At 38.3% G+C, this 223,262-nt stretch overlaps 1 protein-coding gene across 1 annotated transcript; it reads left to right on the top strand.

Annotated features, from left to right (window-relative positions):
• Nucleotides 1-40,198: 40,198 nt before the first annotated feature.
• Nucleotides 40,199-160,596, top strand: LOC120225087 (threonine aspartase 1-like; the record flags this gene model as incomplete). The annotated part of the gene is made up of 4 exons (XM_039223311.1): nt 40,199-40,309; nt 97,063-97,173; nt 117,721-117,794; nt 159,666-160,596. Coding segments are annotated over 4 exons (389 nt in total), but the record flags the coding sequence as incomplete, so codon positions are not given.
• Nucleotides 160,597-223,262: the final 62,666 nt, after the last annotated feature.

Below are 223,262 nucleotides of genomic sequence, written 5' to 3'. Positions count from 1 at the left end.
GGAGCAGGGAGGGCGAATAATATGGAGTATAAAGTACATAAAAGGGTCAATATAGGGGGAAAAGAAAAGGAAAAAAGAAGATAACCGATGGACAAAGAACGGTTTAAAGCATATACCTGGATTTCCCAGCTACAGTTAAATAGCCGTGTGTATGCAATGCTGGTTGAAGAGCATAGAGAAAGAGAGAGAAGGCAGGGCGGGATGAGGCACAATTGGAAATAGAATGAACAGGCAGAAGGGATAAGAAGCTTTTTTCAAAGAGGTAAAGGGTAGAATATGGTTGGATAGGTGAGAGAAGGATGCTGGAATTATCCCGAGAAACTATATAGTCTAATTATTCCTGAGAGAAAGAGCTGAAAATGTCGGTAGGTGTAGAATTTACATTTACAGAATGGACTCATTGTGATTGTTTAAGCAAGCTGACGACCAGAGTTAGTCAGGTCAGTGTTCTGGGGAAAAAAGAGAGAAAAGAGAAAGAAGAAGAAAATAAGAAAGAGAAAAAAAAAAGGGAAAAAAAAAGAAAGAAAAAGGAAAAAAAAAAGGGAGGAGGGCACCTCTCAGGCAGGGATGGGCGTGTTGTGATCCAATGCCTCAGGCTTGAGCTCTGCCTTGGTGGTTGTGGGGAGGAGAGTGGCGGTGCTCCAGTCCCTTCTTGAACCAAGCGCTGCACCTCGCTCTTTTGGGCATGTAAACTCCCCGTACCGGGGGCGGACCCGAAGTTGGTTGCACTCTTCAACCCAGGCCAGTTCCAATCTCCAAATCCCAGTCCACGTGCCCCGCTGAAGTTGTCTTAGACACAGCTTCCCAGGCAACCCCCTCGGGCAATTCCAGGCTCCCTGCCGAGCTCTGGGGGCGGAGTCAGAATCGCTGCTTCCTTCTCTGGGTCAGGCTGGCGCGCATGGGCGGGGGCTTGCCTGCCGGGTGCTCTGAGCCCGAGTCCGGTTAGAAGGATCTTTCAGTGGATTCTGCGTCCTTTTTCTCCCAATCTTTTAGGTTTTGTAAGGTTTCCAATGGCTTCAGATCTTTCCTGTGTGATGTACGGGCGCGAGTGCAAGTACGGAGCTCCTTACTTCTCCGCCATCTTGCCCCCTCCCTGGTGACCTGGTGTTTTTTGTGCTGCTGACCTATCAGGTGAAGTCCAAACATGAACAAATGTTGAATCTTAATCATACTAATATAATTGACAAAATATTGGTCTTCATGCTTTGATTTTTGAACAGATGAGTATAATATAATAGGAGTTAATTTTTAATTTAATTTTGGTGGCACACGAAAATCTCTATGCATGATATTTAGGAATTAGCTTGTGTATATAATTAAGTATGGCCCTATGTTGATAGAAAATTATAGTATTTGAACAAACTGAAGTCCAAAATAGATAATTCATTGTTTCATTTTAATTTTCCCAAAGAAGTATTAGTCAGTATCATATGCTGTATGGACTTTATTTTTGGTCATTATGTTATTCAGTGAGTTGGTTTGTCATTGATTAAATGTTACTCTCATGTCAAGATGTTAGGAGACCTGGATTCTACTCTAAGCTGAAATCCTGAAAGCCTGCTTCTGTCATTTTGGAAAAGAAATTCAATGTCTTTGGGATTATTCTCCTCTCTCCTTTTAATTGGTGATGTGGAAGTTGGAATAGAAACACATTTCATTGATTTGATTATATTAAGTATAGTGCTGTGGGTGGGTAAAGCTAAAATTGTAAAATTAAGGTCTTTTCCCCTTCTCCTTGGATATTTCTTCCTTTGCTCATCTTGCATCCATTGAAGATAGTTTGATATGACTAAAGATAACTTTTGGTTTTCTAGTTCATTACATCGAGTGCAGCTTTTAAACTTGGATGCCCAATTTGTCATTTTATATTGTTCTGAAGTTGAAGGACTAACCATCATCAGCCCTCAGAGCCTGAGGATAACAGAGCAAGTCTCCAGTTCTTTTTTGTGATTGCTTCACCTTTGTTTCTTCTGGGTTGTTGTTATGAGGTTGACAATGGAAACACATGGCAGAGTTGAGTGTCGTGCACAGAATTCTAGAGTTGTTTGGCCAAAATAAAAAAAGACTGGTGTCTTAGGCTGTTGCAGAAAATTTAGAGACCTGGCCTACATTTTAGGTTTATAGTTCTTGGAAGGTAATAATTGAAAGGCAGAGGGAAGACAGTTATAGTCAGGGTAGGGCTCTTCCAAGGCCAGACAGGAGATTTGATCATTAGCCTTAGGGATAGTGATGCATCATCTTGTTCTCATCACGGGGTGGGGAGGAGTGAGTGGGGAGTGGGGAAGAGAGAGTAGTGTGGCAGGAGCTGACTGTGTAAACTCTGACTAAGCTTTTGGTATCATGGAAATTTGTCTAGCTAGGAAGGGAGCAAAGTAGATACCTGTGTTCTTGTTCAGTCCCTTTCACTAACTGCCTGTGACCCTGGCATGAGGTTATTTGTAAGGTAAGAATATCTACCTTAATATCTGTGAGTATCGAATAAGGAGACGTATGGAAGGCACATAACATACTTCTTCAGTCAGAGAAGTGGCTCAGTATTTAACTGTTTCATTGAATTGACGTCACACCTTTTGTAAGATACACCATTATTTAAAAAAAATATTGGTTGGTTCATATTTTTTTTATTGTGGTAAGAACACTTAACATGAAATGTATTTTCTTAACATTTTTAAGGTATAATACGCTATTTTTTTGTAACTTTAGGCACAATATTGTACATCAGATCTCTTAAACTTATCATCTTGCCTTTATGAATTTTGAATATCAACTCCCCATTTTCCCCTTCCACCAGCCCCTGGCAATCACCATTCTATTCTCTACTTCTATGAGTTTGACTATTTTAGGTTCCTCATATAAGTAGAATCATGTGGTATCTGTCCTTCTATGACTGGCTTATTTCACTTTGCATAATGTCTTCAAGGATTATCCATGTTGTATATGGCAAGATTTCCTTCCTTTTTTAAGGCTGAATAATATTCCGTTTTATGTATATGTCACATTTTCTTTATCCATTTATCTGTTGATAGACATTTAGGTTGTATCCACATCTCAGCTATTCTGAATAATGATGCAGTGAACATAGAGGTGCTGAAATCTCTTGAAGATCCTAATTTCGGTTCTTTTGGATAAATACCCATAAGTGGAACTGTTGGATCATATAATACTCCTATTTTAAATTTTTTGAAGAACCTTCATTCTGTTTTCCATAGCAGCTGCACCATTTTACATTCCCACCTACAGTGTACAATGGATTGAATATCTCTACATCCTCACCAACCTTTATGTCTTGTCCTTTTCATGCTAGCCATTCTAACGGGTATGAGGTGATGTCTCATTATGATTTTGATTTGCATTTCCTTGATGATAAGTGAGGTTGAACTAATCTTTTTTGTGTACCTGTTGGCCATTTTATATACCTGTTGGCCAATTGTATGTCTTTGGAGAAATGTCTTTTGCTGATGTATTAATCTTGCTATTTGTGTTTTGCTGTTGAATTGTAGGAGTTTTTCATGTCTTTTGGATATTAACCCCATATCATTTTATGTGTGTATGTATGTATGTATTTATAAATATAATTTATTGTCAAGTTAGCAAACATACAGTGTATACAGTGTGCTCTTGGTTCTGGGAGTAGATTCCCATGGTCATCCCAACAAGTGCCCCTCCTCAATCCCCATCACCAATTTTCCCCTCTCATTCACCTCCCTCCATCAACCCTCAGTTTGTTCTTTGTATTTAAGAGTCTCTAATGGTTTGCCTCCCTCTCTGTTTAAAACTTTTTCCCCCTTCCCTTCCCCAGTGGTCTTCTATTAAGTTTCTCAAGTTCCACATATGAGTGAAAACATATAATCTGTCTTTCTCTGACTGACTTCTTTCACTTAGCATAATACCCTCCAGTTCCATCCAGTTGCTGAAAATGGCAGGATTTCATTCTTTTCTCATTGCCAAGTAGTATTCCATTGTATATATAAACCGCTCTTTATCCATTCATCAGCTGACAGACATTTAGACTCTTTCCATAATCTTATTAACCCCTCCTTATCAGATATATGGTTTGTCAGTATTTTCTCCCATTCCATAGGTTGCTTTTTCATTTTGTTGATTATTTCTTTTCTTGTACAGAAGTTTTTTAGTTTGATGTAGTCCCACTTACCGATTTTTGCTTTTGTTGCTTATATGTTTAGTGTCATATTCAAGAGTAATATACATCAATATAAGATACATATATTAAGCAGGGCAAGGGGCTGACTGCCAATGGCACACTTCTTTCTCATCACTTAACACATGATTGTTGCTTTACAAGAAAATATAGAATTTGGGGGTATTCTTCCAACAAGAAATATTTGTTGCACGGATAACAATGTCATGTGCCACTGCTGTTTCCATGCCTTCCTATGTTTATAATTACCTTTTGTTTCAATTCTTTATCATACTGTACTCCTTTTGAACCCATGGTAGATGAAGTAAACTCAAAACATGTAGTTCCAACATGGTACATAACTCAATTGAAGGGTCAACAGTGGAAATAGCTTACTTATTGGGGCGCCTGGGTGGCTTAGTCGGTTAAGCGTCCAACTTTCGCTTAGGTCATGATCTCGCGGTTCGTGGGTTCGAGCCCCACGTCAGGCTCTGTGCTGGCTGCCAGCTCAGAGCCTGGAGCCTGTTTCAGAGTCTGTGTCTCCCTCTCTCTGACCCTCCTCTGCTCACGCTGTCTCTCTCTCTCTCCTAGAAATAAATAAAAATATTAAAAAAAAGAAAAAAGAAAAAAAAAAGAAATAGTTTACTTATCCCTAGAGGCAGTGGTAGCTATGTCACAGGTGCAGCCTGGAGAGAAGCCACAGGAGGATGCCATCAATTAAAACACACCTCCTGATTTCAGAACATTTTAAATGTGGAAAAACAATATTTTAGAATTAATAAACTACAATAAAATCTTTTTTTATCCTCAGCTTTCTTTTTTTGGTAAAAATAACAATTTATTTTAGTCTTTCTTAAGCAGTGACGTAAGCTCTTGAGAAAATGAGGGACCTGTGGGTATATTTGTTTTTCCTGAGTGCCTGGCATAGGGCCTTGCACTTGGTAAGTATTTACTAGACAAATTAAAATTAAAGCAGATGATGATTATTATAATTATCAAAGGTGCTGAGAGACTGGAACTTAATTATTTCAATTACTACAATGAAATGATAATTATGTAATGTGATAGAGGTGCTAATTATCGCTATAGTGGCAGTCATATTACAATATATAAATGTATCATTAACATGTTGTACACCTTAAATTTACAGTGTCCTATGTCAAATATATTTCATTAAATGAAAGAAATTTATAATTGATTCCTCACTCTTCTAGAAGGATGCTTGTCATTTGAAAAAGATTAGTCGCCATGAATTTCTTTAAGTTGCACATTAAATTTTTATTTAATTTGCCAAAGTCAGAATCACACATAGTTTTTCAGTAGCACATTAGTTGCATGATGTAAGATATATCTATGGTCTTTCTCTGGTTATGGAAAGGAACAGCAGATTGAGGATCAGAAGGAGGAAAAAAAAAAGGAGATTAAGTTTATACTCTGATTGACCTTAACGTTAGTGTACTGTTACTTGTCTGTGTAGTATGTTTTTTTTTTTTTCTTAAAGAGAAACAGTTAGTCCAGTGGTTATATGGCAGCTGACTGGAGTTCAGGAGACACAAGCTTCAATCTCTCTTTCTTAAAATGTTTTGGCATGAAGAAATATCTGCTACTTGGTTTCTGGTATGTGGCCCAGTGATTTCTGATTTTGTAGATTCTTTGGTTTTCTAGGTTTTGGCTCTGGGTAGTTCTAGACCCCTGAGGGTGGTGAGGATGTGGCCATTGCTTGCCAGGAGTAGGTTCAAAGGTTGGTGTGATAAAAAATGCAAAAAATGAGACCAGGCTTTTGCTTTAGTATTTCTGACGCCATGATTTTTTTTTTTAAGTTTATATATTTATTCTGAGAGAGAGAAAGCTTGAGTAGAGGAGTGGTAGAGAGAGAGAAAGAATGCCAAGCAGGCTCTGTGCTTGTGGGCCTTGACAGATGGGGCTTAAACTCACAAACTGTGAGATCATGACCAAGCCAAAAGGGAAAGAAGGGGTGGGAGCAGAGATAGAAGAATGAGAATCCTAAGCAGGCTCTGCACTATCTGTTCAGAGCCCAATGCTGGGCTCAACATGGTGCTCAAACTTAACAAATTGGTGAGACCATAGCCTGAGCTGAATCCAGAGTTCAATGCTTAACGGACAGGGCCACCTGGGCGCCCTTATGAGTGATTGATTCTGAGCCAGCCCTCTTCCTCAAGGCTGGGAATTATGTTACCGCTTCTTGGTTCTCCTTCCCAGTCTCCTTTTTAATGTTTCTCATCTCCCTGGCTTCTCAGTTTTGGAGTACCCTGAGACCTAGTCCTTGAACTTCTCTCTTTGTATACACACTCCCTTGGTGTTCTTATCTAGTCTAATGGCTAAGTACCATCCATATATATGCTGATGACTCCCCCATTCTTATCTCCATCCTGGGCCTCTCCCCAGACACTGTTATATATTCAACTGCTTGTTCAGTTTCTATCATATATCCAATAGGCATTTCAAATTTAGCGTGTCCAAATATGAGCTCTTGATATTGCATCCCCTTCTCTGCCTGCCACCTGCTTCTCTAGAAGTCTTCCCACACAATAAATGGCAACTCCAGCCTCCTAGAGTGGCTGAGGTCAAAATCTTGATCCCTTTTGTTGTATTTCTCTTTTCTTTTCTTTTCACTTTGTTTTTTCCCTTTTCTTTTTTCTTTTATTTTTCCTCTCCTATCCTCACCCCTCCCCTCCCCACTCCTTTCCTCTCGCACATCCAACCCAGCAACAAACTCTGACTCTTCTAAGTATATTTATAGTCTGACACTTGTTAGCACTTTGACTGCTACCAATAGATTCAGTGTGCTATCACATCTAATCTGGATTCTTTCAGTAGCCCCCTAGCTGGTACCTTGTTTTTTGCTCTTTTGCCCCTTTATTCAGTTCTCAGCACAAAAGTTGGTGTTCTAACCTGTCAAATCATGTCATACCTCTGTTTGGAACTGGCCAGTTGCTTTCCATCTAACTCAGAGGAAAAGCTGAAGTCTTTATGGAGGGCCTCTGAAGCCATATATAGGGTGTTTCCCTCTTTCTTCTCAGACTTCAACTCTGGCTTTTCTTCCCTTGCTTATTCAGTTCCTGCTACATTGGCTGCTTACGGTATTTTAAACATGCCAGGCACACTTCTATCTTCAGAACTTTGCCTCCTTTCTTGTTAGCTCTTTACCTTCAGTAGCTTAAGCTTCTGCCTCCTACTTCATCACCTCTTTATTCAGATGGTTCACCTTCTTACTGAGCTCTCTGACCACCCTATTTAAACATGAAAATCTTCTCAGGCAACATTCCCTATTCTCCTCCCACATTTTTTTTTCTCATAGTATATATTATTATCTAATTTTATATCTTTCATCTATTTATTTTATCTTTATTTTCCACCCTGCTTTACTATGTAAATCCATGAAGTTTTAGGATATTCATCTATTTTCTTCACTGATGTGTGAACGGTGCTTATCAGATAGAGCCTCTTAGGATGTTTGTTGAATGAATTTATGTGAATGAATATGAACAAATAAATACATGGGGGTGGTGTCTTAGCCTGGGATACTGTAACAAAATACCATAGACTATGTGGTTTAAACCACAGACATTTATTTCTCATAGTTCTAGAGGCTGGGAAGTCCAAGATCATGGTACCAGTTGATTGGTTTCCTGGTGGGGGCACTCTTTCTAGCTTGTAGATAGCTGACTTTTTTGCTGTGCCTTCCTATGGCAGATGGAGGCAGGGAGGGAGGGAGTGAGAGAGGGAGAGAAAGAGATTAAGTGCTCCTGAGCAAGAGCTTGCAAGCTAGCTCTGGTTTCTCTTCCCCTTTTTATAAGGACACTATTCCTGTCATGAGTTGTCCCATTCTCATGACTTCATCTAATCTTAATTACCTCTCCCCAAATACCATCACATAGGAGATAAGGGCTTTAACATATGAGTTTGTGGGGGGACACAAAAATTCAATCCATAACAGATGAAATGAGCTAGGTCAAAAGCCCAGATGATTCAGGGCTGAGAGGTAGGTAACGGGTGTATTGGGTAGTTATTTTGGTGACGATGGAGGCTGCCTAAATACAGGGGTGAGTGCAGGGTGTGTAGAGCATAATTTGGGGTCTCTAGATGGCCTCGACATAGTATTTACATTTTTTAAAAAATGTTTTATTTATTTTTGAGAGAGAGAGAGAGAGACAGTGTGAGCAGGGGAGGGTCAGAGAGAGAGGGAGACACACAATCTGAAACAGGCTCCAGGTTCTGAGCGTCAGCACAGAGCCCGACGTGGGGCTTGGACCCACGAACCGTGAGATCATGACCTGAGCCAAAGTCGGCGCTTAACCGACTGAGCCACCCAGGTGCCCCTACATTTTCTTTTGTATGAAGTGGGGATCTTTTTGAGAAGGGAGTTGCTCATACCTTTGAATGATAGATAAAGATAGATCTTTTATCTCTAAGATTGTTCTGGAATGATTGGCAGTGACTCAGACAATGAGAGGCATAACTGGTCAGCAAGTTAAATACATTGCTGTTAGTTCTACTACTGAGTTGGATTCCAGACTCTGTGGCCTACTCTGGTTCGTTTATCTACCTTATTAGGAAGTGCTGTTCCTGTTGCATAATCTTGTTATACTCAACAAAATTCTTAGGGGGCTCAGGGTAATGAGCAGCTACTTAAGCTGAAATAATTTGGTATATAATATGTAGGGTTGGGTTGGGAATCATGCCATGAGAAATCTTTTTGTGAATTTGACTTCTAGATGTGAGCCTAGATAAAACCCTAACATTTGTAAACATCATCTTAAAAGCACTTGACTCTTTGGACTGTTTAGTTAGTGGGGGTGGGGAAGAAATATTGTTCATTTATAGATAACAGAGTATTTAAACTACCAGTACATTTCTAAGAAATAAGGTAATTATTTAGGATGGGAATTCTATTCTGAGACTGCTGCTTATTTTAATTATGTCACTTCATATCTGATGAACTATTAATATGTTATTTCCTACTTTTTACATGAGTAAAGTCACTGATGTTTCAAAATTAAGTACAATTCTGATTTATGCTAGGTCATTTTCTAGGAAACCAGTTCACTGTGATAGCTTTGGTTATCATGTATCTTAGAGGTTTTAAATGAATGGATTTTTTTCCTAATTGTAAAATAACACATGCTTATTGAAAAGAGCTTGGAAAATGAAACTGATAATTTTGCCATCCTGTGGTAGTCAATATTCATATTTTGGGGAGATTTTCGGTAGATAAAACAAAAACGGCAATACTGTTCAGTTTGTGTTATGCTTTGTTTGTTTTATATTGTATAATGAACAATGTGTCATTTAACATTCTTCAAAACATAATTTTAAGGGATATGAAGGATGTCTTTTCATGCATATATGAGTTCAGGTATTTTACTGTTATATGACTTGTAATTGCTCTTATGCTATAAAACAATACCTATTTTAGAGGCTTTTATTCTGTGCTTAAGTCTGGATATGGTAAAAGAGAAGTAAAGACATTTTCTGTCCTAAAAGGGCATGAAATCTCTGGCCTTACTTCATCATATAGGGAAGATTCCTATTGCCAGTATAGAAATATGTTGAGGGGCTCCTGGGTGGCTCAGTCAGTTAAGTGTCTGACTTTGGCTCTGGTCATGATCTCGCAGTTCAGGAGTTCAACCTCTGTGTTGGGCTCTGTGCTGACAGCTTAGAGCCTGGAGCCTGCTTCTGAGTTTCCCTCTCTCTCTGCCCCTCCCCCCCCTTGCACTCTGTCTGTCTCTCTGTCTCTCTCCCAAAAATAAAATAGACATAAAGAAAAAAAAAAAGAAATATGTTGAAATATAGGCTATACTAAAGGCTTGTTAGCCCTGGCTCTGGTTCTGCTGCATCCATTCACCTAAGGAATGTGCTCTCACTAAGTGCCTCCCAGAGGTCACTTGCAGGCCCGCAGGGCACCTGATGAGTTGGCCCTTGCTGCTGCCCTTAGTACATCTTTCTTCCTGCCATGCCCTCTACCTCTCATTTTTTACCCAAAACAGTTGACTTTAAGGTTAGCACTACCTCATAAACTCACTAAAATGTCTCTAGGACCCTAGAAGAGCTCAGGACATGGCGAAGAATAGTAGAGTTTTCTTTGGAAGAGATTATAGAGTTGGGTTATATTGGATCAAGTGGGCCCTAAGATGTTCTTTTTGATGTTTGTACTTTCTCATATTTCGTTTTTTGCCAGATTCTTATTTTGCATTGCTTTGTTGTTGTTTTTGAAAGAACAGACTTCTAATTTTAAAACAGAAGGTGAAGAAATGGTAGAAACAGAAGCATAAGATCAAGTGATGGGTTAAAATGCCAGTGCTGTGATCCTTAATGTAATTCTCCCTTTGATTGTTCTCACTTGAAAGAATGCCTTTTCCTTCCTATTGTCGACTACTACCTGCTGTCAGTTGGAGAGGGAGTAAGTCGAGCAACTTGTCAAAGACTTTCTAAGCTCCCTTCATATGGTTCGCAGAAACAGAGCTGGATTTTCATTTCTTCTTTCATTCAACAGGAGTCCCTTTCATGTTTGAAAATTGAAAACGCGTGTTTTTCAGTGTGGAGCGAGGATGTGTGTGCCCTCTGGCACACCTGTTTCTAATTTCCTGACTTGAAAGCATAACCCATCAAAAGGAGCAGAAAAACAATTTCTTTCTGACACGCTGCTTCATGCTCCTTACTGGACTGAAGGCCTTCGTGGCTTTGCCATCTTAGCTCCCTCTGTAGAAGGTTCTTGTTAGAGGCAGTGTTCACTCGATACAAGCAGTGCCTTTTATAGCACAGAGCCATTTTTGGTATTATTTTGTTGTGGTGGTGGTGGTTCTTTTTAGCTTAGGAAATTTACTTGAAATAAGATTTATTTAAAAAACACACAAAAAGGTCTTTAAAATTTTTAAATATTAAATGTAGCTGGGCAGTATATGTTGGAACGATATATGTAAGCTGATCAGTGAACCGATTGGGCAGGAATAGCGTTTGGTTGAGCATATGAATGTTTAAATTCCAGAGCGCTGTTTAACATAAATCAAATATTTCCAACGCATTACTTCAGATTTGTGTGTACTTTAAAGTCTTGCCAGCTTAAACGACTATGAGGCACAATATGTTGACTTTGAGTTTTGTAAATTGATAATTTGTTGCTATGAAAGTTGTACATGGTATAACTCATCACTTTCTGAAGGTACATAGTATGTCTGATGTTGGCAAGTTGTTAGGAAAAAAACGATGCCCAGGGAATTCGGGCTTTGGCTCTCAGATGCTTGAAATATGGGTCTTTGGTTCCTCTTAAGGTTTCCCTGGACATTTTCAGCATAAGGGATGTGGTTCTATAGACACAAACCTTGGTTTAGACTTCCTATTTCTGAGAATTGTTTAGGATAATAATCTTGATGATATATTTTCAGAAACAGTTTCTCAAGCTATTTTTAAAAAACACCTACTTTTTTCACACTTTAGCATGTCTGAGCCACCTGTTAAAATGCATAAAATCCAGTGGGCCTGGGATTCTGCTTTTTTCACAAGATGCCAGGGCTGCTAGTCCATAGATATACTTTAAGTGGTAAGACAACATTTCAGTAGGCAGTATAGTAGTGCTGTCCCCTAACTGGGCCTTGCCTCTAGCACTTATCCCATACAATTTCCCAATCTCTTCCCACAATGTGTTTTGGTATTTCAAAGGCTAAAGAGATCTAGTATATATCCTGGACCCTAGGTATCCCTGAGAGCATTAACAGTGAAACAAGTTAACTTATGGGCCAGCATTGATAAGGGACTACTGAGACAGGATTATTGTGCTGGCAGAAATGATGTTTATGTTTTCAGACTCTTCTAGGATGCGCCTTGCCCTAGCTGAGGTCCTTGTTGCAAACAGAAGTGGAGAAAACAACTACTGACTCTAAAAGGTGCTGATAGAAGGGTCAGAAAGACACAATATTTGTGTGTTGTATTTGTCCTTTGGCTAGTAGAAAAGATGGATAGACATTTTTAAAAATCTGAGTTAGATATTGAAGAATTAGAGACTTTATTAAATTTCTACAGTGGTATTATAGGTCTACATGTGTCCACATTGAATGTAAGATTAGGTGCATGCTGGAGGCAATTGGAGTACAGGGTAGCATGGGTTTGGGAATCAGACTTGGGTTTGAATTGTAATGGAGAGAGCATGTTGGAAGAGTATGTCCACCTGTGCCAGGATGAGTACGTCTTTCTTTATGGAGGAGAGACATACAGATATGTTAATTATCATTGAGATTATTACTTTGTACCATTGTATCTCCTGTTGGTTGGAACTCAGTGTTGTGAGGGTGTTTTGGAATGCTGAGGAGTTCTGTTTCTTCCTTCTCTTTCTCTCTATTCTAGCCCTGCAAGAGAATATTATCCTGGTTCTTTATAATAACCTGGCAAATTATGTGTTGTAATCTGTCATATTAGTCGTTATTTGCTAATGTTGGTGATGGAATAATAATCTTCAGCTTGGATTCTGCTATGATGATGTGGTGGTGTGTTCTCAGAAATATGAATATTTGCCCTATGTAGCTAAGATAGGTAGTAAAATTCATGTCAGAGGACAATACAGATGGAAGATTTACTAACATTTGTTTCATCTCAGTTCTTCCTTATCCTTAAAAGTTTAGATTTAAAAAAAAAAAAAGAAAAGAAAAGAAAAAGGGTGCCTGGCTCAGTTAGTTAAGCATCTGACTTCAGCTCAAGTCATAATCTCACAGTTTGTGGGTTTGAGCCCTGTGTCGGGTTCTGTGCTGACAGCTCAGAGCCTGGAGCCTGCTTCGGGATCTGTGTCTCCCGTCTCTGTCCCTTCCCCACTCACGTTCTGTCTCTCAAAAATAAACATTAAAAAAAAGTTTTGATTTGCTTCTGCTTTACTTGTTAAACTTTCATATTTATGCCAAAGTAAATTTAGTGGAATAGAGAAATATAATATTTTTAACTGAAATATTTTTCATACTTTGTTGTATATAGATCTTTATTTGTCTGATTTGTCTTACCTGCTTTGACTTTCCTTCACATCTCAGCAACAATTCTTTCTTTGTAGCTTTTCGCATCAGAATTATTTGTATCTGAGTACAGACTTGGGTTTGTGTACAGCTCTGGGCTTTCCTCAGAACAACTTTTGCATAAGCCCTGCCCATGTCTTCAAGTTCATGGGTAGTTCTTAGCAGCTCACCATGTGAATTGTACAAGTAAGTTTTTATGATGATCTACACAATAAACTCTTACTGTGAAGTCCTAGCTGTCGTCATTTACTTCATTTCTTTATTGTTATCATTGCAACATAAACAGCTGAGCACACAGTTGCTTGAGGAAGGAGTGTGTGTTTCTCTTTTGGCTCCTGTTTAGAATCCCTTCCCTCTTTATCCATATGGTGAAGTCCATATGGTTCATCTTTCAGGTTTGAGCTCCAATGTCTTTCTTCTCTTTTCTTCAGCTTCCCTTCTTCCCTCTCCCCCACCCCCTTCTCTCATTCAGTCCTACAGATTTACTCCCTCCATGGTCAGAGGGGCCAGGAGGTAGCATTTCTGTGACTTGTATGATTGTTCCCCATTACACAGCCTAGGAGCTCCTTGTAGAAGAAGCTGGTGGCTCAAAGATACAGTTAAAAAAAAAAAAAATCTTTCTTGAACTGAATTCAGTGACCCTTTGCCTGTGCTGAAGCACTGTCATACAGTCTGATTGGCACAATGACTGACTTTTTGTCACATAGGTAAACCACAGCTAGTGCTCCTGCTTACTGAAGAGCTTTTTACACATTCATGATAGAGGCTCTGTTCTTTTGAAGAGAAGTGTTATTTAGTTTAGTTGTGATAAAATCTATTACACTTTTTAATATCTTTCCATTACTGTAGTAATTAGAATGCTTTGGGCTGCAGGTTACAAAACTCACAACCTGAACAGGTTTCAACAATAAGGAATGGTATGATGTTGCATAGGAGGAAGTTCAGACATAGGTGGACCCCAGGGTTAGTTGCTTCAGGAACTCTACTGATGATATCAATGACCTAGTTTTCTTCTGTCATCATCATTGTGGCCTCTTCCCAAGGCTGATGGCAGAAAGTGTACTGCATTGCCAGAAAAACTCATCACACAAAAATCTCTAGAGAAAAAAAAAACCATTATTTTTTGGGAGGTAACTCTTTTCTAGGATTGAGAAACATTTTCCTCAGAAACTTCCCAGTAGACTTCTCCTTACATTTTGGTGATTGGCTAATCTTGGGTCACATGTCCATTCCCGAGCTAATCATTGATGAAAGGGAATTACCCATAAGCCTATCATGGGCTGGTATGCCTGTGAATCACATATGTGACTGTGGGTTGGGGGGAGTAGAAAGCAGAACAAAATTAGGATTCTGTTAGGAAAGGAGAAAGAAATAAGTGTGCAGATAACCACAAGTATCCTATTAAACTTGGCACTTGCCATCATTTTGTGATCAGTAATAAGGATGATAACTACAACTATCATTTGTTGAGCATTTGCTGTGGGCAGGAACTATGCTAAGTACTTTTTACATAACGATTCTCATTTTCAAATGAGAAATCTGAGGTTCAGCAAGGTCAAATAGTGCCTGAGTGCCTAAAGAATCTAAAGAATCTTGACTCAATGACAGTAGAGAAATATGAAAAAGAAGAGGAATTAAATTGAAATTTAATCAGCTATTCTACTTAAAATGTTATAGGTCACGTATATAAAGAGTTAAAAATATATAGGTCCCATTTAAGTCTGTCCTTACCAAAGCCATTCCTTTTGCCGTTATTTTTGGCTAACACAGAGTTGGCTGTGGAAAATGGATGTTTTTGTTTTGAAAAATCAAATGCAGTAGATTAAAAAAAACACACCACCACAAAGTTTGTTTATATCTTCATTTCACTCAAATTGAATAGATGAAATGGGATCTGGCCTTTTTCATATTGTTTATGTTCTGCTTTGCTTCTTGGTTCTGGGGCAGAATTCCTGGTTCTGTTTGAATTTGTTTTCCTCTCAAGTATCATTCACAGGATTATTGTGTAAATTAATAAAGAGAAAGTATTTCTAGTCAGTAAGCATAGTAATTGTCCTAATATGACATAATACAATACTATTTTATTAGCATTATAAAATACCTTTTAAACACGTGTTCCCTTAACCACATTCTACTTTTTTTTTAAGTCTAGAGGGTGATTTACATAAGTAACCACTGTAATATTTAAAATGAAAGTGATTTACATAAGTAACCACTGTAATATTTAAAATGAAGGGTCATTTGAGGGTCTTACTCCTTTTCATCTCTTAATATAAGGGTGAAGTTAGATGCTTGATCTGTATTTCATTTATGTGTAATAAAAGGACCTATGCAAATAAAGTACATGAAATCGAAGTGAATAAAGTTGTTTTTGCTTAATGAAACTGTTATATATATGGCATTGTTGTGTGTGTGCATGTGTGTGTGCGCGCATGCGCACACACAGGGATTACGTGGAGACTGAGGAATGATGTTATATCCTCTGATGAAAGCTTCTGATTTTTGTTTTAGCCAATATAATGTAACACGTTAGGTGCTTAATTAAGTGAAGTTACTCAGTCTAAAGGAGCCATCTGTAACTATTTGGTTATCTATTGCTGTTTAACAAGCCACCCCCAATCTTTGTGGTTTAGAAGAACAACCCTTTTCTTATTTCTTACGATTATGTGTGTTGGGTGGATCTCAAATGGACAGTTCTTTTGCCAGTTATGCTTGGGCATTCTCATGTGTTTGCATTCAGATGGTGGCTTAACTAAATATCCATGATAGTTTTATCACATGACTGGTGCCTTGTGGGTACAACCAGAAGGCTATGCTCAACTGGTATGCTGGGAGGCTTTGGACTTGCTTTTTCTTCCCATATAGTATCAGAGCTTGTTCCTCTTTAATGTGGCTTCTCCAGCAAGGTAGCTGGACTTCTTACACGGTAGCTCAGGACCCTCAAAGTGCAAAAGTAAAAGCTGTCAAGCCTCCTCAGGGCTTAGGTCTAGGACTAGCATTCTGCTTATTAAAGGGCTAATCCACATTCAGTGTAGGAGGGAATGAATTCTGGACAGCTTTATTCATTGGGGGCCATCTTTGGAGATTAGCTACCATAGTAACTATATTTTTTTGGAGTAACCATTCTCCCTTTGAGAATCTAAAAACTATGGATTCTGTCCCTGGAAACAAGCACATGAACACTGTTTCCTGCAAAAATGTACACACAATTCGAGTAGAGTTTTATGGTATTCTTAGTTTTGGATTGCTCAGCTTAAGTATCCCTGGTCTAACTCATAAAGTTTAGGAATTTACTAACCCCTAAGTTAATGATTTAAATAGTAATTCTATTATTTTAAAATAGCTGCATAAAATTTTATTCTGTGGTTGTTTCAGTTTTTTTAGAATGACCATTGAATTGTTTCCTGGTGTTTTGTTTTTTGTTTTGTTTTGTTTTGTTTTGCTTTTTGCTGTTCAAATAGCAGTGATTTTCTTGTACATAGCATTTGTATACTTGTCTATTTCCTTATCACAAGTATTTGAAAATATACTTTATGACTTAAAAGGAATGGACATTTTTAAGGATTTTGGTAGATATTGATTTATTATATCTTTTTTTTTTTATTAAGAGCTGAGTATTTTTATTTATTTATTTATTTATTTATTTATTTACAAATAGTTTATTGTCAAGTTGGTTTCCATATAACACCCAGTGCTCATCCCCAGAAGTGCCCTCCTCCATGCCCATCTCCCCCATCTTCCCCACATCCATCAGTCCTCAGAACTGAGTATTTTTAAATTGTGTCATTATATATATGTATAAGAATGTATCATAGATGTAAGTTATGAAACCTAAAAATAAAAGAAAATCCCTTGCACTTTTATCATTAACTTATCATGAATATTAGTAATAGTAATAACTATTTCTATCCTTTCCCAAATCCCTGCCTCCCCTCCAGAGAGAATCACTATCCTGAATTTTGTGTATCATTCTCTTGCCTTGAAAAAAAAGTTTAATATGTATACATCCTAGACAACATATTACTTAGTTTTATGGTTTTATTGAGCTATAGAAGCATGCTTTCATATGATACACAGTTCTCTGTAACTTGCTTCTTTCACCAAATATTATGTTTCAAACTTTGCTCTATAACTCTACTACATTTAACTTAACATTTGTAGAATACTCCATTGTGTGACTGTATCTCAGAATTCTATGATTTCTCCTGCATTTACTTGGCTCTAATTATTTTTGAAAGAGAACCTTTTCCTCATCATCTGTTTGGCTACCCACAGATATAGTTTATACAGGAAAGGCAGAAAAGATGCTCAGGTCTTTTTATTTATACATCAGTTTTCAAAGTAATGACATGATGCTCAGGTAATTTCATAAGATGCTCAATGAGGTTTTATTGTATTGAGTTTATTTTTTAAATCTACATTTACTTATTTGGTCATATGTGAAATTGTCAGTTTATAGATTTTTATATATTTAATGTATTCAGTCCATTGCATTCATTATTATTTTCCCTCTTGTAATTTAGGAATTCTGACATTTGAAAGAATTCTAAATACACCTTTGTATTTAGAAGTTATTAGGTACATACACGTTTAGTATCATTGTGTCTTCTTGATAAATTAACCCTTTTACCATTGTAAAATATCCTTTTTTATCTCTAGATAATCCTCTGTTTTGATAATTTTGTTTAACATTGAGATAGTCACACCAGCTTTCTTATGCTTAGTGGCTGTCTGAGATATCATTTCCCACCATTTTACTTTTAGCCTATCTTGCTTTTTATATGAAATTATGTTTCTTCTAAACAAAGTGGGCCCCTTCCCTTTTAAAATTAATCCAGATTGATAACCTGAGGCTTTTACATGTAGCGTTTAGTCCGTTTACAATTAATGTAATTATTGATATGATCAGACAAAATCTGACCATCTTGCTTTTTCTTTTGTATTCTTCTTTGTTCTTCTCTTTTCCTGTTTTCCTCTGGATTGAGTATTTTTTGGTACTTCATTGTTTTCTCCTCTATTAATATTTTGTTCTTCATCAGTATATTATTTTTTGTGTGTTTGCTGTAGAGATTACAATATGTATCATCAAGTTACCATAGTCTACTTTATAGTAGTAATAATATTTTATTTCATAAACAATGTAAGATCCTTTTACTAGGATAAATTCGTTATTTCTTTTCTACCCTTTGAGTTCTTGTCATATATTTTAATTTTCATATTATGTTATAAACCCCACAATGTATCATCTTCATTGTTATTTTTACTTTAAATGGTCTGTTATCTTTTAAAGAAATTTGCACACAAATAAACACATGCACACATACTTAATAGCTTTTTAAAATTAAATTGTTTTTATCCAACTAGCTCCTCTTTTTGATTCATTTTATTTGTAATACCAACCCTAAAGAATGCTTTTTAGTATTTTTATAGTTCAGCTTTGCTGGTGATGAATCTGTCGTCTTTGTCTGAAATATTTTATTTCCTCTTTATTTTTGAAGGATATTTTCTCTGCACAGAGAGTTCTATGTTGACTGTATTTTTTCTTCAGTTGCTTCTGATGAGAAGTTTTATAGTTGTCCTCTTGTGTGCAATATGTATTTTTTAATCTGTTTTTAATATTTTGTCTTTGGTTTTCAGCAGTTTGACTATGATATCCGTAAGTGTGATATTCTTTGTATTTATCTTTCTTAGGCCTTGCTGAGTGTCCCAGGTTATTCAGTCCCAGGTTTCACTTGTCAAGTTTGGAAATTTCTCAGCCATTATATACTCAGACATTTCTTCCACCCTGTCCTTTCTTCTACTTCTGAGTCTGCTATTATATGCATTTGGTAGTCTACAGATCTATGGTGCCTTGTTCCATTTTTAGTCTTTGTGTTTCAATTTGGGTAGCTTCTCATGACTATTATTAAATTCACTGATACTTTTCTTTTGCTCTCTCTTATTTGCTCCTAAGCCTGTTGAATGCATTTTTATTTTTGATACCTATTTTATTTGGTTCATATTTGAAGATGTTTTCTGTTGAGACTTCCCTCCTTTCCACTAGTTACATAACATAATTATTCTAGTTATTTTAAGGTTCTCATGATAATTCCAACATTGGAGCCATTAGTAGCCTATTCTTTTGACTATTTTTTTCTTTGTTTATAGGGCATGTTTCTTGCTTTTTCATATGTTTATAATCGTTGATTATATGATAAACATTATGGTTGGAACACAGGCAATATTGAAATAGATAATCTACTAAAAAGGAGCACATTGAATACATCTAGGAGAGAATTGAGTCAGTCTCATTTGTAATTGACATATTCAAGAGTTTAGAAACATTATTCTTTTTGGTGGAAAATTGTTCCATATTTTGTCAATAGAAGCCCCTTTAAGTTGGATTCAGTTCTCTTTAATAACTCTTTTTGATAATTTCCTTGCTTTTAGGTAGAACAAGATACCTCAGACTCCTTTTGGACACTGCCTTAGCTGGGCCCAGAACCAGTCATTTTTCCAAAGATCCTTATTTCTTTTTTAATAGGAAATAGTATGATTCTAACATGATGATCTAATATTTTCACCACAATTTCCATGTTAGTGTCATTGTTGCCTTTGTCACATAGAATTCATGGTTCCAGCAGAAGGTATTTGTATTAGAAATCAAAATGAAAGTTTAACTTCCTGGTTTATAATCATATGCTTGTAGATTTTAAAGTTAATTCAGAGCCATGTGGGTTCTTAATTTGTGGTTTGTGGATCCTACGGAATCTATACATGGGGTTTCATGGAAAATACCCTGAATTTCCTGAGACTGTTTAATTTTAGGCAAAGATACATCTTTTCTTTCATGCCCTGGGAAGCAGAGTCTTAGGCAACTTTTGAATAAAATTGCAAATAAATTTCTTGGCTAAATTAAATGTTTAAGTGTAATACAGATGGATATATTTTCTTCTTTAGCATTATTTCTTAATGATATCAAATGAAAATCTTGACAGGTGCTAAATTTTATATTCTCTATTTGCTTTTACTACATGTTTTACTTGAGGTGTCCTACCTGTTTTGCATTTTCCTTCTTCTATCTGCTTCTGTGATTTTTGTTAGTGGGTGATAAGATAGCTTTAGGACCATTTTTTTACTGTTATTCCTTAAATTCTACTCTGATCTAGACAAATGAATAGGAGTACCATTTTCCCTTTTCACCTTCAGACCTTTTGTGTCTTTCTCCAATCTCAGAACCACCATTGACACTGTGTTGACTAGAGAAAGGGATAAGCAGTGACTGGTGAGCAGATTTAAAACTTTTTCCCCATTGTACTTCATGAGGGCTCTAAATACTGAACATTGGTTTTAAACCCTGAATAGCAGCTTTAAAACTGATTAAATGATTTATATTGCCTCTCTTTTGTACAGAGGAATTTATTGAGAAATAACATCAACTCAGGCTTCCTTTTTCGGTTTTTAAAGAGGCTGTGGCCATTCAAATCACCCCCATAAGTCACTTCTAAATTTTGTCATTAAGAAAATTATTAATTAAATGTTTAACATATATGGCTGGCTTGGTAGTTATAGGTTAAATTTATGATATAGTATAACTGTCTTGGTTATGTTCTTTCTGTTTGTGGGGTTCATAAATATATATAATCAATATGTATATTGAAATATTTATTTTACATTGCATCTACATTATTATACATATTTATAACTGTGTTTTGGCTTCTTTGCCTCATAAAATGCACACTGTGGCCTTGATACAAAATGAAATTTCCATCTTTCATATTATTTCTTTGGGGCTTACTTACTGATTGTTTCTAGGATGTTGTGGTTTAAATTGGGAGTTTCCTACAGTCCTAAATGTTGGTATCAAAATTTGCTGTGCTGTTTATCTGCAAATAATTATTACTTTGATCTTGACCATGGACTTAGATTTCTGAGGGTTTTGAATTTTCTTCGTATCTCCTTTTTCGTATGACATGATTTCTACAGTGGTGAGAGAAAGGGAGAGAGAATCTTAAGTAGGCTCCACAATGGCCCTCCAATGCAGGGCTCAGTCTCATGACCAGAACCAAAATCAAGAGTCAGATGCTTCCAATTGAGCCAGCCAGGTACCCTAGAGTATTGTAATTTAGATAACTAAATCTAGAATAGTTAGATCAGAAAGCAAGGTACTATTTTATTATTTTTATTTACATTCAGAATGGATATGTAGTACAGTCCCCACTTTGAGATGTGACTTTGACAAAGAGAGGCCAACGGAAAGAAGGAGTGGCTCAAGCTTAGGCGATGGGTGCTTCTGTGTTGTTAACCACAGACTCTTTCTGACATGGCAGATTGGATAATGGCTGTTCACTACTAATTTTTGTTGGATCTTTTTTATTTGTTTTTTAGTTTCTGAAAGTATTTATATTCACAAAACTGGAACTCTTCATTTATGTAGCTACCTCTTCAGACATTTGAATCTTTTGTGGTTTGGTTATATCTTCTCAATAAAATTGATAATAGTGGGAATAACTAGTAATTATCAAGCATTTAGTATATATAGCATTTGCCTAACACTGTGTAGTAGATGAGATATTTTCCCATGTTTAGTTGTAACTGTTGTAATATATTTTTCTATACTTTAAATAATTATGAAGTGCTAAAGCACATATTAATCACATCCTACTTTGTAAGAGATGAGATCTTTAGGAGCTATTATAAAATTGGTTTCTTTTCTTTATTTATTATTCATCAAAAAAATCAAGAAATCCTGAGTTGTTTTTGATAGATTACTATAAATATCTAAAGTGTGGTGGTGGATTATGGATTAGAGAGAGCTAAATATTGAGGAAACAGTAAGCGTGTGTTGGTGAATATAACCTTTAGACTTGACTGGATTAGACATCTTCACTACTTATTCCATCTCTTTATAAAGCTCTTTATGTTTTCTTCTTGTATGTAATAGGTTCCAGGTTTGATAACCATAGGGACACTGTGAAGACTGAAATCATGTGTGTTCTATCACTTTTAAGGCAGTTCTCTCTTTAATTTCACAAGACAGGCTTGCAAACCAGAAGTAACCCAACTCCAAAATTGGCAGTAAATCGTCTGAAAGGGAAAAGGTGACGTACTGTGTAATAAATTCCTTTGTTGAAAAAGAGATGTTGCAATACTGGAAACTGAAGTACCAAATGTTTCCTTTTAAATTTGGAAAGGCCTTTCCTCATTACTTATCTGTCCCTGTGGACTTCTAACAGGGGATGTGTTGAAAGATTTTTCAGATGCCCACTAGCCCCAGTGAGAGTGAATGGCAGCATTTATAAGATGACATAAATACTTCACAATCATCAGTAATCCTTGGAGATGTGTGGTGTGCCAGTGGTACTTGAATGTGAGCTTTTGTTGCTGCTGATCCCGTTCTCGTGTACGCAGGCTGCCTGGGAATGTGGGTTATGTCTCTCCTGTGAATGCAACTTCACTTTCTCCCTCTGGGGGCTCTTTGTATTAGAACTGAGGCTAGAGTGGTTTAGAAGAAATTAAGTTTCCCAAAGAGGAGAAAGATCTATGACATTAGGAGTTACACTTTAAAATCCTAATCTCTTCCTGTGGAAGAATTATCATAATCTTCTACATTTAAACGTTACATTAAAACCCTACATTTGAAAACCAAATCAAAAGTTTGACACATAAGGTCCTTTTAATTTTCATTTTGTAATAATTTGGCTCACTGCTGCCACCATTAATTTGAGACAAAGATAAAAAAGATGAAAAATCGTCTTGAAATGTTAAAGATATATCTTAAGTGTTACCCAAGAGTCGGTAAATTTTTGTTTCTCTATACTTAGCACAAACACTTTTCAGTTTGTTATTTAACCTTTTAGGACTAAAACATGATTTGACAGTATGATTTGGGGGGGCTATTATGTTTGCATATTTTAAATTATCTTAGTTTAAGATAGAAGGCTGCATCTATCACTAGAGCCGAGGTGAAAATACTAAATGTGTGATGAAGTTAAAATGAATAAAACACCTGTAGCATTAGTTCATGGTCTTCCTTACCAACTCATGAACTCAGGTATCGGGAAGTAAAGTGCATGGGACCAAATCCCATTATGGGAGTCTCTGCCTTGGTCTTTACTCTCTTGCCTTAAGAGAACGTATTGTGAATGCAGGAGTGTAATACTGAAGTCAGGCAATAAAACCCGTTGAAAAAAAATGGGTATTTATTATAGGAATTAGGGAAAATAGAGTAAATAATGAACAAAAATCATGCATAACCCATGATTCCTGGATAACCAGTTAAAATGTTTTCAGCCAGACTGAGATTTTTTTCCGTATTATTTGTTTTGTTTTGATAATGAAATGTTTACTCAGGTGATCATTTGGACTCTATGTGAAGGCCCAGCTTGCTTTGAAGCAGTAGCCTTTAGAATTGCAAATCAAAGGCTAAACTCCTTTTCAACTGTATTCTAGGCCCTCAGTGATGATTGTCAGACCAGCTGAGAATCACTTTGTCATAATAGAAGGGAAATACAGGGACTAGGTTGAGGAAAGACAGTGACAGAAAATGGTTTTCCTTACAATTATTACCTCTATTGTAGTAGGTATTAAGTGCTTACTAAGGGCCCAACCCCATGCTAAATGTTTTATGTGCATTATTTCATTTTGTCCTCACAAGAGCTCCAAGAAGTAGTTGCTGCTCACATTTTTCATTTTACAGCTGAAGAAACTGAGGCTTAAATAAGGAGTTCAAAGTTACTCGGCTGGATTTAAACATGAGTCTGACTATAGAATAGAAAATACTAATTCCTACTGTACAGGACCTTAGGCCTTAAGTAGGTGTGTGTGTGTGTGTGTGTGTGTGTGAGAGAGAGAGAGAGAGAGAGACAGAGACAGAGACAGAGACAGAGAGGATGAATAAATAGAATGCACAAGGTGCTCTCTAATAAACAAGACTCTGCTGCCTGACTGAGAACTTTCCGGTTCCTGCTTTAGTAAAGATACAGAAACTCTTTTGTAATGTATGGTCAATGTGTTTACTAGAAAAATGATGGCATTATTGGGCACTTGTAGATGAGGGAAAAATAAAGATGCTCTATTTACTCTTCTAGTTTCCTCAGAGTTTTGATAACTTTTTCTAGATTCTAAACAAACCCACAAACAGGCATTCTAAAGATCGCCTCCCTAAAGTGGTCTTATGACTTAGGGAAGTGGTCACTTTTTACATGGATAAAAAGTGCTGTTAAATATCTAAGACTCCATTTTTCAGGCATTATAAAGGATTTATTTTAATTAAAATGACTCATTCAAATAAATTTGGTTTTTGGTAGCAATTAAATATATCATGGCTTTTCCAGAATAACTCAGTGAAAATAAGTGTGCTCAGACCAAATGATATTTTTCAAGTATGGCTGCAAATGATACCTGATAGATAAACCTACATGAACTTACCAGAAATTATATTTGACTCAATGCAGTTTTATGTTTGAGTTGAAGGAAGTAAGTAGAAGTTATCTTCTTTCAGTGTAGAGTTTTCAGACCCTTTTTCTTCCTCAGCAAATAGCTCTCTATATAGATTAAGAACACATTTGGCCCAAACATCCACTGACAGATGAATGGGTAAACAAAATGTGTATATATTACATACAACAGAATATTATTTAACCTTAAAAAGGAAGGACATTTTGTTAAGTGAAATAAGTCAGTCACAAAAGGACAAAAATATATGCTTTTACTTATATGAGGTGCCTAGAGTAGTCCAATTTGTAGAGATGGAAGGTAGAATGGTAGTTGCCAGGGTTGGGAAGAGAGAAGAAATGTGGAGCTGCTGTTGGATGGGTGCAGTTTCCATTTGAGAAGATGAAAAAGTTCTGGAGGTAGATGGTGGTGATGGTTGTACACACCACAAATGCCACTGAATTGTGTGCTTAAAAAATAATCAAATGGTAAATTTTATGTTATATATGTATGAAAGGAAGAAAAATGAAAAAAAAAAAACCATGCATTTGAGCTTAAAAAAGAAAATTCAGTTATATTGGCTTAAACAGATAGTTTGTTTTGTTTTATTTTAGATGTAACAAGAAGCCTGGACGGAGACTGGGGTCAGTACCTCGTCTGTCCTTTCTCTCCTATATTCCTCATGGTATGCCTTCCTGCTTCTATATGTCACCCCGTGGTTACAGGATGGCTGCTGTACCTCATTTAGCTGTACAGGTGCAGGCATGGAAAATTAGATTTAGTCAGATACAGTGGAGACATTTAATGTAGAGCTCCCTGACTATTTCTGTACTCCGTATTTCATAGCCCCATGGTGGTTGCCTGAACTGTGTGACTATTTCTGGGCAATGGACTGGAGTGGAAATTGTATGTGTGACTTCAGACCCCAGATGCTCTCTTGCTATGGAGTGGGCTTGATCCAGGAGGGGCAGTTATAGATGATGGAGCCTCTATTAGCCTAGGCTTGTTTCTTTCTTTTTTTTTTTTTTAATTTTATGTGAACTTTTTATTGAGCAAAATGAGTAGTAAAAGTAAACATTTGTTCAGTCCCCAGAGTTACAGGTTGAGGTGACATGAAAGAGGTATCTTCCAGAGGGCCTGGATAACAGTGGACGGCTCCAAAAAAGGCTATCAAGGCTGTGCAAACTGAATCCTTGCTATCCACCTAAGGCCATGTTGTTTTGTCCTCAGATACTCCATCAGATACTTTCTTTTTTCCTTCCTTAAATAGTTTATTGTCAAGTTGGTTTCCATATAACACCCAGTGCTCATCCCAACAAGTGCCCTCCTCAATGCCCGTCACCCCCCATTTCCTCTCCCCCACCCCCTCAGCCCTCAGTTTGTTCTCAGCATTCAAGAGTCTCTCATAGTTTGCCACCCTCCCTCTCCCCAACTATTTTTCCCCTTCTTCTCCTACATCGTCCTCCATTAACTTCCTCCTAATCCAGCAATATGTGCAAACATATGGTATTTGTTCTTCTCTGCCTGACTTATTTCGCTCAGCATAACACCCTCAAGGTCCATCCATGTTGCTACACATGGCCAGATTTCATTCTTTCTCATTGCCATGTAGTATTCCATCGTATAGATAAACCACATCTTCTTGATCCATTCGTCTGTTGATAGACACTTAGGCTCTTTCCATGTTTTGGTTATTGTTGAGAGTGCTGCTGTGAACATGGGGGTCCATGTGCCCCCATGCATCAGCACCCCTGTATCCCTTGGGTAAATTCCTAGCAGTGCTGTTGCTGGGTCATAGGGGAGTTCTATTGTTAATTTTTTAAAGTACCTCCATACTGTTTTCCAGAGGGGTTGCACCAGCTTACATTCCCACCAACAGTGTAGGAGGGTGCCCGTTTCTCCACATCTTCTTCAGCATCTAGAGTCTCCTGATTTGTTCATTTTAGCCACTCTGACTGGCGTGAGGTGGTATCTCAGTGTGGTTTTGATTTGTATTTCCCTGATGCGGAGGGACGTTGAGCATCGTTTCATGTGTCTGTTGGCCATCTGAATGTCCTCTTTGGAGAAGTGTCTGTTTATGTCTTCTGCCCATTTCTTCACTGAATTATTTGTTTTTTGGGTGTGGAGTTTGGTGAGTTCCTTATAGATTTTGGATACTAGCCCTTTATCTGATATGTCATTTGCAACTATCTTTAGCCATTCTGTCGGTTGCCTATTAGTTTTATGGATTGTTTCCTTTGCCATGCAGAAGCTTTTAATCTTAATGAGGTCCCAATAGTTCATTTTTGCTCTTGATTCCCTTGCCTTTGGGGATGTGTCAAGTAAGAAATTGCTGCGGCTGAGGTCAAGGAGGTTGTTTCCTGCTTTCTCCTCTAGTGTTTTGATGGTTTCCTGTCTCACATTCAGGTTGTTTATCCATTTTGAGTTTATTTTTGTGTACAGTGTGAGAAATGATCTAGTTTCATTCTTCTGCATATTGCTGTCCAGTTCTCCCAGCACCATCTGTTAAAGAAGCTGTCTTTTTTCCATTGGATGCTCTTCCCCACGTTGTCAAAGATTAGTTGGCCTTACATTTGTGGGTCCAATTCTGAGTTCTCTAGTCTATTCCATTGGTCTGTGAGTCTGTTTTTGTGGCAATACCATACTGTCTTGATGATGACAGCTTTGTAGTAGAGGTTAAAGTCCAGGATGGCGATGCCTCCCATTTGGTTTTCCTCTTCAATATTACTTTGGCTATTCGGGGTCTTTTGTGGTTCCATACAAATTTTAGGATAGTTCTAGTTTTGAGAAGTATGCTGGTGCAGTTTTGATTGGGATTGCATTGAATGTGTAGATTGCTTTGGGTAGTAATAACATTTTAACAATATTTATTCTTCTGATGCATAAGCATGGAATGGTTTTCCATTTCTTTGTGTCTTCTTCAATTTCCTTCATGAGTTTTCTATAGTTTTCATCACTCAGGTCTATATCTTTTGTTAGGTTTATTCCTAGGTATTTTACGTGTTTTGTTTTTTTTGTGTGTGCAATTGTGAATGACATCAGTTTTTTGATTTCTCTTTCTGTTGCTTCATTATTGGTGTATAAGAATGTAACTGATTTCTGTACGTTGATTTTGTACCCTGAAACATTGCTGAATTCATGGATCAGTTCTAGTAGGCTTCTGGTGGAGTCTGTCAGGTTTTCTTTGTAGAGTATCATGTCGTTTGTGAAAAGTGAAAGTGTGACTTCTTCTTTGCCAATTCTGATGCCTTTTATTTCCTTTTGTTGTCTGATGGCTGATTCTGGGTCTTCCAGCACTATGTTAAACAACAGTGGTGAGAGTGGACATCCCTGTCGTGTTCCTGATCTCAGGGGAAAAGCTCTGTTTTTCCACTATGATATGTCATGCAGAAGATCGATTCACGTTACGTCTGAGGGGATTTCTCTGTGCCTCTTGAATTTCAGCCTCTACTTCCCTCCCCAGCTTGGGGAAGTTCTGTGCTATAATTTGTTCAAGGACTCCTTCAGCACCTTTCCCTCTCTCTTCCTCTTCTGGAATTTCTGTGATACGGATATTGTTCTGTTTGATTGTATTGCTGAGCTCTCGAACTCTCCTTTCATGTTACTGGATCAGTTTATCTCTCATTTTCTCAGCTTCCTCTTTTTTTATTATTGTGTCTCCTAAATTACTTATTCTCCTTTCTGCCTCTTCAATCCATGCATTGGACACTTCCATCTTACTATGCATCTCATTTTTAGCATTTTTTAATTCATTGCAACTATTTTTTTTTCTTACAAATAGCTTATATTCAAGTTGGTTTCCATATAACACCCAGTGCTCATCCCCACAAGTGCCGTCCTCCATGCCTCATCGCAACTATTTTTAAGTTCAGTAGTGTTTGTAGCAATAGTTTCTCTGATGTCTTCCATGCTTTTTTCAAATGCAACGATTAATTTTATGACTGTTGTTCTGAATTCTTGTTCAGTTTTGTTGCTTATATCTGTGTTTGAACAGTTCTTTAATTGTCATTTCTTCCTGGAATTTCTTTGGAGGAGAGTTTTTCTATTTCATCATTTTGGTTAGCTTTCTCTCTCTTGTTAATTTTACAAGCTTGTTATGCACTCTGCCCCTGTGTGTGCTGCTTTATTAAAGAGGGCTCTTTGACTGTCCATTCAGGAAGTGTTCTTTGAATGGTGTCTCTTGGCCTCCCTTGTTGAGACTTTGGTTATTTTATTTCCCTACTCGTAGTGGTATTTGGGACTCTCCACCATGTGTACTTTGGCTTGTTTCTTCAGGTAGCCCTGGAAAAGAAAACAGACAACCACAGAAGGAACAAAGGTACACAAATGCACAGACAAATCCAATAAACATGCAAACTGAAAGGGAAAAAGAAAAAGAAAAAGGAAGGGACAAAAAAACAAAACAAAACAAAAAGAAAATAAAACGAAGGAGAGAAGACAAATAATCAAAATAAAAATTAATAATGAATTGAAAAAAGAAAAGAAAAGAAAAAACCGCAAAGACACAGGACAGTCTAAAGGCAAAAAACCAGAATTCTCAGCTACAAATAAAGAGCCAGGTGTATGCAGTGCTGATGGAAGAGCATAAACAAAGAGAGAAATGACAGGGTGGAGGAAGCGAAACTGGAAATGAAATGACCAGGCAGGGAGACTAAGAGGCTTGATTCAGAGGGAGAAATCATAGAATATGTTTAGACGCCATGAGAAAGGAACGAAGATGTTACTCTGAGAAACTACATAGTCTGATTACTCCAAAGAGAGAGAAGAAGGTAGTGGTGGAAGTATAGAGTGTACATCTAGAGATGGATTAAATGTGACTGTTTAAGCAAACTAGTGACCAGAGTGCCCCAACTAGCAGAGTGGAGGGTTACGAATGAGAAAAGGGAGATTATATCCGAATAGAAAGTATTATATAGGGTTAATCATGGCAGTACATCCATGTTGGTCTTGCCCCAAGCTCAGGTTAAAAAAAAAAAAAAAAAAAAAAAGCTCTCTGGCAGGGGTTGGTCATGGCTTGGTGTAGGCAGGTCTTGCCTCCACTGTGTCCTGCTGGCTGCTCCCTGAGGCCCCACCTTGGTGGTTGTGGGGAGAAAAACAGCATCCACCAGTTCCTTCTCAACCAAGCATTGCAAATCACTCCTTTGGGTCCAATCTCCCTGTGCTGCAGAAGTAGCCAAGGTGGGCTGAGTTCTATGCCCCATTCCCCACCTCGTTTCCAGGTTCCAGTCCACAGAAACACAGTCCCGCAGGTCGCTGTCTCCCTGCTGCTGGGGGTCGATTTGGGGGGAGGGTGAGTAACCCTCTCTTTCCAAGCCGAGGTTTTTCTCTTCTCCAGGGATGGTTCCATGAGCAGTCTCAGCTCCTCTTTCCTTTCCCCTCACTCACCTCAGCTCACCATGACTCAACGCAGCTGCCCTCAAGCCTTATTCCTTCCCCTCCCTCCGTATCTCCGAGTCTTGTCCCGCCTTTATCTTCCCCAGTTTGCACTCACGCACTTATGAGATTTCCTTCCCAGTGTATTCTCTCTCTTTCTCTTCCCAAACTCCTGTGGCTCAGTGTCCTATGACTTCAGGCCTTCTCTGTTTGAGAGATGGGTGCAAGCGAAATCCACAGAGCTCTCTACTTCTCCGCCATCTTGCCCCTTCCTCCCGCCTAGGTTGGTTTCTGAGTGACTGTTGGAGTACATTTTCTGGTGACCCAGGTACAACCTATAACATTAATGAGAATTATATTTTTGTTATTTTAAACCACTAGAGCTTTTAGGTTATTTGCTTTTGCAGATTTGTGTAGTACTTTGACTTTTAATCCAGAGTGGGCTTCTGACAGACAAGTTCGATGACGTGAGGGAGGCATGGAAGCTTTCAGAAGTAAGAGAATGGATATAAGCTGATGAAGGGTTGGAGTTTTATCTGGATAAGGAAGGAAGGAAGGCCCCAAGAGGAGTGCAGGATAGTTCAAAAGCAACAGAATTAATGGATGGCAGATTTTAGTGAGGTGAAGGGAATCGAAGTGCTTTAGAAGTGAGCTGGAAAGATAGGAGGGGTGGGATGATTGCAGTTGAGACTATGGAGGTTAATGTTACTGATAATGACATAGTCATGGGAGGGATTATATGAGGTAGTGTGGATAACTTGAAGAAACGATATCAGAGAATCTGGATGCCAAGGTGTTGGGAGGATCATCTAGGTAAATTTAAAATCAGCAGGAATTATGACAAGGAGTAGTGTTGGGAAGCATAGAAATAACCTGGGAACTAAAGTCTCAAAGAATTTATCTTTATATGTCTGAACTGTTTGTATTCACCCTCACTCTCAAATGGTAGTTTAACTGTTTCTAGGTTGACAAGTTATTTTGTTTATTGCCTTAGCAATAAAGATATTCATCTTCTGGCCTCTTGTTGGTTGGGGACATATCAGTTAAAATTTTAAATTTCTTTGTAGGTGATCCTCCTTTTCTTTATGGTTAATTTTTAAGTGTCTTTGGTCCAGAGCTTCACTGTGGTATCCCTAAGTATGGGTTTGTGTTTATTCATTTTCTTTGGAACCTGTATGCATCTTCAGTTTAAGAATTTCCTTGTAACTTAAGTTCTGAAAACTCTTTTTAAAAAAATGTTTTTTTTTAATGTTTTATTTATTTTTGAGAGAGAGAGAGAGAGAGAAAAAAAAAAAAAAAGACAGCATGGGCAGGGGAGGGTCAGAGAGAGAGGGAGGCACAGTATCTGAAACAGGCTCCAGACTCTGAACTGGCTGTTAGCACAGAGCCTGATGCAGGGCTTGACCCCACGAAATGTGAGATCATGACCTGAGCCGAAGTCGGATGCTCAACCCACTGAGCCACCTAGGCGCCCCTAGTTCTGAAAACTCTTATTCATGATCTCTTCAAATATAAGTACTCCCTCACCCCATTCTTTCCTTCCTGTATTTCAAAATGCCTATTAGTATGTTGGATATTCTCATTTTATACTCTAGGCTTCTTAATTCCTCATTTTACTTCTCTTTATGATTCCATGATACCTTTTAGATTTTTTTTCCATAGGTATACCTCATATTTCTTTCTCTTGTATTGTGTTTTAAACAATTTTCTTTTAATTTGAAAAGTTTTATTTGGTTCCTTGAATAATCTGCACACCTCCCCATGCTCCCAGTTTGTCCTGTTTTTAAAAATTATGATTTCCCTTCCTTTTAATCTTTGTACTACAAATTGTTCTAGTATAGGGATAGTCAAACTAGGATTTGTGGGCCAGATCTGGCCTGTGGCCTAAATTTGTACAGCCTGTGAGCTAAGGATGATTTTTAAACTTTTAAAGGGTTGTTATAAAAATAAAAGAAGAATATTTGACAGAGATCGTATATAGACTACAAAACCTAAAACATTTACTTTATCTATTTTAACAGAAAATTACTATCAGCCTCTGTTCTATTATCACTTCTTGGTTTGATAAACTTTTACATTTTTATTATTTATTTTTACATATGCTTATTCTCGTGTGTGTGTGTGTGTGTGTGATTTGTATTTTTTTTTTATTGTGAATTCATCTTAAGTGTGGGTTTTAAAAAGTTAAGGATCCCCACAAGAGAGGAAATATATTCTAATTCTTACAAGAGAGGATATGTATTATAATACTGAAGGCTTTGAGTATGGGGTGTATTGGAATTTCAGCAATAGGAAGCACACTGGGAATGAGTTAGCTGAGACAGGGCTCAGGGTTGGGATTAGTGGGAGATGACTTGGCCATGGAGAGTCATTCATAGTGGGCTGTGGGAATGTCCAGGGTTCCTGCTGAATCTAGGGTTCTCATCTGTATCCCCAAGGTTGATCTATGAAAAACACAATGAGGGCATGGCATCTGGACTGGCCTGAATGGCAATTGACTGAATACTCAGTAGTCAGGTAGTGGTCCAGCACCACTGGGGAGATCTGGCATTATGCAGCAATACCCCTACCATCTGCTGTGCATTCTGGGCCTAGCACCAAGTGGGTGCTCAGTAACAATCTGGTGAGTGATTAGATGGGGGAATAAATGAAAATCAAGTCCACGTTTTGAACACTGTTAAGTACCAGGCAAGTATCTGTTGCCAACCTTTGCCCTAGACTACTAACAAGATAGGAATAACCTGGAGAGATACCTCTAGTAGTTGTTTTATAGCCTCCCTTGGATTTTCTACAACAATTATGTCATCTGCAAAGCAGTTTTGCTTCATTCTTTCTGATCTTCTTGCCTTTTATTTCTGTTTCTTTCCTTATTGCAATGGCTTGAACTTCCAGAATATTGTTGAATAGAAGTGATAAAAGCAGACCTCATTACCTTGTTTCTGATCTTAGGGAGAAACAATTCAGTTTTTCTCCATTAAGTATGATGTTAACTGTATAGGTTTTTTTGCAAATGCTCTTTATTTATGGAAATCAATAATTGAATTTACAGGCTTGTTCAGATTCATGTGTAAATATTTTGATGTGGGGCAAGACTACAAAAATTTAATTTTATCCTGGGGCATTTAATGCATGGTTGTACCTTTTTGTGCTATTAGCAGCTATTGATGATTGTTGACTATATTATTTTTTATATTATGGGTTCAAGTGATCATATTCTAATTCTGTGTAATTCTTATTCATTTATTAGTTGGGGATATTTCTATAGAGAAAATTTTCCTTCATAAACTATTTGGTTACCCTGCTTTACAGTTCCTATAGGAAGGACAGAGAAATGTTAGATTGTTTGCTTTCATTTATCAATTTTCAGAATAGTGAATTGGTTCCATAGCATCTTTCAAACGTAACAAATGCTTTTTAGAACATAAGATATGAATTCACTATGTATTTTGATCCATGCAGTTTTCATTTTTACTGATACTAAAATAAGTAAGTTCTTATAGAAAATTGATATTTACAGACATATCTCATTTTATTGTGCTTCACTTTATTGCGGTTCAGAAATTTTTTTTTTAAAAACAAATTGTGTATTTGTAGCAACTCTGTTTTGAGTAAATCTATTGGCAGCATTTTTTTTTCCAACAGCATTTGCTCACTTTGTGTCTCTGTGTCACATGTTGGTAATTCTCAAAATATTTCAAACTTTTTCATTATTATTATATTTGTTATGGTGCTCTCTGGTCAGTTATTATGACTTGCTGAAAGCTCAGATGATGGTTAGCATTTTTTAGCAATAAAGTATTTTTAATTAAAATATGTACATTGTTTTATTAGGCATGATACTATCGTACACTTAATAAACTATAGTACAGTGTAAATATAACTTTTATATGCATTGGGAAACCAAAACATTTATTTGACTCACTTTATTGCACTAGTCTGGAACTGAACCTGCAATATCTCTGAGGTATGCTTGTATCACTTTTCTTCTAGGTTTGCTGTTAGGTCTTCATTCTATGTATAATTCATGTTTTCTGCTAAGATCTGAGAATATAAATACATACTTGCATGAATAAGGACAAAAGGATGTAATGAAAGGCTTATTTCTTTATATCGTGTATAAAGAATAGAGCTGTTTGCTTTTGAATCACACTTCAGCTATCTGGCAGCATATTCCAAGAAACCTTGGAATTTTGTGGGTAAAACCACATAAGTCAAACTTTTCTTTGATTGGAACCTGTAGGAGAACAAGCTTTTGATGTCAACGCACTTATGTTAGAGGTGATATATGTCCGAATACTGGTCATTATTTTAAAAGTTTCTTGCTGAAAAATCAATCATTGGAGAACCCTGTATATTCTGGTATAACAACGGACGAAAAGTCTCTCTGACACATACTGTGTATTTTTGATGTAATGTTAACTTCATGCGGTTTAGCTCTTTGACTTGAGGCATGTGTACATAACCTTCTGAACACTCATTTAGCTTATAATATGCCAATTTCCTAACAATTATTATTGTTCTAAAGTATAACATTTCACTCTTCAACATCAAATGTGTACACAAAGGGAATTAAAATTTATGGGGTTTCATGAGCTTAGCACAGTGTCTTTACATAGTAAGTGTCAAAAATAGTTTCTTTTCTATTAGCTTTATTGTTGTTTTTTACCCAATTAAAAAAATAATATTACCAAAATTTAACAACATAGAGAGCACCAACAGTCTTGCCCACAGAGTTATATATTAAATTGCATGTCTAGATCTTCCTCTAAGTGTAGATACTTACAAAATTATATTTAGATCTCGAAGGATATTTACATTTACACTTTACAAAAAAAATAGGGAAGTTGCTTCTGGAAAAATATCAAGTGATTTTTTCTTGTTTATTTATTTATTCTGAGAAAGGAAGAAGGCATGAGTGGGATAGGGACAGAGAGAGAAAGAGAGAGAGAGAATCCCAAGCAGACTCTACACTGTCAGTACAGGGCTTGAACTCACGAACTGTGAGATCATGACCTGAGCCGAAGAAGTCAGATGCTTAACCAACTGAGCCACTTAGGCACCCAGTATCAAGTGATTAAAGAAAAAAAAAAACCCTTTGACATTCTTTGAATGCTTTGTATTTGAGTACATATTGTATGTGTATTCATAATATACACATGTGTGTATGGATCTGTGCATGTATATATTTTGAGGGGGTGCAGAGGAAAGGAGGGAAATAGTGGGAAAGAGAGATATATATCTGAAGAGAAAATTATTGATATGAAAGACTTAACAGTGGTTAACAATGGTTTAACAATTACTGATAATATTTTTAGGGCAATTTGTTGTTAGTGTCTAATGTCAGTTACAATACATGCCAGCTAAACAGAGACTGTGTATTATATCAGTTTGCATTGCTTTGTTTCATTAATTTAAGAATTTGTAGACAGTATTCAAAAGAGGTTCTTCCATTTGGTAATCTTAGCTCACATTTCTTTTTGATTGCTAAGAACCTTCCCTCTCCATTTACCAGTGTAGTGTGTGTGTGTGCGTGCGCACAAATTAATAGCATGAGAAAATGTTACTTTGTCCCTGAGTGAATTGTTCCTTCTTTTGGTGTGAGTTTTTTGACTATAGAGCTGAGTCATACTTCTTTAGTCTCAGTAGATGCTGAGATCATTTGATACCCTTTACCTGTTTACCTGTGTATGAATTAACGAAGGACTTGATTTTCTAAAAAAAAAAAAAAAATCTATTGGAATACCTTTGGCAGGTTCTTTTTTTAAGGTGAGCTTTTTATTTATTTTTTTCTCCACAAGACATTTTTTTACTTGACGTATACTTTAGAATACATTGTTCCAAAGGATGTATATAAAACATTCCATTCAAGAAAAATAGAATACACATTTTCCTCAGGTATACACAGAAGAATCCCCTGGTTAAATCACATAATAGACATACAGTAAAAATTTAAGAATACTGAAATCATACCAACTATATTTTCCAACCATAATGGTACAACTAAAGATCAATAATAAAACAAAGCTGAAAAATCTACAATGTAAATATTAAATATTTAACATGTAATTATTAAACAACACAGTATTATGCAAGCAGTGGGCCAAATAGAAAATCAAATGGCAAATCAAAATTGTCTCAAAACAAAAGAAAATGGATAAGTACTATTCCAAAACCTATGGGTTGCAGCAAAAGCAGATGTTAGAGTGGAATTTATGCTATAAATGCTTGTATTAGGAAAAAAAAAAGTTCAAAAAGCAACATTATACCAAATGGAACTAGAAAAAGACGAAACTTAGCTGAAATTTAGTAGAGGAGGAAATAACAAAGAAAAATCAGAAATTTTAAATAAAATAGAGACCAAAATAACATAATGTTGAAAGTTATGACCAGTTTAAAACACACACACACACACACACACACACACACACACACACAGTTGGCAATGCTTTAACTACATTAAGGAAAAAATAAGACTCAAAAATCAACGTGAGCAATGGAAGAGAAAACAGTACACAGATAACCACAGAAATGCATAGTGTGATAACAAATTATCACAAATAATCATATACTAACATGAGATATTTTAGGAAAAAACCTAGATAATTCCTAAAAATGCACAAGTTACCAAGATTCAGTCATGAATCTAAAAACCAAGAAGTAGGAAATCTTCTTATACCAATAACAAGAATGAAAGCTGAATTAGGAATTAAAAAATCTCCCAACACAGACAAGCCCAAAACCACATAGTTATTGGTGAATTCTACCAAACATTAAAAAAATAGGGTCGCCTGGCTCAGTCGATTAAGTGTCCAACTTCGGCTTAGGTCATGATCTCACGGTTAGTGAGTTTGAGCCTCACATCAGGCTCTGTGCTGACAGCTCTATGTCTCCCTCTCTCTCTGCCCCTCCCCCACTCACACTCTTTCTCTCTCTCAAAAATAAATAAACATTAAAAAAATTTTTAATTAAAAAAATTTAAAAGCTAATAATAATCTTTATCAAAATCTTATAAATAATAGAGGGAACACATTCAGAATCATTCCACAAGGCCACTGCTACTCTGATACCAAAGCAGGATAAAAGCAATACAAGAATGAAAAACATCTAATTTTCCAATATAAGTATTACTACCCTGCCTTTCTTTTAATGTCCATTTGTGTGATAAATGTTTCTTCACCCCATCACTTTCAATCTGAAGATGTTTTGGTCTAAAATGAGTCTCTTGTAGGCAGCATACAGATGGGTCTTGTTTTTTTGTTTTTTTAAAATCTATTCTGAAACTCTGTTCCTTTACATTTAGTCCATTTATATTCAAAGTAATTATTTTTTTTTTAATATTTATTTTTGAGAGAGAGGGTGAGAGTGAGGTAGGGGCAGAGAGAAAGGTTGACAGAGGATCCAAAGCAGGCTCTACATTGATAGCAGAAAGCATGATGTGAGGCTCGAACTCATTAACTATAAGATCATGACCTGAGGGGAAGTCAGATGCCCAACTGACTGAGCCACACAGAAACCCCATTCAAAGTAATTATTGATAAATATGTATTGATTGCCAATTTATTACTTGTTTTGTTATTGTTTCTGGAGATTTTCTCTGATCCTTTCTTGTCTATATCACTTTTGGTCTCTTCTTTGCACTCAAAAAGTCTCTTTTAATATTTCTTGCAGGTCTGGTTTAGGTCATGAACTCCCTTAGCTTTTGTTTGTCCGGGAAACTCTCTCTCCCATTCTGAATGATAGCCTTGCTGGATAGAGTATTCTTGTCTGCAGATTTTTCCTATTTGGCCCTTTAAATATATCAGGCCACCCCCTTCCAGTTTGCCATGTTTCTGTTAGAAATCTGTAAATTAATCTGTAACTTCCCTTGTAAGTTAAGGACTTCTTTTATCTTGTTGCTTTCAAGATTTTTCCTTTAACACAATATTTTGGAAATTTAATTATAATATGTCTTGTTGGTATGCTTTTGTTGATTTTGATGGGATTCTCTGTGCCTTCTGATCTGCATGTTTGTTTCCTTCCCCCAAATTAGGGTAGTTTTCTGCTGTTATTTCTTGAAATAAATTTTCTGTCCCCTTTTTTCTCTCCTTCTTCTGGGATTCTTATAATACTAATGTTATTAATTTTGATGAAGTCACTGAATTCCCCTAAGCCTGTTCTCATGTTGCATAATTCTTCATCTCTTTTATTCAGTTTCCTTATTTTCCATTATTTTGTCTAATATATCTCTTATTCATTCCACTGCTTCTTTCATCCTGTTGTTCATTGCATCTAGCCTGTTTTCCAATCTTGTTTATTGCATTCTTCATTTCTGATTGGTTCTTTAACTTTTTTATCTCTGTGGTAAGGGTCTTACTGCTGCCTTCTTTTCTTTTTTTTTTTCTTTTTTTTTATTTATTTCTAGGAGAGAGAGAGAGACAGCGTGAGCAGAGGAGGGTCAGAGAGAGAGGGAGTCACAGACTCTGAAACAGGCTCCAGGCTCTGAGCTGGCAGTCAGCACAGAGCCTGATGCGGGGCTCGAACCCACGAACCGTGAGATCATGACCTAAGCGAAAGTCGGATGCTTAACCGACTAAGCCACCCAGGCGCCCCTGCTGCCTTCTTTTCTTAAGCCCAGCGAGTATCCTTATGATTTTTGCTTTAAATTCTCCATCAGGCATGTTACTTATATCTGTTTTGCTTAGATCTCTGGCCGTGGTCTTATCATGTTCTTTCATTTGGGATAAATTCCTCCATCTTGGCATTTTGTCTAAGTCTCTGCCTTTTGTATGTCAGAAAAGCCAGTTATGTCTCCTACTCCTGAAAGTAATGCCTTATGAAGTCATGTAGTGCCCAGGGCCTGGCGCTTTAAGGAGTGTCTCCAGTGTGTGCTGTGTGCACTGTACTCTTGTGGTTTGGCTGCTCTGTCCTTTGGGCCAGTCATTTGCACAGGCTCTCCTTGCTTGCTATGGTCAGTGTTTGGTCCCTGGCCTGAATGTGGCAAGTTTTAACCGGATGTGCTCTGATCTGCTTGTGAAATCAGACCTGACACCAACTCCACCAGAACTGAGGCCCTGCAGAACTCACATTAGGAGATGTGGTGTGGGCAGGAGTTTCTGCTGGTCTTCTGAGTAGGGGTGGGGGGCGGCTGTCACACTGGGGTTTAGGCACACTTGACTGAAAAGGGCAGTACTGCCAGAGCATAGGTGTGTAGGACTTGGTATAAGCAAGTTAGGCAGCCAGTATCCATGCTGGTCTGCTTTCCTTAGGATTTTATTTTAGTTTTTTAGAGATGGGAAGCAGAGGTCTTACGTATCTATTGTTTTCATTTGGGTAAGAGGACGTTTACATTTTAATTAATACTACTGATTTTATATAGAAAGCGCATTTCAAAGGGCACTGAGTATTTTTTTTCAAGAGGCTTATCCCTCTAATGTTTATAAAAGTAGCTTTTTAATATTTTGTATATATAAGAAAAAAATCAGCCTCTTCAGAAATCTTTTATTTGAACTCATCAACCTATAAATTAAATTTCCTTTGTTTTTACTTTGGCCAACAGTTCTACTGTTAACAGGTAGAAAATTGAAATAGAATTCTAGGCAGTGCTTCCTATCCATGTCTACCCTTTTTTAGTGTGTCTGAATGGTCCAGGTTCACTCCAAGGGATTTAAAATGTTTTTTTTTTTTTTTTTTTACAATTATAGAGATTATTCACCCCTGAAGGCTATGTAAGTTACTATTATAAGGTGAGAAAGGTGCTATTTTGTTAAATCCACATTACAGCTGTTAATGTGACATTTTTTTCAAAAGTAGGTAGAGGGAGATCCAGATTCACCCTGGCTGTTTAGATTTCTCCCATGCTCCCAGGTATGTGGGGTACCAGAGGCAAAATGGGAGACTCAGGCCAATTGTATATAAACAAATAAAAATATTTAAAACAGAATTTTTTGTAGTTATTCAATAATGGAAATAAGACAGAACTCTAGGAGATTCCTAGGCAGAGAATCTGAATTCCCATATTATGTAAATCATTCCAATGAAAAAGGGTTTTTCTTTTATTTTTCTGTTTCCTTTTGATATTAGCCAGTTATTTGTTTCTTTAGTTTTTGCTGAATCTTATTACCAAAATTCTAGATTATTCATAGAAGCCATTTCATCCATCACTGAATTATTCTTCAACAGAACTACTTACGTAGTACATAAGAGTATTTTAGTGCTAGGAAGACAAGAAAGATGTTTATAGTACTGCTTTCTTCAACTATTCTTGGTTTCCTTGGATTTCTAGGATGTGGGGAGCATCTTGTGCGCACCATACTGGCTAGAGAATGTTCACATGCTTTACAAGCTGAAGATGCTCACCAAGCACTGTTGGAGACTATGCAAAACAAGTTTATCAGTAAGTATAGCATTAAAAAATTATGTTCTTCTAAATATAGATTGATTTACTTAGCTGTAAACTAGTTGGATACCTCATTTGTACCATGATTTCTAGCCAATGCCTAGGATAGACTTAGACCTTCTATTAATGCTGGTCATGAAAAGGGGTTATACCAGATACCTACTAATGCATGAAATTTGCCATATAACTAATCTAGTGCCCAAGCTATGAGACAGTATCTAAGATTAGAGTGATCTATCAGCATAAAATCCTACTACCACAAAATTCAAGGGAAAACATCCTTGAAAGTTTTATAATACACTTTGGCTTTTTTTTTAGTTAGTGTTACATTAATGAATCTGGTGCTGCCATGTACAGTTTGTATAGGGTTGAGTTGAAATCCTGCCTGGGCTCCATTTGCCAAGCTGTGTAACCAAATGTGAAGCTCCATCAGTTTGGAGGAAGAGGTGCCTTTTTCTAATCCATAGAAAGATTTTGTATAGCCTAGCAGTGGCTCTATCTATAACTGTTGCTTTGGGTTAAAACTATTTGATTTAGTCCGGTTTTCCCATCATGTAACATTGAGCTTACCACTATGGAAAGACTAATGAAGTTGTGTAAGATGCATAAAGTATAGTTAAAAATAAGTTAGAGAAAGCGTATTACATGGTTAGTCTGGGAGGTTGTATTTTTACTTGGGGAATTAAGACAGGGTATAATGAGGTGCTAATTATGTGATGAGGACAACACAGACAAAAGTCACGGAAGGTCTTAAAAATCTAGCATAGAAGTTTACATTTGATCTAATAGAAAGGAGAGAATCCTTATGTGTTTCTAAGTTGACAAATAAAATAGTATCTTGGAGGAGGGTTTATAAAGTACATCTAAGGTTGTCCAAGACCATCTCTATAGGAAGGAGACATTAGGGACTGGGAATGGTCCAAGGGATGGAGAGGATGGAGGAAAGGGAGAAAGTGGAAATATTGGTAGACTCAGATTTTGAGACTAGGTGGATGTAGCCCTCTGGGTCAAATCAGGACATAGAAACATTAACATTAGGTTAACCAGGGGAAGTTTAATATAAAGATTTGCTAACTCTGTTGAAGGAGTAAGTATAAGATATAAAGAAACTCTGTGTGCTACTCTAGAGTGGAGAGGCCATACTGTAAAGAGTATAGATCTTGATGAAGGTATGGTTTGGCCACTGAGTAGCAGGGAAGGTCACTGGTTTGACCAGGCTGGGACTAGTCTGGAGTTGCTGAGCAAACAATAGGCCACTTTCTAGGGTGCAGAGAGCAGATGATCAGTATTTAGTGGCTGGGTATGTAGTGGGAGCCTGGTACCAGTTGGGGACAGAGAACACAGAGGACTTCAGAGCCCACAGGCCACAGACGGATTACAGAGGCGCTGACTACTTGGTATTTGACCCTTTGGGACACAGGGGCTACATGCAGACTATGCAGGGCCTTGCCATTGGAGTCTAGTGCAACTGCAGGGGGCCTATTGCCAAGCCCAGGCTTAGATATCAAAGTCACAAAGGCGCTGTCTTCACACCCACACTGTCTCTCCTCCCCAGTCCATGCTGGATATTGCAGGAAGGGTGTCTATTGTAACTGTCTATCTTCTCTTAACTCAGCTGAATGTCTGACTCCTTGCCTTCATTCTGCTAGTTCCTTCCATATAAGCCTAATCTCTTTATACATGTCATTTTATATTTGTTTGCCACTCTTCCCTCTCTACTGGATAGAACCAGGATTCAGTGGAGCTTCTTGGTCATTGTGGGAGGGACCATCTGGTTCATGGTCACTCTCTTCCCACTGTTGGCTTCTACTGAGATAGGACTTGCCCTCCACGTCCTTATGGGTTCCTGGCTTCGGTTGTTCCTAAATCCACTATGATGTCTTTGGTCTTTTTGTAGTCTTTGACTTCTTCAGTACACACAGTATCCACTTATAGTAGATGCTAGTGGTAGTAGAATCAGATGGTCTGAAACTTCTGGAATAGTCCGTGAGAATGTCAAGTCCTAATGGCCCAAGTATATGAGGCTAGATTTTTTTACTTTACTCTTAAAGGATCTGACTGGCCTGAGGGAATGGGGAACTTTTCTACCTGGCTTTCTGTGTCTTGAGGCCCCCTCTATTCTTGGATCCTTCAGATCTAGCAAGGGCTTTTTTTATTTGTCCCCTCTTTTTCCTCCACCCTTACCAGCTTGGAAAGAGGGACAGAAACCTATACAGTGATCAAGTCTTTTCTTCTCGTTTTCCCACAAATGTCCAGTGTGTCCAGTCATATCCCAACTCCAGTCCTATCTTTAGGGTTCTTGTGGGGAGCTCCAAACTATTTATTTTGCCAAATTTTAGGCTTTACCTGTTCAAATCATATTTCATTCTAGAGCTGTCTATACTTAGAATTTATGAAAGTCCACTTAGAAGCACAAAGGATAAAACTTGTATCAGCTAGATAAATACACAACTGATGGGATCAATGGAAGGTTCTGGGGATGGAGATAAAACAATATTTCATTATTATACAGGCCTTTAGTAAGTATTGTGCTTTATTAGGAAAGATTTTTAGGGAAGAGAGAGAATGAAAAACAGATTATGGGCAGGAAAGAATTGGATGTATCTGAAGCAGGAACAGAGTGAATAACTATAGGAAAAGAATTCACTATGAAGAGGTTTTGTACAGGTGGTTTCTTGGCAGTTATTTGAACTGAGGTTATAAAGACATAAGTAATTGTATTAATTGTATGCATGTGAGCAAGAATTGCCTGAGAGCAAAATGTGTGGTGAGGAATGAGTTAGGGGCAGGCCTTTCAGGTTTTTCAGAAAAAAGTTGATTACATTTGTGTCACTATATTGTTATATATATCAGAATCCGACTTAAGTATTGTTGGTCTTTTGTTTTAGTAATTACCAACTGTTGATTGCTGTTTTTAAAGGAAAGCAAATTTTTGGCCTTAATAACACATATAATTTATATAATCTGGTATTGGTTATCCAGCTATATTAGAAGCATTCTTAGAATATTAGTGAGAAGGATAGTAAGAGGTGAAAACTGGATGCTGAGGAGAAATTAACTTCCTGGAAATAAATGGTGGGTGTGGAACTATGTCATGTAGCAATTTTCTGAAGCATTTTACTGAGTCCAAAGCCATAGATTTACCAGCTAGTTGTACCTTTCCAGATTTAGGTCAATGCTAAGTAGTTCCTGAACTCCACACTGTTGTCTTCTGTTGCCTGTCCTCTCCTTTTCTCTAGCTCTTTGAAGCAACTCAGAGAGTTGGACTGCAGTATTTCATGCTGCCACTGGATCCCATCACCTAATGCATATTGAACCCCATCTTAAAAATTCCAGAATCGTGGAAAGGAATAAGAAACTCACCTGATTGACCCTGTTTATTTAATAGTTGACAAAACTTAAGTTTCCAAGTTTAATGACTTGTCCATGTCAGTTAGTTAGTCAGTGTGTATTCTTTCTGTAAGATCACACTGCTTTTTTTTTTTTTTTTTTTTTTTTTTTTAAAGTAAAATGAATGGAAAATATAGGAGGAGACTTCTGGTGGTTAGCAGAGTTGGGTTCTATTCTCAAATCTGTGTCTGATTCACTGGATGTAACAATTTACTTAAGCTGTTTGTTTTCTTAAAGAAAAAAAAAAAAGAATGTTAGGCAAGAGACCATTTCTAAATTCCTTTACCATGCTAAGTTCTATGAATTCTCTACTGCATTTAACTTGAAAATGTGAAATTCTTTTTAATCACGTGAATTGGAAATGGGATTGGAAAATGAAAAATTTCCAGAACCACTTGGGAATTTTCAGGAACCACAGATGATATTTATAAAGTAGGTAGAATGACATAAACAGAATTTACCAGAGGCCTGGACAAGGAGCAAGGAGGTTGGGTTCTTTCCTCTTTTAATAGTGATGACTTTAGTTGTTTATTGTAGGACAAGTCTCTTTGTTCTCACTTTCCTCATGTGTAAAATGAGAGGACAGAAAGTCCTTTCCAGCTCCAAAATTCTGTTTGATCCCAGGTTTGTTCACAGGCCAATCTAAACTATTTGTGTGACTGTACAATTGTAAATCAAGTTGCTCCTTAATTGAAGCTATGAATTAAAATTGTTAATGGTGTATTTTGAGTTCCTATTTGAAGTAATTTGGTTGAAATCCTCTGACAATGACTGAGACAAGCTAGCAACCACTTTCTTGGTTTTATGGAAAGACACCATTATATTCCTCCTTTCTTGCTTCCTTTGCTTTTTTGAAAATGCATTTGCATAGATAATATATCTAGAGATTCTCATTGGATACATAGAAAAATTTTATATAATTACCATGACAGATATTCCTTTTCCATTAACTCTTAAGTCCCATTGCTTTTGCCAGAAAGAAACACTACTGACAATTTGGTATGTGTTTTTATAGTATATTCTTTTTGTCCATGTACACACTTCTCTCTCTCTCATCATTTATAACAATTATAGAGGAGATTTCTAATATATTGTTTTGCAAAATACTTTTCACTTAACATATTTTGATGCTTTTAAGGTGTCAGTGTGTATAGGTTTATAGCTGCATATTCTGTGGTTCCATAATTTATCTGTTTCCCTACAGATAAATTCTGTAGGGAGATTCATGTTGTCTGTAATTTAAAAAAAAGTTTTAATGTTTATTTTTTGAGAGACAGAGAAATAGCATGAATGGGGGAAGGGCAGAGAGAGAGACACACACACAGAATCCAAAGCAGGCTCCAGGCTCTGAGATGTCAGCAACAGAACTCAACATGGGGCTCGAACTCACGAACTGTGAGATCGTGACCTGAGCTAAAGTCTGACACTTAACCGACTGAGCCACTCAGGTGCTCCTCTGTAACTTTTGTCTGTATCATTTTCCTGTGTGTGAATTCATTTTTCTCTGACTCTGGGCATTTTATACAATCCCATTTTCACTCTTTTTGTAGCATATTGATTTTATTTATTGGTTTTTTTTTTTACTTTTTTTCAGCAGTTGCCCTAGAGTTTGCAATATACTTTTATAACTAGGTCTATGTTCAAATAATCTTATGCCACTTCATGGGTAGTGCAGGTACCATAAATAACAAAAAATGCCCAATTCTTCTCTCTCATCCCTCTGTCATTCCCGTCGTACATTTCAGGCATACGTAATCACATATAAGTACACCCTCCCACACACACAAGTGGAAATGTTGTTGCTATTATTATTTTTAACAAATTATTATCTGTTAGATCACTTAAGAATATGAAAAGTAAAAGTTTATTTGCCTTCTCTTATTACTTCTTTAATATTCTTCCTTTCTTTATGTAGAGTGAAGTTTCTGCCTTATCAATTTCCTGCTTTCTGAAGTATTTCTTTATTTCTTATAAGACATGTCTACTGGCAACAAATTCCTTAAAGTTTGTTTGCCTGAGAAAGTCTTCATTCCTCTTTTTGAAAGATAGTTTTGCAGTCTACACAGTCAAGTTTGGTGTGTGTGTGTGTGTGTGTGTGTGTTTCTTGTTTTTCTTCTGACTCTTGAAATATTTTACTTCACTCTCTTCTGGGTTCCATGATTTCTGAGAAGTCAGACATAATTCTTATGTTTGTTCTTCTCTGGGTAAGGTGTTTTTTTCCTCTTGATTTGTTCAAGAATTTTTTTCTTTACCTTTGATTTTGTGTACTTTGAATATAATTTGCCTGGATATAGTTTTTTGGGGGCCTTTATCTTGCCTATTGTTCCTCGAGCTTCCTGGATCTGTGATTTGGTGTTTGACATTAATTTGGAGAAAGTCTCAGTCATTGTTGTTTCAAATATTTCTTCTGTTCCTTTCTCTCTTCTCCTTTTGGTATTCCTATTTTGTTTAGGTTACATCTTTCATAGTAGTTCCACAGTTTTTTAATATTCTGTTCTGCTTTTGTGAGTTTTTTACTCTTTGCTTTTTCAGCTATTGATGTTTCTCTTTGCATTTCCTAAGTGTTTTTCATCTCTAGCATCTGTTGTATTCTTTCTTAGAATAGCCATCTCTGCTTTCATCATCCATTGTTCTTGATCTTGTCTACTTTTTCATTAGAGCCCTTAGTGTATTAATCATAGTTCTTTTTTTTTTTTTTTAATATTTTTATTATTTCTAGGAGAGAGAGAGAGACAGCGTGAGCAGGGGAGGGTCAGAGAGAGAGGGAGACACAGACTCTGAAATAGGCTCCAGGCTCTGAGCTGGCAGTCAGCACAGAGCCCGACGCGGGGCCCGAACCCAGGAACCATGAGATCATGACCTAAGCGAAAGTCGGACGCTTGACCGACTAAGCCACCCAGGCACCCCTAATCATAGTTCTTTTAAATTCCTCGTCTGATAATTCCAGAATTCTTGTCATAGGTGAATCTAGTTTGATGCTTGTTCTGTCTCTTTAAACAGTGTTTTGTGTTTTTTAGTATGCTTTGTAATTTTTTCTTGATAACTAGACATGATGTATTGGGTAAAGAGAACTGTGGGAAATAGGCCTTTAGGAATATGGTGATGAGGTGTGGGTGAGAAGTATTCTGTAGTCCTATAATTCTGTCCCAGTATTCTAGTGAGCCTGTGCCTCTGTTCTGTGAACTTTGCAAGTGCTTCTTAGTTTTTACCCCTACCCTTTTCTCCCATGTAGGTTAGAGCTGGCTGGAGTTGAATATTTTACATTGAGTTTAGACTCTGACAAAGCCCCAACAGATTAGGCTCTGATAGCATAGTTTCTTTTGAGGGCAAGCCTTGTTAATAAGAACAGAAAGTTCTCTTGTATTTATTTATTAAAAAAAAATTTTTTTAATGGTTATTTATTTTTGAGAGAGACAGAGTGTGAGCAGGGGAGGGGCAGAGAGAGAGGGAGACACAGAATCTGAAGCTGACAGCTCAGAGCCCAATGCAGGGCTTGAACCCATGAACTGTGAAATCATGATCTGAGCCAGTGTCAAGTGCTTAACTGACTGGGCCACTCAGGTGCCCCATTTTGTATTTATAAATGTTTTCTTTTCTCCTGCTTCTGCTGGAAACAATAGAGGATTTTTTAAGGTCTTCACTAGTGTGAAAACCTGGTAGAGCTCCAGGAGTTAAAACTCACAAAAATGTCATCCCAGTCCCTTTCCCTCAGGTTTTTTAGCTCACCCATTTGTCCATACTGAGACTCTAGCAGTTCTTCAGAAACAGTTCTGGTTTTCCACTGGTTATGTGGAGGTTTCTTCTCATGACTTTGCCTTCTGATAAGTTAAGATTCTCTGTATCTCACTGTCTGTCTCTATTTTGTGGGGGCAGTAGTTAACCTTGTGACCTCACTTCTCTGATGGATCTAAGAAGAGTTGTTGATTTTTCATTTGTTGTTAAGATGCAGTAGCAACTTCCAAATTCTTTACACACTGGACCAGAAATTGGAAGTTTCCTTCACACTCTTTCCAAATGCTTATTATCAGTTTTAAGAAAGTATACAAGGAGCTCCTGGGTGACTCAGTTGGTTGAGGATTTGATTCTTGATTTTGGCTCAGGTCATGACCCCAGGGTTGTGGAATTGAGCTTCATACTCAGTAAGGAGCCTGCTTAAGATTCTGTCTCTTCCCTTCTGCCCATCTCCCCCACTCACATGTTCTCTTTCTCTCTTAAATAAAATAAATAAATAAATAAATCCAAAATCATTACAAAGATTAAAAAGATGGGTTAAAAATTTTTAAAAAGATGGATTAAAATCATGGTTTTCAGTTCTGAGTCATCTTCTTGATGAGTATGGTTGACCAACTTTTCACACATATTTGGCCTTTTATATTAATATATTATTATCTTTTCATAGCTCTTGACCATTTTTATGTTGTACTATTTGGGTGATTTTCTTTTAATTGATATTTAACTTTTGTTAATATTAAAATTACCTAAAATGAAAGAATTAAAAATGGCATGGCACTAACCATCTCTACAGAATTTTAAAATAACCTTGTCTTTTTTGAGTGGTGATATATTTGATATGTGACCTTCTGTAACAATAAGGTATTTTTTAAAGTAATTTTATACTTAATGATTAAGTAATTTGTTTTTATGTAGTTTTTCTAGGCAGTGACTTATTTCCTATTTTTTTTATAATTTGAGACAAACTCTGAATTCACTTAAATGTAGGGCTCTTTAAAAATCTACTTTTGATAAATGAGACCTTAATGTGGTAGAATGAATGGAGTAAAATTGAAAGACATTTTGAAGATTGAACTGTTTTTGTTTCTACTTTCATTACCATTATGCCAAGATCCAGAGCTTTGGTTTGACTTAATATAGGAAGCATGAAAGAGAATAATCAATTCATGCATTTTTTTTAAAAAAAACCCACTGTTTGTGTAACATAAAAAACCCATAAAAATGAGTATTGTAAAAATAGTGCTTTAATAATACTTCATGCTAACCAGCTGATTATAGACTGAATGCTTAGTTAAGTAGAGAAAAGAAATAAATAGACTTCCTTTTTGTGCTTTTTAAGTGATTACACACACACACTTAAAAGCTCTTACACTGATTCAGATGTGACTTTTCCTATTCATGGTTATTTTTGAATGAACTTGGTTTCATGAATTACTCTTTTTTTCCATGCAAACTGTGGCTGTACATGTGGTATGTGAACTTCAGGGTGGCATTATAGCCTCTTACCCAGTTCCCAACAAGTAATGTCACAGCACATTTTTTAGTTAGTTCTGCTCACTACCAAATATAGTAGTCAATCAAATATTATCTATAAAAATCAAATTTCTTTTTCCTTCTCTTTGGCTTTCTAAGCGAAGTTATTAGTACTGTCAACCTACAGTCTATGTGACCATTGTTGAAAAATACATTGTAGTATACAGTATTGTGATTTAAAAAGTAGTTTTCACTGTATGTTATTTTATACCTTTGGAGAATATTTTAATTCTTTTTAAAAAATTTTTTAACATTTATTCATTTTTAAGAGTGAGAGAGCATGAGTGGGGGAGGGGCAGAGAAAGAAGGAGACAGAATCAGAAGCAGGCTCTAGGCTCTGAGTTGTCAGCACAGAATCTGATGTGGGGCCTTAACTCACAGACTGTGAGATCATGACCTGAGCTGAAGTTGGACAGTTAACCCACTGAGCCACCTAGGCGCCCTGCTTTGGGGAATATTCTTACACTGTTATTGACATAGGTTTATTGTCAAATGCAGAATGCCATGTACAATTGAGGTTGAAGGGAGTCCCCTCTTGTGACTTTTCGCCAAAAAATCACAAGAGGTTGTATTTGATAAATATTTTCTTGTAATGACCAAATTTTTAACTAAAACCCTGATAATTCATGAGCTTACATAGGAAGAACAAAAGTACATTGTCATTACATATTTTAACCTGTTTCTAAGATCAACTATGTTTCATGAATTTCTTTATAATTTAAAAAACTTTAAAAACATGCTGTTCTCTTTTTGAAACACTAAAATCTTTTTCCTTTGTAGCTATCTGGAGCTTAGTCTTTTTATCTATTAAATCAAACATGTTTTTCCTTCATTATCATAAATGATATGATACTTAGTATGCTGTACTCACATGTCCAAATTCAAAACAAGGAAAGTAATAAATTAGGCAACTTCCAAAGCATGATTCATCACTTATTTTTGGGTCCTATGCATTTATACTTTCAGAATTTTTAACATCTTTGTATTTAACAAATATTCATTGAAATCCATTTAATGTACTTTGTTGGCTAGTGTGAGAGATTTAGAGACAAATATAAAAGATTTGCGGGTGCCTGAGTGGCCCAGTTGGTTAAGCATCCGACATTGGCTCAGGTCATGATTTCACAGTTTGTGGGTTCAAGCCCCGCATCGGGCTCCGTGCTGAGAGCTCAGAGCCTGAAGCCTACTTCGGATTCTGTGTCTCCCTGTCTCTCTGCCCCTCCCCCACACTCCACTCATGCACACTCTCTCTCTGTCTCTCTCTCTCTCTCTCAAAAATAAACATTTAAAAAATATAAAAAAAGATTTGCTATCAAGGAGCTTGCATTGTAGGTGAAGGAGAAAGGCAAATCCATAATAATAAAATGTAAGATGCAAGAAGTGCCACACTCAGAAAATATAGGCACTCCTGTTCCTGGCAATTTCATGAAGTAGAAATTCTAGAACCTTTTGATTACAAATAATCCAACAATGCTGAGCAAAATACTAACTGAAAAAAATCACACTTTCAAGTGAGTAGAACAGAATTTTCATTTAAGGTGGTCCTGGATACATGAAGCTCTCAGGGCTTAATGAAAGAAAATTCAAATCTTTCATGAAAGAATGTTCTTTCAAGTCAAATCTCAAAATACTCCTCAAATATGAATCCAAAGTATAATCTTAAATTGAAATAAAACACTTTACATAAAGAGACTTTTCATGAGAGAGAGTATGTATGTCAATACAAACTTCAAACAGATTACCAAAGATGTTACATATTAGAATTGCTAGATAGAAAATATGAAATAAGTATGTTGTAGACATTAATTTACTTAAAGCTCTTATTTTAATTCCTGTTAGTAAACATACATTGTTATATTAGTTTCAGGTGTACAATATAGCGATTCAGCACTTCCATACAATACACAGTGGTCATCACAAATGCACCCCTCAATCCCCCCAACCCTCTCCCCTCTGGTAACCATCAGTTTGTTCTCTATAATTAAGAATCTGTTTCTTGATTTCTCTCTCTCCCTTTCCTTCCCCTTTTTGCTGTTTGCTTTGGTCTTTAAATTCCACATATGACAGAAATCATATGGTGTTTGTCTTTCTCTGGCTTATTTATTTTCCTTAAAGTTATACTTTCTAATTCATGTCATTGCAAATGGAATGATATAACTTTTTTATGGCTGAATAATATTCCATGGTATATATGTACCACATCTTTATCCATTCATCCAGGTATGGATACTTGGGCTGTTTCTGTAATTTGCTATTGTAAGTAATGCTGCAATAAACACAGGGGTGATGTATCCCTTTGAATTCATGTTTTTGTTTTCTTTGGGAAAATACCCAGTACTGTGATTGCTGGATTGTAGGATAGTTCTATTTTTAACTTTGTAAAGAGACTTCATACTGTTTTTCACAGATAGCTGTACCAGTTGCCATTCCCATCAACAGTGCACAAGTGCTCCTTTTTCTCCACATCCTTGCCTGGGTGAGCATGTGGGTGGCTCAGTTGGTTAAGCTTCAGGTCATGATCCCATGGTTTGTGAGTTTGAGCCCCATGTCGGGCTCTGCATTGATGGCTCAGAGTTTGCCTGGGGTTCTCCCTCTCTCTCTCTCTCTCTGCCTCTTCCCCACTTGCTCTCTCTCACTCTCAAAATAAATAAATAAACTTTAAAAACAAAGCAGAACAAAAAGTCTCTTGTGGTTTGTTTTCCCTCTCTTCCTCTTCCCCCTTACCATAAGTTCATCTGTTTTATTTCTTAAATTCCACATATGAGTGAAATCAAATATTTATCTTTCTCTGACTGACTTATTTCACTTAGCATAATATATTCTAGTTGCATCCACATTGTTGCAAATAGCAAGATTTCATTCTTTTTGATGGCTGTGTAGTATTACATAGTTATATATATATATATTTATATACACATACACACATGCACTTACACCCCACATCTTCTTTCTTCATTCATCAGTCGATGGACATTTGTGCTCTTTCCATACTTTGTCTATTGTCAGTAGCACTGCTATAAACATTGGGGTGCATGTGTCCCTTTGAAACAGCACACCTGTATCCTTTGAATAAATACCTAGTAGTGCAATTGTTGGGTTGTAGGGCACCTCTATTTTTAATTTTTTGAGGAAACTCATGCTGTTTTCCAGAGTGACTGTGCCGGTTTTAATTCCCAAAAACAGTGCAGAAGTGTTCCCATTTCTTCATATCCTTCCCACCATCTGTCGCTTACTGAGTTGTTAATTTTAGCCATTCTGACAGGTGTGAGGTCATATCTTATTGTGGTTTTGATTTGTATTTCCCTGATGATGAGTGATGTTGAGAATCTTTTCATGTGTCTGTTAGTCATTTGGATGTCTTCTTTGGAAAATTGTCTGTTCATGTCTTCTGCTAATTTCTTCACTGGATTATTTGTTTATTGGGTGTTGAGTTTGATAAGTTCTTTATAGGTTTTGGATACTAATCCATTAGCATTTGCAACTATCTTCTCTCATTCCAAGGGTTGCCTTTTAGTTTTGTTTGATTGTTTCCTTCGCTATGCAGAACGTTTTATCTTGATGGAGTCCCAGTAGTTCATTTTGCTTTGTTTCCCTTGCCTCTGGTGATGTTTTTAGTAAATGCCCCAGCCAAGGTCAAAGAGGTTACTGCCTGTTTTCTCCTTTAGGATTTTGGTGGTTTCCTGTCTCACATTTAGGTCTTTCATCCATTTTTAATTTATTTTTGTGTATGGTGTAAGAAAGTGGCTCAGTTTCATTCTTTTATGTGTTGCTGTTCACTTTTCCCAAACCTTTTGTTGAAGAGACTGTCTTTATTCCATTGGATATTCTTTCCTGCTTTGTTGAAAATTAGTTGACCATATAGTTGTAGGTCCATTTTTGGGTTTCCTAGTCTGTTCCATTGATATAAGTGTCTGTTTTTGTGCCAGAGCCATATTGTTTTGATCAACATAGCTTGTAATATGGCTTGAAATCTGGAATTGTGATATCTCCAGTTTTCTTTTTGTTTTTCGTTTTCAGAGTTGCTTTGGCTATTTGGGGTCTTTTGTTATTCCATTCACATTTTAGGATTGTTTGTTCCAGCTGTGAAAAAAATGCTAGTGATATTTTGATAGGGATTGTGTTAAATGTGCAGATTGCTTTGGGTAGTATAGACATTTTAACAATGTTTGTTCTTCCAATTCATGAGCATGTGGAATGCTTTTCTATTTCTTTGAGTCCTCTTCAGTTTCTTTTATAAGTGTTCTATAGTTTTCAGGGGTTAGATTTATTCCAAGGTATCTTATGGGTTTTGGTGCAATTGCAAATGGGATTGGTTCCTTGATATATTTTTCTACTGCTTCGTTATTGGTGTATATAAATGCAGCAGATTTCTGCACACTGATTTTATGCCCTGTACTTTGCTAAATTCATATATTAGTTCTAGAAATTTTTTGGCAGATCTTTCGGGTTTTCTACATATATTGTCATGTCGTCTGTAAGTAGTGAAAGTTTGACTTCTTCCTTGCTGATTTGGATGTCCTTTATTTTGTTTTGTTGTCTGATTGCTGAGGCTAAGACTTCCAGTACTATGTTAAATAATAGTGGTGAGAGTGAACATCCCTGTCTTGTTACTGACTGTAGTGTCATCCCCATTGAGGATGATATTAGCTGTGGGTTTTTTGTATATAGCCTTTATGATGTTGAGGTATGTTTCATCCAGCCCTACTTTATTGAGGTTTTTTTTTTTTTTTTTTTTTAAGAATGGATGCTGTGTTTTGTCAAACACTTTTTCTGTGTCTATTTTGTATATAGCCTTTATGATGTTGAGGTATGTTTCATCCAGCCCTACTTTATTGAGGTTTTTTTTTTTTTTTTTTGTCAAGAATGGATGCTGTGTTTTGTCAAACACTTTTTCTGTGTCTATTGACAGGATTTTATGACTCTTATCCTTTCTTTTAAATAATGTGGTGTATTGTGTTGATTCATTTGCAAATATAGAACTAACCCTGTAGCCTATGATCCTACTTGATCATGGTGAATAATTCTTTTAAGGTTGAATTCCATTTGCTAGTATTTTGTTGATAACTTTTGTATCCATGTTCATCAGGGATATTGGCCTGTAATTCTTCTTTTTAGTGGGGTCTTTGGTTTTAGAATCAAGGTAATTCTGGTTTCGTAGAATGAGTTTGGAAGTATCCTTTCTATTTCTATTTTTTGAAACAATTTGAGAACAAAAGGTATTAACTCTTCTTTAAGTATCTGGTAGAATTCCCCTGGGATGCCATCAGGCCCAGGACTCTTGTTTGTTGGGAAATTATTGATTACTCATTCACTTTTTTTGCTGGTTATGGAAATGTCCAGATTTTCTATTTTTTCTGTTTCAGTTTCGATAGTTTGTAATTTTGTAGAAATGTGTCCATTTCTTCCAAATTGTTCAGTTTGTTGGCATATAATTTTTCATAGTATTCTCTTATAATGGTTTGTATTTCTGTGGTGTTTGTTGTGATCTCTCCTCTTTCATTTATGATTTTATCTATTTGTGTCCTTTTTATTTCCTTTTTGTTAAGTCTGGCTAGGGGTTTATCAATTGTATTAATACTTTCAGAGATTCAGATTTTGTTGTTCTGTTCTACTGTTTGTTTGTTTGTTTATATATTTATTTCTGCTCTAATTTTCATTATTTCCCTTCTTTTGCTGGCTTTAGGCTTTATTGACTTTTCCTTTTCCAGCTCCTTTAGGTACCTTCCATGTATTTGAGGTCTTTACAAATTTTTTCTGTGGCTTACTTTAAGTTTCATGCCCTTGTGGTCTGAAAATATACATGGTATGATCTCAATCTTTTTCTACTTGATGAGGGTTGATTTGTGATCCGGTGTATGATCTATTCTGGAGAATGTCCCATGTACGCTCGAGAAGAATGTATTTTCTGCTGCTTTAGGATGAAATGTTGTGAATATATCTATTAGGTACATCTGGTCCAGTGTGTCATTCAGAGCCGTTGTTTCCTTGATGACTTTTTGCTTAGATGATCTGTCCATTGCTGCAATTTGAGTGGTAAAGCCCCCTATTATTATTGTATTATTATCAATGAGTTTCTTTATGTTTGTGATTATTTGATTTAAATATTTAGGTGTCTCCACATTGGAGGCATAAATATCTATAATTGTAGATCTTGATGGATAGATCCCTTAATTATGATATAATGCCCTTCTTCATCTCCTGTTAAAGATTTTGATTTAAAAGCTCATTTGTCTGATATAAGTATGGTTACTCCAGCTTTCTTTTAACTTCCATTAGCATGAGAGATGGTTCTCTATCCCCTCACTTTGAATCTGCAGGTGTCTTTAGTTCCAAAATGAGTCTCTTTTAGGCAGCATATAGATGGGTCTTGCTTTTTTTAAATCTATTCTGATACCCTGTGTCTTTTTATTAGAGCATTTAGTCCGTTTATATTCAGTGCTTATTGAGATATATAAATTTAGTGCCATTATGTTACCTGTAGAGTTGGTGTTTCTGGTGATGTTCTCTGGTCCTTTCTAGCCTTAGTTGCTTTTGGTCTTTTTTCTCCCCTGAAAGATTCCCCCTTAAAATTTCTTGCAGGGCTGGAATGGTGGTCATGAGCTCCTTTAGTTTTTGTTTGTCTAGGAAACTCTTTATCTTTCCTATTCTGAATGACAGCTTTGCTGGGTAAGGAATCCTTGGATGCATCTTTTTCTCATTCATCATGTTGAATATATCCTGCCACTCCCTTCTATTCTGCCAAGTTTCTGTGTACAGATCTGCTGTTATTCTTATTGGTCTTTCCTTGTAGGTTAAGAACTTTTTTTCATGATTCATTCCTTGTCTGTGTATTTTGTGAATTTGACTATGATATACCTTGACAATATATAACTTTTGTTGAATTTAATTGGAGTTCTCTGTGCTCTTGGATTTTAATGTCTGTGTCTTTCCCCATATTAGGGAAATTTCAGCTATAATTTGTTCAGATAAACCTTCTGGCTTCTTTTCTTTCTCTTTTTTCCTCTGGGATGTCTATGATATGAATGTTATTCCATTTTAGTAAGTTGTTGAGTGCCCTAGGTCTACCTTTGTGATCCATTACCTTTCTTTCCCTCTTCTTTTCACCTTCATTATTTTCCATAATGTTATCTTTTATGTCACTGACTCACACCCTGTTTTGTCCACCCTGCTTTGTCCATCCTGATTCACACCCTCCTTTGTCCATTTGGGTTTGCATCTTGGTTATAGCATTTTAATTTTGGCCTGATTTGATTTTAGTTCTTTTATCTCCACAGAAGGCGATTATTTCATGCCTTCTGTTTCTTACAAGTCCAGCTAGTATCCTTATAAAGGTTGTTTTAAATTCTAGTTCAGATATCTTATGAAAATAAACAAAAAATTAAAAATATATAATTTGTAAACATAAAATTTAAAAAGTTAAAAAAAGAATTGATAAAAGAAGAAAATATATGAAAATATAATGATAAAAAAGTGAAGAATAAAAGTAAAAGGGAAGCTAGATTCTATTTCCCTCGAGTGAAGCTTTGTAGCACTCTGTGGTCAGTAGACTTAGTGTGAGTGAGTAGCTTCTGCTGGTCTTCTGGGGGAGAGGCCTATTTCATGTTTCTTAGGTGAATTTGCCCTCGTGAGATGTACTTGTAGGGTAAAGGGAAGTGGGTCTTGGTATAAGTGGCACCAGCCTCCAGAAGATATTCTTTGCTCCCTGAAGGCTTTCAGTGCTAAAAAGGATGAATATGGCGGCACCCCACTTTCTAGCCCCAGAAGTGAAATTTCATGCCCCGCACTCTTTATGACACCCTCACAGAAGGGCAGTCACCCCTCTTTTGTCCCCAGTTTTGGTCAGATTACTGCATTCACCCTGCCTTTGTCCAAGCTTTTTTTTTTTTTTTTTTAAATCTCAGGTGCAGGACTGAGTTTCAAAACTCAAAATTTTAGGGACTAACACTGGGCAGACCCTCACTGTTCCTCTGGGACAGGGTCTCCTAGAACTTTTGCAGCTTGCCACCCATGCAAGGAATGATGTGGCATAATCATGCAGTGGTTCAGAGTTTATGGCAAAACAGAACAGAAAGCCAGCACCCCAGCTCGCTGCACCCAGCTGAGTCCTACTCCTGTGTTTGGGAACAGAGCAGCACATTGGCACCACCCATTCTTCTTGTGTCCCAGGGAATTCTCCGTCCTCGCTGTGACTCCTAGGACTCCACCCTGCTTTGCCACCTGAGCATCTTTAAGCCAGTTTAAACATCTAAAAAGTTTAAATTTTGTGCTCCACTGCACATATTACTTGTGCTTGCCTTTTTAAGCAGTCTCCCTCTCCACTGCCGTATCCACAGTTGAATCTCCCCCAAGTCAACTCTTTGCACCTCCTACCTTCCAAAACATGATTTCTTTTCTACGTATAGACCTGCAGTTTTTGTTCTCTCAGACCTCTGATTTCTTGGATGTTCAGAATGATTTGATAATTATCTGGCTGTGTTTGAGGAAGGAGACAAGCTTAAGGTCCTCCTGTCCCCTGGCATCTTAACTCCTCCTCTTATACATTCTTTATACATTTTGGGTACTAACCCTTTATTGGATATGTCATCTGGAAATACCTTCTCTATTCTGTAGGTTGTCTTTAAGTTTTGCTGATTGTTTCCTTTGTGATGTAGAAACTTTTTATTCTGATGTAGTCCCAATAGTTTATTTTTGCTTTTGTTTCCCTTGCCTAAGGACACATATCTAGAGAAAAGTTGTTACAGCTGATGTCAAAGAGGATGTTACTGGTGTTATCCTCTAGGACTTGGATGGTTTCAGGACTCACACTTAGGTCTTTAGTCCATTTTTAGTTTATTTTTGTGTGGTGTAAGAAAGTGGTCCCATTTCTTTCTCTTCAGTGTTGCTGTCCAGTTTTTCCAGTACCATTTGTTGAAGAGAATGTCTTTTTCACATTGGATACAGTTTCTTGCTTTGTCAAAGATTAATTGACCATATAGTTTTGGTTCCATTCCTATTCTGTTCCATTGATCTAAGTGTCTGTTTTTGTGCCAGTCCTGTACTGTTTTGATTGCTACATTGTTGTAATATAACTTTATGTCCAGAAATGAGATGCCTTTTCCTTGTCAAGATTGTGTTTGGCTATTCAGGGTCTTTTGTAGCTCCATACAAATTTTTGAATGGTTTGTTCTAGTTCTGTGAAACATGCTGTTGGTATTTGATAGGGATTGCGTTAAATCTGTAGATTGCTTTGGGTAGTATAGACATTTTAATGATATTTATTCTTTCAGCCTATGACCATAGAATGTCTTTTCATTCCTTTGTGTCATTTTTAATTTCTTTCATCAGTGTTTTGTAGTTTTTAGAGCACAGGTCTTTCACCTCCTTGGTTAGGTTAATTCCTGGGTATCTTATTATTTTTGATGCAGTTGTAAATGGAATTTTTTCTTAATTTCTTTCTGTTGCTTCATTATTGGTGCGTAGAAATGCAACAGATATCTGCACATTGATTTTTATATCCTGCAACTTTAGTGAATTCTTTTATTAGTTCTAGCAGTTCTTTGGTGGAGTCTTTGGGTTTTCTATATATAGTATCATGCCCTCTGCACATAGTGAAAGTTTTACTTCTTCCTTACCAATTTGAACACCTTTTATTCTTTTCTCTTGTCTGATTGCTGTGGTTAGGAGTTCCAGCATGATGTTGAATAAAAGTGGTGAAAATGGCCATTTTTGTCTTGTTCCTTATCTTACAGGGAAAACTTTCAGTTTTTCACCATTGACTAAGATGTTAGCTGTGGGTTTCTCATATATGATTTTATAATGTTGAGGTATGTTTGCTCAAATCCTACTTTGTTGAGGGTTTTAATTTTTTTTTAATCATGAATGGATGTCGTACTTTGTCAAACACTTTTTCTGAGTCTATTGAAATGATCATATGGTTCTTATCCTTTTTCTTATTGATGTAATGTGTCATATTGATTGATTTGCAACTATTGAACCACCTTTGCATCCCAGCAATAAATGCCACTTGATTGTGGTGAAGGATGCTTTTGATGCATTGTTGGATTTGGCTGGTATTTTGTTGAGGACTTTTGTATCTATGTTTATCGGCAATATTGACCTGCAGTTGTATTTTTTAGCGGTGTCTTGATCTGGTTTTGTTATCAGGGTAATACTGGCCTCATGGAATGAATGTGGAAATTTTCCTTCCTTTTCTATTTCTTAGAATGTTTTGAGAATGGTATTAACTCTTCTTTCAGTGTTTGGTGGAGTTCACCTGTGAAGCCATTTTGTCCTGGACTTATAGTTTTGGGTTTTTTTTTTTTTTTTTGATTACTGATTCAATTTCTTTGATAATTATTGATCTGTTCAAATTTTCTATTTCTTCCTCATTCAGTTTTGGTAGTTTATATGTTCCTAAGAATTTGTTGATTTCTTTTACATTGTCCAATTTGTTGGTATATAGTTTTTCTAATATTCTCTTACAACTGTTTTTATTTATGTAGTATTGGTTGTTATTTCTCCTCTCTCATTTGTGATTTTATTTATTTGGGCCATTTTGCTTTTTCTCCTGGTAAATATGGCTAGAGGTTTGTTAGTTTTATTCATTTTATCAAAGAACCAGCTCTTTTTTAAAAAAAAATTGTGAAGTTAGCTAACGTAGTGTGTACAGTGTAGTCTTGGCTTCAGGAGTAGATTCCCATGATTCATCACTTACATACAACACCCAGTGCTCATCCCAACAAGTGCCCTCCTCAATGCCCATCTCCCATTTTCCATTTTCCCTTCCTCTCAATCCCTCACACCCATCAACCCTTGTCTCTTATAGTTAGCCTCTCTTTGTTTGTAACTTATTTTTCCTTCCCTTCCCCTATGGCCTTCTGTTAAATTTCTCAAATTCTGCATATGAGTGGAAACATGACATCTGTCTTTTTCTGACTGATATGTTTACTTAGCATAATACACTTCATTGACTTGTTCTATTGTTATTTTAGTACTATATAATTTATTTCTGCTCTAATCTTTATTATTTCCTTCCTTCTGCTCGTTTTAGGTTTTGTTTGTTCTTGTTTTTCTAGCTCCTTTACTTGTAAGGTTAGGCTGTTAATCAGATTTTTCTTGCATTTTGAGGTGGTCCTGAATTACTATAAACTTACCTGTTAGAACTGCCTTTGTTGCATACAAAGGTTTTGGAGTGCCGTGTTTTCATTTTCATTTTTTTCCATATACTTACTAAATTTCCCATTTGACCCATTCATTATTAAGTAGCATGTTATTTAACCTCTAACATACCTGTGGTCTTTCCAGAATTTTTTCTTATAGTTGACCTAGTTTCATAATGTTGTGGTCAGAAAAGATGCATGATATGATTTCAGTCTTAAATTTGTTGAGGATTGTTTTGTGTACTATTATCTGATCTGTTCTGGAGAATGTTCCATATAAACTGAAGATAATGTGTATTCTGCTATATTAGGATGGAATATTCTGAATATATCTGTTAAATCCATCTGATCTTGTGTGTCATTCAAAGCCATTGTTAGATGATTTGTCCATTGATATAAGTGGGGTGTGAAAGTCCCCTACTATTATTGTATTGTTATCAGTTAGTTCTTTTATACTTGTTCCTGTGTAATGTATTTGGGTGCATAAATATTTACAATTGTCATATCTTCTTGTTGGATTGCCCCATTTATTATTATATAGTGTCCTTCTTTGTCTCTTGTTATAGTCTTTGTTTGAAAGTCTATTTTGTCCCTTATAAAGAGCAATATAAATATATTGCTACTCCAGCTTTCTTTTCACATTCATTTTCATAATTGATGTTTCTCCATCACCTCACTTTCTTTTTTTTATTATTTATTTTTAATTTTTAAATATAATTTATTGTCAAATTGGCTTACATCCAAGACCTAGTGCTCCTCACTTTCAATCTGCAGGTGTCTTTAGGTTAAAAAGGGGTCTCTTGTAGGCAGCATATAGATGGGTCTTGTTTTTATCCATTCTGTCATGCTATGTCTTTTAATTGGGGTGTTTAGCCTGTTTACATCAAAAGTAATTATTGATAGATATGTATTTATTATCATTTTATTATTTGTTTTGTGGTTTCTGAAGATTTTCTCTGATCCTTTCTTGTCTTTCTCTTTCATGACTTGCCAGTTTCCTTTAGTGATATCTTTGGATTTATTTCTTTTTATTCTTGCATATTTATTAGTGGTTTTTGATATATGGTTACCATTAGGTTTGTATATATCTTCTGCATATAATAGTCTGTGTTAAGTTGTTGTATTTTTTTTTTTAATTTTAATGTTTTATTTATTTCTGAGAAAGAGAGCGCGTGCGTGAGCAGGGCAGGGTCAGAGAGAGAGGGAGACACAGAATCTGAAACAAGCTCCAGGCTCTGAACTAGCTGTCAGCACAGACCCCGATGCAGGACTCGAACCCACGAACTGTGAAATCATGACCTGAGCCAAAGCCAGACGCCTAAATGACTGAGCCACTGAGATGTCCCAAGTTGCTGTTTTTTAAGTTTGAACCCATTTTTTACTTCTTTTCTTGTTTTTGTTATGTTTTATATTTTTGACTGATTTTTTACAGAAATATTCATTTTTACTGCTTTGTGTTTCCTACTTATATACACAAGTATACAAGTATCCCCTTTAATATTGCTTTCAGGGTTGTGTTAGTGGTTGAACTCCTTTAGTTTTGTTTGTCTGGGAAACTCTGTCTCTCCTTTTATTCTGAATGATAGCATTGATTGAGTATTGCTGGCTGTGGATTTTCACGTTCAGCACTTTGAATATGTCATACCACTCCCTTCTGGCTTGGAAAGTTTCTGCTGAAAAATATCCTGCTACCCTTATGGGTTTTCCCTTGTAAGTTACTGTTTTCTTTCTTCTTTTCTTTTTGAAATTTTTAATTTTTTTAATTTTTCCAAATTTTTATTTAAATTACAGCTAGCTAACATACAGTGTAATAATAGTTTCAGGTAAAGAATTTAGTGTTTCATCACTTACACATAGCATACAATGCTCATTAGAACAAGTTCCCTCCTTGATACCTATTACCTCTTTAATCAATCCCATCAGACTACTTCACTTCCAGAAACCATTAGTTTGTTCTCTATAGGTAAGAGTCAGTTTCTTGGTTTCCCTCTCTCTTTTTTATTCCTCCATGTTAATTTGTTTTGTTTCTTAAATTCCACATTTGTGTTTCATATGGTATTTGCCTTTCTCTGAATTATTTCTCTCAGGATAATAGTCTAGCTCCATCCACATCATTGCAAATGGCAAGAATACATTCTTTTTTTTTTTATTATGGGTGAGTTATATTCCATTGTATGTATTTATATATAGCACACCTTGCTTGATCCATTCATTAGTTGATGGACATTTAGACTGTTTCCATAATTTGGCTATTGTTGATTATTCTGCTATTGTTGATTATTCTGCTATAAACATTGTGCGCATGTATCCCTTTGTATCAGTATTTTTGGGTCGTTTGGGTAAATATCTAGTAGTGAGGTTGCTGGGTCATAGGGTAGTTTTATTTTTAACTTTCTGAGGAACCTCCATACTGTTCTGCAGAGTGACTATACCAGTTTGTATTTCTACCAACAGTGTAAGAGGGTTCCCCCTTCTCTACATCCTCACTGGCACCTGTTATTTCTTGTGTTGTTAATTTTAGCCTTTCTGACTGCTGTGAGGTAATATCTCATTGTAGTTTTGATTTACTTTTCTCTGATGATGAGTGATGTTGAGCATCTTTTCCTGTCTGATGCACGTTTGGATGGCTTCTTTGGAAAAATGTCTATTCATGTATTCCGCTTATTTTTAAACTGGATTATTTGTGTTTTCGGTTTTATAAGTTATTTCTATATTTTGAATAGTAACCCTTTACCCATTAATTCATTTACAGATATCTCCTCCGATTTCATAGGTTTTCTTTCAGTTGTGAATATTTTCTTCACTGTGCAGAAGCTTTTTATTTTGATGTAGTCCCAATAGAATTTCCCTAGCTTCAGGAGATGTATCAAGTAAGAAACTGCTACAGCTGATATCAAGGAGGTTACTGCCTGTGTTCTCCTCTAGGATTTTTATGATTTCAGACCTCACATTTATGTGTTTAATCCATTTTGAATTTATTTTCATGTGTGGTGTAAGAACATGGTCCAGTTTAATTCTTTAATGTGTTGCTGTCCAGTTTTCCGTACATTATTTGTTGAAGAGACTTTTTTTCATTGGATATTCTTTCCTGCTTTGTTAAAGATTAATTGGCCATATAGTTGTGTTCCATGTCTCGGTTTTCTATTGTACAGATATTATTTGTTGTTACAATACAGGAGCATGGATTATTTTTCTATTTCTTTGTGTCATCTTCAGTTTCCTTCATCAGTGTTTTATAGTTTTCAGAGTACAGAATTTTTACTTCTTTGGTTAGGTTCATTCCTAGATATCTTATGAGCTGGGTGCATTTGTAAATGGGATTGATTCCTTGATTTCTATTTTTGTAGTTTCATTATTAGTGTGTAGAAATGCACCAGAGTTCTGTACATTGATTTGGTGTCCTGAGACTTGACTGAATTCATGGATCTGTTCTAGCAATTTTTTTGGTGGGATCTTTTGGGATATATATATATATATATATATATATATATATCCATCATGTCATCTGCAATTTAAGGTACTATCTTCTTTTCTCTTAGTGATTGAAAAAATTTTTCTTTGTCACTATATTTTGCCTTTAATTACAATATTTTTTGGTCTGAATCGGCTTTTGTTGATTTTGGTGGGCGTTCTCTATGCTTCTTGCATCTGAATATCTGTTTATTTCCGCAGATTAGGAAAGTTTTCTGCTATCATTTCTTCAAATAAATTTCCCCCTTTCTCTTCTTCTGGCACTCCTATAATATGAATGCTATTAATGTTTGATGGAGTCACTGAGATCCTTAAGTCTATTCTGATTTTGCATAATTCTTCTTTCTTTCTTTCTTTTTTTTAGCCTGAATACTTTCCATTACTCTGTCTTCTAGGTCACTAATTCATTACCCTGCTTCTTCCATCCTGTTACTCATTCCATCAAGTGTATTTCTTTCTTTCTTTTTTAAAAAATTTTTAAATGTTTTATTTATTTTGAGAGAGAGACAGAGAGACAGAGACAAGAGAATGAGCGGGGAAGGGGCAGAGAGAGAGGGAGACACAGAATCCAAAGCAGGCTCCAGGCTCTGAGCTGTCAGCAGAGAGCCTGATGTGAGGCTCAAATTCACAAGGTGCGAGATCATGACCTGAGCGGAAATTGGATGTGGATGCTGAACCAACTGAGCCACCCAGGATCCCCCATCAGGTGTACTTCTCATTTCATTTACTATACCCTTTTTCTTTACTATGTTATTCCTTCTGCCTGTGTTAAGAGTCTCGTTCATGTCTTCCACTCTTTTATCAAGTCCAGTGAGTATTCTTATGATTATTACTTTAAATTTTCTATCAGGCATATTATTTGTATCTGTTTTGCTTAGATCTCTGGCTGTGGACTTGTTCTGTTCTTTTATTTGTCTTCTCATTTTGTCTAAGTCTCTGCTTTGTTTCTCTGTATTGGGAAAGTTAGGTATGTCAGCTATTCTTAAGGTTAATGACTTTATGAAGAAGAGGTCCTGGAGTGCCCTGCCATGTGGTGTCTCCTGTTCCCCAGGCCCTGGTGCTTTCAGGACTGTCTCCAGTGTGTGCTCTCTTGTTTTGTCTTGGTCACTTTATCCTTCAGGCCAATTGTCTCTAGAGACTCTCTTTGCCTGTTGTTGGGTAGTGTTTCATCCCTGAGCTGAACGTGGCATGTTTTCACTAGGTGTGTTCTGGTTTGCTTGTGAAATGAGACCTGTCACCACTGTCACCAGAATGAAGGACCTGCAAAACTCCGTGTTGGGAAATTTGGTGTTGGCTGGGGTTTGGGCTAGTTTTCTGGAGTAGGGAGTCTGCTCTGCTAGGACTGAGGGAAGCATGACTAAGTGGGGTGGTTCCACTGGTGCCTGGGTGTGTGGGGCTTGGTGTAAGCAAGTTAGGTAGCAAGTGTTTGTGCTGCATTGCTTCCCACAGGTTGCCCTGTAGTTCTGCCAAAGGACACAGGAGGGAAATGGCACCTGCCAGTTCCTTTGTTTCTGGAGGGGTCTGTCTGAATGCTGTGTCTCTTAGACACTCTCTGAGATGAGCAAATAGCCTCCCCACTGTATGCCTCTGGTGCTCCTCTATCACTGTTTTCACACTGTGCCTCTCATGTTATATGCCTACCTTCTCTCAAAGTCTATTCCAGATAAGCCTGCTGACCTTTAAAATTGGCTTTTAGCCCTGCTGGTTGCCAGATGTTACAAAATTCATTCCCTGTTGCTTTCCAAGGCAATTACTGTGGGACTTTTTTTCCCCATTGTGCTCTCCTGTGTTTTAGTCTGTCTCTTACCATCGTCCATAACTGTGGCTCCCGATCAACTGCTGCGGCCATGCTCCCTTTCTCTCTAAAACCACCTTTCTTCACTTCCTATCTTCTTTGATGTGTTCTCTTCTTTGCCTTTAGTTGTGGAACTTATTCTGCCAATCTTCAGGTTAGTTTCTGGTGTATTTATGATGATTTGATAGTTATCTAGTTCATTTGCAGGGCAAGAAAACGCTAGGGTTCTCCTAATCTGCACATTCCTAGACATTGAGTTTTAAAAATCATTAATTAATCATTTTGGAAAAATATTTATTATCGTGTAAAATGGAACGTATACAGCTCCACAATCCAGGAATCTAGTACCAGATTTGTACATATATACTAGATGGCATGTGCAAGAACATTTACAGCATTGTTTTTCTTAAGAGCAAAAACATGGAAACTTTAGTACCCATCAGCAGGAGATTACTGCATGACAGTGAAAATGAGTGCATTACAGCTACACACTGAAGTATGGATGAACCTTAATATAATACTAAGTTAGAAAATGCAGTTTGCAGATGAGTGCAGTGCATATGCCACCATTAATAGGACTTTGCAAAATCAAACACTATTTAATTATAAATGCACATACAATAAAACTATACAGGAGAAAGTTATTGACAAGTATTTCAGGGTAGTAATTTCCCTTGGGAGGGAGGACCTGGGAAGTCTCACTAGTATTAAGAGTGTAAGATTTTTCTAGTTGCTGAGTGGGTTAAAGGATATTATTCTTTTAATATGCCTTATAAATTATGTTATATTGTTCCTTTTATAATTAAAGCCTTAAATATGACAAAGTAGGAGAGATAAAGAAGTTCAAAAGAAGCAGATGAAGAGATGTCATATCTGATAGACTGAGGAAAGTGCCATGAATGAGTCATTTGTAGGAGGGAAATTCTTGGACTTGTTTAGTGAATAGCAAGTAGTCTGATTTAAAAGTGTACAGAATATACTAAAGAAAGGGTTGTAATTACAAGTGAAAAGCAAAACAAAGCAAAACTTGAACTTAATGTGGTAGAGACTACATAAGGCTTTTGTAATGAAGTGGTATATGAGCATGTTGGATAGATTGGAGGAATGAAGCCCTGGAAGTGAAGGCCATTGCAATTACAGAAGCAGAATTTGATTGGATAGAGAGGAGAGTCAGGTATCAGAGATTCTCAGAGAATCTCTGGGGCTTAATATCTGGTTGACTATGATAGTTGTAGTAAAAGAGGAATCATAACTAGAGTGACTTGAAATTACATGCCTGTAAGAGATTATGAGAATATCATCTATGGATCATTGGACATGTGGATAAAATGGGGTTGAGTTTGACCATGTTGGCAGAGAGGTGTTTAGAAGCAAGATGGTCAGCTGGATATATGGGCCTCAGGTTGTAAGGGAAATTGAGACTTTAGAGTTGAGTGGAAAGTTGAGACTTTATGGTGTCTTCCATGGAATGTATGATTCAGCTGAGGAGGCCAGATCCACTTGCATGTCATCTCAGAGAGGTCTTTCCTAACCACTCTACATAAAATTCTTATTCCTCTTCTTGCCCTCCTACTTAGGTTTATGTTTGTTCTTAGCACTTCTTGATTCTATACACTTTTGTTTTTTATTGTATCTTCCTTTAGGAAGAATTAACTCTGTGAAGGCAGTGATTTTGACTTATTTTCCTCTCATTGTTCTATCCCTTCTTTTTTTCTTAAATTTTTAATGCTTATTTATTTTTGACAGAGAGTGAGGGGCAGGATGGGCAGAGAGAGAGGGAGACACAGAATCTGAAGCAGGCCCCAGGCTCTGAGATGTCAGCAGAGAGCCTGACACAGGGCTTGAACTCATGCACCGTGAGATCATGACCTGAGCTGAAGTTGTACCCTTAACCAACTGAGCCACCCAGGTGCCCCTGTTCTATCCCCAGCTTTTAGTAGAATATTTGTGGAATGAATGAATGAAAGAGCAAATGAATGAATGTAGAGCCAAAGGTAAAAACCTTAGTAGATGTCTGCCTTTGCAGTGGGTGGGAGAGAATCTTGTGAAGGAGATAGGAAAGAGAGGGAGAATAGATGTAGCTGAAGAGGATACTGATCTGGAAGACAGAGGCAGAAGACAATTTCTTGACATAACCAAGGGATATCTATATGTTTAGAGATGTAAATGAATATCAAGAAAAAGCTTTTGGGTTTAGGCATTAGGGGGATATAAGTCATCTTCTCAGCTTGTATCAGGCTAAGAAAAGGAGAACTTCACTGAGCAGCTGGGAAGGAAAGAGTCCTAGAAATGGTGAAGAAGGTCTCGAGCCAAGTTCCTTGGTGACATGCTAGGTGGTTTAGAGTTTAATAGATGACTGGCATCCACAGCTTTGCATAGGACATAAAGTTTTTGAAGATTAATACTTTGCTTTTCATATTTTTCTTCCTTAACTGGAATGTATCTCAGAGAATCTCACAAAGTTGCAAAATAAATTATATTTTTCTTCCTGTGTAACAAAAGATACATATATAGAATCCCAGAGCATTCTTAAATGTGTAGAAGTTTTATAAATCAGAATAAATTTAAATGAGAAGATGGAATGGAGATAAAAGGGGAAAAGAATAAAAGCAATTAACTATAAAGATGACAATTTCATTTATTTATTTATTATGTTTTTAGACAGTCATTTTAGAAATTTATGTGGGTTTCTAAGGGTCTTCAGCAATGTTCTTTAGGAAGCTAATGGCAAAATTGAGCTTTTTCCTTGTCTTTTTCTGAGGAGTTGCTGTGGTGAGCTCTGAAATACTCAGAGTACTCTGCTTTTTTCGATTGTTTTTAACATACATTTAAAAAATAGTTATATATCTTATTTAAAACAAGATGCAGAAACATTTTGCAGGAAGGCTAGGATGTCCCATAATAGGAAGAGTGATTAGATAATATTTAGTACAATTGTGAAAGTAGTAAACATTTGAGGCATTATTTTTTTACTTTGTCTAGAAAGGATGACCGAAAATCACATTTATTGACCTGGATAATCATTTTGAAAATAGTTTATTTTCTTATTAAATTGAGTAGTACCCAAGTTTTTTTTTTTTATTATTTTGTTTTTATTTTTTTAGTGCATGTTGAATGTAAGACACAGAAGCATCCCAATTTCAAAGAAACCCAGAAGTTCCCTTCTGTGGCATGGCTGATGCATTATTCTTAAAGGAGAATCTTGAGATAAAACTAGGCAACCTCAATCAGTTTTCTCTTCCTTTCCTTTTACAAATAAGAAAAAAAAAAGCAAAAAACAAAAACAAAATCAAAGCCTTGTTACTGTATTAAATTACTAACAGAATTGATCAGCAGCAGACTAACAAGATAGACTTATCAGAATAAGTGGAAATGGGTAGCCAGCAGCAGAAGTCTAATGTTGCAGGGCTTAGGACATTCCTAGCTAGTGTTGGTTTTCTCCCTGTGGCCTAGGTTCCTGTTTATACAAGAGCTCTAGCCTCCTCCTTCAGCCTGGAAATCCCAAATATTTTGGATACTTGAAGCTTTTAAAATAGCAGAGGATGATTTGTCCAGAGCAGATGTGTTCTTACTCACACAGACCTTTGGGAAAACAAAGACCATTTAAATTAGCTACAGAGAAAGGGGCGCCTGGGTGGCTTAGTCGGTTAAGCCTCTGACTTTCGCTTGGGTCATGATCTCGCGGTTCGTGGGTTCGAGCCCCGCGTCGGGCTCTGTGCTGACTGCCAGCTCAGAGCCTGGAGCCTGTTTCAGTCTGTGACTCCCTCTCTCTCTGACCCTCCCCTGCTCATGCTGTCTCTCTCCTAGAAATAAAATAAATAAATAAATAAATTAGCTACAGAGTTTTGGTACCTGGAAATAATTTCTATCCAAATATTATTTGGATAGAAAGCAAATAATAAGCACAGTACTAAAAAAGAAAAACAGCAATAACAACACCTCTATAAACATGTTACATTTAAAAGAACTATAATTTTATTGCTGGTCTATTTGATTTCAAAGGTGGCCAGGTATAGGGACTGACGGTGGACTTGATTTTAGAAGTTGGTGCCATCACATATTTGGGACCTGTGGAGCTCTTCATAGTAGGGACTTTATTTTGAATTTTATGCTAAAAGATGTTTATGAAATATTAGGATGTAATTAAAACCACACAAGAAATTTGTTTCATCCCATGCAGAAAAGAAATAAAGATCTTTGTTTCCATATTAGCAATTTTTCTTCCTGCGGATACTGATTAGGTGATCAAAAAACTTTTTTGTCTTTTCCTTTAGTTTTTGAGCATGTGGACAAAACCACTAATATTAGTTATAGTAAACTCCAAGTGCATAATTATAATGTTGCAAGAAGGAAAGGAAAATTAAATCATATGAACCTGAAGGCTGAGTTGTACAATATATTGACTGGTTAGTTTGAACAGACCTGATATTACACTTGATAGATATGGGTAAATAAATAAATCTGTATATTGTAATGCTCATAATAAATTTTATAATTGTTTTTGTGGTTGTAAAGTTGCTTCCCCACATTGTAACCTAATGTTCTTTGTCATCAGATATTTGAGCCTAACTATGATTTTCGAATTTGTGAAAACCACATATTCATAAGGAAAGAATAGAGTGTATGTAAACCACTTTATTCTGAACCTTTTATGAATGTGGTAGAAGCCAGTTCATTCATTAGTATTAATCGTGGGAAGCTTATTTTGAGTTCTTCTCACATAGTCCATCTGAGGCTCAAGGACCCTGATGATTCTCTGCTATGTTACCATGCTTCTGGCTTGATTTTCAGTTTCAAATTGGGTAAACTCAGAGTATTTTCCTTATTTGATTTAAGTAGCAGATTTATATTCATTTTAAACACTTAAATAAAATAATCTCTTATTTGAATTTGTGACTTGGAATTCTGTAATTGTATTTTTGGGGTAAACTTTGAGTGTGTTTGCTATAAGTGTGTGTGTGTGTGTGTGTGTGTGTGTGTGTGTGTGTGTGTGTTTGCATTTCCATTTTTTTAGGTCAAAAATAATCCTGCATGTCTTCCTTCCCTACTTTCCTTTTCTTCCTGTAAAATATGCTGGTCTCAAGAGCTTCTCACTGTATTCTGTAATTATTTAGATACAAAAATGCAAAACAAGTGACTGTTTTATAAATATAGCAGCCTATATTTAAAGAATCCAATCCAAACACCATTGACTGAGAGCCAATAAAAATGATATAGGTAAAAATGAACTCCCTTTGGATGAATAATTTTGAAAATACAGCACTTTAAACAAAAACATTTGGGAATGATTAACCTTTGATATACTTTTAGAGACAATTAGAGAAATTTTAGCAGATTAAATAATAATACTTATTCATAAAAATTGCTAAGTAGTAGTATTAGAATTATAAATATCTTAGACATGAAAATAGTCTGATTAGGTAAGAAAGTGTCTTTTTTTTTAAGGAGTCTCTTCCACAGTATTTAGGATAAACGCTTGTAATGTTTGCAACTTACATGCAAATGGCTCAGGAAAAAAACATTTTTTGTGTGTATTGCTTTTGCATTGTAATAGAGGGTAATTGACTTTCTTTGTAGAAAAGCTTATGATGAAAGTAACAACTCTTTGGGACTTAAGTTATAACAAAACTTTACCATTTAACAAAGTGAAGGGAACAGAACTGCTTTATAGATCCTGAGAAATTAATTACAATTATAACATAGTTCATTAAACAAATGAAAACATATATTTAAGGAAAAATACACAGAAAATAAATGTGTGTAACTTTTTTTTTTTTACAAATAGTTTATTGTCAAATTAGTTTCCACATAACACTCAGTGCTCATCCCCACAAGTGTCCTCCTCCATGCCCATCCCTCCCCTCCCCCCCACATCCATCAGTCCTCAGTTTTTGTCAGCATTCAAGAGTCTCTCATGGTTTGCCTCTCTCCCTTTCCCCCACCATTTCCCCCCTTCTTCTCCCCCTTGTTCCTCTGTCAAGTTCCTCCTAATCCTCCTATACGTGCAAACATATGATATTTGTCCTTCTCTGCCTGATTTATTTCGCTCAGCATAACCCCCTCAAGGTCCATCCATGTTGCTACACATGGCCAGATTTCATTGTTTCTCATTGCCATGTAGTATTCCATGGTATAGATAAACCACATCTTCTTGATCCATTCATCTGTTGATGGACACTTAGGCTCTTTCCATGTTTTAGCTATTGTGGAGAGTGCTGCTATGAACATTGGGGTACATGTGCTCCTATGCCTCAGCATTTCTGTATCCCTTGGGTAAATTCCTAGCAGTGCTATTGCTGGGTCATAGGGGAGTTCTATTGTTAGTTTCCTGAGGAACCTCCACACTGTTTTCCAGAGGGGCTGTACCAGTTTACATTCCCACCAACAGTGTAGGAGGGTGCCCGTTTCTCCACATCCTCGCCAGCATCTAGAGTTCTCTGATTTGCTCATTTTAGCCACTCTGACTGGCGTGAGGTGGTATCTCAGTGTGGTTTTGATTTGTATTTCCCTGATGAGGAGGGTTGCTGAGCATCATTTCAGGTGTCTGTTGGCCATCTGGATGTCCTCTTTGGAGAAGTGTCTGTTCATATCTTCTGCCCATTTCTTCACTGGGTTGTTTGTTTTTTGGGCGTGGAGTTTGGTGAGTTCCTTATAGATTTTGAATACTAGCCCTTTATCTGATATGTCATTGGCAACTATCTTTTCCCATTCCGTTGGTTGCCTATTAATTTTCTGGGTTGTTTCCTTGGCTGTGCAGAAGCTTGTGTGTAACTTTTGGATGTGCATTTATTTGGCAAGACAATTACATTTAGTAAGAAGGCACATAAATATAAATATATGACTTATACGTTAATTTTTTATTTCTTGATTTATGAAAAGCTCTCAATATTGTCACATTTGAAAATCTTCTGAAAGTGGGCAATAAAGAACATAACTGTCAGGGGTCACACTTCATCACCTCTACATGCCAACTTTTGTAGTACTTGTGGCATACATTGTGTACTGGTTTATCTAGTAGTTGTTCTAGCTTATTTCACTCTTGAGTGCCTCTATTACATAGAATAAAAATTAAATATTAATGTTTTAAGACTTCTTTTGAGAAATAGCCATACATTAAGTATGGATCAGGCTAATGAGATACAAGTGAGAGTCCATTTGAAGTTTTCTGGGACAGTCTTTTGTTTTCTTGATAAAAAGGGCTGACATTACCTCTTTTACCTTCTTCGTGTCCTGAACATGGATGTGATGTCTGGAATAAGAGCAACCATTTTGTTTCCATTAGGAAATGGGCAAGAGACTCACAGAAATCATGGCCTTGACACTGTACACATGTCAAGATGCCACAAATGCAAAAGCCACTTTCCTCCAGTCAATGTGTTAGGTGGGAAAAGTAAACTCCAATTTGTTTAAGTCACAGTTGGCCTGGGTTTTTCTTAGTTGTTGCTGAAAACACTAAAAAATTGTTCCTTGTGTATCTTCAGTATATTAAAGATTTGGCTACTCATTTATTTTCAAATTTTATTGTGTTTGTGCGTTTATGGATGTGTTTGTGTGCATACACCATCATACATACGCACACACTTGCATACATAAATGGGGGGATGCTCTTGTTTGAATCCCTAATTGGTCACTCCATATCCTGTTTTTGCTAATAGAAACATGCATTTGCCCAAATATTGGGTGACCATGTGCTTAGGGTCCCCACCATAAAGTTGATAGGAGAGGGCAGGATTATTGTCCTATGTCAACACTGTTGTGTTAAACTATTAAGCCTGTTGTTGATTATTCTGGCAGCCAAATGTATCAACCTCTGTGCTTGGTTATTAGAGATCCTTATGACCTGGTAGTGTCTTTGTCCTTCTATAAGGTTTATGCTATACTAAGCTATCAGTCTATTACTTATTTGGTACAAAGTTAATATAGTCACATGGTGCAAGATATAAGAGACACAAAAGAATAAACCAAGAGAAGTCTCTCTCAAACTTTATTCTTCAGCTAACCCAGTTCTTCTTTGTGGAGAAAACCAAGGTAATTTGTTTCTTTGTATTTATTCGGAGAGATCCTATGCCTTAATGTGCAGCAGCATGATGTGTCTGTTCTTTTCTCACCTTTTACACAAACCGTGGCAATATAGCTATATAACAATCTTTCATTTAGCTTTTTTCACTGAATTTTTCTTGGCAGTCCTATCTGAGTTAGTGCATAGACAGTTTCTTTATTCTTCACCACTACATAGTATTCCATTTTATGGATATGGCATAATTTTACTGTATATACCCTTTTTAGTGGATGTTTAGACTGTTTCAGTCTTTTGCTATTGCAAACATGCCATAGCAAATGACCATATATATGCCAATTCATCCAAGCCATTTAAGGATTGAAACAATATGTATATGGCTACTTTAAAGTTTTTAAATTTGCTTCTTAAAGATCAACAGAGTAGGAGGTTATGACTAAAACAGGGATGAAAACAGAATGAGGCAAGTCAGTTTTTGAGGGGAACATTATGGTTCTGTTAGTAAACTCAGGAAGGTGATACCCAGAATTTCCTGTCTCTGTTGTCTAGACCAATTGTGTTCTGACGCCTTTTATGGTGCTCATTATTGCAAAGGATGTTTTAAAGATTTTTATAGGTTTGGATGAGATAAGAGTTTCTTTCCTATTTTCTATCAGTTGTATTTATTCACTTAATATAATAATCTACATAATTATATAGTATTTCATATTTTTCCAAGATTTTTTCAAATACTGTCTCAGTCCTTCTTTTAATACTTCAGGCTAATGTTGGATGAGTCATCTCCAGAACCAAAGATCAAGTATCAACCTTGTGACTTGCATCTAGGTAGTCAAAGTTAAGCGTACAACACAGATTTCTTAATTACCTGGGATAGTTTAAAAAAAAAAAAAAAAGATTTGTGTGTGTGTATGTTTGGGCACACATTTCAGCACTCCTCCCCGGATACAAGAGCCCATTCTTTACTGGGAGGAACCATTCATACCCCATTTGAGTGGGGCTGACCCACCTCCCATGCCACAGGGGTGGGCATGTTACCTAGTATAAGCCAATCAAAATAGTCATCTATCCAGTCAGGCAGATTGAAACACTCCCTTGGTCTTTTCTGTCAAAGCTATGCAGAGGAGCCATTTTTTTCTTTAGTTTGTGAGTGATAGGGGCTATCAGTGGTATGGATCTGATGTCTGAAGCTAGATAAAAACCCCAGAATTCCTAGTTATCTGAGCCTGGGAAATGATCATGTTTGGAGAGGAACAAAACTTGCTAATTCACATACTGTCTTCCTTGCATGGAATAGCATGTTGTACCTTTTATTCTGTCTTTGAGTAAAGAGCAGCATGAGAGAAAAGCTATTGAAGTGGAAGTCATAGGATCAGTTCAGGTCTCTATTATGACACTTGCTGGCTTTTAGGGTCTTGGAGGACTCATTTTCTCTTTTTAAAAGCTACTTATAGCTTAAGCTTATTAAGCTTAACTAAATATTTATTTTCTATTTTTAAAAGCCATGTATCATATCTTAACCAGACACTAGTTTTTCCTTTTATAGTACGACAACTGGAGGATCTGTGCATGAGTTCCAGCGTCTTCAGTGTACCTGCCTCGTCCCCTCCCACTGTGCTGACCTTAGGGTGTGGCTCTAACCACTCCCTGGGCATCACATTTGCATTTAAAACAGGAAAAACGGCAAGGGTAATGAACAAAAAAAGTGTGCCACCTGTCAATCCTCTTTCAAGGACTTTTCCTAAAATGCCATACCATGACTTCCCTGTGTGTCTTACTGGCCAGAACTGTGGCCCGTGGTCACCTCTAGCTACAGAGAGGCTAAGAAAGTAGTTTCTTAGCTGGACAGATTGCTATCCCCTCAACAAAATGGGTTTCTTTTAGTTAGAAAGAAGGAGAGAATGGATCTAGGTAAACGTCTATTGTCTGCCATAGGGGTTAGATTGGATGATTGGTCTGTATGGCCCTACTTTTAGAATTTATGAACTCTGTTTAATAAATTTGAGGAGAACTGCTGATTAAGGCTTTAACGCTCAGTGCAGCAGAATAACCTAGATCAGGGTTTGGCAAACCATGGTTCATTAGTCAAATCCCGCTAGCCACCTGATTTTGTAAATAAAATGTTATTAATACTTTTTTACACATTTTGACTGCTTTTACATTACAATGGCAGAGTTGAGCAGTTGTGACTTAAACCAGAAGAAGGCCTGCAAAGTTAAAAATGTTTACTGTCTGGCCCTCTATAGAAAAAATTTGAAAATCTCTGGCCCAGATGATTCAGAAAAGCCCTTCCATCTTGATGCTTCTAGAAACATGCATTATTCATTTATTCAATAAGTATTTGAACATACACCACATTTCAGGCAATAGATAAGGCACAGGAGTTATAGTCTTGAATAAAACAAAGTCCATGTCCTCAAGGAGCTTCTATTTTATCAAGTCAGGCAGACAGTGAATAAATAGGTAAAGCTCATTTGTCATATAGTTATAAGAGCTACAGAGAAAAATGAAGTAGAAGAGGTGGGTAGTAACTATAGGACAGCTTCCAGTTTTTGAGCATGGTCAGGGAAGATCTCCCTTAGGAGGTTACATTAAACAAAAATCCAGAGATGAGAGATGGAGCCATGTGGCCCATGAAAGGAAGAATATGCCAGAACAACATGTGCTAAAGAGGTAGCAATGTGTCTGCAGGGACTGAGGATTAGGAGGAAGGCCAGTGTGGCTGGAGCAGAGAGAACAAGGGGAAGATGGTTGGAGATGAGCTCAAAGGGGTAGGTAGGACCTTTATGTAGAAACTTGCTCATGGCGATTTATGAGAAGAGAAATAACATGGCCTGACTTGCATTTCAACATAGTCATTCTGGCTTCAGTGCCAATAGTAGACATGGAGGGCAAGAATGGAACCTGGGAGACCTGTCAGATGTTCTCAGGCTATAGCAGGCAAGAGAGAGTAGTGGCTTGGATGAGGGTGATGATGGTGGAAGGGAAAGAAGTGGTTGTATCCTGGCTAGTTTTTGAGTGTAGAACTAAGCATGAGTTGCTAATAAATTGATATAGAGTAAGAGATAAAGAGAGTCCAAGATGATTTGGCTTTTGGCCTGGACAACTGAAAGAATGAAGTTTCTGTTTATTGATGTGGGGAAGCTTCCAGGAAGAGTAAGTATTGGGCACAAGTTCAGGAGTTCCAGGGAGTTCTAATCAAATATGCAAGTGGAAATGTTCGTTGGGCAAGTGTATATTCAAGTCTCTAGTTCAAGGATAAGGCCTGGGCTAAAACTTATTTGAGAATCAAGAGTGTGCAGATATTTTAAGGTGATGGACTATGTGAGATTCTCAGAGGAATGAATCTTGATAAAGAAGGTGGTGAAGGACCCTGGAATCACTGTCATGAGTTCCTTGAGTGAGTGAGAAGGGATGGACCTACTGAGCAGGCAGGAACATAAGCAGTTCATCTGTGGTAATACACAAATCAAGAAGATATGGTGGGGATGTATGAAGGTTCTCTTTCCTTGTTTCTGGGGTTTTTTTGTTTGTTTTTTTTCAGGGAATTGGGAAGCTAAGTCAGCTACAGAGTTAAAATGGAAGAGATACTAGAAATTTGAGGGGAAGTGAGAAAGCATAGGTCAATTCTTGGGAAATGTAGGATTCCTGAGCAGCATTAAGGACCCAAATTGAGGTTAGTGATGAGGAGTGGTTAGCATGGTAATGTTGTTCTCTGGCCAAATTCAGCTTATGGGTGTGGGAGTGGAGTAGGATTTAATGATGGTTAGAATTTTGCCAGGTGAGTATGATGGTCAAGAGCAGGGCAAAAGAGTTGACAGTTTCCATAGGAAATTAATTATAATGATGGAACATAGAATTAACCCACTTAAGGACCAAAGTGAGGATATGAAGCAGGTGAGGGACAGGTTTGATGGGTTGTTGGAGTCTGGACACTAGAGGGTGTGCACTGGAAAGTTAGGGGTAGTGGGTAGTGAGATGCTTGCAAGTGAGGTCTATGAAAGAGATGGAAGTTGTTGGTAGTCACACTAGGGTACATAATAAGGTGAATGAGAGGCTGACAGAATAAAGGATAAGATTCTTGGGAGAAGAGAGGTCAAGGTATTGAAAGGTCAGGGAGTTGGAAGCATAATCTCCATACCTTGAAATCACTAGCACGTATAGCAGGATGGATGTCAGAGAAATAATGATCTAGGAATGTAAGTCTTTGAGGGGTGATGGGGAGTGACCTCTGGGGGCTGGTGGATGAACTGCCACATGGACAAGTCTGATGATAGGAAACTCAAATCTTAATATTGACTGTGGGCAGCCCTGAGGAGGAGGAAAGACACTACCCTACTCCAGGCATGACATGAATATTTTATTATTTCCATGAAACTCTTTATATTAGTATAAATTTCAAACCTTATATACTGCTAATAAGTGTAGCAATGCCAGCCATGTGTCACAATTAAAATGAAAAAGAAAAATGTACAGTTTTCTGAATCCTCAAGTACTGACATTGTATGTTGGCCAAGTATACCTGAATGTTTTGAAATCTGCTGGTTTTTTGCTGAACTGGGCCATTAATGGACATGAACATTAAAAACAGCCACAGGGCTCAGGAGTCCTGAGATGGAGTCCAGCCAGATGGGTATGGGAAGTGAGTGATTGTTCTTTTCTTTAGCCCAAAACTTAATGCATAACCTTAAGTATGAAAATGAAAAATTTGAATTGCTGGCACTACCCTCTTTCCTTCAGGGTGTTCTCCATCGAAACATTGTTCATTCAACTGTCTGCATAGATCTTGCTCTTGTTAAAAGTGGTCCTAAAATGTATTGTTTTGAAACCTTTTGGATTCACCTTGGTTTCTAACATTATAACCTTTTGGTTGCACACTAGATTAAGGTTTTGTGCTCCACAACTGACCAGACTATATTTAGTTGTTTGTCTTGGTGGGAATACATAATTGAAAATGCACAAGTGAAAACATCTCTCTTCCCTCTCTTCATATTTAGAATTTTTTATGAGTCTCACAGTGGTGCTTCACTTGATTTGTGTGTTGTTGGACAGTTTTGTGGGTGAAGGATCTTTTTGTTCTTTAGTTAATTATCCCCTTCTGGGAGACAGATCCAAAATAACCTTGCTTATATGGAATTCCCCAAATTCTTAGGGTAACATTTCAATGTTCATTTCAACTTATAACAACTCTTTTTATGAAATTGTGAGTGTGCATATATCTGTGTGTCTGGATTAACTTGCTCATCTCTATGTAGATGGTTCTTAGTTCCTAAGATTCTTGAAAGTGACATTTCATCTTTATTTCAAATTAATTGCTATTTATGAAGTTGTGATAGTTTTATATATTGATTTATATTATAGGTAATATATGTAAAATTTTTTTAATTTAATTTTAGATTAATTTAAATCCTTCAAGTGGATGGTTTTGTGTTTCTAATATTTTTTTCTTCCGAAAGTTCTATAAAAGTTGTGAAGCGTAGCATTATTTATTGATTGATAATTTCCGAAAACCACTTTATTATGTATGTATATATACATATATATGTGTGTATATATATATATATCATACTGTTATATGATATATACATGTATCATACTGTTTTCCAATTTTATATACCTGAATGATCAGGTTTTTCATAATGCATAGAACTCACAGAACCCCATTTTCATTTTTTATCCTTCTCAATATGTTATGGACAAAAGAAAATCAATGGGTTATATTGCCTGTTTTTCCCTAAGTGCCTACTTTTATTTTTGGCCCTTTTCTCATTATAAGCTTTTAAATTTAACTTTATATTATTTTATTATTTTATTTTTCCCTGGAGTTTCTTGAGTTTGGCAGCCTACTACCCATTCTTCTAGAAGTTAAAGATGACTGATAAATCAGTTTGGCCTTTCAGTGCCATTGATAACAAATGACTTCTAGTAAAGATGCTTCTACAAAAATACAAATGAAGGACAGGAGTTAAAACTTTTTGGTTACTTTTGCTTTCTTTCTATCTGTTCTGTAACGGTAAGATCTAACTCTCTAAAATGTTTTTAAAAATTTAAAAATTCATGGCTCTCACTTTTGCCTATTGGCCAGTCTTTAAGACATTTATGGTTTACTTCTGCAGTTTCTTTTTTCATTTTATTTATTAGACATAGTGAAAGGTTATCCACAGCCCAAGGCTTCTAGGCATGTGTAGACTGTAAAAATCCACAAATAATAGGGCAGCCGAAATTCCACAACAAAGATGAAAACAAAAAAAAGTTTAGGGCTTTATTTAGTAAAGAATGACAAGCTAAAAAATAGATCTGGCTCAGCACCCTACGGTTAGCAAATTAGAGCTCTGCTGAATTAGGACAGGAAGGGAATTCCAGAGATGAACAAGGCCAATGATGGACCCACAAAGGGAAGGAAGTTGGAGTAGTAGACTAGGGAAAGACTTTCACAGGAAATGGTAGAGATCACCGTGCCTGGGATTCTCTGACAGCTGTCCTCAGGGCACTGCAGTCCATCTTATATAATGATTAGGGGACGTGTAATTTACCTGATGGAAATGACAGGTCTAGGTGCGTGACTGCTTCCACACACACATGTGTGGCACATGGGCTTCCTGATGGAGAGCAGTGACCCAAATGCTGTCCTTGGCAGAACACCAGCCATCATTCCCCAGTGCAGTTTCTCCTTGTCCCACTTCTACTCTCAGCAGCATCTGCTGTGGCATGGTGGCCAGAGGTATGGTCCTTTTGCCACCTCACTGGGCCTGGGCAAGGGAAGCTATCCAGGGGACATGGGGACATCCCTGCACACTCACTAAGGAACTCTCATACCATAGAAGTATCCTCAGCAGTCTTCCTGCCTCTCCCCGTGACAATTACCCTCAACCTAGTCTGTTCTCCACATAGAAGCCAGTTCCAGTTCCTTGTCTATTGTCTTGATGGTCCTCCATTATAATGAGGTCCTCCATTGTAATGCAAATGTTACCTCATGGCTTCTCTGATGCCATTCCTGCCTTTTCCTTCAGTCTCATCCCTGGTCACTCTCCTCCCTTACTCATTATGCTGGCCTCCCTAGTTGGCTTTTTGTTTTTACAAATTCCTAGATTCTTTCACACCTCGGGACCTTGGCATGTGCCATTTCCCGTCAGGAATGTCCACCTTTCCAGTCTTCATCTGGTTCCTTTCTCCTCATCTTTTAGTCAGAATTAAAATGCCTACTCAGAGAGGCCTGTCTGCCACCATTAGTCTCCTTCTTAGCCCCTCTGTTTCTTCCCTCTGTGGAACTGTCACAATTGTAAATAATGTATGTAGGTATTTGCTTGTTTGGTCATCTCTCCCATAAGAATGTAACCTTCCTGTGAGCTAGGACCAAGTGTGCTTTGTTTACCAGTGTAATCCAGCACTAAGAATTGGGTTGAATATATAATTAATAGGTACTCAGTAAATATTCATAGAATAAATGAAGAAAAGTAACAATAATATTCACACAATCTTCCAGTTATGGGTCACCTTTTTGTTGTCCCCTTCCCTTTTAAGTGTAGCTTTTGTATTTTCCCTAACCCACTTTATGTGTATGACAGTTCCAGGAATAGAATGGCTCTCAATGCTTACTGTGGGAGTTCTGGGATCTAGCAGTTCTGGCTTGACTTTGTTAAACGACTAAAAATATTTTTGGAGCTTTGTTAGAAAATTAAGTCCTTGGTTAATGTGACCACTGCCATCACCTTGCTAAGCAGAAGATCTTGGAGGTGGTACTATCTTCCTGACTTTCTTGATCACTGATTCCTATGTCTCATAGTTTAATCTCATTCTTCTCTTTTGCCACAAGATTCCATGGGTCAGTTTCTTCCTTTGCTGTTCCGTTTTCATGAGTTGATCAGTTCTAGACCTCTGGTTCCTTGCCATTCCCCTCTCATCCTTTCAGTTTAGTTTGTTTGGTTTGTTTGTTCTCATGCTGTTTCTCTGACTGTGCAATCCTAGACATTCACTACAATGTTGGCCCTTGGATCTCCAGACTCTGCTCCTGTCCTTTCTCTTCTAGACTCCTCTCATTAATCCTAAAATTGCCCTGTGTCCAGACCCAATTTTCTCTTTTCCTAGTGCTGCCTGTGCCTAGGACAGCATCCCTCCATATGTCTACAGCCGAGTAGTCTTTTAACCTTTCTCTAAGACTAGATCATCTAGTAGATATGAAGTACTCACCATATTCCAAGCACTCTTCCTCTTCTTTATGACATTTCTCAAGGTTCACTTTGTGTGAACAGTCAAGAGTTGTGCCTGCTCACTCTAGAGCTCGCTAGAGTAAGTATGCCCTTCTTGAGTTCTAAAACACTTAACACAAGGCCTACTAATGGACTAACCATTCATTCATCTAACAGATATTTATTGATCATATATTATGTGTCAGACACTATTTGAGGTGGTGCCTGGTAAACAAGAGTCTCTGTATGTGTTCTATGTCATGTAGCTCTCATGTTCTAAGTGAGAAACATGTACATATTTATAGTATGTGTATAAGTATTTGCATATATGAGTTTTTATGTGTAAAAATTTAATATGTATTATATGCTGTTCTCTAGCCTTTAGCTAACTGAATTGAGTCTCACAAACAAGGTTATAAGTTTTCCAGAAACAGTTGTTTTTATTGTTTACCACAGTGCTTGGGAGAATGCTGAGCACAGAACATGTATTTAATAAGCTCAATGACTTCACTAAATATAGAATACATAGAGAATTACATTTAAGTGAGATACAAAATCCCACATATTATTGTATCGATACATTGTCTAATTACAGTCTAGCCCTCTGTGTAAATGTCTTCCTGTATTAATGGGTGTCTTATTGTTATGGGTTCAGTAAGACCCATAACTCACTGTACATGGATACAGGACACATTCACTTAAAGTTCACAGTGTAGAAAGTATACTTTTGGGTCCAGTTCTGAGTTCACTTCTATTCCATTGTTCTATGTGTCTGTTTTTGTGTCAAAACTATACTGTCTTGATGATGACAGCTTTGTAGTAGAGGCTAAAGTCTGGGATGGTGATGCCTCCCATTTTGGTTTTCTTCTTCCATATTCCTTTTGCTATTCTTCTGTGGTTCCATACAAATTTGAGGATAGTTTGTTCTAGTTTTGAGAAGAATGCTGGTGCAATTTTGATTGGAATTGCATTGAATGTGTAAATTGCTTTGGGTAGTATTGACATTTTAACTATATTTATTCTTCCAACCCATGAGCATGGAATGTTTTTCCATTTCTTTGTGTCTTCTTCAATTTTCTTCATGAGTTTTCTATAGTTTTCATCATACAGATCTCTTGTATCCTTGGTTAGGCTTATTCCTAGGTACTTTATGGTTTTTTGTGCATTTGTGAATGGCATCAGTTTCTTGATTTCTCTTTCTTTTGCTTCATTGTTGGTGTATAAAAATGCAACCGATTTCTGTACGTTGATTTTATAACCTGCAACTTTGCTGAATTCTTGGATCAGTTCTAGTAGGCTTCTGGTGGAGTCTGTCGGGTTTTCTATGTAGAGTATCATGTCATCTGTGAAAAGTGAAAGTTTGACTTCTTCTTTGCCAATTCTGATGCCTTTGATTTCCCTTTGTTGTCTGATGGCTGATGCTACGACTTCCAGCACTATGTTAAACAATAGTGGTGACAGTGGACATTCCTTTCGTGTTCCTGATCTCAGGGGGAAAGCTTTCAGTTTTTCCCCATTGAGGATGATGTTAGCTGAGGGCTTCTCATAGATGGCTTTTATGATGTTTAAGTAAGTTCCTTCTATCCCTTCTCGAGGGTCTTTATTAAGAAGAGATGCTGTATTTTTGTCAAATGCTTTTTCTGCATCTATTGACAGGATCATATGGTTTTTTTTTTTTTTTTGATGTGATGTATCACATTGATTGATTTGCGAATATTGAACCAGCTCTGTAACCCAGGAAAGAATCCCACTTGATCTTGGTGGATGATTCTTTTTATTGCTGTTGAATTCGATTTGCAAGTATCTTGTTGAGGATTTTTGCATCTGTATTCATCAAGGATATTGGCCTGTAGGTCTCTTTCTTTGCTGGGTCTCTGTCTGGCTTGGGATTCAAAGTGATGCCGGCTTCATAAAATGCGTCTGGAAGTTTTCCTTCGATTTGTATTTTTTGGAATAGTTTGAGAAGAATTGGTATTCTGTTTTAAATGTCTGGTAGAATTCCCCAGAGAAGCTCTGGCCCAAGGCTCTTATTTGTTGGGATATTTTTGATAACTGATTGGATTTCCTCACTTGTTATGGGTCTGTTCAGGTTTTCTATCTCTTCCCATGTGAATTTTGATAGTGAGTGTGTGTTTAGGAATTTGTCCATTTCTTCTAAGTTGTCCAATTTGTTGGCATTAGTTTTTCATAGTATTCCCTGATAATTGCTTGTATTTCTGAGGGATTGGTTGTAATAAGTCCATTTTTATTCATGATTCTGTCTGAGTGATCTCTCTCTTGTTTTTGAGAAGCCTGGCTAGAGGTTTGTCAATTCTGTTTATTTTTTCCAAAAACCCACTCTTGGTTTCATTGATCTGTTCAACTGTTTCTTTGGTTTCTATATTGTTTATTTCTGCCCTGATTTTTATTATTTCTCCTATCCTACTGGGTTTGGGGTGCTCTTGTTGCTCTCCCTCTAGTTGCTTTAGGTAAGCTGTTAGATTTTGCACTCGTGCTTTTTCTAATTTCTTGAAATAGGCCTGGAGTGCAATGCACTTTCCTCTTAGGACTGCTTTCTCCGCATCCCATAGAGTTTGGATTGTTGTATTCTCATTCTCATTTGTTTCCATATATTTTTAAATTTCTTCTCTAATTGCCTGATTGGCCCATTCTTTCTTTAGTAGGGTGTTCTTTAACCTCCATGTTTTTGGGGGTTTTCCAGACTTCTTCCTGTGATTGATTTCGAGTTTCATAGCATTGTGATCTGAAAGTATGCATGGTATGATCTTTTATATTTATTGAGGGCTGCTTTATGTCCCAGTATGTGATCTATCTTGGAGAATGTGCCATCCACACTTGAGAAGAAAATGAATTCCATAGCCTCAGGATGTAGAGTTCTAAATATATCTGTCAAATCCATCTGGTCCAATGTGTCATTCAAGTCCATTGTGTCTTTAGTGATTTTCTATCTAGTTGATCTGTCCATTGCTGTAAGTGGAGTATTAAAGTCCCTTAAGCAAGCTTAGTCTTAAGATGATGTGGAGAAATCACATGAAAGTAACAAAGAATATTGTGAAAACAATGACTAATGAGAGGAAACTGGCCCAGTCAGGTAGAATACACTATAAAGCTATAATAATTAAAGCCATTTAGTATCTGTGTAGGAATAGTTTCATCAATGGAACAGGATAATCTAGGAATGGATGCAAGTACATATGGGAATGTAATGTGTATTAAAAATACATTTCATATCATTGGGTAAGAGATGAATTTTCCATCAAATCTATTTTGGGCAATTTACTGACGGTTTAGGGAAAAAAAATAATAAAGCAAGATCTCCACTGTAGTCCTTATAACAAAATTAATTCCAGATGGACTGAAATTTTATTTTATTTATTTATTTTTTAAATGTTTATTCATTTTTTTTATGTTTTATTTATTTCTAGGAGAGAGAGAGACAGCACGAGCAGGGGAGGGTCAGAGAGAGAGGGAGACACAGACTCTGAAACAGGCTCCAGGCTCTGAGCTGGCAGTCAGCACAGAGCCCGACGCGGGGCTCGAACCCACGAACCGCGAGATCATGACCTGAGCGAAAGTCGGACGCTTAACCGACTAAGCCACCCAGGCGCCCCCCAGATGGGCTGAAATTTTAAATGTAAAAACTGAATTATAAGAGTACTAATAGAAAACATGGACTGCTTATTTTCATAATTCTGGATTACAGAAAAACTCCCAGCACTGAAGTTGTAAAAGAAAATGGTTGATAAATTTGACCACATAAGTATTAAAAACTTTTCTATTACAAAAAAAGTTATAGACAAAATCAAAAGATATGTGAGAAACCAAGGGAAAATATTTACAGTACACATGACCAAGTACTTATTGCCTTAACATGCAAAGAGTTTAGCAAATTAATTAAGGGGAAAAAAACCCAACATACTAGAGAAATGGATAAAGGAAATTTTTGGTTTGGAATTATGTTTGACATGATAGAAAGCCAACTGCAGAGGCTCAAGAAAACGAGGGCTGACATAAGAAGTCTCAAAGCAGTCCAAAGCTGGCACCGTGACTTCACAGTGCATCAGAGGCCTAGACTCTCTGTTTGGTAATCTCTAATTGGGTGGCCCTATTCTTCGTGGCCAAAAGATACCTGTTCCACCTCCAGGCACTACATCGGAGGCAAACGGCAGCAGCTAATAGGATGCATCTGCTGGAAACGCTGCCATTTCACCTGCCAACTGCAAAGGATTTTGGGCACATTTGTGGCACATTTCCTTCCAGAAAGGAAGCTGGGCATATTTGTGCCCCAAACAAAACTAGAGGTTTGTCTGTAAGGAAGGAAGGGAGAATGGATAATGGGTAGGAAACAGTTGTGTAGAACAGAAATATGAAGGCACAGATAAATACAAATGGCTTGTAAATATTTAACTTTACAAGTTAACTTTATTCATAATTAAATAAATATAAATCAAGACACCAATGGGATACCCTTTTCCATGTATCAGATTAATAATAATGAGTCTGGCAATACCCAGTTTTGGTAAGTTTATGGGGAAAATGGGCACTGTCAAACACTGTTTCTTATGAGTGTAAGTCTTTTTAGAAGGCAGTTTGGGGATCTATAGCAAATAATTTAATGAGTATGCTGATTGGTTTATCAACTCTACGTTTAAAAATGTATCTACAAATATATTTATACATGTATGAGCAGTAAATGTGTATACATGTTCACTGCAACATTACTTGTAATAGCAAAAAAAAAAACCAAAAAACAAAAAACAAAACTAAAAACAACCGAAATGCCCATCCCCAGGGAACTAGTTAAAGAAGTGATGCTATGAGTATATTTGTTGTTAAAAAGAATAAACTAAATTTGTGTGAGCTGATATGGAAGGACCTCTAAGTCATATTATTGAATATAAAAGACCAGATACAGGGGCGCCTGGGTGGCTCAGTAGGTTGAATATTCCACTCTTGATTTCAGCTCAGGTCATGATCCCAGGGTCATGGGATTGAGCCACCCCTTCAGGTTCTGTGATGAGCAAGAAGCCTGCTTGAGATTCTCTCTCTCTCTCTCTCTCTCTCTCTCTCCTCCCTGACCCTCTTGCTCTGTCTCTCTCTCTCAAATAAAAAATAAATAAATAAGAATAATAAATAGAAGGCCAGATACAGAGTAGTTTATATAACATGGCCCTACTGAGTGAAAAATTGAAAACGAATGTGTGTGTAAGTATGGATAATTTCAGAAAGGATGTACAAGAAACTCTTGAAGGCACTCACCTCTATGGAATGGAACTGGAGTAAGACAGATACTTTCATTGTGTATTATTTTGTTCTTTTTGGGTATTTAAAACCTGTATGTGTGATATTCTTAGTATGTTTTTAAAAAGTACGGTAATGAATTAAAAGTATGCCTTTAGTCAGGGGATAGTCAAGAGAGTTAATAACCACTAAGGACACCAGCCATTAATAATCAGCTGAATACCAGCCCTTGCTTATCATGATTTAAAATGAGAAATACCATTCCTGGTTGTTAGGCATGATTATATATGGGATATATTTCTTTACTATGCTGGAAACGTTGTTGCTTCAGGTCCCCAATACCTGAATTGCTATTCTTTCTTGGATTTTTCTCCTCAAATGTAATGATCCAGGCCCATCCTGATTAAAATGCTCTCTCCCTCTGAACCCACCTTAGCACTGTATCTCCCTTATGTTGCTTGATTTCCCTTTCTAGCATTGATTATACTTGTGTATTGTCTGTCATATCATACATGCCTTGGTATCTTAGTCCATTTGGGCTCTTAGAACAAAATGGGTAGATTTTATAAGAAAATTGCGTAGCTTATAAACAACAGACACTTATTTCTCATAGTTCTGGAGGCCAGAAATCCAAGATCAAGGTGCTAGCATGGTTAAGTGAGAGCCCTCTTCTAGATTGCAGACTTCTCGTTATAACCTAACATGACATAAATGGTAAGGGAGCTTTCTTGGGCCTCTTTTATAAAGGCTCTAATCACTTCCCAAAGGCCTTATCTTTTAACACCATCACACTGGGCATTTTTCAACATAAGAATTTGGAAGGGATACAAACATTCAGACCATAGCATTTGTGGACACTGATTTTGCCTTAATCACTGCGTACTCCAGGCCTGAAGCAGTGTGTGACACAGAATTGATTCTTAAATGTTTCAAAGTGAATGTTTATAAAATATGAACTATTTGTTGAATGAATATTATATCTCTCAAATTCATGACTCCTAGTCTAGTATTTATAAGCAAATATAAACCCACATGACCACACTCTTTCCCCACTGAAGACAGCTTGCTCAGTCAGGACTCCCTATCTTCTGCCATTATCACAATTTTGGTCTCTTCTGCCTTGTGAGATTCCTGGAGATGGAAGTTCTGGGAACTGTAACTATGGGGGAAAGGTGTTCTCTGCACAGCCAGCAGCTTGGGGTAGAGTCTGAGGGGGAGAGAATCTTCTTCTTGTTAAAGTCAACATGGAAAGTGCTAGGACCAGGACTGGAAAACTGGCCCATTTAGTTCCCCCTGTAGCGACTCTTCAGTTGTCTGCAAGCCACTCTCCCTTGTCTTCTCTGTCAAGGATTCATGCTTCTCATTCGTTTGTTGTTGCATAAGGGTGAATTGGTGGAATCCTGGATACCTCCACTAGCAGGTAGAATACTGGGCTGGAGTATTCAGGAAAAGAAAATACCTACTGATCCTTCTTAAATTGCTTTATGATTTTTTATGAAGTATAATTGATATAATGTTATGTTAATTTTGGATGTACAATGTAATGATTATATATACTGCAAAGTGACGACTACAATAAGTCTAATTAACATCTGTCACCATACATAGTTACAATTTTTTTCTTTTAAGACCTACTCTTAGCAACTTTCAAATAGATATATGTATATGTATGTATGTGTGTATAAATATATATACATATATACATGTATATAGTCACTTCTATAGCAGTATTAGGTGAATATATTCTGTGGATTGGTTAAACCAAAAAGCAGAAGCTTTAATGGACTCACTTTGGTTTCTTACTTGTAATCTTTGTGGCAGAATCAGTAAATTTATCCACAGACTGACTGTCTCTCTGATATGTTTCAGTTCTGATTATAGTTTGGAATTTTCTGTTCTGACACATGTTAACTTTTTCTGTCTTTCAAATTATGGTAGATAAGGGCCAATGACCACATTTAAGTCCTCTCTTTACAGTTAAGCTGGAGTCTTTAAAACTATGTTTATCACCAGAAAACCACATATGATGATGACACCCATGAGCTGTGGTAGAGATGAGTTCTTGAGGAATAGGTATAGTCCTCAGGGTTTATAGTGAGACAGTCTGGATCAGTGGTTAGTATCCTGATCCCCACTTCCTCTTCATGTTTCTGAAAGCCTGTCATTTTCCTCACTGTGCTTCAACTTCTTTCTTTTTTGATTTGGTTTCTCATGTCAGATGAATGTAGTAATAATCATTACATTAGGGTTTTTGTGGGAGCAGGAAATGATAGAAGACAGTTAATATACATCTAATGGGATGATGGTGGTGATCTCATAGACTTGTTTTCAAAGGCAGAATGTAGTGGCACTTCATTAATGGAGCTAATGCTTCTGAACATGGTGATTGGCTCCTCTCATGTTATGGGGTCTTCATGTCATTCTGCTTACTCTTCACATCCAGGAAATATAAGTTCACTAACTTAAGTGCATCTTTAGGAAAAAAGCTTCTTCCAAGAAATATAAACTGTTATCCTGCTTCTGTTTTTAAAAGAATATTTATAATAATATCTCTTCTTCTTTTGGAGTTAGACGTATGTGTTTCCAGTAGGGTACATTCAGTATTCCTCTGCTCTCCATTTTCTTGTTCATCTGACCTGTTCAGACCCTCTTTGTGTCTCTGTATATTTCCTTTTCTTAGTATATGTGTAATTCCTCCATGAGAAAATGGCATTCAAGTGATTTGGCATATAGACTTTTAAAAAACGAAAGCAATGTGCAGAAATGTATTTGAAAGACAGACGTTCTTTGTTAAATGTAATGGGGAGGTGGAATACTAGCAGCTGCCTTTTGGCTATAGAATCACTCTCTCAATAACTTCTCACATGTTGAAGAGGAAGCATTGTATCAGGTTTTGCAAAAGAAGCTTTAATGTTTTGTCTTGTTGGCATCAAGTAATGGCTGATTGCTGCTGTGGGTAGATGTTAATCTCTAAAACTGAATATACTCCTGCATATTACAACTGGTAGGAGATATCAGAGATTATTACTTTAGTCTCCCAATTTTTCAGATGAAAGAAGAAAGCAAGGTAAAGTGGCTTGTCTAAGTTCAAGTAAAGCATACCAAATTTGGGATCCTGATTTCCTGGTTCTGTAGTCCATTTGAGTTTTGTAGACATTTTTGGATTTGTCTGTCCATCCATGACTCCACTCCACTGGCCTCTTGGTCACAGTTGATTGTTCTAGGCTTCACTGTCTAAAGCCAGGCCATTCAGGATATTTCATTTTCTTAAATCCAACTGATGGCCCCTGAGAATGTTTAAACTGAAAAATGGGTGGCTCAGTCAGTTAAACATCTGACTCTTGATTTTGGATCAGGTCATGATCTCATGGTCCATGAGACTGAGCCCCATGTTGGGCTTAGTGCAGAATGAGGAGCCTGCTTTGGATTCCCTCTCTTCCTCCCTCTCTTCCCATCCCCCACTTGTGCATGCATGTGCTCTCTCTCAAAATAAATAAATAAACTGTAAAAGTATTTTTTTTAGTCAAAAATGAGATAGTCTCTGGTGGTGAAAGTTGTCAGGAATACAGTTCTGGAACTATCAATGGGCATTGCTATCCATAGAGAGCTATTTCCAGCTGTTACTGAAACCTATCACATCCCTACCATTGGATTTTATGAGCCAGCAAATACACCTTTGTACTGAAGATCATTCTAATTAAGATTTGGTACTAGCAATCAAAAGAATATGGATTAATATTCACATTGACTTCTCTAATACTTATAGTGATTTTCCTTTCAAATTTTTCATCCTTAAATCACTGCACGAATTTAATAAGTAGGTGTCTCATTTGTTTACAGTATGGATTTATAATTTAAATGAATATTCAGATTATACACATTTGATCACAGTAACTATTTCACTTACCATCTGTAAGTATAATTTCATTCTGTAACAGTTTTAGACCTGGGTATTTAAGGAATCTGTTTGGGATATTTTATTAGGGCAAATGAAGCTTATTATTTCCTTATTAATTTTCTTTAAATATTTTATGCAACTTCTTAAACATATATTAACAGAACTTTGGATTCTCTTAGTTCATTAATTTTTACCCCCAATTTCCTATATAGGTATGAAAAGCACAGTGCCCCAACATGTCATGCCATGTTAATTTTTCTTTTTTTATCGGGAAGAATAAGAAATAGTGTTTCCTTATATACAGAGACTGTTTAACATTTAACTTGGAAAACTGATACCCTATCACCACCACTGAATGTCAGCTGGTTCTGGCTGTGTGGAAGGCTAACCAAATAGGTACAGTAATAGATCTTGTTCAACATGACAATTTTTGAGAACCAGCAAAATGCTGAAGTGTCTTCCTAACATCAGTATTACTACTACCAGGTGTTTAAATAACACTTCAGAGGTTACAGAGCTTATGTATAGAATTTAATCCTTACAACAGCCATAAAGACGTCTTTTAAGATCTGTAATTTATAATTTAAGAAACTGAACTATAGTTGCTACCCTGAAACTCAAAAAAGGCCTTCTGTCTAAGTCAGTGTTGTTTTTTTTTTAACATCACAGTGATAATGTGAAATCCAAGTACTTTTCATGAAAAATTTGAAAAGTTTTAATATATTTTAATCATTATTTCATTAAATTATTGAATGAATGCATACTGAGTGTGAGGAGCCCTGATGTAGCTTCCATGGTGGCCTGGGGGCCCCCTCTCCTTTCATTGCATTAACATCCTATCTTGCCATCCTCAGTACCACACTGCATTGGTGTGTGTGTGTGTGTGTGTGTGTGTGTGTGTGTGTGTGTGGTATGTTGAGGAGCTTTTGGATAGGAAAAGGCAGTGAATAAGTGGACGAATTTCATTCGTCACTAAACGTGCTTTAAAGGTAAATCAGATACTCTTACCCCAGAGAGCTGTGTCTATATATGAAAGGCACTAAAGGATAGATTCCAGTTCATGGGGAGAAAGGGATCCAGGAAGAATAGTTCACAGGGGGGAAGTCTTGGGGAAGTGGGATACAGGAAGTCCAACTTGGCTAGAACATTTGGTCTGTAAAAATAAATAAGGAGATGAGGTTGGGATGAGAGAGGAAGGTTTTGCCAAGCTAAGGCATTTGGATACTGTCCTGTGGGCACTTGGGAGCTATTGAAAGTTTTTGAGTGGTTTAATGATGTAATAATCATAGCTGGGGTGCATATTTCTTATTAAGCTTTGATGTCTGTTTCCCGTGTCCCCATATATATTCTTTGAACAGCCCTTCTGGTTTTACATGCAGAATATATTCCAGAGACAGCTTCTACTGACAGTCTCCATTGCCACCAGGCTGACCTAAGCCACTGTCATCTGTCAGGTGGGCTGCCATTGCAGCTTCTTTAGTGACTTGCTGTTTCCATGTTTGCCATGCCAATCTATTCCATACTACAGAATAACCTTTTGCCAAGTGCAAACAAAAGCTATCATTTTCCTGGTTAAAAATTTCATCATTTTTTTCATCATGCTTGAAGTAAAATTCAAACTCATTGCTGTACCTACAAGGCCTTTTGTAACCCTATGTAACTTGGCCCTGCCTCCCTCTGAATTTATGTTCTGTATTCTAGTCTGTACTTCCCGAGCACCCAGGGTTTCTTCTCACCTTAGGGTCTTTGCATTTGCTTATTCATCTGCCTGGAAAGTTCTTTCCTCAAGTCTTTACATGGTTAGCTCCTTACCAAAAGAGGCCTTTCCTGACCCTTGATATAAAGTAGCCCCTGCTTGAGTCACACCTCTATCATTTACCAGGATTCGTTTTCTTCACAGTGCCTGTCACTAACTGGATGAATTTCTTTATTGACTTTTAAGTTTACTTGTCCTAACCTGTCAACTAGATTTAAGCAAGGACTTCATTTTTTTCATTGCTATATCCCAGTGCCTAGAAGACTCCTGGCATATAGTACATATTTATTGAATCAGTTAACTTAGAGATTTGAATGCCTGGAGCAGGGAGCATACTTCAGTGTTTTCAGTACAGTGAGAGTACATTGAAGGTTTGTCAGTGGGAATGAAGGGGTGGAGCTCAGTACAAGTGCAATCATAGGGAGAACTGTTGGGATTTGACATGGTTTCATATTTTGAGTCATTGAAGAGGGAAGAGGTAGAGAGTTATGAGCTTGGATGAGCTATTAGAAACCTTGGAGAAGCTCCTGGATTAGGTGGGGAAAAGAACTGTTCTAGAAGTGTCAAGAGTCTGAGTGCTGGTGGGGTGGAGGTTTCTAGCAGCAGTTGGAATGTGAACTTGTCCAGAGTTTCCCATTCCCTAAGAGGTATTGCTGCCAAGCAATCAAGGACTATGGGCTCAAAGACACATGAGGGAAAGAAAGCTGCATTCTCTGTTCAATTGTGGCATTGCTATGACAAGTCACTGAACCTCTCGGAACCTTAGGTTCTTCATCTATAGCATGATAAAAATACCTCATGGCATAGTGGTGTTGGGGAGGAAAAACTTTACTCTGTCTTTCAAAAGTTCTTCCAGCTGGCCTAAGATTACATTGACAGAAGAAAATTTAATTTCTTACATTGAGAATCCCCTGTACATGAGAGGTTCAAAGACAGAAAGGTAAAATGAGGTATTTATGCCGTGCTGAGCTAGGGAATGGTATAGGGGCCTGGGGCTTCAAAGGGGAGGAGAGCAATAAGAAGAACAAATGTTTGGTAATTAGATATTTGCTGGGCCATACAAATGGGTTGCTCAGATAAAACTTATCCCTGATGATAACTCTGATTCTGAGAAAGACCCTCAATTTAGATTCTTTTAGGTAGTTAAGGGAGAGGCAGACTTTTCTGTTGAGCCCACAGGGTCTCATTTGCCTTCAGCTCAAAATAGTCCACATGCCAAAATGACACATTTTGGGAAGATTTGCTCTGAACCCTGTCAGTGGTTCTGAAAATTAAACTATAGAACATGAAAGCATGGAACCAAGCCCTGATGCAGAGTAGTTTCTCAATGACTGTGAATTTCCTGTCTCCTTCCCTCTTCTTTAAGAGGCTAAGGATTAAAAAATTTACTCCAGTTCCACAGTTTAAATTTGTGTTGTTTTTCTTTGCAAGGCAAAACAAATAAGTGGTTTAAAAAGACAAACAATACCCCCAGACTTAAAATGAAAATGAATGGTTCCCTGTTCCAACTCCAATTCCCTGACCCCCAGTTTCCTCTCTCCTGAGGCTACTACTTTTAAGTCTCATAGCTATTTCTTTTAGAACTTAAATCTGTAATTCAAAATAACACACTTCTACTACTATTCGTTCAGTTTTCAATTTTAGATATTATTTAGATATCAAGATATCTTCGTATTCATACCAGGGAAGGCAAGGATTTAATTCCCCTATATTTCCAACCCCAAACCTGCACATACTACATGCACCACTCCTCTCAATGTATTATGTCCCCCTCCCCCATTTTTAAGCTCAGCAGTATTGTGAGTTTATATTTTTGACTCTAGCTATTGACATCTGAACTATATAGTGGACTGTGATTCTGTTTCCTTTCTTATACAAATTCTTATTTTTTTCTGCCATTAATATTTGCCTCATTATTTTTTAGTATTCTTTTTGTTTGTTTTTTATATGAACCACTGTTTGATTATCAAATTTCCCTTAAAATCTGAAACATTTTCACTCAATAATTTCAAACCCAATGTGTATTTTGTAAGTTTGGTTTATCTTCCCCTTGGAAATATGTTTCCAGCCTTCTCTGGCATCCTGCTCCAATTTGGACTGCTTCCTCTCTAAGCCTGCTGCCTAGCTGGGTGTCATCTAGGAATCTTTTTGTATTCCCTTGTTTTGGGTCCCCTATATCCAGATCTTATTTTCTTTCTCATTATGTACCTATTCCTTCACTTTGCCAAAGCACATTCATTCTACAGCTTTCTGAGAAAGTAGATGGGAGGTGAATTCTTTGAGACTTTGTAGAGCTTCATTCTTTTTTCACACTTGATTGACATTTTGGCCTCATATAGAATTCTAGGTTGGAAGTAATTTTCCTTCAGTATTTTGACGATGGTGCCTTCTAACTTTCTAGTTTCCACTGTTATGTTGAGAAATCTGATGTCATTATGATCCGCTTGGGGTGTGTGTGTGTGTGTGTGTGTGTGTGTGTGTGTGTGTTTGTGTTTTCACATGGAAGTTTCTGGACTTTTTTTATTTCAATATTTTGATATTTCACAGTGATATATTTCTGCGGCACTTTTTTTTTTCATGAATTGTGCTGGGAGGTTGATGAGCCTTTTCAAGCACTCACCTTTCAATTCTTGGAAATGTCTTTGAAGGGTTATTTCTTCTATTCTCTCCTTTTGAAACTCCTATTATTCAGATATTGGATCATGTGGCCTGTTCTCCCAATCTTTTTCTCCCATTTTCCAACATTTTCACTTTTTTTTTGCTCAGTGCATTTGCCTGTTTTTTCTGTGTTGCTTTTCTATTTTGGTCTCTGTCTTTTCTAGAGGCCTCACTGAAACAACTAGTGAACCTAGGTTGTCTATACTATGTAGCAGTTATATACCAATAAACTGAACTGAAAACCTTCTGAAAGAGCCACACTTGTCATCTGTAAGCCCTTACCATAAGGCAGTTTTTGTTTAGGGTCTCTCAAGTAGGTCTTTATTCTCGAGATGGTTGTATGACTGGATGGAATTATCCATTCACTTGTTTGAAGTATATCAGTTTGACTTCCTATATCCTGGGAGCCTATGGGTAAAGGAGCCGGTTATTTCACTGTTTAGCATAAAGACTTCCATTTCCATCTCCTGTGTTCATTGTGGAGACTCCCTCCTGCCTTATGCGGAGTCTGATGACCCCAAGACTAAAGTCCCCCTGGTTTCTACTCTCTAGAGAATAAATATCCTGGTGTATTCTGTGTTGAGACGAAGTAACTTCCTTTCTAGGTAGGAATCTAAGGCTTTCAATCAGGGGTTGACAAGCTAGTTCTGTTAAGGGCCAGAAAGTAAAAGTTTTAGACTTTCAGGGCTACATCATGGTGTCTATCACACATTCTTCTCCTTCTCATCCTTTTCTTAAAAATAACCCTTTAAAATGTAAAATAAACATTCTTAGTTTGCAGACAGTACAAAAACAAGTTGCAGACCAGACAAGTCATACCTACTGATACCTGGTGTAGAGGGTCCTTTTGGACACTCTGAACCAACCGTCTTCATTTCAGCCCTATCTTGCATCCTTGTCTTCAGAGGAACTTGAAGCTTCTATTTTCTGATTCTTTTTGGGTTTTATGACAAAACTGAGTGATTTCTTATAGGTGCACCCCCCCCCCCCAATTTTAACCATGTTCCCCATGAAAGCTTAGGTTTTAGCTTCTGCAGGTCCACTAGATGAGCAACTAATATCCATCTTCTTTTCATTTTCTAAAACGTGAGTTTTTTCTTGTTTGCCTTTCTCTCTGTCCTTATTGGGTCATGCCTTTAGAAGGAGTAGAGATAAATATATATGTTTAATCTAGTAAGTTTAACCAGGAGCTTCCCCCAAATCCAGCTTCGTTGGTTTTTATTTTTTACTATTTTCTTTGATAGTGCTTGGGTTAATTTTGCATTTGTTCTCCACGTGCTTACTTGCTATGCCAGATGTTTGAAGAAGATGTCCTTGGGGAGGAAAAATGAGGGGTTTTAAAATGTAGTGTTCTTGAAATGCTCACAATGGTTCAGTGTGTGAGATCCCAAAGAGGCCCAGTTGTTTCTAACCATCAGACTCTCATAATAGAAATACAGTTTCACCCTTATTTGTGTAAACCATCAGGATCATTTTTAAATGTTTGTAATAAAGTTTGTGGCTTATTGTTTAAAATTGAACTTAAGGTAGTAAATCAAAGCTTTTGGTGGCATGCCCCTGACAGCGGGGAGAGCCTGGTAAATGATCCCTAAAAGCTGATCAAAGAGACTTGCTGAGCATTTTTTCCTGTATTTGTGTTTTGGTCCTTTAATCTGGTAGTGTTTCCAGTTCCATTCTGAATACTGTAATGCACACTCCACCCCCACTCAAGTCTTCTTGGCGGCATCTGGGATTGTCTTTGCCAAACAGCCCCCGTTCAGGCATAAGCCTGCCTTTGCCATCAAGCCTACACAAGATTCGAACACAATGATTGTCAGAAAAATGGGCATCTTTCAAGATTTTATTCACACCACATTTTTGTTCTTGTAATCAAATGAAAATTGAAAATGAAAAAAAGTAAAATTCCCTGAAAAACGACCATTTGCCATTTCTGCCTAGGTTCACCTTTCCTGGCCAATGAAGATGGAGTGCTTGGAGGAGTGATTGTTCTCCGAACTTGCAGATGTTCTGCAGAGTCTGACTCCTCCCAAGATAAGCAGACACTTCTAGGTAAGCTGGATATACACCTTACGGTGTGTCTTTTTCAGTTTTTCAAGATACAGAAAGAATTTTTCCTTAATAAGCTATGGGAACACTAGAATGCTCCCTTGGTATCTAAAGATGTCTGTCCTACTAATCTTTTTGCATAGGTAAACACGTAAAAGATGAATATTCAGTTTTAAATATATGCTTACAGCATATTTTTCAAATGGGCTTAGAACCTACGACCTTCACTAACGTCCAATATTAAGAACATCGGACCGTGTATTTGTTTGCTGCCTTATTCCACAAAGCATTTGAGATGACTCATAATAACATACCCAGTAACAAACATAGAAAGAAGCTTCTTCCTCTTCCCCCTCCCAAAAAGGAATCAGAACCACGTGAAGAGCTACTGGTCTAGGAGTCTGTTCTGGCTCCATCGCTTATTAGCTATGACGCCTTTGTATATGGGTCTTACTGTTCTGTGCCACTTCCTCTTCTATAAAATAAGGACATCTGCCTTGCCCTCCTCATAAAGCTGTGGTGAAGAAGGGTCAAATGAGTGATTTGCAGATGTCCATCCAGATGTGTGGTTTTGTGTCTAGCCAAGTGTACCAGTGGGGTTAAAAAGGAGCCAGTCCCCCATTTGCCAAGGCACGAGACTGTGGGGCTGCCTCTGCCCACAGGGGTGCCTTTTTCTTTCATTCATCCAGAGGGGACTTTTTTTATGACTCCATAAAGGTGCCACAGAAGGTAGGAGGGGGCCCTATATGGTTTTTTAATTGACTTTTTAATTACATAGATGTACATTCAGAAAAGTACACAAATTATAACTTCAACTGCTTGATGAATTATTATAAACTGAACCCACTCATGCAGCTAGCACACAGATAAATAGTAGAACTTTACCACAACCCCGGAAGCTCCCTGGCAACCACCTCCATTCTTTACCTCTCCAGAGTTAGCCACTATGCTGATTTTAACACCATGATTAGCTTTGCTTGGCTTTATATTTTATATAAATGGAATCATGGAATATGTACTGTATGTATCTGATGTGTTCAGTCAGCATTAAGCCTGTTATATTTATCCACGTTACATGTGGCTACATGTGGCAGTAGTTTGTTCATCTTCATTACTGTATGGTATTCCATTATGCAGATATACCACTGTGTATTTATCTTTTCTTCCTTCAGTATTTTTTTTAAATATAAATGCTATAGATCATCCACAGGAACTGTGGTAGTTAAACCCTTTGTATAAATTTTCCTACAAAAAGTGTGGATACTGCCTGATCTATACTGTATGACTGTTGTGATTTGCTATAGTAGAAGCTGAGTCTATGAATTAGAAAAACAAGCATTTCATTAGACTGTAAAAAAGTATTTTTTCTATAGGAGCCCAAAGAGCTTTCATAAAATTTCTCCCCTAATTACTCAAAGAGGAAAAAAAATGGACTTTGGACTCCGACTACTAATCTCATCTTTTTTTTTTTTTTCCTCCTGTATTCTCTTTCTCTTTCCATGCACTATATTTGGTACCCAGGTTGCTCCCAGGATATGTATTTTTAAATGGCTGTTTTTTGTTAAACCAATTCAAATTAGCCAATTGTTTTTTTGGTATCTTTAATCATTAGTGAATCATTTGAATAAATCTTCCATAGTTAGATAGAAGGGAGTTTGCTTTTAAAATATGTAAGAGGAAGGAGTGCCTGGGTGGCTCTGTCAGGTAAGCATCCATAGTTTGGTTTTGGCTTAGGTCATGATCTCGCGGTTCATGAGTTTGAGCCCCGCATTGGACTCTGCACTGACAGTGGGGAGCCTGCTTGGGATTCTTGCTCTCCCTCTCTCCCTGCCCCTTCTGTGCTCATGCTCTCTCTCTTTTTCAAAGTAAATTTAAAATATATATATATATATATATATATTTTTTTTTTAATATATATATATGTAAGAGGATATATATGGGCCTTCCATAAAAACTCAGAATAACCCTTAGCACTGGGACCAGGGGACTAGTTATTAAAACTGCTTCATAGACTGTTCCTAAGATGGACTATCAGTTCCTTACTGGGCCAGGACTCTTGTCCTTTAAGTTAATCCTGAAAACTGTAAGGTTGTCCTTTCATTTTTGGTGGTAGAGTATAGAAATGCATATATGTGGATAAATCATAGAATTTCAGCTCATGTTAGAGAGCTTTTACCACCAATGTATTAATTTGTAAACTGATTCCTAGAAGAATGAAATGTAAAGTGTGAATTTCTAAAATAAGTGAAATCTTGCCATTTGTTAACTAGAGTGATTTATTTTCATAAAGTTTATCTAAAATCTGGTGGACATAGGCTAGATTATACCAATTATGTGGATTTTTACATTTGTTTGCTTCAAAAGAGTTATGTATGTTCAGTACAGATAAGAAAGCAAATCTAGGGCAGAAGTATAGGAAAGGAGATGTAAAAGTCACCTTGGCCACTCCAGTCTCAGAGTCACCAGTCTCTAGTTCTGGTTACTCTTTTTTTTTTTTTTTTTTTTTTAATGTTTATTTTTGAGAGGGGGGGGAGGGTGGAAAGAGAGGGAGACACAGAATCCAAAGCAGGCTCCAGGCTCCAAGCTGTCAGCACAGAGCCTGATGCAGGGCTCAAACCCATGGACCTTGAGATCATGACCTGAGCTGAAGTCATATGCTTAACCAACTGAGCTACCCAGTTGCCTCATGGTTGTGGTTATTCTTGCAGGAAACATCTTCACTCTCTAGAATATGCTCATGCTTCTGTTTCTTGGTTAGTCAGTAGTTTGTGACTCCTTTTTGGGGAAAAAAAATGTAGTTCACACCACTTTCCTCCTGACTTTTTATAGAGTTCTACTCTAAGTTGAAATAATAAAATTTAATTTTATTGCAACTGTAACATATTGTTTCTTGATTTATTTTTTTGATTCCTCAACTTTATACAATCTCTGTCAACCATACCTCATCCCTTTGACTATGTAAGTTCAGGAAAGTTTGTGTGCTCTTCTTTTCTCTTCTTTCCCCACTCCATCCTTCACTGAAATCTCTAGCAATAATACCATGGTTATTAACATCCACATTCTGTCCTATGTCTAACTTGTGTTTTACACTTTGATTAGAGGTTCTGAACAGTGACAATTATTAACCAGTAGAGACAGTATCAAGATTGTATAAATATTATTCACTGCAGATTCCAGTAGCAGAAGATTGAATCCATAAGAAGTGTCTGTCATAAACCTCTGCCTGTAAAAGAAGAGTATTTAAAATATCAAGGTCAAGTAGATTTTTCCATGCTATATATACCCCATCAGTAGGCTACAACTTAATTTGCCTCATTTCTGGACCATAACTTCTCCTATTGCCTTATGGAACTCTCATGAGAGTATAACTTTATAAACTCATGGTTCTTAATAATATTCCTTAGTAATATCTAGTAACCAGGAGAGCTCAGAAGTCTTTCTTTTCTACAATCCAAATAAAATAACTCCCAAAATTAAAAAAAAAACTTTGATTGCTGTATATTGTTTAATCATTTTTTTTTTTACAAATAGTTTATTGTCAAATTAGTTTCTACATAACACTCAGTGCTCATCCCCAAAGTGCCCTCCTCCATGCCCATCCCCCCCTCCCCCCCACATCCATCAGTCCTCAGTTTTTGTCAGCATTCAAGAGTCTCAATCTGAAGAATAGTATTGGGGCGCCTGGGTGGCTTAGTCGGTTAAGCGTCCGACTTTCGCTTAGGTCATGATCTCGCGGTTCGTGGGTTCGAGCCCCGCGTCGGGCTCTGTGCTGACTGCCAGCTGAGAGCCTGGAGCCTGTTTCAGTCTGTGACTCCCTCTCTCTCTGACCCTCCCCTGCTCACGCTGTCTCTCCCTCTCTCTCTCCTAGAAATAAATAAAACATTAAAAAAAAAAAATCTGAAGAATAGTATAATCAAAATAGTCTCTAACTTAAGCTTTTTGTGTGTCCACTCTCTTTTCTGAAAATCGTAAATAATGTTTCCATTACACCACAAGAGCAATTTCAGTCAAACCCTATTGTCACTTGGTGGAATTTCCAGAAATCCATTACTGAGCCTTTGCTTTTGACAAAAACATCAATTACAGGAGCCCCAGTGGGCCACTTCAAGTGGAGGGATGCCTCAAATACGGGGCGTTTTTCCAGTTTTATCCTCTGTTAACTGATTATGAATAGAATTCGTGAATATCAGGTATGAAGGAATATTCATAATCTTCTTGTGTGACCTTGTTACATGTGCTTTGTCCATAAATTGTTTGCAAGAAGAGGAGCTTAATTCTTCTCCCTGAGACTCACTTCTAAGGCATAAGAATATGGCAACGTGGTAGAGTGTGACTTCTTAGGGTAGATCAAAAAAGGCATTGTGTGGATGCCTGGGTGGCTCAGTTGGTTAAGCATCTGACTTTGGCTCAGATCATGATCTCACTGTTCCTGAGTTTGAGCCTCACATCAGGCTTCATGCTGATAGCTTAGAGCCTGGAGCCTGTTTCAGACTCTGCCCCTCCCTCCCTCACATCTGTCTCTCCATCTCTCTCTCAAAAATAAACATTAAAAAAAAATTTAAAAAGGCATTGTGACATCCTCCTTGCTTTCTCTGTTGGATCACTCACTTTCAGCAGAACCAACTGCCATGTTGTATGGATACTCAGGCAGCAGTATGGAGAGGTCCATGTGACAAAAAACTGAGACCTCCTGCCAGGGGCCAGCAAGGGATTGGGGCTTCTTGCCAATAGCTTCAGCTCTGAGTGAGCTTGCAGATAACTGCATCCTTGAAGGAGAGTATGAATTTCTGAGCTAGAATCACTAAACAAAGCCACTCTTGAATTCCTCACCTACAGAAACTGAGATAATAAATGTTTGTTGTTTTAAACCACTACACTTTGGGGGTAATTTATGCCAAAATAGATAATTTGCAAACCTTTTAAACCCTCTCACTACCAAATGGGCCTCTGGTTTGTCTAAATGGCTATGATAACAAATCGAGGTGCTCTGTTTCATCTTTAGGTAACTCAGTCTATAATACTGTATCGGTGGATCCTGGTTTTCTTCTTTGACATCCTCTGGGACAGTTGAAATCAGTGCCCTCCCTAGTTTGTAGTCTCTAGTCACTCTTTTCCAGACTGTTTCCTACCCACCCCACCTCTGTCTCCAATCTCCATATTGTCACCAGACTTTGCTCTAGATAACACATCTGCAGCTGGCCCAGAAAACCTAACTCTGGGCTTATAAATGGGCAGTCAGGAGAGAAGCAGGCTGCCCTGAAGCAGAAAGGGCAAAAATAAGAACTTGACCTAATTGTGGCTTAGAGAGACCAATCTCAGGATCAGAGGGCTAGTGGTCAAAAGATGAGCCACAAAAGTATATGTAATTAGTTTACTATATGTCTAAGCTAACTATTGAATAATTTCCTCTGTGTGTTAAAGACAAACTCTGTATCTTTTACTATCACTCACTCCCTACTTGTAATTCCTCTGTGAGGACACATACATACTCCTGCCTCTGCTGGTCATTTCCCTAGAAGACAGATGAGAACTACTTGATAGGAAAGTCCTCCGCTGATCTAACCCCAGAACATGCTTTCATGGTCATTTCCAATTAGTCCTTTTCCTCTACACATCCTCACTGCCCTAAGTTCTTGCCACTCCAGATTGCTTGGTCTTCTAACCAAGAGTTAGATGCTTCATACCCAAAGGGGCAAGAAGAAATAGGGGCACCTGGGTGTCTCAGTCGATTAATCCTGTTTTTCCCTCAATAACTTTCACATGCTTTTACCTGTGCTTGGGATGTGTTGGGCCAATTACATTCCTACTTCAAGACCCAGAAGAGATGTGAATATTCCTAGAATCCTTTGGAAACCCTTTCCCCAGGTGATTTGTTCCTTCCTTGTGCTTTTTTTTTTGCAACATGTATTTGGCATCCCTTGTAACACTTGCCATGACACATCCTAGACATGTGTTAAAGTGTCTGTCGCTCCCTCTAGGCTCGCACCTCTTAAACTTTTTTTCTGAGCCCAGTTATTTGACAGGAATAGATCACAGATCTTTGAGCTCCAGTGACTCACATGGAGGATCCATGGGTTTAAAATATCTTTCCAAGCACTAGAAGCTTCAGCTGCCTCTGAGAATCACACCACCAGATTGTGAATCATTTGAGGACAATGACTGTGTCACATCCAACCTTGTACCCACCTGTCATAGTAGCCTCTACTAATTATTAGATGAATGAATTAAATGCCAAATGGAATTTCCCTATTGATTATTTAGCAGAAGTTTTAAAAGAAATGGACACTCTTCCAGAAAAATGAAATGTTACATAAAGTGTCCTTACATGCTCTAAAAACAAACAAGCAAGCACACAAACAGTATGGCTTGGAAATGTTGGATAATGATGAGTGTCTGGAAACAAGATTTAAGTGGATTGCAGGAGACAGCCTCTGCAAACAGCCTTGTAAAAGGACAATTTGGATGTGAATATATTTGCAACACCCATTCCTCCACCCCCCACCTCCCAGATCATGAGATGCTGGCAAAGCCCAGCCTGCAAGTCACTGTTTTAACGCAAAGCAAATGCTTGTCCCTGGAGTGAAACAGCTGAAGAGAATTAATTTTCTCTCTGTTTTTAGAGAGAGAAAAAAACAATATATATTTTACCTGCTAAAGTACAATTACATGTGATTTCCAGGTCTGTACAAAAGTGTTTTATTGAGGCTGCTGTTTATAATATGGTTGATAATTGTGTAAACAATGGCATGTCAAGCCTCCCAATGGAGAAAAAATGAGTCCTTTTCTGTTTTAAACTTGTGATTTGATACAGGTAATTACAGTATATACAAATATATGGCATAAACAGCCATCTCACTTTTTGAGTGCATTTCTTTCCCTGCAGCTTGCCCTTACTGAGTTGGTGGGAGCCTGACAGAACTTGTGAAGTTCAAGGGTCCCTGCTTTAGAATGGTTACTAAGAAGCAGTGAGTATGGGGATCAATGAGAAACAGACTCCATATATTTAAGGAAAATCTTAAGCAATTCAGGACAGAAGGCATAGGGGCTCTTAGGGGCAAAAAAGCTGTGTGTTTGGCCAGTGGCCTCTGTACTACCATTGGGAGTCCTTTATCCTAAATAGATTTGAGACGCATAGTTCAGCCAGAGCCTCATCGTCTCATGAACACATATGGTAATTGTTACTCCCCCATTCAGTTACCTTCACCTTACTCAGAGAATGACTCCAGGTTCCTTGCTATCCAGGAATATGCTCATTATGCTGATAATTGCTCCGCTACCCCCTTTTCCCATTTTTCATCTTAACTATGAAATGTTTCCTATATTTTTAAAAGACTGTTATAATTTGTAAGTTATAAAGGATAATAATAAAGTGAACACCTGTGAACCTGCCACCCAGCTTAAGAAATAGCTCATTACCAATATCTTTGAAGCCCCCAAGTGGGCCTGACTTTATATAAATGGTATGTCATATGATTTCTTCTGTGAGAATTTATGCAGTTTCTTACATAATTACCTCAAAGAATTATGGATCCTGCTATCATTTTAGACTTAGTTCTATCAAATTAAACTGTTCTTCACCTGCCAGTTAGAGCTTAAGTACGGCATTCCCTTCCCCCCTTTTCAGAATAAGCAAAGGTCTTTATCAAGTACTCTTCTTGTCGCTGTTACCAAAACATGCTATGGTTTAAGAATAAAAAATGTTAGATTGAGTTGATGCTTCCTGGAACATTAGAAGGATAACAGGTCATTTTACTATAAGTTAAAATTCCAAACCGCCTTTTGGTTTTACTGGCATTAAAAATTTGGCAAGCACACATAAATCCATGCACTTCAAAGGACCTTCATTCTTAGGGCCCCAGCAGTATCACTTATTTCCAGTCCATGGCACATGCCACCATGAGCACTTATTAGTAGGCATTCTGTTGGGCTCACACGATCATAAAAATAACTCCTAAAGAGAAGGCAAATTAGCTATTAGGCTGGGAGTGGGAAAAGAGGTAGTGAAGGATGCTTATCTGATGTTAATAACTTGTCTTAGAAATATACTAAAACTTTGTAAGGGGGTCCAGTGTCATGGTTGGAAAGTTCTTTCTTTTCTTTCTTTTTTTTTTTTTTAATTTTCATTTAAGTTCCAGTTAGTTAACATCCAGTATAATATTAGTTTCAGGTGTACAATACAATGATTCAGTACTTCCATACTACATCCTGGGAGGTGGGTAGAAAATTATTTTAGTGCCTCAGCAATGCTTTGGAATTGTTATATCTTCACTATAGCCTTGATAGAGGCTGACATTTTGGTTCTTATTTAGGGATCAGATGGAAATAAGCAAATTAGTTATTTTAAAACTCAAAGTAAATAAGCAGACATGATATTTAAACTTTTTAACTGAGTTGCATTAATCTATTGAGGTAGTGCTCTGAAATTTATATTTTTCAGAATTAGTTGTCATTTTTAAAACAAAAATGTTGATTACAAGTAGATATAATCTGCTTTGTTTGCTTTATAAACTTAAAAAAATTTTTTAATGTTTATTTTTGAGAGAGATAGAGAGTGTGTGAGCAGGGGAGGGGCAGAGAGAGGGAGACACAGAATCTGAAGCAGGCTCCAGGCTCTGAGCTGTCAGCACAGAGCCCAGTGTGGGGCTGGAACTCATAGACCATGAGATCATGAGACTGAGCCAAAGTCAGACGCTTGACTGACTGAGCCACCCAGGCTCACCTGCTTTGTTTGCTTTATAAAAGAACTTTTCTTCCTTTGAATATCACTAACGTACTTTAAAAAAATTTTTTTTGTTTATTTGTTTTGAGAGAGAGAGAGAGAGAGAGAGCAAGTGGGGTTGGACCGAGAAAGGGAGTGAGAGAATCCTAACCAGGCTCTACACTGTCAGTGCAGAGCCTGATGTAGGGTTCAGTCTCATGAACTGTGAGTGGATTACCTGAGCCGAAATCGAGAGTTGGATGCTTAACTGATTGAACTACCCAGGTGCCCCATCACTAATGTACTTAAAAAAAATTTAGAAATAGAGGTTTATCTGTGATTTTTTCCCTCCATCATGAGAGGCATAGTTCTAGCTATAATATAACGATGTAGTTTTTTGGGGGGTTTTTTGGCCACAAATTTTTCCATCTGATATAAAGAATACAAAGATTTATGAATAGAATTCTAGTGATTATGTAATTCCTATTACTGTGGTTCTCCTAAAACTCTCAGAAAAACATTTTACAAATTGTATAGTCCATTTTCATCTGCTCAAAAGGGTGATTGAGATTACTCCTATATGAAATAAATCCTAAAAAAAATTGTTGAATGAATGAAATCATGTTTCAATAAAACTTGTTTCACTGAATGCTTTTCTATTCAGCAGAGAACTTCTAGGTTCCATCCAGGGGTCCCTATTTCTGAAAGTTTCTAATACAATAAAATGATAAAAAAAAAAAAAAAAAAAAAAAAAGGAAGCGAACTGAATTATCCTTTGAGGCTTGTCTTACTCTTTGATCCATATCCCCTTCCTCCTTTTCAGTCAGCTTGCTTCTTTAGTATTGAACCAATCAGAGTGAGCCATGGGAAGATAGACTAGTTATTTTCTTGGCTTAGTGTAACCAAGGTTCTATAGAACTTTAACCTCATTCCTTTTAATACAGTTCAGTGGTCTAAGTTTTTCAGGGAGGCAAGCCAGCTCAAAACTTAATGGCCACAGTGAGACACATGAGATGAATCTTAAGGATTCCATGTCAGGACAGTAAAGCATCCCTATGTGAACCCCATCCATATTGGGTTATAAAGAAACTAACGACCGGGGGGGGGGGGGAACATCTACAAAGATAAGGGGAGGCTGTTCTATTTATAGTTCCTCACTCTTCCCATTTTATTTTATTTATTTCTAGGAGAGAGAGAGAGACAGCGTGAGCAGGGAGGGTCAGAGAGAGAGGGAGATACAGACTCTGAAATAGGCTCCAGGCTCCCAGGTGGCAGTCAGCACAGAGCCCGATGCGGGGCTCAAACCCATGAACTGCGAGATCATTACCCAAGCGAAAGTCGGACGCTTAACCGACTAAGCCACCCAGGCGCCCCTCACTCTTCCCATTTTAAAAATGAATTTGTCTTTCCTCAAGATATAACTTAAAGCACTGTGCAGAATGTCTAAGGGTAAGCCATTCTACCTAAGTCTAAAGAGCAGTAGCTGACTTGGCAACTGCCCAGCCTAAGACGGTTCTGATTTTAAAGTTCTGTTTTCCTTGCAAGAAACTCTGGGATGTGAAGCCAGGCAGAGGGGTTTTAAATGGGTGTGGGAGCCAGTGCAGCTGGGGGTTGTTAACAACAATTGGAGAACAACAAATTTTTTTAGAGGAATGGCTGAGAACTTCTCTCTGGTCAGAAAAGAAAATCTGTTTGGATAGAGAAAACTTGCTTGCAACCCTAGTAAAGAAATTTTATTTGACTTAATTTAAACAGGATGACCTGTGAATCATTTTGAAAGAAAAAGAGGTATCCTGGGGAGAGCATCTTGTGAGAGGTGGCTTGTAGCTCTGATATTAACCAGTAAAGGTGGTGATTTAAATTTCCCAGGAGTCAAAGCCCTACATAGGGACTAAAGGCTGTCTCATATAGTGGAGGGACACTACAACTAAGGTAGAACCACTCTTGGGCATTATACCTGTGGGCGAGTTTATTTATTCCAAAGCATTAAGTGCAACTTTCCAGAGAGGCTAACCTCTTAAGATTTTTTGCAAATCTATTTATGATGTCCCTATAATACCATTAACCTGTCACTCATGCACAACACATCCCACCTGACACATTCTCTGACACTGCAACAGGATCAGTAGTGTTGGCCTTTTTTCACATCATGCTTGTGTGATATGATGTGTTGTAAAGTCAGTCAGTAGAGAAGAAACTTGCCAGATCCTTTCAGCCATCTTTCACATGTTAAACCCACTGAGGAATTTATTTCAGCATGGCTCTGGGTGTTCTTAAAGTTTTCTGATGGCGATCTTTTCATCCTCTGGTCATTTTCAGTAGCCTCACAATCCCTGGTCTTTGGCTTTCTATAAAACAATGGGCTTTTCAACTTAGTAGTTGAAGTGCAAACAGTCACCGGCCACTACCAAAGCAACATGGCTCTTTCATAGGCTCAGACATTGCATTCCAGGCTAGTCATTTACCTTTTATGCTGCTTGAGTTCATGATTCTCTACATGGAATAATTACACGTGGAAAAATTCCATTACCATGAATATAACATCTGCCTGGTTTGCTATGTTATTATTAGAATTAGTTCTTAATACTCTTACCATAAACTTCCATTTTAAGTTTATGAAACAATTTCAAATTTAGTCCCTAAAGTCAAGAAACAAGTTATAGACTTCTAAATATCACTCATCGTAAGAAATAATACTGTTATATTATTTTTCCCTTTATGTAACTGTACCCTTTGCCAGGTTTTAATTATAAATTAGGACTAAATTAGACAGTTTTAAAGTTTGTGAGATAAACTGCCTTGAGACAAATAAATGTTTTCTATTCATTAAAAAAAACTTATAGAGGTTTTGCAGTTTTAAATTTCTATTGGGAATAAATTTTTGTTGATTTTGATTGCTTCATTGTTTTTCTTTTTTTTTCTTTTCTTTTTTCTCTCTTTTTTTTTTTTGTTTGCTTCTTAAACATAACAGGTTTTGCCCTAATTATATGTGCCCGGTGTAAATTTATGTAGGGCCTTTCTCATGGGATTTCATAAGATTTGGTCATATTTTAGGTAGTCATGAGACATGAAACAATTTGATAGCATTAGTTCAGTTTCATATTATAATAAAGCATTCTCATGAAGGACAATTGAAAATATATGGTAATATCTTATTACATCAAATTTGAGAAGTTCAAAATGTCATAATCTAAATATGGAAGAAATTAATTCTTAGATAATATAAGATTGATAGGGTAATAAAGATTCTTGGGGAGGTGTGGAGAGAAAACTGGGATAGCAATACTTACATAGGTCAAAATAGACCTTAAAACAAACTGTAATAAGAGGCAAAGAAAGACACTATATCATCATTAATAGAACAATCCAAGAAGAAGATAGAAAAATTATAAATATTTATGCATCCATATGAGAGTACACAGATACTTAAAGCAGTTAATAATAAACATGAACTAATCAATAATAATACAATAATAGCAGGGGACTTTAACACCCCACTTACATCAATGAACAGATCGTCCAAATAAATCAACAAGGAAACCGTGGCTTTTAATGACATATTGGACCAGATGGATTTAACAGATATGTTCAGAACATTCCATCCTAAAACAGCAGAATACACATTCTTTTCAAATGCACATGGAACAGTCTCCAGAATAGATCATATGCTATCCCGCAAAACAAATCTCAACATATTCAAAGAGATCGAAGTCATTCCATGTATTTTTTCTGACCACAATGCTATGAAACTAGAAATCAACCATAAGAAAAAATCTGGAAAGAAAACAAATGCATGGAGGTTAAATAACATGCTACTAAACAATAAATGAGTCATCCAAGAAATCAAAAAGGAAATCAAAATGAAATGAAAATGAAAACATACGGTCCAAAACAATTGAGATGCAGCAAAACTGCTCTAAGAGGGAAGGTTATAGCAATACAGGCCTAGCTCAAGAAGCAAGAAAAATCTCAAATAAACAACCTAACCTTACACATAAAGGAGCTAGAAAAAGAAGAATAAACGAAACCCCAAACCAATAGAATGAAGTAAATAATAAAGTTAGAGCAAAAAAAAAAAAAAATGTATATATATATATATATATATATATATAAACTAAAATAACAGCAGAACATATCAATGAAACCAGGAGCTCCTTCTTTGAAAATATAAACAAAATTGATAAACCATTAGCCAGACCCATCAGAAAAGAAAAAAGACTCAAATAAAATCAGAAATGAAAGAGGATAAATAACAAATGATACCACAGAAATACAAAGGATTGTAAGAGAATATGAGGAAAAATTATATACCAATAAATTGCACAATTTGGAAGAAATAGATAAATTCCTAGAAACATATAAATTACCAACATTGAATCAGGAGAAATATAAAATTTGAACATACGGATAATCAGCAGTGAAATTGAATCAGTAGTCAAAAATTTCACTGTAAACAAAAGTGTAGGACCAGATGGATTCACAGGCAAATTCTGTCAAATATTTAAAGAAGCATTAATACCTATTCTTTTCAACATGAATAGACACTTTTCCAATAAAGACATCCAGATGGCTAACAGATAGGAAAAAATGTGCAACATCACTCATCATCAAGGAAATACAAATCAAAACCATGATGAGAAACTACCTCACACCTGTCAGAATGGCTAAAATTAACAACACAAGAAACAACAGGTGTTGGCAAAAATGTGGAGAAAGAGGCACTCTCTTGCACTGTTGGTACGAATGCAAACTGGTGCAGCCACTTTGAAGAACAGTGTGGTGTTTCCTCAAAAACCTAAAAATAAAACTATTCTATGATCCAGTAATTACATTTACCAAAGGATACAAAAAGATATGGGTATGAAAGGGTACCTGCACCCCAGTGTTTATAGCAGCATTATCAACAAGTGCCAGACTATGGAGAAAGCCCAAATGCTCACTGACTGATAAATGGATAAAGAAGATGTGGTATACAATGGAACAGAATTGAGAACTCAGAAGTGGACCCAAAAATATACAACCAACTAATATTTGACAAAGCAGGAAAGAATATCCAATGGAAAAAATCTGTCTCTTTATCAGATGGTGTTGGGAGAACTGGACAGCAACATGCAGAAGAATGAAACTGGATCAATTTCTCACACCATACACAAAAATAAACTCAAAATGGATAAAGGACCTGAATGTGAGACAGGAAACCATCAAAACCCTAGAGGAGAAAACAGGAAACAACCTCTTTGACCTCCACCGCAGCAACCTCTTACTTGACACATCCCCCAAAGCAAGGGAATCAAGAGCAAAAATAAATGATTGGGACCTCATCAAGATTAAAAGCTTCTGCATGGCAAAGGAAACAGCCCACAAAACTAATAGGCAACCAACGGAATGGGAAAAGATAGTTGCAAATGACATATCAGATAAAGGGTTGATATCCAGAATCTATAAGGAACTCACCAAACTCCACACCCAAAAAACAAACAACCCAGTGAAGAAATGGGCAGAAGATATGAACAGACACTTCTCCAAAGAGGACATCCAGATGGCCAACAAACACATGAAATGATGCTCAGCATCCCTACTCATCAGGGAAATACAAATCAAAACGACACTGAGATACCACCTCACGCCAGTCAGAGTGTCTAAAATGAGCAAATCAGAGAACACGAGATGCTGGCGAGGATGTGGAGAAATGGGCACCCTCCTACATTTTGGTGGGAATGTAAACTGGTACAGCCCCTCTGGAAAACAGTGTGGCGGTTTCTCAAAAAATTAACAATAGAACTCCCCTATGACCCAGCAATAGCACTGCTAGGAATTTACCCAAGGGATATAGAAATGCTGAGGCATAGGAGCACATGTACCCCAATGTTCATAGCAGCACTCTCAACAATAGCCAAAACATGGAAAGAGCCTACGTGTCCATCAACAGATGAATGGATCAAGAAGATGTGGTTTATCTATATGATGGAATACTACATGGCAATAAGAAACAATGAAATCTGGCCTTGTGTAGCAACATGGATGGCCCTTGAGGGTGTTATGCTGAGTGAAATAAGTCAGGCAGAGAAGGACAAATATCATATGTTTGCACATATAGGAGGATTAGGAGGAACTTAACAGAGGACAATGGGGGAGAAGAAGGGGGGAAATAGTGGGGGAAAGGGGGAGAGGCAAATCTTGAATGCTGACAAAAGCTGAGGACTGATGGATGGGGGGAAGGGGGATGGGCACGGAGAGGGGCACTTGTGGGGATGAGCACTGGGTGTTATACGGAAACCAACTTGACAATAAACTATTTGTAAAAAAAAAAAAAAAAAGATGTGGTATATATAAATATGGAATATTACCCAGCCATCAAAAAGAATGAAATCTTGCCATTTGCAACAACCTGGATGGAGCTAGAATGTATTATGCTAAGTGAGATAAGTCAAACAGAAAGACAAATACTGTATGATTTCACTCATATGTAGAATTTAAGAAACAAGACAGATGAACATATGGGAAGGGGAGGAAAAAAAGAGGAAAGAGGGAAACAAATCACAACAGACTTGACAATAGAGAATAAACTGAGGGTTGATGGAGGGAGGTAAGAGGGGGCTGAGCTAGACAGGTGATGGATACTAAGGAAGGCACTTGTATGTAGTGATGAATCACTGAATTCTATTCAAGAAACCATTATTCTTGAACCATTATCCAACCGTATGTTGGCTTACTAAAATTTAATTAAAAAAAAAAAAAACCTGTTCTCAAACTAGTCCAAAATATAGGAAAGGAAAACTTTCAAATTTATTCTATGAGGCCTGCATTATCTGATACCAAAATCAGATAAAACACTACCAGAAAAGAGAAATACAGACCAGTATCTTTGATGAACATAGATGCAAAAATTCTCAATAAAATACTAGCAAATTGAATCCCAAACTACATTTTAAAAAGTCATTCACCACAGTCAAGTGGCATTCATTCCCTGGATACAAGCATTGTTCAGTATTCACAAATTAATGTGATATATCACATCAACTAGAGAAAGGATTAAAAAAAACATACGATCATTTCCATGGATGCAGAGAAGCACTTGACAAAATACAACATCAATTCATGATAAAAAAAAAAAAAATCTCAACAAAGTAAGTTTAGAGGGAACATCCTCACCATAATAAAGGCCATATATGGGAAACCCACAGCTAATATCCTACTCAATGGTGAAAAACGTAAAGCATTTCCCCTAAGATAAGGAACAAGACAGAGATGGCCATTCTTACCAGTTTTATTCAACGTAGTAATGAAAATACTTGCAAGACTCTACCAAAAAACTGCTAGAACTAATAAATGAATTCAGTAAAGTGTCAGGATGCAAAATCAATGTGCAGAAATCTGTTGTATTTCTATACATCAATAAAGAAGCAACAGAAAGAGAAATTAAGAAAACAACCCCATTTACAATTGCTCCAAAAATTATAAGATATCTAGGAATCAGCCTAACCAAGGAGGTGAAAGACCTGTACTCTGAAAACTATTATAAGTACTGATGAAAGAAATTGAAGATGATACGAGGGAATGAAAAGACATTCCATAGCCTCAGCAATCAGACAATAAAACAAAAGGCATACAAATTGGCAAGAAGAAGTCAAACTTCCAATCTTCACAGATGATATGATACTCTACATGGGAAACCTAAAAGACTCCACCAAAAAATTACTACAATTGATACATGAATTCAGCAAAGTTGCAGGATATAAAATCAAAGTACAGGAATCCGTTGCATTACTATATGCCAATAATGAAGTAGCAGAAAGATAAATCAAGGAATTGGTCCCACTTACAATTGCACCCAAATCCGTAAGATACCTAGGAATAAACCTAACCAAAGAGGTAAAAGATCTGTATGCTGAAAACTGTAGAATGGTTCTGAAAGAAATTGAAGACGCAAAGAAATGGAAGAACATTCCATGCGCATGAATTGGAAGAACAAATATTATGAAGATGTCTGTACTTCCCAAAGTAATCTGCGCATTCAGTGCAATCCGTATCAAAATAACACCAATATTCTTTACAGAGATAGAACAATTCTAAAATTTGTATGGAACCAGAAAAGACCCCAAATAGCCAAAGTAATGTTGAAAAAGAAAACTGTGAAGATGGACGCACCATAATTCCAGACTTCAAGCTGTATTTACAAAGCTGTAGTCATCGAGATAGTATGGTACTGGTACAAAAACAGACACTTAGATCAATGGAACAGAATACCAAAACCAAAAATGGACCCATAAACGTTTGGCCAACTAATCTCTGACAAAGCAGGAAAGAATATCCAATGGAAAAAAGGCAGCATCTTCAGCAAATGGTGTTGGGAAAACTGGACAGTGACATACAAAAGAAACTAGACCAATTTCTTTTTTTTATAATTAAAATGTTTTTTAATTTTTTTGAGAGAGAGAGAGGCATGAGGGAGGGGCAGAGAGGGAGAGAGAGAGACAGACACCCAAGCAGTTTTCATGTTCTCAGTGCAGAGCCCAAAGCAGGGCTCAAACTCATGAACCATGAGATCATGACCTGAGCTGAAGAGTCGGATGCTTAACCAACTGAGTCACCCAGGCACCCCTATAAACATTTTTAAGGTAATCAAATGTATTGATCATGGCTTTTGTGGCCTCTTGGTTTTGTTACAGTTTTAAAAGCTTTTCTTAAGAGAAATTTAAGAGTTGTGTTTGTGTTTGAATTTTTGTGGTCCTTTGGTGTTTGTAACGAATTTAATCTTTTCCTTAAATTAGTATATAGTACTAATTACAAATCTTTCTTTCCATGCTGGGTAAATTTAAAGCAATAGAATAATGGAAGTTCACCAGGTTTTGGAATCCAAAAGTCCAGTTTGAATTGTAGTTTATGCACTTACTAAAATGACCTAAGCCGGGTCACTTATTTGCTCTTAGCCTCAGGTCCCCCATCTGGGCGTTAATGAGTTCTATTACAAAAGACGGTGCCTGGCACGTGATAGATTCTCAGTGTTAGTTCCTCTCTCTCCTGCTTTCCTGCAGCCCTCGACTAAGAAATATTTGGATAAATTACCTTAAGAATATAATTAAGTAAATAGGATTTCTTTTCAAAAGCATTCTATAATTTAAATTGTAAAAAATTTCTGTTGAGCTTCTCAAGCCAGCCTGAACTAATAACTCATATGTACATACATATTTGAATTGTAGGTACTGAAAATAGTGTGTCAGTACAATGCACACAAGTTTTTGATAATAAATGTTTGTGAAAAGAGTAAATTAAAACTGAATTTTTAGAAACTGCATTATTTCCTTTAAGAACTCATAAGATATGTCTAGAAACTTCATTGGAAGCCCTTTAATAAAAAAAAAAACAGTTATTTAAATGAAATCAGTCAGTGTACCAAGTTTATCCTGTTTCATAATTCTAAATTTTTTATATATCATATTTCCTTAAAGCAGGCTACATTTTTAGAGAGAATAATACAGTCTAAAATCATCAAAATTGTGTCTTAAAAAACTAAAGCATAACATCTTTATCCTTTAGTTTCATGATTAGATCAACTATATTTCCATGTACTTGTCTTTCCATGGCTAATTCATGAGCCACCTTGACATGTGGAGCATAAGAAGTTTCAATTTTAGAAATGCCTTAACTTTGTATTTAACTACAATTGCTTTGTCACTACTCTAAGGAAATTCATAAGACTTGAATGCCTTTGCTCTATTAGGCAATTTAGAATATCCCAGACTTTGCTCTGGACTTCAAGATTTTTTGAAGTTCAAAGCAGATGTGTGAGGAAGAAAAACATCTGGTGAAGGGAACTTGCTTCATCGCGTGATGCTGTTTTCCTGCACTCTTCAGCGGAGCGTCTGTTGAGCAGGTTGGCAGGTTTGATAATTAATTAATGATGAGGGAATGAGCCATGTATCTGAGGAACTCAGTTTTGCCCCTTACTGCTTCTTTCTTCCCCACATGTCTGGCAAAGCCTTCAGAGTCTAGAATCACTGATCCCACAGTTGTGTCTCAACTCAAACACTTGTCTTCAGGCTTAATTAGCTCAGAGATATAAACAGATGGATGGTCTGGGACCCAGAGGGTTTAGTGTTGAGTAATGCAGTTTTATTATCAGGGACTTTTTAAATTTTTGTTGGAGAAGTGTTTAAAGAAGTGCTTTAAAAAAGCCTTTTAAAAAACCCTTAGAATTTTGATAGTACATACTTGAAGGTGACAGAGTTTTGTGTATCTGTATATTTGTGGACTTTCTTTTTGTCACTCTTTATTTAAATAGAGTTTCAAAGTGACAGAAAAGTTGCAAGAATAATACAAGGGACATCCTTTGTTCCTTTACCCAGATTCACCCTGTTTATTTTTCCATCCTCACTTCTTCCTTCCCCTCTCTTCCCTCTAGACAGACACACATACATGCTCACACACACATACATATTTAAATATGTGCATTTTTTTTCTGTACTATTTGAAGGCAAGGTGGATGTCAACTCTCTTTACTCCTAATACTTCAGTATATATTTCTTAAAGACAGACCATTTTTCTAAATGTTATCAAAATCATAAAATTTAATATTGATATGACATTATTGTCTAATCCATAGTCCCTTTTAAATTACATCAGTTATCTCAGTGATGTCCTTATGATGCCCCCCCTTACCCCCCAGACCAATCCAGGATAACACATTGCGTTTAGTTGTCATATCTCCTTTAAATGGGAATGGTTTTTCAGCTTTCTTTATATGTATTGACTTCAACATTTTTGAGGAGTACACACCAGTTATTTAGTAGTATACCTGAAATCAGATTTGTGTGGTGTTTACTCACGCAATCCGGGCTCTGCAGTTTTGGCAGAAGGACCACAGAAGTGGTAGTGCATCAGATAAGATGGTGCCTTATCAGGGGGAATGTGGTGTTGTTTTCTTAATCGATGATGTAAGGTTTGATTGTTTGATTAAGGGGGGAGTCCATTGGTTGCTCACAGTGAACTTACACTTCCCCGTTTTATATTTTGTAAGAACATTATGGAGAGATACTTTGAGACTATGTAAATAGCTTGCTTCTCTTCAAATTTTCACCCACTCATTTTAGCAACCATGATGGTACTCTCAATCTATTATTTCTTCTATATTTATTAGTTGGCATTCTGCTGCAAGGAAGAGCTTTCTTTTCTTCCTCTTTTATTTATTCATTTATTTATTTATTTGCCTTAGTATGGGTTCATTGGTTCTTATTTTGGTACTTAGATCAACACAGATTAGGGCAGTGGAAGCCCCTTCAGGCTGACCTCTGGGTCATTTTGATAAGTTGTCATCATTCTTTGAGCTTTCTTACCTCTGACACACAAAAAGATATTACAGATTCATTTTATATTTTCTCTACCCCAGCCCTGGAATGAACATTCTCCAAGGAATCCTGGTTCCTTTTCATGGAGAATGGTATTTAAAAACCAAGACTCTGTGTGTGTGTGTGTGTGTGTGTGTGTGTGTGTGTGTGTGTGTGTAGGGAAACTACATTATGGAATATTACATGTGCTAAAGCATTGTGTACTGTACGTATGAATGTATGGTGCATGTGTGTATTTAAGGTTATAAGTTTCAAACAGAAGACCACTTATTTTAAATGTAATAATCATAAGTTTTGACAAGAAAGAAATACATTTTTCATTTCACAGTAAATGGCATTACACAGTTTTGAGTACTAAATCATCTTGACATTTATGAAGGACGAAATGGAAAGTAGGGAACTGAGTGTGTTAAATATAAAGCTATCTTTAACTGTTCTATTAAAAAGCAGAGATTTATTTTCCATCTGTGATCTGAATGTACCTACTTGTGTTCTCTTCCATGGCAGTGGAATTTCTGTGGAGCCACACGACAGAGAGCATGTGTGTTGGATACATGTCAGCCCAGGATGGGAAAGCCAAGGTATGCGGGAAAACTGGGGCATAACCTGAAAACTTGCAGCTGCTGCGTGAACCTCTAACCAGCTAAGTTGATACAAATGAAATTTTTCAGCTTCTGTTGGGCAGTAGTAGCTCTGTGATTTTATGAGAATCTGATTAAGAACCATTAACGATGCCAAAGAAAAACAGCAGATCTTTGGAGCTTTTAATGACAAAGCAGGGGAGATTAGGAAACACCAACCCCCCCTTTTATTTTCATCTTGTCCTTCCTCATCTATTGTGAATAATTGGAAAAGAAGAAACTGAGGATTGAGAAGAGAAAATGGGAGGAGAGCTATGTACCGACAGGGCTGGGTGATTTTGCAGGGAGTGTTGGAATAGATCAAGGAAACCGAGGGAAGATACATGTGCAAGGGCAGAGGCAGCCAATGTGCTTACACATACAACTTGTCTAGTGCTCTGGTGTGTTCTGGCATACCCTGGCATGGTGCCCTTGTGGGAAGAGTCAAAGGTCTGTGCTCTGGGCGACACGTGCCTGTGGCATGCATCCCTCCGTGAGTCACAACAATCATACAGACATACACAGCACCTTGTGAGTTGCTTGGTTTCCCTACAGCCACGATGGGTGAGTCTGGGAGTAAGAAATATAATTTGTGGGTTTTATTTTATACTGGCCTTATGTTCTTCTTGTTCGTAAAAGTTTTAGAAACAGCTCTGGCATATGATGTTTACTTGGCTTTAAAGTGCCTCAATTGCAAAGCTGTGAAGTTGGGCAGCCTCTTTTTTAAAGGACACGTTTATTTTGCACATTGGGAAATATAAGTAAGGAAACTTCTGATAGAAACTGTCAGATATAGACTGAATCATTAACAAATTAAAGATGCATGTAGTAAATTAAGGGTACATGTCAGTTTATTGCTTAATTGTCATATAACTAACCCGTCCAGACTGGCCTTTGTATATTATCCAGCAAGCCAGTCACATCACAGGACTTCTGGGAGTACAGCATACAGGAGCATTTCATAAGACAAAGATTGGCTTATATTTGTAACAGTGTTACTGAGTTCTCCTCCCCTTTATCTTACCCTCAACTAATATGATTATCACATTGTACTAGTAGGCTTATTTCATAAGAGAATGCACAGAGATTGCTTTGTTTCATAGTATATATAGAAGAGTATTATAATTGCTTGCTTTAAAGGTGATTTTTGAGTTTCAAGCAATACTACCTAATAGAATTTTCTGTAATGACTGAAATGTTTTCTATTTATATTGTATTGTCCAGTGGAATACCCACTAGTCACATGTGGCTATTGAGCACTGAAATATGGCTAGTATACCTGAGGAACAGAACTTTAAATTAGCTTAAATTAATTATTTAGGGTTTTTTTTTAATGTTTATTTATTTTTTGAGAGAGAGAGAGAAAGAGAGAGAGCATGTGCATGAGCGGGGGAGTGGCAGAGAGAGAGGGAGACACAGAATCCAATGCAGGCTCCATGTTGTCGGTGCAAAGCCCAATGAAGGGCTCAAACCGATGAGGTGTGAGATCATGATCTGAGTTAAAGTCGGATGCTCAACTGACTGAGCTACACGGGTGCCTCTAAATTACTTAGTTTTAATTTAGATAACCACATGTGGCAAAACAGCGACTGTGTTGAGCAGCATGGGTTTAAAGAATGAGTGGAAAAATGATTATTCAAATAAGTATTTTCAGAACATACTTTTCTTCCCAATGACAAAGTAATTCCCAAATATAAACAAGCCTAATAAGCCGCAAGAATGGCTTATAGCCATTTAAGTTTCTCTTACCCCATACATACTGACTCTGAGCTAAAATTGCTTTTTAATAAAAGAACAAGTAGGAGGTGGGCTTCAGTATTTAAGCCAGTGTGGTGGGGGGTACTGTCATGTTATTTAAGTCCCTTGTGTGGAAATGTTCCAGTTATCCCTGCTCATGGCCTGTGGAAGGCACCTTACTATTTAACATGAAATATGGGTGATAAAGAGAGTGGAGAGTCCTGCATTGAGTCCAAAGATGTTTGGCCTCTAGCTGCATTGCTTGACATCTGGTCGATGTGGTTTTCATATTGCTGGTAAATTCTCCAGCTGGTAGTCTTGATTGGGCCAACAGATACAGCTGCTCCTCTTGCCTCACTTGTAAATTATGTTTTTGACCTTCCTTGCAGAGAGTTAATCCCTCTCCCTTTCTTCCTCCTTTGAGCCTGTGGCTACAAATGCTTTCCAGAAAGAAAGAAAAAAAACCCAAAAACACTAATGCTTTGGCTGCTGAATTCTATTGATCAAAAAGCCATCTCTTTTGTCATAAAGGTTGGAATTTTATTGTATTGCAAGTAAGACAGTGTTATAAATGAGAAGCTGGCCTCCAGAGAGAAAGGAGCAATAGCAAAGTTTGTATTCCTTTTAAGAGAGAAAGCCTTTGGCCTACCCCTCTGGTTTCCTGACTTCAGTGAAAAAATTGCTGAATTAATGGTATGCCCGTTCAGCATGATGACTGGTTTGCAAAACATGCTCTTACATAATGTTGAGGTCCATGGTAGCAAAATGAGAAACAAGGCATCTTTAAAAACTAAAACAAAACCCAAAACCAAACAACAAAACACACACATTTTTTAAATTTAAGAACTATTTCTAAAAAAGTTGTGTTTGTTTTTGGGGTTTTTTTTTTTTTTTTTTTTTTTGACTTCTTATTACCAACCTCAGAAACTAAACCACCTGGCTATTCAAACATTTTATTTAAACTAGCTATGTTCAATCCAAGTTAAGGCCTTGATTTAAAGCTCACCTCAAAATCATACTGCTTTAAAAAGACTGGATAATAAATATTATAACCAAAATTCATATATGAATTGAATAAATAGAAGAGGTAGGTTCTTTTACAAATTTCTTTGTTTCCTTCTCTTTTTTATAGAACATTCTTTCAATTATATTCTTTAATTTCTAAATCTTGTAACATAAGTTAAAGAGACTTTTTTATTAAATCAAAATTAGGGTATTGATACCAGTTGGATTTAAAAGTCAGATTGCCTATATCCTACCCAGATAGTAGCTAGTGAACAGTTTTTAGTAAACACCCAGTGTGCATGGACTGCTGTAATTAAAACAGATGTTAAGACTGTCACAGAACTTATTCAAGCATAATAAATGAAACCTAGGTTTCTTTTACTATGTAGAGGTCAGTTTTTATAACAATAGTGAAAATACTGTTATAGAAAAAAATCCATTCTTGAGGAAGAGCAGGCTGTTTTATGATCTTAACGTGTCTCCCCACAGATTTCTTTTTAGTTGCAAAGACAAATAAATATATACTGGGGAAACCAGGCAACAGCTTGACCTTGTGATCAAAATTAACGTGACCAGTGAGGGGCAGATGGACATCATGTGTGCCTCTAGATGTGATAACCTGAGAAAGACACAACATCACTCTTATAGTATTCCATCTGGAAGTACATAACCTGAATCTAAGCACAAGGAAACATCAGACAAATCTAAAATGAGGAACATTCTATGAAGAGAGAAAAAAAAGGATTATATTCTTCAAAAATGTCAGTGTCATAAAAGACAAAGGCTCAGGGAAATGCTCCACATTAAACAATACTAGAGTCTTGACAACTAAATGTAATACCTGATCCTAGACTGGATCCTATATGGGAAGGGGGGAATGCTATAAATGCATTATTAGGTCAGTTTACAGAATCGGAATATAAATAGTAAAAAATGATGTATCATTGTTAAATTTGTTAAATTTTACTGTGGTACATAAAGAAATATCCTCACTCTTAGCAAATGCAGGCTGAAGTATCTAGGGATAAAGGGCCATCATGTATACAATATCTTGTTTTGATGGTTCAGAAAAAATATGTGGAGGATGGATGGAAAGCAAATTACAAATTAATGGAGCAAAATGTTATCAATAGGTGAACCTGGATATAGGATGTATGGATGTTCCTCTAACTATTCTGTAATTTTGATATTATTTTTGCTTAGACAATTTAAAAATTATATCACTCTTGGATATTATGGCACATTTGATTAGTTTTGAAATGAGTGAGTAATGGAATGAGTGTGATGCCAAGAAGCTGGAGCCTGGGTTTCCCCTCTACTCTGCACACTTGGAGTGATCACTCTGCTTCTTGTGATCTCAGGGGCCTCGTCTGTAAAATGAGAATAAGAATACCTTACTATGCCTTAAGTCCTTTCTGGAATAAGGTGTGGTAACAACAAAGAAACAAAATCTGTCTCTCTGAATACAGATGACTGGACCCTATTAAGTCCTATATACATGTATGTGTATATATATATATACACATGTATATATGTTTGTATATGTGTATATATGTTTGTATATGTGTATATATGTATATGTATATATATAGATGTAATGTATATATTGCATACATTACAGATATTTGCATATATTATGACCCTCTAGATACTTGCACATATTAGTACCTCTAGATACTTGCCTCCAGTCTGCAAAATTCTAAATTCTACATTCCAGATTATATAAGCAGATATGTTTCTATTCAATTCTCAGTAGAATTTTTGCAATCCAAACATAGTATTTACCGTGTTTTGTCTTTTTTGAAGATAGTGTCTGAGGCTTAAAAAAATAACCTCAATAAACATCTATGTAAAAAGGATAGAACATATGGGATTTCTGAGAGTTTTTTTTGTTAGGCTTAATGTACCACTCAAATAAAGTCTAGGAGGAAGACAAATACAAAATGTGAGGTAGACAAGAAGGAGTTATCAAAGGAATTGAGAAAGAGACTGTTGCTCCTACTCCCCACAATGAGAATGAGCTGGATAAACTATAAAATCATAAATTTTAAAAAAATCATCCATAAGGCTGAATATGCTAGAAAAACCTGAATGAACTAAGTCTCAGAAAGAGACAAACCATTTTTAGGAGAGGATAAAATCTCTTGACTGATTTATTTCTGGCAGAACATCAGGAAGAAGAATAAAACTGACACAGAAGAATATAAAGAGAAACCAGCCAAACTTTTAATGAACTATTTATGGCCACATGTGTGACAGCTTAAAATCCTAAGAAGCCCCAGTTATAGGGTGAGTCTCGCACCCACTACCAGTTCTTCCCTATGAAGCCTTCACCAAGTGAGTACACCAAAGGCTTAGAGCATGGTAAAGAATTGAATGATTCATCAAGGTGTATAGGATTTACACCAAGTACATGGCAGTGGCCACAGAAAGACTGGAGATAGAGCAAGAGAGTTGAGAGACATCTCCTTGGGGTAGAGTGGCCCTTTATCAAGTGCAAGGCAGTTGCAAGAGAAGGCTGGGATAAAACAAAAGAAATGAGAAGAAACCTTCCTTATTCCTGCAAGGTGTATAGGACCTTCAAAGCAGTGTACTACTGAAGGCTAATGCCTGGGGAACAGGGTGAAGAAATATGCTATGGCATGGAAAGCTGGGGGTGATTATCAAGAGTGAAGAGAACACCTCTAAGCATCCCAGAAATCTGGTGGCTGGGCTATAAACAAAGAGAACTCTCCCATGATTAGAATACTGGCAGCTGGATTATAAGACATAGAGAAATCTTCAGAGTCTAATCAGGGCTCAGATTCTAGACTTTGCTTAAGGGGAATCCCTGATCCAGACCTCAGAATATTAGCCAATACTGAACTGAATCTAAACCTACCACAAAACCCAGAACCAGCTCACTAGAGATTAGACTGACTCAGAGTCCTAACCAAGAGGAAGAAGGTGTGCCATTTTCTTAGGATAAATAGTATCCATTTTAAATATAATTTACTATTATTTTATATACAGTGTCTATCATACAATAAAAATTGAGTCCTCTGAAGAAGCAGAGAAAAATTAGTCAATGGAAACTTATTCATAGATGACCTGGATGTTGGAATTAGCAGAGAAGGATAATAAAATAATTATGATAACCTCAAAAAGAAATAACAAAATTGAAATGGTATAATGGAAAAATACAATGTCAAAAAAGTACTTATTCTATGGGCTTAACAGGAAATTGGAGTGGAAAATATGATTAGTAAACTTGAGAACCAGTCAGGAGAAATTGTCCAAAGTTAAATACAAACAAGAAAATGAATCTAAGAAACTGAAAAGAGTGTCTGACCTATGGAACTATGACAAGTGGTCTAAATTGTGTGCATTAGGATTTATATAGCTGTAAAGTTCTTATGTTAGCATTGTAATGTAGTTTGAGATAAGTGTGCTTTTCTAATTTCTAGAGTAACAAATTTAAACATAACAAAAAAGTTATGTTAAAAAGATCAATGCAAGACATATACAAAAGTATACTACAAAATACTAACCAAAAAATTGGTAGGAAAAGAGGAACAGAAAAACAAAGAACATATAAGACAAATAGGAAACAAATACTATAAGACTTAAACTCAGTGATAATAATTACATTAAATGTGAATAAACGAAACATTCAATTTAAAACGCAGAGATTTTCAGATTGAAAAAAAAATCTTAGAAGACCGAACATGTGGTGTTTATAAGAAACTTACATTGAATAGAAAGATTCAGACAAAATTAGTAGTAAAATTATAGAAAAAAATGTATCTGCAAACACTAAGCATAAGAAAGTTGGTATGATTATATTAATGTCAGACATAGGAAACATTCTAAGGTGAAGCAGGATATTTCATATTGATAATATGGTCAATCACTAAGAAGTCATAAAAATTCTAATGGTGTATGTATCTAGTAAAGGAAGTAAAAATTGAGAGAACTATAGGGGCGCCTGGGTGGCTTAGTCGGTTAAGCGTCCGACTTTCGCTTGAGTCGTGATCTCGCGGTTCGTGGGTTCGGGCCCCGCGTCGGGCTCTGTGCTGACTGCCAGCTCAGAGCCTGGAGCCTGTTTCACAGTCTGTGTCTCCCTCTCTCTCTGAGCCTCCCCTGCTCTCGCTATCTCTCTCTCTCTCTCCTAGAAATAAATAAAAATATTTTTTTAAAAAATTGAGAGAACTATAGAGAAGGAATCGACAAATCTACGGTGTAGTTGGAAATTTTAACATTCCTCTCTCAGTAATAAGAATAAAAATTAGTAAATATATGAACAGCACTGTGATCCGTCTTGACTTAAGTGATATTTATAGAGTCCCCATTCAATAATTTATTATTTTCAAGTTTACAAGGAATACTCACCAAAAGAAAATTAGGAATCACTTCAAATAAAATGATGATGGAAACATGTTAGAATTTATAGTATACAATGAGAACATTAAAAGAAAAAGTGTATCCTTAAATGCTAATACCAGAAGACAAAATTTAAATAAATGAGTCAAATTTCCATCTTAGGAAGATATAAGGAGAGTAAATACAAAATAATCAAGATAAAAAAATAAAAATAAGGTAGAAAGTAAAAAATAGGGAAAAATCAACAAAGCCAGAAACTGGTTCTTTGAAAAAAGTTAATAAAATTGATGTAACCTTAGAAAAAATGGTCAGGAAGGAGAAAATAATACAAATTACCAATATCAGGGATAAAAAGGGAATATCAGTGCAGAATCATAGATCCTACAGATATTAAATGGATGATACAATGAGTAACTTTAGGGGTTCCTGGGTGGCTCAGTTGGCTAAGCACCTGACTTCAGCGCAGGTCATGATCTTGCAGTTAGTAGGTTCGAGCCCCACATCTGGTTCTGTGCTGACAGCTCAGAGCCTAGAGCCTGCTTCAGATGCTGTGTCTCCCTCTCTCTCTCTGTGCCCCTCCCCTGCTCATGCTCTGTCTCTCTCTCTCAAAATATGTGAATAAACATTTTTAAAAATGAGCAACTTTATTATAATACATTCAATAACTTAGATGAAATTCATAAATTCCTTGGGAAAAAACCCAACTTCAGAAATCTAACACAGAAAATTGGAAAAAAGTGTATACATATTTAAGAAATTGAATGTATCATCAAAATCTTCTCACAAGGAAAACTTCATACCCAAAGGGGCAAGAAGAAATTGGGGCACCTGGGTGGCTCAGTCGATTAAGCATCTGACTCTGGTTTTGGCTCAGGTCATGATTTCAGGGCTTGGTTTGTGAGTTCAAGCCCCTACACTGCTGGTGTAGAGCCTGCTTGGGATTCTCTCTCTTTCCCTCCCTCTCTCTGCCCCTCGCCCACTCATGTGCACATGCTCTCTCTCTGTCTCAAATAAACTTTAAAAAATAAAGAAGAAATAATACAGTCTTTCACAAAATCTTTTGGTAAAACAAAGTAGGGGGAATGCTTTCTAACCCATTTTATGATGTGAGGGTAATCTCCATATCAAATTTTGACAAATATGTGACAAGCATGGAAAACTACAGACCAATATCCTTCATAAACATAGGTGTAGGCATTCTTAGTAAGTTAATTATTAATTTAGGATTAAAAATCTAAAAATATATGCACACACATACACACCATAAATACACACCAAGTAAATTCTTTTTTCCAAGAGTATACAGTTGAATTAATATTTAAAAACCAATCAGTGCTGGGGTGCCTGGGTGGCCCAGCCAGTTAAGTATATGATTCTTGGTTTCAGCTGAGGTCATGATCTCATGGTTCATGGGATTGAGCCCTGCAATGGGCTCTGTGCTGACAGCATGGAGCCTGCTTGGGATTCTCTCTCTCCTCTCTCCCTCTGCCCTTCCCCTTTGTGCACGCACATACGCCCATAGGTGCTCTCTCTCTGTCAAACTAAATAAACATTAAGAAAAAAACCCAATCAGTGTCAACAGTTGATCCCAAAATGTATGTATATATCTATACACCAAAGAATGAAGTTGAAAACTTACTTCACACGCTGTATAAAAATTAACTCAGAGTGGATCAGAGGCCAAAATGTAAGAGCTGAATCTATACAATTCTTAGAAGAAATCAGGAGTAAATCTTCATGACTTTGGATTAAGCAATGTTTTTCCCCACTGTGACCCCAAAAACACAAGTTACAAAAGAAAAAAAATAGATAAATAGGATGTCATCAAAATTAATAACTTTTGTGCTTCAAAGGACATCATCAAGAAAATAAAAAGACAACCCACAGAATAGGGAAATAAATGTATTTGGCAAGAAGTTTGTATTCAAAATATATGAAGAACTCTTTCAATTCAACAATAAAAAGACAAAAATGGGCAAAGGGTTTGAATAGACTTTTTTTTTTTAATTTTGAGAGAGAGTGTGGTGGGAGGAGGGGAGAGAGAGAGAGAGAGAGAGAGAGAATCCTAGCAGGCTCTGCATGGTCAGTGCAGAGTCTGATGTGGGACTCAAACTCACAAAAACTGTGAGATCATGACCTGAGCCGAAATCAAGAGTCGGATGCTTAACTGACTAAGCCAGCCATGCGCCCCTAGACATTTCTGCAAAGAAGATATATAAATAGCCAATTAGTACACGAAAAATGCTCAGCATCAGTAGTCTTTAGAGCAATGCAAACCAAAACTACAATTAGATATCATTTCACATCCTCCAAGATGAGTATAATAAAAAAGATGAACAATAGCAAGTGTTGGCAATACCCCTTCATATATTGCTGGTGGGAATGTAGCATGGTACAGCTACTTTGGAAAACAATTGGGCACTTCCTTAAAAAATTAAACCTGTCAAAGTATCACTCCTACTATTTGAAACTCTTCTGAATATTCAAACCAATATAATGAACATGGAATCGAAACAAGAGCTATAACCTCTGAAAAGAAAGGAACAGGCAAGAAAGCACCACTGTCTTGCAATATGATGTAGACCTAGACAATCCAAGGAGGTAAACTATTAAATTCTCAGAATTATGAATTTAGGAAGAGCAAGTAGAAAATAAAGATACAAAATTCAGTGTCTTCTGCTTATTGAAGCAATAACAAAACAAAAAACAAAAAACAAATTAAACCTAGAGTTACCTAATAAACCAGCAATTCCACTCTCACATGTATACCCATGAGAACTGAAATGATGACCACACAAAAACTGTGTACAAATGTTTATAGCAGCATTATTGATGATAGCTCTGAAGGGGAAACAAATATCCACCAACTGATGAATGGATAAACAAAATGTGACAAATTGTAGATTAGTGGTTGCCAGAGTTGGTGGGGGAGGAGAGTGGGAGAGTGCTAATGGGTAGAGGCTTTTTGTTTTTTAAGTGATAAAAGTCTTCTGGAATTGGAGCTGCACAACTTTGCAAATATGCTAAAAGTATTAAGTTGAACACTTATTTAAAGGCTGAGTTTTATGGTATGTGAACAAATCTGTTCAAATATCTCAATAAATGTGCTAAAAATATCAACCAATGTAATATATTGTATTACCAAAATAAATGAGAAAAAACATATGATCAGTCTAGATAGCATATGCTCATTTCAACTTCCATTCATGATAAAATCCTTGCAATACCAGAAATCTGGTAAATACCTTAATCTGATAAAAGGCATCTCCCAAAAACCTACAGTTAAAATCATGCTAATTGTTGAAACACTGGACACTTTCTTTCTAACATTGAGAACAGGCAATGGGAAGATCCACTCTCATTACATCTATTTATTATTTTACTGGAATTCCTAACCAGTACAATAAAGCAAGAAAAAGAAATAAAAAACAAAAATTGGAAAAGCAGTAGAAACTGTAGTTATTCTCAAGTGCCATGGAATGACATGATGTGCAAGTCCTGTCCTCTGAAAACTACAAAATGTTGCTTAGAGAAATAAAAGAAAACCTAAGCAAATGGAGAAAATATGCATGTTCATGGATTGCAAGTCTCAGTAAGGCTAAGATAGTCATTCTTTCCAAATGCACCCATAGATTCAAAGCAATCCCAATAAAAATTCCAGCTGTTTTTTTAATAAGGAATTGACAAGCTGGCTTCAAAATTTCTATGGAAATGCAAGGAACCTACAATTGTAAAAATCAACTTTAGAAAAGAAGACCAAAGTCAGAGAACTTAACTGATTTTGAGACTCCCCATAAAGCTAAAGGTCATGTTCTCTGGTGGAAGAGACAATCCTAAACTGGATATAACGGAAGCTTTGAGATCAGCAGGAATACATCTCTCTCTTCTGCAATTTTGCAACGTTCTAAGGGAGTAAATCACCACATTTGTTGATGTAGCAGGGTTCATAAGACACTGCAGGATTTATAAAAACACTGCCTCAGAAATTCAAGGAAACTTGTGTCTTGGGAAAACCCTGAATGTATCCTACAGGGAGGTCTGGAATAATCACTATCGATGTGGCTGCTGCTGTTGTTATCAGATAAAAGAATTGTCTTTACAGTAAAGGACCCCTAAAATGACAATAAAGTGTACATTCAGCAACTTTATTTAATAAAATGGTCTTAAAAAAAATGAAAGAAAATTTAGATGGATAGCAGTATCTTCTAATTTATGTGTCTTGGTTAGCTTCTTCAACAAGCTTACCTAATTGTTTATCAAGTATTCCAGTGTTGAATGGTTAAAAGCACACAATACCTAGTAACCTATCATAAGTTATTCATAATTTTATTTTTTTTCAGTGTGTTTAGAGAGGGAAAAAATTTTATTAGGTAGAATTGCTGTTTTAGAGAAATTTTCTTTTGCAAGTTGGATGAGGATCAGTGAAATAATTATCCTTTTAAGTCTTTTTAGTCCTCTAACATTTTTTTCCTTACAAGTGTACTGCGCTATGTAAGTGTATCTTCTCTGAAAGATAACAGTATAACCAATGTAAAGCAGGGTTCTTGGGGGTGTTGAGACTGGGAAGAAAAAATACGAAAGACTATTTGTAATCTTTATTCAGAGAAAATGTCAGAAAGTGTAAAATGGAAAATAAATTCAGAGATCCACATGGATATAACCTAGGAATAAATGATGAAAATTATAATTTTTTAGGTTTTGAGGGGTATTAAAAAGTCTTGTCCTTTGGTTTATTTTACCTTTATATGATTATGTTTGCAAATCCTAGCAACCATTAACTTTGTCTAACAATTTCTGATAGTCTTGTAATATCAACCTAGATATTTACCTAAGTAAAGCAGTTTATGAAATTTTATGCCAAGGGTTTATACCATTGTGAAAGTAAATCCTCAGAAAGCTAAATAAATTCTTTGGTATACCTTTCAAAACAAACAAACAAACAAACCTAAAAACATTACGTTGAGTGAATACAGCCAGACACAAAAGACTACTTTGTGAATCATTCCATTTATTTAAGTATGATAGATGATAGAAATCCAAAAGTGGTTGCTTCAGGAAAAGGAGCACAACGGAATTTGGGGTGTAATAGAAATATAGTTCACATGGATATTTTCTGTTTAGGTTTTGGTTTCAGTTTCACGCTCATACAGATGGTCAAAATCATCAAATGCTTTACTTAACATGTATACATTTTATCATATCTAAATTAAATCTCTATTTTTTAAAAAGAAAGGTAATAGTGAGCCTGTCTTTAAGTGTCGTGTAATGATAACAAGAATGAGCTTGTAGTTAGCCAGACTTGGATTTTGATCCTGCTTTTATAACTTGGGGCAGGTTACAACTCTGACCCTTGGCTTCCTTTTATGTATGTATGTATGTATGTATGTTTTATGTTTTATTTATTCTTGAGAGAGAGAGAGACAGAACATGAGCAAGGGAGGGGCAGAACGAAGAGAGGGACACAGAATCTGAAGCAGGCTCCAGGTTCTGAGCTGTCAGCACAGAGCCCAATGGAGAGCTCGAACTCACAAGTTAGATCATGACCTGAGCCAAAGTCAGATGCTCAACTGACTGAGCCACCCAGGCACCGCGGCTTCCTTTTATTTAAAGTGAGAATACTACTTCTTCTCCCCCATGAACCATGGACCATGGGGGAGAAGAAGGGGAAAAATAGTTGGGGAGAGGGAGGGAGACAAACCATTTGAATGCTGAGAACAAACTGAGGGCAGATGGGGTGGGGGAGGGGAAGGGGGGATGGGCACAGAGAGGGGCACTTGTGGGGATGAGCACTGGGTGTTACATGGAAACCAACTTGACAATAAACTATTTTTTTAATTTTTTTTTTTTACAAATAGTTTATTGTCAAATTAGTTTCCACATAACACTCAGTGCTCATCCCCAGACAATAAACTATTTTTAAAAAAAGTGAGAATACTACTGATGCTCTCATAGCATCATGAAAATTAATTGAATAATATAACTGAAGTGCATGTAGTAGAGCTACATAAATGATAACTGGGTGTTGGTGATGGTGGTAGTGGTAGGAGGAGACAGTGAGAGTAGAAGTTGTAGAGACTGTCTCGGGGCCTTCGCACGGCACAGCTCCGCAGCCTTCTATACACTACAGTTGTTCTCCGAGAGGTGCCTCTCATACCGTCTGTGACAAGAGCAGTACCTCCTAGGTTTCCATCCTGCATCTCTGGAGGAGATGGTAGCAGTTATTCCATTTGACAAAATGTAACTCTAACTTGTATGTATAAATCGTCTAATGAGTGAATTTAGAAATCTCAGAAAAAAAAAAATTGCTTGAAGTTACAAGAAAACACACACAGCCTCCAGCCCTGCAGTTCAGGCTTATATGATAGTAATGCCCTTTCAGACGCTGCCTGACTAGAGGTCTATCAGCTTGATGGCATCACAAACCTATGTTTTTTTTAATGGACTCTAAGATTTGCCTGCTGCTTTTCTGTTAAGCTCACCCAACTGAATGATTTTTCTTTTAAAAGAGGGAAAAATATTGCTTACTAGCTCCTGTTGAAGTTCTCTTGTGTTAACCTTGAACATATAGGCAACCTTCTTAGATTCTACTGAGTGTAGACAGTGGAACACTTTTGGGTATATTGCCTGTGAATTCCTTAAAAGAGCTCCATGATAGTACCCCGTGGCCTTCAGTTACTGGATTTATTGGGCCATATGGGTTTACTAGACATATGTTAGATTTATGATGATCACCTAGATATAAGTTGGCCTTAGTCTAAACCAAATTTTAACTGCTTTTGGTAATTTAGTCCCCATACTGAAGGAGCCCTGATCCCTGGCAGGATGCCCACTGCCTCAAGATGGTAGGTTAGGTACCACCAACAAGCTGTGTGTACTAAGAAAACAACCAGGCGGCGATATTTGCCAGAGACGCTTCTGGAACACAAGGAAAAGTGGCTAATCGTTGATTTCACGTGTAGCTTTCAAGTTTGCCCAGAATTTCAAATATAGAAAATTGTATTTCTTGTCCATGCTGTTAGCACTGCCAGGAGGATCCCATTAGGTCTGTTTCGAAAGACCTTTAGACAAACAGGAGAAGATTATATAAAACTGAAGGTGTGAAAAACAGACTTCAAGACAGAAGTCTCCTCAACCTCAAGTTTATTTCTAAAAGTAATCGGTAATTTTTGCCTAATTTATCTTATGCCATCGATTTCTTCCAAATGGTTCATTGACATTGCTCCAAAGCAGTAAAAAGAATAAACAGGAGAGAATTCACCATGTTGGCATGAGCATAAATCTCTTCAGACATATTAATCATACTTATCCAAATAAATCTCATTTTAATCATGGTATAGGTTTAGATCTTTGCAAAGAAAAATAGGTCTGTTACCTGGGCTTGTAAATACTGGATATTAGTTGAGGTGAGGTGAATAAGCCTTTTTGTTGTTGTTGTTATAGCAACATGGAAAATAATGAAAACATTACTTTCTCAGCCTCTACATAGTTGCATAGTCATCAGTCTATGTAGTTCACATCAGGTGTGAATTGAACACTAGACTGTTATCTTGTTACATTTTAGTACTCAACATTTTAAATAAATATGTATACCTTCCCAAGGCGGACTGTCCACAGGACACATAACCATGGCCTGTAACTGAGACAAGTGTCCTTGAGAATGATTGCCCTCATTACCCCCAATAAGGGAGTAATGACTGCAGAATGCTGTTTTCTTTCTTTTGGTTAAAAAGCAGAGGACAAATGATGAAAGGAATCTTTTCTCGTTTTTGTGGCAAAAAATTTTTTTAACTGGAGTGTAGTTGATGGATACTATTAACTTAGTGTTAGGTACACAATACCAATATTATGAAATAGGCACCATAAATGTATTACAATGTTATTGATTATACTCTCTATGCTGTACTTTTCATCCCTGTGACTGACTTACCTTGTAACTGGAAGTTTGTACCTCTTAATTCTCTTCACCTATGTTGTCCCTCCCCACACCCCTTCCCTCTTGGTAATTACCAGTTTATTCTCTATTTTATGAGCCTGTTTCTTTTTTGCCATTGTTGTTTGTTGTTTGCTTGTTCATTGTTTTTTAGATTGCACATGTAAGTGAAATCATATGGTATTTGTCTTTGTCTGGCTTATTTCATGTGGCATAATACCCATAATACTCTCTGGATCCATCCATGTTGTTGCGAATAGCAAGATTTCATTCATTTTTGTGGCCGAGTAATACTCCATTGTGTATCTATACCACATCTTCTTTCTTTATCCATACATTTATGATGACTACTTAGGTTGCTTCCATATCTTGTTGTAAATAACACTGCAATAAACATAGGGTGTTTTTGTTTTCTTTGGGTAAATACCCAAAAGTAGAATTACTGGATAGAGTGGCTCTTCTGGGTTTTTTTTTGTTTTTTTTTGGGTAAATACCCAAAAGTAGAATTACTGGATAGAGTGGCTCTTCTGGGTTTTTTTTTGTTTTTTTTTGGGTAAATACCCAAAAGTAGAATTACTGGATAGAGTGGCTCTTCTGGTTTTTTTTTTTGTTTTTTTTTTGTTTTGTTTTTTTTTTTTTTGAGGAACCTCCATTCTTTTTTTTTACCCATAATTGGCTATAACAATTTACATTTGCACCAATAATGCATGAGGGTTCTCTTTTCTCCACATCCTCCTCAAGACTTGTTATTTCTTCTCTTTTTGACATTAGATATTCTAAGAAGTGGTATCTCATTGTGGTTTTGATTTGAATTTCCCTGATGAGTAGTAATGTTGAGCATCTTTTCATGTTGGCTATTTGTATGTCTTCTTTGGAAAAATGTCTATTCAGGTCTTCTGCCCATTTTTTGATCAGTTTTATTTCTTTAGTGTTCAGTTGTAGTTCTTTATCTATTTTGGATATTAACTCATTATTGGTACAGCATTTGCAGCATTTTTCCCATTTCCTTTTTGTCTTGTTGATGGCTTTCTTCACTGTGCAAAAAGCTTTTTCGTTTGATGTAACCTCAGTTGTTTATTTTTGCTTTTGTTTCTCTTGCTTGAGAAGACAGAATCAGAAAAATACTGCTAAGCTTGATGTCCAAGAGATTACTGCCTGTGTTTTAGGAGTTTTCTGGTTTCAGGTCATACATTTAGGTCTTTAATCCATTTTGAGTTTGTTTTTAGTACCGTAAAAGTAGTCCATTTTTATTGTTTTGCATGCAACCTTTTAGTTTTCCCAGCACCATTTATTGAAGAGACTGTCTTTTCTCCATTGTATTCTTGCCTCCTTTGTCATAGATTAATTGACCATATATGTGTGCATTTATTACTGGGCTCTCGAGTCTGTTCCCTTGATTTATGTGGCTGTTTTTTTGTGCCGGTACTGTTTTGATTGCTATAGTTTTGTATTAAATCTTGAAATCTAGGATTATGATACCTCCTGCTTTGTTCTTTCTTAAGATTGGTTTGGCTATTCACGGTCTTTGTTGTTCCATAAAATTTTAAGATTGTTTTCTCCTGTGAAAAATGCTGTTGGTAGTTTGATAGGGAGTGCATTGAATCTGTAGATTGCTTTGGATAGTATGGACATTTGAACGATATTAATTCCTTTAGTCCATGAGCATGGTATATCTTTCCATTTGTGTCACCTTTCATTTCTTTCATCAGTGTCTTCTAGTTTTCAGAATATAGGTCCATAATGTTTTTATTATTAAAAAATATTGTTGAGTATAGTTGATGCACAGTGTTACAATAGTTCCAGCTGTACAACATAGTGATTCAGTTTCTCCATATGTTGTGCTATGCTCGCCACAAGTGTAGCTATCATCTGTGACTATACAACACTGTTAAAATATTGTTGACTATAGCTGACAATGGCTATTTTAACTAGAAGGGAAGTTTTTCAATATGTTATCATTTTTGACTACTATGAGTCTTTCACTTCTTTGAGTAAATTTATTCCTAGGTATTATATTATCTTTAATGCAGTTCAAATGGGGTTGTTTTCTTTATTTCCCTTTCTGCTATTTCATTATTAGTGTATAGAAACACAACAGATGTTCATATACTGATTTTGTATCCTGAAATTTTACTCAATTCATTTATTGGTTCTAATAGTTTTTGGTAGAGTCTTTAGGATTTTCTGTATATAGTATCATGACATCTGCAAATAGTGACAGTTTTACTTCTTCCTTACCAACATGGATGACTTTTTTTTTTTTTTTTGTCTGATTGCTATGACTAGGAGTTCCAGTACTATGTTAAATAAAAGTGGTAGGAGTCACATCCTTATCTTGTTCACGATCTTAGGGGAAAGGCTTTTAGCTGTAAACCACTGAGTATGTTATTAGCTGTGGGTTTGTCATATTATGGCCCTTATTATGTCAAGATACATTTTGTATCCACACTGTTGAGTTTTTATCATGAATGGATGCTGAATTTTGTCAGATGCTTTTTCTGCATCTATTGAAGTGATTATAAGATTTTTATCCTTTATTTTGTTGATGTAATGTTCACACTGATTGACTTACACATATTGAACCATCCTTGCCCCACTGAAATGAATCTCACTTGATTTTGATGAATATTTTTGAATTTGGTTTGGTAATATTTTGTTGAGAATTTTTACATCTATCTTCATCAGGGGTATTGGGATATTGGTCTATAATTTTGTTTTGTGTGGTATCTTTGTTTGGTTTTGGTATAAGAATAATACTGGCCTTAGAATGAATTTGGAAGCATTCCTTCCTCCTCCTCCTCCTCCTCCTCCTCCTCTTCTTCTTCTTCTTCTTCTTCTTCAGAATAGTTTAAAAGAATAGATACGAACTCTTGTTTAAATGTCTGGTAGAATTCACTTGTGAAGCCATCGTGTCTTGAACTTCATTTATTGGGAATTTCTTCATTACTGATTCAATTTCATTACTAGTAATTCATCTGTTTACATTTTCTGTTTCTTCCTGATCCAGTCTCAGAAAGTTGTGTTTCTAGGAATCTAACCGTTTCTTCTAGATTGTCCAATTTGTTGGCATATAATTTTATATAGTAATCTCTTACAACTTTTTGTATTTCTGTGATGTCAGCTGTAACTTCTCTTACATTTCTTATTTTGCTTATGTGAGTTCTCTCTTTTTGGTGACTCTGGATAAAGGTTTATCAATTTTGTTTATCTTTTCAAAGAAGTAGCTCTTAGTCTCATTGTTTTTTCTTTTTTCACCTTTGTTTTTATTTATTTCTGCTCTAATCTTATTATTTCCCTCCTTCTACTAACTTTGGGCCTTCTTCGTTCTTCTTTTTCTAGTTCCTTTAGGAGTTAAAGGTAGTTTATTTGAGATTTTTCTTGTGTCCGAGGCATCATTCTTATTTCATGTTAACTTCCCTACTCAAAACAAAGTATTGGTTTCTGTGATTTTTTTTAATGTTTTTTTTTTTCTGAGAGAGAGAGAGAGACAGACAGACAGACAGACAGCATGAGCAGGGGAGGGTCAGAGAGAGAGGGAAACACAGAATCTGAAACAGGCTCCAGGCTCTGAGCTGGCTGTCAGCACAGAGCCTGATGGGGGGCTCTACCCCACTAACCACAAGATCATGACCTGAGCTGAAGTTGGACGCTTAACCGACTGAGCCATCCAGGTGCCCCTTGGTTTCTATGATTTTAAATATTCAGTATTACCCATTGATTTTATATTATAAGAACTTTCACTACATTATTTTATTAAATTGATGAGTTGACAGGAGCTGGATCTACCAAGCATATGATATATGGGAGGTGCTAATGACAATGACCACACAGGACTTAGCACATGTAGGCTTTCCATAGTTACATCTTTAGTGAGTGACTCTATGTCAAGGCTTAGGATAGAACTTTGAGGCCAGGTGGTTGTTTGGACAAAGCATTTTGTCCCCACTGTCTCTCCTTCCCATATTTGAGACCAAAAGTGGGGTTCATCAGCAGATCAGCTTTTTTTAAAAAACTGAAAATTATTACATAAAAAATTAAGATTACACAAAATACAAATTTTACATAACATTTCTATACAATATTTCAACATTTAAATTTTATATAAAAATATGATTTTTTTTCCTTCTGATTTGTTTTACTCTCTAAGAGATTTGGCAACAGTGGTAACCACCCTATTTGGTGGGCCCTGCCACTCTATTATGACAGTCCTGCACTTGGCCTGCTTCACTCACAGGTATTTAAGATTGACCCATGTTGCAGATTTTGAACCCTAAGCAAAATCTATCTGCTAGAATACATTTTCATTTTAGTACCATGCATTAAAAAAATAATAGTTTTTTAAAAAACCTTCATCTTAGAGTGTCCAGTTTGTCTAATCCTAAGAATTAAAATTCTTTCATGATAGTTATAATGTATGACTTTCATGTCTTGTAGGTAAAGCAGTACTGTAAATTGGTGAAAACTTAACATTTCAGTAATAACTGATTGAGACATTTGGATATGGTTGAGCTATTCTCTCTATTTACATTCCTTTCAAATACTTCTGGATGCAATAAGTGGTAGGTACTGATGACTGACTTTTATGCTCTTGAGCTGTCATCACTGTACTATACATGTTTGGACTACACTGTGTGCTGTAGTGTTGAAGGGGTAGAAAGAAATTTAATTTAGGATGAAGATTGTGTTAACATTTTGCTATTAGGAAATGCTCAGACTACTTGAAAACAGCTTTTTTTCACTTGAAATAGAAAATTAATATTGTTTTAAATGTGTCTTCTGTAACAGATGAAAAACCCAATAATCCCCTGATCTCTTCCATTGATAGTTCTTGTGGATATTATGATAAAATTTTGAATAATCAGAACTGCCAACTACGGGATGCTTGGGTGGCTCAGTCAGTTGAGCATCTGACTGTGGCTCAGGTCACAATCTCACAGTTCCTGAGTTCGAGCCCTACATCGGGCTCACTGCTGTAAACTCAGAGCTGGCCTGTGCCTTCCACATCCCACCCCAGTGCCCTCCCCCACCCCGCTCATGCTTTCTCTCTCAAAGATCAATAAACATAAAAAAAAAAACAAACTGCCAACTATAGTGCTCCATTAAAAATGTTTATAATGTGTATTTTGAGGATAAAAATTAAAGATTTTAGCAAAACAAGCTCTTAATAGGCAGTTAGTAATAAGCCCCAATAATAACTTAATAGAATATACTTCCATACCAAATTTCTACACATTTCCAATGCCATATGGTCAGATAGGAAGACCTGGTCTTTAACACGATGACCCTCTTAGATACAAGTTCCTCAATCTAGCATTTCTGTTTATGTTTTCTTATGTTTTTGTTCTGTAAGCCATATTTGGGACAAAAGAGAAATAGATATAATCTATAAGATCTTCACGAACATCAAAGTGACAAAAATACATTTTTTTCCTTAACCTCAGTTAACCAGTATTAGAGCTAATCAAGGATTTATTATAGTGATTAACAATGATTGACTAGGAAGGGAGCCCTGATTCTTTGGCTTTGAAATTTTAGCTATTTAAAAAACTCAGTTTAACTATGAATAGGATTTTGATAAAACAAAGAAGCTCATTTTTTAAAATGAGGTATTTATTAAATAGTATTTAGTGCCTTTTATATTCAGGTACTTCCCTGGAGACATAATAGTGAACAAGGAAGCCAAGAATCCCTGTACTTGTGGGCTAACATGCTGGGACAGGGGGTAGGGGGAGGTAATAATAAACAAGATAAGTAAGGCATATACTATGTTTGTGATAAAGTGCTAAAAAGAAATGTGAAGCTGTGAAGGGTTTTAAGAAGTACAAAGATTCTAATGTTAGATAGGTCTCACTGAGAAAAGTCTAGAAGATTTGAGACATTTGAGAGAAGTCTGGAAGATTTATTGGAGCAAGGCAAGAACATTCTAGGCCTAGAGAACAGCAGGTGCAAAGGCCCTCAAGTAGGAATATTCCTGGTATGTTGGAGGGTCAGTGAGAAGGCCAGGCTTAGTGGGTGAAAGTATGCAGTGGGGGACCAGATCCTATCAGGTTGTATTGGTCATTGTTGGGGTTTGGGCTTTTCCTCTAAGATGGGAGTCATTGGAGGCTCAGTAGCCCATCACGTCACTGAGTAGCTCATCATGTCACTCACTAGCCCATGTGTGACATGGTCTGACTTACATTTTATTTATTTATTTTTTTTTCAAATACATTATTATTATTTTTTTTTTACAAATAGTTTATTGTCAAATTAGTTTCCACATAACACTCAGTGCTCATCCCCAAAGTGCCCTCCTCCATGCCCATCCCCCCCTCCCCCCCACATCCATCAGTCCTCAGTTTTTGTCAGCATTCAAGAGTCTCTCATGGTTTGCCTCTCTCCCTTTCCCCCACCATTTCCGCCCTTCTTCTCCCCCTTGTTCCTCCGTCAAGTTCCTCCTAATCCTCCTATACGTGCAAACATATGATATTTGTCCTTCTCTGCCTGACTTATTTCGCTCAGCATAACACCCTCAAGGTCCATCCATGTTGCTACACATGGCCAGATTTCATTGTTTCTCATTGCCATGTAGTATTCCATGGTATAGATAAACCACATCTTCTTGATCCATTCATCTGTTGATGGACACTTAGGCTCTTTCCATGTTTTAGCTATTGTGGAGAGTGCTGCTATGAACATTGGGGTACATGTGCTCCTATGCCTCAGCATTTCTGTATCCCTTGGGTAAATTCCTAGCAGTGCTATTGCTGGGTCATAAGGGAGTTCTATTGTTAGTTTCCTGAGGAACCTCCACACTGTTTTCCAGAGGGGCTGTACCAGTTTACATTCCCACCAACAGTGTAGGAGGGTGCCCGTTTCTCCACATCCTCGCCAGCATCTAGAGTTCTCTGATTTGCTCATTTTAGCCACTCTGACTGGCGTGAGGTGGTATCTCAGTGTGGTTTTGATTTGTATTTCCCTGATGAGGAGGGATGCTGAGCATCGTTTCATGTGTCTGTTGGCCATCTGGATGTCCTCTTTGGAGAAGTGTCTGTTCATGTCTTCTGCCCATTTCTTCACTGGGTTGTTTGTTTTTCGGGCGTGTAGTTTGGTGAGTTCCTTATAGATTCTGGATATTAACCCTTTATCTGATATGTCATTTGCAACTATCTTTTCCCATTCCGTTGGTTGCCTATTAATTTTCTGGGTTGTTTCCTTGGCTGTGCAGAAGCTTTTAATCTTGATGAGGTCCCAACAGTTTATTTTTGCTCTTGATTCCCTTGCTTTTGGGGATGTGTCAAGTAAGAAGTTGCTGCGGTGGAGGTCAAGGAGGTTGTTTCCTGCTTTCTCCTCTAGGGTGTTGATAGTTTCCTGTCTCACGTTCAGGTCCTTTATCCATTTTGAGTTGATTTTTGTGCATGGTGTGAGAAAATGATCTAGTTTCATTCTTCTGCATGTTGCTGTCCAGTTCTCCCAACACCATCTGTTAAAAAGGCTGTCTTTTTTCCATTGGATATTCTTTCCTGCTTTGTCAAAGATCAGTTGGCTGTATACTTTTGGGTCCACTTCTGAGTTCTCAATTCTGTTCCATTGGTCTATGTGTCTGTTTTTGTGCCAATACCATACTGTCTTGAGGATGACAGCTTTGTAGTAGAGGCTGAAGTCTGGGATGGTGATACCTCCCGTTTTGGTTTTATTTTTCAGTATTACTTTGGCTATTCGGGGTCTTTTGTGGTTCCATACAAATTTTTGGATAGTTTGTTCTAGTTTTGAGAAGTATGCTGGTGCAATTTTGATTGGAATTGCATTGAATGTGTAGAGTGCTTTAGGTAGTAATGACATCTTAACTATATTTATTCTTCCTATCCATGAGCATGGAATGTTTTTCCATTTCTTTGTGTCTTCTTCAATTTCCTTCATAAGTTTTCTATAGTTTTCATCATACAGATCTCTTGTATCCTTGGTTAGGTTTATTCCGAGGTATTTTATGGTTTTTTGTGCAATTGTGAATGGGATCAGTTTCTTGATTTCTCTTTCTGTTGCTTCATTATTGGTGTATAAAAATGCAACCGATTTCTGTACGTTGATTTTGTACCCTGCAACTTGGCTGAATTCTTGGATCAGTTCTAGTAGGCTTCTGGTGGAGTCTGTCGGGTTTTCTATGTAGAGTATCATGTCATCTGCGAAGAGTGAAAGTTTGACTTCCTCTTTGCCAATTCTGATGCCTTTGATTTCCTTTTGTTGTCTGATGGCTGATGCTAGGACTTCCAGCACTATGTTAAACAACAGTGGTGAGAGTGGACATCCCTGTCGTGTTCCTGATCTCAGGGGGAAAGCTCTCAGTTTTTCCCCGTTGAGGATGATGTTAGCTGAAGGCTTCTCATAGATGGCTTTGATGATGTTTAAGTAGGTTCCTTCTATCCCAACTTTCTCGAGAGTCTTTATTAAGAAGGGATGCTGTATTTTGTCAAATGCTTTTTCTGCATCTATTGACAGGATCATATGGTTTTTATCTTTTCTTTTATTGATATGATGGATCACATTGATTGATTTGCGAATGTTGAACCAGCCCTGTAACCCAGGAATGAATCCCACTTGATCTTGGTGGATGATTCTTTTGATATGCTGCTGGATTCGATTTGCAAGGATCTTGTTGAGAATTTTTGCATCCGTATTCATCAAGGATATTGGCCTATAGTTCTCTTTTTTTGTTGGATCTCTGTCTGGCTTGGGAATCAGAGTGATGCTGGCTTCATAAAATGAGTCCGGGAGTTTTCCTTCGACTTCTATTTTTTGGAATAGCTTGAGAAGAATTGGGATTAATTCTGTTTTAAATGTCTGGTAGAATTCCCCAGGGAAACCATCAGGTCCAGGGCTCTTATTTGTTGGGAGATTTTTGATCACTGATTCGATTTCTTCACTCGTTATGGGTCTGTTCAGGTTTTCTATTTCTTCCCGTGTGAATTTTGGTAGTGAGTGTGTGTTTAGGAATTTGTCCATTTCTTCTAAGTTGTCCAATTTGTTGGCATATAATTTTTCATAGTATTCCCTGATAATTGCTTGTATTTCTGAGGGGTTGGTTGTAATAAGTCCATTTTCATTCATAATTTTGTCTATTTGGGTGCTCTCTCTTTTCTTTTTGATAAGCCTGGCTAGAGGTTTGTCAATTTTGTTTACTTTTTCAAAAAACCAACTCTTGGTTTCATTGATCTGTTCAATTGTTTCTTTGGTCTCTATGTTGTTTATTTCTGCTCTAATTTTTACTATTTCTCTTCTTCTACTGGGTTTAGGGCGTTCTTGTTGCTCTGCCTCTAGCTCCTTTAGGTGAGCTGTTAGATTTTGGACTTGTGCTTTTTCTAATCTCTTGAAATAGGCCTGGAGAGCAATGTACTTTCCTCTTAGGACTGCCTTGGCCGCATCCCATAGATTTTGAATTGTTGTGTTTTCATTTTCATTTGTTTCCATATATTTTTTAATTTCCTCTCTAATTGCCTGATTGGCCCATTCATTCTTTAGAAGGGTGTTCTTTAACCTCCATGTTTTTGGCGGTTTTCCAGACTTCTTCCTGTAATTGATTTCAAGTTTCAAAGCATTGTGATCTGACAGTGTGCATGGTATGATCTCTATTCTTTTATATTTATTGAGGGCTGCTTTATGTCCCAGTATGTGATCTATCTTGGAGAATGTGCCATGCGCACTTGAGAAGAAAGTAAATTCCCTGGCCTCAGGATGTAAAGTTCTAAATATATCCGTCTGACTTACATTTTAAGAGGTGACTCCAGCTATGAAGGGAAAACAGAGTGTTAGGTTGTTGCCACTCATGTAAGTGACGATAATGACTGGACTAGAGTGTTAGCTGTGCAGATGGTGAGAATCAGTTGACTTCTTTGTGTGTTTTAAGGTAGAACCAATGGTATTTGCTGATGGATTGGATAGAGGTATGAGGAAATTGAGAAGGCAATGACGACTCCTAAGAGTTTTGCCTAAATAGTTGGAAGAGTGCATTTGCCATTTACTAGGGCAAGGAAGGTAAATGGGGAGGAAGAAGGCTTGAGGGGAAGTAGAAAGAGCTCCATTGGGGTATGTTAATATTGATACACCTATTAGGCATTGAATGGAGATGTCCAGTAGAGAATTTGATGTATGTGTCAAGAGTGAGGACTAAGCTGGAGATACATACTTGGGAATCTCAATATAAATGCTTTTTCAAACTAGAAGGCTGAAAGAAATCACCAAGTGAGTGAACACAGACAGGAGAGAAGAGTCCTGAGGATATCACATGTTTATAAGTTTGGGAAATGAGGAGCAAAGGAGGAGGAGTTTAGGAAATTGGGAACAAAGGAGATTGCAAAATGGCCATAGAGGTTGATGGAGAACAACATGAATGTGGTGTTTTAGAAACCAGGGAGAGAAAATATTTTAAGGAAAAATAGTGACCAACTTTATCAGATGCATTAGTCTAGTACCATGAAACTAGGTCTGAGGACAGATCATTGGGTTTAGCACTGGAAGTCTTTGCTTACCTTGACAAGAGCTGTTTCACTGGAGTGGCCAAGGCAAAAACCTGATTATAGGGCATTTACAGAGAGAATGGAAGGGAAAAAAATGGGGTAACAAGTTCAGGTAAGCCTTTTAAAGGACTTTGCTATAAATGGAAATAAAGAAATCAAGTAGTAGATAGAGGAGGAGGTAAGTCTGGAAAGTTTTTATTCTTTCCTTTTTATTTAGGACAACCAGGTGCTTCACTTTGTGTCTAAATCATTTCACAAATATTTTTCTAAAAAAATGAGCAGAGGAAAAGCTGTCCAACTTGAGTCCTGAGGTTCCTCAACATTTAGTGGTTGGTAAGGTAAGGAAAAACTAGCAAACGGAGCTGAAGCCTCAGCATTAAAGTAAAGTAAGAGCACACTCTTAGTAGTTTGAATGCAGCTGGAATTAAAGAAAAGCATTCATTAACTTTTGGGATGAGCTGGCTTAAAGTCACATAGAATTCTTTTCTTTTTTTTTAATATTTATTTATTTTTGAGAGGCAGACTGTGAGAGGAGGAGACACAGAATCTGAAGCTGGCTCTAGTCTCTGAGCTGTCAGCACAGAGCCTAATGCAGGGCCCAGTCTCATGAACCACAAGATCATGACCTTAACTGAAATCAGATGTTAACTGACTGAGCCACCAAAGCACTCCTTCAATTCTTTATTGAAATGTAGGGGAGGAAATTTTTTTTCTCTACCCTTCTAGATTCTTTTGGCTGGTCTATTAATTAAATTGACATAAAATAGATTAACAGGAGAAAAGCAAATTTAATTATGTACATATAGGAGTTCCATTAAAAAAAAAAATGAGACACAAAGACAAGTGAGTCTCTTGAAGCCTGTATGCTATCTTGAGATAAGGAATGGGATAGAGTCCTGGAGCTTCCAAGGGGAGAAGGGTCATTCACAGGACAGTAAGAAGAGCAGATGTTTGGTAATTAGATGCTTGCCCTGCCCTACAGACAGGTCTTTCAAAGAGAAATTATCCCTGGTAATGGCTCTCCGTCTGGCCAGGCCCCCTATCTAAGTTCTTTTGGGTAGGTAAGGGAGAGATAAAAAGTTTTTCTTGATTCTGCTGGGTCTCAATTGCCCTCAGCTCAAAATAATCCATATGCCAAAGTGGTATATTTTGGGGTCATGTATTTTGCTCCCCCTCAGAAGGATGTCTGAACCTTGAAGTGTTCACATGCCTATCCATCTCTAAGAAGAGTGGAAAAGTTAAGCAATAAGTTTGCACCATTTCCCTGACATTTAACCATGCTCCTTTTTTTCAGAGAGCATCTCCCAGGAGTCAGCTTGGGAAATGCTGCTGTCTAGATCTCAACGCCTTAGTTAGTTCATTGGCATTACATGGATCAGATCAATAAGAAGTCAGGAAGCAGATGGTTTTAACAAGGAGAACTTCCTTCAAAGGGTTTGTTGGTGGATTTTATTTTTACCCCTCCCAAATTCCTCACTGACAGATTGACTGAAATTCTCAGGAAATAGTCCATTACACAAATAGTAGTTTCACTCTTTATGATAGTTTAAACATTAGCCTTTGATTTCTTTTCAAATACAAAATGCTCTTTTCAAGCAATGGTAAAATCTATGTTATCTGGCAGCTTACCAACCAGAAGATTGTAACTGACATTTTGGATTTTCACCCAGTATAAATCATCAGGATGTTGAGACTTCCCCTCCAGATTCTCTTAAGAATTAGAGCCCACTGGGCTGTCTTTACCAAGGAATTGGTGACCTGGAACCTCCCCTTATAGGACTGAGTGTAAGCCCTTTCCTTGGCCTATAGAATTCAGCTGGATATTCTCGCCTTAGCTCAACACATTTTGCCATCACTAGCCCCTCTGAGAAGAAATATCTGAGATATCAAGTTACTTATCTAAAGTCCCACAGCTACAAAGAGATGGAACGAAAATGTAGGCTGGACAGTCTGAACTCCAGAACCCAAGCTTCTAACCACTTAGTCATCTGGAGAGGCCTAAGTTGGAAATGTATATTTGGGAGTCTCAGCATATGAATACTTTTTTAAAACTTTAAGATCAGGAGCACCTGGGTTGCTCAGTTGGTTAAGTGGCCGACTTCGACTCAGGTCATGATTTTGCAGTTTGTGAGTGTGAGCCCCATGTCAGGCTCTGTGCTGACAGCTCAGAGCCTGTGTCTCCCTATCTGACCCTCCCCCACTCACACTCTTTCTCTCAAAAATAAGTAAACATTTAAAATAAAAACAAAAAAACCATTAAGATCAGTTGAGGTGACCAAGGGAGTGAACAAAGGTAGAAGAAAAGAGGCCTGACTCCTGGGGAACTCCCATGTATATAAGTTGGTGACGGGAGGAAGAACCTGCAAGGAGACTGAAAAGTTGTGGCCTTAGAGGTTGAGGAGAACCAGATGAGTGTGGTATTCTTGAAACCAAGGGGAGAAGGTATTACAAGGAAAACAGAGTGTCCAGCTCAACCGGGTGCTGTTGCCGGGTCCTGTGTGTGGATATTAGAGTTACTTCCATTCCTTCCTTCCTTTTTCAGCAAAGTTAGGAAGTAGAGTGGGGACACAGTCACACCTTCCAATATGAGTCTAGAACAGTAATAGAAGGACATAGATTAACTTAATAAATTGTATTCCTGCATTAAGCACTCACTAAATCACCCTTCTACATAATTAAGAAAGTACAGGAAGATGATGGGAAGAAGAAAAAATGCAGTCCCAGTCCTGAGTGAATCCTTCTGGAATGTAATGAGCTACCCATATTAACTGTTTTTAACATTTTGGTATATTTCCTTCTGTTTTTGCAACTGTGGATTTTTTTTTACACACAATTATGATTCTTTGGAATACATGGAATGGCATATACTGATTTATTCTTTTAAAATTAGTTTTTAATATAAAAATAGTACGTTACTCTTAAAATATTTGGAAAAGAAAAGAAATGTTTAAAAATCAAAGTAGAGAGTAGGGAAGGTCTCTACAACCTGAGTGTGCATTCACATTATGGTATCAGATATGTGTTTACCTTTAGTCTGTACAACCTATCCACCAGCCTTTCTTCCTGCTTGCCTGCCTACCTACTTATCCAAGAGGTAGCCTAGGGACAGGCTTTGCAGAGCAAAAGTAGGGTGAAAATCCAGCCTTCTGGTCCCTACCTCAAATACTCTGATGTAGTGGTTGTCAGTAGGTGGTAATAAAACCACCCTCTAAGCACACCTCTCAGTATTAGGCTGTGTCTAAAGGAAGGTGATACAAAGTCCCAGGGCCAATTGGAATTTTAGTTAGTTCTTAGAGGGGCTATTAAAAAATCTGTAACCTGTAAGCGTGTGACTCTTGATTTCTGCTTAGGTCATGATCTCACAGTTCATGAGTTCGAGCCCCATGTTGGGCTCTGCACTGACGTGGAGCCTGCTTGGGATTCTCTCTTTCTCTCTCTCTCTCTCTCTCAAAATAAATAAATAAACATTAAAAATCTGTAACCTCAATTCTAAGAAAATTTAGACATGTGGGTTTTTTTGAAAAAACGTATTCAAACAACATTTAGAGGGCCTTTCTAATACAAAACTATATAGAATGTTAGCATCAGAAAGAACTGAATATAATTGAGCTGACTTTTTCATTTTTACCTACAAAGTGGCTGAAGCCTAGAGAGCCAGTAACTTCCCAGTCTGTGACCATCTAGTTTGTCAGCAGTAGAGTTAAGGCCCAGGCCCAGTTCTCTGAATCCCAGAACCATCTTGAACTTTGTTGGTAAAATTTGTGGCAATAGCTTTTCTGAGCAAACCCTTTTTCACCCTGGGAAACTACTTAGTCATAATCCTCCTGCAGTGAGAGGTGTGTCTCTTAAGAGAGCTAGATTTAGAATCATTCATGGTAAGGCTTTGTGGGAGTAAAGAGAGCCCTAAATTTGGAGTCCACAGGCATTCATTCAAGTCTCACTTTTTCCACTTCCTCTGTGACCATAAGCAAACCATATAACCTTTCTGAGCCTTGCTTTTTTTCCACCTGAAATACGGGTATAGTATACATCTTTCTACATGGCATAGTATTTTGAGGAGATCTCATAGATGTAAAAGCATTATGAAAATTAAATTATTATGCAAACATAGGGACTTGGTATTTTTATTAAGATTTTATAAGGAGCTAGGTTCATGAAGCATTAGTTTCTGTATTCTGCATAAACATAATTGCCTTCAGAGTAAGACCCATGTGTGTTTCATTCTTTTGTTCCTTCCTAATAAGTGCAGAATAAATATTTGCTAAATACTGGAGAGCTTTTATCACCTTTAGCAAAATGGAATACTCATGATAATTCTCCATGTGAGTGATGGTATAATAAGGACTGTGGGGCCTGCCATGTTTATGTGGATGCCTTCACAGGGCTTTTAAGTTAAAAATAGGAGGGCAATCTTGTCTGATGTTGCCTGTGAAGTGTGGTGTTGTCTGCATGGTAAAAGAAGTAACAAAAGTTGCCTTGAGACTGGAACAACATGCTGTTCTCATCAGACAGCATTTTAAGGCTCCTTGGACATGATATTTATATGTGAGAACAATAGAACTTTTCCCTTTATGTAGCCTTGTTTCAGTGCTAACAATGAAATTCACCATAATGCTGTCTTTGTGTTTTGTCCACATTCACCATTGGATCTTTTATGGCATCCTTATTTTAAACGTGGAAAACTAGGTAGGGGTGACTTACAGTAAAATGACTAACATATGGCATTAATTCCTCATTCTGTTGATATTTCTGATTTGTTAAGTTGAACTTAAAAATTACATCTTGAAATTGTTCTGGCCTATTTATTACTTTTAGTGTAAGACAATGATGGAATAAAAGTAAAACATTTGTTTTGGGATTCATTAACAATGTATACAAAATCTAAAAGAAGTCAGCATCAGAGAATGTTAAAACTTGAGAGGCTAATTCTAAAGAGAATCCAACCCAAAGTCCTCATTTTATAACTCGGGAGACTTTCACTGATTTGCCCACTATCACAGAGGCTTAGGAAGTGAGCACCAGATCTTTTGACCTGTAGTTAAGTGGGCTTTTATTCTATAAAATATATACATTATTCTGGACTATATTAAGCAAGTTCATGTGAAACCGTCAACTACTTAAGGACATCTGCTTTCAGAATGAAGTCTAAAGACCAAACCCTATTTTTAGAGCAGTAAACTACATTCCAAGGTTTAATACCACACACAAAGAATGCTCAGAATATACTTACTTATATCTCCTTGAAAGACAGCCCTTGAAAGCAGTGGGCAGGGAACTTCTGGGAAAAGGTGGGGGTGGTAGTGCTTCCTGACTAACTCATTAACGGGTGAATGCCCATAATAGAAACAAAGCGATAAAAGCCAAGCAGACATTTCCACTGCCCTTCTCTCTGGAATCGGTCGTTTAAGGTCTATCACATTTGTGCCAGGAAAAGAAAGCACAGAGTGGCTATTATCACATCAGGTAAGAATTCACTATCTCAGGGCATAAGATGTGTTCAGCCAACAGAGCCACCTCACAGTACCAACTTTATATGCCCCAAGCAGCACGGTGATAAATACAGAAGACAAACTTAGCCTGTAGCTAAATGGGTCATTATGAAATATATACATTATTCCATAGTATTTTAAGATAGTTCATGTGACACTGTTAGTAGATGGAAAAATGTAAGTTGCTGAGGACTCAACAGTTGGAAAAATAAGGCAGAATTAACAGGAGAAGGGAAAATGGTAGGAAAAATATCTGTCTCTTTAAATGCTCGTGATAATGTAAGACTGAGTAGAAGTCACCGATATCTCAGTAGGCTAATATCCTGCTTTCCAGAAAGGAAAATGCTCATGCAAACAAAGTTGCCCTAGTGTTTTCCATACTCGTTCTCATGCTGAATTCATCAAAATTATATTAAAGTGGCCTAACATAATAGACACATAAGACACACAGCCTGCACCTGACCACTCTCTAAGTAGCTGATGTCTGTGATCATCTCTCTCTAAAAGAAGGTGATATGTGCACTGACATGCAATTGTTGTGTAAATGAATGAACTGAATCTGTTGGATCATACAATGTCAGTCTTGGGAAATAAGCAGACTTTTATTTTCAGACTTTTTAAAGGTCCACAACTTCAATATCATTTTGATTGTTTAATTTATACAAATCTCTTGAAAAGTTTATAACAAACTATAAAATATAAAATGAAGAAATATAAAATATCTAATTTGCAGTTTCTCTTTCACTTCCCAGCCCTCATCTTAAAAAAAAAAAAAAAAAAAAAAAAAACTTGGTGGCTCAGTCATGAGCAACCAACTCTTGATTTTACTTCAGGTCATGATCTTATGGTTTGTGAGTGGGATCTAGCACCATGTCAGGCTCTGCGCTGACAGCGCATAGCCTGCTTGGGATTCTCTCCCTCTCCCTGTCCTTTCCCTGCTTGCACGTGCACACAAACATTCTTTTAAAGTTTAAATAAATAAATAAATAAATAATTAGGTCCTTTATTCATTTGCCATGTATACTGAACCCCTACCACGTGCCAGACTATCTTTTAGGAACAGGACCAAGCAATGAACAAATAGATAAACTCATGGAGTTTATGTCCCAGTGGGGGAGACAAGCAATGAATAAGGTAAAGGAGCAAAATAAATGGCTGCTTAGATAGTAGTAAGTACATATAAAACACTGAGGTAGAGAAGGTGATGGTAGTGAGATTCAGGCGAGTGGCCAGAGTAAACTTTCCTGAAAAAGTAGCTTTTGAGTACAGATTTGGAAAAGTTGAGCAAATGAGGCACAGGGACAGGGATGGAAGAGCTTTGTGCTGGGCAGTGAAAATACCACCTATAATGGCCTTCAAGCAGGGATGTGCTATGTGGTTGAGTAACAGCAAGAAAGCAAGTGGAGAGAGAGAAAAGGACTGAGCAAAGTGGGGAGAGCAGGAGGAGTTCAGCTCAGAGAACTAAGGGAAACCAGAACATATGGGGCATTTTTGGATTTTACTCTATATCGCTTTAAGATCTGTGTCTATTGAGGACTGAATTATGTTCCCCTCTCCCCCCCCCCCCGCCACCAAATTCATATCTTGAAGCCTTAACCCAGAATGTGACTGTACCTGGAGATAGGGTCTTTAATGAGGTGATTAAGGTAAGTGAACATAAGGGTGGGGCCCTAATTTAGTAGGACTAAAGTCCTTAGCAGATGAGGAAGACACACTAGGGTTGCACTAATAAAGAGACCATCTATAAGCCAAGGAGAGAGGCCTCAGAAAAACCCTATCTATAGATATCTTGATCTGCAAAAAAATAAATTGATGTCGTTTAAGCCACCAAGCCTGAGGTATTTTGTTACAGAAGCCTTAGCAGGCTCATATACTGTCTTAACACCCAGTTCACTTTGATGAAAGAACTTTCTGCTAGTCAAACTGATCTTGAGCAAACTGTATTAACTGACAGCAATACTTATTTTATGTCAATTCAAAAGGAGCTAATTCATTATGTAGGTACTGTACTTGACTTAAAACATATGAGTGTTCAGATTAGTCATCCAGAACAGAACTAGTAAGTCAGTCCAGCTAGATATAGTTTTGCATTGGAGTTTGAAGGTACCTCTTACAGTTCTTTACTTTCTGTGTCTTTTATATATAAATAACATAGAAGAATTAGCCTTGGGCTGGTATGAATAAAGAAGTAAAATACTGTACCTTCTCTTCCCATTCCTCTTTTCTTCCCTCAAATCATGTTCCCTCTCTAATCTCTTATCTTTCTTCTAACAAAACTGATTTCTTAGCATCACAAAAAATGATGAGGGAAGAAATGATTGGTTGCTTTGGGAGGCTTATTATTTGAACCCTGAAAAGGCAGCAGAAGAATCAAGTATTTATCCTTTCTTTCATATATGAACTTTATTTTGGAATATTAAAAAGTTGATGAGAGAAAGTTCTTCATAGATGAATTTTAGCTGTTAATTGTAGTGAGAATGACAGAATCAGAAAACCACCCTTTGGGAACTTCCTCATGAAATAAAGGATCTTAAGCAATGATTATCAGTGGCTGCTAAAATCAGTGGGCAAAAGGTTGATGATGGAACTTTATATAGGAGGATCGGGCTGCCACCACCTAAACCCAGTGGACTAAACCCACTGAAAGAGCACCACTAGATATTGGGTGCCTTCTGAATACATGCCACAGGAAGAACACAGCTCCACCTCTGGAAAAGTCTTGCCAAAAATGCATTTAAGAACGTAGCTGCTACGTTTACCCCAGTGAGGGAATGTTAGGGTTGCCAGACTTTTCAAGACAAGTTAGAAATCAACATGCTTTTTGTAAGCATGGTAAGGGGTGCCTGGGTGGCTCAGTAGGTTAAGCATCCAACTTCAGCTCAGGTCATGATCTCACAGTTTTGGTTCGAGCCCCGTGTCAGGCTCTGTGCTGCTCTGGGCTGACAGCTCAGAGCCTGGAGCCTGCTTCAGATTCTGTGTGTGTCTCTCTCTCTGCCCCTCCCCTGCTCATGCTCTGTCTCTCTCTGTTTCTTAATAATAAATAAATGTTAAAAATTTTTTTTTAAAAAATGCTTTTTTACAACTTCTCCATTTAAAAGATTTTCTATTAGGGCACTTGTTGGGATGAGCACTGGGTGTTGTATGTAAGCGATGAATCATGGGAATCTACTCCTGAAGTCAAGAGCACACTATATATGCTGTATGTTAGCTAACTTGACAATAAGTATATTTAAAAAAATATTTTCTATTTTTTAAAAGTTGGAAAAACTGTGACTCAAACCAAATAAACATATCAGCTCTTCCTTACGAAGGTCCAACATGTCATTTTTATGTCCCTCTGCCCTCAAGTGCCTTGCCTTCTAGTGCCAAGGCCTCTGGAATGTCTTCCTCAATTGTTTGATCCACATCCATCTTCTCACTCCTCACTTCCTATGGCATTTATGGTTGGGTATCTGTGGTATTATGATTTGTCATAAGAAATATATATTTGGTCTTCCTTCATGGTTCCTGACTCACAGCTTTCAAAACCCTTGGAATATCCTAAGCAGTAAGAGCAGTAGAATCATATTTTATTATAATACTTGGCCTTTCGTCCTCAGTTCCTAAAATTGAGGTACATCTGTAAGAGTGAAATGGATGTCTTGCTATTCATACCGAATCCCTTTCAGCCACACCTGAGTTTATGTTAATGAGGCAACTTATGGAAAACCCCAAGGTAACCAAAGGATGGGGACTGGTTGCCAGGGAAACCAGCCATGTGATAAGAGAGTTAGGGCTTTCAGCCCCACCCCTCAACGTCCAAGGAGAGGAAAGGGGCTGGCTGCAGCAGCCAATGATTTAATCAGTTGTACCTATGTAATAAAGTCTCCAGAATACCCAGTAGGGTGGAGTTGGTGAACATGTGGAGGTGCTGGGGCAGTGGCATGTTTGGAGACGTCGTGGGAGCTCTGAACTGCTTCCCAGCTACTCTGCCCTCTGCATCTCTTCCATCTGGCTGCTCCTGAATTATGTACTTTTACAGTACACCAGTAACTTCATAAGTAAGCTATTTTCTTGAGCTCTGTGAGCCACTCCAACAAATTAGCAAACTTGAGGAGAGGTCGTGCTATCTATAGTGGGTAGGTCAGAGGCACAGATGACAATCTGGAATTGTGATTGGCATCTGGATTGGGAAGAAAGTAAAGTCTTGTGTGACTGACTCCTTAATCTGGAGGACCTGGCACTATCTCCTGGTAGATAAGTGTCAGAATTGAGCTAAATTGTTGGACAATTTACAGAATTGAGTTAATTGCTTGGTGGTGTTAGAAAACAACTTTAGGGGGTGGCTGGGTGGCTCAGTCAGTTGGGCCTCGGACTTCAGCTCAGGTCATGATCTCACAGTTTGTGAGTTCAAGCCCCATGTCGGGCTCTGTGCTGACAGCTCTGAGCCTGGAGCCTGCTTCTGATTCTGTGTCTCCCTCTCTCACTGCCCCTCCCCCACTCACACTCTCTCTCTCCTTCAATAATGGATAAACATTAAAAAAAGAAAAAAGAAGACAACTTTGGAGTATTCTACCCTTTCAGTGCATGGTCACTAGAAGTGCTTTTGTTAATGGTTTTCTAATCATTTTATTTGGCTGTACTTGTCTTCCCTACAATGCTACATGTTCTTAGAAGGCAATTTGCCAGGATTCTACTGTTTTGGTTTCCTCTGTAGTACCCAAGTATGTTCATTGTTTATGAACCTTAGAAGATTAGTAATACATCAAGCAGATATATACAAACCCTTAGCAGTCACTAAATACTTAGCAATTGTTAATTATTTTATCTGTAGAAGCAAAATAGCCCCCATCAAAAAAACTGACCTAAAAATGTCCATTTTCTTGAACTTTAACTTTTAGCATGCAGTTAACTTTTCTTTAAAATACCTCATTTTATTTTTTCAGACTATCAAACTTTTAAAATAGAATTCCTCAATTCTGGGATATCCAATAACCTACAATAGATTCTGTGCTACATAATGTTTTGTTCTATGGCTATGTGTTTGTTTGAATAATGATAACCTAAGATTTACTAACACATGTTTTCATTGCATGATCTCATTAGCAACCTGATGCTAAGTGCTACTATTATATCCATTTTAGAGATGGGGCCTGAGAAGTTAAGTAGCCAACAGAGGTGATGCAGCTAGTAAGTGCAGAGGCCTGTATTATTGGTTAAGATAGCACTAGCTGCTCTAAGAAGGAAACCTCAAAATGTATAGTTTCTCAAACACAATAAGAAGTGTGTTTCTTTTTCACATAAAATCCAAATTGGGGATTGTGATTAGCAGAATGCCCTCCTCCCAAGTGAACCACGGTCCCAAGCTCCTTATAGCACATGGGCCTCAAGATCATCAGAGAAAAGAGCATGGAAAATGGTGCATAGGAGGATTTTCTGCCAGGCTTGGTAGTGGCTCATACTACTTAGTCCACTGGCCTGATTCAGTCACATACCCACACCTAACTGAAAGGAAACAGAAATGTAGTCCCTCCATGTGTCCAGGAAGAAGACAAATTGGCCCAGAACCTGAGATGCTCCAATTCAATAACCCATGCACACAGCCATCATGATAAACTGCCTCTGTAGATTAACCTTGGAATTGGGCATAATATGTTGTATATTACAAGTACTTTTTAAGCTTCTGGTTGTTAAAAGCACCTCTACTCTGTTTTAAAATACTGTTTCTTAAGTCTTTGTGGAGTTATTTCAATGTCATTTGTTCTATTTGTAAATGTCTGTATTGCTTTGACTGTACTATCTTGCTGCAGCCTCTACTTTTTAAAAACAGAAAACCAAACCCTCAGAATTATGAAACCAATGAATAGAATAGTCCCAAGAGCTTTTTTTGGACCGTGTCTGTCCAGATTTTATTTTCCTGACCCCACCAAAGGAGGATAATAACTTGTTTAAGAGACTCTTCCCTTGACTTTTGTGGTAGATCTCAACAATTCTAAGAGTGGAAAGATGGATTAAAATATAACCACTAAATAAAGGCTTTGAGACTTTTAAAATTAAATCGTGTGCTTACAGTTTTCCTAGAAACCACAAAAGAGCAGTCACTAAGGTGGTCTTAAGAGATTTAAAGACATGAATATGAATGATAGGAAGTCTCAGCTACTACTTAGATTGTGATTAGGACATCAAGGAATGACAGAATTTCTATAATATTTTTTCTTTAACTTTCTCATTTTGAATTCTGAGGCTAAATATGTTATTATACAATGTATTTGGTTTTATAACAAGATATAGGCCTAAGAGTGTTGGCTTTGAATTAGTCAGTTTAATTTTGAAGTGGATAATTCTTCAAGGAATGTTAACCTCAAGGATCTCTCTGTGTCAGTCAGGGAGTTAGCAGGAAAGCAGAGAATTGTAAGTACAAGGCCAGTGGGTTCCACTGGTGTGGAGCTGTTAGCATCTGAGAAATCTAAAGCTCCGTCTGTCTTCTAAAGACACAATCACTTGGAAAATGGAAAAGTTTAGTCTTTACTTTAAAAAAAATCTATTTAAAAGAATCTTTACTATGACAAATTCGTTTGATTCACTTTTTTTCTTTTATAGTTTATTATCAAGCTGGTTTCCAAGTCTGATTCACTTTTTAATCAAACTGGTTGCTCACACACATTAAAACACCTGAAATCCTTTGTGTATTCATAAGCGTAGCCCTGGAGGGAGGGTGCATTTTAGTCACTTTGCTCAGAGAGCGTTTCCAGAGTGTGCACTCTGGGTCAAGCACTTTGACAGGTGCACAGAATCCGGAGGTGTGTGTAAGACAAGCTCCTGTTACATCACAGGACAAGAAATGCTCGGATGGGTGCCATTAGAGCTAGAAGAAGAGCTTCTGGTTTGAGTTGGGAATCCAGTCAAGGGAGTCTTTATATGAGAAAGAACCAGAAAAGGACATGGCAGACATGGAATCATGGTTAAGAGTATGAGTGGGGCATGCAGCAAGGAGTGGAGGAAAATAGCCCCAAATGAACCTGTCTGCTGCTTATTCATGTATGATTTTTTTGTGCTATTTATCATCAGTTCTAAATTTCAATAAAAATATGTTGCTTTTTAAATGGCTTTAAAGATGCTTTGTTAAGTTCTTAATGCTTATAGGGTACCCGAGAATTTACGCAGGTCTTAAGACAATATAAAATCCTTTATTGCACTTTTAAATGGTGACATATAAGTTCATTGACGAAAACAGTCTAGTTTTAGCTATAAGTGGAATTCAAATCCACTTCTCTAAAAGAACTTTCTGAGATAAACACTCATATAAAACATTCTCTTAAACAGCTCCCACTGTTTATAATGTGATTTGATGCTCCATTGAAATTTCCATAGAAAGCATCATATACTTCCTAGCTCAAACCTTTTCAGACTAAAGGCACTGATTTTCTCATGAGTCAGAGGATCATGCTGATGGATGAAACTGGGGAAGTACTGACATTTGGATGGATGGTTGGCCATTTTATTCCTCTCAACATCAAGGTCATGCCAGTGTGTTTTGCAATCACAAAATGCCTCCTGACTAGATGATGATTTAAGAAGTTAATCTTAGCTGGTTTGTCTAGTTGAGCATTTCTGTCCGATGTAAACAGGAAAATTTATACAAATCTCCATGTATTTTCAAAGTATTTTGCCCATGTACTGTTAACAGATTATCTCAAGAACACTATCATCTTTTCCAATCCTTTTTCTTTTCCTTTCTAACTCTCCTGGAGACTTTGTAGTTTAGTTCAGTTTATTTAGTTGTTCTTCTATCGTAAACCTTGTGGGAGTGGGGGTGGGAGTGTCAGAGATAAGTTTAAATTGGCCATCTGTGTTTTTGTAAATCTCAAGGGATTGCTGTCAAGTCCCCTGGTCTGTGGGGCAAGAAATTCTTCCTTCTAGCTCTGGTCTTTTCCTTGGTCAATAGGAAATCAGTTGCTTTAAGACCAACGTCCCTCTGGTCAAGTTGTAGGCCATCTGCTTGGACATATGTTCCCTCTTTGATCTTTAAACAATTAATTTATTCTCTGTAGCCTCTGGTGCCTGGACCACCAGCTCTGCCAGGAGATCCCACTGGATTCTCCCTGCATCTCTGGGAAACATGAAGACAGGTTTCCTGTGAGCTTCTCTTTTAGGGACAGATATTTTAATGAACCTGATTGGAGAATTCCAGCCTATTTGTGAACAGAACCTGATGGTGTTAATGTTTCTTCTCTGGGGGTCTGCATTGTAGATTCGTTCCTAGCTAGCCCCTTCTCTTAATGCTATCATATGGACTCCTATTCTGGTCCAGGGTGGAAATTGTCATTTCTGCTTTATTCTTTTATTGTTATGATTATGATAAAATTTACATAACAAAATACACCACTTGAACCATTTTTGAGTGCACAGTTCAGCGGCATTTAGAATATTCATACTGTTGTATAACCATCACCACCATCCATCTCCACAACTTTTTCATCTTCTCAAACTGAAACATTGTACCCATTAAACAGTGACTGCCTATAACCCCTCCCCCAACCCCTGGCAACCACCGACCTATTTTCTGTCTCTATGAATTTAACTAATAGACACCTTATATAAGTGGAACCCTACAATATTTGTCCCTTTGTATCTGGCTTATTTCATTTAGTATACCATCTTCAAAGTTCATTCATGTTGTAGCTTGTGTCAGAGTTTACTTCCTTTTTAGGGCTAAACAATATTCCATTGCAGGTATATACTGTATGTCACATTTTGTTTATGAACTCCTGGGTTGTTTCCACCTTTTGGCTATTGTGAATAAGGGTACTGTGGATATAGGTCTACAAATATCTTTTTAAGTCCCTGCTTTCACTTGTTTGGGATATATGTCCATAAGTGGAATTGTTGGGCCATATGGTAATTTTATGTTTAATTTTTTCAGGACTTCCCATACTGTTTTCCACATTCTCGATACCTGTCATAGTTGCATGATGGTGTTTATGACTGTAGAGGGTGAGATTAGGGATGAAATTGACTGAGGGACCTCTGCCTACTCTTTCAGGGATCTTTTTTGTTTAGAACCTTTTTTTAAAAATTGATGAATGATACTAGGGGAGAAAATTCTCTTTTACCTCATGGTAAGGAATTTCTGGAAGAATGAAAGTGGCTCTGTCAACACTGAGAATTGTGAGAATTGAGATTTTTGTGCCTGATGTGACAAGGACCTCTGGGTAGCAGAATTAAACAACACACCCTGTTCTAACTCCTGCGAGGTTAATGAGGCACCCCAAGAAACAAAAGAGCCGCAAGCTTTCCTACTGTGAACTTCTCAGGTACAGCATGTCCATACGGTGAGACCCAAGTTTGGCCCTCAAATGCAGCAGTGAGGCTAGATTTGGGGACAGGGCTCCCAGAAGCATGAGTCTGGTGAGTGAACTCCCTGATCCTCACATCCCAGGAGATACCACAGAGACTGCCTCACCCAGCTCTCCGCCTGAGGCAACAGACCTCCTCCCGCCCCTGCCCAATAGGTTACAGGTTGATTCCTGCCTCACACACAGAAAAACTAAGTGCCCAAAGAACACTCCAATTCTCTAGAACTTTCCAAGTTGTTAACTTATGTCAGCTACTCTAATAGGAATTGTGTGGTGATATTCAAGAATAGTGTCCATGCTCAAACTACAACCCAATTAGCTTAGCTGTTAGTCCATCGAAAACAGGCTTGTCTCACATTTGGTTGCATGAGAGGATGCCATTCCCACTCTAGACTTGGCCTCTTCACAGGCATCTAACAGCCTCACTTGGGGCTTGAACTCACTTCAGTTCAGCCCTCAGGAAAAACTTGTTTAGAGTAGCAGAATTAGAGAGGATTATCTAAAGGAATACGCAGTCCTTCTGTTCTTCTTAGAAAACTCCCGACACTTATCTATCCCTAGATTAAGCCAGACCACCAAAAAAAGGAATTCCTGGCTGACATCATCCTGACCCCTTATGGAACAGCTTTTACTATCTTCTGCTCAGGGCCAGCCTCCTTTGAGTAATGTTAGCACTCAGCCCTGCAAAACTCCTTGTTGTACAGCTGATGTCTTCAGTCATCCACAAAGCATGGTACCTATTGTGTATGAAGCCCTATAAGAGAAACAGTTCCCAGACCTTGTACCAGGAGCAGGCTTTCTCCTCTGGGCAGTTGGTTTGTTGTGAGGCTGTGCACACATACATGAGCCACCTCTCTGGTCATGGAGTGAGGAAGCTGAGAGACAGAGCAGCATCCTACTTCTAGCCCAGGCACGGAACTCAGGCTAGGCTTTGCATGGTAATCTCATGCCTGTCTTTGCCTTATTTTGTAAGCTCTTATTTTTCTTTTTTCTCGTTGCCTCACTTACCTTCTAGGTTGTTGAATTATCTGAATTTTTGCAAGCTATTCAGACCCTTTACAGAATAAAATATAAACATGAATCAGGTATTCTCAGTTGCTTTGAATGTTCAGAAGATAAAGTGTATATAAATTACTAGTTTTCAGAAGAACTAGAATATACTTCATTTAGTTAGCATTAAAACCGTGACTATTCAGAATACGACGAAATTCTAAGTTCTGTGCCCTTAGAGGCCTTAGCTATCTTGTTCAGTCTATATATCCACTTGCTAGTGCTGTGCTTAGCATGTAGTAGTTGCTCAGTAAACATTGCCTGTAAGGTTTGAACAAACAAGATCTATCTGCACTTAAAGCTTATCAACCTCGTGGTCTGTAGATACTAAGAAGCAAAGAGAAGCTGTGTCACTCTGGCATTTCCTCCACCCTTGTTACATATGCGAGGACACAGCTGGCACTTCTAACGCTCTCCTGTCTCCCTCTCTGCAGACTCACATTTCAAGACTCCCTCCCGGTGCAGTGGCAGGACAGTCCGTGGCAATCGAAGGTGGGGTTTGCCGCCTGGAGAGCCCGGTGAACTGACCCTCCAGGCTGAGCATGAAGCATCTGAGAGGCATTTCAGAACCTGAGCTTTTCGGGGTTTTTAACTGAACTTGGATGTTTTATCTTCACCATTTTATAATTCCTGTTGCAGCCTCGTGCACCGCTCACGACACTAGTGCTGCCGCGGTTAGCGCTTAGTGACCTATGCGGGTGTTCGGTGGGTGACGGGACTGAGTGAGCACGTGTATGTGCGTGTGTATGTGTGTGTGTGTGCAGTGAGTGTGCTTGCTTCTCCCTTGATGAAATAGAAACTCCTTACTGTGTAACCTAAGATTGGGAATGACTAAATCATCTTCACAAAATGTGTGCTTTACTGTTTACAAGTAAACCCTAGCGTTGCAGGAAACATTTTTGATTTCATAAAGAGGTACCAGCTGTTGTTGATGTAATGTGTCTGAACTGAAGGTAAATCTACTTGTTTAAATGATTTGACAGTGGTAGTGCTCCATTTAATAACAGTAATAAGTGATACGGTGTTTTATTTGTTAACCAGTTTAAGTGGATCCTGTGGTTACTTAAACTGTTATTCTCATCCCTCATATGGGGCATTTTTCTTTAACAAAGAATGGTTTCAGTGAAACAATCTAGCAGAGAATTAAGGTCAGAACCTTTTTAAATAATAGTCTTATTGATAAAGTTTGTACTTCCTTCCTCAAGCTTTTCTAAGCTTAAATACTGCATATCTTCAAGCTATATGTACTATATTATGAAAGAATATGTAAAGAGAACATACAGTAATGCACAGTCCTTAATTTGTGTATAATGGAATGTTATTTACAATGTAACACTGTAAATAAGAAAGCAAAATTTATGGGAAAATTCAATATTATCTTTGTTTCTTGTTTAAATATATTTTTAAGATAAAGGCACAAAAATAAAAGAAGCATATTACTGGGTACAGCGTGTGACTCCTCTTCTCAGACTAATAAATTATCTTTTGAATCCTAGATTGGAGACCCACTTTTTATTTTGTTTGTAAAAAGTTGCTTCTTCCAGAAATCATCCCTTCTGACAATTCAAAACCCTTCTTTGTGCAGTTAGGCCTGGACACTAACAAGATGAAAGTTGAACTTAGTTCATGATTGAATGGCCAGTATCAAAATCTCTGAAATTTTCATTGCAAGTTGATAAAAACTAACAAAGGGAAGGAATAAGACCACTTTGGTTTGAAAAGCTGTAGTGCCAGCTGAAAACTCAATGGTTTCAGCTGATAAATTGCTTCTAAATGTTATATTTAGTGATTCTGGAGCCACATAAGAAAACCAAGACTTTCCTTTTGATTTTATGTGTAAGAAGTGGCTATCAAGAAGATACTAAAGATAGACTCACTCAGGGAGAGGAAGTTCCTTGCACCATATAATCATGGCTCTGGGCGGTAACTGATAAAGCCCCAGATGAAATTATATACTTGACATCGATGTATGGCCAAATTATAAAGGAAAGACAACCAAAACGGAGTGGGTGTAAATATGAATGATTTGGGAGTTGCTGATTTATATTCCTTGTACAGGCAATTACATTTGTCTCGCTGTGTTCTCGTAGACAGGTTGGTGCCATGATATCTGTTTCTCATTCTTAATGAGGCTGAGAACTTAGTAAGTGATGGGCTGGCTGGTGGGGAGCCCTTGGCTTCAAAAGCTTTCAAAGACCTGTTACCTGTTGGCAGGGTTTTTTTGAGGAACTGGACTGGATCACATAAAACTATCAGGACACTTTGGAGTCTGAAAATCATCTGACCTATTTCACCAGGAATGCCATTTCTTTTCATCTTCTCTTGACTTTATTCTACTCATATTTAAAAGTTTGGGCTTGTTAAAGACCCTTTTATGAAGAGTTTAAAAACTGGTCAGTATAAAAGAACACAGTCCCCCCAAGTACAGTTTGTTAAAGCTTCATTCTCCAATTTCTTTTTTAAAAATTTTTTAAATTTAAGGAATATTGTCAAACCAGGAGGGAAAAAAAGTGATATTCAGAATCATGGAGGTACAAACATAATGGGCAGTATAAGTTCCTTAGTGATAAGATCAGGTATTAAAGAGCAGATACCAGAACCAGAGGACATTGACAGATATAAAATCAACCTCATTTTGTACAAAAGTAGAAAGGATCAAAAGAAACAGATAAGAAAATAACTTCATTCCCTAGTCTGGTTTATATCACCAAGATTCTGAAGCAGTATTTTAACATGGATGAACTTTACTGTCTGCTATATTCCATTTCTTTTTAAGAGCTGATCATTGGATGCTTGGTGCTCTTGAGTACAAGTAAGCCTGGGCTGGATTCCTCAAGGCCATCACTGCGATGCTGCTCTGGGTTTGGAAATGGGAGCCTTCTGGAAGCGGCGAGGAGGTGGAGGCCATGTGCTCTACCTTAATGAGCCTGGGGTATCCGTGCTCTCTGATGAGGCATGAAGGCCTTGACCAGGCCTATCCCCTCGCTTGTTGGCTCTGCCTCTCCTCCCTGCCTCCTGTGCTTCTGCCTAGGGCAGGCCCTTTCTCACTTTTTCACTGCTGCTTCTAAACAGGAAGTTGAATTCCGATATCGATGTCTGTTAGAATTGTGTACCAAGTATGTATAAATACGTACTAAGTGCTAGTCTCTGGTGCTTTTCTGTGACCAAAATTGGATGAGTTGTAGTATATGGCTATAGGGACCTCTCTTTTGGCTGTTCAAAAGTCTTTTTTGCCTAATTCCTCACTTTCTTCCGTGTTTGAGAGGTGGTGATGTTACATTGTAGTTACCAGCAAATATGCAAGGTTAGGCTGTTTTCAAGCACTGGTATGAAGGAGAGGGAGGAAAGGACGTTGTGAAGAAAGGAAGATTTAGAAAAGTGCCGAAATTATTCTTGAATCTTGAGATTGTATTAAATTGTCGATTTTTTATTTTTTTAATTTTATCTTATTTTTAATGTTTTATTTATTTGTCAGAGAGAGACAGAGACAGCGTGAGCAGGGGAGGGTCACAGAGAGAGGGAGATACAGAATCTGAAGCAGGCTCCAGGCTCTGAGCTGGCTGTCAGCACGGAGCCCGACGCGGGGCTTGAACCCATAAACTGTGAGATCATGACCTGAGCCGAAGTCGGATGCTTAACCAACTGAGCCACCCAGGCACCCCTATTGTTGATTTTTTAAATGTGTGTTTATTTTTGAGAGAGAGATAGAGTGCACGAGGGGGTGGGAAGGCAGAGAGAGGGAGAGACAGAGAATCCAAAGAAGGCTCCTCACTGCCAGTGCAGACCCCTATGTGGAACTCAAACTCACAAAGTGATATGATCTGAGGCAAAGTCAAGAGTCCAATGCTTAACTGACTGAGACACCCAGGCACCCCTGTGGGTTTTTTTTTTATCTTGTCATTATTATTATAAAAGCAATTCACGCTCATTACAAAAAAATCAGAAAATAGATACGAAAGCAAACAAAACAAAACAAAACAAAAAAAAAACCCCTCATAGCCCCACGTCCCTAGAGACAACAGTTAACACTTTATCTTATACCCTTATAGACTTTTTATTCATACATTTTCTGTGTTTTTAACAACAAAGTGGGTTTATATAACCTGCCATTTTCACTTAATAATATCATAGAAAGATGTCCAAACTTAAAAGAATTACCTCATTTATTACTGGTTCAGCTAATTGTTGTTCAGTGCATATATTTTATTCTAAGGCTTCTGTAGAAATCCATCACAGTACTCACAGACTAACAGTATAGTCAGCATCTACTTCTTCAGGGCACAGGCCCCCACAATTAGCACCGTGGTAAAGTCTTATTCGCCAATGAAAGCCAGTCCAGGAGGTGTCCTAGAGCAGATCATTGTCAGTGCCCATTGATTCTCCATTGCAGAGTGCCCCCAGACAGCATGTAAAAGCTAGTGTTTGCACCTCTATGCCTCAGGGCTTCTTCTGGAACCATAGAAAGCTGCACTATCCCTGCACACAGCAGACCAGAAATGTTAGAGAATCGTCATGCCCCAGAAGCAGCTCTCACAAGTGATGAATAGAAGTTGTATAAGTATGCTAGTCCCCTTGGTTCTTGGGTGGTCTAAGTCTGGGGTGTGGGTTTCACACTGTGTTTGAGAGATTTTCCATAGAAATTAAGCTTCAGTTGCCCCACTGTGGGACAACTGAACAGTGGCAGCTGACTTATTAATACACCTTGTGCTGGCTTTTTCCCCTTCCTTATACCTTAGCTCCCCTATTTTGTGTTTTATGGGGTCATCTCCCAGATGAACTGTTTGTACTTGCCACCCTGTCTCCCAGGCTTGCTTCTTGGAGACATGAAACTAAGAAACATTCCATTCTACATACTTTTGGCTAGGAGACCTTGATGGGCTCTTATACCCTCTTTGGCTGAGAGGATGAACTCACCAGTCTATTTGTGCTTTGCACTGGAGTCTCTTCCTGCCTTATGCTCCCGATCAACCATTTTCATCCATAATATCGGACTGAACATTCTTCAAGCGGTGAGGCTGGATATTCCATAAAAGCAGAAGGAGGGGAGCATGGGAGCTCAATTGATTAAGCACCAACTTTGGCTCAAGTCATTATCTCATGGTTCATGAGTTTGAACCCCATGTCAGGCTCTGTGCTGACAGCTCTGGAGCCTAGAGCCTGCTTGGGATTCTGTGTCTCCATCTCTCTCTGTCCCTCCCCTGCTCATACCCTCTCTCTCTCTCTCTCTCTCTCTCTCTCTCTCTCAAAAATAAATAAAACATTTAAAAAAAATTTTTTTAAGTGGAAGAATTTCACAGCTAAGTCAGTGATGACAAGCACCAGATAGCTGAAGACAAGTGAATACTTTTAAGAAGATGGGGAATAAACAAGCTAAATAGCAGCAGTCAGTCAAGGATTGAGAGACTCCTTAAGAGAAAGAAACTGGAATTGTGTTAATGGGACTTGGAAGAGACCCTAGCCAAAGGTGTCTTATGAAGTTAAGAGATTTGAAGAGACCAATACAATGGTAGCCAGGTCCCCATGTCATGAACACATCTCCACCATGACCATGCATAACAACTTCATATGGCACCCACTTTCAGAATGCCATCTCTCGAGCCTAGATATCTTCAACATAGTTTTGTGGTTGAATTTTTAAAAAATGCCTCCCAACAGTTTTCTTAAAATGTTTATTAACTTTTAATGTTTAACTAAAATGTTTATTAAAATCAACTATTTCTTCTGACATAAACCCTACAATTGCTCAACTTTGTGAAGCCGTTTGTGCCATGAAGTCCAGGCTCCTTTCCAATTTAAGGTTGCCATGGTTAGTCATGGAGTGAAGGACCAAAAGGGAACCAAAAGGAGACTATGCCTCCCTCCCCGGAACGCTAGCCAAAGAAAAGGTTGAGCCCAGAAAAAATGAGCACTTGTGAATAAGATTAATTTGTTTCACTTTAGCTACAGCCTAAACCTTCCCCAAATGCTAATTAAGCAGGGAACGGAGATGTGGATGTGTAAACTGGTGGGCTATACAGGTAGGAGTGAGTGAATGGGAGGTTGACAGCATTAGAGTAATCCTTTAACACTAATATTTGCTGTGGGACATTAGGAATTCTTAATGAATAGACTGCTTTTCCCCAACACTTAATCTGGGTTCAAGTTCATAAGGGATTAGCCCAGATGCCTATCTTCAGAGACATACAAGCTGACCAGATTAACCAGGCAGTCTTTCTTTGCGCACACACTGCTGTCTCTGAAGTGTATGGCCACAGGAAGGGTTAAATCTAAAACTGGCAAGAGCCTCCCTCCAAGGTTGTTCTCCTGACTTCCAGAAGCCCATCAGCCAAGCCGGAGGTGGTTCACTGTGACCCGTTGTGGAAGGGGGGAGGGAAAGCAAGAACAGGGGTTTCTCTTTTACATGGTAGAGTCACTGTGGCCCTGACACCAGAGTGCAAAGCTGGAAAAACTGGGCTAGGGTTTCTCTGCCTTGATGGGGATTTCACTGATTGTCAACAGAGCTTCAGAAGCTGAAAAGAAAAAAATGCTAAACAGTTCCCTTAAATCATTGATGTCACTCTCCAAAAAGTTGTTCCTAAAATGGCTTTCCCTGGCCTTGGAAAATCCAGCAACGTTTAAAATATAGAAGATTTTGTTTTTCTAATATATTAAGAAAAATATGTTCTTTTTCATTTATAAGTAGTAAGATTATAATCTGTCCACCCACATTTTTTCTCCAAACCTGTTAACTATCAGTCTGTTCCATCTCGTTAATGGTAACTACATCCTTCTGGGTGCTCAGGCCAAAATTCTTGGGGTCCTGTTTTTTTTATGTCTCTATTGTTGCATAACAAATCTCCCCAAATCTTACAACAACTATTTTGTTCTCTCACAATTCTGTCAACGTGGCTTGGCTTCACTCGGTGGTTTCTCTGTGGCTCCTGGTGGTAGTCACAGGTCTGCTGCATTCAGCTGGAGTGTGAACCGGAGGTTGGGCTGGATGAGCTTTCTTTTTTTTCCCATGCAGGCTCAGGGCCTTTACCTCTGTTCAAGGCCTCTCTACAGGGTCTTTCCATGCCACTTCTCCCATGAGATATTGCAGCTCAAGGTTCCCAGGAACATAAAAGCAAAAGCTATCAGGCCTTTTTAAGGTTAGGTCAGAACTGGCCCAGCCTAACTTTTGCCACATTTATTGCTTAAATCAAGTGATCTGGCCCATCCCAGATTCAAGAGGGGACTGCATAAGGGTATAAATACAGAGGCAAGGATCTGTCGGGGCCACCAACCTGAAATCCTTGAATCTACTTCCTCTCCTATTTTACAACTACAAGAAACTCTGCGCAACAGAGAACAAACTGAAGGTTGACGGAGGAAGTTGGGTGAGAGATGGGCTAGATGGGTAATGGGTACTAAGGAGGGCACTTGTGATTTGTTGTATGTAAGGTATCGCATTCTTTGTTAACTAAAATTTAAATTTAAAAAAAAGTATAAAAGAAACAAACAATCTGTTAATAAATGCTATTTCTCTCCTTTAAAATGTGTCCTAGGGGCGCCTGGGTGGCTCAGTTGGTTAAGCGCCCAACTTTGGCTCAGATCATGACCTCATGGTTCGTGGGTTCGAGCCCCGCATTGGGCTCTGTGCTGACAGCTAGCTCAGAGCCTGGAGCCTATCTTCAGATTCTGTGTCTCCCTCTCTCTCTGACCCTCCCCTGCTCATGCTATCTCCCTCCCTCTCTCTCTCTGTTTCTCAGAAATAAATAAAAACATTAAAAATTTTGTAAAATGTGTCCTAAATCCAGCCACTTCTCCCCTCTCCAATGCTACCATCCAGATCATCTCTTACCTGAGAAATTACAACAAGATCCTCCCTGGCCTCCCTGCATCCAGAGTTACTAGTCCACTTGGTAGTAAGTAGCCAGAAAGAGTCTCATTGTGATGCTCCTCTGCCCAAAACCGTACAGTACCCCTTTCTGCAGTCTTTACAAGACCCTGGGATCTGCTCCCTCTCGTCCTCTAACCCACTTCCTGTTATAACCCTTGCTCACTCTGCTCCAACAACCATCCTGGCCTCCTTGCTGTCCAAGCAGCCCAGACCTCCTCCCATCTAAGAGCCATTGCCTGTGCCTCTACCTCTCCATGGAGAGCACTTTCCAGATGGATCCAAATAGCTTGCTCCTCCCTCATCTCTTTCACCTCTTTGCTTAAGTGTTACCTTCTCCATGAGCACCCTGCTTACCACTCTCCTGCCAGCACTCTGCATTCCCTTTCTGCTTTATTCCCCCCGCCGCCCCAGAACTCACCCCTTTCTAATCTACCATATAACTGATACATTTATTTAGTTTATGTGTCTCCCTCCATTTCATGGTAAGCTCCCTGAACTTATAGGGCTTTTTGTGTCATTCATACTATATCTCCAGCACCTGGGACAGTGTCTGGCACACAATAGGTCCTCAATAAATACTTGTTGGGTGAATAAATGAAGATTTCCCATTGTGACATGGAAGAGACAGTGTGGAGCAGTGTAAATGTTAGCAGCTTAAAACAACACAGATTTATTATCTCACAATTCTGTAAGTCAGAATTCCTTGGCTGGTTTCTCTGCTCCAGCACCTACAAGGCTCAACTCAAGGGGTTGGCAGTGCTACCTTCATTTTGGGAGGCACTAGGGGGAGAATTGTTTCCAGCTCTTTCTGGTTGTTGGCAGGATTTAGTTCCATGAAGCTGTAAGAATGAGATCCCCATTTCCTCACTGGGCTGTTGGCTGAGGAATTTAAATATAACCTACAAATATATACTTGCTCTCCTTTCTTATCTTGGCTTCTTTACCCGACATAAAATTATATTAATAATTACAATGATGTATTGTTACATGTGTAACATCCATAGATGTGTGACAATAATAGCACAAAAAGAGAATAGTGAACAGGACTAACATTTCTATTTCTTGCAGGAATGTGTTATATAAATCTGAAGTTGATTCTGATAAATTGATATATATGGGAAGCCCTAGAACAACTACTAAGAAAATAACTAAATTGTGGAAAAATTATTAAAGAAATTAAATCACACTAGAGATAGTAACTTAAAGCAGTAAAAGAACAGGAACAAAATAGAAATGGAACAAAATATGAGATATGTAAAAAACAAAAAAATAGCAGGTATAAATCTAACTAAATTTATAATAACATTAGATGTTATATGAGTCAGGATTCTCCAGAGAAATAGAGCCAATAGGATGTATGTATATATATAGAAGATTTTTCATAAAGAATTGGATTGCACAAGTATGGAGCCTGGCAAATCCAAATCTGCAGTGTGGGCCAGGAGGCTTGAGATCCAAGAGCCTCAGTGATGCAGTTGCCAATCTGAGGCCAGAAATTTGGAGACACTGGAGAGTCAATAGTGCATATGAAGTCTGAAGGAAGTCTGTTGGACAGTTCCCGCTTGCTCAGGGAGTTTAGTCTTTGTTTCATTTGGGATTTCAACTGATAGGATAAGGTCTACGCACCATATGGTAGGCAATCTACTTTACTCAATGTTCACTATTTTAAATGTTAATCCCATCCCCAAATACCCACTAAATTGACACATATAGTCAACAATTACAGATGTGAATGGATTAAACAATCCGATCAAAAGGCTGAGATTAACAGACCGGATTAAAAAAGAAATTTCAATTATATGCTGTCTACAGGAGACAAACTTTATTTTTTTAAATTTTTTTTTTTTTGAGAGAAAGAGAGAGGGTGCACACAAGCGAGGAAGGGGGAGAGAGAGAGAGAGAGAGAGAGAGAGAGAGAGAATCCCAAGCAGGCTCCTCACAGTCAGTGCAGAACTGGACTCAGGGCTGGATCTCACATCCCTGAGATCATGACTTGAGCCAAAATCAAGAGTCAGACACTTACCTGACTGAGCTACTCAGGTGACCCGACAGGAGACACACTTTAGATTCAACTATACAAATAAATTGAAAATAAAAGAATGGAAAAATATATCAGGGAAATAGCAACCATAAGAAATCTGAAGTGGCTATACTAATGTCAGAGAAAATAGACATAAATATCTCTATTGTTAGAGATAAGAGGGACATTTTATAATGACAAAAGGCTCAATCCATGAAGAATTAATAACAATTATAAACATATATGCATGTAACAGCACAGCTCCAAAATACATGAAGCAAAGGCTGATGCAATTGAGGGGACAAATAGGTAAGTCAGCAGTAATGGAGACTACATAACTCACTCTGCATTGGATAGAACATCTAGGCAAGAGATCAATGAGGAATTTAAAGACTTGACAACACTATACACAAGACACACCTAACAGACACCTATACAACACCCTACCCAACAATAGGAGAGTACACTTTCTTCTTCCTCTTGGGTGCATATGAAGCATTCTCCAGGGTGGACCTTAGACTAGCATAATACAGACATCAATAAATTTTAAAAGATTGAAATCAAAGTATATTATTTGATGACAATAGAATAAAATTACAAATTACCATGAAAGAAATTGAACAAATTCAGCAATATGTGGGAATTAGACAAGACACTACTAGATAACCAATGAGCCAAAGATAAAACACGGGGAGAGTAAGGCCACCTGGCTGGTTCAGTTGGAGGAGCATGCAACTCTTGATCTCAGGGTTGTGAGTTCAAGCCCCAGTGTGAGGTGTAGAGATTACCTAAAACTAAAATCTTAAAAAACCACGAAAACATAGGGAAAGTAGAAAATTATGGGATTCGGTTAAAGCAGTGCTTAGAGGGAAATTTATAGCTGTAAGTGCTACATTAAAAAAGAAGAAAGACCTCAAATCAACAACCAACATTCCACTTAAAGATGCTAGAAAAAGAACAAACTCAACCCAAAGCAAGTAGAAGAAGGAAATAATGAAAGTTAATTAGAGAATAAAAAGACAAGTGAGAAAACCAATAAAGCCAAAGTTGGTTCTTCCAAAAGATCAACAAAATTAACAAATCATTAGCTACACATACCAAGAAAAAAGAGAGGAGACTCAGATTAATAAAATCATAAATAAAAGAGGGTATAGTATCATGTAACTTACAAAAACAGGAAGAATGTAAAGGAAATGTCATGAACAACTAAATGCCAACAAGTCAGGTAATGCTGATAAAATTGGCAAATTCTTGGAATGATACATACCACCACAACTGACCCAAAAAGAATTAGAAAATCCAAATAGATTTATAACAAAGAGACTCAATTGGTAATCAAAAATCTTACCAGGAAGAAAGTCCAGGACTATATGGCTGTACTGGTTAATTCTACCAAATATTTAAAGAATTATTACCAGTTCTACACAAACTTTTCCAAAATACAGAAGAGGAGGAGACACTTCTCAAGTTATTTTATGAGGTGCAGCCACTTTGGAACAGTCAGGAAGCTCTCCTCAAATAGTTAAACACTGAGTTTTTCCCCTCCTAGGTACATACCCAGGAGAAATGAAAGCATGTCACACAAAACCTTGAACATGAATGTTCATAGCAGCGTTAATAGTCACAAAGTGGAAGCAACCCTAATGTTCCCCAGCTGATAAATAAACAAAATGTAGTACACAATACTACATTTTAGTAATATAATGGAATATTACTTGGCAATAAAAAAAAACAGCCACAATTAAATACTGAATGAACTACAGCATGAATGAACTTTGAAAACATTACACTACACAAAAGAAGCCAAGTCACAAAGGACCACATGTTGTATGATCTCATTTATTTGAAGTGCCCAGTGTACAGTGGGTACATCTATAGAAACAGAACCTATAGAATAGTAGTTTCCTAGGGATGGGAAGGATGAGGGACAGGGAAAATTAAGTGGTAATAAATAAAGAGTGTAGGATTTCTTTTAGGATTAATTAATAATGTGCTTAAATTAATCGTGGTGCTGAATGCACCACTCTGTGAATATAGTAAAAGCCATTGAACTGTATACTTTAAATGAGTGAATCATATGATAATATAAGTTATATCTCAATAAATTGTTAAAAATAGAAATTTAGGATATGATTTAGGAATAAATATTATAAAAGAATACGATACCCTATCAAATTCTCCAGTTTCCTGGTTGATCATTTCCCGTTTTCCCCAACATTTTTCATTTGTGTTATTAAAAATTAAGTTATTTCTAACATAACCACAATAACTTAGCCATATTACCACATCAAAAACATTTTACCATAATGTTTTCATATTTGCAAACTGAGTATTTCACTAGTTGACTTGCTTCTTTGGTTTTGAACTTGACAGCCATCATTTGAGTTGCTAACATGATTGGCATTATGCTTCTTTTTTTGAAAATAAAGAAGTTTTTATTACTGTTTTTTAACTACATATCCATAATTTTTCTAGCCAATCTACTCAATAGATACCCTGGGAAATTGTGATACAGCCATTTAATGAAAAATTCCTAATTGAGGGTTTAGTACTACATTTACTGCTGACAAAGTTTGGTGCATACAGCGACTGATCCATTCACCACCTCTGCTCTATCCTGAACATAAATACCACAGAGGCTATTTTGCTTTCAGCATACCTTATTAGTGACCGTGACTTGGTTCTCTCACTTATTCTTTACCAGCCACCTATAATCTTCATTTGGCATCAACATTACTACAACCCCTAAGTACAAATGCAAATGGAATTGCCTAGCAAGAATTAGTTGCAAGGTGATCCCTGAAAGAGTTTGTATTAATTCATTTTAGTTTATTATCAAAAATGAAAAATTCTTAAATTTTATATTCATTGAATTCATGGGTTCTGTGGAGGCTACATCTATATGGACTCACAAACTCCAATTTGAGAAAATTAAGTCTACACCGTTTCCACATCTAGCTGGTTAATAAAAAGAGTTACTAATGTAGTACAAGCTAGCCTGAGGTTGTTGTTAAATATTGGGGCTCGTGGTTGGGGACAGACAGACACCATCTGACCAGTAGAGTAATGATGATAATAGGTTCATTCTTTGCTCATCTGTATCATTCACTGACAGTCCTCCTCCATATTCCTAGACACTACTATTTCCAGTGTGATCCAGCTGATTTCCAGTTACTATACTCTGCAGTTACAATACTCTGTATCTCTGTGCCTGGGATTGTCTCCAAAATCACAGAAGACAGCTCTGCCTGCGGCGTACCAGGAGTGCCAGGACATTAACGTCTCCTGGAGCAGCCCTCAACTCAGAATACTCAAAAGTTGGTATACAAATACCCCAACTCCTTTATCTCTGGAGTGGGATATCCCTGGGGCTAGTGTTTGCACCATTTCCCAGAATTTCCCTTTGGTGTTTCCAGTTTCCCACAGTGGTGACTGCCTTGCTAATGCATCTTTTATTGGCTGCCTTCCCCTTCCTCGTCTCCTATCCCCACTATCAGTGTTTCCTGTACCTCCCAAATAAAGCGCTTGCACTCATGTTCTTACCTCAGGATTTGCTTCTAGGAGAAAAGCACATTATAAAATTCTTTTGCTTATGATACCTTATTTGACCCATAAAACAATTCTGGAAGAGAGAAAGTTATATTGGTCAAGTCTAGCAATGGAATGTGTGCCCCAGGTTCTGTTACACTCTCTTGTGTATCCCAAGAACAGACCTGGCACATTATAGATGTTTAATAAATACTTGTTGAATAAAGGAAGAAACTGATGCTCCTGTAAGTAATTTTATCAAATTGCCAGTGAGAGAGCCAGGACTTGGTCTTCTGACTCAAGCACACTATTCTCTCCACTATACACTCACATCTTGTTCTTAACCGTGTTGTTTCGGATCATGGCCTGCAGATGTAAGATGACTTAAATATGCCAATATCATTAACCAGCTCTAAATCATAGTAATGTCAATGGTTTCAGAATTGGTGGAATAGAAAGATCTGTGAGGATATTAAAGGTTATTTATGGGACAAGTTGCCAAGTCACACAGACATTTGGGGGGTCACATCATTCCCATGGTGACTGTCTGGAACTGCAAAGGTCTGTAAAATAGAGGCACCTTGTCTTTTTCAGCTCCAAGGTAGTCAAACACATTGTAGCCCAGCCTTGTTTTTATATTTTTTCCTCATCCGCAGTATGAACATATAAAAGTCAGTTTGCTTGGAAGAACCTTGTTTAACATTCCAATGTACGCTTTAAAAAAATTATATCATACCTCCTTCTAATGAGTTCTATAATAAATGGACACTTGTAGATAAAACCATATTTAGCAGTATGAACAGAGAAATAATGTCTATTATAGTTAGCTATCAGATTAGATATTAACTCATTAATCAATTTTTACTTAAATCATGTATCTTCCCTCAAATGAATGGTTATTCTGTGAAGCCATTTTGATTCCTGAGCATTGCTTTCCCTAAACTCCTTAAAGTCATCAGGCACATTAAAGGATATCCAATTTCATTGGTCTAAGCTGAGTGATCGCAATTCATCAAGGCATGAAAAGTCTGTCCAGTCTTGTGGAATATCATTAAATGGTTCAAGGACGTTTCTAATCTTAATGATGGCCAAAGGGGAGCAACTATTACGATGATGAATGGGAATGAATATCTGGAGAAAGTTCAAGGCATGTTATACTTACAAAGACTAATACATGTTGTTTATCTAAATCATCCAACTGATTAAAGAAACACACAAAGCCCAAGACAGTTAAAAGCAGAGAACCAAATAGGCTTTGACCTACCCTGGTATATTTATCGCTGACCATGTCATGCGTGTAAAATGTATTGCTCCACCAAGATGCTGTGTATATAAATCGGGAGGGTCTTTTGAGGCTGATGTTGAGTAATATAGGCTGTCCAGTTTATTGCCTGGCTAAATATTTATATAAAATGGGTTCATTGATGGTGGGGAAGCCTCCATAAAAGGAGTCTTTCAATGTTACTAACTGATTAGCTACAACGCCTAAGGCTTAGCGAGAACTAGGTGGTAGTAACTTTGATACTTTCACTCCTAAAATCAATTCCTGAGCTCCTCAGTGTTTTGAATTCTTGCTCTGAGTTGGATGTGTGTGTGTGTGTGTACCTCTTGGTACCAAGACCAGTGCAGAGTCTGCAAGGAAAGAGGAAATGCTTTTTTGGTACACTCCTAGAAGAATGCTCTTTGGAACCATCCTTCACTAGGAGAACGTATCTATTAAACTCACACTTAGTTCATGGCAGTCAATGCTGGTATAAAAGGGGGAAGGCTCATTTTATATCATAAAGGCCAGAGAATAAATCTCTTCTCCAGAGGACTTGTTTGTGGCTATCCTTTCCCTGGGCAGGAGTAAAAATCAACCACATAGCGTGGCTGGGAGGATGTTGGGCCATTGTCCAAAGACTTAATCTTAATAAATATCTTTTCAAAATGTGTGGGAGTGGTAGGTTGCTGGCCTGAAATAGAGCAGCCATTGCTTAAAGGATTGTTTAAAGATAAGAACCTGGAGTGGTTGAAGATTTAGAATTAAAGACTTTCTTCACTTGGATTCTGAGACACTTAATGCTTTTGGTTTTCCTCATACCTCCCTGCTTTCTCCTTCTCAGTATCCTTTTATGGTTTCTCTTCTCTTCCTCACCGCTGAGCATTGGTGGTCCCAGTGCTTGGTTCTCAGCCCTCTTATCCCTGTAGGTGATTTTATTCTGTCTGATGCTTTAAGTATTGTGCCTCCCAAATCTTCAGCCAGAACTGCACCAAACTCCTGACTTGGTATGTCCACTGTGACACCTAATAACATTTCATAATATGTCCAACAACGAACCCTTAGTTAATATTTCCCCATCCCCACCCCCAAGCCTGCTAACTTCCCCAGAATTCATCATTTCAATTGATATTCTCATTTACTCAGTGGCTCATGTACAAAATCTGCAAGTTGCCTTTGAGTTCTCTCTTTTCCTCATCTCCACAGCACATACCCTGAGCTGAAGCAGGAGCTGCTGGCTGACTTAGAAAGATGCATTCTATGCTGACAAAAACTGAGGACTGATGGATGTGGGGGGGAGGGGGGGATGGGCATGGAGGAGGGCACTTTGGGGATGAGCACTGAGTGTTATGTAGAAACTAATTTGACAATAAACTATTTGTAAAAAAAATAAAAATAAAAAAATAAAATAAAATAAAAAAAAAAAAGAAAGATGCATTCTAATGTGGTCTTGGAAGATGCAGTAGGTAGGGTACCTGATGAAAAGCAAGTTACTCCAGTTCAAGTTATTTTTTCTTTCAATGGGCATAGGTATTTCAATGCAGATACGAGTCTGACCCAGCATAGGGGACAGATACGTAGACTTCGAATCCTGGTCTTTGTTTACAAAACTAGGAGTTTCAGTCCAGCTCTTAAGCTCATGGACATGGGCACTGGGCAAGCTGTTGTATGTCAGGTGGACCATTGTTATCTGTCTTTGGCCACTGCAGGCACAAAAAACATGAGGAGAACTGACAAAAGCAAATCAGTGCCTGCCCCTCCCCCCGATGGCCATGACACAATTCATCTCCTGGCATTTTTCCTTCTCTAAGGAAGGAATTCCTTGTCTCCCTTTCTAACCTTGCTTCATTCCTCAGCTTAGTGCTATTGAGAAAGCATGGCTTGTCCTCCATAAGATCCCAGGCCAGCACTTTCACATTGCTTACTTTATTTTTCCTAATCAAACATGTTATAATGAAGAAATGGAATTCTGTATTTAACTGATGGTGAATTTCCTTCTTCTTATTGGAACTACAGAAGTAATACACTTGATATGCTAGAAAATGTCTTAAAAATCAGACAAGAAAGAAAATTAAATTCCTTTATAATCCCATCACTGAGAAATAATCACAGCACTTAGCATATTTAAATGGTTTTCTTCCATCTTTATTGTATGTTTGTTTTAGTGAATTTATATTTGGAAGAAAAAAATTGTACCAAATTTTATCTGGAATTGGACCTTTTTTGTGAGTTATACACAAGCCCCCTCATAGGAAGAAATTTGGCATTTCTGATAAATGCAGATGGACTTTTCTGATGCATTCTGATGGGATTAAGATCACGTTTTTGAAACCAGTTACTCATCCTTCCAGGTGACTCAGCTGACTGTCAGTAAAGACTCTAAAGATCTTTAACTAGACATTTCTTTCTTCTGGTATTTAGTCTTGCAATAATTACCTAACCATTTCTTTTTCCCATAAAATGTCCCCACCAAAAACTAAGTCCTTGGATTAGCCTGATATATGTAATTCTTCCCTGCAGCAAGAATGCCATAAAACTTTGACTCTTAATCAAATTTGGAGAGTTCAACAGTCTTATTTGGAAACAAACTTCTTCTACCTTCATTTTATTAAAAAAAAAAAGGGAGGGTCAATTTCATGTAGGTAAAATTTGTATATGATAAAATACATCCATTTCAAATGTACAGTTCAATGAATTTTGGCAAAAATATATTCCTGTGTAATTGCCACCACAATCAAGATATAAAACATTTTTATAACCCCAAATTTTCTCTAATGTTGCTTTGCAGTCAGTCCTCCTCTTCTTCTAGCTCTTAGTAACCACTGATCTGTTTTCTGTTACTACAGATTAGTGTGGGGTTTTTGGCCTTTTATAGAATTTCATTTAAATAGAATCATATGGTATGCACTCATTTGGCTTTTAAATGTGTTTGAGAGATGTATCCACGTTATTGCATATAGCAGATTACCTATTTTCTCTGCTCTATAGCATTCCACTGAATGAATACACCACAATCATTTATCTATTCTACTGTTGATGTGTACCAGGTTGTTTTCAGTTCGGGGCTACTTAGAACAATGCTGCTAAGGATATTCATATTTAAGTCATTGTAAGGGTGTGTGTTTTCATTTCTCCTGGGTAAATACTTGGGAGTGGAAATGCTGGGTTATATGGTATTTTACACTTATATAAGAATATAAGTATAAGAAATTACCAAACTGTTCTTCAGAATGTTTGGATCTTCCATTTTTACCATTATGCCTCTTACCAGGGGTTTAAAGGACCTTTGGGAAAAGGAAGTTTACCAATGAAAAACATGGATATGTTGTCTTTTCTCTTTGGTTCTCTTCCTTTTGAAACATATTTCTCTTTCTTTTTCATTTCTGTGAAAAGAAAATAGCCAGAAGAAACAAAATGGTCATCTGATCCTGAAGATAAAAGAATTGATGAGAATGCTAATGAATTCCTAACCCAAGAGGGGTGAATTTTTCCTTCAGCCTGCAAAGTTGTCCTTCAGACTCCAGTTCAGACTCCTTTTTCAGACCTGGAGATTACTCATTCCTCCTAGCTCAGCCCCAATGGACTAATCCTTTGCGGATTTCCCATAGCATGCCTAGTAAATGTTTATTTGGCACCCCACCCTCTTCCTTTATAGCACTGAGTATAGTTTATAGTCATTGATATTTGTGGAATTCATTGATCAATGTCTTTTCTCCTTCATTCATGACATGAGGAACCAAGTCTCTTTTATGCTCTGGCTCACAGTAGAGCTAAAAAATAATTTTTTAAAATGAATGAACAAATGAATGAAAGAAATAGAAACAGGTTAACAGAACAAGACTGCGAAGCTAACAGTTGTGACTGTACAAAAGTGGTTGAAATACATGTGTTTGTTCACTGCCAACACTCTAAAAAAGACCATAGATGTACTCTGCTGATCAAGCAAAGTTGTTTATTACTTACTGCAATAAGGGAGAACACCACCTTGACCAAGTTTTAGTAGTAGCTTCAAAAGGAAAGGTCAGACACGTATCTGTAGGGGTTTAGATCTGGTTTTGAGTGGTTTAAGGCAGATCTTTCAATGTGGGGATTCCAAGTGGGCAAAATTTACAAAAAGGTAAAGGTTCTAGAGCAAGGTATGCTTTGATAAACAACTAGGTCTGTCTGTCCCAGGGTCTGAAAAGGGGCTGGTTGAGTAGTCTATTGTTTGAAAATAAGTAGATGTTCAGGAAGCTCCTGGAGCAAGCACTGAGGTTATTTACTGGATAAGAATTTTCTGAAACAAATGGTAAAGCCATGTTGATGTAGGCTTAGTTCTGTTAAGTTATGAAGCTGCTGGCAGCTCCCAAAACCCAGTTCCCCAAGACTCAGTATAGACAGGCAGATTATTTCTCTGACATTTATATGCTGAATGAGGAGACTGTGCTTCACAACAATTGCTCATATTGTTGATTGTCAAATCTGGAAAAATTTGTAGGCATGACTGGAATACTAACTTCTGCATTCCCACCTCTTGAATTTAAGCCACAAAACCTCTTATTATATAAAATAGTAACATCTCAACAACAAGTCCTGGAAACAAGATATGGATTTGTGAGACTCCTCTCTTTTTGTCTTTTCTCTGGCTCACCGTTAGTTTTTGATTTATGATTGCTTTACAAGACAAAACTTTAGTTTCCCTGTCAAGAATCCAGTGGGAATGAAGAGTGAGAGGAAATACCAACAGCATGTTAGTAGGATAGCAGGAGGAAGCAGTAGTGGTGGAGTTACAAGCAAGGCTGCACGTGGTATCAACATAGCTATTTTGCTGCAAAGTGAGGAACAGTGAGCTTTCTACAGGACCCCTTGAGGTCGGGGGATCCTCTTGACCAAGATAAACGGGAGCTTAGGAGGAAGGAGACAAGAAGAGTTACACAGAGGCATTTAAGTGTAGCTGAGTTAAGTTGGCATCTCCCAAACCATTTACCTGGTCAAAATGGAAGACAGAGATAGCCTGTGAAGCATTCCAAAGGTACCATCACCATCACGATACACAAAATTTGTGGCCGACGCTTGACACACAGTGTGGAGGAGGCATGCTAGGGCTCGTGCAGTGAATCAGCCACGTGTATGGTAGGGTAGGGATGTAGGAAACTTTCTGGCCATGGAAAGTAAACATCTCACCTCCGAAAGGGCAGAGTCCTGCAAACATCATGAAACAAAGACTCAGTATTGTGAACTGAGCCAAGACTTTCCCAAAAGGGAGGGTGGAGCTTGGACATGGCTTTCCTTCTCTTCCCTTGTGTAATATTGTCACATCATCTGGGGGTAGTGTGTAAAGAAGGGAGCCTTTAGAAAGTTGGCTGTGCTATAATTTATGGCTCCCCTCAGCAGCTAAATCTTTGCTCTCTGCTCTACAGCCTGCAGCCATAATTCCTCTCTACCTTTTTCACTTGTGTGTGTGTGTGCTTGTGTGTGCGTGTGAAATATATGGCCATAATTTAAAAATTAAATAAGCCTCCAAATAACAAGGGCTTTACCAGTTCTTACCCCCAAGTCCTGCTGCCCAAGACCCACTTGATTTCAACTGTTTCTTTTTTTTTCTTTCTGATTTATCTCTTTTTGCTTACACTTTTTCTGGATTATTCATTTTAGACCTGTGTGTTGACTTCCTGCTGTGTTAAATAAGGACACAATACTTTTGCACACTCCCTCCCCTTTTCCTCTCTCCCTATTCTCATAATTACACTGCAGTTTTTAGCTGAATCAATTGTCACTATTTATACTGTTACGGTTGGTAAATATGGTTGACCCCAAAACCAAGTAGGTATTTTGATTATCTTTCTTGACCAATGCTTAATTTTATTGTTGTTTTTCACTCCCAGAGTCTTCTGGGTCCTACCTTAATTTTTTCCATCAGATCTGTCAAGCCCCACCCATTGATATCTTTTCCAAAAGCTCAAACATGTCAGACAATTTGTTCTACTTTTTCCCTCTGAAGTTTTTCCTGCTGAACCCCTGTGTTCTCCTGTTTTGATGCAGTCATTAGGGCTCCTGCATGGTTGTCATCCTGGAGTTTTTTCGCCATCACCCTGCAACTTCCCTTTTTGGATGCCTTGTTTTTGGATCCCTGTCTCCTACTTTCTTGGCTTACCCCCTCCTTTTGTAAGGAGGTTCACTAGTGGTTTCCTAAGGCAGGATACATGGGAGGCACTTATTCTTTCAGTCCAGGGATGTGTCTGAAATGTCTTTATTGTCCCTCTTACAATAATTTGTAATTTGGCTAAATATAGATTCCTGGTTGAAACTCAATTTACTGTCTTCTAGCACATGTATTGCTGTGACTAGTCCAATGCAAATTTCATTCCCCATCCTTTGTAACTGACCGTTTTTCTCCTCCTCTCTCTCTCTTTCTCCCTAGGGTAGTTTTTAGGATCTTCTTTTTATTTCCATGAGTCTCACAGTACTTGTCACTCAGTGGACCCTTTCAGTCTCAAGGTTAACTCTTTAATTATGGAGTTTTTCTTTTATTATTTCCTTAATCATTTCTTTCCCTCTCCATTCTCTAAGTCTTCAAAATAACTGTTATTTGGATCTTGGATCCCCTAGATTGATTGAGACTCTTAATCACTATGAAAAATCTTTGTATATATTTGTTCTACTTCCTGAGAGGTTTCATCTACTTTATTTTCTAAGCCTTCTACATATTTTTAAAAAATTTTAGCCATCCTACTTTAAATTTGTAAGAGTTCTTATCATTTCATTCATTAGTTTTTATAGTTTCCTCTTCTTTTCTCATGGATGCAATATCTTCTCTTTTCAGTCTAAGGATTAGTGGGATTTTTGTTATTTTCTTTTGATCTCCACATTATCTCTTTGAACTTCGTGTTTCTTTTTTCTCTAGTTCTTTGTTTTGTTTTGTTTTGTTTCTTTTATGTTAGGAGATATTCCTCAACTATTTGGTGGTCTTTGGCTCTCTGTTGCTATTTTTTTAAGTTTATTTATTTATCTTTTTAATTTTGAGATAGAAAGAGTGAGCAAGTAGCTGGGGGTGAGGGGAGGGGAGAGAGAGAGAGAGAGAGAGAGAGAGAGAGAGAGAGAATCTCAAGCAGGCTCTGCACTGCCAGCACAGAGCCTGATGTGGGGCTTGAACATTACTGGGAGCTTCAGATGCAAGAAGGGCTTCACAGCAGAATCAGGCAGTGGCCCAGCTGCTCTGTGGGAGGACTGCCAAATGTCAGTCAATTTCCCCACGAAAGAGTCTTCTAATTTTCTTACCAGAGGCTTATTCCTAACTGTTGGAGCAGTAGAGGTATATAACCCGCTTCCTGGAAGTGTAGCTGCTTGAGCTGACTGTGAAAGCCACATTACCCAAAGGCTGAGTGTGGTGCTGGTGATACATGAGTTGACTTTAGGGTACAAATGGCTAAACATTTTTTCTTATATGTATTTGCTCTAGTATGTGCCGGCAAAAATATAACTAGCACACCAAACCAATGGTGTCATGGATAGTATCACTTAAGACAAGCAAACCAAATGAAAGTGAGTCAAGTTCAAAGTATTAAGATCAATAATAGTACAAGGCGGATAGAGACAAGGCAAAAACTCAAGAAAGCAGTACTCAAATGATTGATTTGGAATACACTGTAATAAAGAAAAAGAAGGCATCTTTTATTACATTAACAGAGTAGAAAGGGGACTCCATGTGGAATGATGGACAAAGCAAAGGGACAGAGATGTGCGGTGGGGAAATTACAAGTCCCTGTGTTTGGAGAGTGGTAAGAGGTGGTCAGGGACTAGATTTTAAAGAACCATGTATCTTTTAAGTATAATTAAAATTTTTTAAATGTTTATTTATTTTTGAGAGAGACAGAGTGCAAGAGGGGGAGGGGCAGAGAGAGAGGGAGATATAGAATCCAAAGCAGGATCGGGGCTCTGAGCTGTCAGTACAGACAGAGCCTGAGGCAGGGATCAAACTCATAAGCCATGAGATCATGACCTGATCCAAAGTCAGAGATTCAACCAACTAAGCCACTCAGGTGCCCCTGTATATATTATTTTAAAACACTGGGTTTTGATAGTTGTAGTGTCTAAGTCCAAGATGCATCATGGTTACTTGTGGCTAATCCAAGTCAAGTCAACAAGTAATGATTTGCCTTTGAATTATTTACAACAATTAAAATGGATATAGACTGGCTTTCTACTGTCACATAGGAAGCTGCTGGTTGTATCTCCTGCTCCCTTCCTCTGCCCCCACCCACCTCACATGCCCATCACTTCATTGGATGTAGTATGATGAAAGAATGTAAAATTATTTTAACCAAAATCTCAGAAGACCTTAATCAGGAAGTAAATTTGCTACAAAATCTAAGTTAATGTATTCTCAATGAGTATACATATGATCAATTTTGGATTGCTTATCTTTCTGGATATTCCTATGTTTTTTGCATCTGCACACATTAGATAAACTCTGAAACACAACATAGCGATTCAAGTGTTTTATAACTTCATTGCCCAATGCAGTAGCTACTAGGCATGTGTGACTATTTAAACTTAAAATAAAAAATTGAGTGTCTCTAACCAGTCACATTTCAAGTGCTTTCTCATCATGTGGGACAAGTGACTGCAGTACTGCATATCACAGATATAGAACATTTTTATCACCAGAAGTTCTCTTAGATCGCACTGTCTATGGTTACACAAAGCCCATTCATTTTTATTGAGACATAATGGATATATAATATTGTGTTTGTTTCAGGTGTATAACATAATGGTTACATATTTGTACAAAGCCTGCTTTTAAATTTTAAAAAATCTTAAAATAAGATAAAAGTAACCACCACCACAATTATAACATAGAACAATTCCATAACCACCCAAATTTCCTTGTGCTGCTCTGTTAGAGGCACAGTCTCTCACCCACCCCCCAAGCAATCGCTAATGAAGTGTCTTTTCCCATAGTTTTACCTTTTCAAGGATGTAGTATAGATAGAATCATATAATATGTTAACCTTTTGAGACTGGCTCTTTTTAAAATTTAAATTTATTTATTTAGAGAGAGAGAGTGTGTGTGTGCAAGCAAGGGAGGGGCGGAGAGAGAGAATCTAAAGCAGGCTCCACACTGTTAGCACAGAGCTGCATGTGGGGTTCAAACTCATGAACTGTGAGATCATGACCTGAACTGAAATAAAGAGTCTGTCACTTAACTGACTGAGCCACCCAGGTGCCTGCCCTAAGACCAACTTTTTTACACAGCTTAGTGCCTTTAAGATTTATTCAACTTGTTGCATGTACCCAAGTCTTCAGTGTTGAACACTATTCCATTATATGGTGGTTTCACAGTTTGTTAACCCACTCACCCATTGAAGGACATGTTGGTCATTTCCCTTTTTTGGAGTTTATTAATAAAGCTGCTAAAACATTTGGAATCAGATTTCTGTGTGAATAATATATAGGTTTTCATTTCTCTAAAGTAAATATCCAGGAGGAGTAGGGTTCCTTGGTCATATGGTAAGTATATGCTTTATTGTACCAAAAACTGCTGAACAGTTTCCCAAAGTGGCTATACTATAGTTCCATTCCCAACAACAATGTGAGAGTTCCAGTAGCTCTGTGTCTTTATTAACACTTGGTAATGTCTTTTTTTTTTTTTTTTTTTTGCCATTTGAATACACATACAGTAGTATCTTCTGGTATTCATTTACAATTCCTCAAGGGCTAATTGTGTTTTGTTTACTTACCATCTTTGTATCTTCTTTGTAGAGAGGCTTATTCATATCTTTTGCCCATTTTAAAATTAGATTATCTTCATAATGTTGAGTTTTGAGAGTTATTTATATATTCTGGTTACAAGTTCTTTGTCAGATACATGAATTACAAATATTTCTCCCAGTCTGTAGCCTTCTTTTCTTACTTCTAATAGTGTCTTTCATGGAGCAAATGTTTTTAATTTTGATGGTTCTGATTACTATTGCTTTATAATAAATCTTAAAGTGAGATAGCATGATTTCTCCAAATTTATTGTTCTCTTTCAAAATTGTTTTTGCTGTTCTAGTTGCTTTTCCATATGAATTTTAGAACCAGTGTTACTTCATCTGCAAAAGAAAATCCTACTGGGATTGAGATTGGAATTTAGTCAAATCTTTAGATCATTTGGGGAGAAAATTAACATCTTGATTATATCGAGTCTTCCATTCATGGATGTGGTATTTCTCTCTATTTATTAGATATTTAATGATTTCTTTCACTAATGTTTTATAATTTTTCTCATATAGATTCTGTACATTATGTCATTTTTGGAGCTATTGTAAATCATATTTAAAATTTTTTTATCTCTAATTGTTGATTGCCTGCATAAAATAATATGATTGATTGGTTTTCTTTTTTAAATTTTATTATATTATCATTATTTTTTAAAGTAAGCTCTACCTCCAACACGGAACTCAAACCCATAACCCTGAGATCAAGAGCCACATGCTCTACCCACTGAACCAGCCAGGCACTCCTGCCTGATTGATTGTTTTTTAATTTTGATCTTGTATCCTGTGACCTTGATAAGCTCATTTATTAGTTCTAGATCTTTTTTGTAGATTCCTTGCAAATTTCTATATATACTGTCATAATTACATGTGAATGGGCAGAGTCTTCTTTCTAATATCAGGGTTTTGGTAACAATCTACTGAGGGATCAGATAGAAGTTTCGAATCATATAAAACAAAGCTGATTTTTCTGGTACCTTTCTTTTTCATTTCTATCTTTTTGATTAAAATTTCTTTTCTATTACCTGCATGCTTTTCCTCCCATGGCCCTAGTCACAAGAATAAATTTTCTCTCAATGATATGGTTTGGTGACATGGTCTCTGTGAAACATTAACTATTCTAAAACCAAAACCAACTTTCCTAGATATCCTCAAGGATTTATAACTTCATACCCAGCAACCCCTTGGACCCAGAGGCCTCCGCAGCTTCTGATAATGGAATGGAAAAGCATCAGTCCCAAGAATGAGACAGCCTGGGGAGCCCAGGAGTAAAGGGGCTGACATTTCTATCCCCTCAAAAGGCCCCTGGCACTAAACCACAGCTGGTATCTTCCAGACATAGAGGTTCCATCATTTGTTTATGGGAAAATGGTCCTCCCACCACTGGCTGACCCCCCCTGACCCCAGGATTTTTCAAACAGTTTAGCCCACACAAATGACAGGCTGAAGTTAACTGTACCGCGCTAATTGAGGACTGTCAAAAATATCAACAGGCAGGAGGTGGCAGGACATGGGGGTTTTGCACGTCAGAGTTGCTGGCTATTGTATGATGCACTTGATCTACTGTGGGTCCAGAATTGTCCTAGGGAATAAGAAGGAAGGTGAGAGAAACATTCCTCTTGGGCTGCCTTAGTTCACATGCTGTATGCCATTAATCTGGCAACAAAACAGGAAGCAGCATCAATAGTCAGAGCTAAAAATAAAGCTCAGGCGCCATGTCCAGAAGCCCTAAAGACAAGACAAAGGGAGTCTTTTAATTAGGACTGACCAGCCATAATAAACCTATGGAAACAGAACAACATACTTTCTGACGTACACTACACCACCCATACAACAGTATCAGTAGCTAAAAATACACATCATTTGAGTGAAGAGAGAAAAAAATAAGCCAACATGAAATTTATTACGCCTTAGGGATGGGTCTACTTACCACATTTCCTAGTAATGCATAGCTATGATTGGACTGTACCAAGTTCAATCTCTCTACCTCTCAGGTACTATGTCCATCATAGGGGGGCTTCCAAAGAAGGTCAGGGCTGTGGGTAAGACACAGATTTTATATTTTTTTCAATAAATACTCACCCCCATTAGCCATACCTGAACTTTTGACAAGCTACAGCCACTTTCTCTTTTTTTTCCTATTCTTTTCCAACTGTATTGAGATATAATTGACATGTAAAATTGTTTAAGTTATACAACATGATGATTTGCCACAAGTATATATTATAAAATGATTACCATGAGACATTTAAGTGTTCTTGATGATGTCAAGACAGATCCAATTGATCCATCCATCTTTCAGTCCATTCATCTACCCATCCATTCGTCCATTCATCTATCTACAATTACGCAGCACCTACCGTGTACCTGCCAACTACTGATATAAGTGCTTAGAATATAAAGTTGTACAAAATATAGATATTGTTCTCCAAGAAATCCATAGTCTTAACTACCTTTTTTTAAAAAAAGTGTTTATTCATTTTTGAGACAGAGAGAGACACAGAGCACAAGCGAGGGAGGGGTAGAGAGAGATGGAGACACAAAATCCAAAGCAGGTTCCAGGCTCTGAGCTGTCAGCACATGAACCCATGCATGAACTGTGAGATCAATGACCTGAGCTGAAGTCAGATGCTCAACTGACTGAGCCACTCAGGCACCACAGCCAACCCATTTTTTTTTTTAAAGAAGCCATGTTATTTTCTTCCCTCTTTCTCTTATTCATTTGACAAATCATAATTGTAGTACAGCCACTTTGTCTTAAAGTTTAAAGTAACTTTTATTTTTTTCTTTATTACTAAGAAAATAGAAGACAAATTGCAGTCAGTACTTCTATATATATTCTTAAGACCAAAGTTTCTCAACTTCAGTACTACTGACATTTTGAGTCCAATGCATCTTTATTGTGGAGGGCTGCCTTGTATACTGTAGGATGTGTAGCAGCATCTCTGGCCTCCTACCCACTCCCCCTTTTGCACCAGCAGCAACTCCCTTCTACTTTCCATCTGTGTTGGAACAACCAAAAATGACTCTTGACCATTGCCAAATGTTTCCTAGGCCCTAACTGCCTTAGGCCATTCTGGGTTCAGAGTGGGGTTTATTGACTGAGTCCTATCATTCATCCCTCTTCCCCTCCAGGAGTCTAGATGACACTTATGAGTTATCAGCTTTATTCATTATTCAATTTGTGGCAACTGGACCACAAGTGAGTCTGACTAGTTTCACTCATCCAAAGTAAACCAAGAAGCTGGATGCAGAAAGAAGAGCCCTGGTTGGGCCTGTCTGAGACAAGAATAGAACCTCTGGCCCTGCCAGAGCAGGTCTGAGAGGGCAGGAAAGGGGGAGGCTCTGTTTTAGGTTTTTGAGACAGAATGACCCCAACTGACTTGTATGCTGCTGACATGACCAGTTAAGATAAGCTGCTGTCTCCTGGTTGGAGGGTCAGACCCCAAAGCTGGAACCCTCCTCTGAGAAAGCCACAGAGTTGGAAGGAGTTCCTGTTTTATGGGTCAAGGCAGGAATGTGGGGGACAGGCAAAGAAGAGTTCATGGGGAATTTTTTTCTGTGAATGTATAGACACACACATATTTTAAGTAAAAACCGTATCATGCTGTGTTTTGTGACCTTTTTAGTATCACACTGTATGTACGGTTTTATAACCCTTTCTCAGTTCCCATATCAACCCACATTAAATTACTTAAGACATCATTTGAAAGGGCTGCACATTATTGCTTGTATGTAATGTATTCAGCCAATTCACTTTTAACTGCCGTTGTTTTCAAATTTCTTCTGGTAGGAACACAATTAAGCATCTAGGAGATGAAGACTGCAGTTTGCCAGTGATTGTAGCCTATGGGCAAATTATTAGACGTGGCATCATTGGTTTAATGGTGTGTACTGCAATGCCCTCCTGAAAGGGAGCCCCAAATTATATGTAGTTCAAGGAGCTTAAATAACTAGGGCATAAATGAAGAAAGAAAAGAATAACTAGGGCATAACAGATGCACTGCATATTTTTCAGGCTTCCCGGAAGCCCAGATGACTGCTGAAGTCTGGGTCCCCAGTTTCAAAGGCTTAAGCCCTGATGTGGATATTGCTTTCCCCCAGTAGCCAACAGCTCCCAGGGCCCTGGGAAGATTTTCCTCTCCTGTCTCTGGGCCCCTTAACTTTTGGCACTTTATAGTGCTTTGCCACTGGCACCATGGTGTAGACAGAACCACTGCTGTCTTCTGGCTTTGACATCCCTGATGAGGTTAGGTGCATTTTCAGAGGCTGTGACCCCTTCTGGAAAAGGCTATGTGTATTGTAAATAATGTCAATTTTCTGTGTGTTTTGTCATCTTAAGAAAATCTTCCTCACAGCCCCTCTCTGGGGTAAAAAATACTTAAAGATAGCAAAAGATACGGCCAGGAGCCTGCCCTTAATGTACAAACTAACCAATCCAGAGTCCCACTTAACTCTGTTTGGCCAATGCAACCCAGGAGGCAATATTTCTCTGCCTTAATCATCCCAGGACCAGGGCCAGGGCCTGGAAACTAGTGACCACTCCTAAAGCCTGGAGCCTGCTGGAAGTTTTCAGATTGTTTACCCTGCTCTGCCTTGTCTTTCCCAAGGAAACCCCAGATAAAGGCTGTGGCCACAGCACAACCTGCATTCCCATTTTCTGCCTCCTCATCCCCTTGTGTCTCTCCTATGTGGCCCTGCAAGGTGGGCCATGCCTCTTGTCTCTAGGATCTGTAAGTAGAAGAAATTTTGTTGTTCTGTGAACCTCTCCTCTGTCTCCTCTTATGGCCACACCTGCTGACTGGCTCATAAAATATAAACCACTGGGGTGCAAGACGACTTGCATTTCTGGTCTCGAGTTGTGGGGATTAGTTGTCTCTCGAGTGTTTTCGCAACAAAGAACCTAAGCATTGATGTTTTTATTTTTGTGTTTTCCACCTGAGGACCCCATAAGGAAGGGCTGGGATTCACCCTCCTGTTCTAGAAGTTCCTAGGAAAGTAGACTTTAACAAGGGTAGATTTTTAAACACTACTACCATTTACATACTGTCTAGAAATCAAAAGCTCACTTTGTTCCAGGAGGTTTCATATTTTTTTCTTCATCTCTCTCTTCCCCAACTTAAACATGACCCCAAAAAGCGCCGTCTAAGTTGTGAAGCTGGAGACAGACAGATCGCCAAGGTTAATATTTGTGTTTGGAAGCATGGCCCCGGTGGAACAGGCAGTAGCCCTTGAGCTGACTCCATAGTTTCTCTTAGCCAGTGCGTTGGTCAAATAGTCCTGCTCTTCATTCGCTTTTTACAGTTTGGGAGGGAGCTGAGTGTTTTCATGGGAAGGGACTGACTAGACTTTAAGGAGGCTGTGTCAGTGTTGGGGGCCAGTCTCCTGGGGTCCTGCTCAACATCATCCCCAGCTGCCCCCTCCCAACCTCTGGCAGAGTTAGGAAAACCCACTGGATGTGGGGAAAGAGTGGAACTGATGGAGTTGGTTCAGCTAACAAACGCCCAGTGTTCTACCCACTCCTAGTCCAGTGCCAAGGTCCATCCTCCAGAGACACTGACGGCTTTGTTCTGTAAGGCACCAGGCTTGCGTCACTCAACTGGGGATAGGTGCATGCTAGACCTCCCTCATGCAAAATGTAAGCCCACTGGGAGCCATGCCAGAGTCCTGAAATTGGATTCATGCAGAGGTGTTCAACTCAGGGAGGCAACTCATTTTTCTACTGGTGCTCTGTGGAGGTCAAGGACACCTTGGATTCTTTGGGGGAAGAACTGAGGGGCACAGTGTCAGCCCTTTGAATTGCCTCTTGAGTAGAGCCTCAGGCTCCATCCTACCATTGGCGGACTCCAGTACCCAAAGCCTCATGGGTCAGAAAATACAGCTGAAATGGAGAAAAAGTTGGCCAACAAAATTCCTTACATCTGCTTACTGCTTTAAAAAAAACCCAAAAACAAAAACCTGTATGCATACATATAAAAACTAAACAGATATAAAACAAAAATTTTAATTGTGGTCTCTTCATTTTCTATAATGTGGTTTATTGTCTTTATAATAATAATAAAAAAAAAGAAAAGTAGAAAGGAAACAACTCTAAAATTGTCACCAAGTTCTTAAAGGTAACATCAGGAGAGGTTAATGTTTCCAGGTGTCCATCTTGGTGAATGTGTGCAAACACACATGAGCGCGCTAGTGGATTGGGAGTAGGTGGGAGCAGTTTGACTGGACATGCTTACCTGTGTGGGGTCTGGCCTCCTCCCATGGAACCGAGTGCAGTAGAATCCTGGAAGACTTAGGGCCTCCACTATGTCTCAAGCCAAAGAAATCTTGGAGGCTACTAGTGCTATTTCCTGGGCCCGCCATGACACATTAATCATGTCAGCCCCTGAGTGAGACTGAAGTGGGGTGAACACAGGGCCAGCATAGAGGGAGAGGGGCCAGCACAGTGGGCTAAGGGTGTGGGGCACATAGAGAAGACAAAGCCCTACTAAGATGGGAGAAACACCAAGGACGCTGGAGAACTTGGCCTTAAAGGACATCCTCTCTGACTCTAGATGCTGGCGAGGATGTGGAGAAATGGGCACCCTACTACACTGTTGGTAGGAATGTAAACTGGTGCAGCCCCTCTGGAAAACAGTGTGGAGGTCCCTCAAAAAATTAACAATAGAACTCCCTTATGACCCAGCAATAGCACTGCTAGGAATTTACCCAAGGGATACAGGAGTACTGATGCATAGGGGCACATGTACCTCACTGTTCACAGCAGCACTCTCAACAATAGCCAAAACATGGAAAGAGCCTAAGTGTCCATCCACGGACGAATGGATCAAGAAGATGTGGTTTATCTATACAATGGGATACTACATGGCAGTGAGAAAGAATGAAATCTGGCCATGTATAGCAACATGGATGGACCTTGAGGGTGTTATGCTGAGTGAAATAAGTCAGGCAGAGAAGGACAGATACCATATGTTTGCACATATAAGAGGATTAGGAGGAACTTAATGGAGGACCATGGGTGAGAAGAAGGGGAAAAATAGTAGGGGAGAGGGAGGGAGGGAAACCATGAGAGACTCTTGAATGCCGAGAACAAACTGAGGGCAGATGGTGGGAAGAGGGGAAGGGGAGTGATGGGCATGGAGGAGGTCACTTGTGGGGATGAGCACTGGGTGTTCTATGGAAACCAACTTGACAATAAACTATTTCAAAAAAAAAAAAAGGACATCTTCTCTTACACTGAGTATCAATCCTATGGTCTAATCTTACCTTTACCTCTCAGGAGGGTGGATGTTACCAAGTGTAACTAGGAAATCATTGAGAGAATAAAACTTCATTCCAGGAAACCTCCCCTGGGCACAGAGATCCCTACTGGCACATCTTCTCTTAAATTTTGAGAATCTCTGATTCTTTTTTCTTTTTTTTTTTTTTTAATATTTTTTTATTTATTTCTAGGAGAGAGAGAGAGAGAGAGAGAATACTTCACATACTGTAAACTTGAGGCTATCCCAAGACTGCCCCGCCAACAATGATTCTGATTCCCATTTCAATGTGTGGGGGCTTTCCCCATACCATCAAGCAAGCAATTCTCTGACACAAGTTGAGTGTCCTACCATTCAACTCAATTCTGACCCTGTCTACCCTGAGATGGCTTCAGATCCCACAGGGTAAGGACTGAGTCCTCCAGGACTGTCACCTCCCCTAACTTCAGATACCAATCACAAATATAGGTTGTTACCTGTATTTCTACCAACTGGCTATAAATCAGAATTTCACATGACCCCCTCCTTAGGTTCAATTAATTTGTTACAGCAACTCACAGAACTCAGGAAAACTTGTTACTCACTAAACTGCCATTTTATTATTACTTAACTCAGGAACAGTTAATATGGGAGAGATGCCTAGGGCAGGGTATGGGGAAAAGGCACTGAGCTTTCATGCTCTCTGTGAGTGTGCCTCTCTCCCCAAATTCCCCATGTAGTCACCAACCCAGAAGATCTCTGAATCCCATTTTTTGACTTCTTAATGGAGGCTTCATGACATAGTCACGATTGATTAAATCATTAGCTGTTGGTTATTGATTGAACCTCCAACCCCTCTCCCCTTCTCTATGGGTCAGGGGGATGGGACTGAAAGTTCCAGCCCTCTGAGTACCTGGTTAGTTCTCTGGGCAACCAGCCTCCATCCTTAGGTAGGGTCTGAAAGTCACCTCATTAACTTAACAAAAGGCAACTTTGCTGCAGTCATTACTTAGAAAATTCTAAAGATTTTTAGAACCTCTGTGTCAGAAACAAAGTCCAAATATATATTTCTTTTATAAATCACAGTACTACACCCCCGGACCCTGGAGATCAAGACCAAGTGTACTACCTGGACTTCATAGGTCATGTTTCTCCCCCTCAGGATGAGATTCCTGCTAGTTTCCAGCAACCAAAAAGTCTGTTGAATAACAGAAAAGAGAATATTAAACCAGGAAAGATGGAATCAGTCTGGGGTAGGAACAGTTGAGAAAGAGGATGAGGAGAACATCTACAAGCAGAAGTACTATGGTGAGAACATTCCTGACTGGGGCCACCACCTGAACACACACAGAAGCTGATGGACAAGAGTGACTGATGGCAAGGCTGGCGTGGCTCTGGTGGTAGCTTGGGAATCCTCCCAGGTTCTGGATTCTGCCGGAACAGGCTCTGTTGGTTGGGATCCTTGAAGCCTTTCTTGCTACACTTTGGCTGCCTCCACTGACTGTGGGAGCTGAGCAGGTGCTCTGCAAACAGGAGTCACAGGTGAAAGAAAAGGCTGTCAAGTGGAAGAAGCTCACAATACACTGAGGCCTGGAGGGAGCTAGAAGCATGACCAGGGAAGCCCTGTATCTCAGGACAGGGCCGGGCCATCTTTAGATGAGGAGAACTTTCTGACTAATGAAGCAGGGCAGGAAGCACAGTTTGTTTGGGCCAATTTACTGCCCCCAGGACAATAGGGAGAGACATTAAAAGAAAGTAGATGGAGTTCTTTTGTTTGTCTCCTGCTCCAAGCATGGTCTGGGGAGTCTCCTTGGCTTTTGGAATTAGAAACTTTCATGTGGCTGCGCACAGAATTTCACATTGTCTCTAGAGCCAGAAAGCAAGTACCTGAAGAATGAAGCCCAACAGGGCTGTTTTTCCAAGAGCCCAATTGTGCCTCCCTCAGGCACTGCCGAGCCTCTGCTCTCCCAGGAGACTGGTGGATGAGCATGGCCACAGCTTGTTTTGGTGGAGGTTCTGGCTTCCCCCCGCGGGCCTCCAGGCGTATCTGATACTGGCCTCTTGCCGGACCTCATTTAAGACCTCCGTGTGGGCGGCAGGGACTGGAAGTGGAATTTCTCACTTTCCCCCCTCACATGGGAATGCCACCAAGCAGGCTTCTGCCAGAGGTGAGGGAGGCCAGGGAAGGGGCATTCAGCCCCCACTGGCCGGGATCCTTCCCTGACCCTTCAGCCTCTCGGCATGTTGCAATATTTCTTCAGGAAAAGGCTCCATCCTCGGAGGCTGTGCCAGGAAAGCGCATGAAAGCATTTTTCACTCTTCTTGAGACATTCCTTCCTGTATCTCTGCCAGCCACGTTCACTAGCTTCTCCTTGTCTGATGCCCCAGATGGCCAGAAGTGACCCAAGCTGGGTGGGCACCCACCCTCCAACACGTGCACCATCAGGGGGCACCCTGTTGGGAGTATTTGACCCCCCCCTTTGCCTTCCTACCCCATCCCCCTGTGTGATTTCATCAAACGAGACATTCCAAGGCCCTCTGCAACCTTTCATGTCACTTGTGCAATCTCCAAACTTGAAAGCAGAGAAAGCATGAGCCAGATAGTGTCAACCAAGGGCTAGGAGTTCCAGAAATTCATCAGGCTGGGAGTGTCCCCAATTTGCTGGTGAGGTGAACTTGCCCTGTCACCCCGGCAGGGCTGGCTGACAACTGGTCGTGCCCTTGACTTACACAATCTTGGCTCTCAGGCAGACACAAGTACTGCAGGAAGACTGTCTTCTTGTTTTGGAAGTGTGGACTCCCGTGCCCCGAGGTCCTGTCACGGACTCTGCTGCCTCTGTCCCAGCTTCCAGGTCACCTGACCACAAAGCAATGCTCTGTCACAGCTCATCTTAATACACATGGCAGACAGAACTGAGCCTTCTCTTCTCTGAAGGAAACATCCTGGAAATAGCTTGAAGTCAAAACAAATAGAAAAACAAACAACCCATCCAGACCTGCAATCGGTGCCCCACGGGAAAAACAAGGTCTGTCTGGGTTTTTCGGCAGTGAAGACCGGCCGGCCGGCCCACACGTGTGGCTCCGGAATACTGGCTGGGTATTGTAATGGATTCCTAAAATGAACCCAAATTCTTCCTGAGTTTGCCTGTTACTTTGAAGCCCCTCTCCTCAAGAGGTGAAGTCTATTTCCTCACCTGTTGAACCTGGGCTGGCCCATGGCTTGCTTTGACTAACAGGATGTGGTGGAAGTAAGCATGTGCCAGGTCTGAGTCAGGGTCTCAAGGGGTGTTGTACATTTTCTCTGACTCTCTTGTGACCACCGTGGGAACAAGCCCAAGCTAGCCTGCTGGAGGATGACAGACATGTGGCTAGTCACCCCATTGTCTGACCGACAGCCACTCAACCACCAGACATCGAAGAGCAACCCACCATCTGCTGACCCTCTCCCTGCCCTGGCATTTGATCATGGACACATGAGAGACTTTACCAAACCAGCCCAGAGAAGAGAAGAACCACCCAGCGCATCCAGAGAATTCTAATTTGTTTTGGGATGGTTTTCTATGTAGCAAAAGCTAACTGATACATAAACTCAGTCCATCATCAGGAGAAGGGTGGGGAGAAGGTGAGAGAGAGAGAGACTTCAGAGGAGGAGGTTGTCATGCCTATTTTCTTGACCATCCCACATACACACCACCTCCTTTGCATTATCACCAATGCTAATTTTACAAAGTTCAGGGAGGATAGAAAAGTTGCTTAGACTCATATACAAAATGGCAGAATGAGGGGCGCCTGGGTGGCTTAGTCGGTTAAGTATCCGACTTTTGCTTAGGTCATGATCTCGCGGTTCGTGGGTTCGAGCCCCGCGTCTGGCTCTGTGCTGACTGCCAGCTCGGAGCCTGGAGCCTGCTTCGGATTCTGTGTGTGTCTCTCTCTCTGACCCACCCCTGCTCACGCTATCTCTCTCTCTCTGTCCTAGAAATAAGTAAAACATTAAAAAAAATTTAAAAAGAAAATGGCAGAATGGAAATTCAGTCTCAGACTTCTGACCTGTCTAGTGTTCTGTAAGGTCTTATTTCCCCCCCACAAAAATTCACAGTGGGTGTTCATGATACTTGGAAATGCCAAACAGGTGCCATAATTGGAAGTATTGCCTGGCTTTAGAATCAGATAGATCAGGGGTTCAAATGCTCACCCCACCCTCCCCATGAGCTATGATGTTAGGCATGTGGCTTAAGAGTTTTGCAAAAGGAAAGATGAAAGTGTTTTGTTTCTAGAGGATTAGGAAAGTTAACATGCTTACTCTCTGGTTCTATGATGACATTCTGGAAATGTCTTAGCTTGGAATGCTATAACAAAATAGCATAAACTGGGTGTTTCAAATGACATTTATTTCTTGTAGTTCTGCAGGTTATAAGTCCAATATCAGGATACCAGCATGGTTCAGTATATGGTGAGGGCCCTCTTCCTCAGTTGCCAATGACTATCTTCTCATTATATATACTCACATGGTAGAAATGAGAGCTAGCTAGCTCTCTGGCTTCTTCTTATAAGGACATTAATTCCATTCATGTGATCCCTTGTGACCCAATTACCTCCCAAAGGCCCCACCTCTAAATACCATCACATTGGGATCAGGGTTTCAACATATGAATTTGTGGGGGGGGGGAGGGGCCACAAATATTCAGTCTATTGCAAGAAGCAAGTCCTTCTCTAGCACGAGGATGAGCCCTGGGGCCACCAGAGTCTGTCTGGGTGAGAAGCTTAGGAAGTGAACCTTACTTTGAATGTGTTTGGCATTTCAACCAGCATTTAGAGTTGACCTCAGGCAAGTTTCTGTTTATTCAGCCCTTAAGCTGTAGGTTAGAGTATTTGCTAGAACTCACTGGGAAAAGCCTGAACATGTAATACGACTACAAGAGGAGAATATTTGCAACCACGATACTTGAATTTAAGCCCCAGCTACTTCCTGAGCAACTCCAGTCTCTTCTGCACTTGAGTTTTCTTTTGTTTTTGTTTTTTTTTCTAGTTTTATTGAGAATCAACTGACGTATAGAGTTACATTAGTTGAAGGTATACAATGTAATGATCTGATGCATATATATTTATAGAATAATTGCCACAGTGAAGTTCTGTTAACATCCATCACTCACATAGTTACAGTTTTTCTCCCTGTGATGAGAACTTTTAAGATCACATTTTGGGGCGCCTGGGTGGCTTAGTCGGTTGAGCGTCCGACTTTCGCTTAGGTCATGATCTCACGGTTCGTGGGTTCGAGCCCCGCTTCGGGCTCTGTGCTGACTGCCAGCTCAGAGCCTGGAGGCTGCCTCAGTCTGTGACTCCCTCTCTCTCTGACCCTCCCCTGCTCACACTGTCTCTCTCTCTCTCCTAGAAATAAATAAAACATTAAAAAATAAATAAAACAGTTTTATTAAAAAAAAAAAAAAGATCACATCTCTTAGAAACTTCCAAATATACAATATACCACTGTTAACTGTAATCACAATCTCCTTACCTTCAAACTGGAGATGAAAGTATGAGATAACGAGAGGTAAGGTGCCATGAGTATCAGTTGTTGTTATTATTATTATTGCTACAAGAGTAAAGTTATTACTGAAGATAATTAATTGGAGAATTTGAAAAGTTTTGGGTTAAACAAAAAGACATGTATCTTACCTCCTTCAAAAGTGAGAACCTTTAGAACAGTGGTCATAGGCATGATAGAATTTTGGTCTAGGTAATTGGGAGTATCAGTTAGGAACACTGCATATGATAGAAAATGCAATTAGCAGTGGCTTCAATAAATAAGTATTTTCTCACTTGATAGGAAGTCTGGGGGTGGTAGTTTGCTGGCATTGGTTCAATTGCTCAATGATGCCCAGGTGCCCACTCTGTCACCCTTAACACATTGGCTTTCATCCTCATGCTTACTGTCTCAAGATGGCCGCTGCAGTTCCAATCAAGGGAAGAAGATGGAGGAATCACAGTGTTCTCAGAAACTCCCGTAGGAATTTATTTTTTCTATTTAGTTCTCATTGACTAGAAATGTCATGTGACCACTTAAGTTGCAGGAGGTGTTCTGTCTGACTCTATAGCAGAGATAACCAAATGAGAAGTTTGCCTAAAGCTTGCCTGTAAAAGCTTGGGAATGTGTTGGCCTAACCAACCAATAGTTATGCTACAGGGGAAATGTGAATATTTTCTTTCTTTTCTTTCTATTTTTGGTTGCTTGTACTTCCTGACATTTTGGTAACAGACACATTTTGTGTTTTTATAATAAGAAAGATACTGATTAAGGGCTATTATTTTAAAACTGATGAAATAAAAGACTGCAGCCTACTGTTTTCATATTGCTCATGATTCAAGAATGGCCTGATTACACATATGTTGCCTAGTTGTGGTGTCTCCTTCTCTGGTCTCCCAAACTAAGCAGAAGATTAATTAATGCTCAACATGTATAAAATGTTGACAAACTGCCACTTATGACTTTGGGGAAACAAAGTTATTTTGGGGAGCTATTCTATATCATATCCTCTGCAGATTACTTTCTAGACTGTTGTTCTCTACCACAAGATCACCCATAAGGAAAGAACAAACTCCTGAGATACATGGAACCCGTTCAAAATGGGAACTTTGGTAGGGATGGTGTGCAGGCAACGTTTATAATCAGAATTCTGGTCTCCAAGTCTAGGAGAAAAGTCACCAACTATTTTGACAAAATGGCTGGTAAGCAAATTAAGAAGGTGACAAATGATGCCACCAGTGATGCTGCCATCTCACCAGGGAGACCAGTTTTGGGGAGAGTGGGGAGTGTGGCTGATTTACAGCTGATGATACCATGTGGCTAGGCACTCACTGGAGACAAAAAGAAAGCTTGCCTGTAAATTGCTGCTAATGAAATTGGAGCGAAGGGTAGGCTCTTCTCTTGGGTGGTGTCAAAAGGAAGTTTTGCTCTGCATCAGTCAGGCCAGTGGGATGTGAGTTGTAGTATGTCCTCTGGAATGTGGTCATGGCTACGTAGCCTCATGTTCAACTTCAGCAGCCCTGAACTCTGCCTACTTATCAGTTGTGTGTAATCAGTCCTTTTAACACCTAATGATTTGGGGACCAAAAGGTTCTTTTCTTTTTCTGTGATGTCTGACTAGAGACTACAGACACTTTGTTTTGTATTTTCTTAGAAAGTCCCTGTGGCATGTGTGTGTGCGTGCTTGTGTGTGTGTGTGTGCGTGTGTGTGTGTGTTGGTGCTAGTGGGAGGATTGTGGAGAAGGAATTGACTCTCATATTCTCACTCTACAAGACCAGATTTTGAACAGCTCACCTGTGATGACTTAGTGTTTTGCTTTGTTTTTCCTGAAAATAGAAACTACTATGTGGAGGGTGAATTGATCCCCATCTTCCTTGGATAACTCCGAGGAATGCTGGGGGCTTTGTAAATTCAGGCAAGTCCAAGAAGTGAACGTTACATTCTCTGCACTACGGAATTAGCATGAAAAGGACAAAACATCCCTAGCATGAAACCCCAGTGAAAGAAAATTCTCCTGTGTTCTGGCACTTGGAAGAAATTCATCATGGTAGAACTTATTATCCCGTGTAAGGGCAAATTCTTTCTAAATACAGTGGAAACCACTGGCCTTGCTTAGCTCCCTTCCGTTACGTTCCATGTGCCTGAATTTCCACAGAATTTCTATTTATAACACCACAGAGGTGCTGAAGAGCTGTCAGAGCCACACTCAAAGCTTAACTGAAGCACTCACGTTTCCTTTCCTTCTGGCCTCTGGTTACTGAAAACATTTGCTGAAAATTGCTGTCCCACTCAAGAACTGTCAAAGGTAATTGTGTTGCACAAAAGTTACTGAGAAGCAGGAAGTAATATGGTTACCACCTGGCGACAAAGTTAATAGAACCTGTCTGAGGAGCCGCAAGCCTGGCACATGTGTACACACCAGTTTCTGTCTGAAAACCACGACAGCATAAATTTGTGAGGAAGATGTGTATCAGAGGCCTCTTAGTGGCAATTTATGATACAAATCCCTATATAAAGGGCAGTTGTCAGGTCACCAAATCCAGTGAAGTCTGAGGTTCTGGGGGTGGGGGCAGCAAGGGGGAAGATGTGTGGGGGAGGGGAATGTGGACCTGTGCGAAGCAAGCAGCAGTACTGACTTCAAAAAGCAAGGTCTAGACTTGGTTATTCTCACAACTGGCAATGACCTTGGCGTCTAAGAAAATGAATATCAGAGACTCAGGAGGTTGGGGGCGGGGCTAGAGAGTCTGAGTCTCCCCACCTTTGCCTCTGGCCTCCCCTGAGCCCTTCCAGATAAGAAGGAACCTCTTTTCTTCTTCAGGTTTCCCAGAGAAGGAAATCTTCCCTCGTTCTTGATAGCCATTTACAGAATCTAACATCCTCTCTGAGATGCCTTTGCCTTACCTTGAACTTAGAAGACCCCAAGAAACTCCCAAAAAACAGGTGGCAAACACCTCACTAAACCCCTAAATCCACTCATGGGTTTCCTTGGGACCATCTAGTTCTGTCTGAAATTGTCTTTTTGGGTCTGAAGTTGTGGCTGTCTGGATGTGAATCCAAAGCCCAGTTGTGAACACCCTAATCCAGTAGTTGGGGTGTGGCTCAGAAAAGACATGTTGGAACTAGGACTTTTCAACTCTGGGATCTGGGATCCACATCGGAATGATCCTGTCATCATCACAAAATCAGCCGATGTTAGGAGCACTTGCTCTTTTTATCTTTAGTGATATTCACAGTTGTGCTTTTGAGGGACACAAAAAGTCTCAGTCCTCAACCAGTCTCTAAATTGAAACCAGGGATGGCTGCATAATTCGTGGGGCTCAGCACAAACTGAAGATGTGGGGCCTTTTTCTCAAAGAGCAGAAAAAAGCTTTTTTTTTTTTTGGATGACCTCTCTCTCTCTCAACCTCTGATGGTATTTTTTATTTGCTATTTTACTGTCACACTACCTCAGTCATGAGGAGACTTGCAGGGTCAGTATAGACCTTCAAAAGTACCCAGAGCCCAGCCTGGCAACCAGGTGTGTGAGGTGCACATGACACCCCCTATCTTCTCTGCACCTGCACCGGGCCCACAGGAGGGAGAGGCCATGGTAGCTTCTCGGTAGGGATTGGGGAACAGGTAGCCAGGAACCCATGCAGGGAGGTGAGGGTGGGGCGGCAGGAGACAGCAGTACTGTTGGACTTCACTCTCATCCACAGATTCAAAGATAAAATTATTTAGCTGTTAAAAATGGTGACCACAGCCCTGACTCCAAGTGGGAGGCTCCCTTCTGAGTTCTGGACCCTTTGTGACTTCACTGGTCCTAGTTGAAGCTTATTTTCTTTCACGATTTCAAAGGCATAACATGACTCACTGGGCCATCTGAAATCTTATTGCTGGAAACTTCTTTCCTCATGGCCTTTTGATTTCCATTGTTTTCTATGTAATCTGTTTCTAATTCCTGGAAGTTCTTAGGATCTTCTCTTTAACCCCAGGATTCAGAAATGTCCCACTTCTGCACCTTGGTATACAGTACTTTTTTTTTTTTAATCATTTATTGCTAAAGTCCTCAGAGAACCTTTTTAGTCTGGAAACCAATGTCGTTCTGTTCTGGGAAATTGTCTTGCATTGTTTCCCTGGTAATTGTTTCTCCTTTATTTTTTTCTGTTCTGTCTTCCTGCAATTCCTGTTGGTGGGTGCTGGATCAGCCGTCTAATTTGTTTTCCTTTCTTTTCCTAGTTTCTGTCTCCTTGATCTTTGCCTCCTTTCTCTGGGAATGTCCCTCAAGTTTTTCAACTGTCTATGAAATTAACAAAATTTCTGCAATCATATTTTTCATTTACAAGAGCTTTTTTTCCTTTTTAATTTATTCATTTTGCATAGCAAACTGTTCTTATTTGGATGCAATATCTGTTTCTTATGTATTTGAGAATACTAATAATATTTTCAATCCTTTTATTCATTCCTACATTAATTCTGTTCCTTTTTTTTCCCCCTCTTTGATCTTTTTTCCTATTCTTTCATGTTGGAGACTTTTCATAATGTCTGGTGATATGTTTATGTGGCATAAAAAATATTTGGCCTTTGTCCCAGTTTTCTGGCACAGAACTAAATCCCTTGGAATCTCCTGATGGAGAAGAGTATCTTTGGTATGCTAATGAGACAACCTTTGGCTGAGGGACTCCTAGATAGCGTTCGAATGGTAGCTGGTCTCCAGAAAGATCCAGCCATGATTAGAAGGTTAGGAGTCTTGACTCAACCCTCTGACCTCTGGGGAGACGTGAGGGGCTGAAGATTGAGTTCAATCACTAATGGCCAATGATTTAATCAACTGTGTCCATGTAATGACAATTCCATAAAATCCCCTAAACCACAGGGTTCAGAGAGCTTCTGGGTAGGAGAATACATGAACACACTGGGTAGGTGCTGGGGAGGTGGTGCCTGGAGAACACATGGAAGCTTTGTGACCCTCTTACCACCCCTTGCCTCATGCATCTCTTCCATTTGCTCCTGAGTTGTAACCTCTATACTAAACTGGTAGTATAATAAGTAAAGCTTTCCTGAGTTCTGTGAGTCATTCCAGCAAATTATCAAACCTAAGAAGGGGATTGAGGGAGTCCCCAATTTATAGTTGGTGGGTCAGAGGTATCAGTGGCCTAACACTTGTGATTAGCACCCAAAGTGAGACAGTCTTGTGGGACTGAACTTTTTAATGTAGGATCTGACACCAGCTCCAGTAGACCGCGTCAGAACTGAATTGAATTATTGGACACCCAGTTGGTGTCAGAGTGTTGGGGAAATGGTGTCAGGAAAGATATTGTGTTTTTGATGCCGAGAGAGAAGAAAACCTCTCAGTCTATTCAAAAGTGAGGCACTATGATTGGGGGCCCTAAGCCTGTGGATGGGGGCACTTCACCACAGGGTGCAAAGGGGAGGAATCGCCGATTCGTTGGAGAACTCTGAAGTGTTACTATTTGAAGCTCTTTTCTCTGGACTGTTTAGAGGGGAACCTACATCTCCCTCCAGCGTATATGTGACTGTGTATGTGTGTGCATTCGTGTGTAGGTAAGAGGAGTTCTGGAAACAGCATGAGGAAGGAGGAGTGGGGGATCCATAATACGGCATGTAGACTTCTCTTCACCCTCTCCCCAAGTCCAGTTACTCTGAAGGATCAACTTCCAGCTTTCTGCCAGGAAGGGAGGGAAGGGTTATTGTCTGAAACTACACACAAGAGAGGACATTTGATGGGCTCAACCACGCAATGGGCAAACTTCCAACAAATGCCCTTTTCCACAAGGGGCTTTACTCTCGACTTTCTTTTGGAATTTTCATTGCTTATAAACACTGAGCACCTCAAAGTTTCTTCAGGGTGAAGCAGTTCTGTTCCCACTTGTCTGCAAGCAATTGGCTTTCTCCTTTCTTCATTTGCCAAGGTAATTACCATTCTTCCATTCATTTCTCACCTTCCAAAAATTTGTTGAAAGCATTTATGGCAAATTGTCTCTCATTCTCTTTGACCTTGTTGATTAATTTGTTTTTAAAAATTATTCGCCTGTCATTTTAATGAAATTTGGGTAGGAAGAAAAGGTAGCTATGGTCAATTCCAGTATTCTTAACCAGAAGTTTCCCATGGAAATCTTAATTGTTATTGGCATCCAAATCCCTGAACTTCTCTTTTAGGCAAATCCCTAGTTTACTACATAAGCAGTAAACAATCTAGAGAAATAGTAACTTTTAGTCTATATCTCATGGCCTATGTATATTTATGTAAATACAATTCTAATAATCATGATTATTTAGTATTCTAGCTTTTAGTAGAGTAGAGGCAGAATTTTAGTAAAAAGTTAGATCTGAATGTGACTAGTCATATATCCTGGGAGTATCAAGTATAGCTGGATGACCAAAAGGTGGCAGAAAACCTCTAAGGGGTGCCTGGGTGTCTCAGTTGGTTCAGCGTCCGACTCTTGGTTTTGGCTCAGGTCATGATCTCACGGTTCGTGAGTTTGAGCCTCATGTTGGGCTCTGTGCTGACCATGTGGGGCCTGCTTGGAATTCTCTCTCTCTCTGACCTACCCCTGCTTGTTCTCTCTCTCTCTCAAAATAAATAAATAGACTTATAAAGAAAGAAAGAAAACATATAATACAAGTTAAAAGAACATATGACAATACAACAGTTTATTTAGGTACAAACAGTCCTAGACATTTCAAAATGCATTGCTGTGATTCAGTGTGATGCTGATGCCATCATCCTAGCCTCCTAAGGCTCTCCAGTGTCTGTAGGTAAAAGCCTAATGCTCTATCACTGTACCATCTATTCCCAAGCATATGACCTGCAATGCCAGTTCAGTACCCTGCTTTACTTCACCTATGGTTTTCTACTCATGAGCTGTGAATTTCTTAGCAGGCATACCCTTTCTTGCCATCACAAGTCATTCTACAAGACCCATTTGAATTCTCATCATGTATTCTCCCTCTCTTCTCTTCTTTGTCCCTCACCCTCACCAAGAGTCCAACCATGCTGGCCTCCTGATCTGGGACTTTCAGCCTCCAGAACTGTGAAAAATAAATTTCTGATATTTATGAGCCACTACTGTATATTTGTTATAGCAGCCCATACTGACTAAGATAGCTATTACTCTTGGCGTAATGCCTTGCCAGTAAATGTTCCTGAGTAAATGGTTGTTAAATCCAGTTGAAAGTTTGATAATTGATTTTTGATGTGATCATCTTTAGTCCTCAAGTACAGGTCAAACTGGTATCTGTATGGTTTGTCTAAGAGGGCAAATCATTTTAAAAAGATTTCAAAAATAACAAAACAAAAACCATATGCCATATAATAGAATCACTGAGCATGTGAGATTTTGAGATTGGCTTTTTTCTTCAGTATAATTCCCTCAAGAATAATAAAAATGAAACAAGAAATAAATTTGTGTGATGTATACAGGAAACATTACCTTTAATTTATCATAAAATTTATTTCTTGTTGACAGAACAATGAAGTACTATTTTCCACAAGGACAACAATCCTATTTTACCAACAAGCTGTTTAAGTTTGAACATTATAGCTTACATATGGAACATCAACTATGTCCTTTTAAAGGGAGACAGTGTAAAGAGATTGTGGCAGGTAGGGAAAAATGGGAATATTTTTATCTCAGTATGTTTTGGAGAGCAGCTGTGTGTTCCTTGACATAAATGACCTGTTCCCAAAATGTTTGGGATCAAACCTTATCTTGCTATTGACTCATGCTGTAATTTCAAGATGCTTTTATCTTTGCTTTGGATTGATCTTTGATTAGGTGTGACTCCTGACACATTTGCTTTAAATTTCTCTCTCCTCCCCTGTCAAGTGGTTAATGATCTCAAAATGTCACAGTGGATTCTTTGGATTTCCCAGGAAGTCAAGTGTGGGTAGAGCAATAAAATAAACTTAAAAATGCAGAATCACCCTATTAGTGATTTCTACACAGACATTCCAGGCCAGCTTCATGGGTATGTAACTTGGGCAGTTGTATAGCCCTGTGCTCGGGAGGGCCCTAAGTTTGGTCGAAGGCACTGCTGTTAACTATCTTGACATTCTTAATAGCTTTATCTTCTGTTGTGTAAGTGAAGTCTGATGAGGCAATGGAGCAGGTACATGAGTTGAAGAGGTACAAACAGTCCTAGATAATGTGTGGGTCTGCTGTTCTTTGCTGTCTATTTGCAGTTAGTGTTTGCAATGGCCCCTGAGTACATAACGCCACATGGGAGTTCAGCACGATTCAAAACGTGTATGTGTACAGCACACAAAGCAAGCTATGGTACTGACAGCCCTGTGAGGCAATATTTTGTGATCACAGCAGACTTGCTTCTAACACACAAAGAAGAGAAGGGCATTGTAAGAAGCATGAATGATCCAGAAAGCTTATCTTATCCTCTGTTAGCTAAACTTGTATGCTAATAATGACACAGAAGGAAAAACAAAGATGAGGACAATGTATTGTTCCTTTCCTTTCAGGCCTTCCTCACTCACCTGGAAGCCTAAAATAGAGACTGTTGGTAGAATGTGTGTGTGTGAAGAAGTAAGATAAAAAATGCTTGAGTTAGCTTTGTGCAGCATTTCCACTGTTCTGATAAGAACAAAACACACATGCAAATATGAGCTATGAAATACGAATTGCATAATTTTGGAGATTGCACATGTTAAGCACTTAGATTTTCATTTAAAACTGGTGTTACACAATATAAGGATAAATGGTAAAGTTCATGCTGATAACTTACATTGTAATTAATTTTTTTTCTCACAGCAACATTAACTAGCAACTAAAGAAACATCATGATAAGTCAAGAGGGGAAAGAAGTTCTACAAATTACCAAACTTACCCAAGATCGATTAAGTACCTCAACGGTCAGACAACTAAATTAATTGAATCTGTAGTTTAAAAACTTCCACTAAAGAAAATTCTAGGCTTGGATTTTCTCACTGGCATATTCTACTAATTATTTTAAAAAGACATAATTCCAATTCTATACAGTCTCCTCTAGGAAATAAAGGAAGAAGCAACAATTCTAGTTTCACTTCTTGAGGCCTGATCTTTCCAGGGTGTATCCTAATACCAAAGTCAGTGACACTGCAAGAAATGAAAACTATAGACCAAAATGCCTCATGAATACAGGTACAAAAATCCACAACAAAATGTTAGAAAATAAAATCTAACAGTGTAAAAAACCAACAGTGGCTTCTCTAGCACAGGTAAGGCTGATTCAATCTTCAAAAGTTAATCAATGTAATTTAACATATATATTCACAGTTGAAAGAAGAGAAACCATATGGTCATATAACACATACAAAAAAGCATTTGACAGAATTTAACATTCATTTATGAGAAAAATTCTCAACAAACAAGGCATAAAACAAACATCCCCAACCTAGGAAGGATATTTACAAAAATGCTAACATCATACCACATCATACTTAATGATTGAAGATTGAATGTTTTCTCTCTGGGACTGGGAACAAGGCAAGAATATGCCCATCGATTATTTCTATAGTACATTATACTGGAAGTGTCAGCCACTGCAACAGCAAGAACAAGATATAAGAGGCATTCAGAGTGGAGAGGAAAAAATAAAACTGTCCCTATTTACAGGTGACAAGATTGTCTACGTACAAAATCTCAAGGAATTTCGAAGTAAAAGCTCACAGGACTAGTAAATGAGTTAACAAGGGGGCGCCTGGGTGGCTTAGTCGGTTAACTGTCCGACTTTCGCTCAGGTCACGATCTTGTGGTTCGTGGGTTCGAGCCCCGCTTCGAGCTCTGTGCTGACTGCCAGCTCAGAGCCTGGAGCCTATTTCAGAGTCTGTATCTCCCTCTCTCTCTGACCCTCCCCTGCTCACGCTGTCTCTCTCTCTCTCTCCTAGAAATAAATAAAAATATTTTAAAAAATGAGTTAACAAGGTCACAGGATACAAGGTAAACACAAAATCCATTGTTTTTCTATATACTAGCAATGAACAACTGAAACTGAATGTTTTTTAAGTATGATTATTATAATACCTTTCTAGGCTTGCCATAACAAAGCACCACAGACTGGATAGCTTAAACAGCAGACGTTTATTTTTTCACAATGCTGGAGGCCAGAAGTCTGAGAAAAAGATTTTGTTAAGGTTGGTGTCTCTGTGACTTCTCTCTTCAGTTTGTGGATGATCTCCCTGTGTCCTCACATGGTCTTCTCTTTGTGCATGTCTGTGTCCTGTTCTCCTCTCCCTATATATATAAGGACACCAGTCATATTGGATTAGGGCCCACCTTAATGACCTCAATTTAACTTAATTATCTCTTTAAAGACTCTATCTTTTTTTTTTTTTAAGTCATATTCTGAGGTACTGAGGGTTAAGACTTCAGCATATGAATACTGGGGGTGGAGGTAAACAATGCAGCCCATAAAAACCATTAACAACAGCTAATTTTGGGGCACCGGGGTGGCTCAGTGGGTTAAGCGTCCGACTTCAGCTTAGTTCATGATCTCACTGTTCATGGGTTCAAGCCCTGCATCGGGCTGTGTGCTGACAGCTAGCTCAGAGCCTGGAGCCTGTTTCGGATTCTGTGTCTCCCTCTCTCTCTGACCCTCCCTTGCTCATGCTGTCTCTCTCTCTCAAAAATAAATTAAAAAACATTTTAAAAAAACAATAGCTAATTTTTATGAACTTAGCTATTGTTAAAAATGAAATATTTCATTTATAAATCTAATAAAATGTGTAGAATCTGTATGCTGAAGACTTCAAAATGTTATGAAAGATATAAAAAATGTCCTAAATAAATGGGGGAACATACCAGGTTTATAGACTGCCATTAAACATAGTAAAATGTCAACTCTACCCACACTGACCTATCGACTGAAGGCAATTTCAATGAAAATTCCATCAGGATTTTTTTTAGATAAAGACAAGCTGTTTTCTAAAATTTATATGAGGAGCCCCTAGATGGCTCAGTCAGTTAAGTGTCCAACTTCGGCTCAGGTCATGATCTCACAGTTCGTGGGTTTGCTTCAGATTCTGTGTCTCCTTCTCTCTCTGCTCCTCCTCCCCTTTCACTCTGTCTCTCTCTTTCTCTCAAAAATAAATAAATGTAAAAAAAATTTTAAAATAAATAAAATTTATATGAAAAATTAAAGGACTTAGAATAGCAAAAACAATTATGAAAAATAATAAAGTTGGTGAAATCAGCCTGATTTAAAGACCTGCCGTAAAACTACAGTAATTAAGACAGTGAGGTGTTAGCGAAGGGATAAACTTATATACTAACAAAACAAAGTAGAGCATCCAGAAAAAGACCCACACAAGTAAAATCATCTTAGTTTTGACAAAAGTGCCAAGATAATTACAAGGGGGAGAGGATAGGTTTTTCAAAAAATGGTGTTAGAGTAATTGGACCTTAAGTAATTGAATCTTATGCAAGAAAAGCGAACCTTGACCTAAACCTCACACTTTATATAAAAATTAACTCAGAGTGAATCAGAGATCTAAATTTAAAATGTAAAACTATAAACATTTTAAAAAAAAAAGAAAAAAAAGAAGAAAAAATGTTCCTGACTTGGGGTTTTACCAAGACTTCTTAGACATGACACCAAAAGTAAAACAGATAAAAATACTGATAAATTAAAATTCATCAAAATGAATAACTTTTGCTTTGCAAAAGACACTCTTGGGAAAATGAAAAGAGAAACTACAGTCTGAGAGAAAATATTTGAAAAACACATATTTCACAAACAACCTGTATCCAACCTGTGTCTCTCAAAACCCAGCAGTAACAAAACAAACAATGCAATTATGAAAATGAGCAAAAGATTTAAACAGATGTTCCACTAACGAGCATTAAAGAGGATACATGGAAGGCAAATAAACACACAAAGAGCTGTTCAATCTCCTTAACTATTAAGGAAATTCAAACAATGAACATAAGGAAGTACTACCATATACCTTTTAAAATGGCTAAAATTAAAAAAAAATACTGACAATACCAATTGCTGAGGATGTGTGGCAACTGAAATGCTCATACATTGCTGGTGGGAATTCAAATCAGTACAGCTATGTGGTATTTTCTTGAAAAGTCAAACATACACCTACCATATGACCCAGCTCCCCCACTCCTAGATGCTTACTCCGGAGAAATGAAATAATATGTGTACAAAAGACCTGTACATAACTGTTTATAGCAGCTCTTTTCATAATTGCCCCAAACTAAAAGCAACTTAAATGTCCTTTCATAGGTGATGGATAAACAAACTATGGAATATTCATACAATGGGTTACTACTCAGCAATAAAAAAAGAATGGACCGTTCACACACAACAACAACAACTTGGATAAATTTTAGACGCATTACGCCCAGTGAAAGAAGCCATTTGCAAAAGGTAATATACTGTATGTTTCTATTAACCATGAAATTTCAAAAAGACAAAACTATCACTATAGTGATTGGTGGTTCCCAGAGGTCAGTAGGGTGGGGTAGAACATGTGGCTATAACAGGTAGTAAGAGAGAATTTTTGGGGGGTTGATGAGACTGTTTTTTAGCCATGAAGTAGCCTCCACTTCAAACTGCTGGGGTTGAAAAACGAGGTTTTCTTTCAAGGTGAGTGTTAAATACTCTTCTTTTAAAAACTTCTTTGAGTAATCAGTTCTATGAGTGGTTCATGGCATGAATAAGAAAAATCATGCCCAAATTGATGAATCCACTTCATCAAATGGGAATTATGAATAAACACATATTACCTACATTTCAGGATTTTGATGCTGGCAGGATTCACCGAGGAGCTGGTCATTTTGGATCTGGCTTTCACCTGAAGGGAGTTTTGCCTTCTAAAGGCAGCAAAGGGATTTTGGTCATGGTCAAGTCCCTGGAGACAGACAATCGGATGATTGTTCCAGGAAACAGGTTGGGGTGCAGAGAGTCTATATTATAACCCCTGCCCCTTATTACCTTTTTTCTGTAGCAGAAATTGTGAGCCTCCTCAGGAATCTAATCCCTGCTCTTTTCTGCTTTGTTTGGGAATCATAATGATAGATTTCTCTCCATTTTATTTATGGAGACAGATATCAGAAGAGCGAGCAAGCAAGAGCTCTAAACAAACACATCTTAAGCACGAGGTCTGCACGTGTTGCAGATTTTTTCCTCACGTTTCATGCCCAAACTTGCTTTCAGAAGGGACCAGCGACCTCTAACCCCTTGCTAAGAACAAAAGATAATAGTTTCAGTTGTGGTATCACATGTGTTTCCCATGAGAAGGGAGGATCTCCAGAGACGACCCCCCCCCCATTTGTCGGACTGTCCTGTGGGCACCCCCTGGTGGTCACTTCTGTTTCTAGGTGGAGTTTGTCTCTGTTCCTAGCATCCAGAAGTTAACCTGGCTGGAACACTCGTGTAAAACAAATAGAAACATTCTGATTTATTTCTTCGGAGCAGCAAGCATTAGCTGACCCGCAAGAGAAGAGGAAGCAGAAAAGAAACAAAGTGTTTTCTGACCAAATAGTGTTAAAATGTAGCCATCAGAGCTGGGAGTACCTGTGCTTTTCTTCAGCTGCATGAGCAAATCACTTTGTCCCCTCCCTGTGCTTTAGTTTTCTCATCTGGAAAACAAGAAACATAAATAGATTATTTCTATAGATTATTTCTAAGGGTGCTTTGGTGTTAGACTTATCCATTATCTAATCTATGCATGTTTAGTAAGGGTCTTCTATACAGAGGTGTTGGAAGCCATTTGTGCTCCCTGACTTAGCACCAGTTCTGAGAAGAGCATCAGTGCCTGGGAAATTGAAGACTATGTAAAGACATCTTGTAGACAGCGTCTTGACCTCCATCACCTATCCCTTTCCACCTGTGGAAGGGAAAGTATCTTGAATATTTGAAATAGACCATAATGATTAGGGCACAATTAAAGCCAATTGAAACTTAGTTTCTTCCAAGAGGCTCTCATCCAATCACAGTTAAAACCCACCAGTCTTCAGAGGAACCCAAGGATATACACTTAAATCCTAAACTCCTGATACAAATGTAGATAGGGCCCTCTTTCAACACTTTTGGGTCCTGCCCATCATTTTAAGGTAAGTCCCAGGGGTGCCTGGGTGGCACAGTTGGTTAAGCATCCGACTCTTGGATCTTGACTCAGGTCATAATCTCACAGTTTATGGGCTTGAATCCCGCAACCGAGCTCTGTGCTGACAGGGCAGAGCCTGCTTTGGATTCTCTCTTCTTCTTTCTCTGCCCTTTCCCCACCCTGTGCGTGCGCTCTCTCTCAAAATAAATAAATAAACTTAAAAAAAAATAAGAATTCATAAGTCCCGAAGCTAAAAAGCTGTATTTTAAAAACTACACTCACATTTGGTTATATCTTACAGATAATGAGGCAATTGATCCCTACACTGTCCAGCGTGTTTTTTTTTAATGTTTATTTATTTATTTATTTTGAGAGAGGGAGAGAGAGAACGAGAGAGAAATACCAAGCAGGATCTGACTGTCAGAGCAGAGCCTGACCTGGGGCTCAATTCCATGAACGATGAGATCATGACCTGAGCAGAAATCAAGGGTCGGACGCTTAATGTACTAAGCCACCCAAGTGCCCTTTTCCTATGTATTTTTAAGCAACTTCCATTTCTTTGCCTGTGAGTTGGGGGTGTGAAAGAGAACACCCATAGGGACGTGTTTTGTAAGGAGCCATACAAGCATGTGTGAGTGTTATTAAAGCTGGTTCACACCAGATCTCAGGTGGGGACCTGAAAGTTGCAACATTTTCCTACAGAACATCAAGCAAGTATTTCACATGTTTCTTGGCTTCAAATTCTAATTCCTCTTTAGTGCAAATTATCCTTATTAGGAAGAAGATAGATAACATTTCTTAAAGAAAAACACATCCTAAAAATGACAGACTGACTACATAGAAATCCAGAAAGACTCACAAGGAACATTGCATTTCCCATCGATCTGGCTCTGAAAAAATAAATTCTTTTGGGAGAAGAGGACAGAAAAAGGCTTGTTCATTCGCCCATAAGGAACTCTCCATTTCAAGTTGCTGGCATTGAAGAACAAGGTTTTCTTTCAAGGCGGATGTTAAATACTCTTTTTTTAAAAATGTCTTTTAATAATAAACTCAAGGAGCAGCCTGTGGCTTGTATAAGAAAAACCAGGGCCAAGCTGATGAACCTAGTTCATCAAATGGGAGATATAATCATAAGGTATTCATAAAGATTAAATAAGGTGATATATATTTTTAAATGCCTAACAAAATAAATATCTAGATGTCTTAGCTCCATATGAGCAGTACCATGTCTGTGGGTTGGGGAGTAAAGGATAAAAGGATCTCAGCTGCACTGGGTAAAAAACCAAAATGGTGCTGAGCTTTCTCTATGGAAATGCATTGGAGGAGGGTGACCCTGGATCTTGAGTCCTTGATCCAGGGCAACCAAGTCTTTCTACTTCTGTGGTGTGATTCCAGGTTTCCTGTCCTGTTCCCTTTGAGCCACTGTATTCCTGAAAAATGATTCCTCTCCCTTAGAACCAGTCCCCAGGTCCTCAGCACCTGTCTTTTCAGCAGGTCAGCCTTCGTGTGTCTCCTGCTTTGCATGAACACACCCCACCCGACCCTGCTCACCATCTCATCCTTCAGACCATCAGATGGGGACTGCGGCTCTCCTCGTTAGCACTCTCCCCCTGGCCGGTCTGGTCGCTCCCCCTTAGTGCCTGTTTTCCCTCAGAGCTGTCCTGACACAGCCCCTGGCAGGTGGGGGAAAATGCTTGTGACAAGTGGCTGTGTGCCTTTCAGGACTCTTTTGATCCTTGGGGAATGGTGGATGGGGGGAATCTACCAGAGAAATGGAGATGGTGGTGCCTTTCGTCAGAGCACTCAACTAGTTGCTCTGGGAAGCCAGGAAGGGCTGTGGCTTCACCGGAGCGCTTTCTGCCTTACTTTGTCAAATGTTGTCTCTTCCTACAGTAATCCTGGGACTCTTTTCATCCCAGGGTTTTATTCCAAATGGAATGTTAAGAGGGTTCAGATGCTGAGAGACAGCTCAGGGCGGTGGGGGTGGGGAGAGGTGTGAGCTTGTCCAGATCTGTGGCTTTGCCAGGACTGTTTTTAAGTTGACACAGGGCTAAATAAAAAGCCCCTTGCTTTGATCTCAGGGACTTCCTGGGTAGACTGTCTGATTAGATAAAGATCACGTATCCACCCGCCTCCCCCAGCCCCCCATCCTTTAGGAAGTAATCTAAGCTTTGCAGCCATTCCTTGTCTTGCACCCCTGTCTCCTTCTCAAAGTCTGTTTCTCTCCCTCTGTCTCACTGGGTCCCTCCCTGGGTCTTGGGTTTTTCTTTCTATTTGAGCAGGAAAAGGAGCTTGAGAAAACACGGTACTTCTTCCCCCTTTAAGCCTTCTTAAGTTGTTTAGAAACAAAGCAAAATCTTTGTTTGAGAGCTTCATATGGACCTCGTCTGGTCCTGGGCATCAAAGGGAATTGGTCTCTGCAACATGGTCAGCTGCTGGGATGCAATGAAGCGAGTGAGGTGGCAGGTGGAGGGGTTGCAGAGAGAAATACAGCTGGTCCCTGCCCTGAGTTCAGCAGCCAAGGGCATCTCTTCTCTTAGAGCGACCTGTAACTCTACAACTGAGATCTGGACACTCAGGGAATCACTGCAAACCTTCTCTAATGATGAGGAACTGGCTTGCCCTCGAGATTGGGACAATTTTTAAAAAATGCTTGAACCTCAAGAGCTGCCAAATTAAAAATCATTTAGTCTGGGTCACAGCTTTCCAACTTTGCTCAGGAGACTCTCTTTATGACCTTAAAACCTGAGACTTCAGAAAAGGGCACATGCACTTCTGATATTTTATTTTATTTAAACCTCTGTGCCAATCACTGTTCTAAGGGATATACACGATTTACATAATGTAAATGTTAACTCCTGAAATCATCATGACAACCAGGAGCAGCAGTACCAAATGAGGTAACTACAGCACAGAGAAGTGAAGTATCTTGCTCAAGGTCACACAGCTAGCACGTGGCAGATTAAGGAGTCAAACCCAGGCCGTCTAGCCCAAGAATCTGACTTTGCTGCCCCACCGTACCCCCACCCCCAGCACTTCGAAATTCACTGAGAAAATATGCGCGGGAAGAAATGATACACTTTCATGAATTCAGTAATATTTTAAAATATTTTCATCCACATGAAAAACACATGTATGTGGGAGGCAGTTGAATGTAGAGGTTCATTCATCAGTTTCGTGAACATTTCTTTGAAAGCTGGCTGTGTGTGCCTGGCCCTGGTCTAGGTGCTGGGGAGGGTTCAGAGACTGAAATGCACCAGCTTCCTGTGTTCAAGCTGAGGCCTGGGCCAAGAGACCAAGGATCACATGTGTACAGCAACACTGCTGAGAGTTTTAGATGCTGTGGGGCCAGGGCCCTGACACTTCCTGGAACGCAGCAGTTTGGATCCAAGCAACAACTGTCACTTACCCTGCAAGGAAAAGTCCTGCTTAAAGCAGCGTGCTGAAGTGGGGATCCCTGTCTGGTCTGACTGCACTTGACATAAAAATTTTGACCACAAGTGTCATAAAGTTTAATAGGGTTTAGGCTCCCATAGAAGAAGCTGCTAATTTTCTCTCCAGTATCTTATTTATTTGTCATAGGATCTTTATTTGTTAGCTGAAGCACATGACTGCCCCTAGAGAAAGACTTCCTCATCCCTTGTTCACTAGCTGAGGCCAGAGGACTGAGTTCTGGTGGATGCAAAGAGAAATGTGCCTGCAGCTTCTAGGAAGTCCCTTTTCACTTCTTTCTCTTCTTTTGCTGGCTGGAATATGAATGTGATGGCTGGAGCTGGGGTAGTCATTTTAGACTATGAAGTGGAAACTGCTTAAAGAGAAATGTGGAAGACACTGGATCCCATACCTCCCTGTAACTCTCGAAGGCCAGACTTTTCACAAGAGAGTAATAAGCTTCTATCTTAGTTAAGCCATAGTTAGCTTGTTTGATATAGCATCCCTGTCACATAATATGTGATGTGGTTTTACTTATTTATTTGACTCTTTCTAAAGCTACCCAACATCTGCCCCATATACTTCCTTTCTTTCTAAATTAATTAGAGTTAAGTTCTCTTGGTTTCAGCCTTGAGCCCCGACTGGCACCATCCGTCTCAAAGTGCTGTCCTTGGGTTTGCAAACACAGGATGAAACCAATGCTTCTAGGGTTAAAATCTGTCCTACAGCACAAAGCTAGTATACCGCATGGACCTCTGCTAATGAAGTGTGGATTCTCTTTGGAATTTGGGAAATATTTTTGCTTGAGGTGTACTCTACTATCCTTTCCATGGATTTGTCTTAGTTCTGGGAAAGACAGGAAAAATATCCTGTGCTTTTCCAGGGTCCATGTCCCCTCAGCTTTTGCTGGGGGGTGTGAGTGGGGGGCTGTCACTTCAGGACATGGTTAATGGGACCAGTGGTCACTCTCCATAGGACCGGAAGCCTGGGGCCTTCGCTCTGCAGTTCCACCTTCTGCATGTCCTTCCCACCCTCCCCCACTGCCCCTGACTTTGTGGTCCAGGGTCATCTCCTCAAAGCAGACTGGTCAGATCCTCCAGCCCCCAGTCCATAGGTGGGGAGTTCAGAATTGCCAGTACTTTCTTCCCTCCCTGCTTACAGGTCTCTGGGGGACTTGTGCTGGCCAGAGAGCCTCCTTCCTCTAACCAGACTCCAGACACACCATTGCCAGGTGTCCTGTAGAGTCCAAAGCCCCAGAGATTACAAGATGCCATGCCCCTCTTTGGGCCTCTATCATATCTGGGGTGTGTGTGTGTGTGTGTGGTAGGGAGAGGCTCAGCCTTAGTAACCTTTTACATGTAGCCAAGACTTAACCCCTTCATATCTTCAGGCATTTGTAGCAATCTTAGTACTCTGAAAATCAGCCTCTCTTTTTTGGGACAGATAAATAAGCTAAAATGTGGATTATGTTTTTTTCAAGCCTCCATTTCACCATCGTTTTTTTCCTTATAGGTCTCTCTCTTCTCTAATCTGTGCCTTGTGAAGCCCTCTTCTCCCACTTTCCTGAGTGACTGTTCCCTGTTAGGATTAAGTGAGGCTCACTCATCAACCCTTGGCCTCTGGGAGACCCAGACAAGATGTGGATCAGAGGCCCCTGGTGTGCATGAGCTCTGTCTCCTTTAACTTCCAATTTCAGACTAGAAGCAGAAACACCTGGCGTGCCAGGCTCACATCTGGTTCATCCAGCGGAAGCCAGAAGTTGCTCATAGTCTAGTTGTTCTTACTCTGTTTGCTTTTCTGCAATTTGATTTTTCAAGGGAGCAGATGGTCGGAGAAATCTGTGGCAGATGAATGCTGAGTCATTGGTGATGGTGGTGGGATGGACCACAAGACGGACCACTGAAGGTCAGGGGGAAGCTCGTTGGTTTCAGGGGCCCTACTTGAATTTGGAAGGTGTACAGGTGAGAATCAAATGTCACTCCCTCACACCGCACCCAGATGCTGGTCTTATGAAGGGAAGGTGGGGCAGACGGCACAGAAGTAAGAAGACAAACTATCTCCATGTTTGATGTCCAAATGGTGAAAAGAAATGTGGATTTGGAGCCAGACATGCCCAGGTTGAAATATGGATCTACCTGAGTGATTGTGGGCATATCTTTCTACTCCCTGAGCCTTGGAGTCCTCATCTGTGCATTTAAAAAAAAATTTTTTTTTAATGTTTTATTTATTTCTAGGAGAGAGAGAGAGACAGCGTGAGCAGGGGAGGGTCAGAGAGAGAGGGAGTCACAGACTGAAACAGGCTCCAGGCTCTGAGCTGGCAGTCAGAACAGAGCCTGACGTGGGGCTTGAACCCACGAACCGCGAGATCATGACCCAAGCGAAAGTCGGATGCTTAACCTACTAAGCCACCCAGGCGCCCCCTCATCTGTGCATTTTAAAAAGGTGACTGAGATGATTTCTTATCCAGTGTCTAACACAAATGAGATGCTCAATAAGTGGATATTTTAGCCTGAGATGGGAGCCAGTGGCCCCAGAAGGGGCAGTTTTTAGGCTGTCTTCTGGGTGGGGGCAGGGGTGGGTGGTGGTGATAGGAAGCATGGCTCAGCAAGGCTGTGGGATGGCTCGAGGCCTCCCATCTGGGAAATGCTGTATTTGGGACCAGGTTCCCAGGCCAGGGCTGTGTTTATCCTAAGCTGTGCACACAAGAGAGGAAGGAAGCATTTGGGGGAAGGCAGTGTGTAGTTCTCTTGGAGGAACCAAGATGGCTGCTGGTTGGAATGGGTTCACTGCCTGGGGGTGGGTGAATAGAGACGTCCCAACCTCAGTATTCCCATCAACAGCCAAGGGTGGCTGGCACAGCTTCCTCTGTGTGTGGACTCACATGTGCCATGGGGGCATAGATCATGACCCTGTAGGATGCTACCTGACCTCACTACATCATTCATTTTTGCTTCTCAGTTTTGCTTATTTTCAGTACTTAGTTTAAAATATATCACATATACAGAGAATAATGTAACAATTATACATTGCCCAACATTCAGATTTAACTAGTATTAACATCTTGCAGTATATTTTAGGTTTCCTTTTTAAAAATAGAAATAACTTATTACCTCAAATGTTTTTTACATTTTTTACATTACATCTCCACCCACTTACTGTCATCCATCCCCAGAGATATCTCTTACCCTGAAGTTTGTGGTTAGCCTTCTAACCACATGGTTAGTACTATCACCTGTGTCAGTGTCCAGACATAATATAGCATTGCTTTGTGAGTTTTTAAATTATTGAAATTGTATAATACTTTATATAGTCATTTGCAATTTGCTTTTTTACACATTATATTTTTATGACACGTCTGTGACAGTATGCATAGCTTTAGATCATTTATTTTCACAGCTGGATGGTATTCTGTCTTACCAATACAACATGGTTTATTTGTCTGTTCTTCTGTTGGTAGACAGTTAAATTGTTTCCAATTTTTGATAATACAAAGAAAACCCTCAGGAGTGAAATTGGTGACTTCTGCTACATGTGCTTTACAGCATCCATGGTATAAGATAGTCAAATAATCCCCCAGTTTATATTCCCAAAAGAAGTGGTAGTAAGAGTTTGTCTTTTTGTAATCTTCCCAAAACTTATTATCATCAGACTTTTTCCCCCCTAAATAATAAGTGGCAACTCTGACTTATTAATGACAACCACTGTAATTAATGGCATCCTTATCTGGTCCCATAGTATCTATCACATTGTATTATACTCATCTGAATTAGTCACCTCACTGAATCATTCATTTATGACAGGGTTCCTATCTGTTCCTCTTTGTGTCTCCAGTACCCAGCATGGTGAATGATGACAAGCACACAGTAAGTCCTCAGCACATACATGTTGACTTAAATCTAAAGAATTCACATATCAAAGAATGGTTAGTGTAGGAGTGGAACCAAGATTGATCAAAGAACCAGAACCTTCAACCACTCCTGGATAGAATATCAGTCAATATAACCACTCGGGAGAATTCTTGGATGGTATTGCTAAAGCTGTACCTGCCTTAGGACCTGTCAATTCCATTACCAATGGACATGTGTGTTTACAAGCACTAAAGGACACTCTCTGGACTAATCACAGCAGCACTAATTGTAAAAGCTCCAAACTGGTAAGGACCCAAATGCTTGTTCATGGTAGAAAGATTAAATAGAAAGGTACAGTCCTAGGCAGTGATGAGAAAGAATGACCTAGAGCTCCCAACAGCAACATGGAAGACTTTCACAATGTCATATTGAACAAAAGATGCCAGACCTCTGGGAGCGTATGCTGGAGGATTCCATTCACTCGATATTCAAAATCAGGCAAAACCAATATGGAGTCACGATACTGATTACTTTTGGTGGGAAGTGGGTACTAACAGGAAGGTGGCACAGGACTGATGGTAATGTCTTCTTTATTTATTTTGTGTTATGGTAACATTTACATATGATGAAATGCAATTTTTTATAAGTGCACCACAGTCCAATGAGTTTTGGCAAACGCATATAGTTGTGTAGCCACCACCATAATCAAGACATAGAACATTTCACCCCTGGGAGCTCCCTCATGAAATTTATATTCTATTTCTTGACTTTGGTCATGAGTGTGTTCGCTTTGTGAAAATCCACTGATCCACCCATTTATGACACATGTACATTATTCTGATTGTATGTTATACAGCAATAAAATGAAAAGTAGTTTTCAAAAGAGATTGACTCAAAGAATGGAAGTTTCTTTGAGTTGGCTATGAGATCGCCAGTTGAGTGGCAAATGGAATGAGAGAGGAGGAGGGGGGGAAGGCAATTGGATGGTATGAGGTAGAAATATTGAAGAAGAGAATAGACAGTGAGTTTGCTTTAATCTCAAGCTTCAGTTTTCTAGATTTGCTGATGGTGAGTGGTGTGAGCCAGGCTTTATCTTCCTAGAATGGGATCCCTGCTTTCCTTCATTTTTTTTTCTCTTTATAATATCCTGTAATCATGGGAGGGAGTGCTCAAGAGTGGCTCCATGGAAAGCTTTTGCCTGAGACCTAGAGAAGGCAGCCTTGACCTCCACTCAGTAGAAGTCCCTGGATGAGGATCCTAAAACATTCTTGATAGAAACATCTACCCTCCATAGCAATCAGCATGGAACACCTCACTTTTCTTTTGACTGGAGGAATCCTGATCAAGTGGCTCTGAAGCATGAGGTCTCTGGACATCTCTCCCTGGTCTTGGCTGGTCCCTGAGGGTGGATTTGAAGACTCTCTGGGAACAGGTGCATCAGTGGTGTGGGTATCCCCAATCTTACCCTGTGTAAAGATCTCACTGGACATATAGGGGCAACAGAAGTAATGAGTTACTTTAGAAACTTGAAAGAGGATTTTGTCCTGAGAAGTCCTGGCTTTTCTCTTTGCCTTTTTTTTTTTCCTTTCTCCTTCTTCATTTGCTAAGCTCCCCAAAGGGAAAACAAAACTAAACCCAAGCTGGTTGTAGAGGAGAGTAAAGGAGGGCAGAGCTAAACAAAGCAAAACCGCTTGTCTACTGGTGGGAAACTTTGAAGCAGTGCTTGTTAAGATCTGCTACTGCTCCCTTTCACTAAGGAATTAAAGGGGTACTTTATTTAGACCATTCCTTTCCATGGCAGATAAACTTAATATGTGGCCATGACCTTTGTGAAAAATAAACTTAGCTGCATAGAAAAAAAATCCTTTTTTCTTTTTTTTAAAAGTCAGGCTTGAAATTTTTATATCCTTTGAGTCATGTTCTTGAAGCAACTGGCTGATTAATTCAAGAAATGTTACTTTCCCAATTCAAACATGACATTTTGAAAATCATCCATGAATTACATGCCTCAAGAATGAAAGGCTTTTCTGTGCCATTTAAAAGTTTTTTTCTTTTTTTTCATTTTAAGGGTAATCATGAATATCTTTAAGGGCACATTTATTACTCCCAGAACAGATAGAAAATTAGCAAAGTCATAAAATTCTTACCCAGCTTTGCTATTGCAGCTGTGTCTCAATCCAGCCCCCCACCAATTCCCCTGCCACTAAAATGGTTGAGGATGATGTTATTTTTGCCATTATAAGCAGGGCACTGGCCTTCATATGTTGGCTTTCCAAACCTCTACAAGGAGATGGATGGAGATTTAAAAAAAAAAAAAACCAAAAAAAAAAACCAAAAACCAAAAACCAAAAAAAGAAAAAAAAAATCCCCAACTGTATCTAAACTTTGTTCTTCTGGTTCAGTAAAGAGTGCTAGTGCCATAAATTTGTTCCTAAAAAGTCTTATCTTCTGATCCCAGAAAGTGCCCCTCTTCTTCTAATCCTGTATGGTAAACCAATATTAAGCCTCAAAAACGCAACAGGCTGTAAGCTTTCTGTCTTAATTTATACTACTGTATTCAGGATCTGTACACATGGATGTATGTTTCTGTATATACCCACCCAGTAATTACTGAGGCAAGCCTTTAATTAGTCTGAAATAGTGCAGGCATAGTGGTGACAACCCACACATTTTTCCATTGGAAATTGTAAGTGGATGACAAAGGGAGAACCCCATCCTCTCCCCCCCGGCCCCCTCCCCCCCCCCCCCCCCCCCCCCCCCCCCCCCCCTCATAACTTCCTGTGAAGCTTTTTCATGACTTTGTATGTCAGGCCAGAATCATTGCTCTCGGGGATATTGATCACTGTTGCCCAGTTGATTTAGAACAGTGCTACCCAAAGTGTGGTCTATGGAGCACAACTGGTTTGTAGTCAGCAAGGAGATGAATTCAAAAATTAAGAAAATGCATTCAGTAATTTTTGGAGATATCTGCCAGAGTCACTTTCTGTCTGTTGGATCCAATCATAACATCCAAACTTCATTGCATCTGACAGGCTCCCAGAACTTCATGGCCCTTATCTTAGTTTGTTCTCATGACAACTGTATGAGGAACTGAAATGCAAAGGGGCTAATTAACCTATCCAGTGGTCCCGAGCAGGCAAGTGTGGAAGCCAGAACTGGAATCCAGGCAGTTTGACTCAACCTTCAAATTCTTAAGTCCTCTGCACATTTCCTGACATCTGCCAGCAGCAGTGCTAAGAGCCGGGAGTGTAGAAATGCAAGAGGCACACTACCTGCCTCTGAGGCCTACCCAACAGGCAAAAGCATGGGGCTTGCTTGCAGGAGGGAAAACAGACCAGTCTCTGTTCTTCTAGAATTGTTGAGTTCTGTTACGACCCATCTGGAGCAAGGGCTCTGCTATAGGACCAAGCATCCTCCAGAATGACAGAACTGAGCAGAATATGTAAAAATAAAGCAGATCCTTTGTCTCCAATGTGAGACATCATAAGGGTTGATGCAGGGATATTTAGCAGATTTGAACACTTTGAGTAAAGGCAGAGTAAGTTAGAGAAAAACAAACAAACAAACAAACAAACAAACACCAAACTGATCCTGTTGAGTGTTGCAGAGACTTAGGAAGAGAATAAAACAAGGGTTAAGATTACAAATGTTGGCTTGGTGATTAGAAAGAACTGGCTTCAACTGGCTCTGCCATTTATGGAGAATTATGACTTTGGGCAACTTTGCTAACCTGGTTGGGCTTCTTTTTCCTCATCTGTAAAATGGGTGTGATGCACTATGCCTGCCTCCCACGGTAGTGTGAGTTGCACAGAGGCACAAAGTGTGTGCTCAGGAAAGGGTGGCTTGTATAGTACCTATTCTTTGCTCCCTGATGTTAGGCTGGAGAACTCTTTCCTCTTGGCTGCTGAGCTACACAGGCAGAAACACCCTGGAGCCTATGATCATGGTGGACAACTGTACTGGGCCAAAGAGAAAGCTCTGTTGTCCCTGGTCTCTTTCTCAACTTTCCCCTGTGTAGCCACTAGAGGGCCTTGGGTATCTCTGTCACTACTGGCTTGCTCACATGGCACCCAAGAGGCCCAGTGGATTAGTAGAAAAAGGGCTCTTTTTACCAGGGAGAAGCAAATGAGCAAAAAATTTGATGAGAGGCATTTGTAAAGCACTTGCTGAGGGTCATATTGACAGGTGCTGCTGGCGAAGGTGCAGAGAGGGCAAAGCCGGCCCTGGAGCACATGCTCCACTTGCAAGCAGGGAATTTCCTGGGGCTACCATGGGGCTCACTTGAAGCCCTATGCTGAATAAGATAGGGTTGCCCTGTCTTATTAGATACCTGAGCAGAGGGGTCTGGCTTTCTGAGCATTACTCGCTGGTTTTGGGACTGAAAACTAGCTTATCCTGATGAGAGGCAGACCATAGTTCTATAACTTTCCAGAGGTGTGGCACTACGTTGATGATGTACAGGAGAGTAGGGACGTATAAGTAGGCAAAGATCCCAGGGGACCTCCCCTGCTCCCAATTGACCTCACTTCCCAGCTCTCATTTCACTAGGTCAGCAAAGTCTGATATGAAAAGGCAAACGGCCCCTTGAAAACATTGCTCATTACAGTCATTGTCACTATAGTAGGGAAGAGCTCTGCTTCTTTTTGTCTCCCATGCTAAATCCTTAATAAAGACACCTTAGACACGGCTCCATAACTTAATTCCTCTGCTTATCACTGTAAACATACAAGCCTTCGGGAAACATCAAGCTCATTCCTAGTTCCTTGTTTTTGTTTTTCCTTTTTTTTTTTTTTTAACTCCAAATGCCTCCATTTCTCCCTCCCTCTTTGCTGCTTTATGAAATACCAAGCCTTCATTAGCCTTGATAGATACTTACCTGATTCCTGCCTCTGTTTTCCTACACTACTTTGCATGTATCCTTAATAAAACATTTATGAGAGGGTGTTATTGCTATAGATTTTTTTCTCTCTTCATCATTCAGTTGAGTTTCTCATGTGCTTCATCTCCAGTCTCTGACTGAATGCCTGTCCCAACAGGGAACTCACCACCTCAGAAGCAATGCAATCCAACCCAATCCCTTGCAAAAATAGTTTTCCTAGTGTTAGAAACTAAATCTGCTTTGCTGACATATAGGTATATTGATTCTCTCCCTACTAGTTCAGTTACCTCAAATCCCTTCAGATGTCAATAAGGCTTCTCACTTCATAATTAGAATAGTTCTTAAATATAAATATTCTGAAAATGGTCAATACATATGTAATTCATTCTAAAGTGTAGATGATTAATAAAAGCTCTTCTAGAAGAACAAGATTTTATTAGGAGAGTTTAAGACACCACCAGGACACCAATTTGCCATGAGCACTAGGCTAGGAAATAAAAGGTGGGTCCAGTGTGATATATTTCCACCACCCCCCCCACCCCCGGGGTTTGGTTTTCTCATCTGTAAAAGGAATAATCTGCATGATGAGTAGTTCTACCTACTAGTGCAGAGCTTTGTCTAGAAACAGCCCTGCTCACCTGGACTGTCTTAGACC

The sequence above is a fragment of the Hyaena hyaena genome, unplaced genomic scaffold (genome assembly GCF_003009895.1).
Source record: "Hyaena hyaena isolate Hyena2069 unplaced genomic scaffold, ASM300989v1 scaffold_1317, whole genome shotgun sequence".
NCBI classification, from domain to species: domain Eukaryota; kingdom Metazoa; phylum Chordata; class Mammalia; order Carnivora; family Hyaenidae; genus Hyaena; species Hyaena hyaena.
The sequence above is the reverse complement of the archived record's forward strand: the minus strand, read 5'-3'. Positions and strand labels throughout refer to the sequence as shown.